The sequence below is a fragment of the Leptonotus elevatus genome, chromosome 1, assembly GCF_054856555.1.
Source record: "Leptonotus elevatus isolate MCC_2025b chromosome 1, RoL_Lele_1.0, whole genome shotgun sequence".
Classification (NCBI taxonomy): Eukaryota; Metazoa; Chordata; class Actinopteri; order Syngnathiformes; family Syngnathidae; genus Leptonotus; species Leptonotus elevatus.
Genome location: NC_141239.1, coordinates 40,897,597 through 41,146,911, shown reverse-complemented (window position 1 = coordinate 41,146,911; position 249,315 = coordinate 40,897,597). Strand labels below are relative to the sequence as shown.

Genomic DNA, 249,315 nt, shown 5'->3' with positions numbered 1-249,315 from the left:
GACATTTTCAAGTATTAAAACATACGTTTAAACACACTGTAAACATGTTTGAAAACAAAACAAAACAATGTCTGTGTACATGCATGTGCCTTTAAGAGGCGGGGCCAGGTGCAGTTGGCTGTGACGTAAGGGAGTGTGAATGAACGTGAGCAATAGCAGCTTCAGTGCAAGCAATAATAAGAATCTGAAAAGTGAATCTTTGACTGTTGCTCTCCTTTCCCACATTCAAGGGCATTACAGTCAATAAGTATACTGTAAAAAAAACAATATGCTATGTATCAGGGTTGAGATTAGAACAATAAACCACAATATAGCAGGGAACATGGAAGTGGATATTGCAGATTATAAACATGTTGGAGCATGTTCAATGTGCGAACGAGGTGTCAAAATCCACAGTTACTTTACTACCATCATCAACAAGTCATTCAATCATAAACCATATTTGTAAATACATACTGTGAAGCAATAAAATGTGAAAGTGCATGAGTGTCTGCTGTGTCACTGTTTTCTGGTACATTGCCGCAACCTGTGTGAGTGGTGGTAGTGGGGAGGAAAATACGAGACTGAAAATCCAAAGCGACGTTTGTCGAAGTGACGGCGGCGGCGGCTGGAGCAGGCGAACGTCGCCATGCATTGCCATAGCGGAGAACGCCATCCAACTACCAAAAGCCGCACGACATTTGCAAACACTCGGGACTAACATGCGTCCTATGTGATCTGACCACAAGCAGCCATTTTGTAATGCAATGATAGACAATTTCTTGTACTGGATCTAATTAAAGAGAAGGGCTGGGCGGTATGGTCTTATCTGATTTCCGACTTTATTACATTTCCCCATGGCTTACAAAATACAAAAATGATGATATTCAAAACAAACTTTTCTTTCTTTCTTTTTTCTTTTTTTTTATTAATAGCTTCCGCTTTGAAGTTGCGTGACCACCATCTTCCACAGAAATAACAGAATAAACATTCCTTAACAGATCACGTGAATACTGTATCTCCTCTCAGGGGGGGAAAAATAAATACAAAATTGTATATTTAAATTATTATTTTAAAGCTGCACTTTGTAACAATTTTCCCCAAAATAGCTTTACAATAGCCCTTTTTATTTGATCATTTAGGACTGAAACATTTTTAATTAGTAGATTAACACATAGCTGTTCATAATGGGAACTCCTGCAAGCCTCTGGCCAAAAGTTTACAGACGGGATTCAGGTTCGAATTTCCCGCCATTAGTCTGCAGATGTGACGTCATATGCACGTTGTGTATATGAAGGGAAAATGCAGTTTCATTTTCCGGTCACAGGTGGCAGTAGCGATTCCAAATTCAATTTTCTGCTTCAGTAGCTTTAAATGTTAACATCACAAAATTAGCCATCCAGCTGCATGGCTCACTGGTTGGTAAAAAAAAGATATGAAAAGTCTACACACCCCTGATCATTGACCAGGTTTTTGTGATTGGATATTAAAAAAATTATAAATAATTTCAAAACGTATTCCACAATTCACTGCCATTGACGGCTATAAACGTAAAACATTAATTTGAACAATTTCTATTAGTTTGACATTTTTTTCCCACTTTTGTTAACAAGAGTATGAAAACCTAGAATTTTTTTGTTGTACATTTAGAACAGATATACAATTTGTGGTTAATCGTGAGTTAACTAGTGAAGTCATGTGATTAATTATGATTACAAATTGTAATTGCCTGTCGCCCCTAATTTTTAATAATCTTTTTTTAATGAATTTATGGCGGTGAATGAGTTAATGTGGCCAACCTATACAACTCAACTGACAAAAAAAAAATCTATATTTTAAAAAGGGGAAGTAAAAATAAAAAAATAGAGATTATTTGGTTGCACAAGTGTGTACATCGTATTATAGCTGTGGCTGTGTTCACAATGAACCACTCACATTTTAACTTATGTGAAATGTGAGTCAGCACACAACTGCCACCCTTTAAAGCAACAAACCACTGAAAATTAATTGACCTTCCTTCGATTGGCAGTGTGTATAAACATTAATAGTGCAAATATCAATGGAGAAAAAAAAGTGACTCATGACAAACTTGAATTAATCAATAAATTAGATTAAACACCCAGACCTATAAGAGGTATCTTTATATATATATATATATATATATATTTTTTTTTTTTTTTTGCCAGATCAATAGGAACGCATGTGAGCACCTGGTGTGAACATCTTACAGTGCGCTGACTGAATTCAGAGCCCATTGAGGAAATAGGGAGCAATTACTCATGCATACTGAATAGGTGTGAAGACGCCTGAGGTCGGTGGGCTTCCACACACAGTGATAAACTTGTGCGCACACACAGGCGCATGCTCGCACATAACAGGCACAGAGGGCGTGGTGATGCAATGACAGGACACTTACTTCCCTGTGAGAGAGTTCCTGAGATTGCTCTGGGGTAGAAAGACCACATCAGTGACATGAAGACATCAACACGCACACACATGAACACTATCTTCCCGACTGGATTCGGGGACCACCTTCCAGTTGTCATTTGCACCTAAAAGTTTCCTCTACATGGATGGCCTAAATTCAACCATAAATTGCACAAGATGGTGGGAGCCAGTGAACCCCAGCGTGATACAAAACACTTCAACAACATAATTTAACTGAAATTGACAATTTATGTGAACCTAAATGCCAATGTCGCCTATGGAACCTCAAAAGAGGAAATGGCAAATGTGCAGAAACAACATGCCTAATTTTTGTCCTTTATTTATTTATTTTTTAAATCAATGAAAGGACATGAGACTTGCCCCAAGCTACCAAAGATTAAATCACTTTTATTATTTTAAACGTTTAAATTCCAGTTTATTATTTGAATTAGGGACTTTTTATGACCCAAAAAAAACCCACACAAAAAGTTGTCTTCCATATACCGTAACAATAGCAGGGTGGTGAGGTGAGGCTTTAGTGGGTTAGTCTTGGATATGTCAAAGATGAGCAAGAACATGGATTTGATTGCATTAGTATTTTTTTATTTTGTTCAAAAATACTCCCTCTGTAAACCTTTGTGCCTCATAAGTTTCTCTACTTAAACAGGTGATGTGATGGTGGTGCGGGTTTGAACCCCTAGCAAAACGGCTGGACGAAGTGAGTAAAAACGCCATGGTTACATATTGTTGATAAAGGTTTCATGGTGACAATATGATCTTAAGAAAAGCCAGCCAAGTAAGACTATCTTGTCAACGAGCATCCCAGAATCAATTATATTCAACATTAGTGGCTCAGTTCCACAGATCAGCATGTTCACAATCACGGTGATGTCAAAATAGCATCCGGATGCCCTTGCCTGTCCATGCCCAATGACTCCATCTGACTAAAAGAATTACAAGTACTTAAGTACTCAATGTGAAAGCCAAGTGTACATACAAGGTACAAAACCTGAACCTTGATGAAATATTTAAGCCCCTAAATGTACAAAGAAGTCTTCTTCATTTTTCCAGATCCTGATCAGTTATAATGACAGATACTGTCTTCTGCTTTTAGCATTGGGTCTCACCTCCAAACAACTCCAAATCCCGCAGGCTCTCCACACTCAATTTCTCAGACACCCAACGCTGATAGACAGAAGGTTATAATTCACGGACAAACAGGGAGAAAAAAAGAGGAAAGACGATTCAAGCATAAATAATTTCCACATGGATTACATCTGCGATGAATGATGATGGCTCACAATGGCATCTTATAATATATAATATAATACAGGATATAGCCTCTCTCACTGAGACCGTAATGGTAAATAGGTGGATAGAACTTACAAGAAAAGACATTGATCCCTTTGTTTTATCTAACGTTGCAACCACGTCCTGGGAATACCTGTGAAAGCATATGTAAACATGTTTGTATTATATTTTTATATATACGGACAGAAGTGAACGGCTGTGAAGCTTAATCTATTTAAATCGCAACATAGTAGAGTAAATCAGTGAGTCGTAGCAGCTCAGTTGTCATGGTGAAGTGCGCAGGCTAGCGATACTTCGCTGGCGACTCTTCATACATTTCTCGCTATACGATATATTTAACATGTTCACTTACCGTTTCAATCGTACAATGTTCGTAATGACACCGATATGACTAAATTTTTACTTTAACATAACTAAATGAGCTCGCCATCCTCAGAGTGCCGCTGACAGCTAAATATTGGTGTCGCGCATTATATACGTCATACAATAGGAGGGAGCAAAAAATCTTGAGGCGTATATTCATGACGTAGAGCATTCTTCCTCCCCTGTAAAAACAATTTAACGGCATTTTTCGGGATATCAGCCAGCAGGTAAAATAAGAATGTTTTGGCATATGTGCTCAATCGAAAGTGTAATCTGTTATTTCTATGTAAAATGCACCTTACGCCACGTTTGGAGAAGCCATGCCCACACTCATTACGGCCTCAGTTCATGGTTTGCCAAGCAAGCTAATGCTAATGCTAGAATGCCGTTATTGTGCGCTTCCTACATTGATTTTATGTAAAATACATTTTTTTAAATACCCACGATGCAACTATTTGTCTGGTTTTGGATAATATTTGTTATTTCGGATGCGCAGTTCTACGTATTAATTAAGACGTACCTTTCTCAGGCAAGCGATTCATCGCACCCCCATTTTAATGTCTAAATCGTGTATAAACATGGAGTTGAGGTTACTTGAGCTATAATATGATCCATGTGTCCAGGACGCCGCTGAAGTAAAGATTTGTGATTAAATAAGTGCATTTAACATACTAGGGATATCCACACTGGACATTTCATTAGGTACACCTAGGTTGTCAAAATGGCGTCCAATTCAATAATCTACAAAGAGAATGCTCACTTTTGATTGACATGCTGTCAGGTGTTATACAGCAATAAAGTGTTCTCTTGCTATTCACAGGGATTTAGGGACAAAGTTCTGTTGATGCTCCCACCCAAACGATGTTTGTAATTGCTTGTATCAATAGTACATTAAACTCCAAACTATGATTACCAAAAAATTTAATATAATTTCAAGATTATTTTACGACAATGCCCTTAGATTGTTTACAGATTATTTGATTTTGAAAAATACACCTAGAGGACGCTGGCATCTATTGTTTTCCCTTTTGCAACCCGTACAAATACCAATTACTACTATTATTATAAATCTTATTTTATTGTTGACTCAGTGACATGTAGATACTAAAATTTCAGATGGTTATGTCCAATGTATCTTCAGTTACTTGATGTTAATTACACTGAGCAGTTAGAACAGGCTTCCCCAATCCTGGTCCTCGGGGTCCAGAATCCTGCAGGCTTTTGATGTTTCGGTCCTCCAGCGCACCTGATTCTAAAGGTCAGGATCGTTATCAGGCTTGCTGATGAGCTAATTATAGGAATCTGGTGTGTTGGAGTACGGAAGCATCTAAAACCTGCAAGACCTGCAAGGCACTCAAGGACCTCAGTTAGACATTAATTAGCAAGTGGTCAGCTATTTAGGTATACCACTTGCAGACCTTTTCTCTGCATCATCTTGAGAAGTTTGACACCCTGATTTCGGCAAATAGTTAACGTCATCATGTTAGTGCTAATGCTGTCGCTAATTAAATAAATGAGGCAAATTATTAAATTAGTGTTTTTCCCCACAGCACGGCCATGAATTGGAACAAAGGCGGTCCCGGCGTGAAGCGCGGCTTTGGCTTTGGGGGCTTTTCCCTCGGCGGCGGGAAGAAAGAGGAATCATCACCCCCCGAGAAATCCCAAGGGTCGTTTGGGCCACCAGGATCGAGCGGCTACGGGAAGAACCAACTGCCGTCGTTCTACAAAATTGGTACCAAAAGAGGCAATTTTGACGAGGAGAACGCGTGAGTGTTCACTCCAAGGTAGCAGAAGACACACGTGAACACTAGTGTAGAAATAAAATTTCTACGCTTTTCCCAACAAGGTACTTTGAGGACGATGAGGAGGAGTCCAGCAGCAACGTGGACCTGCCGTACATCCCGGCAGAAAACTCGCCAACGCGGCTGCAGATGAAGTCTGGCGGCTCGGACAGTGAGGACGATCCCCTCGACGCCTTTATGGCTGAAGTTGAGGTGAGCGTGATCAACTATTTATTTTCATTCTGTCATCTTATAAACTTTCGACTTGTGTTCTCCCAGCTGAGGTGGTTTTGCTTCACCAGTACACTACACTATTAAGGACCATGAGAGAGTTACAGGGAATGTGGTGTTGCTTTTAAAACAACAGACATGTCATCACTTTCCTAAAATACTGGCCTAGGTTATTTTTTTGAAAAGTTACTGTTTTTTACCTGGTTAATCTCGTCGTGGCCACCTCTCCTAAAGTCGTTGACATCCGCAGTTGATCTATTTGTTGTCATAACCCAATGAATAAAACTTTTCAGTAAGTATATTGCATTTATCAACTCATTCACTGCCATTGACGGTTATAAACGTCAAAAAATATTTTTAACTATTTCTATTAGTTAAAAAAAATTATACTTTTGTTAACAAGAGTATGAAAACCTAGATTTAGAACAGATATAACATTTCTGATTAATCGTGAGTTAACTATTGAAGTCATGCGATTAATTACGAGTAAAAAAAATTAATCGCCTGACGCCCCTTATTTTTAATAATCATCTCGTCAGGCGATTAATTTTTTTTGTAATTAATCGCATGCCTTCACTAGTTAACTCACGATTAACTCTTTTACTGCCAAAAACGTTAAATAACATTTAGTAAAATCCTACGGAGGGGCGCCAAAGACGTTAAGACGTTCACTATGTTTTTTTTTTTTTGGGGGGGGAAACGGGTGGAGGAAAGCCTTGGCCAGCTGTGCTGAAAGTATCAAGCAGATCTAGTTAGTATAATGACTCGTTTTGGCCCCTAGATGGCAGCGATGACTCTCTTTGGACAAGATTGGGTGGGCGTCAGTAGAAGGCGTGAGGCGGAGCTAGAGTGTTGAGGGGACAATGGCTGATGAAGCAACAATGGCGACCGGTTGCAAGCAGCTCACGCTTGAGCATTTTTTTCAAAGACGGAAAGCATCGATCAATACTAAAAAGCGCATTGATGTCGACGATGATGATGGTGACTCCGAGCTTGACGCCGAAGTTGGAAGCGTTGACGCTTTATGATCAAGTCATAAAGCCTCACCGGCTAGCGATGCTAACGCCGGAGAACGCGGAGCACAACCGAGCACTTCTGCACAGGCGGACGTTCAATCGGACGATGAAGAGTAGTCGAAAAGCATCGACCAATGCACATTGATGATGATGATGATGGTGACTCCCGAGGTTGACGCCGAAGTTGGAAGCGTTGACGCGCGACTATGATCACGTCATAAAGCCTCACCGGCTAGCGATGCTAACGCCGGAAAACGCGGAGCACAGGCGGACGTTCAATCGGACGATGAAGAGTACCCCGAGTCCAATGCATATTCATCGGAGGAGCGGGTACAGTCTGATCACGGAGAAGACACTGGTTCTGGACTACGATGCCACCATGAATGGAGTGGATAAGATGGATCAGAACATCTAACATCCGGTATAGGAACTGAAGGACATGAGGAAGCCAGACGTAACACCACCGTAACGTAACCGTAGCATGATCCTGAGAGTAGACTTGATGGCAACACACACTGCAGTATATACTTGCTATTCCCCGGAAAAAACGGCCGGCAAGAAAGTGCACGCGAAGGGGCAATCGCAGTGTAACTAATCTGTTGTGCAAATCCTGTTGCGTCTCCTTGCACGCAGGGGACTGTTACACAAAAAGAAAAACTGTAGTTGAAACATCCACATAATTGTAAATAGTACCACAGTTGCACACATTTGTAAATAGTTTGCCAAATTGTTGTGTCAAATTGTTACACTGTTGAATGTAAATAAACGTATTTTGCTATCAAAAAACACTTTTTCATTGTTGGTGGTAGTGTTTAACATAAGTAAAGCACTGTTTAGATGTTTGTGGCATCATTCATGGAAAAAAAAGGTGTCAAATTCACTAGAGTGCATGAAATAATATCGTTTCACAAAAAGCTTGATTTCTCCGTATTTTTGTCCAAAACAAGAGCATTTGGGTGAAACTAACCATTTTCTATTGTTGATTACTGAAGAACGGAATAAGGTAGAAACAAACTTTTCTGATGAAAGATGAGTGTTCAATCTTTCATTTGGTAGTATGTGTGTTTCCATATTCCAAACAGAAAATTTTCTGTGGACCTTGAAAGATCAGTCAAAATGCTTAAATCGGCTGGCACCCACAGCATCCCTTTTCTGAAAATGTCTGGCGGTCAAAGAGTTAATCACAAATTTTATATATGTTCTAAATGTACATTTTCATACTCTTGTTAACAAAAGTGGAAAGAAATGTTAAACTAATAGAAATAGTTCAAATGTAGTTTTGACGTTTATAGCCGTCAATGGCAGTGAATGAGTTAATAGCACACAAGAATAATGTCATTGTCATTTGTTTTTTGTTTTTTTTCAGGGGAAACAATATCATGGTTTAAAATCGGAGTTTCGGTTTTAGTAAAAAATAAATAAATATATATATATATATATATATATATATATTTAGTTATTTATTTTAGGGCCATATCGCCCGGCTCTGTTTTGTGACCTAATTAAAAAATGTCTTCTCTCCCAGAATCAAGCGGCAAAGGACATTAAGAAAATCGAGGAAAAGTCGGCCAAGTAAGACAATCTTGAGTTTCTTACAACATATTTATGTGGGTGTTTAAATTATGTGTTTTAGCAAGAAGGAAAATGCCCACAACTCAAATAGATTGTTGTCTTGTTGTGTGGCACAAAAAAAGGTGACATGCCAGCATTTCCTTTCTGCTTTTCTGGCATCTGTAGTACAGAAGAGAATTAGGGCCACACTGAAAATATAATAAAATAGCAATATTGCCAGAATTATAGTGAAATATTATGAGAATAAAGTTTGAATATAATGAGAACAAGTCTGTAATATTACCAGAAAAAAATTTCATTTTCACAAACGACTATTTCAGCTACAAATCTTGTCGAAAAAAACATAAAAACTTATTTCTGGTAACATTGCAACCTAATTCTTGTAAGATTTTTTTTCTTATTATTTGAACTTGTAACATGAAGACTTTTTGCTCATAATATACAGTAAATGTGTAAACTCCTAACAGTTTGGGGGGGTGGTAATAACGGTATAACTTTATTCTTCTCACATTATGACTTTTTTAAATTCTCATTGATATGTTTTTTTTGTAACATTACTACTTCATTGTTGTAATATAATTTACTCATAACATTCTGACTTCAAATTACATTGACTGTAAACTTATGACAGGGAGTCATTATGGCTCAATTACCATTTAACAACTTCTTATAACATTACTTTTTTTATTGTAATATTACAACTTTATAATTCTAGTTATATTAGTTTTTCTCACATTACTACTTTATTCTCGTAACATTGCTGTTTGATCATTGCAATACTGTAGCATCATTTTTCTCATTACAGCTGAAATCTCATTAAATGCAGACTATTTTTAATCAATTATTTGTAATCTTATGACATTATTCTCTTAAACTTGCAACTTTTCTTGTAGCATTTCAACTTAATTCTCATAGTGATAGTTTAATTGTTGTAAAATTCTGACTTATTCTTGTACTTTTTATTGTAACATTACCACTACTATTCCCATTACTGTAGTTATTTTTTGTCCCTTCTTAACTTTTTATCATGATACAATATTATTCTCATAACATGACTTAATTGCTAACTTTTTTTTTTGTCATTTTACTCTATTTTTAATTTCCAATGTGGCCCTGAGGCTCTTTTGTACAGTAGTTAGCATACTATCAGGTAAGCACAGCAAGCCGCGTGCTCACACAGGTCTGGGGGGTCTGTTTTGGGTGTACGAACGAGCCGCAGGGAAGTTTTTTTTCTCCGCTTTTCATTTCAGGGGTATTCGTGATGACATTGAAGAAGAAGATGAACAAGTGAGTAGTGAGACCTTCGTAATACTTGAACCATTTGATTGCATCTTTTTGTCAACTGAGAAAACATCCCCCCTCTCCCCTTTGCTATACAGGCACTATATAGTTTAGGGCTGCACAATATATCCAAAAAAATATCAATGCGATATCCGCCCATGCAATATGTATATCGCAAATACATGTAAAATAAGTTTCGTATGGAATTGTATGCTTTTATATTAATTTGACCAGTCAGAGGCAAACTTAAGTGTGCATTGCCCACCAATTAGTTAAACATTATCTAGGGTAATTACAATTAATTAACTAAGAATACATTAAGCTTGCTTATTTTACCACATGAAAAAAAATTATTATTATATATTTTTTTATTAGATAATAATAATAAAAAATCTTTAGGTACCATGACTTAAACTCCTCTTTGTTTTCTTTTTTATGATTTGTTTTGTTTTGTATGCATAGTCGAAATAAAAATGAATAATAATAAAGTCCAGATGAATAATAGTACATGTTAAATATCGCAACAATATGGATATCGCTACATTCAACAACTATCGCATATCGCATGTTTTTCAAATATCATGCAGCCCTAATATAGATTGTATTGGATATTTGCCATGTTTTTTTATTGTCTTTTTTGTTGTTGTTCTGTACAGACAACAAAGCATGTTTAAGTGTTGTTTTACCTCCAAAGGATCACGCCACAATATTGACCAACATAATGCTGAATGTGTGTCATTATTGTTGTCAGTTCAGTTCTAGACATGCATTGTTGTGCTTTCTGCAGGAGGCCTACTTCCGCTACATGGCCGAGAACCCCACCGCCGGCCTGACGCAAGAGGAGGAGGAGGAGAATGTGGACTACGACAGCGACGGCAACCCTATAGCCCCCATCGCCAAGAAAATCATTTTGCCCCTGCCTCCTATCGACCATTCAGAGGTACTACACAGTAGTCCCATGCTATGACATGGTTCGCCTATCGCACTTTTTCCTTTTAAACCTATTAATAAAAAGTGAAATATGTTTACAAAGTGTGTTTAAAAAAATAGGAAGGGTATTTCAAGTCTTAAACTGTAAAACAAATATTACATTTGTATTATTTCATCATAACTATTATATGTATTTCATGCTTATGATTATTTTTTGGGTTTGAATACATTTAAATGTGTTCTAAAAAAGTTGTTTTAATAAGTTTTCATGTTTTTGTAAAACATGTTGTTTTACCAAAACAGAAAGCCATGATCAGTAGAGCTTAGTTTGTCACTCAAAATCTCTGTTCCCTTATCATGTTGATGGCAACAATCAAGTTCTGCTTCCGCTTCTACCTATCGAAAAGTTTTTCTTTTTAGTTTAAAATGGCTTACCTTAACTAGAATCCTTCATCACATTGTGGCCAAAGATAGAATCCTGGTTTGTTATTGCGCTTTTTGTTGCTGTAAATAGTAACTTCTTTTGGCAGTTCTTAATTAAATACTTTTGCTGCATTGCCGCCACCTTCTTAAGCATGCTAAAGACTGCTACCTTCTTTTGCACGTGGATGCTCAAAGGCCAAAGAGCGTTACATGCACCTGCAATAATCCAAATGGAATTGTCTGAAATCATCATTCTGAGATTGAAGATTATACTGTAATATGTGTTAAGTGTTCATCTAGATTCAATCATTAGATTGTTTTTAAAAGTCTGAATATAGAATTGGCATTTCTCCATAGATTGATTATCCGCCATTTGAGAAAAACTTCTACAATGAGCATGAGGAGCTCAGCAGCCTGACCGGAATTCAGGTGGTAGAACTACGGCAAAAGCTCAACTTGCGAGTAAGTATTCATATCATGAATAGTCTTATACTGCAAATGTCACTTCCCAAAATGTGATCTTGATTTCTAATGTCACAGGTATCTGGCGCCGCACCGCCTAAACCATGTACTAGTTTTGCCCACTTCAGCTTTGATGAGCAGCTGATGCATCAGATCCGCAAGTCCGAGTATACTCAGCCCACTCCCATCCAGTGCCAGGTATAGCGAGATACTCAAAAGTATGCCAAGTTGGAAAAAAGAAACATGTTGGATGCAGTGTTTTGTGGGTTTATCTATAGGGCGTGCCGATCGCTCTGTCGGGCCGCGACATGATCGGTATCGCCAAAACTGGCAGTGGAAAAACGGCGGCGTTTATCTGGCCCATGTTGGTGCACATCATGGACCAGAAGGAGCTGGAGCCCGGAGACGGACCCATCGGCATCATCGTATGCCCTACCAGGGAGCTCTGTCAGCAGGTATTGGCTGGGTGGGGCTAGGGTTTCAAATGATCACATTTGGATTTCATCAAATGAGTGTTTCAGGCATAGGTTAGGGTTTCAAGCAAAAGTTAGGGTTTCAAGCCAGTGTTAGGGTTTTACTTTGATTTCAAGATGAGTTTAGGCTTTCACAATAGGGTTTTAAGACAAATTTAGAGATTTAATTTAGGATTTCAAACCAGGGGGTTTAAGGTTTGAAATTAGGGTTTCAAGCTAGTGTTATTGTTTGAAGTTAGGGTTTCAAGACACAGTTGGGGTTTCAAATGAGTGTTTCAGGCAAAGGTTCGCTAGCATTTCAAGCCAGCCAGGGTTAGGGTTTAAAATCAAGATTTTAAACTGTTTAGAGTTCCAAGCTTGACAGTATGGATCCCTTGAGGCCGATTCCAATGCTTGAACAATGAAATTCTGATGAATCAGCTGATTAATTTAAAAAAAGTATGTAATGAATAAATAAAAAATATATAATGTTTGTCCTTAAGAATTTGTTATATTATTTGTTATCCTACAACACAGAGGAAAAACAGGCAAAAATCCAGATGTTTTTTTTGGGGGGGGGGGGGGGGGTTGCTGTTTTAAAAAGAACTAAGTAATTGATTAAATGGGTTGGGTCCTAGTACCAAATACATGTTAGGGTTTCAAATTGACATTTCAAGCAGGGCAAGGGTTCGGTTTGCACGTGAGAATTTTAAGATAAGCACAGAGAATTGTCAAAGGTTAAGGTTTCAAGACAGGGTTAGGAAATCAACAAATGCTAGGGTTTTGAGCCAGGTTTAGGTTTACAGGTTAGGTTAGGTAAGGTTCTCACTTGGTGTTTCAAGAAGATAGTTTTTCTAACGCTTACTTATTTTCCAGATCCATGCTGAATGCAAGCGCTTTGGAAAAGCGTACTCTCTGCGCTCAGTGGCGGTGTACGGAGGAGGCAGCATGTGGGAGCAGGCCAAAGCACTGCAAGAAGGCGCAGAGATTGTGGTGTGCACCCCGGTAAAGAAATACAACACTCGTCCGAACCTCCACAGCAACAAATGACTACAAATTGATATGAAATGCTTGTATTTTCACAGGGTCGTCTGATTGACCACGTTAAAAAGAAGGCCACGTCCCTGCAGAGAGTGTCCTATCTTGTGTTTGATGAAGCGGACCGCATGTTTGATATGGGCTTTGGTGGGTTCAAATTATAATACAAAAATACTCCACATAAAAAAAATCTCGAAACTGAAGATGTCATACATTTTTTGTTTTATTTTCCAGAGTATCAAGTTCGATCCATCGCAAGCCATGTGCGTCCAGACAGACAGAGTAAGCGCTTTTCATTATTTACTCGTTTTTTATAATGACATTTTTTCATGAATGCAATGAATATGTTTCCTGCCACAGCGCTTCTGTTTAGCGCCACGTTCCGGAAGAAGATTGAGAGACTGGCCAGGGACATCCTGATGGATCCCATCCGCGTGGTGCAGGGAGACATCGGAGAGGTGCCACGCAATCACCAACTTCTCATAACCACGTTTCAACAGGGTTGGGGTTTCAAATTAGGATTTGTTGGTAAGATTAGGGTTTCAGATTGGGGTTTCAAGACAGGTTTAGGGTTTCAAATTGGGGTTTAAAGACAGGCTTAGTTAGCATTTCAAATTAGAGTTTAAAGATAGGGTTGGGGTTTCAAAGTAAGGTTTTAAGACAGCTTTAGGGTTTCAAGAAAATGTTAGTGTTTTAAGATGGGGGTTAAGTTTCAAAGTGTGACTTAAAGACAGGACTAGGGCTTCAAAACAGTATTAGTGTTTCAAAAAAATGGTAAATGGATTCCTCTTTTTTTTTTCTAGGCCAACGAGGACATAACACAGGTGGTAGAGATGCTGCCGAGCAGCACAGACAAGTGGAGCTGGCTGACGCGGCGCCTGGTGGAGTTTACGTCCAGCGGCTCGGTGCTGATCTTCGTCACCAAGAAGGCCAATTCGGATGAGCTGGCCACCAATCTCATGCAGGAGGGCTACAGCCTGGGCTTGCTTCACGGCGACATGGACCAGAGCGAGAGGAACAAGGTCATAAGTGACTTCAAGAAGCAGAACTTGCCTGTCCTGGTGGCCACTGATGTTGCCGGTGAGTTGGCGGCATCTCATTGACAAAGCAGTCAAAGTTTTGCAACTAAATTGTTGCTTTGGTGCAATCTTGTGCCGTTTTGGTTAAGGAATTATGTTGAAATGAGTTAAGAAACTTCATTTAGACAAAAGTAGTGTTTTGTTGCCATTTGGGTACGTTAATTACTTTTTTCCTTTTAGTTTTTGTTGTACAAATTACTTGGAAATGACTGCCACCTACTGGCCTGGAGTATAACTGTGTTGCCTTACACTGTGTTGTTGTTTGTTTAGCTTAGGCAGAGATCATTTGTAGGGCTGGGAATTGCCAACAACCACATGATACGATGTGTATCACACGATACAGGGGTCACGATACGATACGTATCGCGATACATATGTATCCCAATACATGGTCTTTAAAGCGATACGTATCCCAACATTCTACATTGCTTTACATGCATTTTTATTATAACAGCCATATGTATATCTACATGATGATTTTGTTAGCAGCTCTTCTGGTTTACCACCAAGTGGCATGCGTGGTCTGAATGTGCATTGCAGAGCAAGGTGCCACTTTAACAGACACACCGGGAAACTTTACAAATATGAGTACAAATATCAAAGTATTATAATTATAGCTCTAAAATGTGCTTATTTGAAATATTTGGGGAAATAAAAACAATATTTTTTTCATTTAACACATTCTATTGAGTTTTTAAAGAAAATATAGGAAGATTTGTACATTAAGAAACTTGTGCCATGTGAAGTATATATAAATAAATAAATAAATGTTGATCGTTTTCCTCTGTTTTAATTTTTCTTAGCAAGACACAGTGTCCAATCACTGGTGAGTTATTTTTTAGAACAGACTTGAATTTGTGGGACACCTACACATGTACACTTTTTTCTTTGACTCAGTAAACTGCCTGCAAAGCAACAGTGTCTCTTCCCACAATCACCCCCCCCCCCACCAGCCCCCCCACTCTCGCCTCCTGCTGCTGCTTTGCAATTAAGTGCGCGTGCAAACTTGCACATAATTGAAACAATTAACTTCGGAGGCTGCTCCCGCACAGCCCTGCAAGCAACGAGTGGTTAACTGCCTATTTACAAATTAATGTGCAATATCGATTCTGACACCTGCGTATAGATACGTGTACGTATTGTAAAGAGGCCCGCAACATTATATTGCCGTATAAATTTTTTGGAGCGCACCCCTAGTCATTTGAGGTCACGTTTTTTCTTATACTCGACCAATCAATGTCCTCCCTTCTCTTCCTCCTTAGCCCGCGGTCTGGACATCCCGTCCATCCGCACGGTGGTCAACTACGATGTGGCGCGTGACATCGACACGCACACGCACCGCATTGGCCGGACGGGTAGAGCTGGCGAAAAGGGCTTGGCCTACACCCTGCTGACCAGCAAGGATACCACCTTTGCCGGGGACCTGGTGCGCAACCTGGAGGGCGCCAATCAGAGTGTCTCCAAAGAACTGATGGATTTGGCCTTACAGGTAAACCACAAAGTAACGGCTTGGGTTAAAAGTATTTGGACAATGACATTTTGCTTTTATACCCTCCCAGCCTCTATGTGAGAGGTGGACATACTTTTTTGCTTAAAGGCAATGTTTGTGTTTTAAAATGGATAAAGCTAATGTATTGTATGTACGTCTCTTGGACCCAACTTAGTAGCTTTACATTGTGCTCTTTTTTTATTCTAGAATCCGTGGTTTAGGAAGTCCAGATTCAAAGGGGGTAAAGGAAAGAAGCTGAACATCGGCGGAGGAGGACTTGGTTACAAAGAGAGACCAGGATTGGGTGCTGACACTTCTGTGAGTTTTTATATACCATATTTTTTGGACCATCACAAATCACAAAATGCATCATGAAGAAGGGGAAAAGTGCAAGTCGCTCCAGAGTATTAAGTCGCATTTTATGGGGACATTTATTTTACAAAAACCGAGATCAAGAACAGTAGAGCTCAGACTGGCACCCAAAATACCCGTTCCTTAATCATGGGTACGTCTGGAAATTCAGAGCATTGTTCAAATGTACCGTTGTCCAGAGTGCCCCAAAAAGTTGAGTGCCGGAGCCCAGTGTGTCAGGCAGGGCAGATGGAGACAGTTCAAGCACGATCTAGTGATTGGCTGCGTTCAGAAATTAATGGCAGGGCCATTATAATAATGCATAATGCATTGCCTCTGCGTACACACACTCTTAGGAGTGAATTTCCGAACATAGCCCGTGTTGACGGTGCCAAACAAGTTGGATTTGACACTTTTGACACGCGCTTCTAACTACAGATTTTTTTTTCTTCTTTGTTTATGATGGCCTACCTTTAACCCATTATAGCTAGGAGCACATTACCGCGTTTCTACCATTAGAGCCGGGAGCGCTCTACCTTTTTAAACCCAGGAAAGCGGACATGTCTTTTTGTTTTGTTTTTCCAATTCTCTGTCTCTTAGCCAATGAAATGCATCAGAATATACACGACAGGGTGACGTGGGCCTCGTAGCATGTCCTGGAATTTTATTTGCAGATTCGCGGGAGTTATGAAATAAATGACGCTATTGTGGGCGGCGTGGCAGGACTTCGAACCAGTGTAACCAGTCGACAGTGACATTGTTAAGAAGTATGTTTGTAGACAATGAGAATGTTGTAAACTTCGACGGCGAATAATTACCACTCAATCCCCTGAGGTTATTATAACTGCGCTCCAGTGTTGAACGTAAATATACTCGCAGATGCGACGGTTATTTGTTGATTTTAAAAAAATATATATATATATTTTTTGAAGGTTTATAATAATAAACTAAAGATTATGTGAACGCCTCAGATGTAAGCTCTAAGATGTTTTTGGAATTATGTTTTTTCAATTATCTGCTTCAGGTGCTGAGATATAAATTATTTAGTAGGCATCGACAATATTGTTGAATTTCCAGGAGAACTTCAGGTTTCCAGGGGTGATTCTAAAGTCACCATAGGTTTTAGAGGCATGTTTTGCCAGGCACTTTAGGCCTTAATGGGTCAAAGCAGCTGAATGCAGAAATTTGAATTTTGAACTTCTTCACATACGCAATGCGCACATGACATCACATCTGCAGACAGAGGGCGGGAAATTCAAACCCGAATCTAGTCTGAAAAGTATACATAGTATTCACTGACGTCACGGGATCGCGAGCCCGCCCCTCATGATCGGTCAACTTTCCAGTGAAGTCAGCTTTGCTTCTATTGAGTTTACACCGAATGTTATTTTGTTACTGACGAAATGTCAACCCCAGCTATGTTACTTGTGTAAGCAAGACGTATGCAGAAGATTTAGCTCAACACTCTTTGCATCGGTACACGTTGAAACGTTTGGTTAGTGGAATCGATTGGATTACAAACATTTGCCGATACTGCCCGCAACGGACGACTTGAAAATGTATGCTTTAAGGTAGGATGACTCTCAAAACACAGACATTATTGCGTCGGATTGTATTGGTTGCTATGTGCATTTATCAATTGTGAAGAATCTCGGGTTATCTTTGAACCAAGTACTGGTAGCTAGTTCCCCCGAATGCGCTAGCTACTAGCGCTAGCATGTTACAGGGTATTTGGAGAGATCTCAAAATCGAACATCTTGACCACAAATCTATTTTTAGCCAGAGCTAGCCACGGCTAGCAGCTCACATATATCCGAATTGCATTATGGTAAAAGCATTTTTACCATCTTACAATGACACTAACCTTAATCAAAATGGTCAGAAAATACTTTGGTAGACTTTGTCCGTTGGAAATCCTTTCGATGTATGTAATACATAATGTAATACGTAATGTAATTCCGGACACTTCTTTGCCGTTCCCATTCGACATTTCATGAACCGGCACACAATGTGGGGCAAATGACGGCATGTGAATAATATCATTTCACATCTTTGTTCGCCCAATTTTGCACCTGTGAACGGCACTCGTGTGCACTATTGTGAAGCGGTTTGTGAAAATTTCGGAATGAATGAACAAATGAATAAATCAAAGTAACTTGTAGTAAGCAATACGAGCGCTCCTCAGCATTTGGTTGCGTTGTCTTGCTGGTCGTTTGCCCCACGAAAGGCCTGCTGGGTCGATAGGTGGGGGTCGGTGACGTCATGTGAATACGATGTATATTGGCCAGAGGCTTGCAGGAGGAGTACCCATTATGAACCGCTAAGGTGTTAATCGGCCAGTTAGAAGATGTTTCAGCCATAAGTGCTCAAATAAAAAGGCTATCGTAAAGAATTTTTAAAGCAAATTGTTACATAGAGCATAGAATAGAATCCCATTGTGGCCATAATCCTGGTCAGTTAGTACATCTTTTAGTTCCGTAAATAGTTCATCCTTGTCATAGTAAAAGCCTCATGATGAATTTTAAAGGCAAAATTGTCATTTGTTGACTTTGCAGGATCGCAGCAGCACCAGCAGCGTGTTGTCTTCCTTGAGCGGCTACGAGGGTTTCAACAAGCCCAGCAGCGGGGCCATGGGAGACCGCATATCTGCCATGAGACAAGCCTTCCAGGTGCAGTGAACATTTTTTCCTTTAATGTGGTGTATACCAGTTATCTTAAATCTGTTTTCATCATAATGGCTGCCTCGAGTGGGCCTATGTTTAATCACCAGGAGTGTAAATATCACACCCCAAAAAAATCATGGTTTGCTATCTACGTAGGTTTTAAATTCAGTTTGGTACAGTGAAGGAACAAAATGCTAAATAAACTGCTTATGTTTTGTTTCTAAAGGAACAGATTTAAAGACCTTTAACATGAAACAGGAGCATTTTAAAGGAACTGTGTTGAAGCAGATACGTTTTCCTTTTGAAAAAAAAATAGTGCTTTGCAGCCATCTAGAGGCAAACGATAAACCTTTTTCAGTTACTTGCCGATTTTTATTAGCTCCGGGAAGCAGAGGTTCACTGAATTACATAAACAGCTCTGGCATTTGGTTGGTTATCATGTTTGTGATAGATAACTTAGTTTTCAAGTGAAATCAAGGCAAAATGGCGGCAAATAACAGGGATGGTTGTATCTGTCCAGACACCCATGCTGGAGACCACTGCTTCATTTCTTTCACTCTTTTCACACACACAAATTTGCCATTTGTTTGATCTTCCCAGGCTCAGTATAAGAGTCATTTTGTGGCGGCGTCCGGCAACCCGCCCAAGCTCAGCTCCAAGTGCAGCAGTTCGTCCGGTTGGACCAGCGCCGGCAGCTTGAGCTCGGTGCCCACGGAGTCGGTCAGCGGCGCGGAGCGGGCTCAGGCCGTCGCCGCCTCTTTCGCCATGCCGGGCTTCACCAGCGCCGGCTCCCTAAGCACCGTGTCCCCCGCACAGAGCAGCGTCCCCACGCCCTCGCGAGAACGCAGCGATCGTGATCGAGAAAGGGACCGCGGCAGCCACCACGGCGACAACCGTAACGGGGATGAAAGCAGGCGGGATAAAGAGGACAGAAAGAGCAAGAGGGACAAAGGAGACGATAGCTTTGCCGTACCCGAGCCGCCAAAACGTAGAAAGAGCAGGTGGGACAACTAATGCTGAAAACATTGCAGATAAATGCAGCCACTGTACAAACTCCATTGAAACCGCTTTGTCTGCAGCGCCAAGCAATAGTACGGAGCGGGGGGGGGGACATAGTGATGGGAAAAAATTCAATTGCAGCCATTATACTGCTCTGGGGGAAAAATGAGACAAAACACTGGACTTTTGACCATAGTTTGACCATTTTTCATTTTCTGGAGATGAATGCTCTAAATGACATCACTTCAGGAGGTATGTTGTGGGTAGCTGATAGAATAAATCAAAAATCTTCAGATATCTAATTGTAGCAAAATCTGAGAAACTGATCATTTTGCAGTGGGCTATATTTTTTTCAGAGCTGTACAAATTAGCATTTTGTCCGCACATTACATCCATATTGTACCACCACCACCTCCATACACTAAACTTTTTCAGGTTTAATTGTGCTGGTACCCCCCACCCACCCCCCACACCCTACAAACTGGACTGTTGGTGTGTTTTCTTCATTTCTTTTTCTTTTTTTTTCTTTTTCTTTTTCTTTTTTTTAAACAAAGTTAACTGTTTTTCCTTTAATAGAGGAAAAAGCGCTGTGTGACGAATCTGACGATATCGAACATTAGGGCTGGGTATTCTAATTTCCTCAATCGATTCGATTAGGACTGACGTGAGTTCAATTTCACTTTTGATTTAATTCACTTTAATTCTAACCGATTTGGATTAGTTATGGAACATCAATTCCTCTTAAATATCAAGGACATTTCTTATGAATTTATGGGGGGAAAACATAAAAATAATAAATTCATGGTTTTGTGAATTGATATTAGGCTTGAAAATAATAGATTCAATATCGATTGTACAATTTTTTTTTTAAACCCAGCCCTATCAAACATGCTTGTTCTTTTTCTTGTATTTGAGTCGTAGTGAAGGAAGTGCCTTCTCCTGGCATGAGTCTCTTCTATATGCTTTTCACCAGTCTTTTGTGTTTATTATTCATACAAAAATTGATGTTTTGACTATTAAAGACTCTTTTGAAAGCATACCTTCTACCTAATTTTTTTAATGACCAAAACATTGAATTGATTCATCCATCCATCCATTTTCTTAATCGCTTGTCCTCACAAGGGTCGCAGAGGTGCTGGAGCCTATCCCAGCTGGCTTCGGGCAGTAGGCTGGGTACACTCTGAACTGGTTGCCAGCCAATCGCAGGGCACACAGAGACGAACAACCATCCGCACTCACAATCACACCTATGGACAAATTGGAGTGATCAATTAACCTGCCATGCATGTCTTTGGAATGTGAGAGGAAACCGGAGTACCCGGAGAAAACCCACGCAGGCACGGGGAGAACATGCAAACTCCATCCAGGGAGGCCGAAGCCTGGACTCGATCTCACGTCTGCACAGGCGGACGTGCAAACCAGTCAGCCAATTTGCCGCCCTGAATTGGTTTATAACACTGCAAATAAGACATGCAGATTCTGCTTATGAAACGGCGGGTAGTTGCTAGGGGTGTGCCAAAAAATCAATTCTCATAAGAATCGCGATTTTCATTTAGTATGATTCAGAATCGATTTTAAATGTCATAAAATCGATTTCATTTAAATTATTTTATACTGTCTTAGATTTGTTTATGTGTGCCTTTATTGGGCGCGCTGTTGATGTTGTACCCAATTTGGCCACTTAGGGGCAGTGTGGTTACACGCGGTCTGATACACTGTTAAGTTGTAGCCACATTACAGAGTAGAAGGAAAAAGTCACGATTAAGTTATTCCAATAAAAGTTGTTTTTTTGCAGCATGGAGCCGTTCTTTTGAGTGATAAAAGTGCCGCGAGTAGCGCACTAATTAGCATTAGCGAGTCAGACTGGAGTAGATCATTACGATTCCTTGAACATCTATAAATTAAAGCAAAAATCAGTCAATCAAATCATTTTGAATCAAAAATCTTTCTTAATTGATTCTGAATCAAATCGAATTGTGAGACATTCAAATATTCCCACCCCTTGTAGTTGCACTACAATAAACATTTGACCAATTTTATTTTACCTCATCCAGTGTTATAATGGATGAGTGGTTAGCTTCCCAGTGCTGATCTTCTGGGCTTGGATCTGTGTTCTAGCCTTCCTGTTTGTAGATAATAATAATAATAATAATAATCGTAATAATCCTGGTTACCTGGTGTCAACATGTGAAATTAAAGGAAATTCCATTAGTCTGTTCCAACTTCCTAAAAAAAACATTTTTTTTCTAACTTGTTTTTGATAAGAACAATAGCAATCTATAATATTAAAATTTATAAATACATGCAGTATATCACAAATATTGTTAGTTTTTCAAGAAGATAAAAATATACAGTACAGGGCAAAGGTTTGGTTTGTGTTTTCTTTATTTTCACGACTATTTACATTGTAGATTCTCACTGAAGACATCACAACTATGAATGAACACATGTGGAGTTATGTACTTTAAAAAAGGTGAAATAATTGAAAACGTTTTATTTTCTAGTTTCTTCAAAATAGTCACTCTTTGCCCTGATGGGTTTTTTTTTTTTTTTTTTTTTTTGCACACTCTTGGCATTCCCTCAATGAGCTTCAAGAGTAGTCACCTGAAGGTTTTCCAACAGTATTGTTGTATTAAGTACATAACTCTACATGTGTTCATTCATAGTTTTGATGCCTTCGGTGAGAATCTATAATGTAAATAGTGAAGAGAATAAAGCAATTGACACATTGAACAAAGTGTGTCTAGACTTTTGGCCTGTACTATATATTCAGAGGTGCACATAAAAATGTTGACGTGGTCCTAAAATTAGCTCCAGATGTTGTTTGGTGCTCGTTTTCCCCCGACCCACCACCTCATAGATGAACTTAATAGACTGTGGGCCATGTGGTAAATATATCTTCTGTTGATAAGTTCCGTGATCCTCATCTCGGATGGGAGTGAAAATGTGAAGGAACAAAAAATGTGGCCAAGAACCTGTTAGAGTATACAATATTTGTATTCTACTCTTTGCGTGTTCAATTAACTGAATGGTGAGATTCTGGTGAAGAAGTCCCTTTGCAAAGGTATTATAATTATCAGAAGCTTCTGATGACAAAAACTGACGACACTGAAGCCGTGTTCCGTTCAGATTGTGTGTCTCTCTACTCCGGCACATCATTATTTATTGAAAAGTGGGTGAATACGAAAAGTCTCCTCCCTTAGCCCACAGTACATTTGTTTACAACTCAGTAAATACCAGAAAATCCCTCTCTACTCCCTCTCCGAGTTCCCATAGGTATAAATCAGATTAGAGAAAAACAATCATACATCAGCCTGTCTCTTCCGACAGAGACAGGTACCAGACTACATACACTCCCTTCTTTTCTCAGGAGAGTGAGACAGATAATAATACAATAGACAATCCCATTCATTGAGCTACACAGCTATAACTAAATCCAAAACGGCTAAAATATAAATTGAAACTGAAAAACAATGTTAATAACTTAACAAACCTTTTAGCGAACACGCTCTCTTTCACACCTGCAAATGTTGCACATTACTACCTGTAAGTACTGCTAAAGAATCGGTTGCATGGCCCCAGGCTGCCCCTAAATGTTGGCATTTATTGCCTACCTTGTATTGCAACGCGCCGTGAGGGCCAACTTCAAATTAAAAGTGCAACAAATAAGGCTATGACATTGATAGTAATGCCTTACTTAGCTATTATTTTGAAGTTGGCCCTCTGAAGCAATCGTTGTGGCCGCTGACTTGACTTGGAATTGAGTCTGAGTTGCCTGACTACAGTCAAACTGCCTGTCTCAGGCAAAAGCAATACAATACGCAGTTTGTTTTCACTGTGTAAAGAGTTGCATTGCAGAAGGAAATGCCCGGACGTTTCGAATCCCCAAGCAATGCTTCTGCCGTAATCCTTTTCAATCATGATTTAGAAAAAAAAAAGTAAAAGCAAAACATCAACTGACTATAACAACACTGACATGACAATACTTACACTGGTAATCAATGGGATTTCTGAACCATTAACCTACACAAGTAATTGATCATTCCAGACTGGTACATTTCCAAACCAAATAAAAATTGCTAAAGTAATTCCACTGTACAAAACAAGCAGAAAATGTAATTTTACAAACTACAGACCCATTTCACTACTTCCACAATTCTCAAAAGTACAGTATTAGAAAAACTGAAAGGTTACATTCATTTTTAGTAAAGTACAATTTACTCTCAAAAAGTCCATAGCACACGCAATAATAGAATCAGTTGAAACAGATGGAATAGATAGACAATAGACACCCATGCAATTAGCATATTTATTGACTTAAAAACAAAATTTGACAATTGACACCATTAACATATTAACTAAGTTAGATAAATTTGACATGAGAAGCATTGTATGTGAATGGATTAAAAGTTATTTGGATATACGGAAACAATCTGTCCTCATTCGTAAATATTACTGGTGGTGTCCCCCAGGGGTCAGTATTGGGGCCCAAATGACATTTGTAATGTGCTCGAAACAATGAAGTGGTATTTAGATGACATAAGCTGACATAAATATATATAAGGAATTGAGCATGCTTAAAATTGTGTTTCATTTTAAAAAACGATCATTAAATGTAGACAAAACAACATTTATATTACTTGAAAATCACAAAACAGACACTCAATTGCATATAAAAATAAACAAAAATTGGAAGGGTGCAGGAACTGGTGGTCATTATTGGTGAGAAAATGAACTTGAAGTCCCATATTGGGCATGTTAAATCTAAAATAGTATTACATGTAGCTGTCATTAACAATGCCATTACAGGCTAGATTATAAATCACTGCACACATGATACATTTCCTTAGTTATACCATATTTACAATGTGTTGAGGTCTGGGGAAACAACTACAGGGACTCATTACTGTCTTTGAAACGTCTACAAAAAAGAGCCATAAGAACCATTCACAAGGTAGGCCACATGAAACACACCAATTTGTTTTTTTGCTAAATCAAATCTATTAAAATTTACAGATATTGTATTATTTCAAACAGCACAACTCATGTACAAGGTCAAACACAATAAACTACTGGAAAACATTTCAAATCTTTTTTTTTTCAGAATAGGGATGGAAATTATGATTTAAGAGGTCAACACAATTTCAAAGTGTTAGACATACGCACAACTAGGAAAAGTCAAATTGTGTTGTGAAACTGTGGAATGGGTGCGGGATTGAAACAATCTCCAAACATAAATCATTTCAAAAGAAGGTATAAAAATATGTGGTATGTTGGGAAGGGAAAACAGAGGGACAGTGTGTATTTGTAAAATGATGTACTTCATGTGTATTCTTCTCTGCAGTTTGGTAATGTGAAGCTATTGGATCTAAATAAGTTAGACTTTCTAGCAGTTCATGTTTTCATTGGGAACATTTTTATTGTAGAGTCGCCTGCTCAGAAAAAAAACATCGTCCATATCTCGGGTCACTCGTATCTCAAGGCACTGCTGTATTGCGTGTTCCGACGACCTCCAGGAGGGGAAAGTCGGGTCTTTTGGGTTTTCGTGTTAAGTTGGACATCATGAATTTCAGCAGCGCTAAATGAGCGCGGTATAAATACGATACCACTTTACATTAAAGTGTATCAATAAAGCTGTATGAAAAGACATCATATATGATTAGCAGGGGCGTGAGCAGGTGCTCAAAGCAAAAAAAGGGGCACATGATAACATGCCTGCACTATCCACCCACTTGTGGTTCGAACCCATGTCACCACCGATCCGCTATGTGTGGAGGGTTGGGGGGTGCTTACAGTAGATGAATAGCTCAGGATTTTTTAGAGGGTGTATATGCAGATAGGCGCGTGCGTACGAGTGTGTGTGTGTGTTATCCATTGTAAAATTCTCAATTGAAATAACGGCTAAACAATAAATCACACATAATGAAACTGTTGTTTGTCTGCAATGCCAATGCCAATCACCTTAAAAACTTTTTGACATTTGTGTATGAAGAATCATTTATGAACAAAACATTTACATAAATAAAAATGATTATGTAAAATGTACATAAAATGTACATTTTAAATAACACAATTAGGATTTTCCTACAGTGCAAGTAGCATACAAAATGTCTTACTTTACATTTAGCTTGATTCAGGTAAGAGCAAATGCCTTTTATCATTTTTCTGCAGGTGTTGATGTTAATATTTTATTATTGGGACCGTACCCAACAATTAACTGTCACATCTCAGCAAGCTACATTGTTTGGTTTTGATAAAACACTGTGATTGTTGTTGTTTTTTCTTCTTCTTTTTTTTTTGGGGGGGGGGGGTTATTCATTGCCCCCCTAATTTCTGAAACCACCTGTTTCTAATTAGGACCTTACTGACTGCCCCCCCCCCCAAAAAAAAACCCCGTAACATATAAACAATATATTATCATAGATTTTGAAGTATATTACAATTCAATTATCATTGACTACATGCTACAAGTTGGAGGCTTCAGGAAAAATGTATTAAAATTCAGAGGCAGAGTTACAAATTCCGACATATTCTGTGTACCTTAAACGCATCCGTAGATGGAGCAGAAACTGCACACACATATCACAAGCTCCATGCCCGCCCTAATGGAAGAGGAACGTTAATTAGTTTTACCGGAGATTTTTGCCGCGGCGAAAGTGGATGGGAAGGCTCGTGGTCTTCATCTTCCCCGCATCCTCAGAGCCAACTGCGCCCAAATTTCATACTTCATCATATTACAACTTGTGTCAATACATTTAAATTGAAGCTAGGCTAGCACGCAGCATGCTCTGTGATCATGTTTTACTTGAGTTTTCTGAATTATATGACCTTGGCTTTTGTTTACTGTGAGTGAGACTACGTAAATACAAACGGAGCCACCGATTTACGGACCGCAGGTGTAGTGGCGCGCGACCTGGCTGAATGGGGCGGGGCGCCTCTCGTAGTATGACGTCATCCAAAGATAACGTAATAATAATAATTTGTTTTATGTAAATTATGTTGTTACATTTTCGTCTTGAAAGGCAACAAAACTACTTTAAAAAGAAAGAAAAAGAAAAAAGATAAAATAAATAGACAAAGGGGCACTTTGGGGTCAGTGACAAAAGGGCATGTGCCCCGGCACCCATACCCCACCCCCCTCTGCACGTGCCTGATGATTAGTAGAAATATGACCATTTTGAGTTCTAAAGTCATTAAAGTCATGTGATCTTTGAGTTGTCTGATTCCCTTCAACGCCTCTCAAGGAAAATCCAGCCAATGGCGTGCGACGTCCTCCTGGTGGGGGCGGGGGAGAAAAAAAAGGCTGGTTGTTGAAAGCCGAGAGAGATTCTAAACTGACACACACGCTCGCCGGCATCGCCTTCAACAAAAAGCCACCGAGAGCGCCGAATTGAGAGACCACGGTTACCGGCGAGAGTTTCTCCCTGCAAGACGTCCAGATGGTGAGTGCTCGGCCCTGCCCGGCCCGGCCCGCACACTGCGTCCATTATCCTCCCGCCTTCGCCCTCTTCCCTCCCCGCGACGCTGCCTTTATGTTCGACCGAGGTGAGGCGATGATGTCCGGGTCGGGAAGAGGGGGAAGATGCTCGATGCTCGATGCTCGATGCTAACCGTTTATTTTGCAAAATTAAAATGTCTCTTTCCTAACACAGTTAAAACGTGAACAAGGAAAAACACCCAATCACGTCAATAGCCGCTTGAAGTTAGCTAGTTCGCCGGCTAATTAAAAACCTACCACAAAAGGTGCTTAAATCCACAGTAAATTGTACATTTAATTATCAGAGTTCCATATGAATTAATATAACGAGTCGTCTTCCTGTCGACACTGTTTGGGAAATGGTATTGTGTCGTCTTTCCTATGTATCAAGTGTTTTGTTGTAATTCCAGTTCCACGCACAATGTAAGCAGATGTGTTGTAACAGACTGACTAGCTTGCCTTTACATTGCACAACGTCGTACACAAAACAGTTCACTGCCTTAGACAACATACCGCAACACTCGGTACACTTGCACAGGCGCCGAGCTAAGTGTTGAAAATTTGATTGACAGTATGTCATATAATTATGGGGTTATTATTGTGGTTGTGTGTGTGCGCATGTGGTACAACTGGAACACTTGTTTCCAAACAGCAAATGAATGCAGTTGCAAACCTCCTTTGTGTTAGAAAATATGTACCACTACCTAATATTAATATGGTTGTGACAGTTGCAGACTCTAACCACCACCACCACCACCACTATCACATCACATTATAGGAATGGTCAATACCATACAAAAACACACATATGTATTGAATAAAATGGTGAAAGCATTCAAATAAATCAATATATATTAATTATTAAATGTATTATTATGTGCAGATGCTACAGACATGTTTTGCGAGATTAACTTGGCTTTGACCAACCAATCAGAGGACAGTAAAATGTGCTATTTAGAAATGTGATAGGTTATTAAAAGGATAGGATACTTGACTCATTTATATGGAGTTAAATTAGGGTCAAAAGTTATATACTTGGAAAAAAATAAAACTTTAAATGAAATTTTTGTGTTGATCTTGAATTATGCAAAATGTAAAAATGTCTTCAAAATAAGTGTGTTAAGCCTTTGTTCGGGTCAAAAGTAATTTTTATTCACTTTGGTCATTCTTTTGAATAAATTATTTTCACTTTTTGCTTTCGTTTACTGTATACCGGTGTTTTGACATTTGAACTCTTTTTTTTTTTAGTTACATGTTTTTTCTTTTCAGATTCATATCTTAGTTTTTTTTTGTTTGTTTTTTACTACAGTTTCAAACTTATTTTTTTCAGTTTCAAAACTAATTTTTTCAGTTTCAAATCAGTGTCACCCATTCGGACTCAGGCCCTAGAGGACCAGACTCTGACACCTGTGCTTTAATTTATATGTTGGGGGTGAAAAAAAAAAGTTTTTGGATTTGATGCGAGTGCATCAAATCGAACCGAATCATCCCACTTTATTGGGGAGATACATCTTAGAGGAAAATGGCAAATACATTTACAGTACTGACAAGTTCATTCAAATGTATATAAAATGACAACAACAAAATAATCGCATCATGTCCTCTGGAATTGAGCCGTGCCATGTTGAATGGAATTGTAATCCCACAGAATTGAATTGAATCATCCCACTTTAAAATGCACCTCACGTATCAAATCGATGCACTAACCTGGCAATAGCCAGATTGATAATTGTGATTGACTCAAGAGAGTTTTTCACATTATCAATCTGGAACTGCGCCACGGTGATTTGCTCGGGAACGGCGGGACATTCTGTACAATACTTCGAGCTGATTGGACAATGCGGCATCTTGTGCACGTTTGTTTTGACCAATCACTGCAACAGATGAAAATGTCGTCTTTGGTCTCGTCTTAAGGAGAGAGAAAAAAGCACGAACGTCTTCACCAGATAAAAATGCACGTCGCGCCTCACACTGTTCAACATTGAACAAGGAAACAGTGAGTAAATCTGCGAGAACAGAATTAATTGCAGTGTCTATTCGTCTATGTTAGGTTTGTTTGTTTCCCCCGGTGTTGGCCCTTCCTGTTTGCATCACAGCTGCATGTCCCGCCCTAAACAACGCCTGATTGGTCCGACCTAAAAATAGTCAGTTGCGAACGTATCAGTGGGAGCAGTACGAGATGGATTCTCGTAAAATTTTTGAACAAATACCGCGAGAATTCATCTTGCTGGCAAGGTTAGAGATGCACACCCCTATGAAATGTTTTTTTTGCTTTCTTTTTAATAAATTAGCAGTTTTACGACAACAACAAAAGGCATTGCGGGGTGTTGTGTTTAGAATTTTGAGGGGAAGTAATTCAATTTTAGAATATGACTGAAACATAACAAATAGTGGAGAAATTGAAGCGCTGGGAACACTTCCAGAATGCATTCTATCTGTCACTATAATCTCACACGTAGCGGTCACTCATCTATGGTCGTTTTTTCATTTCCTCCTCGAATTAGAGAGCCGAGAGCATGCGTTTTGTCACTCTATACAGACAATTGGGAGCTAAGACACACACACACACACACACACACACACACACACACACACACACACACACACACACACACACACACACTTGTACTTATATAATTGTGAGGACATAATGCATTTCCTAGCATCTTCATCTATCCAACCATCAAAAATGATTGACTACCCCTATTCCTTACCCTAACCTCAACCATAACCCAATTCAAACCTAAACTCTAAAACCAAGTCTTGACCCTCAAAAAGAGGTATTGAGTTGTGAGGACCGGCCAAAATGTCCTCACTTCACAAAAATGTCCTCAATCTGTTGGTTAAAGACGTATTTTGGTCCTCACAATGTAGTATGTACAAGTTCACGCACACACAAACACAGATTTGTCCAGCATGCTGCGGGTGCCATATGTTGCTGTTTCGCATCCAAAGTGCTATTTGATCGCCTGCATAGCAAGAGGAAGGATGTTACATGACAAAAAGCTACATACAGTAGCTGCTGTCACCTGTGAGTGTGTGAGAGTGTGAGAGAGAATTGCAAGCATTTTTCTTCCTTATACTCTAAATGTGACTATTTAATTTTGGAAATGACTAAATTAGATTGAATTTCCTCATGATTTTATTTATCATTTACTTTTTGTAATGGTCTTAGATAAAACAAAATACATTTTTCCCAGATTCTCCATTTTGTTTAAAACGTATAGGAAATCATCTATAGCAGGATCTCAGTAAGTAGAGTGGTTCTTAAGTTTTTCATTGGAGTGCCCTTGAACATTTTTGATTAACACGACCTAAAAGTTGCAAGCCTTCATCTATTCAAATTAAAGCCTTTAGTCACTTTCAGTGCATTGCTGAATTATTTTTGAAGAAAGTAGCCTTTAAAAAGCTTTGAAAAACCCTTAAATTTGCTGCACATGGGCTTAGAAAGCTCTCAGTCTTAAAAATAATCTATTGTCCACTTTGGTTAAATGTAAACCTTTTAGGACCAATTAGAGACCACATCAATCAAGTTTTAAGACATTTTAAAACCTTTTAAAATCACTTTAATCAAATTTATGATTTTTTAGGGCATTTTTAAAGGAATTCAACCTGAAAAAAAATTCTTTACATGATATGATCTATGCTCTCATCTAAAACACAGTATTCTGATTAGTATTGCATTTGTGGAATATGTGTTAAGCAGCAAAATCCCCCAATTTTTATTCATTTTACTGCATGTGCCTTCAAGAATTCCACACCTGGGGGAAACTTACTGTTTCAGTTGTGAAATATTCCTGTTTCACGTGATAAACACGAGACACTTTTCAGAAGCAGTTACTTTGCTATTCTATCCACAATTGACATTACGATGTTTTAATCAGGAGTAAAGTAGGTTTGCATAGCTATTATCTTCCGTTTAAAAATAGCATCCAAATGTCAACAGAGCTGCACGCTTGGCTGAAGTTCTATCTGAACTTTGTCAGGCTCCCCAGACAGGAAGCCACTTCTGCAAAAAAAATGCTGCATCACACTTCTGGGGACATGCAGGAGGTGTATAGTAGTAAAGAGGAACAAGGAGAGATGTGATTACACTGCAAGACTGCGAAACCTCCAATTAGAAAGCAACTAGACATGTAACTCCTTTTTCGTGTGTTTTAGATTCCGACCAGTGGTGCTGTTGTTTCTGTGCATATGCACATAGCTGAGTGGGCCTGTATATGTTGAGGTTGTAATGGAATGCTACAGTCAAACACGGGCTACATGTCACATCACATACTGCGGTCGCTCTTGCATCGTTTGTACAGGCACGTGCAGAAAATACACTAATATGCCTGCAGACATGAATGCGACCCAATGCAAAGATTCTGCCTTAAATGAGATGTCTTATCCTTTTGCTGTATCTTGTTTGTGTAGTTTCAGGTTATTTGTAATGTGGGCATATTTAAGGCTTGCATTTTTAGATTGGCCTTAAAATGGTCATAAAAGTTTTAGGAAAGTGGCTTTTAAGCTGCCTTTTTTTTTAAATGAAAAAAAAAGTTGTTCATCTTTATATAAATAAATTGGCCTTAAGTGAAAAGCCTTACAAAATTTTCAGATGGGCTTTAAAAGGCCCTTATGTCTTCAAATCAAGCCCAAAAAGTCTTACATTTGAGCAAACTGATGTGCGAAAAGGTCCTAAAAGCATTAAGTGTGATTGAAGTTGCCTTGAAAACCATCTAAAAAGTCTTTGCTTTAATTGACATGGTTTGCGAGGTTCCGAAAAGCCTTAAATTAGAATGACGTGTACTTTAGGACAGTGGCTCGCGGGCCACTTTGGACCGGGCCGCAGCGGACCGCACAATTCAAAGAATAAAACCACTTGGGAGTACTTCTGGTTTATCCGAGGCTAAAAACATTTTATTTTGAAAATAATATCTCTGTTTCAATCGTCTATGACGGACTCTTGCATGTCAAGATGCTACTTTTCTCAGTCGCTAATGGTAATATTAAATCCACAAGCTAGCAAAATGGCTTAAAAACAGATTTTTATTATTTGGACATTTTCTTGATCTGACACAAGAGCCTATGACCAAAAAGAAAATGTTGCATTTGCAGGAGACTATTGACAATTCCGAGCTAACGTCACAAGTCAAAATGGCGGTCAATTTGGTGAAAGGAAGCTCTTTGCTCATTGAAAAGCATTGCTGTTTTGACTAAAAAGAAAATCCTGAAGGGTGATGTTGTCCCACTCCAGACCTGTAGGTAGCAGTAATGTGCATTCGACAAAGTGACTGCCCAGCCTGCAATGAAAGTACTCCTTGTTTTGCTGAGACAAAAAGCTGCTTTATTTCTATTCACTCTCTCCTCAATGGCGTCCACCAGCGGCTGCTTTGTGGTTCCTAATTTATTGGCTGAGCGAGCACCGTAGCCGAGACTGGAGCTGAGAAAGAGGCATGTCGTAATAACTTCCTGCCATGCTTCCGAGCCTTGCATGTACATATAAGGAATCACAAGCTGGCACGCTGGCTACTACCAAGTAAGGCAGGTTTGCATCTACAGGCTACCCAAGCTACATGTTAGCATTCCAACTGCTAGTATGTTAGCATGTTATCACTCCTCATCGATCGTTCTTAGCAACCCAAGTAGATAATGTGCTATTCTTGCTATACAATAGCATATAGCAAGTTAGCATTTGATCACTTCTCATTAGAAATATGCCTGATTATAGGGCAAGATGTAAAAACCTAATCGATCGGCCCTAGCACTTTTACTTGTTAGAGTATTGCTACCAAAAATGGAGACATTCATCATCCTAAACTGTTTCATGTAGAAGGTACCAGCTTTACTTATCTCCTTTTTTCACCCTGTGGTCACACAAATTTACATACGTTTTTTTTTTTTTAAATAGTCCCTTCCCCAGCCAGCCAGCCCCAAACACAGGCGCCTGTTCTAACTTCCTCAGCTCTGGCGTTTCCGCGTGAAACTCTGCATGAATGTACCTCTTGTTAATCTATCCGGCATAGCCATAATTTTTAGCGCCGCAGTAGCATGTAGCATGCATGCCTCTGTGCTATTTGACAGCACTTGACCCCGTCTGGCTTTACTTTGGCTTAAGCTTCCCGAGGGCGGTGGCATAACACCTAAGACTTCATTAGCTAGATTGTGCAGTTATACATTAGAGGAAAGGTGTCACTTGCCAAGTGGGTGAAGTCTATATGCCCTTTCACACAACCTGTCAAAGCCGACATTCTTCCCTTGCGGTTGTTCTGTAAGAAAGGTACTGACACAGTACCAATAACAGCAAATCAGTGGACAGTATTATACACGAGTATAGAGGGGAAAAACAGTTTTTAATGGTGATTTATTTTTTATTTATCCACAGGCATATATTAAACACAGGATTTTGCTGTACTCTCTGCGCACACACTGACAATGAAAGAATCTCTGCCACCTACAGTAGTGCAAGGCTCCAAATAAATGGTTTTGCATTGCAGATTGGGGGTCAACATTTTGATTTTGCACCTCATTAGCACACTGGCAGCCATGCCTCTCTGTCAGTCTGCCCCAGGGCAGCTGTGGCTACATGTGCATGAATAATGTACAGTATTCATTGTGAAGCGTCCAGGAAAGCGCTACATAAATCTGATGCATTATTATCAAGTATCAGCACTTGGTATTAGCGATATTCTCATATGTAAGTACTTGTACTTACTCGATCTGAAAAAAAAAGTGGTATTTGTGCATCCCTAGTTACGTCCACTCGATAGTGCATGGCTGTGGTAGTGTCAATTTGGGCTGCGTAATACAATTAAAAGTACTGTATATCGAAATAATATCAACATTGCAAGATTGGCCCATGCTATATGCATATCGCAAAGACATGCAATAAGTTTCATATGGAATTGCATGCTTTTATCTGAATTTGACCAGTCAGATGCAAACTTGAATGTGCATCGCCATCCAATAGTTGAACATTATCTAGCGTAATTACATTTAATTAAGAATACATTGAGCTTGCTTATTTTGCTGCATAAAAAAAAAATAATCTTTCATTAGTTAGTGAAAAGGTGATTTATTTAGGTACATGTTAAATATCGCCATATTCAACAACTCTATTGCATGTTTTTCCAACATCGTGCAGCCCGATAGAGATCTGGACGTCACATGACTATTTCTCTGAACACGCACCCTCTGGCAGGAAAGTAGCGGCGCCGCGTGAATAGACTCAAATGGAGTGTGTGTTCTCAGTCCTGCTACTTGTGTGTGTGGGTGTGTGTGTGTATATATATATATATATATATATATATATATATATATATATATATATATAGATAGTCAAGTTAACGGTCGGGTAAAAATAATAAGGGCACCATGAGAACATATTTGTTCTTAAACTGATGTGTGTTATTTTAATGCTTTCTCAGGATACCAGAAACACTGAGGAGAAACCAGTCCAGCGGTCCAAGGTAAACAAGTGTGCGCGTGTGTGTGTGTGTGCGCGCGCCCTTTTTTGTGTGCTGAAAACACCCAATTGAGCAGCAAACACAAATGTGACTCTGGGGTGAGTTTGGGTTCAATCTATTCAGTGTTCTATTGGTGCTCACAGCCAAGTCTGTGTGGACTAAATGAGCTTACGTAATAAAACCAATTTAATCAGACAAGTTGAGGCCTGCGGTTATTTACTCTTGTCCCACTTTGATGCTCCTCGGCCTTCCAGTACCAGCACAGGCTGCTTCATGTCATCAGATAATCATGTCCTTGTCTTTAAACTTTGTGAAGCAGCATGTGGCTCATTACACAAGGTTTGCTCTGTTCTTAGTACTGTAACTGTAAACAATTGTCTTTCTGGTTCATTCCTTGCAAGAGAAAAATTGTGCAAAACAGTTGTATAGAAGAGCAGTAGACAAAGTGTTCTGACAAACATGGCAGCCAGAGTATCTCACTTACAGTCCCCTCCGAAAATATTGGAAAGGCAAGGTAAATTTTGTTTTTTGGACATTTGGATTTCAGGACAAAAAATCTATCTGAGACAAAGGCTGAGAGTTTCAGATTTTATTTCGTGCTATTTACATTGAGATTTGTCAAAAAGAAGAAAAAAAACTTATTGCAACAGATATTATAAATTAAACTTCAAATGTATGGCATTTAACTCTTACAACGACTTTATCAAGCCTGCGACCCATTGACTTCACCAGACTGTTGAAGTCTTCATTTGAAATGCTCTTCCAAGCCTTTACGGCATCTTTCAGTTTCTGTTTGTTTCTGGGGGGTTCTTCCTGCAGTTTCCGCTTCAGGGGGTCAAATGCATGATCTCTTGTGCTAAGGTCCGGTGATTGACTTGAGTCTAAGACCTTCCACTGTTCCCCTTCTGGCCTTCCGATTCTTTTAGCTGATGAATGGTTAGCGTCTTGTGGTATGGCCTGTATATTTCTTCCAGGGTTATTTTAGTTTTGGAATTTTCATTTTAGTTAATTAATTTTGTTTTGAGTTTTATTTATATTTTTTATTTAGTTATTTTTAATTAGTTTTCAGGGTGGTTCTGTTAGTTATTAGTTGTTTTGTTATTTAAAAAATGCTTAGTTTTAGTTAGTTTCAGTATTAGTTTTCATTTATTTTTATTTTTATGTGTATTTTTATGTGTATTTTTATGTGTATTTCTTGTGCGCAGAGGGGGCTAATCCAGGTCCAGAAAGTAAAAACCCTGCCACAGTTTGGCTTTAGCCATTGATGCTAGCTAGCTAGCTAGCTCCCTAGCAGGTAAACGAGCACCATGTGAGCTAGCCAGGGAACTAGCTAGCTAGCTAGCACCTGGGGTTAAAGCCAAACTGTGACAGCGTTTTTACTTTCTGGACTTGGTTTTGCCACCTGTGCTTATGCGCAATATTGAATAAACACCATGGTAAAATCATGAGAAAAGTAACTAATCTCTTACCTAGCGTTGCATTTCGTTGACGCCTCGGAGTGACGTCATCTGAAGGTGCTTTTCTATTGGCTGCTACTATATGATGTCACTTCTGTGTGACACTTTCAGATGTCCTTATTTCGGTTAAATAAATATACTTAAAATCACATCATGCATTAAATTAATTACCAAAGACTAAAACGAAGAACATTTTTACTATAATTATAGTTAGTTTTGTAAACATAAAATGTAGTTTGATTTAGTTTTCGTTTTTTGACAAGTATTTTCATTCGTATTTTATTTCATTAACAAAATTGTTTTTTGAATTTTAGTTTGCGTTTTTTCGTGAGTTTTCGTTAACTAAATTAACTTTGATTTCTTCTCAGTCTTCTTTGAACAGTGTATCGTGATACCTTCACCACTGCCCTGTGGGGGTTGGCAATGATGTCACACTAACTGCTTTCTTTGGGTGTTTCTTCACAGCATCACAATGTTTCTGTCATCAACTGTTGTTGATGCCCCTTGTCGAATTGTTGGATGTCTGTTGTTCAGTACACCAGTAGTTTTCATTTTCAGAACACTCCAAATTGTTGTTTTGGCTATGCTGCCCATTGTTTGTGCAATCCGCTCTGATGGATGATCCCTCTTCTCTCAGCTTCAAAATGTTTTGCTTTTGTCTCGTAGACATCTCTCTGGTCTTTATGTTTGCTTAACAGCAAATGCCGTTTTCACAGGTGAAACGCAAAACAAAAAACAAGCACTCTAATGTTTAACCAATCAATCTAAAAGGTAACCATGAGCAACTAGTAACACCCATCAGTTCTGTTTCAATAATTTTGCTTGATCGAAAAGTGAGAAAAGGTGTGCTCTGTCCAGAGTTGTTGAACACATCTGGTTGTAAATACCATGTGATAAAAACTGGAATTATAAACTTTTGTTGCATTCATCTTTTGATCATGTCATCAGTATACAACAAAAACAGGTTTTGACCTTGCCGTTCAAATACTTTTGGAGGAGGGGACAGTGTAGTGAGCATTGAGCCATTCAGATATCACAACCATACTATTTTCTTACAGGTGTGCATTACATCCATGTTGTGTAACTTGTGTATAATGACTCTAGTTGTGTGTTTTACATCCACGTTTGTATGTCATGGTCATAGTTGTTTATGTCCATAGTCTTGCATTCATAGTTGAATATTATACCCACGTCTTTGTCTTATGTGCCTGGCACATTTAAGGTTGTGTGTGTCATATCCATCAAGTTTGCAAAACAAAAAAAAATCCGCAATTGCATGTGCAACGCACACATTTTGAGTAACTTATGATGAGATGCACTTATGTCCACAGTTTGTGCTACACCCATTATTTGCATCATCAATTGTACCCAGTTGTAGATTTCAAAGGGGCGAAGAATTTCCGTTACATTTCCGTGGGAAGTTAAGCTGACAGGTTGCAAATTGGAAAGGAATTATATTCAGTTTTGTTTTGTCATAAACATACGTACATGCACACTAATGCAATTAAAAAGCATGCAACAGGTTTAATTTGAGTAGGTCCTGAATAGTATATTAATTAACAAAAAAATGCTCCAAATGATAAAAAAAAACGGGGGGAAAAGTCCCATTGTGTGTGCGTCACACACCAAACATCTTCCTTCTAGCTCCTTAAGCCAAGCCTCTGCATTTTTTGTCAAAGCCTTTCAGGCAAAGGGTCTGACATATTAACTGTACTTGTGTGAAATCGGCTTGTTTTAGTCTAATTATACTAGGATATAGTTTCCACAACTAAATGTAAGTTGCCTATTAATGTCCAACCTTCCATTTTGTAATTCCTCGTCTATTCCCACTAATTCCAATATTTTTTTATTTGCCACAGAAAGTTTCCAGCTTTGAAAATTCCCTGGAATTTTGCAGCCCTATTTACAAACATGCAATTGTTTGGAGTTATTTGTAACAGAGCATACAAGAATAATCTCTGCACTGACTGAGACAACATGCTGCTTCAGCAAGACTTTTGATCAAACGCGTTATTGAATAAATTAAATATGTTTCACGCCGGTGCGTAACGTTCCGTTTGCTCAGTCCTTTAGCTTCAAGGCGCAGAAGGAGATGTGCTCGTCCTGCGAGAAGACTGTCTATCCTATGGAGCGGCTGGTAGCCGACAACCGGATCTTCCACTCTTCGTGCTTCTGCTGCAAGCACTGCAACACCAGACTCAGGTGACCGTATGCCTCATTGCCCTTTTAATATGATTTTTTTTATTCCAAAAAAAGCTGTGTTTTTGCTTTTACTCCTCTTACAAGCCTTACCCATACAGTTCAGCTTGCTAAAACACACTTTTTAAATTGAATTAAAAAATGTACATGCTTGAAATGTATACAAAATGCTGTGTAGAATTGGTAGATTGTGCAGCAAATACTCCTCACCTTCTGGTGTGTGTGTGCGTGTGTGTGTTCAGCACGCGTGTCTGTGCATGTGCATATGCCTTCGCCACCAGGGGGCAGTATTTGACATACATAATAATGCATGTAGAGTTCATGATGAAACATGGAGACAGTTGCAATTAACCTGGAGTCATATACGTCATTTTTCACAGAGCAGAAAGAATGTATGCCTGTGAATGTTGTTACATGCACTGTTTGTATGTGCTGTTGCACTGTTTGCATTAAATTATCAATTGTTTAAAAGTTTATAACTACTGTGATATCGGTGCTAGTTATGTTTTGGGTAGATACTGTACACAATATGTAATTTTAATACCAAGTCTTTGTGTTTTAGTTTTACAGTTAACTTCAACAGGGCCTGGCAATAAACAGCTTGAAGTAAGCGCACTGAGCCCATTAATTTTTTTAAACTGTTCTCTATCCGACAAACTGCACTTGGCATTCTCAGGAAACGTAGAATAGACATCATCTGCTCACTTTCTTAAGACCCATGATTAGAAAAAAGCTCAATCGTAAATCATACTGTCTGCTCGCAAGACAAAGCAAAGCATCGATAGTGCGACTGTATAAGGCAAGGTAAGATGTGCTCCACAAAGAAAATTGACAATAGTTGGGATGCAGTAGGTGAAGTGGGATATCGTGTATATAGCAGGGGGTGCACAAGTCCAGTCCTCGAGAGCCCCTATCCAGCCTGTTTTCCATGTTTCCCTCCTGCAGCACAGCTGAATCTAATGATCAGCTAATCAGCAAGCTTTGCAGAAGCCTGATAACGATCCTGATCATGAATCAGGTGTGTTAGTGGAGAGAAACATTGAAAACAGGTTGGCTAGGGACTCACGAGGACCGAACTCAAGCACCCCTGGTATATACATAGTATAGCGTGGCAACACCGTATTCCTTTTCGATGGGACTATTTGTGATTGGTCTTCTTCCACCCGCAGCTTGGGAACCTTTGCTGCCCTCCAAGGTGAATTCTACTGCAAGCCTCACTTCAAGCAGCTGTTCACGAGCAAAGGCAACTATGATGAGGGCTTTGGGCGCAAGCAGCACAAAGAGCGCTGGGCCGCCAAGGAGACAGAAAACATAACCAAGACGGCGTGAAAACAAAAAATGGTGACATCATTGCCCCCTAGCGTTTCCCCCCCTACTGGCCATAACTCCCACCACTGTTTTGTGTTTCTATAGTTTATTCCCAGCTAGTTGATTGTGACCAAAAGCCTTCTCGGCTATGGCGAGAGGGGAAGTGTTACCATGCTGTAATAATTGTTTCTTTTATTTTTTATTTTTTTCTCTTTTTTTTTCTTCTTGTTGTTGTTATTGTTATGAATGATTTGCACCCAATTAATTACATCAGTAGGCACACATTTTTACTCACACGCACGCACACACACTCAGGTCAACTATCCCAGGCTCTTTACTGGCAGTGTCACCCAAGGATTTTTTACAAAAAAGTTACAATAACAAACTGCAGCGGTCCCGAGCGCCTGACGGGTTTCCAAACAGGGTACTGTAGTTACCTCGCAGTTTGTTTGTTTTTTTTTTGCGTATTTTTTTCTTTATTTTTTATTTTTTTGTCGTGCCGACCGTCTTAATTGCATGTGGTCGGTAAGAGTGGGTCCCAACAGCCTTATTTTAACCACTGGATCGGCCTTTAATGTTGTAATTATCGGTTTTATTTTTTCCCAAGCACTTGGATTGCTTGTTTTTGAATTTACCTGTAAATAGTGCTGTGATTTTGTGATCTGTGAATACCCCCCAATCGCTCTTGAGTCTTCAAAGTATCCCACATGTTTGTGCCATCTGTCATTTGAATCATTCCAATCATGTGAAAGCAACCTCCCCAAACCCAGTGTTTTGCCAACTTTTACAATAAAAAATAATCACACGGCACACCACCTCAATTTTGCAAAATTCAAGGTGGTAGTGTAAGAGCATTTAATGTTTCTGCACGTCACTATATGTGGGTGGCATAGATGGATGAACAAAGATACTGCCTAACCCGTTGGCACCTGGACCTATTATTTCATGAAGTGGTGCCCCCCCTCCGTCAAACGAGTAGTGCATGCTGCATGTGTGACAGCCGGTGCAGAGATCCTCCTGCTGTTGACAAGCTGGCTCGTCTGTGAGGAAGTAGTTAACCATATGATTTTTTTTAAATGCCTTTTTAGTCAAAGTTGCCTCCGTCTGCGGTCTCCATTTTTGATTGACCGACAATTAAGCAGGATTTTGATGTCTTTTGTTGTATAAAAATTACAAAGAAAACTCATTCTAGGGACTTGACTGACATTTGAATGACTCGGTTGATTTTGTTACTGTGACTCGAGCTTGCTGCAACCAATAAAACAGATATTTGCGTGTGGGTTTTTTTTCTAAAGAGAAGCCTTAGAACTAACTATACTTCATGCCCCGATCATGCCTTTTCCATAAGCCAACTACTCACTCCACATTGCCACTCAACCAGCAGCCCCACTCACATCTCCCTAAAATAATGTATAATACTTTTAACTCTGCTGTTAATATATGTATCGTATGTATGTATGCGTGTGTGTGTGCGTGCGTGATGACTTTTTAATCCTTGAATGCTTTAAAATCAAAATTATTGTATTGTATGTGGAAAATGCTGTCTTTTGTTTTCTCTGTTGGATGTCACTCGCCAAGGTACAACATCTGTGAACATCACTCTGGTCAGGTGGTTGATCGCAGTTCTCGTGGTGTTTTCATCTTTTGAAATGTACGCCTCTTTTTGACAATGTGATATTTTTTTTTTACGTTTCATATATTTGACCCATGGTTTGAGGTGGCCTTATAAGCAAAAGAACGCCTAGACTGCTATTTGTAGTCTTTTTAATCACTCCCCCCACACACACACTTTATTGGGTTAAATTTAATGCGCCCCTCATTCTATGCCTCGATATTTTGATCATGTCATTTTTTTCTTTTCTTTTTTTACATACTTTTGGAGGAAAAAAAAATTAAAAAAAAGTGGTGATGTTGACTTGATTCATTTGACACGAGTTTTACTAGCTCCACAATCAGGGTCAGCCCTAGAATTTTTTGTTAATTCCCTCCCGGTGCGTTTTATTTATTTTAATTTTTTATAGAATCGAGTTTTACAAGCTCCACAATCAGGGTCGGCCCCAGAAAAAAAAAATGTATTCTCTCCCGGTGCGTTTTATTTATTTTTATTTTTTATAGAATATCAAAGAAAAATATTGGAGGGTTTAACGGGCTACACAGATTTCTAACCCTAGTGTAGTGCCATTCATGTACACTACTGTTTCTCATCTCCGGCCCTCGAGTACCCCTATGCTGCTTATTTTCCATGTCTTCCCAGCCAACACAGCTGAAGATCGTTATCAGGCTTCATGCAGAACTTGCTGATTAGCTGATCGTTTGAAACACATGTGTTGCTTGTGGGAGACATGGAAAACAGGCTGGATAAGAGCACTCTAGGACCAGGATTTGAGAACCACTGTTGTACACAGTAGCCTGTAAAATTGAGGGTTTGGGGTTATGAAATTGCTTTACTCATTTTAATTGAACAACTTGGGATTTACATGACTACAATTAATTTATTGTAACAAAAACTTTCAAGCTCGAATTGAACTTTTAAGTCTTTTAATTAAGAACATATACTCTAACACGAGCTATAGCCTAAGATTTTACGCCTGCACCATAAATCAATTTCCGAGTGCTCGTGGAGGCATCAACAGTGTACTGTACAACTAACTACTCAAACTCTAAAACATGATGGGCGCACACGTAAACGTATCATTGCATTTATTATACAAACGAAATCTATGTCGCTATTTCAATTTCCGTGTGTTGACGAAGGCATCACAAAGTACGTCACAGTTGCTCCGCCCAAGCAGTAGTGACGCGCCTGTGTTTTCCCATACACACATCGAAGAAGTAACTGCGCGCTCCCGGGGGCTTCACGGCGCTCATTTAATTAGTGAACAAGCGATAATTCAGTCGGTATTCAAATAAAAATTTTGTTCTACTTGGACAACAAAATGCTGCGACACGGACGTAAAATTGGCGGCGTCCTTTCCAGGATACTTTGGAAGCTGAGAAACGAGTTCCGGTGGTGATAAGTTTTTTGTTTTTTTTGTATGTCAGGAAGTTGGCGGTAGTCGCTTGAAATGATTTTTTGCTTTGTTTTGGTTGTGAGAATTATTGATAAACTACTTACTTCGTGCCGAGGTTTGTCGCATTCTTGTCATGAAAAGGCTAGTTTGCTGCTGTTTAAGTCAAACAGAAGTAGTCAGAAATTTGACGAGTTTTGACCCTCCCCGGATTCCATCTATTGCTCTTTCATTGTGCTTTAAAATGGATTCCATCAAAGTCTAATTAAACGGGACACCTTATTTGGGCACCTCCAGATGTTTATCTGGAACATACTTGGCACGTTTTCCCAACATGTCAGCCTCCGTTGCTCCTTCAAAGGAACACTTTCCGTCTAAATCTCCCACGTGACCACGTTTGTTAATTTATTTTTCCTACCTGCGAACTGTCAATTTATCATTTCGCTTGTTTGAGACCCGCGGACAGCAACATGGCGACCGACACGCATGCGCTCTGCCTGGTGGCGCGTGCCGACTGAGTGGGGGGGATGCACGCGCACCACCACGACGACACCTGTCATCGCGGACGGGGGGTGGACACACGTGTGACAGATCAGGTGAGGGAAACAAATGATTGTCATTGTACGTACTGATGACTCCCCCAAAATTGCCTCATCAGCACTTGCATGGATGAGACTGTCCAACAGGCATGTGTCACCTCACCTGTCATAAAAGTGTAAAAATAGACACTATTCAACTGTTGCAAAAGTGTAAAAAATAAGCAAATTGTTGTATGTTAAAACATTGTTAGCATTCAGCATTTTTAAATGTCATACAAGTGTAATAAGTGCACTGCAGTGTACCAAAACTACCACTATATCGAAATGACTTATCCCTTTGTTGTAAGCATTTATTAAACATTTTTATTTGTCATACAAGTGTAAAAAGAAGTCAACTACCAGCTCTTACCAAGATAACTGTCATACATGTGTAAGAAGTGAACCACCGTATATTAAACCTATCGATATATTAAAACAATATAGCAGTTTGTTAGCATTTTTTTTTTAACATTCATAACTTCCATACAAGTGTAAAAAGAAGTCAATTGACATAATAAAAATCGTGGTATAAATAAAATGACTTGTCAGATACTCTCAGTGTAAAAAGAAGTGAACCACTGTACTAAATCCATAGCCAAAATATAATAGAATGGCTTGGCTAATTATTAATAGATTTTTAGCATTCTTTGCATTTGTATATGTATTGTACAACCTTTACAGTGTTAAAGTCTATTATTTTATAATATAATGTGATTTGGTGGAGGTATCTCTAAAGTTTTCTTCTACTGCATTCTAGTCATGAGATATGAGGAGTGGGATACATTGACTGGGGAAAAACAGCCTCAGAGACTAAACAGCTCAGGGAGAATGCGAGTTTGCGTGCGTGTGTGTGTGTGTAGTGGTTGGGGTGGTGGTTTTGTTTGGGTCCTGTGACTGTCCTTGTTAATCCCGGCGGTCCTGGAAATGCGATACAAAGAAAATAAAGCAGGCATAGCAGAGCGGCCCCGCATTGCGCTTGGAGGCTAATGAGAATCAGGAGCGAAGGCATCATCATGCAGCAGTGGGCATCCCATAGTCTACTTGCTGTTCTCGTAATTCCCAGCATTCCTTGAAGTAACCACCTCCAAGGCCTGTAAACACCTTCCTTCCGCGTTTGCTGCCGTGAATGCCAAGCAGCAGATGCTTGAAAGCCACGTGGCAAAGGGCCATCGGCGGACGTGCCCGCCATTCCTGTGGTGGAATTATTACCCACGAGGCCAATGGCTTGTTGCCACGGGTGCTGATGCCCTTTACAAGTTTTTACATAGAAAAATGAATGCACGTGGAAATAATCATCTCCGGGGTCAAACTGTCTGCACCATAAAACTTTTATTAACTGTACTGGCATTGTTTTCAGTCAATCTAACAAACTTTGACGATATTGTAGTCTTCAGACAATACATGAGGCGTGCCCAACTAATTACTGGCAGTGCAGCAGAGAGAGAGTACATGGCATGGATGGTAATTGCTGGCAGTGCACCAACTATTCTATATGAAGCCAGCCAGATTAGTTGCTGGCAGTTCATCAGACAATATTCAAGATTCAAACACATTATTGGCTAGATTAGCAGAGAAAGACAAAGCAGGCCAGACTAATCGCTAGCACCATAGCATACAATAGGCTACATGAAGTGGGCCATGGTAATTTTTGGCAGTTTGGTACATGAAGCGAACTAGACTAATTGTTGACAGTTCAGTGGTAGACAGTACATGAACTAGTCCAGGCTAATTGCTGGCATATGATTGGGTCAGACTAGTACTACTAAATACTAATTGATACAATGCAAGTAACTAGTCTGGCCTCATTCATTCTGTCTCTGCTGCACTTCCAATACAGCGGGGTGACCATTCTTTTTATTTCCAAAAAAGAGGACACTCGACCAAGCCTCGAAATACCTAAATGATACTCAAAATTTACTCAAAGATGCCATACATTATAGTTATTTTAACATATGCCTCCTCTGTATCGGAGAATAAAACAAAAACAAATATATCCCACATGACGTCTTACTTGACAAATGAAGAAATAATTACATAATGTTCTTTGCCCAACCTTTTTTTTTTGCTTCTGTGATCGACCTTTTGGGGTTGTTGTGTTTTTCCATGTAATGGGGCGAGCCGGGATGTTTACCATGCCCTTCGGTTTGGCAGTGCAGATCGTTACCAATGAGCTTAAGTTATGGGCTGCCGACACAGCTAAGAATCGTATTTAAACGCTTAGAAAGTGAGGTATGTAGAAACGCTGACCTACTTTTTTCATTAAAAAAAAATAATACTTTTTTAATATCTAAAAATTACAACATGCACACACAAAACCTGTCTTTCTTTTCTTCCCACCACCCCTTGTGATTGCCTTGGGAGCAGTCCGCGGTCTACCAGTTGGGGTAACTGCCTCCCATTTGTCATGCAATGAAAGCCAGCCATTATCATGAATTTCTTAAAAAAAACAAAAAACGGACAAGATGTAAAAAAGTGGACATGTCCGGCCAAAAGAGGAATTTGGTCACCCTGCAATACAGTAAATGTAGCTGGCTAGCTTACTTGCTGGCTGCATTAACAGCAATTAATCTCTCCTCCTTCATGTGATATCTGCTGTTCTGCCAGAAAATAACCTGGCCAACTTTCAATACATACAGTATGGCAAATAGGCCAGACTAATTGCTTCACTGTAGCAATTAGTAGCAATTAGTCTGGACCACTTTATATATTGTCTCTGCTGCATTTACAATACAGTAAATGTTACGGCTACTTCCTGGCAAGCAATTATTCTGGCCTTCTTTACACCTTGGCTGCTGCACTACCAGCAATTAACCTGGGCCATGTCAAGTACAGTCTGTGCTGCACTTCCCTTACATTACATGAAACAGGCCAGACTAATTGTTTTCAGCAATGTTCGATTGTTATCCATTATCCATTGTTTGCTTTTTCATAGGGCTGGGCAAATAATCAAAATGTAATTGTGATTTTGATTTTGGCTTCGTACAATGTTAAAAACATTATAATCAAATTATTGTGTTGCGTTTGCAAATTCCCAACTTTGTGAAAGTACAGTACCCCGAGGATGCACCATGTTGCTTTAGTGTGACATACGTATGTGAGCCCTCACCAAGTATGCTTTTACCTCATTAATGACACCCCAGTTGGAGTTTACAAAAAACTATGCACACAACATAAATAATTAAACACTTGTGTATATTTAAATAAAAGACATGCTTCGTTTTCAAAACATCGCTAGTGCTAATGCTAAAGTCAATGTAAAATCCCATTGCCATGCTAACAGGAAATAACCATCGATTTCCTCGAGTAATATTCATTGAAAAAAAAAACTTTAATCACAAATGCTGTAGAACACAGGTAAAATATACAATACTCAAAAAGCATACATTCTTCCTTATCTGTGAAAAATGAGTTATATTAATAGAGCTCAATCGAAACTTTCCTCTTCTACTCATCTTATTTCAAATGAACGTACTGCATGCGTGCACAGCACCACAATGCCCCTAAGAGGTCAACACGCAACCAACAGGAGCCGTTGGAATCTTTTTTTATTTAATGTTTTGTATTGCTATTTTAGCATAATTCTTATTTTACTTTGTTACTAATATTTTTTTTGGTTCTTTCAAGTTATATTTAAAGTTGAGTTTTTAAGCATTCAAAACATTTTTTATTGCTGTGCCAACTTGCATTTTTACATGACATGGCACTAAATGTGATATCCGAGGTCCCAGGTTAGCCTGCAGTAAGTCATAAGAATTGTGAGAATAAAAGTAGAACAACAAAAGATGATAAAATAAATAAGATAACGAGATAAGGGAGACATTTATTCACGGTCTGATTGTGTGCATCGATGCAATGCAGCAAAATTGTAGCTGCAGCTGAATGAAAATGCAAGAGGCTTGAATTTCACATGACATTTACAAGGTCATTATTTTACTTGACAAAATGAATAGCGTGTTCAAGAATAAAATGTTCAACGTGCAGGGACGAGTAGGCATGTGTATATGATGGTAGTTTAGAGTAGTTGAGTTGTGCTAGTTGAAATCGATAAATAGTCGTTTTTAGTTATTGTGATATTTTTTTTTTCTATAATCACCCAGCCCAACTGTTTACACGCATGCTAAGAACGTCTCTGTGTTATGTCAACCTACGTCATGCCACATTGACGCTAGTCGGCTTTTCTTGGCCAAGATGGCAGCACGCTCGCATCCTGACAATTGTTGCGCGTCTGGCTGATAACCTTTTGTCTTCTTACATCCTTCTGGAGGAAAAACATCACTGAAAAGCCTCATTTTGAACTCTAATGTTATTTGTGTTTACCGCAGTTGGACTGGCAGTGCTTTTGAAGCTTTGAAGACCACGCCAGCGTCGCCACAATGAGTAAGTCCCCCAAAACGCAGACAACGCGAAACAGACCTGTTATGTTTTCCTAAAAAAAATAAAAAAACTACGGCCCTTGTCGGAGCGTTTGTTCTAGAGTGAAGGATCGTGTTTCCTTGCCCTCAGAAGCGAAGTTCTGCTTCTCCTGACTGTGATGTCAGTCCAAGCTACACAAGACTAAATGTTTGCTCTACTTGCGAGGCGAAAAACCTGCCTGGATATCAACCGTGGGATAAGGCACATCGAAACACAGGTTTTCTCGACATTTGACCCTCTGAAAGGTACTAAAGGAGGGTGAATTTGACCAGAGAATTTCTCAGCTTCGGAGACAGAATCAGAGGTGGCATGATGCCTGCGTGAGAAGGAATCGCTGAAAGTTACTAAACTAAACTGTAACACCCAACATTCACTTTGTTGTGCGAGAAAGGCACAGTCTGCCTGAGCCAATTTTGGGGAAATTATGTGTGAATGATGTTTAAGGTTTGACACTTTTTGATACGTGGCAAGACGAAAACAAGCTTTAGTGCCTTTCACACTGCACTGCAATGACAGTGTAAAAGGTATCAGTATGGAGTGGTGGTTGTGCAGCTGATTTTAATTCATACCAGAGGTTACACATGTATGAAAGGGAATTGCGGAAAGCCAGAATGGGAGTGTGAATTTTAATATTTGACACTCACTTTGTTCTGCCTGTGACTTTATGGAACTGGTGTGTAAAGAAGTTGACACCATACAAGGCAACAGCAATGGTGGACAAAGCTTCAGTCGCTTTCACACCAGCTGTCAAAGCCAACCTTTTACCGACAGTGATCGTGCGAAAGGTACCGACACAGAATGAGGGGTTCAATTTGTCCCAATACTCACCTTGCTGTGGTAACTAGCAGATTGTTGGTGTTTGTAAGTACTAAGTAGTAACAGAGGCGGTGTGAAAGGAAAATGGTAGAAAGCCAGCACGGGGGTGTGAAGTTTTACACCTGACACTCACATTGTTTTGTGTGAAAGGCTCAAGTTGAGGAAAGTTCTTTGGTTATGTCTCAGCAATCGAGGATATCTTACTTTTTGGCATGTGGCAATCTTAAGCCCCTTTCACACTGGCCACCAAATTTTTTTCTTTTTCACTGTGTAGCTCTTCTGCCCTGTTGTGTTGGAAACCTTTATACATCACACCAGATTGACATCCTCTAAATATATGAATGTGGTAATATTTTTGCCTTGCTGGGTTCTGTGTGAAATGCACAATCTGATCAATTTACCACTGTAGTGCATTTATATTGTAGATTTTATTTTTGTGTGTGTTCTTTTCGTTCTGGACAGATAATTTTCCAACAATCAGTGTCTAGCCCCGCCCTTTAATTACCATACTACTGGATTTCATACCCCACATAAGAATGCGAGAAAGTTCATTAAAATGGGGAAACGGTGTACCAAATGTTTTTTCCGCATTTGTCTTTGTTCAGATGAGCAACAGGCACTCCACTCCATCATGAAGGACCTGGTGGCCCTGCAGATGACGCGGCGGCAACCCGTGCTACCATATGACAGCGGTGGTAGTAAACACAAGACAACAGCTCAGGCTAATAGACAGGTGGGTCACCACCGAATTTGTTTCTTTTAAATGTCATTTTTTTCCTTGAACTTAAAGCTTTGCGTTTATTTTCCTTCAGGTGGACGTCAGGATCAAGTTTGAGTTCTCAGGCGAGAGGCGGTGGGTTTGTTGGCAAGCTTTTGTATACATCCCATTGGCGAAATGTAACACGTAATATAAATAAGTATATATTTCTCGTACTCTAACTGGCAGAGCCGCAGTGTTGTTGGATGCACAACCGGCTTTCACACTGCCTCCCTAACAAGTGGGCACATCCGAGTCGTAATGCTACATTTATTCGCCTGTCCTTTTAACACAGGTGTGTGTGCATTTAGCACGCAGCTGATGCGGCTTGCTCTGATAAGATAATGAGATGCGCAGTGACATTAGCGTGACAGGTGTTTCATCAACAAGCAATGTGGAAGTCGAGTGATTCGGGTGTTGTTCACACAATGGTATATTTCCTTCCTCATACTATGTCAGAAGCCGTCAAATTCCCTGGCTGACTTTCCCACATTGCTACTTTCCCACATTCAGCAAGCCGGACATTCTTGCATGTGCCGCTTTTCAGAAGCAATTTATGTAAATTAAAAGGCTTTGCTCACAAAATACATGATTAGAAATAGGCAGATGAATGAATACAGTGAACTCTTGCAATTCACAGGAATTAGTGAGCAAGCTCCGACATTTACAGCCAACATTTTTGAGTAATATTGTTAAAAATTGTGAATGGTCTGGCCGTCTGGGTCACTATTGGTAGTTGTGGAATTTAACATCTTATCAGCTAATAACAGCTATAGCTGCTCAACGTGCAGTGAAAATGGCTTCCTTTGTAATATATATTTACAAAACAAGAATGTCAATGCATCCTTAAGTCAAAATGTGGGAAATGGGAATAGGAAAGTAGTAATTGGTATTTTTACGGGTTGGTAAGCGGCGACATACTCTCTAGTCAGATCAAATCATCAGTAAGAAATTTATTGTTAAGAGTAATGTTAAAAGATGAATTTGAAGTGATATTAAATGGTGCAGTGTTTATTTTCACTCATTTTACACTTTTTTTTTTTTATGGAACGACATCAAACAGAAGTCACAAAGAAAATTCTCTGGTTTTAGGATCCTCATGTTTGGCCGACCAGTGCGGTTCGACGACGTCCAGCACAAAGTCCAACTGGTGTTTGGCCAGCAGCTGGACCTCCATTACATGAGCAACGAGGTACAGTACGAGTGCACGGTTGTTGTCGCATGGATGACTTGTTGATATGCTTGTTTGCATCCTGGCAGTTGTCTATACCGCTGCGAGGCCAGGATGACATGGACAAAGCCGTAGACCTGCTGGACCGAAGCGCCAGCATGAAGAGTATCCGGATCCTGCTGCTCGAAAATGAACACGACATTGTGAGGCAAATGCACAATGGACAGGCCTTTACGACACACTATTGCAGCACTGTTGTTTCTTCACTGAGCAACAGTTGTGAAAACTGTCTTGCAATGGCTAAGTGTGTTACCAAATAATACCATTTAAATGTGTTTCCAAAGCAGCTAAACAATGCTGGCCAAACTCGAGGATCGCCATGTCATTATGTGGCCCAGCAGAACTTAACATACGAATGGCTGTCTCAGGATAGAAGTCTAAACGTTTATTGGCATAGAATAACTACAAAAATGTGATATTAAAGCTTTTTTTCTATAAAACTAGCTGTTGTTAAGTGTACTAATGTTATCTGGTTAGCTAGTAATGGCTATGTGTGTTAACTTCAAATGCACTGTGTCTTCTGGGAGCTCGCAGAGCAACTTCATTGACAGAGTGAAAATAATCTCATGTCCTACAGCAACTCACTACTGCCCCCACATAATTCAAGTGGGATTTCCATATTTTTAAACTACCTGATCTCCATTTTATAGGCCCCCTCGCCATCCCAGCTCATGCCTTGTAAGCAAGTTCGAATCAAAGCCTCACAGTCCACCGGAGACGTCAGTGCTGCGTACACGTCGTCGGAGCCTAGGGGGCGACACCTTTCCACCGGTAAGCTGCTCTGCTGCCCCTTTGTCGCATAGTTAATTCATGTATTTTTGATATAAATAGTAATAGTCAAAAAGGTGTGAAAACCTATAAAACACATAAATGATTTGGTTTTACGTTTGTAAGAGGCTGCTAAAACATCCAATTAGTGTCTTGCCAACTGCATTTAAACTAGTGCTGTCAAAGTTAAAGCGTTAATTAATCATAAATTACAATACATTAATCATGTATTAATGCAGATTAAGGCTGGGCAAGAAATCAAATTAATTTGATGAAAGAATAGACTCTAATCTTTCTTTTAGTTTTGATAGGTTCGTTCCATGTTTTTATAGCAATAGAACACAATATTCTGTGGGTCTTGCAAAATCTGTCAGAATCCAGTAAAACAGCTGGGAGCGAATGAGATTGCTTCAGTGAAAATGGCTGGAAGTGAATGAGTTAACTAAACTGATTAGAAAAAGAGGAGGATAAGCGTGTGCAGTGGATCAAAAAATGTTGAAGACATCCTCATAACATTAAATGCCGAAAGAATTAACACCTCACAGGTGCTCTTCAAATTTGGCGGGCAAAAATGTTGATTTAAAAAAAAAAAAGCCTTTTTAATAAAGCGATTAATCGTAATAAATCAAAATTCTAAGATATGATCCTGATTAAAAATATTAAATTATTCTAATTTAAGACCACAACAACACACACAAACACACAAACACACGCATCTTTCTGGATTAACAGGTTCCCAGAAAGTGGGGCGCAGCTCGCCACCTCCTGGCTACGTGCCGGAACGCCAGCAGAGGATCGCCCGCCAAGGTTCCTACACCAGCGTAAACAGCGAGGGCGAGTTCATCCCGGAGACCAGCGACCAGTGTGTGAGTCACATGTATTCAAATGTATTTATTCATTTTGTGCCTATTTTTAAAAATCCATTGTAAAACTATTTCTGCATGTTTCATACAAATTTAAAATTTTTATTTTTTTATTTTTTTATCTTGTCTACAAATTATCTTGCCCATCAAGATTATTTTCACTCAGGCAACAGACACGTTAAAACAAATATACTCCAGGCCAGTAACCCACGAATAAGTCAATTTCCCCACTTTAAGTTAGGCTTTATTTTAACTGAATAGTTTTATTATTATCTTTATTTTATTTTTATTTGTATGGGTGGTATTATTTATTCATTTATTTTGTTTGTATAAAAGCAATAGGAAACCCCATTTAAATCATATGTCCGTTTGAACTTAATTATGCTATTTCAGCAGTTCAATTCTTACTATGTGATGAGTTTGAGTGTGATAGGAATGTTGTTTTGTTTCCCATCCAGGTTCGGGATCCCTGGAGCAGTGCTGAGAACTCTGTGTCTGGAAGCTGTCAATCTCTGGACAGCAACTCAGACAGGTTGGCATTCCTTAACGCTACTGTAGCTATATACCAAAGTCTATTTGGAACATGAAGTGGAAAAACAATAAATAAATGAAAGTCCTCCTGAGGTTCTAGTTTTATTTTAAGCCACTTAATATAACAATAACAATAAAACAGTATAGAATGATGACAAGCGACAACAGCTCCTGTCAAAAAAGAAGCCAAAGAAAAAGCTCAACAAAAGCAGCATTAATTCTAGCACTGTTGAAACACTGAAATCTTGTGTGACTTTGAACGCGATCTGTACAAGCCCATTTGTTAATTTCATCGGCGGCAAAGGTTTTTGTTTTTAGCCTTGCGGGTGATCTTAATATTTTGTGTGTAACTTTTCTGTCCTGACAGCCCCTCCCTGAGAAAGTCTCGTATGCACCGAGCCAAGAGTTATCCCGACAACAGACAAGAATTTTCAGGTGAGAAGCCGCACACAATAAGTCCCTTTTCAAGCTGTACCTCAAACTGTTGTTAAAGTCTCAAGTTAGCCCCTCAATTCCTTTCTTAAATAGAGAATGGGTTAATGTATTTACACTAAATAATATACATATACTGTGGTTTTACCTTTTTGGGGGGGGGGTTGTACATTTAACCATTTTGATTTGTTTTACTCTCATTTGTTTTGCTTATTCATTGTTAATAAAATGAGAAATGGTTTAAAAAAAGATTTTTTGTTATTATATGAATAGGTCATCTGTTGTAATAATAGAATAAATATAGTGAAATAAATAATTTGACATATGCAGTACATTAACTATTTCCATTTTTTTAAATTATTTAATTTATTATAAATGTTTAATCAAATGATTCATTTGTTGACAGAAAAAAATAAAAAAAAATAATGAAAAACAATTTTACATACTGAGTACATTTAACATTTTTATATTTTATTAAATAATTGATTAAGTATTTAAATACAATTGGGAAAAAAATGTAGTATGAGATCAATTGTATAAAAAATAGAAATTCTAACCTGATATTTAATTATCATTTGGTTATTCCTAAAATGAAAAAAGCCATGTTCAATTAATTTTTTTAACCTCATATACAAATGAGCTGGCAAAATTGTTTTCTTTAAAAACCAAATGTGGCCCTTGAGCACAAAGGTTTGTCCACTCCAGGGGCTATTTATTAATTCTCTTTTCACTTTGCTTCCAGACAGGGAGAACCACGTCTACGACCGCATAGTCGGCAAGGGGGGCACGTACCCTCGCCGTTATCACATCTCGCTGCATCACAAGGACCTCAGCGAAGGTACCATCATCACCAACATCATCATGCCTTTTGGCGACACTTCATACAAACTGCTTCATTTCTATTTCTGCTGTTAGGGCGACGCACCTTTCCACGCATCCGCCGGTCGCAGGGGAACCTTTTCACCCTTGTGCCTTCACGCCGCTCACTTAACGGCAGCGACGAAAGCATCGGCAGCTGGCAGCTGGTGGACACTCAGGGCAGGCTCCGACCACAGGAACGCGCCGCCGCTCATAAATGTATGTATGACATCGCCGTGCTGGTAAAACAAATTGTGGAACCGGCTTGGTTTTGGGTTTCTCAGCGCCGAGTGCTCCAGTGACATGGCGGCGGGGAAAGCTCCTGGGTCAGGGCGCGTTTGGGCGGGTGTACCTGTGCTACGATGTGGACATGGGACGGGAACTGGCCGCCAAGCAGGTCCTGTTCGATCCTGACAGTCCTGAGACAAGCAAGGTGAGAAGGGCTTACAGTATATTTACGTTTGTATAACTGTTGTGTCATGCAGTAACAGCCCTGGAACTAGTGAGCTATTTTTAGAACAGGCACGCAGGCTACCCTTGTGGTCCTTGAGTGCTACCCCACAAGCACCACATTGGTGACACCATACAGGTTCAAAATATTGCTAAAGGTTTTATGTTTGTGTTTGTTTATAAAATACTGAGTAACCAAGGATGATGTCATTGTATGCTGATTGACTCAGGATGGCTGCCAACTAGCTAGTTAGCATTCAAAGAATCATCATGCTAATGTTATTGTTAGCGTTAGTCAAGCTGTAACTTGATTGAATCTTAAGTGGTGAACTTTTGATTTCTCTAAATGTCTTTCCTGCAAATTTTTGTAAACATACTCAGCCCTGTCTTCAGCTAAACCGGTCCTGTGTGTCATTGTCCTGTCATCCTTTTTGCCCCCAGGTCCAAATATTTGCGATGATTCAATGATTCTTTTTTTTTCATGGTCCAGTTTTTCGCCTGTTTCAGTTGGTTTTATCCTTTGCTGTGGTCAATGCAGGAGGTCAGTGCCTTGGAATGCGAGATCCAGCTGCTGAAGAACCTTCGCCATGAGCGCATCGTTCAATACTACGGCTGCCTGAGGGACCGCAACGAGAGGACCCTCACAATCTTCATGGAGTATATGCCTGGGGTGAGTCCACCATCCATTTCTGGATCACATACCAAATGTTTCAACTAGCGATAATCGGTCGGATTAGTGGTTGAGAAAATGGAAATGGGTAGCAAACGTTCCTCTCTGTTGTTCCTCAGCCAAATTTCAGGCTCGTCCAAAAACTAGCGAGATAAAGACGACGTGTGGCGATACAATATGTTTTAAGCAGTTGAAACATTTGCTGCTTTTTTTGTGTGGAAATGATTTAGTGTCTTTCTAATGTTTCTTCCTTCCTTACAAACCTTTCCAAATTGAGCTCAGTGGAGATTTGATACTGGCCAAGTCCACAGCTTCTGATTTTTAATCCCAGGAAAGTTAAAGCTGTTATTGGAAAAACACAACTGTCCTTGGTGTTTGTAGTTGCTGGAACAAAAAAGATACCAAAGCACTAATCCCCCTAGCAGGGTCTTCTTTTGGCACTGATAAATTACACCCCCACCCCCACCCCCAATTTAGATAATATTTATTGAAGTCCAAACATACAGTGGTCCTCCAAAAGTTCTCAGTTCCTGTGGTCAAAATGTGCCTTTTTAAAACCTTTCCACCTACAGCTCCAAATAACTTTATTTTATTGACTAAAGGGTTCCAATCAGATCAGTGGCTTCTTGTCAGTAAAGGGCACTTTCATTCTTGGTACATTCACTGTCTCTTTGACGTTTTTTTTTTTTTTGGTGCCGATAAATTACCTTGACGCTAGATTTAAAACACACAATAGTTTACCGATACATTTCCAGGGTTGTCCATGAATGTAACTTACCTTATGTAAGATGTGGTCTTGCTTCCTGTCAGGGTTCTGTCAAAGACCAGCTGAAGGCTTATGGGGCACTGACGGAGAGCGTGACCCGAAAGTACACCCGTCAGATCCTAGAGGGGATGTCCTATCTACACAGCAACATGATTGTGCACAGAGACATCAAAGGTAAGCCGTTTGGTTTGACGGCAGAGGTCGGAGTAAGTCACACGCGTACTGTGGCAAAAATCAGCAAGTCAAATTCCTACTAAATTTCAAGCAAGTTGAGTCAAGTAATTTCTAGTTGGGTAAGCAAGTCAAAGTGAAACCCACTCAAAGCACTCGATGTCTGTGCAGTGGTGGTGCTTTGTGATACAAGTTTAATTTGTTCCGTGACTAAAGTATGCTGGTATTGGAAAACACATCTTGAATCATATTTCTCCATTGAAATGAATAGGAATGCCATTAATCCGTTCTAGCCTTCCAAAAATTACAAACAAAGAGTTCTGTTTTTTAATATGAAAAATTACACTCTTAAAGACACTATACTAACTCATCTGCATGTTGGAGACAGTGTGGATGCACTGAGGCAAACAACAAATATTCAAAACAGTTTCCTTTTAATTGTGTTTCTTTATACTTGTATTTAGGGGCTTTGCCACCAGGGAATTTTTCCTCCAACAATAAATATCGATTTCAGATTTTTAGTTCTTCCTGTACGAAAGCCTTTGCAAGGAGGTGGTTAAAATGAGAAAGAGATATGGTAGGTGAATGGATTGACATCGTTTATGACGTTTTCAAAATGGAAAGAATTACTTTTGCAACAAGATTACAGCAAAATGTGTTTTGGACAAAGCTGTGAACAAATGGATCAGGTATATTCCACAGGTACAATCATCTTTTATTTTATGTAAAGTTCATCATATCATTACATCTTTATTTCATCTTTACTTTATTTCTGTAGATTTCTATGCTAGCATAAATGTGCACCCCAGTGTTCTTTTTCTTTTAAATTAAAAACTATTACCGGTATATTGTTCTTAAATAATTGTGTAAAGACTATTGCAATGTAAATTGAGGAATAGGTGAACCATGAAAATAATTAATTAAAAGAAAATGAAAAAAAAAAGACACTCTAATGTTATATTTCATAAAAACACTTTGCTTTCTGGGGGTTTGCTCCAGGGTAACGTGCGAGGATGACAGTGCCCCAGTGTTTGCTCATATTTGGAAGTGCTTGCGTAGCAGCCAACCAGGAAGTAACAGGGAGGCTTTTCCCACTGGTTGGTCAGTTGCTGTTAGTGCTGACTCTGCCAGACCCTCTTCTCTTGGATGAGACTACCTGAGGTCACTTGAGGTCTCGGAATAGTACATTTTTCTAATACATGCCTCACGTGAAAGCTTCTGCACGCATTATAACATACTGGTGAGTAGCTAATTTTGTACACGGACAAAAAAACTTTTCTTTAAAAAAATAAAACAAATGGCACACTATGTTGAAAAGGCCAGTTTTTCAAAAGTAAACAGGCATGACTTCTAAGTCATGTAGTTCAAGTCTATGTCAAGTTGAGTCTTCCATAAATTTTAGTCTACTTAAAATGGACTCCAGACAAGTCACGAGACTTGAGTCCCCCGCCTGTGTTCACGGTACCACATGCAGAATAATGACAATGTGTATTTGATTTTTAGGGGCCAACATTCTGCGGGACTCTGAGGGCAACGTCAAACTGGGCGACTTTGGGGCCAGCAAGCGTCTGCAGACCATCTGTATGTCCGGAACTGGCATACGCTCCGTGACCGGCACCCCCTACTGGATGAGCCCAGAAGTCATCAGTGGGGAAGGCTACGGCAGGAAGGCTGACATCTGGTGAGTGCACACACAACTGTCTTTTTTTGACGAAATCTCAGATTTCGGGTTTTAGCGTAGGGTTAGGATTTCAAAAGTGGGGTTTCAAGCCAGAGTTAAGACTTTCAAGAAATGGTTTCAAGCCTGGGTTTGGATTTCAAATTCGGATTTCAAACCAGGTTTATTTTCGGTTTCAAGACACAGGGTTGGGGTTTTAATTTAGGATTAGGTTTTTTAAATTAAGTTTTCAATCCAGGGTTAGGGTTTCAAGTTAGAATTTCAAAGTTGGTGTTTTAAGACAGGGTTAAGGTTCAAGTCAGTGCTTAGGGTTTCAAAGTAGTTTTTCAATCACGTTTAAGAGCTTCAAAGTAGGGGTTCAAGTCAGAGTTTGGTTTTCATGTTATTGTTTCAAGACAGGGTTAGGTTTTCAAAATACGTTTTTTAGGTCTGGGTTAGGCTTTCAAATGAGGTTTTCAAACAAAAGTACTGGGGTGTGTGTCTTTCCAGGAGTCTGGGCTGCACGGTGGTGGAGATGCTGACGGAGAAGCCCCCGTGGGCCGAGTATGAGGCCATGGCGGCCATCTTCAAGATCGCCACGCAGCCCACCAAGCCTCTGCTGCCGACGGGCACCTCCGAGGAGGCGCACGACTTCGTCCGCCGCATCTTCGTGGAGGCTGAGCGACGGCCCGTCGCTGAGGAGCTGCTCAGACACCCTTTCTCGCACGGCTAACCTGGATGGAGCGTGTGGCCTCTAGCAAAGGGTGTGGAAAACAAATGCTGTAGCTGCCTCTTCTTCAGTAAGCTTGGGACGTGAAGGCCACATTCGTAGGAGCCTTCATGAGTTGGCGCGGAGTGATGATGTCATTGGTCCTTTTTCGGTTGGACCGTCTTGCACTGCCGTGACATGCACCTGGTTGTGTAATATAAAAACTGTCTCTTTTAAAATTCAGTACACTGTGTGGACAAAAGTATTGAGACACATGTCCAGTAGTGTAAGTATGATTCTTCAATTAGGGTTTCAAATTTGGGTATGATGTCAGGGTTGGTGTTTAAAACAAGGGTTAGGGTTTCAAGTTAGGGTAATTGTTTTACAGTAGGGTTTAAAATAAGAATTTCATAGCTGGGTTAGGTTTTCAGTGTAGGTTTTCAAGGATTTTCTAAAGATTACATAATTAAAGTGTGTCCCAAAACATTTGTCCACATAGTTGTTGGTGTGTATACCGAGTGTAAGCTCTTTGTTGTTGTTTTTTTATTAAGGAAAGAAATGTAAGTTGTTGAGTTGGTTTCAGAAAGTGTCTAGTTAAGCGCTATTGATGGCTGCATAGTTGGTTGATTGATTAATGGTGTTTCAGGGTTTGTGCAGTGTTTGAAAAGACAGCAGGTTGTTTGAGCCACGTCACCAGGAAGTGACTGTTGTTGCCTTCGATGCTCGATGTAGCGTGCAACGTCACCACTTGAAGCCGCCAAATCTACTCACAAATCCTCTTGCTGGTGACTTAAATGAAAGGCTGATGATCATTAGCTTTGCTGTGTTTTCATTTAGTGTTTAAAAAAACAAAGGCCTTAAGAACAAGCTTTTACAATCAATTTTTATATAATCAGGTGCACTTGGTAAAAAAATGAATGTTATCATTAAGATTTGTATTTACTTTAAATGTGATTTTATTTTATTTTTTATTTATGCCCCTATGCCATCTCGCTTGGATTTTATATATTTTTTAATATATATATATATATATATATATATATTTTTATACTCCAGTTGATGTCGTTTTGACAAAGAATGAGTAAAAAGCAGCTGGTTTTGCAAATGTATTATATTATAAATATATTATGTTTCTTTTTTTACACGCAGAAAACAAACTGGCTGGCCGAGTTATGTTTGGGGGCACAAACAACATTTTCATTCTACATTTAGACGGCAATCGAATGACATTGTTAAAAAGAGACATTTTAGATTACATATCTTTTCTTGCTTTAATTTCAGATCTAATTCAAAAGCAAGTGGAGGTTTGTTGGTTGAGCCAAATGATGACTTTGTTCACCATGGGCAGTGTCCATGCAGCGACTGCAGCATTAGGTACACCTTCACCATGTAACATATTTTTTTTAACTTTATATAAGCTATCTACAACCACAATTATAACAAAAATCATCATGGACCAATACTGTATATGGATGGATGTAATCATCAAAATCATCATTATGATTATACATTTATATACAGTACATACATACATATATATATTAGATTAGATTAGATTCAACTTTGTCATTGCACGTCACAAGTACATTATCTCATTCGCTGCCAGCCCAGTAAAAAAAATACGATCTTTTGATGTCTATAGCCGTTGTTGGCAGCGAAGGAGGTATATATATAGAGAGATGTATGTTTATTTTAATAAAAATAAATATAACTATATTATGCACCTGTGTTTTAGGTGTTTTAGAAATCTAAAACAATGATTTAATGTAAAACATTTTTATATGTATTTTATATTATTTATATATTGTTTTTTATTGTGGTTGTCACACAGAGCTATTCCTAATATTGGTTACCCAGTTTAGCCAATTGTATGAAAATACTACCTTAATTGTCAATCAAAATTGACCATTATTATCATTGTTTACACACACACACAGGTTTGTTTTACTATCTTAGTGGGGCCATCTCATTGACATAATGCATTTCCTAGCCCCTTCCCCTAACTCCAACCATCAAAAATGATTGCGTACCCCTATTCCTTACCTCAACCATAACCCAACTCAAACCTAAACTCTAAAACCAAGTCTTGACCCTCAAAAAGAGATCTTGAGTTATGGGGCACAGCATGGACGGGTGGGCCCCACACCTAATGGCATGTTGGCCCCACTATGTTACAAAAACAAGACCATGCTTACACACACACACACACACACATATATATATATATAAACTCAGGTCTTATACTGGTTGTCATTTGCAGGTGTACCTAATGATTTGCCTAGAGATTAAATGCAGATGCTACATGCTAATTGCTAAAATGCTTGTGGGGGATGGGGTGAACAAATGAGCATGAGCTAGTTTAGATGGTTCTCTATGATGTTCATGTATGTTTCTGTTTATGTTGTATCGCGACGGGACTTGCAGTGCAACGTCAAAATGTATTTTACAGAAAGCATAGTTTAAAGTCTTTATGTACACAATGACACAATGTGCCTTCTAGAATAAAATAGTTTTGGAAAGTGCATAAAGGTTTCTTGTTTTATTTTTAATGACATAAAATTGTTTAGCTGTAAAATTTTAAATATAAAAGCCCCACTTATGCTCGGCTTCTCCTCGGTGGTCCATCATGGAGAGACAGGTGCAGTGCAGGACGCGTTTTAAAGTGTCCAACAGCACCTCGGGGGTCCGTGTCGGGACACTCCCCCTGCAAGGGATCCCTGGTGCCTTCCACGGACCCCCGGGCCATCGTCTGGACTTCTCTACTGACTCGACACTGATGGCCCGTTGCAAGGAGACGCGCATGAACGAGATGGAGATGATGGGCTTGAACTGCCGCCTGGCCGGTTTTCTGGAGAAGGTTCGAGTTCTGGAGCGGCAGAACAAGCGGCTGGAGCAAAGCGGGGCCGGAAAGGCGGCGGCTGGATGGCGGACTTGTTGCAGGCACGGCTGAGGGAGATGAGGGGGCGGGCGGACCAGCTCTGCACGGACAAGGACTGCCTGGAGGTGGACACGGGAAACATGGAGGCCGATGTGCTCACGCTTAAAAACGGGTAGGAACACAAACTGGCTTCAATCAATCGGAATGACTATTTTCATGGCATCAATTTCAAGTGAAAATTCACTTTATGGAGCAGTAAAGCCCTTTTTTGGTAAAAAAAAATTTTTTTAAATGCACTATATTTTTCATAATGGGATTTCAATTTAGTGTATAATTGTTGAAAACTATTTTGAAACTCTAACCCCAGCTTGAATCACACATTTCTAACCCTGTTTGTAATCCCTATTTAAAACCCCTAAACTTTGTTAGAACCTCAGATTTAAAATCTTAATTTATAACCCTATAACCCTGACTTGAATCCCTATTTTGGAAGACTAAGCCAAGTAAAAATCCTAATTTTCAACACTAACCAAGACTTACGACTGAACCTGGCTAGAAACTGCCAATTTGAAACTCTGACTTTTAAACCCTAACCATGACTTGAAACTTTAATTGAAAACACTAACTTTGAATCCTTAACTGTTATTCAAAACCCTAAGCCTTTTTTAAAAGCCACATTTGAATCCCCAACCCTGACTTGTATCCTTAATTTCAAATTTACATAATAAGTGGACTTTTGTATGAAACCTTGATTTGAAACCTTAAACCTTGTTTGAAAGCCTAGCCCTGGTATTGACACCCCATTTTATTTATATTTTCACAATATAAATTATATTTTGTGAATTACCGTTGAAACTCTACTTTAAAACTTACCTTGGCTTGAAACCCTAAATTAGAACCCTTAAATCTGTGAGAGTGACAGAGTGTGAATTTAAGTGCAGAGTTGTGAGAGTGAGATTGGGAGGGAGAGTGACAGAGTGTGAATATATGTGCAGTGTCGAGAGGAGAGAGAGAGAGAGAGAGAGAGAGAGAGAGAGAGAGAGAGGAGAGAGAGAGAGAGAGAGAGAGAGAGAGAGAGAGAGAGAGAGAGAGAGAGAGAGAGAGAGAGAGAGAGAGAGAGAGAGAGAGAGAGAGAGAGAGAGAGAAGAGAGAGAGAGAGAGAGAGAGAGAGAGAGAGAGAGAGAGAAGAGAGAGATGAGAGAGAGAGAGAGAGAGAGAGAGATATGAGATGGTGGGAGTGGGAGGGAGCGAGAGGGAGTGGAGTGACAGAGTGTGTCAGAGTGTGAATTTATGTGCAGAGTTGTGAGAGAGGGAGTGGGAGTGACAGAGTGAATTTATGTGCAGTTGTGGGAGCTGACAGAGTCGTGAATTTATGTGCAGAGTTGTGAGAGAGGGAGTGGGAGTGACAGAGTGAATTTATGTGCAGAGTTGTGGGAGTGGGAGGGAGCGAGTGGAAGTGGAAGTGGGAAGGAGAGGGAGAGTGAGTGAGAGTAACAGTGTGAATTTATGTGCAGAGTTATGAGGGAGTGTGAGTGAGAGAGAGAGTGGGAGTGGAGCGAGAGTTACAGAGTGAATTTATGTGCACAGTTGTGTGAGAGAGAGAGAGGGAGTGGGGAAAGGGAGTGGGAGTGGGAGTGACAGAGTGTCGATTTAGTGAGTGGGACTCCTGGGAGTAGAATTCCCGGGAATGGGAGCGGGAGTGAGTTGGAGCGGGAGTGGGAGTGAGTGAGAGCAGGAGTGGGATTGGGACTCCCGGAAGTGGGAGTGGAATTCCTTGGAGTGGGAGCGGTAGTGAGTTGGAGCGGGAGTGGGAGTGAGTGAGAGCAGGAGTTGGAATGGGACTCCCGGTAGTGTGATTCTTGGAAATGGGAGCGGGAGTGAGCGGGGAGTAAGGGTGAGCAGGAGTGGGAGCGGGATTGGGAGTGGGAGTGAGCGGGAGCAGGAGTGGGAGTTGGACTCCCAAAAGCGGGAGTGGGACTCCCCGGAGCAGGAGTGGGACTCCCGGGAGCGGGTGTGGGACTCCCATGAGCTGGAGTTGGACTCCCGGGAGTGGGATTCCCGGAAATGGGAGCGGGAGTGAGAGGGAGTGAGAGAGGGTGAGCGGGGGGTGAGCAGGAGTGAGACTCCCGGGAATGGAAGTGGGACTCCCGGGAGTGAGAGTGGGACTCCCAGGACTGGAAGTGGGACTCCTAGGAGTAGAATTCCCGGGAGTGGGAGTGGGAGTGAGTTGGAGCGGGAGTGCGAGTGAGTGAGAGCATGAGTGAGAGTCCCACTTCCGGGAATGGGAGTGGGACTCCCGGGAATGGGAGTGGTACTCCCGGGAGTGAGAGTGGGACTCCCGGGATCGGGAGTGGGACTCCTGGGAGCGGGTGTGGGACTGCCATGAGCTGGAGTGGGACTCCCGGGAGTGGGAGTGGAATTCCTGGGAGTAGGAGCGGTAGTGAGTTGGAGCGGGAGTGGCAGTGAGTGAGAGCAGGAGTTGGAGTGGGACTCCCGTGAGTGAGAGTGGGACTCCCGGGAGTGGGAGTGGGACTCCCGGGAGTGGGAGTGGGACTCCCGGGAGTGGAAGTGGGACTCCCAGGAGTGGTAGTGGGACTCCTGGGAGTGGAATTCCCGTGAGTGAGAGCAGGAGTTGGAGTGGGATTTCCGGGAGTGGAACTCCCGGGAGTGGGAGTGGAATTACCGTGAGTGAGAGCAGGAGTTGGAGTGGGATTTCCGGGAGTGTAACTCCCGGGAGTGGGAGTGGGATTCCCAGGATTGGGAGTGGGAGCGAGAGTGAGTGGGAGCAGGAGTGGGAGCATGAGTGGGAGTGTGAGAGAGATTCCCGGGATTGGGAGTTGGAGCGGGAGTGAGCATGAGTAGGAGTGGTTGCGGAGTGGGAGTGGAATTCCCGGGAGCGGGAGTGGGAGTGGATCTCCGGGGAGTGGGAGCGGGAGTGAGTTGGAGTGGGAGTGAGTGAGAGCAGGAGTCGGACTCCCGGGAGTGGGAGTGGGATTCCCGGGATTGGGAGCGGTAGGGAGTTAGCGGGAACAGGTGTGGGAGTGAGTGAGAGCAGGAGTTGGAGTGGGACTCCCGGGAGTTGGAGTGGGACTCGTGGGAGTGGGACTCCTGGGAGTGGAATTCCCGGGAGTGGAGCGGGATTGGGAGTGGGAGTGAGTGAGAGCAGGAGTTGGAGTGGGACTCCCGGGAGTGGGACTCCCGGGAGTGGGAGTGGGATTCCCAGGATTGGGAGCGGGAGTGAGCGGGAGCAGGAGTGGGAAGCGGGAGTGGGAGTGGGATTCCCGGGAATGGGAGTGGGAGTTAGCGGGAACAGGTGTGGGAGCGGGAGTGGGAGTGGGACTCCCGCTCACTCCCACTCCGGCTCCTACTCACTCCCGTTCCCACTCCTGCTCCCGCTCACTCCCACTCCCGGGAGTCCCATTTCCACTCCTACTCCTTTTCCTACTCATTCCCACTCTCACTCTAGGGAGTCCCACTTCCGCTCCCACTCCTGCTCCTTCTCACTCCCAATCCCAGGAATCTCACTCCCGGGTGTCCCACTTCCGCTCCCACTCCTTATTTTGCTCACTCCTTCTCCCAATCCCGGGAATCCCACTCCAGGGAGTCCCACTTCTGCTCGCACTCCAACTCACGCTCACTCCCACTCTTAATCCTGGGAATTTCACTCCCACTCCCGGAAGTCCCACTTCCGCTCCTACTCCTGCTCCCGCTTGCGCCCAATACCGGGAATCCCACTCCCGGGAGTCCCACTCCCACTACCGGGAGTCCCATTCTTAGGAGTCTCTCTCCCACTGCTATTGCTCACTCCCGCTCCCACTCCCAATCCCGAGAGTCCCACTCCCTGGAGTGGGAGTTGGACTCCAGGGAGTGGGATACCTAGGAGTGGGAGTGGGAGTGAGCGGGAGCAGGAGTGGGAGCGGGACTCCTGGGAGTGGGTGTGAAACATGTATTTTGTGAGAAATATGTAATTCTTTGCCACAAAAAAATTACTTTATTGTAAATTATGAATTTGTGTATTTGGTCATAAAACTGCAAAATTTGCAGGTTATATTTAGTAATAAAAAGTTCATATTCAAGCACAAAAGTGCAGTATTTGCACAGCAGGCTGATGAGTAGTTGCTGAGTTGATCAAAATTATTATTATTATTATTATTATTATTATTAGTAGTAGTAGTATTATTATTATTATTATTATTATTATTTACAAAAAAATGCATCACAAAATAATTCGAAATATTTGGCCAGGAAAGTGCAATATTTGTGTAGGAAAATGCAATATTACATCACAAAAACTGAGCTGGCTGGCTCCAAACTTTGCAGAATGAGCGCCTGGATCGCTCAGGGAGATCGACGAGTGCTTCTCGGCTGCGTCTGCCGCCTACCAGGAAGCGGAGAGCCGCCTGGAGGTCCTTGGGTATTTTTAATGACTACCAAATTTATCTACTTTCAGGTTTGACGTTTCAGTCCGCAGCTTGGCCAACATGCATTTTAGAGGTATTGAAACATAATCCCTTTCAAGAAAATATTGTCACCACAAATATTAATATTTGTACAAAAAAATGCAATCCATTGCCAATATTAGGCCACCAAAGTGCTGTATACAAAATGCAATGGTTGACCCAAAATTTGACTTTGTCATGTGTGAGACCAAAACGTGCAATATTTTATTTGACATAAAAAATGTGCATTGACAGTCTTTGTTTGTGCGTGTGGTAGAAGTGTGTTGCTTGACCCCCCGAAGGGTGGAGGCCCATTTGACAAGGAGCATCTTGGTGCGGACGGTGGAGTCTAAAGATGGGAAGGTTTGCCATGACAACCGACTTGCACCTCTCATCTTTTTCCACTGGGGGGCAATGTAGTTTATTGGGTTTTAGTTTAATCGTTTCCACCACATTTTCTCCCCAACATAAAAAAGATTGTATGGTTTATTTTTATGTCATTGTATTTTTATTTGTGCGCATTTGTATTTCATTTTAATCTTTTTTGTTCAAGTTATTGTACTTTAGTTTAGCTTTTTTTTTCTTTTTTCATCTAAATTTAATAATTTTGATTTTGGAAAGCTATATTTCATTTTTATGCAATTTAATTTTATTTAATTTTAATTTAGATCATTTTATTATTTCATTTTATTTTGCATTAGCTAATTCTATTTTATGTTTATTTTAATTTTATTTTGGCTTTTTTTAAATTTCATTTTAGCTGATTTTATTTCATTTCTAATTTTAAGTACATTTTGTTTTTTTACACCAATTTTAATTTTAGTATGGTTCAGCCAATTTATTTCATTTTATGTTGTTCTGTGTTTGTATTTTATTTAAGTTATTTCTAATAGTTTTTTATCATTCAATTTTAACATTTTTGCATTTTACATTAATTTAATTATTGTAATTAATTTATATTTTATTTTAGTCCAATTTATTCCATTTTATTTTACTTATTTTTGTTTTAATTAACCCATTTTACTTTACTAAAGCCCATTTAAATTTTATTATATGTTATTTAATCTTGTCAAGGACTCATCCACTGCACACTAAAGATTTCATCTTCTTACTGTGATTTTTTTCTAATTTTTTTTTTTAATTGTGTCACAATCTCATATTTGTCTTCCATCATTGTCACTAACAAGCAGTCAGTCTCCCTCTCTCGATTTTGGATACTAAAAAAGAAGTTTCTTTTATTAAAACCAAAACAAAAAAAAGCAAAATGTTGCCTAAATAATATCAGCACCACTGGTGTCTAAAAGGAACACTCATGACATTAAAGTACTGAAGTGCTATCCAAAAATGTCATTATGTGCTCCCGCGCCATCTTTTGAGCTTTAAGTGAAGGAGTCAAAATGTGTTTTTATACAGCCTATTAATTTGGAACTCGTGAGACGGTGCTGTTAGCTGTTCCTAATTAAGTGTCCAGTGTGTGTGTGTGTGTGCGCGTGCGTGTGTGTGTGTGTGTGTGTGTGGAGTGACATAACGGTGCATATGATGGTTGTTAGCAGTTATCTTTTTGACAGTCTGCAGCTCGAAAGAAGGGAAAACAGTAGTCGGTGACCACTAATGAGAGGCCTGCTCCATCCGTAGCTGTCGCCATGGTTACACAATTTTATTTGACACTTCATGTGAAGACCCCCAACTCCCGCGATCCTCCTCCCATGTGAATACTGAGGAGGCGTTTTTCGTGTGTGTTAGGCAGGTATGAATAGAAGAGTATTTTTGCAGCTCATTGTGACACGACTAAAATAACAATCTTGTGTGACACACATGCTTGGTTTTGTTTGTCATGTTTTTCCTAATACAAAAATCATTTATTTCTGGATCAAACATCAAATTTCAACATTCTTAACTGTCTTACAAGAAAAAAGAAGTTGATCCCTGTCAATTGTAAACAGTAAAGCACGCTAATATAGTGACAAAGCTAAATGCGTCTAATTTTTCAAGTGTAAAAAGAAGTTCAGACATTAGTAATACGTAACATGAAGTTAAGGCGAAATAAATAGAGTGGGCCAAAAGTAGGATTCAGAAAAAGAAAGGAAGGTTGCAAGGGAGCGAAAGAAGGAAGGAAGGAAACGAGGATTATGAAAGTTAGGTAAGAAATCATCCAAGAAGGAATGAGTGAAAGGAAGGAATGAGTGAAAGGAAGGAATGAGTGAAAGGAAGAGAGGAAAGAAATCAGGAATGTGGAAGTAAGGATGGTATGAAAGAAATAATGGAAAGAAGGAAGTAAACAAGGATAGTTCAAAAGTATGGTATGAAGGGGAGGAAAGAAGGGCATATGAAAGGAGGGAAGGAGGAAATGGAAGGAAGAGAAAGAAAGAAGGAAGAAAGGAAACACAGAAAGAAGGAAGTAAAGAAGAGTGGTATGAAGGGAAGCAAGGATTGATGGAAGGAAGGAAGGAAGGAAGGAAGGAAGCATGCATGAAGGAACAAAGGAGGAATGAAAGGAGGGAAGGAAAGAAAGGAAGGAGGAAAGAAGCAAGGATCTTAAAAAAGGTGAGAACAAAGTAAAGAAGGATGGTATAAAAGGGAGCAAGGATGGATGGAAGTAGATCAAAAGGAAGGATGCATGACCATGAAGGAACAAAGGAAGGAAAGGAGGGAAGGAAGGATGCTATGGTAGGCGGAAACGAAGTAGATGATGTAATAAAAGGGAGCAAGGAATGAATGGAAGGTAGAAATGAAGAAAGGAAAGAAGGCGGTCTGAAAGGAATCAAGGATGGATGGAATGAAGGAAGGAAGGGTACTATGAAAGGCAGGCACAAAGTAAAAGGGGAGCAATGAGTGAAGAAATGATTTGAAACTGGAAGAAAGGAAAAAAAGTAGGGAAGGGAAAGAAGAAAACAAGGATGGATGAAAGCAACAAAGGAAGGAAGGATGTGCGAAAGGAGGGAAGGACACGGAAAGGAAAAAGAAACGCATGGCCAGAAGAGTGAAATTACAAATTTAGAGAAAGAAAGGAAGCGGGAAGGGAACCCAAACTTCCAAATGCAAAAAAGAAAAAAGAACCATGATTGACAAGTTCAACACACAAAGAATAAAACACTCTGTACTTGCGCGTCTGTTTCCAGTACAGTCGTATGTGTTGTGTCCAGCTCTTATCACAGGAATGAAGGCTCTCAGGGCGGCGATGGTGCTAAGGAATTCCATCCTGATAATTGGTCTCCAGGCCCGTCCAAAGGTTTCGGTTCCCATCGGTTCCTGCGAGAAAGCGGGCAAGAGGTGAAACAGGGCCGAGGGGTGTCGGGAAGGTGCCTTTTGGAGTGTGCGCCGATGACAGACTGCCATGTCGGCGACAAGGGCGACACAAGTCACAACGTTCCGAGACCGACATGGACAAACAGGCAGGACTTTTGATTGAAATTGATTGAATTGAAAACACAATGGGACTGTTTGGCCAATATGACAAGACAACCTTTCTGGAATATGATGCTAATCACAAAGTTTTTTAGCGGAAGTAGTGTTGCGTGCATGTTATAGGAACTAGATATTTTCCACCTGAAACCGTACATTAAGCCAATATATTTATATATTATTTCAAACAATCTCCCTGGAGCACAAAACTAGTTACGAGCTAATGTTTTGTGGCTAAGGCGAAGCTAAAATTGTAGACAAACGCATTGAGACATCTACAGGAAAGGAAAAGCGATTAATAAAGATTTTTAATTGATGCTAAGCTAACATGCTACACAGGTGTTGCAGTTTAGCCATCGCTAAGCTAAACGTGTGACACGAGAATTTTGGAGACACATGAAACACAATGGGGCCATTTGCCCCAATGTGAAAGATTTGGGACATCATTTCTGGAGTACAAAGCTAGTCATGAGCTAATGTTTTTAGCTAATTCTAAGCTAAACATGCTAAACATGAAATTTGCAGACACCTGAAACACAATCAGGCTGTCACCAGTAAGATAGATTTGGGGCAACATTTCTAGAGTACAGAGCTAGTTGTGATATAACATTTTTAGCCGATGCTAAGCTAACAATGCTATACACATGTTGCGGGAAATGTTGCTTTGTTGGCGACTTTTCGTTGAGTGTTCTATTTCAGAATACCGCTGAGATGCTAAGTGAGTGTTGCTGTGGGATCAGGATGGATTGAAGGTGAAAAACTTGTCATTGCTTTCCTTTTGTTGTGCTCAACTTGACGCACACACATAGCAAGGACACACAATGGCAGCTTATCGCGGCACAAGTGCGATGGTAGCAGCGCACGAGGAGGTAGCTGCTATTTTCAGAGCTGTGATGTGGAGTGAAGCAGACTGATGAGGGTCTGCACTCTGTCACTGACAAGACCACTGTCAAGCGGCAATGCCAAAATAACCGCACGTGTAGACTTTCACAATAAAATACACACGCGCACGCACGCACACAAAATCAAGTTTCATGTGTCCAAAACAACAGTGTACAGTAAATAATTTGGTATTTTTAATTTTCACATGACAAAATAATAATAATAATAATAATAATAATATATTTTAATTTTTTTACATAATCACGTCTATTTACTTTTCCACATCTTTAGTTTTTAAATTGCTATCCCTCCTCTGTTAATGTATTTATTTGTTTTAAACATGTTGTTAGTGTTAAATTACATTTATAATATCATTATTAAAATGTGGCTTAAATAAATACTAATTTTTCATGCAGTTATTTGTTTTGTGACCATATGTGTCTTTTATTCTTCAAATTTTTAGTTTTTCACTTTGTATCTCATCCCAAGTAATTTGTTTATGTATTAATTTTTATTAATGTATGCATGTATTTTTATTTTATTTTGAGCACCACATTTTGTAATCATTAAGAAATGTGAAAATGTTTTTTTCACCAGGGCCGAAAGCTTTTCCCAGCTGAGTTTGAACGAGAGGTGAAGTACACTTCGGCCTGATCGCCAGACTATGGCAGGGCATGTATAGACAAACAACCATTGACACTCACCTTTGCACCTAAACATCTTAGTGTTAATGCTAATTTAAAGCAGATTTTTTTTTATAATACAAAAACTACTGTTTTAATTGTAATGTTGTGAAAATGTTATTAATTTTGTGGATCCAGACCTGCTTAGGTCACATTTTGGGTCTCAAACTTGAGATAGAGGTCTCGACTTGGACACACTCTTATTTTGAAAGTCTGACTGCTGGCTCTTTCCGCTCCTCTGCATCCTTGCTGGCTTGACACCGGTGGCTTGTGAGGACCCGCGGGGGACGGTGGAAAGCAGCATAGAGTAGATGGGATCATTTGGCCGACATGAGATTCTTCTTCTCCTGCGCACTTTCTTAGCACATAAACTTGATGGAGAATGACGTTAAACTAAAGACGACAACTTCCTGTGTGTTGTTTTCTGTCTTTTTTCAATTTTAATTGCAGTTCAATTGTCTGAAATTAACTGCAATTTAGTGTACTTTCCCTCCTTTTTATTTTTTTTACCTCAATGTAACATCCAGCATCCCATGTCACCCTGGCAACCAGCCTTCATCATCATCATCATCATCATCTTCCAGGCAGCATCAGCATCCCTATCCCTCAGCAGCTTTGCATGTGCACTTTAAATTTGAATTCAAATTTGGCACTTCCTGATGCTGATTTGGTTTTTGCGGGAAGGTTAATGTGTTGTCATCATCATCGTTGTCAAGATGCCCGTGAGACGCGGTCACGTCGCCCTCCAGAACACTTACCTCGATACCATCATCAGGAAATTTGACGAGCGAAGTAAGCCTCTTCATATTTTTGAATCTCTGCCTTATTTTGATCATAAACTGCATTTCTGTTGAATGTTGCATAGTTGCAAGTGGCGGTATATACACTTTCAATGACTTCAATTTAGTTTATATGAAATATTTCCAACGTATTTCTACGCCCGACTAAAATGAAAGACGGATTTTTCGTTGTTTGTGTCTGAATCTGTTGAAAAATGGCGGCTCTTGTTCAATTCTGAGAGTGGTTGCCGAAATGAAACTTTAGATGTCCTTGGTCACGTGTATCAAATGTAATCTGCATCAGAGCTGAGATGAATAGGTCAAGTTTCACATGTTGTTCTTTGCTTATGAGATGATGTTGCTCAATTGCCTTGAACTTTGGGAGTCAAATATGTCAAAAACAGTCAGTGTCAAGACTCAGAAAAGTCATAGCACACCCCTAAAGATCAAGTTGCTCATTTTGTTTTTCATTGTGTTTGCATCTGTTTTGAAATGTTCAATTCTGAGAAGGTGTTACTGAAAACAAAACAAAACCAACTCTTTTTTGAGGACTACGTTGCTGGTTGGCACATCCCAGCCTGTCATAGTAATATACATGATGACATCAGCACAAAGTGATTGGTCAAGGCGATGCCATCGCGTCATTGCTATTCTGCCAATTCGTTTCAGGACTAAGAAAAGTAATAGCGCACTTGAGTAGATCACGCAAATCACACATCCTTGATTATGCCTGGATATGTCGAGAAAACGATGCTGCTATATAAATACTGGGCGATAATGCCGAAGGAAAGCTCAAACACAATCAAAACATTTGATGTAAGTGTGCTAATGCTAATGTAGCAGCTGCTATTGAAGGCAGACACGTATGTAACACATGCAACCACAGAGGTTGGCCCGCTCTGTTTTCAGCCTTTTAACTGCCGACTTCAACGAACACGAGTCACGACCCCGATGCGCTCGTCTTTGATTGCGACGTCACTCTGGCTACCCACAATCCCCTTGGGCCTCCTGTGCTACATCTCATCTTCCTCTGCTCCCCATATTGGCATTTGAAAACCCTCATTGTCACTCAGTGGTTGCTAAGCAGCACGCTCACCTGCTGGGGAGTCAGGACACAGTGGATTTTACACAGAAACCAGAATTGGTGGGATGTAGTGTAGAAAAGGAACCAAAATCCAATGCCAACCAACTGTACAGAAATAGTACACACGTAGCTTACATGTAGCGAAGCGGTGACATTTCCACGCAACTCTCTCTGTTAAGTGTCCAGCTGCTCCTCCGTGGCCTCTCAGGAGCCATTGTGATGCTAAGCAGCCTCCACTTCATTAGTTCCACTCCACATGATTGTTGACTGTATTAATAGCTAGCGAGACATATTGTATTGTCACACACAAAATGGAGAATGAAGTGAGCATTTTGTACTGGACACGAGTGGCCGCGTGCCTTGAAAAAGACCGGAAATCAATAAGCTCACAATTAGAAAGGAGCGTTAGTTTTCTATTCCAAAGGTAAACATATTGGTTTAAAATATCCACCCATCCATCAATTGTCTATTGTTCATTAAATTGTTTATCCATCACAAGGGTCGCGGGGCTGCTGGTGTCTATCCCTTAAAACTGTTGCTGGATTAAAATAGATCAAATCAATTTTGTTGTCATCGTACAATAATATGTTGTATAAAAGCTTTTTATATGGACAACAAGCAAAAGAGAACTAGCAACAGCTGGGAAATGCTAAAGGAAAAACAAAAATGGCGCTACACCAAAAGTAGGGAGCTACAGCTAGCAAATGTGTCAATATTACTATAAAGTGCCTTTGGTGTCCTCATCACAATCATTCAGCTAGCATTAAAATGCAAGTACAATGCTAAGTCTCTTAAAATGTTTTCCATAATATATATATATATATTTATAAGGGGTGTTCGAAAAAATCGATTCGGCAATATATCGCGATATTACAGCGCGCAATTCTCGAATCGATTCGATATGTGGCCGAATCGATTTTTAAACATATATTTTTTTTTATGGGAATATTCAACAAAACTTCTTACTTAGGGTTAGGATTTACACATTAAGCATGGAAGAACGTTAAATTAATGGAACATTAAGCCTTAATATTTTATTTCAGTGCTGTTCAAACATGAAACAGACTGCAACCTGTTTGTTAGATGCAGTGGCTCACTTATAAGCCTGAAGTTTCAGATAAATAAATACATTTTCATGCAAATCTTACAGCGTACATGTACAAGTTTACTGATTAGTATTTTCTATATTTGAGTTTTAAAAGAATCGCAATAATCAATTTATAGATTCGCATCGGGGTTAATCAGTAGCGAATCGAATCGTGACCTTTTGTTAAATAGTTACAGTCCGTTTGATAGCTGAATCATGCTGTTATGTGAATGTCCACTGGGTGCTCATTAAATGCAAACATGTCCAGCCCGTCAGCAAGCGCACATATTTTGTTGTATGCATGTACACTGTCTGCTTGTTGAAAAAAAAAGAAGTAGAAGTCTCAAAGGTGACTTATGTTGACAGACTCATATACTAAGGTTTATTTTCTCTTTTTTATCTTGTGAAATCATTTTACAGTGGTAATTGTAGTAGTAGTAGTAGTAGTGCTAGTAGTAGTAGTAGTAACAGTAGTAGAGCTCAAAAGATAAATAATTTAATGAGGTTACCTGCCTTTTAATAAGCAAGTATTGAAGCTAATTGGCTACAGCTTGCTAATGCTAAGGGTTACATTCTCGTTTTCACATAATAGTAAGACTATTTTACAGTAGTAGTTAAAAGTAATTGTATTAGTGATACCAAACAAATACACCAGTATTTGATCACAAAACTTTAATATTGGGGCACAAAATGTCTTATTTTTACTTAAAAAAAAAAAAAAGAAGCTACATATTAAAAAAAAAAATTGTACATTAGTTCAAAAATGCTGAGTAAGTTCTTCTAACTAGCAAAAACAATACAATACAATACAATACAAAACAAAACAACCAAAACACACATCCAAATCAATCAAAATCTCTAAGTCCTAACATGTGGTCCTTCCAGATCGCAAGTTTGTGATCGCCAACGCGCAGATGAAGAACTGCGGCATCATCTTCTGCAACGAGGCCTTCTGCCAGATGTTCGGCTTCACGCGGGCCGAGATCATGCAGCAGCCGTGCACCTGCCAGTTCCTGGTGGGGCCCGGCACCATGAAGAGCGCCCTGGCGCAGCTCGCTCAGGCCCTGCTCGGCTCCGAGGAGCGCAAGGTGGAGATCCTCTACTACGCCAAGGAAGGTACAAAAAACGTATTCATCGACTCATCAAATTGCTGCTCTGGGCTGGTTCCGTTTGGACATATTATTCCACATTCTGTGGTTCTGCTAGTGGAGCAGGAGGGTAAATCCAGGTGCCCCCTCAAACCATTATTGACAAACAACTTGGCCTACAAATGTGAAACTATTTTTATTTAGCCACAAAAGGTTATATATATTGTCACATAAAAAAAAATATTTGTCAAAAAATAGCTTACCATGAAAGTTGTATTTTGACACAGAAATGCACCAATTGTCACACAAGTTTTATATTTCATCACCAAAGTGCAATATAAAAATAATAATAATAGTAAAAGTAATAGTTGACACAAAAATGCAATATTAGTGCAAAACATGCAATAGTAGACCACAGAAAATTTTATTTTTGAATTTAAAAAAAACAAGCATAAGATCACAACAAGGGTTTGGCCACAAAGGTGCAATATTTGTTCAAAAATGAAATGCATGGTTCACACAAAAATGTTATACAGTATATTGTCATAAATAATAATAATAATAATAAATGTGTCACAAAAGTGCAAAATATGCATAGAAAATACAATACTTGATCAACTAAAAGTAAAATCATTTAAAATAATCTTGAAAGAAAAGTTATGTGTGTGTCAACCATGCTGTCAACTTCATAATCCATCCACGAGAGTCAAAGCAATTGGGCTGAGGCGACCTCCATGAGCAAGTGCCGCGGAAGCAGCCCCAAAAATGATTACAATATTGGACTCGGATTACTTTTTTTGATGAAATTGGAAAATGGCAGTATAGCAACATGTAAATATCGCAAATCAAAGATAAAAGACACGACATCTGTGTGAACTTTTATTTGTTAAAGGCAGGTAAGCTAGCTGTGTCAACTGCTAGCTTGACAGTTTAGCTCGTCTTTAACTACTCTCAGTTCGGCATTTAAAGGAGAAGACAATAAGGTGAGAAATTAGACACTAGTGCAATCTTGAAACTATAGCATTTTTTTTAAGTGTAAAAAAGCAATTTTTTTGCATTATAATCAGTGAAAAAAATAGTTTACCAGTCGAATATATGTTGCGCTGAGCAAACTTGTATGATTAAAATTTTTCCCCCCACACTAACTTGGGACTTGCTTGAAACTTGAAGGTCACATGACATGAGCCTTGCTTGTACCTGGCAAATACGTGACCTCCTCCCTCCCGTGTTAACGAGTACATCGTGTCATCAAATGACAGGCACATGCAGGCCGTGCATGGTGGGCATCGTTCCGGTGAAGAATGAGGAAGGCGTCGTCATCATGTTCATCCTGGACTTCCAGGAGCTCGTCGACCCCACGCTTAAGAAATCTCGACTCAGGCAGCGAGTCAGCCAAGGCTGGCTCTACTGTGAGGACTTTCATTTTTTTTTCTTTACTCTCCACAGTGGTGTCTCGTGATACGACTTTCCAGATGCGGACTGTCGTTTGACCAATTATTTTTGCTTTGATTTAGAAAGAGTGAACACAAAAAAAAAGGCCTCAAGCTGTTTATTGATGCTGCAAACTAAATATAAACACACAACTTTTTCTTCTGCTAGATGAATATTAACACACGATGTAAAATAGGCCAAGAAATATGATTGAATATCAAATGCAGTTATGGCGTGAAACTCTTCTTTGTTTGTGTCGACATGAGATGCTGGAGAGACCCGTGTTTTGAGTCACGAGTGTGGTCATTGAACAATTTAATGGTCGCATATTATTCAACTTTTCAACATACTCAAATAGTTCTCAAATGTGTAAAAGACATTTCTGTGACATGCATTCGTCAAAATTGACTTTGGATCTAATATTTTTGCTGTCCCTAAATCAGCCAAAAAACGCTCTGTTCAAAACAGCCTGTTTTAGGGGTGTGACCCTTTTATGTAAATAGCTGCACCAGGCCACGCCTAGGCCACACCCTTCTCTCTTGAAGGGGCAGTGATTTCGGTCATGGTAGCATGTGCTAATGTTGTGAATGGAAACGACTGGCCATGGGAGCCGAAGAAAAGAAAAATACAGACATGTCTTTTACACATTTGAGAACTATTTTAATATGTGGAAAAGTGGCATAACGTTTTACCATAAGAAAAAGTAACGTTACTACAGAGACTATGTTGTGTTAGTTGGTGATTGTTTAGGCAATGGTTATTTTGGCCGTGAATGTCTGCGATTTGCCGTGAATGCTTGTAGACATTTACAAGCGGTTCTGAATAACACAAATGTGCACATTTAGGCCACTGCGCAGTCGCAACGTGCAAGCCGTCTCGTCGGGACCACTTAGCGGCCGGTTAGCGTCACAAAGTCATGTCAACTAGGTGGCGAGCTGCCAGTCACGGCAAATTAACCACCGCGGATTGTAGCTAGAAAAAAACAATACGCAACCGTTTCATATTCTCCAACCACTGTCTGCTTTATCATATCTGACCTCTTGTAACCAAACGACCTCCACAAGACAAATGTAGCTCCCACTTTAGGCACTAAAAATACACCGGTAATCTGGTAGAAGGTGCACATCTCTTATTAGAAAGGATAGCAAGAAAGGCTAAATCAAAAATGTTAAACTTACATCTTTCCCGTTTGCAGTCGTGTCACACTGTTGGGACCGATCCATTATGTTTAAACGTGTTGCTAATCCAGCTCTGAACAGTCTTTCATTAACAAAACAGTCCTTCAAAAATAAAATTAATCCACTGTCTTCTCAAAGACTTGATCATTGTTTCTCCTCTCCACGGAACATTTGTGGGGAGAAAAAGAAAAGAGCAGCCATCTTCTCGAATTTCAGTGGGCGTGACAAACCTTTAGCAGAGGTGGTGCCACTAACCCGAGGGGGCGGGGTCGAGTGCACTTCCGTGTCTTTTTGACGTCACTAAGTCACGGAAGTTTAATCTGCCCGTTTGAAGCACACATTTTTATAAAGGAGGAGGAAGCTAAAGAAGTCGCGGACGGATTTTTTTTGTAGACAAGCCGAGGATAGAAAACTCCACTAAAGTACATTTTCACACTATGGGACCTTTTACTCATATCTCAAGGCACCACTGTACTTTCATATTTGTTTTTAACTTGATTTTCCTCATCTTTGTCTAATTGTTGTTACTTTCTAGCCTTTTGTATTTCATTTTGTCCCACTGTTGATTTTCGCCCCCTTCTCTTTTCTACTTTTGTCCTTTTGACATGTTGCTCTCTCCTTGCTCTTGTTTTTGTTGCTTTCTATCCTCTCACGTCTCACTTTGTCTAGTTCAGTCATTTTTGTCTCGTATTTTTTGTGTGATTTTCCACTTTTCTTCTTTTTTTACTTGTTTCCTTTTTTTCTTGTTTTGTTTCACTTTCTATTCTCTTTTGTCTCACTTTTTTTTAAACAAGTTTTCTCATTTTTGTCTCATTAAGTTATTGTTTGCTTTTTCTTGCTGCTTTTTAACTTCTTACTTTTGTTTGCTTTATTAAAATTCTTGTTGAGCTTGGTCTTTCTTTTATCACATTTTTTTGTCATGTTTGTACTCCTTGTCGCAATAGCTTTTGACTTAATCTCATCTTGTATTTTTTCCCCATTGTTGCCTGTTATCGCTTGAATCTAATTTTGTCTCCCTTTTTTTACCATTGGTCATTTTCTGTCATCTGTTGTTTTTTATTTGTTTTCCTTTCCTTTGTCCAGGGTTAATATAGTTTTGGAATTTTCATTTTAGTTAGTTTTTATTTCGTTTTTTATTTTTATTTTTTAATTGCGTTAGCTGTAATTAGTTTTCAGTGTGGTTCTGTTAGTTTTGATTAGTTTTAGTAATTTAAAAGATGCTTAAATTTAGTTTAGTTTTAGTTAGTTTCAGGATTCGTTTTTTTTATGTGTATAAACGCCATGGTAAATGAAAAAAGCGACACATTTCTTACCTAGTGTTGCATTTGGGCTGAGTTAAATGAAAAATCAGGTGAACCAAGCCATTGGAGCCAAAAGTCAAGCACGAATTGTCGTCTAGGAGTGACGTCATCTGAAGGTGCTTTTCTATTGGCTGCTGCGAGATGACGTCAAATCTGTGACACACTTTCAAACATTTATATTCAGGTTAATATCGAAACGAAGGACATTTTCGTTATAATAATAGTTAGTTTTGTAAATGTAAAATGTAGTTTAAATTAGTTTTAGTTTTTTTTAAGCATTTTCGTTTTTATTTTATTTCGTTATAGTTTTTTGAATTGTTTTCGTTAGTTTTCGTTGCATTTGTCGCTTTCTAAATTCTTGCTTGTGATTTTGTCACACTTTTAGTGTAGTTTGTCATTTTTGTCTGGTTATTTTCTACTTCTCACTTTTGTCTGTTGATGCTTCTCATTTTTTTTGCACTTTCTAATAATTCTTAAAAAATATATTTTTTTCACTTGTTTCTTCTCATCATGTTTGTCTTGTTTTTTTTTGTCACTGTCTAGCCTTATTCGTCTATTTTTGCCTCATTTTAAGATAGCCTTCTCACTTTTGTCTTGTTGTATTTTATATCTATTTTTTAACTTATTTTTAATTAACTTGACAAGTTTTGTCATTTGTATCTCAATGTCTAGTTTGGTCATTTTGCTTCATCTGTCTTTCTTGAATTTTCTTTAGCTTATTCTTTTCATTTGTCTTCTTTTTTTTTTTTTTTTGCTTTCTAGCTAATTTCTCAAGCCTCTGTTGCTTGAACTTAATTGTAATTCTTAAATCTCTCTCAGGTCAGAATCGCAGGTTGAAGATGCGACTGCCAGTGTTGCGCTCCATGCGGCGGCGGCAGTCACTCTCCAAAGATCAGTTTGAGGGTGTAGTGGTGGACTACTTGCAGGTAAGAGAACTTTTTGTAGAATAAATAAAATTTCTATTGGGGGGAAAAAACGCTGCAAAGTCTGACTTTTTGTGGTCCGTTCTCACGAAATTCCATGTGAAAGTGCCATTAAACAGCTGCATGGAATTGTTTAAAGGGAAAAAGCCATCAAAGAGAAAAATGAAAAACAAATGAGCCACTCGCTCATGTTTGGACGTCTCTGCTGTGTTTTTTTTTTAGGGATGTCACTTCCTGATAGGATCCATGAGCAAAGCAATCCGGAAATATACTCCGTCACGTCGGACACATTACAACACACACGCGCGCGCACACTTACATTCCTTTCTTTTGCTGCCTCACGCTCACCAGTGTTCCAAACTTTTTTGAAACAAAACATTCCGCTGTGGAGCCATCACAGGCTGTCATTGGCTAAGTCGAGAGTATAAGTAGCAAATTTAGCATAACTAATCGTCACAATGAAGTGAGTTTGCATATATGAAAAAGTCATTAGTAAAGGAGGCTCCGTGGTGTAATTTTTTCAAACATTTCTATCGTCATGCAAGTGTGGAAAAAAAGTCATTAAAACGAAAAAACAAAATGACTTGCCCATGGATGACACATGATGTTGGCAGGGCAAGGAAAATAAGGAACGTCAGGAAGGATTGTAACTGTAAGCTATATACTGGTATATTATGTTAGGAGTGTACATCTCTCTACAAAACAAGATTTGATACATTTCTCAATGTATGGCATGTGATATGGTTCAAAGATTTGACCATTTTAAAATGATTAATTGTGGTTCAATTCAGTGAGATTACGATTTGATTCACTATGGTACAACTGTAACTTTTGGGTCATTAAAGTCAAAGAAACAACAAATCCTCAGTGCTGTCAAGCCGATTTATTCCTGGTGTCCATCTCTCACAAAAGACGATTCCATGCATAGCCTGATACATGAGGTGCAATATGATTCAAAGATGCCATGCATTTTAAAATGTCATTATTTGATTTGGTTCGTCAAATCAAAAAGGAATTTCTGATACCAGTATCTTGTGGTTGTTTTGTGATCAGGAACTAGAAATGATAAATTAGACTAGAAAATTGCCATTCATTTCATGCAATTTTAAGGAAAAATGAAATGAATTGCTTTAAAACTATCCGTCATTGTTTTTTTTGTTTTGGGGGGTTATGTATCAAAAGTACTAGTGGTATCTGTACTTGGTATTGGTGACCACACAAGGGTTGAGTACTTGTACTGGTATAGGTCTGAAAATATATATAATAATTAGCTGTGTATAATATATACTAAGACATAATTAGTTTTTCTAAAACCGAACTGAACCGAAAACCGAGAGCACAAACCGAACCGAACCGTGGAATTTGTGAACCGTTCCACCCCTAATATATATATATATATATATATATATATATATATATATATATATATATATATATATATATATATAAAACGTATGTATATTTTTAAGCCCAACAGTGAGGAAGTCCCCCTGAAGGATTTCCGCATCCCGTCTAAGGAGAGCTGCATGCAGTCCGAGACTGAAGCCCTCATAGAACAAGACCTGGACCCTCCCTCTCCCGCCGCCCATCCCTCCGCCAAGCGTCGCTCCCTGCTGACGGACCGCCTGGACCCGGGCCTGCCCTCAACCAGGGGGACCTTATCCCGAAGCAGCTCGCGGGAAAGCGTCCGCAGCCTGCGACGCGCCTCATCTCTGGATGACATTGACGGGATGAAAGCCGAGTGGAGCGCTCGCCCCAGAGAAGCCCGGACTAACAGTGAGTCTTAGAAGCGCACTTTAAGGCCTTAATATAATAATATAATAAAAATAATAATAATAATAACGGACTTAAGAATGACAACAAACCACATTATCAAAGAGAAACCACAGCAATGCTACCTGCTAAAATCCTGTTTTGGAGGGGACAGGGAAAAAGAAAATGAAAAAGTGAACAGCCAAAAGCAACAACAATATCTTCTGTTTCAATCAATCAAAAAGACAACAATACATTTCAATACTTTATACTTTAAGAGGGATAGCAACACCAAAGACATATTTTGCTTTGTGCAGATCTGAAGCCGAGCGGTCCCAACTCCACCTCAGACTCGGACCTGATGAGGCATCGGGCCATTGGGCGCATCCCGCAGGTGACGCTCACCTTCGGCTCGGACCGCGTCAGACCGCCGTCGCCCGGCGAGATCGAGATCATCGCGCCCAGCAAAGTTAAAGACAGAACACAGAATGTCACTGAGAAGGTGACGCAGGTAACACAGGTGAGATCACAAGTCATTGTTACCTCCGCCAGGGAGTTTGCCTAAGTCATACTTGAACATTTTCAGAAAACTACAAAACACACAATTCAAGTTTTTTTAAAACAATTATGCTACATATCCTGTGTGAAAGGAAATTGCCTTTTGTAAACTGTAATATTAGCTGGGGTTTTTTCCTAAAATGAAATATCACAAGTTTTATTCCAGATCTGATCCAGATTAAGTATTTATGACTGTTTAAACGCAACATAGAAAATCCCATAGAAAAGGGTCAAATGCTCAGATTTTGGTCAAATGTCATCATATTACTTTTTTTGTAGTTATTGCTCTTTGTTCCCTTTGAATGAATTTTGAAATGAATATATATATATATATATATATATATATATATATATATATATATATATATATATATATATATATATATATATATAAAAATAGTGAAAAAATAAAAATAAAAAATGCGAAAATAAAACTGATTGGAAATGCCAGAAATTCGAAAATGAGCCCTAAATTCACCCCAAAAATGTTTTTACGCTTAGAAGGGTTGGATTACGAAAAAAGGAAAATGCGAATTGTGGCTTTGGAAACAGGTTTTGCGAATAACCGCTGGTGAGACCAGAAAACAGAAAACAAAGAAACACTACGGTTTATCAAGAATTACAAACTCACGCAACGTCATCGCACGGCGCAGTTGCTTCCTGGTCTTTTTCTTCATTTAAATTACTTGTGGATCACATCTCTTAATGGTGTATACCGCCACCTACAGCGGCGGAGTCCCCTCTCAATATTCGCAAAAGAAGAATAGTTGAAAACGGGCACAAGTCGCATGTCCGTTTTGTGCATTTTTAGCACATTTGCTTAAAAACAAAACAAAACAATTGGACGGAAACCCGACTGTTGTTACCCAAACAATGATTTGGCAAAGGAGAGATTTTCAAGCCTTGGCAGAGGTCTGTTATTTGTTCTTACAACCTAAAGTGTGTATAAGACAAATTAAGATAACATTTATTAGTTCCACACTGGGGAGATTTGCCAAAACATATCAAACCAAGTTTTAGTCCAGATCTGATCCAGACTAAGTAACGTCAGTGTAAATACCGTACAACATCAAAAATCTCATGGAAAATGGTCAAGCACAGCTTTGTCGTATTTCATTCAGGATCTTATTACATGTTGATCTCTTTGAATCAGGTTTGAGCTGTTCTACCTTTTAAGGTCCTACATTCAGTGATTTGGCCAAGGACAAAAGTTCGAGCCTTGGCAGAGGTCTTTTGAGTGTCCTCGCTGTCATTTATCTTTTAGCTGGAAGTGAAAGTGACATTTATATTTCTACTCCTCCACTACCAACTGTGAGAACAACTCTAACTCTCACGTCCTTTTCCCTCTCACTGTGTGTGTGTGTGTGTGTGTGTGTGTGTGTGTGTGTGTACGTGTGCGTGCATGTGCATGTGCGTACATGCATGAGTTTGTGTGACAGGTTCAGGTCATTAAGTATCACCGCTCTCATGCAATCACACACACACACGGACGGGTATGTCTATAAATGGTGGGCCGCCTCTGGCTTCTCGGCAGGGGTGCGAGATGATGTGCGGCAAGAAATAATCTCACCTGAGGTGTGACATGTGTCTTCACGCCGTGCACACTTTGTCGCCTCCACACCACGACAGTGTCAAAACCACCTCGACACAAGACAGCTCTTGTAATATCAAGGAAAGCAGCCAGTGAAATGGAAATTGATTTAGCTCAGAGCTTGTTGGATTTTCTGTTTGCACCCGGTTTATTTGGCAGTTTGCTTTTGTTGCACCCAGTTTACATGTCCATTTGACTTTATGGCCTCCTGTTTATTTGCCAGTTTGACTTTAGAAACCCTGTTGACTTATCAATGTGGCTTTGCCGACTTCAGTTTCTTTATCAGTTTTCTCTTTGTTACTTCCCATTTTTGTTTTGGTTTTGTTGACCCTGGTTCGCTTGCCAAAATTGTTCTTTTTGAAATGTTGCTTCTCCTTGTTGACTTGCCAAATGCCAGTTTAGAGCGTGGTGTCTGTGTGCGCCCACCGAGTAACGTTGGTCTGGCCGGCTGGGAGTGCGTGACCTTGGTCTCTTGGGCTAATGGATGTGGAGGACAGCGTTTACACCTTGCAGGCTAACACAGCCGCGTCACAGTGACGATGGCGTTAAATTGCCTTTACGTTAGTTATTGTTGCGTCACGTTATAAAAATTGCCGGCTGTTTAATTGAGTTTCGATTGGCACCTTGCAAAGCGAAATGAAGGTTGCCATTGATCCTCGTTGCTATCGATTGGTCTGCATAGCGTGATGAGTAGGAAAGACTGGGATTATGTGTGTGTGTGTGCGTGCGTACGTGCGTGCATGTGATTGTGTGTGCGTGTGTGTGCATGGCACCCCCTGGCTTCCACAGAGGAAATGTGAGGATTTTATTTGTAAGTGCCAGTAAATTCACTTTATTCAAATTCTCCAACACTGCTTGTTATCATGACATTATTGTCTCATATTTCGCCATTCAATACATTTAAATGTTTTCCCGCCTGCCATGTAATGGAGCTGTTCCGAATCAGTGGTGGCAAATCCAGGCCCAGAAAGTAAAAACCCTGCCACAGTTTGGCTTTAGCCCCAGGAGCTAGCTAGCTAACATCAGGGGCTAAAGCCCCAGGTGGCAAATCCGGGTCCAGGAAGTAAAAACCCTGCCACAGTTTGGCTTTAGCTCCTGATGTTAGCTAGCTAGCTAGCTAGCTAACATCACTATGTTTAATATCTGGACCTGGATTTGCCACCTCTGTTCCTAATATTGTGTCCCCCTCGCAAGCTTAATTATGGTGACTATATAGGAAAAAAATCATTGTTGAGTTACTGTCAATCCAAATTTAGAATTTCAGGGAAGCTATTGAATTGACTCTCTTTTGCTGCGGTATCTAATAAAGTGACTGGCGAGTGTAATGCGTCACTCCAAATTGTACAGATACACTCAACAAACACAACACTTTTGTTTTTGCTCTTATTTTTTTATGAGACGAACTCAAAGATCTAAAACTTCTTCCGTGTGCGCAATATCACCATTTCTCTCAAATATTGTTCACAAATGTTATCTCAATCTGTGGTAGTGTGCACTTCTCCTTTGCCGAGACAATCCATCCCATCTCACAGGTGTGCCATAGCGAGATGCTGATGAGACACCATGATTAGTGCACAGGTGTGCCTTAGACTGCCCACCATAAAAGGCCATTCGGAACGCCCCCCCCCCCCCAATTTGGCTTTTTGTCCCCCCTTTACTTCTCCTAACTATAGTTTAGACTTTTGTTGCCTTCAGTTTATCAGTCATTATGTCATGGATCACATCGTTGCTTGTGATGTCATAATGTCACATGGAGGCCATTTTTAATGTCTGGGCTGGGCCTAATGCAGGAGATCGAGAGGGACAGAGAGAAAGCAAGGGGGGAGGAATTCATTTGAGGGAGCGATGTAGATGGACGGACAGAGGTTTGCTGTCTCTCTGGTTAGCATGAAGTGCACTTCAACATGAGCTTCAAGCAGAAACTACAGCCTGTGAGTACTTTTATTCTTATTTATAAACACACACACCTCATTTATTTACTGCTTAAGTGCTCTTCAGATGCTCTTCTTTTCTACGCGGAGCTGACAGGTAAGCAAGAGGAAGTCAGGATATGTTGTTGCCATGTGACCACATGAGCTCATTCATGTTTTTTTTTTCTTAGTTTGCCAGATTTGTTGTTTTGACTTAGTTGTCCCAGGATTACAGTACTTGCCCAAATGATGCTTATGACTTTGTTGTCTCAGGTTTGCTTGCGCAAATGGAAGTTTTTGACTTGGCGCTAGTTTTCTTGCCCAAAATTGTTGCTTTGGATTTGGTATCTCTGGTTTACCCTGGTTAATTTTCATGCTGGCTTTTTTTTTTGTAGCCCCCCCCCCCCCAAAATAAATAAATAAATATATATATATATAATTTTTTTGGGGGGGGGGGGGGCTTTGTTGCCCCACAATTTACTCTTCCCAAGCTGTCATGTATCAATGATGTTTTCTTCCAGTCAGGCTAACAAGATGCCCACGCAGTCATGAACTGGTGCCATGTTAATTATAACAAGCTGACGGGTTGCATGCCACGCACGGGACTTTTGGTGCTGATTACAAAACAGAGCGCATCAATAACTTGTTGGATGAGTGAACCTTGTGTTTGCACTCTCATTAGCATGTCGCACTTCCGCATGTATTCAGCAGGTCGCAGCAGCCCATCGGCGCCCCCTATGAGGCCCAGAGTGTCTCTTAACCAGATTTCAAACCGACACCAACACGCTTCTCTCAACAAAGCGTCCTTTCGGTGACCCCTAACTGGCCCTATTTCGATTTGTTCCCAAAAATAGTCAAGCTCCCAACACGCTGGCCATTTTGTAATGTGTCTGACTTTATTTAAGGCGGTTATTTTCAGCTAGGAGCTCGACAAGTGGAAACAGAACATTAATACACTTCTTGCGGTTCCTGGGAGAGAAATCCCTGGTTCTGTGAGTCGGAGGCAGCAGTTGAGCTTCTTTGTGACGGATGACATCATGCAAAGTACAATGCAAATCCTGGCCAGAACATGAAAAGCATCTGATTCATGCAGCCTAACTGCAAACTACTAAATATTATATCAATGACATCATTTCGCTCGCTGATCAATAATACCATTTCCCACAAATTCAAGATTATTTACGGCCGCAATATCCGCCTTTCTCATCTTGTCATACTGAACATGTTAGTGACCTGTTTGATTGAAGTTTTTCTACATTTCAATGAATTTCAGGGCCCTGCAGCTCACAAGGGGCCCTTAAGGCTACAGACTGTGCATGATTTGGGGCTCCTGGCAGCTCATCACTCCATTGCCTGGCGATCAATCAATGTCAGCGATTATTGCCTGTCGAAACCAAAATGGGGTCACATGGTCGGGACAGAAGCAGATGAACGTGGTCCTGTTTTTCACAGGAGTCATTTTGACTGTGGGCCATTTAGCAGGCAGCACATACACACATTGGAAGGAGCTTGTAGCATGAAATGAGGCTGGAGAAAAAAAGAGGAGACGAAGAAACGAGGCGGGAGGCGTTGCAGAGGCTTTGGAGGAGTTTGTTCTTGTGCTGTTGTGGTGGACAGAAGGATGCCAGGGTGCAGATGGAGACTCTGGTTGTCATCCCGGTCAGTAGCATACTGAACCTTCAAAATGAGTATTTGTATCATGGGCTGTAATGCAGATATCAAATTTTTCAAAGAGACTAACCACGTCATAATAGTTTTTGATTGAGCTATGAAGGTAACAATGTGTTTATTATTAGTATAGTGGTGTACAACTGTATTGCATCATACTGACAGCGGTTTCTAGTAAATGGTTAGAAATGCAAATAGCTAGCTTGATAAATTGCTGTTTGATAAAGTGATGTTTATTGTATTTTGCTTTTTAGTATTTTTGCATTCAGTGGCCATTTCGTTGCAATATTGAACAATTTCATGAACTCAATGCAAGAGCTTAGTTTTCTTGTTTAATTTCCGTCCGTATTTCTTTCTTGTATTATTTTCTTGTTTTTTATGTATTCAAAAATGTAGCCTATTATTTAAATGTCTTATTTTATTTTTCATCGATTTTAGTTTCATTTCCCCCCTGTTATTATATGTATTTTTTCTTCATATTGACGCCTTAAAATAATCGCCCAAGTAAGTTTTTCAGTTTATTCAGGAAACGAAAAATTTGACCATTTGCATCATGAGGAGATGATTTAAATGCAAAAAAAGTACTTATTATTTTAAGAGGGGGACAATATTGTATTTTTGTTGCACTTTGTTTTTGCTTTATTTGTATTTGTTTTCATGCTTTCTCAATCAAAAACATTTTTTTTTAACATTGAGCACAATAATTTAATAATAATAATAATAATAATAAAATAGATTTTTGCAGGGATTTATAATAATAATAATAATAATAATAATAATTTTAAAACCGATTTTTGCAGTGATTCATAGTTATATTTGTTGTATTATTTTTGTTTAGTTTTTTTGCTAGGGCATTTTATTCTTTTCTTTTTTATTTTTTAAGTTTTTATTAATTGTATTTTATATTTACTTCCCTATCCTCATTTTAACCCTAACCTCATTAATATATGTTTGTTAGTTTGTCGGATTTTGATTGTGCACTGGAATGTGTGTGCTGTTTCTACGGTTCTGTACCCAAAATATTAGAAATGGCTGAAACGGATTAATTCAACATGAAAAGACACATTTGTTGTCTTGGATTTGATAATACAGTGTGCAGATGTACCTAATGAAATGTCTAGTGAGCTACGGTGTCAGCCAATGTGTTCCTTCCCGGTCAGGTGCTGTCTCTGGGCGCCGACGTGCTTCCCGAGTACAAGCTGCAGGCCCCGCGCATCCACCGCTGGACCATCCTGCACTACAGCCCCTTCAAGGCCATGTGGGACTGGCTCATCCTGCTGCTGGTCATCTACACGGCCATCTTCACGCCCTACTCAGCCGCCTTTCTCCTCAACGAGGTGGAGGAGGACCGGCGGCGGACGTGCGGCTACACGTGCAACCCTCTCAATGTGGTGGACCTGGTGGTGGACGTCATGTTCATCGTGGACATCCTCATCAACTTCCGGACCACCTACGTCAACCACAACGACGAAGTGGTCAGCCACCCCGGCCGCATCGCCCAGCACTACTTCAAGGGCTGGTTCCTCATCGACATCGTGGCCGCCATACCCTTCGACCTGCTCATCTTCCGCTCCGGCTCGGAGGAGGTATGGAAGGAATGGAAATACGCTGGTAGTGATTTGAGAGGTTTTCAACATATGGGTCATTTGAATCCATTTTTTGCTTTGACTTGAGAGCAAAAATTTGAGATCTGAGTGCTGTATGGTGGCAATGAACTCAACTCACGTCACAACAAGCAGTTTGGCAGATAGTAAACAATTCTTTCATATACAGTATTAATGCCATTGCCAGTAGAAGTTTATCATCAAACCAAAAATCTAATATAAAATTAGGTACTGTATGTAAAATAACCACAGAGCTTCACCTTCTGCTAGCATAATGCTAATACACCATGTAAAAACGCTATAGGCTATCTCCAGTTTGTGGTGTTGTAACCCTTTAAGCCAGGGGTGTCAAACATACAGGCCGCGGGCCGGATCAGGCTCGCAAAGGGGTTTAATCCGACCCGCAAGATGATTTTGTAAAGTAAAGAAAAAAAGGAGTAATGTCTGACCAATTAATCAGCCGGCCACAATCAAAGCATATAAATTCGTAATTTCACAAGCAATCCTCAGATGAACAATGCAACTTGTACACAGAATTACTATGGATGTCATTATTTGACACACGACTTATATAAAATAAATAAATAAATAAATAAAACATAGACCAACATAAAAATGCCGCGTTCAATTTGCATTTGTGTTATTTTTTGGGACAATATATTTACAGTTGCGCCCCGCAATTTAGGGCTGCCCCGCGAATATCGAAAATCTGCATATCATTGATTTAAAGTTATATAGGCCTACCATGAGTTTACCGATCCAGCCCAGTTGGTAATATATATTTTCCTCTATGTGGCCCCTGAGCTAATATGAGTTTGACACCCCTGCTTTAGGCAATGAACATGAAGGCAGACAATATAACAATACTCACTGGCATATATTCTTTATCCTCTGAAGAAAAAAGACTAATAATGACCGCAGTTTACAGAATCACTTACTGTAGTTGTGATAGTCTTCTTTGTTTGTGTCTACATGACTGTATTATACTGCCCCCGGTGGCACACACAAAGTTTGGGGTCATTTCACATTTAAAAAAAAGAAGACAAAGGGCTACATATATGATTACTGCAAAGGACAACCAACTAACATAGAACAACAGCAATGTCCACAATCTCCAACGCAAGGTATCGATGCTAGCTAATTTAGCATGCCACAGCTGATATGGCGCTTTCGATCACATGAATAAATAAACGGTAAAAAAAAAAAACACGTGCTAATCACATTCATACAAACAACCTCCAACAGCCACAACCATTGCTCTGCAACTCAATGCACAGCTAAGCTAACCTGAGCTAACAACAGCCACATGCCTGCTCATTTGCTAGCGCACATGTCATCACAGGGTCATGGTCTGCCTTTTAAAGCCACACACATTCAAAGTCACACATACTACACTGTATAACATGAGGCTGGTGACCCGAAGTGGACCAAAAATAATGTGTATTTTATATTGGCATAAGTGTTTAACAATGTAGTCTATTTTCGTCTGATTAATCGATTGGATATCAGAAGATGGAATACATTCTAAAAATATTCAAGAGCTTCAGTCCTAGTTGACTGTCATAACAAGATGACATCTTTCTCCCAGCCGCAGACGACCACGCTGATCGGTCTGCTGAAGACGGCGCGCCTGCTGCGTTTGGTGCGCGTGGCCCGCAAGCTGGACCGCTACTCGGAGTACGGCGCCGCCGTGCTCTTCCTGCTCATGTGCACCTTCGCCCTGATCGCCCACTGGCTGGCGTGCATCTGGTACGCCATCGGCAACGTGGAGCGCACCAGCTCCGCGCGCGTGGGCGTCATGAAGATCGGCTGGCTGGACAACCTGGCCGAGCAGATCGGCAAGCAGTACAACAACAGCGACGCGGCGTCGGGGCCGTCCATCAAGGACAAGTACGTGACGGCGCTCTACTTCACATTCAGCAGCCTCACCAGCGTCGGCTTCGGAAACGTCTCGCCCAACACCAACCCCGAAAAGATCTTCTCCATCTGCGTCATGCTCATTGGATGTGAGTACCTCTGCGTTTGTCGCATTCTGTTCCTTAATTTATGTCGCACCTTACAAGGCCCTCAAAGCGCTTTACATTTGGACTACTGATGACACAGCATCAGGCGCAACTGGGGGTTCATTATCTTGCTGGAGGATACTTTGACAGTCACACCGTCTGGGATTGAACACACGCTCTCAGAGTTGCGAGATGACCACTCTACCACTGAGCCACGCAGCCCACCCCATTCGGTTGCCTCGCTTTCATAAGAGTGCATTTTCTGCGGATAAAAAGGATAAACAGTGTTTTGATTTATTTCATTTTTATTTTAGCTTTATTAAGGGGTTTTTTTTTTTTACATATCTTATTATTATTTGTTTTTTGTTTTTTATTTCATTTTTTTTCCCAGTTTTTGTTCGAGGGTTTTTTCTTATTGTTTTTATTGTTCGTGTTTATAATTGTTTATTTTGTTTTGGTTGTTTTTCTTCAGATTTATTTTCCCTTTGTATTATTATACTATTATATTTACGTTATTCAAGTTTTTTGTTTTATTTTTCTCATTTTAGTTTTCTTTTTTTTGAGTATCATTTGTGTTTTGCATTTAAAAAAATGTATTTTCCCTTTGTATTATTATATTTACGTTATTTATGTTTTTTGTTTTATTTTTCTCATTTTGATTTTCTTCTTTTTTGAGTATCATTAGTGTTTTGCTTTTAATTTTTTTTATTTTAGCTCTGTTTTTGTGTATTTTTATTGGAATTTTTAAACAGTTCTTCTTCTAGGTTTTTTAAAATCATTGTTTGTTATTTTTATTGGATTTTTGTTGTTAGTATTTATCATTTTTAATTTTGTTTAGATTTTTGTTGTTTTTCTTTAGATTGTTTCTCTTTTTTTATGTTTATGTTTTTCATGTGTTTTTGTTTTAATGTATTTTTTTCGTTCTTATTTTCTTCTTTTTTTGTGTATCATTTCTGCTTGCCTTTATTTAAAAAAATTTTTTTTTTGTTGTTGATTATTTTCATTTTTCGTTTAATTTTTCTTTTCCATTGCACCGTGGATCCACACATATCTATACTTGTGTTTCAGCACCCACAGAAAAACTTATTCGTAGATCTAAATTATAATATAAAAAACCAAAACATTTAGTTGTTGTTTTTATTAGGGTTATCTCCGCTTTTCAATCATTTTTTAAATGCAATTACATGTATATTTTCACTATTTGTGCTGCAGCCTGGTCCCTATTCACTGCAAATAGCAGTGGTCCACTGTACTCATTTATGAAAGTTACAGCAATTCAAGCGGACAAATAAGTAGGAGTATGAGTGTAGAGGGAAATGTATTGTTGTTTAATTGTGTGAAATTTTGCTCAACTTTCCTGTGTGGCAGCTCTGATGTACGCCAGCATCTTTGGCAACGTGTCGGCCATCATCCAGAGGCTGTACTCGGGCACGGCGCGCTACCACACGCAGATGCTGCGAGTCAAAGAGTTCATCCGCTTCCATCAAATCCCCGGTGGCTTGCGGCAGCGTCTGGAGGAATACTTCCAGCACGCCTGGTCCTACACCAACGGTATCGACATGAACGCTGTGAGTAGGATAAATGACTCTCACGATTGCTCTTCATTGCTGGCCGCAATCATAAACTGCATGCTGATTCTTTTGCATTTTGTTCGTGTTTTGTGTTTATGTTTTGGATTACCAACTTAAGGTAAAGTTATACACTGACCTGAGTAGGTGACGTGTGGATGTAAGTGTGAATGGTATGCTTGTGACTGACTGGAGACCAATCCAGGGTGTAGTCAACTCAGATAGTCTGCAGGATAAGCAGTATAGAAAATTGAGGGAAGAATGGACAGATATGTTTTATTTTGTGTTATCTTTATTTGATTTTGTTTTTGTAGTTATTCATTATTTTGCAATTTGCTTGTCTTTCACTTTTGTCATTTTTCAAAATTGGATTTAGTTGTTTTTATATAAATTTATTTTTTGTTGTTTAATTTGAGCATATTTTCTTTATTTCAGATTTATTTTCAGATTTAAAAAATATATATTTTTCTCCTTATTAATTTTCATTGTTACTGTATTTTTTATGTTTTTGTATTTTTGATAGTTTATTTATATTTTTCTTGTGAATTTATTTCGTATTATTATTTTTTTAATGTTATTTCTTCGGTGTTTTTGTTGTCTTGTATTTAATTTCACAATTTATTGATTTCCGTTTTTTAAAGTTTTTTGTTGCTTTTTTTTGTTGCTTTTTTTTGGTCTAATTTATTGCTGTTTATTTTCATTTGTGCCCCCCCCTTTTTTGTTATGTTTTTATATTTTTCAGTGTAGTCATTTATAGATTCATTAAAGTTCCAGCCATCCGTATGTACATTAAAAAAAGAAGTTTTTTAAAGGCATGGCACGGTTTTTCCCAACAGGTGTTGAAGGGCTTCCCCGAGTGCCTGCAGGCCGACATCTGCCTGCACCTGAACCGCACGCTGATGCAGCAGTGCAAAGCCTTCCGAGGTGCCAACAAAGGTTGCCTGCGCGCCCTTGCCATCCGCTTCAAGACCACCCATGCCCCGCCCGGCGACACCTTGGTGCACAGCGGCGACATTCTCACCGCCCTTTATTTCATCTCCGGCGGCTCCATCGAGATCCTGCGAGACGACATGGTGGTGGCCATATTGGGTGAGCGTGATTTCTGCTTCCTTTAGGATTCAGAGCACTCCACCAAAAGTTACGCATCCACCGAATAGCTAATTAAAGGAAGGACTAGTTTTGTTCAATGTAAGATCCTACATAAATTACAACAACATCTGTGAGATTTGAAGCCTCGGTTTCACATTTTGGTCATCGAATAGATCAGATTCAGATCCAATTAGATTTATTAATATATTTATTAGTGCTGTCAAAGTTAAAGCGTTATCTAATTAATTGATCACAAAAGAATGATCGCATTAATCATGTAAATGAATCACTCTAATTTTGACTGCAGATGATCTTTTGGTTTACAGCAGATGGTTACGTTAAAGGTAGCACAGATTGTGTTTGGACATTAAACATAACTATTGCATTAAAGTAACGCATTTAATAAATGTTTATGTATGACATTCAGAATATTTGTTCATGTCAAAATATTGGGGTCATTTTTTTCCATTTTAAATTATGCAAGTAATTAACTGATTAGAAAAAGAGGAGGGTGAGCATGTGCACTGAATACAAATTTTTGAAGATGTCCTTATAGCATTAAATGTTGAAACAATTTATATGTAACAAATTCTCAACAAAAAAAAAATACAAATACACCCCTCTAGACGTTCTACAGATGTGTTTTTTATTATTATTATATGTTTCTAAAAATAAACTATAGCTAAGGGTTATGGTTAGGTTAGGGTTAGGGATTAATATGTCCTAAAACACTTAAGGACACTTTAACCCACGGGTTAAAGTGTCGGAGGGTTTAATCTGTCCTTTTACATCGTAATTGACACTGACTCAAGTTACCAAATACGGTTCCTTCTCCCACCCCAAATAGGTCAGTGCAACAATTTTTTGTACAAGGTAAATTGAATAGGTACAAGTTGTAAACAAATGTTATTTGTTTATTGTACTAAATTTAATTTCCCAAGGGGAATTCCACTCACTTAATTGTTTTCATTTAAATGTAAATGAATTTAAATAAAACTTGAATAAATTCCAAGGGGGGAATTTATTGTTTAAATATGACAAGCAAATATACTGTCATGTAATTTAAACCTACAGTAAATTTAAATTTAATTTAAATTTTACTGTACTAATCCCTCAAGATGAAGTTCATTAAATTATTTTAATTTAAAATGTAATGTATTTTATGTATGATATAATGTAATGAAATGTTTATTGTGATATATTTTATTTTATCATTTTATTTTAACTAAATTATATTACATTTAAATTTAAATTTAATCTAATTTGAAATAAAAATTTACTGTACTGAAATTCAGACAATTAATTGAGATTCAATTCCAATTTAATTTGATTTAAATCTAAATTTGATTTTTTTCCTTTACATGAAGTACATACTTGTACTTATATAATTGTGAGGACATCCATAGACATAATGCATTTCCTAGCCCCTTCCCCTAACCCCAACCATCAAAAATTATTGCCTACCCCCATTCCTTACCCTAACCTCAACCATAACCCAATTGAAACCTGAACTCTAAAACCAAGTCTTGACCCTCAAAAAGAGGTCTTGAGTTGTGAGGACCGGCCAAAATGTCCTCACTTCACAAAAATGTCCTCAATCTGTTGGTTAAAGACGTATTTTGGTACTCACAATGTACTATGTACAAGTACACGACACACACACACACACACACACACGCATCCATGCACGCACAAACGCACACACACGCACACACACACACATGCAGCTGTGTGGTGTTGCGTCGCCAGGGGTGTTTGGGCAGAGCTCCATTTAATTCTTCCATTTGGCAGCACCATTGATCACCAATAGAGGTTCCGCTAAAATCCTGCTCGAGTGCGTTCTTTTCCAGTTGAACATTCACCACAATGTTTTTGTTTTGTTTGGCTTTCCCTTCTCTTTGCACTTGTCCAGGAAAGAACGACATCTTTGGCGAGTCCGTCAGCATGTACGGCAGGCCCGGCAAGTCCAGCGCCGACGTCCGGGCGCTGACGTACTGCGACCTTCACAAGATCCAGAGGGACGACCTGATGGAGGTTCTGGACATGTACCCCGACTTTGCTGACACCTTCTGGCACAACCTGGAGGTCACCTTTAACCTGAGAGATGTGAGTGCCACCAGATTCTGGCAACATGAAACGTGTCAGACATGTCGATCATGAGCAGGCCCGCAAAGTGTCCACGGCTGTAAAGACACAGGAAGTGTGGCATCTCCACTCCAAGCTTGTATTTGTGGCCATTACTGAAGCTGCTCTGTATCAGGCCGATCGAGTAAACCTGCCAACCCCGAGCAAGGACTCTGAATGTGGCTACCGCCGCACCAGGCACCACAGAGGCTCTCCTCGACGCCGCAACCGACCCGGTGAGCGATGACCCCACCTTTACAAAGAAAAATCTCCCCTCGCTGATACATCTTTTAACAAAATGTTTTTATATCCTTCTTCAGATGGCATGGACCGGGAGGACAGCTACCCCGAGCAGTCTTGCCCGATGTCCAACCATCACAAAGTCGCAACGCCGCGCTGGGACGAGCAATGCAGCAGCGACACGTTTTCATCCGAGTCCAGCGACGAGGAGAGGAAGTATGTGAGGCGCGGCAGCAAGGGAGAGTCGTACCCGTCGCCGCCAGGGGGCGCCAGAGACTACCCGCCGGCCGTAATGAACCTCATGCCGCGCGGCAGACCCGCCCCTGAGATGGCCAAGCCCGTAGACCTGGCTGGGCCACCGTACTCAGGTGAAGAGTCTGCCACAATCCATGCTTTTTACAAATACATTGTCATACACTCTAAAAATATAATTTTCTTTCACCATCATTTCGTTTCCATATCATCCATTTTTTATGCCCACATTTGACCTTTGTGGTCAAAACCGCCCTTGAGTACAAATTTAATTTTTTTCAATTCTACTTTATTGTGTTTTATTATTTAATCTAATGTCTAAATTGTTTAATGTAATTTATTATTGTTGTTTTATCTACATTATATTTAGTTTTTCATATTATTGTACTCTTTCCATTTTCACGATTGTAAATGGCATGTTTCATTCATTTGATTTATTAGCAAAATCTTTATCATAGAGTATTTTCACGCTATTTTAGCCGTATAGTCAAACAAACACTTAAATAAAATAAAACAAAATAAAATTTAAATAAAATTGTTTTGCAGTGCTTTTAGCGTCTGTGTTGTCTGTATTATTTTTAGTTTGGTAGTAAAAAAAACAGCGCTTTAAAAATACAAATTATGTTTTCCATTTTAAAATGCTTATTTTGACATTTTATTTTATTTTAGCATTCAGTATTTATTTTAGGTATGTATTTTTTTCCTTTTCATTCATTTTATTCTTTTGTATTTGTTTTAGTACTGAATGCTGTAGTTGAAAGTAATAAATAAAAACTATATATATAATGCTCTACAGTATACAGTACAGTATATTTACCTATATTTTAGCTGAATAGTCAAACAGCACTCGAATATGAATATGAATTATTTATTATAAGAACAGCTATTTTCTAAAAAGACAATAAATGAACAGGAACTTCATGCAGATTGTGTATTAAACTGAAGTGCAAAGTTTAAGTTTATGTCCTGAAATCGTCTCCACAGCAGCGGTTCCGGTCAGCATGTCGGGCCTTTATGGCTACTGGCCGGACCACCGGACCAGCCAGTACACCGAGGCCCAGAGACGCTCGTCGTCCGCGGCCAGGACCACCGGCTTCCAGCCCGTCCTCTGTTCTGAGGACCGGCCCAGCGAGCTCGGGTCTAGACTGGAAGTGCTTCAGTCGCAGTTAAATCGGTGAGACTTGATGTTTCATCATTTTTTAAGAAAAAGCATGTTAGATAATGGAGTTATGACATATTTATTAAGTCATTTTACAATAAAATGTGGTTGAAGGGGGCACTCGGATTTGAACCGGGGACCTCTTGATCTGCAGTCAAATGCTCTACCACTGAGCTATACCCCCATCTGGCATGCCTTGTTCAACATCATTTGTGTTGCTAGTCAGGATTTTAGCTTCTAGCATGTTTCAGCTAAGCTGCCACTCGAATGTCGTACTGTAATGCCCTCGCATGTGGGCAAAAGTTTTATTAATACAAAAAAGGACATATTTATCAATTCATTTAACAAAAAAATACAGCTGAAGGGGGCACCTGGATTTGAACCGGGGACCTCTTGATCTGCAGTCAAATGCTCTACCACTGAGCTATACCCCCGTCGGGCACGTTCAATTTAACATATATCAGTTTTGTAACCTATGGAGGTCGGTGTAAGGGAGTTGACGGGGGAAAAGTCAAACAATTTGAACAGGGAAAAAAGTAGGGACAAAAACGTCCAGTTACGTCATCTGTTGATTTTATTGCGTAAGTGTTTGTGTGAGACATCAGAGCCGTAAGACAAGATGCGTTAGCGACATCTGGTGGACTGTTGGAGGTTCACTAGAAACTCTTATATTTGTCAAAATATATTTGTAAGAAGGGTTAAACAAGCTTAATTTCGTCATATTTAAATGAGAAAATAGTTTAGAAAGTACGGTAATCATTTATTAACTTTAAAATTGGTAAATATTTTGTTGCTTGCTTCACATTTTAGTTTCGGTTTCTGAGGAAGCCCGCTTAGCAGTGACTCAGTGGTAAACGCAACCTCTTTATTTTCAAATGCGTTGCAATTCTTCAACATATCGATTCCTTACTTACTTTTAATAAAAGATATTTCGAAAATATTTGATAGAATTCATAGGTTCAAGGGTCAAACTGTCCCCATCAGAAAACAATTTGTGTGATGTTTGAAGCGAATTTGGCAACTATGCTTATTTTCCAAATTGTGATTTTCCTTAAACGGGTGTGCCCCTTAGCCTCGATTAATTAGACTGTCGTGAAAAACATCATTCAAAAGTGGAAATTAAAAAGTTAAATGTATTTTTCAGTAAACAAAGTGCCAAATTTCATTTTAGCAGTAGGCAGTTTTTTTCACAACTTCAAGAATTCAAAATACAGCATGCATTTTTTTGCACCAAGAGCAGCTGAGAATAGTAAACATGTATCCCACCCCCCATGTTTAGAATTTCCTATTCATAGGGTTTAAACCCTAAATATACCCCAAACTTATGATCACAAAATACCTTTAATGAATAGATGCTGCTTTCTCCACGATCTACCTCACCAGCCTGTATTGAAATCTTCTATTACACTGTTTCAAGCCTGCTGGCTATGAGTTGGTGGCCAATGCTAGCTAGCTATTCCTTTGTACTGGAAGCAGGACATTTGCGCAGCATCTTAAGGTATTGCCAAAAAAGAGCACAAAAATGCTCAGATAGGTGTGATTTGGTGAGGGTGTTTTTCTTCTTCTTGCAAGTAGCCCTTATTAGTAGGTTCTACAAAATAGTTAGCTAATGGCAAATCGTCCAGGGCTTGAGGTTTTAGTTTTCTTTCGTTCAGGCAAACAGTGACTGACAAGTACAAAATTTGAGTTTCTTAAGTTATGACCCATCGCATGGTCAATGAAAAAAATAATGTGTTGTGAGCCAAAATTTTAGCTTCTAGCATGTTTCAGCTAAGCTGCCACTCGAGTATAGTACTGTAATGCCCTCGCATGTGGGCAAAAGTTTCATGAATACAAAAAAGGAAAACTCACAAAAAGTTGCTGTCGACCTGAGCCACAAATCACAGCCTGATGCTTACACATAGTGATGGGAAAATGAAGCTTCATGAAGCACTTGTGATATTTTTTGACTCCCCTAGATGGTGCTCTTGGTTTAAATATAAAGGCTAGTGCAAAGGAAATTGATTACATTTCCACTGCATCTTTCAACCAAGAGTGGCATCTAGAGGAGTCAAAAAATATCACAAGTGCTTCATGAAGCTTCATTTTCCCATCACTACTTACACACTGATAGACTAACCAATCAGATGCTGATGTCACTCACTTGGCCACGCCCTTTAAAAGCACACATTCAATACACAAATACTCCAGTACGTAGAATAATCATGCTGTTTATTCATGCACAGGTATCCCACCAAAAAGGCACAAATTCACCTATTTGCCTCATGTTGTTGTAGGCTGGAGAGCCGAATGACGGCGGACATCACCGTCATCCTGCAGCTCCTTCAGCGGCAGATGGCGCCGGTGCCGCCCGCCTACAGCGCCGTATCGCCCAGTCCCCTCCCCGCCGCTGCCCTATATGGCACCGCGCCTCCGCCCGCCCTCCGCGCCGTCCCTCCCATGATGGACAGCGCCGTCTCGCTGCTACAGGTACGCACACGCAGTGTTTGATCGCGTGAGTCCCAGCGTGTCTCTAAAGTTGAAATATTGTGGGGAAGAAAAAAGACAATCTGGCAAGAAAAAAAGGCAAATAAGATCAGAATTGTACAAGAAAAACACGAGTAACATGTCCCGCTCGCCATCCTAGAGTCCAGGGTCCGAGTGCAAGTCCAAGGACTCGCTGTCCAGCGGGATCCACGTGACGGCCACCTCGGACGACACCATGCCCTTGACGTCGCCCCAGCCCGAGGCCCCGGGGACGCTGGGCGCTGCGCAGCGCTTCCCGTCCCTCCCCGAGCACCTGGAAGTCTCATCGGAAGCGCCGAAGATCCAGAGGCACGTCTCGGACCCGGTCCTGCCGGGGAGCCCCGGAAGCTAGAAGGTGAATCATCGTTGACGAGTCTGGACTCTTGGACTCGCTCCCCGGCTTCCTACCGACAAGTATCAGGGACACGCTGAACAGAAAATAATACGAACAGTAGCATCACACCAAAGAAGTTGTAATTACAAGTTTATCCTTACATTTTTGTGTGATAAAGTTATAATTTTAACAGAGGAGGAATATATACAATTTTACATCAGTTTGAAATTCTGTTAAAAAAAAAAAAAGTTGTAAAGTAAGAATAATTAAATCAAAATAAAAATAAAAAATTTGATGAGGAAATAAGGAAATTTGTACGTGAAAAAAAAATCACAATTTGGAGATTACGTTGTAATTTGGGGTTTAAAGTTGAAATTTTACAAAGGAGAAATTTGCTATTTTACATCAAACTGTTTTAAAATTGTGTTTAAAAAAACGTACGTGAAAAAGTCAAAATTGTTGAAAAAAGTTGAAATATTAAAAAATAAAGTTGTATTATTTCATCATGTAGATTATATAAGGAAAATTGGCAATACATTATAACATGTAAAAGACTTTCATCATATTATGCCTAAAATTGCTGAAAATAGTCAAGAAAAAAAAGGGACAAGAAAAAAAAGGGAACTGTAGGTGAAAATTTGTCATTATGAGGGTTTAGATTAAATATTGCGATATAAATTTGTAATTTTTGTGGGAAAAAATTGCACTCATGTTTAAAGTTGGTTAAAATTGTACGTTGAAAAAGTTGGAAAATGGGAGGTATGGAGTCAAAATGAGTAAAAAGTTACCAGAAGAAAGTATAATGATTATATCCCGATTTTTGCTCATCGCAGGCCGTCCTGGTCCTGGTCCTCGTCCCCGTCCCCTGTGAATAGCAGGCGGCCACTGGATGTGAAAAAGTTTGACATGAAAGAAAACACAATTACGTTACGTACATTGAGTTCCATCATCTCATCAAGAAAAACTAAATTGTAGTGATAGATAAGTCAAAATTCACAAGAAGTCATGACAACAACAAGATAAAGTCAGTAAATTATACTTTTTACAAGAAATAAAAATCGCATTGTGAAAAGTTTTTTAAGAATCTGGGGAAAATCGTAATAAAATACATCAATAAATAAATAAATAAAGTTAGAAATTTAAAAAAATGTATATTACCTATGAACGGTTGTTTATGCAGTGAAAAGTGTAGCATTAAAATAAATGTATGCTTTTATGAGAAAAAAATGAAACATGAGCTCAAGTTATCTTGCATGAAGTGAATCAAAGGACTCCTTTAGGGTCAGCTTTTTACTTTTTATTGATTTTTATGTAAAAAACAACTTTTCTCTTTTAAAATTACAACTTTATCCCCGTTAGTTTTTGCATGTAATTTTGCATTCTTTTGTCTTTTCTTTGTTTCCCTTGCACGTATTGGTATGCTCCAAACTTTAAATGTCCCAACAGGATCTTTTCCACGTAACTGGACTGACCGCAGGGCTGTGTGCCCCTTTTTCGACACTCCACAGCAACCCTTCCTATTGCTGTGCCGCACTTTGTTGCTCCCTCCCTCCACTCACATACACACCAAAAAGAGATTATTTTGGGAAATGTTGACATTGAAAGAGAAAAGATGTGTCTGTATGCCGGAGTGCTTTAAAAGATAAGAAGGAAAAGACTAAATTCACTTCCATTTTTTGCATTAACATTTTTTGCACATTTTTACAAAGGAGTTCTATTTCGTCCCTCCCGACCACCGGGTGGCGGTGCTGAAACAGCACGGAAATCCCCCACGCGTATGCGCCACTCGAGAAACAATTCATAAAAAGACATTTCCAGGGTTCTGGCTGACGTGATCCTCCTGTATAAAAGCGGATCGTAGCCGGGACCGAGTCTCTTTGACCTTCTCGCGCAGTCACTCACGCCGTTTACTACCGTTCTTCGTCGCTCGTTGTATTTGGACTTTTGGTATTTATGTATGGACGTTGGAGCTCCCCTTCCATCTTTACATGATCTCCTCTCCTCATCGCCGAGTGCGGCTTCAAGTTTGTAAATACGCCTGGTGGATGTTAGCGACTGTTGACGTCTTGCCTACGGCTACTTTGACTTGTTTTGACTGCAACTCGCTGGTGTTGGTACGGTTATTTCGTATCCTTTCCTAGCTTGTATTGCCTCGCAACTTATGCGACTCCGTCCGTGAGGTCGCCAGCCGCCTTGATGTTGTTTCATGGCTTTGATATTGTCTGTCATGACTTTTGCTAGTTTATGACGACACAGATACGGCCTCGTCATCCCACGCGAGGCCATGTCACGGACGCCCGTGGGCTTCGCCCCTCTGGCCAAGGGTCCAATGGTCAGCCCCGAGTTTCACACACCACACCCCATCCCTCCCGGACCCCTAAATCCGTAGTCGTCGGTTACTTTTCCTGTCGCCGGCTCAACTACTAGGCTGCCCTCACTTCGGACCCATGGATGCTTTCAACCTTGTCTCATGGGTACAGAATTCAGTTCCGACGCCAGCCCCTTCTCTCCATCCGGGTCAAAGAGACTGTCATCAGCGCCACGCCCTGTTTGTTAGCCCCGAATGCCTTTGTTGGCATCCCGACAGGGCAGGGGTCACATTGTGGCCAAATGTTGCTTTTGTGCCCAAAGTTTTGTCTGGCTCTCAAGCCAACCACGCTATTCGTCTCGCTCGTTTTGCTCCAGCATCGACGGATAGGGATGACGCTCCAGGTCTTTGTTGTCCTGTGAGGGCGCTCCGCTTTTATTTTGAACGCTACGTCAGGTTTCCGTACATTTTTGTGTCTTACGGCAGCCTGCATAAAGGAGCTGCTGTGTCCAAGCAACGCCTCTCCCATTGGATCGGGGAGGTGATTCGACAGTCGTATCGGGTCTCTGGTCGGCCCTTTCCTCCTGGGGTGTGCAGTCACTCCACCAGGGGTGTGTCTACCTCATGGGCTGGTCTGAGAGGAGTGTCCTTGGAGGATGCTTCCTGGTCGTCGCCTTGCACGTTCTCCAGATTCTACAGTTTGAATGTGACCTCTCCTCATCCACTGGATGTAGTTCGCGGTTCTGCGAAGGCCCATCTGTGTGGTACAGTTTCCCGGGTCTTCGTGACATTGCTGGTATTCGGCGTTCCGTGCGGTTTCAGCACCGCCACCTGGCGGTCGGTAGGGACGAAATAGAACGACAGTTACGTATGTAACTACGGTTCTATGAGTCCCGAACTGGTCACTCAAAGCCCTCGTGTTGATTTGCGCGAGAAGGTTCTGGGAGACTCGGTTCTGGCTACAATCCCCTTTTATACATGTGGATCACGTCAGCCGGAACCCTGGAAATATCCTTTTACGAATTCTTTCTGGAGTGACGCATGCGCGTCTGGAAATTCTGTGCTGTATCAGCACCGCCACCTGGCAGTCGTTCGGGACTCATAGAACTCATAGACATCATCATTACATACAAGAATACAAAATTCTATTTTAATGTCACCTCATCTTTATTTCTATGGAGTTTTTGATTTATTTATTTCCCATCATTAAATTGAGATATATTCCTGTAAGATTGTGACTTTTTCTTAAAAATTATAAGACATTATTTCTTAGAAACAAATGACTTTTTATTAATATTTCATCAATTGTTAATTATTAATTATTTTTTACTTGAATAAATATCTTTATTCAAATTTTCCTCCCAAAATATACAAAAAAATACAGACGTAGACTTTTTTCTCCATAAATGTAAACTCGAAAATGACCTAATTCAAAAAATAATAATCTACAAAACAGACGTTTTTCTCTGAAATTTCCAACTTTATGACATTTTCTTAAAAATATTTATTGTATAAAAAAGGACCTTTTAGTGAAATAATAACATTATTCTGGAAAAATATGCGAACTTAAAAATATATATATATTTTTTTTAAATATATATATATATATACATAACACATAACTGTTTTTCATACATAACTTTTTTTCAGCAATTAAAAAAAATCATTAAAATTTACAGCTTACTTCTAAGAGGGAAAAAAACAGACATTCTAAAAAAAACGTTTCTTGAAATATACAAACTTTTTCTAGAAAATATACTTTTAAACTTTTTAAAACTTTTTTTCTCAAAAAATTTTCAATACCAAGTTTTCTCTTAAAAACATACTTTTCTTTAAAAAAGAATATTTTCTCTAAAATAAAAAACTTTTTTTCAACAACTACAAATATTTTCTTAAAAAATATATAACTTGTTTGATAAATAATAGACTTTTCCTTAACAAGTTTTCTATTTTATAAAATTAATTAAAATAATCTATTTTTCCTCAGAAACAAATGTTTTCTGAAGAAAAAAAATTACAAAACCTTTTTTTTTTACATTTTCAAAAATACCAATTTTGAGAGAAAAATTGCTATTTTTTTCTCAAAATGTAAAACTTTTCTACAAACTTTTATTCTCTAAAAATGCAACTTTTTTCTCTGAAACATAAAACAACTTTTTTATTTAACAGCTTTTCCGCCTAAATATTATATTTTTTCTTCTTCAGTGCAGCCCTAATATTCCTTTTTGACAAATGTAATCTTTGTAGAAAAGTTGTAGTAAAGAGTGAGTGGTGATGTGAGAAAACTAAGGTGTTATGATTTTCATTTCATATTTTCATTGAGTTTCTTGAAAATGTATATCCCCAACTTCATGTTTAAATTGGAGCAGAAACCAAATGTCATAGGATTACATATGTACTGTTCTCACAGAATGTCCACGTTGTTATTAAGAGTGAAGAGGATGAAAACCGCCCAAGATAATGAATGTATGATGACTTTTTCAAATAAATGGATTTATAATCTTACATTCATGTTTCTTCAAGCAGTTTTTTTTTTATGTTGAGCTTTCTTATTATTGAATAATTGTGACCAAACTAGAAACTTATCAAACTGTATGCAACTTTTATTATCATGTCAAGACTTTTTGTGTCAAGCTTTATACCTATGGTGGGGGTATCGCTCAGTGGTAGAGCATTTGACTGCAGATCAAGAGGTCCCTAGTTCAAATCTGGGTGCCCCCTTTAACAATCCTTCCCTATTAAATTCAATTTGTTGGTCATAACTCAACGCTGCCATCCAAGGCAGGGTTGGGCAACTTAAATTCTGGAGGGCCACAATATTTCAACAGTGCAACTGGGGGGGAAGGGGGGGAAGGGGGGGAAGGGGGGGGGGGCACACAGGACCACGTACTCCCTGAATAGAGTACATAGACAAAATATGTGCTCTTAACATATTTCATTTTTGATAACACATTTTTCAATACATGCATAAAAGATCCCCTTTTCAACAGCAAAGGGCTTGAGGCAAACAACAAAATAACCACATACTGTGATTTTTTTTTCATGCACAAAAAAATGACAATTTAACTCATTTACTGCCATAAATTCATTTAAAAAAAAAGATTATTAAAAATTTGGGGCAAGAGGCGATTAATTTTTTAAAATTGTAATTCATCTTCACTTCACTAGTTAACTCATGATTAATCACAAATTTTATATCGGTTCTAAATGTACAATAAAAAATTCTAGGTTTTCATACTCTTGTTAACAAAAGTGGAAAAAAAATGTTAAACTAATAGAAATAGTTCAAATGAATTTTTGACGTGAAATGAAATGACAGACAAAAGTGTGTGTGTGTGTGTGTGTGTGTGTGTTCTTGTTTTTGTTACATAGTGGGGCCAACATTTCGGGATTTCACAGAACTGTGGGGCCCACCTGTCCATGTGGGGCCATTTTGCTGGGCCCCACAAGTTTAGACCTCTTTTTGAAGGCCAAAACTTGGTTTTTGAGTTTAGGTTTGAATTGGGTTCTGGTTAAGGTTAGGGTAAGGAATGGGGTAGATGCCACGGACTTCCGACTTCCGGGTTTTACACATCAGTGCCATTTCCGGCTACTGCTGGCCGCGTTCCAACACTTGCACCCCCACCCCTGCGCCCCCGAACCGCGCGGGAGGGCGTCTCGGCTATCTGAAATGTTTCGGACACTGAGACGGACACTACAGACTCGCAGCCTCGCACCCGTCGACCGAGGGGCACAAAGGTGGAAACGCAAGTACTGGGACGCGGCCCACACGTCGCAAACCGGAAACTGAAACAAAGTTGATGGGTTGAAGTCCCGCCTCCTCCGTGGCATACAGTCCATAGGGGTCGGCAATAATTTTTGATGGTTGGGGTTAGGGGAAGGGGCTAGGAAATGCATTATGTTAACGAGATGGCCCCACAAAGAAAGTAAAACAAACGTGTGTGTGCGCGTGTGTGTGTGTATTGACTTGAAAACGAGGCCAACTGGAATGTGATTCACCCTGAGGTGTTATTTAAAGGCGCGACACATCTCCGGGGCCCAAGAGGAAGCCTATGGACAAGTCGTGCACGAGAGTGTGCGTGCGTTTGTGTATGTGTCCGTGGGATGTAACAGTAAATGGGCGCGGCAGTTTCACACACACTTGAGCGACAACTTCAACTTTCCATCTGGCTTCTCGTCAACATGAGCAACAGCGGAGGTTTTAAAGTGGAATTGCACTGACAACAACTCATCAAAACCACGAGACGGAGGCGGACGCGACCGCAACTGCTTTCAAGTAAGAATGACAACTTCATTAGTCGCGTTGCCATTTTAGGAGAGAAAAAGAATGTGACGCACAAATGATTAACAGCCCTGTGTGCTATTACATGTTACTGAACTACATCGGCACCCGCAGCTTGATTCTATTGGCATTTTACAAACGTGAGACTTCACAACTCGTTGGTCAGGAATTTTGTTCAATCTGGGAATGTTTAAAGGCAGACATGAGCAGACGGACAGATTGACACAGACAAGAGAGAGAGAGACTTTCATTTGGAAAACAGCGCCTGACTTATGTACACAGACAAACAGACAATCAAGAATTTTGAACTCTGTTGTACAAAGAAAGCTACAATTTTGGCCCGTCTATGAAGGCAGCACCTGACGTCTAATAAACAGGCAGGAAGTTAAACAAAGCAATTTGGACATATGAAACAACTGGGCTCAGTTATGGAAAGAAATCTTAAGATTTAGGATTGTCCCTGAAGGCAACATGAGTCAAAGGGAATTCAACCGGTTTGTCAGGCTTTTTGGTTTCATTTTTTTAAAGTGCGCGAACATGCGAGGCCGATTGCGCCACTCCGCTTTTGGATTGGCTGTTGAAAGCATCAGCAAAACAGAAGTTGCCGTGTGCCTCCGCGAGCGTGCTCAGACTCGTCGGTGGCATTCCCACAGTGTGGCGGGAGGAGACCAACGAAACCAGTGACGTGATTTTCTGCAGGTGAGGCATATCGATGGTAAACAAAGACGAGTCACAAGTCCCAGAAACGTCACGCGTCTCTCAACGCATCACCACAAAATCTGAGGGAGACCACAAGGGTCACAACACAAGCACAAGATTGAGGCCAAGTGAGAAGAGATTGTGTGATTTCAGAATGTCCATGAAGGCAACACTGAATACAGTCAAATGCAGGGAAACTGCCACAAATGTACTCACTGCTCCGCCTGTTTTACAACTCAAATGCGCCAGCTATGTGAAGCTTCTTTAACGTGTCCTTTATCTGGCCACACAAAGCTTATCAGTCGGGAACAAAAGTTACAGCTGTAAAACTTGTGTTTGTCTTTTATCTTAGTTGCCGACATGTCCGACTTCGACTCACCTCACACCTGCATCAAAGTGGGCGAGGACGAGGACATGCCGCTCAACACAGTGCCGGGCTCGGGCGAGACTCGAAAAGGTCTCATGTCGACGACGAAGAAGAACGGCATCGGCGCGGTGGCGTGCTGCGGCCGTGACAAGCATCACAGGAAGTTGGCCATCTGCAGCATCATCTGCGGCATCTCTTGCGTCGGGATCAAAGCGCTCATCAACTCAGTCAAGGTTTACATTCTTCCTTCCTTCCTGGTCATCTCTCCCTCTCATCAACTGCTCGCACCTGCCACAATACTGTCATGTCACTACACTGTCAACTTCTACTACTTCCCCTTCTCAACCACGTCAACATTGCCTGGAATCTCACCTCCTAATCTAGTAACGAAACAACCACGTTCTCCCTTGCATTTCGCTAACATTAAACTGACTAGTAAAAACATAATAAGTAAAAACACTTGATTTCAAAACTTACCTCTTATTACATCAGTCTGGACAACTTTACATTTACGAGCCCTTCAAGGAAGTCATCCACTTTTTACGCTACAAGAACATTATTTACACATATAATTACATAACACCTTGCCTTTGATAAGCGTGCACGACACGCCTTTCCACAGAAGACCACAGAATGACTTTAAAAATCTGAGGTAATTATGTGATAACGTTGTCAAAATAACTTGGAATATTATCAATTGCAATTCTTAGATTTAAACTGACAGCAAGTTAATATGGCTCGCTAGCATGAGCGATATATTTCTGATCGAAAATGAGCACTTACGTTTGTCGTTTGCCATTTTCTACATATTTGCCATCTTGTCTTACCTCTCTCGCGCCCTGAGCGGATGTGAAAGGTCATGACTGGATTGTGATTGGTTAGCTAGGATCCAATCATGTAACCCCAAGTGCTGACATCATCTAAATGCAGCGTATTGATTGGTTTAGGCACGCAAATTTGTTGCGCGCACGAGCAGGGTCCGACGGTTTGCCAAATAAAATAATACATAATCATGAAACCCCAAAAAATAAACGGCGGTACAGTAAAAAACTGCAAAAAGTGTAAAATATGGTTTACATATAATAGTAAATATGTAAAATATTGCTTAAAGATGTAATGGCATTTTTTTTTGTCAATTACCATTGCATAAGCCGTCATCTTCAAACCAAGTTCACCATCTAGAGGAGTCAAAAAATGCATCAATAAATAATAGTGCTTCATGAAGCTTCATTTTTCCATCTTTGATTAAAAACACATTTTAAGATACTTGTGGTCCAAAAAAAAAAAAAGTGTTACATATAGTAAATCATTTTCTTCCTGACAGGCCGAGAAGGAGCTGGACCGAGAGGCATCTGGCAGGTTTTTGCGCCGTGCCAAAAGGCTGGCCATCATCTCCATCGCCACGTGGCTCACCATACTGGCCTTGATCCCTTTGCTCATGGCGCTCTTCTCGTATGTGGTCACGCTGAAAGACTGAGGCAGCGGCGGCGGTGACTAACACGACGCTCATAGGACATGTTTATAAGCTGATATTTATTTATTTTCCCTCCAAGAAGACACTTGTAAAATCAAGTATACAACATTTATACATGACAAATCCTCAACACTTAACATTCAATAGCAAAGCTTGTAGAAAAGTTAATAAATTAGCCACCACGGTAACAAAACAAGCGGCGTTATTGCCTTTTTGTTTTATTTGACTGACGTTTGTTGTGCTTTTTATACATTGTTGTAATAAATGCTTTATCCCAAAAAAATGGACGCTTGGATACAAAACGAACACTAAGGATGTGTTTAAGGCCGCCTCGTTCAACTGGGCAACAAAAACAACAACGTACGCACAAAATAACAACAGCGATACGTGACTATGTTGCACCGTGATAAATAAGAGCTGCCATTAATGTCGTCCTCAGTGGTAGCATCGCAACATGAGCGCCAAGGCGCAAGTCAACACGCGGCATCCGCCTGGTCGCCGATGAGCCACAAGTCCAGCTGCTTCAGTTTGGCGCACAGAAGCGAGTCGATGTCGGGCGGCGGCATGAGGGACGGGCCGGCGTCATCTTTGGCGAAGCCGCCTCGTCTCGTGCGGGTCGACGCGGCCCCCGCCTTGCCGCCGCCTGCCAGTACCTTCTTAGGCTTTCGCGCCTCGCCCACCTCGAGAAACTTCACAAAGCGCTTGAGGCGGCGCTGGCCAAAGTAGGACTCGGAGCCGTCGCGGCGACTGAACGGCAACTCTAAGATGGTCTCCAGCCGGCTGAAGCACAAAAGACACCGTTGGCCGTTAGAGTCATTTAACTCAAACTGGGTTTGGCTAGAATACATCAGCAGCAAAGCAACAGGTGGCACAGGCTAGCATCAAATTTAAAATGAGATCATATTTGCATAAAAACAATCACGTGCATCAGTTTGAACATTAAATATCTTGTCTTTGTAATGGATTCAATTGAATGTAAGTTGAAGAGGATTTGCAAATGATTGTATTTTTCCTTTTTACATTGTACACAACTTGTCCCAACTTCATTAGAATTGGGGTTTGTACAAATCATTTTAGGTGGGTGTCAACTGCAGACTTTTTAAAATGTAGTCCTATGTAAAATTAGAATAGAAAAGAGTTATTAAATTCACCAATAAAACTTTGTGATTAAATCTAAGAAGAAAACAAAAAACAAAAGTGTTCAATTAAAATGTTGTCAAATAAAATAAGTAGGCAATTGGAAAATAAATTAATTGAACAAAGTAATAAAACTAAAAATAAAAAAACTTGATTAATAGTGAACTAGTGAGAGCAACTAACTAAATCAAAGTTGTTTTTTTATGTACACATTCACATTATCAATGTGTATTTATAGCTATAGCTCTCACTTTATACTACACCAATTAAATGCAAAATATTACTGGAGCTTTTGGTCTTCTTTAGACCACAAAATGGTTGAGAGTGAATTAACAGCCCCTCTGCTGGTTGCAGCTGAATAGTGCACTCAATTTTGACACCATTGCTTGATTAATTAATATTTGATCGAAAAGTGCCTTTGTGAGCAAGCGGATTTAAAATCAATATATGACATGTGCTCTCATACACATGAGCAGGTCATGTGAATTCATTTAAAAAAAGTTGTACTTTTCATAGCTCTATAACCAATAGTGAGTGAATGAAATGCATTTGGAAAATATACACAAGCTCGTATTTAAGATGATGAAAAAAAATGTTTGAGCTGACCTTTCAGGGGGTTTGCTAAAGTTCTTGTTGGTGTAAATTTCCTCCAGGCTGAATTGCTTTTTCTTCAGCCTGTCAAAAATAAAATAAATACATACAGTAGATTTTAACACCAATCACATCACCCCACAAGATGGCCGCCCGGCGTACCCACCTGACGGCTTTGGGGAGGCCCATGGGCGTCAGGTTGTTCTGAGGTTTGGGCAGAGACCTCCGGATGCGAATGGACGACACCTTGCCGTGACGCTCGTGTTTCGGCGCCACCTGCGAGGGCGACAGTGTGCGTTCATTAGCCATTTCGGGACGCCCTGAACAAGATGGCGGCGACGCCTACCTTAAGCTCTGAGTCGGACAGAGACTTTTCTTCTCTCAGTGTCGCTGTCGCGTCGTCAAACTCATGACAGGAGGAGCCGGTGTCTTCGTCGTCCTCCTGGTTGGCCGCTCTCCTGTCAGTCCCGCCCGCCAGCAGACTTGTGCTGTTGACAACACTGCAATTTCAAAACACGTTGGTAGAAGAAAACAGCCTTTTCTTTTTTTAATAAAGTAGAGTGGATGTAGCGAAAAAGGTTTTGAAAAAGAAGCGGGAAAATCTTATTATCAGAACTAAGGTATTTTTTGAAGAGATTGTTCTTAATGAATTTTATTACTTGTTCCTTTCAAATTAAATGTATTATCAAATGTATTCATAATTTGATGTACTATTTTAATTATTTGTATCTTAATTACTAAAATTGATATAATAGAAATTAGAGCTGTCAAACGATTACATTTTTAAATCAGATTAATCACATCTTAGAATTCTGACTAATCACCTAATAAAAAACGTTTTTTTTAAATTTAAAAAAATTCCCGCCAAATTTGAAGAGCACCGGTTATGTGTTAACTCTTTTGCAAAGACTGCAAAGTCACACGCGGCGTCCTGTACAGATGATGTTTAATTCAAACAGACGCTTCTTTGCAGAGTTTATTTTTAATTTTTGCTTGCGTCACCACAACATCCTCTTTCGGCCATATTCTTTCAGCTTTAATTTTCTTTCGGCCGAATGCCCAAAATGCATATTTTTGCCCGAAAAATTTCGGTGGCCGAAAATTTGTTTAAAATTATATTTAAAAGAAAATGTATGTTGATGTGATAGAACTTTTTTTTTTTGGGGGGGGGGGCATATTATTGAACTCAATAGTTCTTTTAAATGAATTAATTGGTTCACCACTAAATGGCACTAAAGATTCCACATTGTCACTTTAAATAACTTCTAGTGAGAAAAATGCACAACAGAAATATAACAATATAATCTTGTAATTATAACATGTATTTTATTGATTTATAATAAAATAACTACTAAAATGTAAAATATTTAATCATTTTATTTTATTAATAAAATGTGTTAATATATAATATAATCATTCTATTATTGAGTAATTTGATCATTTTTGTAATATAAACACATTTTCAATCAATTATTCTCACAAATTCACTTTTTAAAAGTTGAATTAAAAAAATGAAGTTAATAATCATTTCATTGAGTAAATACAGTATTTTAATTATTTAATAAGCAAAGTGCGCATCTCGGCAGCGCGGTGCATTATGGGTAAGTCGGCTGGTAGCCTGCTACCAACTTGTCATTGAAAACTAATGGAGTCTAATGGGGGAAGCGCTGATTTAGACCATTTCAACCGTTGGAAAGTTGATGTTTTTTATTGAATCTATTTTAAACATGAATAGCATGTCGTTACGGACTACCCTCTGCCGGGACACGACAGTTAAGCCTATTTAAGTGCTTATTATTTGATTGAATGTGCGCACTTTACCGGGAGTTGGACCGAGGACACAACACCGGGATGCCATCAGGAGACCCCGGTATAGGAGCTTTCTTCACTGAAGGGGTCAATTGGGGCTCGAAGCAGGTTCTTAAATGACTGTCACTCCATTAGTTTGGTTACACGTACATCCGCTAGCAAGCTTCGTGATGCTTCCGTCTGTACCATCGCTTTCAGGATATTGACAAAATAAATGTGTTCCGTTTTAGCCTCTTATACGTCCGTTTGGATCTTTCTTTTCAGTCTGGAAATTGGCAAGAGCGAACGCAGGTTTACAGGCGTACACATGCGTCTTCTCGAGCTTTGCAATGGTGTTTTTTGCCGATAAACTTCATTAGGACCGTTAAAAATGGCACCAAATGCACCTGTCGTTTTGACACTTAAGGCTGAAAGTCGTTTCAACAATGCTTGCAAGCTTTAAGGTGTGCAGTTACGCAAACACTTGCAGCACTCCACTCGCCGCCATTCAAATGACGGCTTTGTTCGGTAGCAATTTTTTTTTGTTTTTTTTACTTGATTTTCACGCATGCGCACTTCGCTTATTATTCTTTTAAAAAGTAGAAAAGTGTCAAAAGAAGGAGAATGAGTTTACCTGAAGCAGTCATCTCGCACAGCAAATGAGGAATCCGTTTTTGGCGACGAAGAAGATGAAGAGACTGCGTAGCTCAACGCAGCATTGCCAGCAGCCGCCGCTCTGCCCTCGCCTCTCCCTGACAGGAAGGCCAGCGGGCTGGACAGGAAGCAGGAAGCCAGCGCCGACAGCGAGGAGCTGGGCGAGAGCGCGGGCGGCAGGTTCTGTCTGTCGCACGGGAAAGAGCGCCTGGACGGGTACACTTCCTTGCGCAGGCACAGCGGGGCGATCTCTCGCTCCACCTCCACGCTGCTCACCGTGTGACGGCGGGCGCGCTGCAAATCCCCCGGGACGTACACCGGGACAGCGGCGAGCGGCGGCTGCTGAAGGAGCGAGGCAAAGAACGAGGGGATCTCCGGGCACGAGTAGCTGCGTAACAGGCGACGCGGCGAGACACTTTTGCCAGTAGACGTCGGGAGGTCCTCCGCGGTGGCCGAGGTTGACCCCCTGTGCGCGTGCGTCCGACTGAACCGGGACTTCCTGGATCTGGGATCCCCTCGGGGCTGCTTCCTGTTAACCCGTCCGTTGCGCAACCTGGAGGCATCCTGATCGCCGTTCAGGTTTGGCTCGCTACATTCTGACTGGTTGCCTTCAAAAGGAGTCATTTCAAAGTAAAGTGATTTCGCAGACATTTGAGCTTGTCCCACTTGAGTTTCAGTCTTTTTGGTTTGTGCTTGAAGCCCACCTCGGGGTTCCTTTTTGGGTCTCTTAATGGGCCTGCCGCGTCCCGCTTTGGGGGCGTCCTCGCTTTGCATTGCCACCCCCGCGTGCACCAGCGGATGGAAGGAAGATGGCGGCTGCGTAGGGAGCAGCGACTTGCGTTTGCGCACAGTGACGGTGGTGTTTCCGAGCGGCACAACCGTTTGTGCCGAGTCCACTGAGAGGCCGCCACTTGTCTTCCTGCTACCGCCATTTTGCTTGTCCGCTTCCACTTTACGCTTGACGTTGCGGCAACTGACGGCAGGCTTGAGTGCTTCTTGTCCATCTGAAATGGTGGACGGCACTTTCTGTTTGAGTGGCAGGGGTTCAGCTACGTGATTTTTAGTTTCCCACTTCAGTCTTTCCCTCACCACCCGTACTTGGGTGCTGAGCGTTTTTTGGGATCGCACGATATCCGAGTTTGTCTCATGACGAGCGGAGTCCACGTGGTTAGTTCCAATTGGGCTGATATTGCGAGCGACGCAGGGAAGATGCTCTAGCCTAACTTCGCAGGAATACAAGGACGGACTTTTTTCCACGTTGGGCTTTGTGGGGCGTGTTTTTAGCTGCTTTGACACTTTTGCCTCCTCGATAACATCAGCTGAGTTTCCTTTGGGTTCCTGCACAAGTGGGACCTCCTGGCTTGACGGCAAAGGCACTTGTATTTCATCAGGCGACGTGTTAAACAATTTCCGAGAATGGTGAGAATCACTTCCAGGTTGGAGCACCAATGTGAACAAGCTTTCCTTTTCTTCTTGCTTGCCATTTTCCCGTGGCTCCCGGGTGGCTTCCAAATGCTCGTCAACCTCGTCCGGTTGAACTTCAGGAGTCGGAAGGTTTTTCTCCTTGAAGAGCTTGGAGGGACTCATGACTATTTCCGTGAAGCTGGCCATCTTGGACTTGAAGGAATGGAACAGGGGCCCCATCAGCCATCCGGGGGGGGCGGAGGCGCTCACATTTACGGCCCCGTTCGGCGCCTCGTACTCCGGCACCCGATCAGACCTCTCCAGCAGATGATCGTCTTCCTTTGCAAAGTCCTTTTCCCTGGAATAAAATAACTGAGATGTGAGACTCGAGAAGAAGGCAAGATGGTCGCCATCAGATTACACTTACATATTTTGGAACTGTGCTGCAATGCTAGAATCACTGCCGTCCTACAAAATGAATACAATGTTAGTTCAAGAAGCAGCAGGAAGTACACTACACATATGGATTCATTATTTCACATTACTGGGATTTAGAAGAGCCTCAGTAATGTTTGGATGTTCATATATTATTGTATGCCAACTGTACACCACTCTTTTAAGATGAGTTTACATTGTGTTACAACAGTGGCAAATTAGATATTGACATGAATAGACAGACATCGTCAAAATGCTGAGTGTAAATGTTTTTGTTTTGTTTTTATCCCTGTCGATTTTTTTCCTTTTTCCCCCCAAACTTTTGTTCCCTGTTGAGGATGAAAATGCGTGTAATAACTTGGAAAGTGTTATAATAAATAAATAAACTATTGTACATTTCAGACTAAATCATATTTGGAGAAAGATTCTTGTAATTAGATATTCATAAATATTATTATTTAGTAGGGGTGTTAAAAAAATATATTGAATCTAAAAATTTAGATTCAGCAATATATCGTGATATTACAGCGCGCAATTCTCGAATCGATTCGATATGCGGCCGAATCGATTTTTAAACAATTTTTTTTATGGGAATATTCAACAAAACGTCTTACTTAGGGTTAGAATTCACACATTAAGCATGGAAGAATGTAATATTAATGGCACATTAAGCCTTAATATTTTATTTCAGTGCTGTTCAAACATGAAACAGACTGCAACCTAATTTTCAGATAAATAAATTTTCATACAAATCTTACTGTGTACATGTACAAGTTTACTGATGAGTATTTTCTAAATTTGAGTTTTACAAAAAATCTCAATAATCAATTTATAGATTTGTATCAGGATTAATCGGTATCGAATCGAGACCTATGAATCGTGATACGAATCGAAAGGTACTAGGCAATTCACACACCTAATATTTAGTATTTGATTTTACCATCTAAAATGATAAATCTTCAGTGAAATAAAGAGTATTTTTGGTAATTAAAATGAGCTTGATAACTAAATCAAGATTGTTTTAAGCACATTAAAAAAATTACATTAGCCAGTGACAAATTATAAATATCTTTCTTCCATTAACTATTTGGCATTGTCAAATATTTAGTTCCAAAAATATATTCCAATATCAACAATAAAATAAAAATATATGAATACTGGCATATGTTTCTTCTTCTTTTTTTTTTAGGACTTTATAAAAATCTGAGATGGACCCTGACAGGACCGTTGTCATTGTGTTAGTGGGTCAAGCACAAAAGCGCTGAATGCTTGGTCCTGACGGGATGCAGCAGACCGTTAAGGAAGATTGCGCGTCACCCAATTAACCTCCACAGGTCAGCTATGTTGACAAACACTCAAGGATGAAATAGCGACGGCTGCAATTTGTTTCAAGGTGTCAACTGCTCAAACGGACCTGCTTGTGCTCATCATCTTCATATATGCTTTCAACTCTCGGCTGCTTGCACTGAGACACTTGCACCTAAAAACACACACCCAGAGATTAATAAATGACATCATCACATAACGCACACATATGGTGTTTAATCAGGCACCATATTATTGCTGTGTCTCTTGAATGAGGGCAGATTGTACGCGGACGGTGTCTGCACCATCTTCTCCACTTGAGCGCTCTGAGGTATGACTGCTTGTACGCGCCCGCTCCTCCTGTGGCCTGACGTGCCATCCCTCGCTCTGCCCACAGAAGGACAGAAGGATAGTTAGAAAGCAGACACACGACCACTTGAAACCGTGACGTATTGTCATTTATAATCAGTCAGATGTGCAGTCAGTGCAGGTAGAAACAAAATAAAAAGTTCAAGGCAAACGGAAAAACTAATTCTAATTAAAGCATGTGATGAGGAAAAAGGCTGGATTTACACTGCAACTATCAATTCCATTTAGTGACTAGATTTTATGTTCTACACAATTTGAATTTTCGACATTAAAATGGTTCACTGTGTGCCAAAACAGCTCATATCTTGACAGATTTGTAAGATATGGCCCATATACACCTTGGGGGGGGGGGTGGAAGCTGTGAGGGGCAGCTATACCTGGAAGTGATGGAGGGAAGGGGGAGGGGAGGAGGAGGTGGTGGTGGTGGTGGTGTAGGCTCATTGTGGGGGGATGCACTACAGAAGGGGTGGGTTGGCATTGCATCACCATCCATCGGGAAAACGAGGTGGGGGAGCGAGTCGGAGGGGAAAGTCAACATGGCCCGGCTCTCTCTTTCTTGCTCCTCTGCAAACAACCACAACAACACGTCACGATCACCACTGTTGGCCCAAAGCACAGGAGAAGAACTACGACAAAGAACTACAAACTATATGACATATACGACAGATGATTTTAAATAAAGAATTATTGAGTGTGAAGAAATGACATTTAGTGCCTTTAACTGTTAAAATGAAGTCAGTAATGATTATGTGGAAAATCATAGCATTGTTGTTAAAGCGGCTGCCTATTTTTGACTTCTTACAATATTCACTTTCCTGCAACAGATCACGGCCAGTAAAGGTGCCATTGTGTTTCTTGAAAACTTGGACACAAGCAGAGTTGAACAATTTCAACACAACAGTAGGAAAAAGTGTTGAATCAGCAGCTGCAAAGAAGATGATTGGTGGAATATAGCTGCCAAAATTAACACAGCGGAACATGTGGGTCAGGAGAACAAATTGAGTGGATGTTGAAAATAGTTCGACAGATTAAGATCACAAGCTGGTGGCGGAGTAAACCCTTCTAAGGACAGACTGGGAAACAAACCTCAATATAGCCTCTGGATAAAATCTACAAACGTACCAAATGTCCCTAATAAAATGGAATACGTTTCTAAAATGTTTGGTTGGGTTATCATTGAGCACGCCACACGTGTGCCATTAATACAAGTAACAGAAAAGTCAATTAATTAGCCGTCCCATTAGCTCCCGTTGCTTTTTCTGAATTTCCACCAAATCTACTTTTGAATCAACTTACCTGTTGAAACGGAAATTACAGTCAGCATTCCATTTCCCTTAGAAGAAGTTTACCTCACAAAACATGTTTATTTTTTCAAATGACACTTCATATGTTCAAACTATAGCTCTAGAAAAGAAGACTAAAAATCATCATTAATGCCATCTTAATTGATTCTCTCAATCGCTCTGCCATGTCAAATGAAATGAGCATTTGACATGGCAGTGTATTTGTTTACTAGAGGGAAATTGTTGCCACTCGGACTATGAGTATCTCGCTAAATATATGACTCACTTGCCAGCAAAATTGTGCTTAGATTCTCACTGGTGTTACTGGTAAATATATTGGTTTAAAAAAAATTATTCAAGTGCTGGTTCTTCTGTCATTAATTTTATGTGTAGGTTGAAGCGACAAGTCGTTCGATATTGGACCATGTTGTTAAAAAAAAAATCCTAGTTATTTCAGTGTGACGTCACACACTTCAAGGCGACTCACTGGACCAACCAAACCGAAACGGGAAAAAGCATTTAGTCACACTTACGACAATTGAGCCAGTCTTTACACGTTATTGTCAAATTAGTTAAACTGTGAGACATGCAGCATTCTGTCGATGTAGTGTTTTGAAAAAGGAAGATGCGGCGCGCCGCTCACAGAAGAGAGTGCCGTCTATTTGCTGGAATGTACCCGTGTCAAATGGGAACTTTACGCTAGCGAGTCTGACGTATTTCGCGGGTCTTCGTCCAACGGCCAGCGTGGACGGGCGTGTCCGGAAACGCATCCTCCAGACACACAATTGAACCCGAACCGAGTGTTGTTGTTGTTCTAATTCAATCTCCTGCCTCGCTGGGTTTACATTGCCAGTCTTTACGCCAGAGTTTAGCCGTATCCGGGAGCGGCCGGGCTGTATCTGTTTACTCCCTTACATGGAAGCGTAACCCTTTCTTCGGTTTACGCGGTGTGAGAAGTTGGTGTATATTTACAAAGAACTGAAGTCTTACCAGAAATGTCGAGCTGGCCCACGGCGGACAACGCTTACGTCCTCATCGTAAACAAGACACGCCGGACAGCAGACAGCGGCCAACAGCGACCGCAGATGGGTGCGTTTTTTTCCAATCGAAACAGACACTCGGCATGGCCAATCACAGTCAAGCTTGTAGGTTCGCCGCAAGGCGCCATTTCTACATCTGGCCAATGGGAGAAGGCCTTGACACACCAATTTGGGGGATGACCAATAATGAAATCGATGTGACTTTATTGAAAATTAGTATTCAAGCCAAATTACCTTATTTGTCAGACATAACGATTGCGAAAATGACAAATAATAACACACGTACGTTTTATTAAATTTACAGTCGTGACATTTGCTAAACAAAAAAATAACGTATTCTTCACTAATAGCACACGTTATGAAAATTCTATGTGCTTATCGGTCATGGATGCGTGACCAAAAGTAATGATTCCTCCTGCAATTGTACAAAATTAGACCAAAGACTTGTGTTCATTCTATTGACGAGCTATCTCGTTTATTGTTATGTCCAAGTAACAAACAGCAAAACAGTACTTGAGCGATTTATTTAAAAACAATGTGGACACAAGAACATATGATGGAGCACTGCGCGGGAAGACGTGATCACGTGTAGAGCTCGAAGTCCAGTCTCTTGGAGTTGTAGAACTGCGAGCCTTCCTGGTCCAAGCGCCTGCAGTACACGCCGCTGCTGAAATAGCCTTCGTCCACCCAGTCCTGACCACACAACCAGATGATTAGAGGGGTGCGGGGAGAAGCAACAAAGCAAATGTGGCATCTGTAAAGCTGATGGAGACAGTTGAGATTAAAAAGAAAAAAGTGTAGTTCCAGACCGAAATTTGCTATAAATACATCCTTCTAACCAATTAAAATGTGCAGCCTCCTGATTCATTTGAGAAATTGTTTAAGGGTTTTTTAGTAGGTGCCATTGTTTTGGTTAGCCCACAACTTCACGGAATAACTAGCAACAGATGAACGACGAGCTCCGAATCCTATTAGTCAAAAGGTGGGGGGTGGTGGCAGAAGATGAACTACATGCGCCGAAACCTCATAAGTCACAATTTGGCAAATTTTCTATTTTTTCAAAAATGTTAACTTTTGGTCAGTCCATACGTGTGGGTGTCAATTTTACGAATTATTCTCCAATATAAAGTTTTGAAAATGGCTTGCTCTCTTTGATGATGCAATGGTAATGGTTGAACAAACATGCCGTTTTTGGGGTCTCCTGAAAAGTAACAATTATGGAGGCACAAGGTTTGGGCCCGATGCCAGCGATAGGTTTATGTATTTATTTATATAGTGTCTAGATAAGTTCAGTGCTTAAGAAGTGCATGTGTACATATTTGATTAAACATGAAAAGTTGAAGTGATAAACCCACAGATTTTGTTTGCATGATTACTGCAATCAGATTTATGACACTTGTTTGGTACACTTTTGTGAAGTTGTTGTACTCAACACTTAAAAGACTAAGACAAAGCGTTAAGTAAGTTAACAACTTTAATTGAAATAGATAACTTTCTTTCAAATGAATTTGTGATTTATTTACCTTTATTTTATCAAAAGTCTAACCTATAAAACCTAAACATCTGCGTAAAAAATATACAATGGGAAGAGGACCTTGAAAAATAATCCCATATTAAATTGCAATCGCAATATTGAGGTGGGGGTGGGGGGTGGGTGGGGGCTGGTTAATGACAACAGTTTTCTCAATTGTTCAACCCTAACTTAAACTGCGACTTTTCAATGAGCATGTTATGACAACAAGCGGTCTACCTGCATCTGCTGACTGGTGAAGGGCCCGTAGACCTCCGACTTTTCCTCATTCTCCCACTTGTACTGCCACAAGACTTCCTCGCTCACTGCCGAAGAAACAACATGAACGTCAATGAAAGCCGTACACCTGCATGAGAAAGCAAACGAGCGTCAAACCTCTTTTGTCCTCCTCCTCGTCGTCCTGCGTGCCGTGCTTCTCGTCAAACTTCTCTCCAAACATGTCCAGTTCGTCTTTGTCCTCCTCCTTCGACGCCAAGGCGGGTCGCTTACTGCTCATACTCTTGAGCGTGTATGCCAGCTTCTCCTGGGTTTGCTGGTAGATGCCGTACATGCCCGACGCCACCAGCCTGTCGGCGAGAGACGTGAGGCGGTCCAGCTTCTCCGTGTCCCGCTTGTTCTCCGCCGCGTGGTCGCCGGCGTCCCGCAGTTTGCCCCTCTTCCGCCCGCCGAGACCCCCGAGCCGCCGCAGCGCCGCTGTGACCGTCTCACCCGGCATCAAGAGTTCCACCAGGGCTTCTGTGAGCTGCTGCTGCGTGAGGGAGGCCAGGGGGTCCTCGGCGGGCTCGGCCTCCTCGTCCTCATCCTCATCTTCGCCGCCTTCCTTATTTTCCTGCTGCTCCTCCCGCTTCTTCTCCTCCTCTGCCTCGTCTTCATCGCCTACCCTGCGCTTGCGTTTGGCTCCCAGTCCTTTCTTCTTTTGTTTGAATGGTTGCTCTTTGATCTTCACCTAGAAAATAAGCACAATGATTAGCCCCTTAAACAGTGATCCCATACATTTTTGCCGTTTTTAACCTATCCTTACTCTTTCACTAGAAAAAAAAAGCAATCAAATGACTTTGGTGCTATCTGGTGGAATATAGGTGTTGATAGGTTGAACGTGTTAATCTGTGCTGAATAATATAACTAGTGAATACAATTGTTTATTTAACATGGGTTGATAACCGTTTATATGCTTAGATGCATGCTGTTGGTCAAAAATATATTGGAAACTGTGTGAAACGGACTTATGTTATTATGGGATGTAAAGTGCCCAAAGTTGAAGCAATTTCCCTTTCCTGGCTTCTGTGTAAACAGCAAATGCATTGCCAGTCTACAGGTGCAGCGTGATCTTTGCATGAAGGACACTTGAGAAAAGCGTCCTAAGAGCGCAATTACCCAGTCGATGTTGTCGAGCCAGTTGTCTCGGATCAGCTCCTCCTTTTTGACAAAGTAGTTCCCTTCTGAGTCAAAGTGTCCCTCCTGCATCTCCTCCTCCAGGTTGAAGGGCGTGATGGAAACGCCCTCATCGTAATCGATGGTGGCGTTCTCTTGGCCTGACAACCACAACGGACATCAAGTCCACAACTGATGGACTCGCTGCAAACAACAGACAAGCCCACAGCTTGTGTCAACAACAAAAAGACTCACCATCTACGTCGTCGTCGGCCAAAATGTCATATTTGCTGCTCTGTGTGTCCTCCCCTTCATCCTCCTCGTCACTGTCGAGGGAATGCTTGCCCTTGAACCTGGAGCCCGGACCGCTCGGCACCTCGAGTGTCGGCTTCAGGAAACACAGAAAGTAACATTTAAATGTATCTCAATGCAACAGAGGAAACATAATAAGCATTTTCATTTTTTTCACCATTTAAAACAGTTCCCAGCTGTCCTATTAACATGCTTGTGACATGCTTTTCTAAGACATCACATCAGAGTTATCCATATGAAGCAAACACCGTTATCTCACTTCAAGTGAGCACCCATAGTTGCAAGTAAGTGGATGCAGCGTATCATGACCAAGCATGGATTACTACACCTGCCAATGAATTTAGAGTTGTAGAGTATGACATCACCAAGGACAAATATACCCCAGGTCGATAACGTCATTGAACATTATTATGAGAAGCTACTACTGTTACCACTAAAAAAAAAACGCCTAACACTACATCTAATGTTTACCTTTTGACTGTCACATGATGCGCCTGGTTCCTTTACTCGCGAACTGTTGATTATGTAATTGGCTAGCACGCTTTCAAAAATAAAATCATTTATTTTCTTGGGAATTTCATTTTGCACGCAAGTATAGTATTTGACAAATGTTAAGTTAAGAGGTAAATTTTCCATAATATATCCCCACATTAACTTCAGTGACAAATTGTACATACTGTACATTCCGACACACAGGAACATGCACAACTAGAAATCCATTTACAAATGTAATGTTTTACTGTTGAGAACGTTGGCAAACGCACCTTTTTGTTTGGGACCTCTTCGTCCAGCTCCAACTCCCCACCATCACCATCCGCAAACGTGACTTTCCTTTTGGACATGGTGCTTTTTTGTTTGCCACTCGTGGAGACTTGTTATTCCAAAAGGGGGGGGGGAAAACAAGAGTAGGAGGTGTAAGGGGAGAAAATGCCTGAATATTGCACAACAATCACGTTAGCGCTGTTGCTAACATGTTAGTTTGTAGAAGTAGGCGACACATGCACGAATGTAAAGCATTGTCAGTTAATTTGCGCTAAGATGGAAGATATGTTTGATTAGGGAGGCTAATGCAATAATCGCGTGATGAAATCGTCAGTTTATATATTTAAGATAGCAGTATAAACCAAAAATAGCTCAGAAATGTAACCTGATAACAATTTAAACGACGTTCGTGCTGTTCTGTTCTTCTTTGGTGGTTTCTTTTTCTTCTTCTACTACAAAGAAGTTGGGCCTGCTAAGTCAACAGCGCCACTACTTGTATGGAGGGCGAACTGTTGGTCTAAAATTGCTCAAGACGTTTTTCCTAATACTGAAACTGTCTGTGACTATATATGTTATTTATTATGATAAACAAACAAGACTGACTAGATGAAACTATTTTCGTCAATGTAATGACAAAACGTAAACACAATGAAGCTCGATCTTCAGAGCACAGTCTTCCTCACCCTTCAGACTGTTTTAGATGTGAAATTCCCTGAGGTCCATTGGGATAAAAGGGATCAGTGCCTGTCAAGAATAGATGCAAAAAGGCCACGAAAAACCTACCCGAACCTCATATGAGATGGGAAACATCCTTCAGCACATATTAAAAAAAGAAAAAGTCACTCAGAATATTAGTGGCTTTAGAATAATTAAATGTGTCATAAATGAGGATTTGCTAGTCAGTGGTGCAGCACGACATATTGGAGTAGTCATGTGTGACACAGAATGCAGAAGCGGTCAAGCATCACTTCCAGGTGACACTTTTTTTTCGTCTTTTTTTTTTGCACAGCAACTACTCAACCGAGCACCTCGGTGCCATCACAGAAAACAAGAGCCTGGGTTCTGTTACCAGGAAGTGGGTCGAGTTATTTATATTTCAGCACTCGTCCTCAGGCACCAACACTCACAGGAAGTAACCTGAAACTTTGAAATTCAAACATTTTTAGACTGCCTGCGACTCCAGCTGAGGAAGGAAGAAGAGGAGCTACAAGAAAAGAAGTTTATATGTCCAAAAAAAAAAAATAATTATGTGTGTGTGCAAGTGACCCAGTGAGCAACTCAGCATTGGTAGAGGTAAGTCACTATTGTCTGCTATGCATAATACATAAAATGAATGTTTGGGTTAGATTGGGGTTTCAGTTTCAGATTAAACGTTAGAGATGTTAGCGTTAGGTTGGGGTTTAGGGTAAGGTATAGGGTTCCCCAATTAGTGCTCAATGATTGTGTCAAGGTTGGCAAGTCGAAGGCCAAATTGTCTGGGAGGTTTTTTTTCTCCATTGGACTAGTAAATATTGTTTTATGCGCATAATGCAGATGTTATTTCTACTATTATGCTATTATTATAAGTAGTATTGTTGTTATGATTACACAGCAAATCAGTCAGTGTTAAATTTCCACTGTTTGATCAAATATGCAGTAAGCGGTGTTATTTTAACACTGTCAGAGTAAATTTCCTTGAATATTGGGGTGGATGTTGGGTGTAACCCGAAGAGCAACACTTTGAGTGTTAAATTAACCACACCCTCGTTTCCAGCAAATGAGAAACTTTGCAATTTTCCAAGCGCGCTGTCGACATTTCAATAGCGATGCATCCAGTTGTTGTCGGGGCGGTGTGGCTCAGTGGTATAGTGGTTGTTTCGCGATCCTGAGCGTTTGGGTTTGATCCCAGGACAGTGTGACTATGTCAAAGTATCCTTGAGCAAGATACTGAACCCCCAGGTTCGCCTGATGCTGTGTCATCAGAAGTCTAAATGTAAAGCGCTTTGAGGGCTTTGTAAGGAGGAAAAACATTATATAAATGACGTACCATTTACCAGAGTAAAGTGTAGTTTTTTTTAACACTATACAGTGTTGGAGGTACACTGGTTAAGTGTGAAAAAAGTAACACTTTGAAAAGTGTCAGATTTACACTCATTGGTGTGGACATATATAAACACTTTATTAGTGTTAGATTTAACACTCTGAGTGTTAAATCTAACACTGGTGATTTTACTGTGTCGTTGAACAGTTTGCAGCAGATCAAGTATAGTAGTAGAAGTTTTAGCCTATGTTGATGGGATGACAATTGAAAAACTGCACAGTTGAAAGAAAACAAGTGTAGTATCACTTTACTTTTGATTTTGCTTTTGATTATTTTGATCAACATAATATGGCCAGTTTGATCAATAAAACATAAATAAAGCAAGTGGGGTACAAGAGGGAAAATGGTACACTGTCCTCAGACAAAGATACATTTTCTACAGGACCTACAATTCCTGCATAGCAATTAAAGTAAACTGACGCAGATTGTTAAGCAGTATACCCCGCGGGAAGAGGCAAAAACATATAACACAATAAATTACAAAACACTAGAATGAGTGTCAAAATAACCAAATAGCTTTCAGCATTTTTTTTTATTGTCTGGTGTGCTTTCTGTATGTTTGTATAAGCTATGTTTAATATGCATGGTTTTGGAAATTGGGAGTAATCTGAAGCATCCGCAAAAAGTCTTGCCAGTTTAAAAAAGCTTTTGCGTTCTTGTTATTACAAGTGAAATGAGGAAATAAAAGATGACAAATTAAGCTTTTGAAGGAACTTTTTTCTTTAGTTTTAACTCCCAGCCTCGACACATGCAAATAGTAGCGTACACACAATTTTTGACCCCAGGGAACATTGGTTCTTTTTGCTCTATTAAAAGAAGATGTAATCACACAACCACTACAGAAGGTGGCAGTGACGCTATTATTGTCACAGAGCCTTTATTAGTTCCTCTACAGAAGTTCACTTATGACAATTTTGAAGGCAAATGATACTATTTATAGACAAATATTTAATTAATAGTGACAACTTTGGGGGATGAGATGGCAAAATGTTCTTCTTCCTGTGGGGTGTAACAAAAAAAAAAACTTCTAGATTCTAGCTAAATTGAGATTTAGGGTAGCTTTCACCCAGAGTCATGTCATGGGAGTCAAAGTTAGAGTTAGGGTGTTAGAGCAGGTTAATTATGGTAAAGTTGAGTTTAGGGTTTAAGATTAGAGTTGGGGCGAGGGTTAGCTGCTCGAGGGAGTTTTGGGTGGAGGTAGAGATCTCTTTCAAAATCATGCATGTTCTCTTCCTTTCAGTATTGTTATGAAGGTCCACAAGAAGATTTGGACTCATTACCGATCGTGCACATCACCGGTTGACAAAGAAGGATATCTCTTCAAAAAGGTTCTGAATAAAAAATGCAAAAGTCACCTATATTCTAAGAAAACCCTCAAATCATCCTCGCAGAAACGGCAAAACGGCTCGTACCATCGGCGCTGGTTCGTCCTCAAAGCCAACCTGCTCTTCTACCAGGAGCGGCCTGCAGACCGCCACCTACTGGGCGTGATCGTGCTGGAGGGATGCGCGGTGCGGCGGGCAGATGCCGACGGGCGCTTCTGCTTCCGTTTACTCTTTCAGGGAGCCGAGCCAAAGAGCTACCAGTTTGCAGCAGGGGACGAGGACACTCTGGAGAAGTGGGTGCGGACTTTGCTGTCCGCCAGCCACCGCTACCTGTCGCTGCTGCTACGAGACCTGCACGTGCAGTATCAAGGTAACAATCTCACGTAGCTGATAAGTGAGAGTGCCTTTGATGTGTCTGCAAACATTAAGGGATATGGCAAGAATCTCGTGCATTGTTCAATGGGAGTTGGGATCTCTAAGTCAAATCGCCTTTAAACTTGAAAAGAGCAGGAATCCAACATATTTTCAATCTGACATAAAATGGCCGAATGGTTGTGGTACACAATTTTTTCGACTTTTTTAGCCTTATATCGTTCTAGTGACTCCATTTTTTTCCAGAAGTGAAGCATCATCAGGGCTCCAATGAGTCTCCCCGCTGCACCTTGAACCTCAGACCACCACCACCGCCATCATCATTATTGTCATCATCAGCAGTAGTCATCAAGAAGTCGCCTAAGCCGTGGCACAGGTGGAACGCCCACGTCACCCCCTTGAACATGCCGACGATGCCCTCGTACGCCGAGTGGCCCCTGGTGGCTTCCGATCCGCGGGACGAGTTCCGCGAGCTGCACGAGCTTTACGGGCAAGACGTTAAGAAGGCCCGCGAGGAGTGGCTGACCAGTCGGCAGCACCCAGAAGAGAGCGTCCAAGAAGATCTTATCGACCTGACATGAAAAAAAAAAAGACTCTTTAAGAGGAAGTGAAACAATAAAAAGGAACCTAACGTGTTATCTACTTCAAAACATGAATTTAGATAAGGGGTGGGCAAACTTAAAGTGCATAGATTTGAAAATGGTGAGTCATAGCATTTGTTGATGAGGTCAGGAAAAATGTTTGCTTATGATAAGAAATAATGATAATTTCTAATTTCTTTTATTGTGTTGTTTAGACTTACTCTAATTAAAATTAACCTCTCACCACAATCAAACTACCCAAATTCACAAACAGGGACAATTTAGACTTCAATCATCCTAACATGTATGTTTCTGGAATGTGGAAAAAAAATAGGAGTGCCCAGAGAAAACCCAGGTAAACCATACAGGAAGTCCAGAGTTAGGGTTATATTAGGGTAAAGTTTAGATTAGTGGTTGCCTGGTTTGGGAACATAATACTCTCAAGTTTTGCTTGAAACAGACAGTTTAAATTGAATAGTCATATTGGCTATCCGTCAGTGGAGGTTTTCAATCAGAAGGGGGCGCTATACACTATGACTTTATGCTTTCATGATTCAGTACACGCACACAATTCCAGACAGGCCAGCACTCACTCACACACACGCACACACACACGCGCACACACACACACGCAAGTTTGTTTTACTATCTTTGTGGGGCCATCTCATTTCCTAGCCCCTTCCCCTAACCCCAACCATCAAAAATGATTCCTTACCCTAACCTCAACCATAACCTAAACTCAAACCTAAACTCTAAAACCAAGTCTTGACCCTCAAAAAGAGGTCTTGAGTTGTGAGGACCGGCCAAAATGTCCTCACTTCACAAAAATGTCCTCAATCTGTTGGTTAAAGACGTATTTTGGTCCTCACAATGTAGTATGCAGAAGTACACACACACACGCACACCAGAATATAACATTTCAAAGGAGGTCCTACAGGTCAAGGTAGGAGCATCTTGAAATTCCCTACCTCCAGACATACAGATAAACAGTCAGATGGACAGACACACAGACAGATATACCCATCAAGTCAAGTGATTGATGGCTTGGGAAGAGCATGCCAAGATGTGTCGCGTTACACCTGCCAACATACAACGTACACACGTCGTGTCAGCGCATACGTGATCAGGAAGGTCAGTCTGTAAAAGACAAACACAAAGAAGCACCCAGGTTGGCATGCCCCACAACCACCACAGGGTGACATGTAATGGCAAGGTTCATTCTGCAAAATATGTCCCCTGTCTCCAAACATAGTAGTCATTGATTTGTAAGTGCCCCAAATTGCTTAGTCTTTTTTTAGTAAGAGGTACAAATTCAATGTTTTTGCAATTTCGCATCGCTCATCTAGTTTACAGTATGTGGTTCAAATTTGGTAGCAATTGCACAATATCTGTACAATAAAGTCGTTTTTGAACGGCCCCTGGGTAAACTGTCATTTTCAAACCAAAATGGCCGACTTCTTGTTTATTTTTTAGCATTCCTTCTTAAGACTTTTTTTCAAGGTCTACTCCTGGTAGAAATTGACATCATTCAGGGGCTGAATGTTCCACAAACCACAAACTACAAACCAAAATGGATGACCTCCTGTATATTTTTAGACATGGCTTGTTGAGACTTTTTTGTGGGTCAACTCATGATAGTCATGATTGCCAAATATCCCTTTGCTAATTGAAAGTGGCTTTGGTTTCTACGATATACGGCGGGCGAATAAAAAACAATCTGTCGGCCACCAATGGGTCCCATTTCGGACACTGCGTGTTTTATCACCATGAAGAGGAAAAAAAGCAGAAGAGCCAAATGACAACGTGACGGCATGGTACGTCACACATCCGACAAGGCAGTGACAGCTACGCAAGGCCGGGTTCAAAGGTCAGCCACCACACAAGGGACAGGGGGTCACGAGTGGGCAAGGATAAACAAGCGAGCCCAGATTGTGGGCGTTTAAGAGGTGAACTGGCGCAGCAGGTGGAAAAAGATCTGTGGAAATATAAACAGCCAATAATAGCCTCTACTGACGGGATTGTTAATGAAATGAATGCGGATTAGTGGCGGGTAAATTTGGATGCAAAAAGACAAACACGGGAAAGCCTTTTGCTAGCGAGGGTTCAATCCCCCCACCGCCCGTCCACAACCCCTCTTCACGCCTTGGCAGAGATTCAAGTTGATTTTGCTATTTCAGTCGCTCCCAGCTGTCCCAGTTCTCCAGCCATCGTCTGCTGCCATCTCCAACGACATGACAAGTAATCCCCTTATGTTTCCGCCAGGGAGGGGCCCGGGCCAGGGAACGAGGCGTTTGCGGGTGTGTGTGTTGGGGGGGGCTGGGGCTGGTTTACGCGAGTGGTGGTGCTCCCAATTGGCAAACAGCTGCAAAAATGCCGAGCAGCAAAGTCACACCTCTGCACACAGAGACGCCAAAGAGATCATAGGTTAACAGTGCGTTCAAGTGTCTGACAAATTGTCGTTTATTTTGACACTATGATGGAGTCTCATAAATGTCAGACTTGACTGGCTAAAAACATAGATAGATAGATAGATAGATAGATAGATAGATAGATAGATAGATAGATAGATAGATAGATAGATAGATAGATAGATAGATAGATAGATAGATAGATTGATTGATTGATTGATTGATTGATTGATTGAATCGAATCCTGGGCCAGGGTGTTTTTAATGTTGACCTTTTTCACTTGTATCCTTTGACTTTTTTTTTGCATAATTATTTGAATGAACACCTTTACCATGAATTGTACTTCTACTCAAGGATAGAATGTGAGTACTTTCCCCATCTCAGCACATAATGGAAAGCGCAGCAGGCAGGCTAATGAATACCACTGAGTGGCGTGGTAACTTATAACACTTCAATCGACGGATTTTTTTTTAACACAATTGGTGGAGCAACACATGTAGACAGACTTTATCACAATGCTCACAGTATATTCTTTATCCTCTGTGAAAATAACAAATACCATTCCTACATAAATACTAAATATTATTACTACAGCTCGTTGAGTCACTGAGAGTAGTGGTGACTCTTCTTTTGTGTCTATATGACATATGACTGTATTATACTGCCCCCAGTGGCTAAGGAGTAGCTATAAAACATTGCAAATATTTTTGTTTTTGTCGTTTTTTAGGAGTGTGTAATGGATTAATATCATTTTAATGGAGAAAGATGATGAATTGGAGACATGGAGGATAAAATATCTGATTTGTTTTTGTTGTGTGGGTGTGGCTTCATAAATGATTTTATTCGGGAAGTCTTAACAACTTCAATTTGTGTGACATCATCAAATGCGACATATTCCATCAAAAGACACAGGAGCCGTGCACATACACGGTCAAGGCGGCGTGGGTCGCATGCTCGGGTCCCACTCCCTGATATCCCACCGAGGACCCAAAAATAAAGGCGGCGAGGGTCGGCGTGGAACACAAGGAGGGGAGCAGGGCCGAGGGCGGAGCGGGCGCTCTGTCCTCCGGTTCTCCGAGCATCCTGTCCTCAATGTCCTTATTAGTCCACGTGGGACGGAGGACCTGCCGCAAGCTCCCTCGGCTATCAGGTTGACTTAATTCCAAGACTCCCTATGCGTCTATTTCGGCTCTCCTGTAAGCGGATACGCCGACGCCGCCATTCTGTCTCCTTGGCTTTTGCCATCCGCTCGTCCCCAAGCATCCTCCCCTCTCGCTCTCTTTTTTATCCCCCATCCAAACTTGAGGCTGTGGCTAAAGTTAGACGAGGAGGCCCAGCGCTATATAAGCCCCCCGGAGGCGGAGGACCAACGCGGTTTCACCCTCTCCTCTCTTTCTTCATCGTCCCAAACCTCCGCTCTCAGCGTCTCAAGATGGTGAGTAGCTGCCCCGCTGACATGGACTCTCTCTGTCTCCGTTTACAGCCTGCATTATGGAATTCTTTCATTTTTTCCCCCCCACCTGTTGTCGTTGTATACTTTGGAATAAGCGCACTTTTTCGAGGATTGCAAAATGTAGCATTATTAAGAATGAAACGTGTTGGACCACAGGAACAAGGACCTACATTTTAACATTCGCACTTAAATTAGGTTAGATTAGAGTATGCACGAAAGTAAGACAAGTTGGAAAGTAACTGTAATAAAATAAATAAATGAAGAGTGTAAATAAGAAAAACAATTCGAAGGAAGCACGCAAATAAACCAGTTAGTAGGCAACTGAAGTAAGCAAAAACATTTTTTTTAATTGATAGATGAATAAATGAATAAATAAATAAATAAATAAACAAACAAACAAACAAATACATAAATACATAAATACATAAATACATAAATAAATAAATAAATAAATAAATAAATAAATAAATAAATAAATAAATAAATAAATAAATAAATAAATAAATAAATAAAAGAGGTGGAAGTAAGTAACAGATAAAAAAAAACATGGTTGAAAGTAAGGCAGCATTTATATAATGAAATAGAAGCAAGGAAATAAGGAAATAAAAGTAATTATAGACAATAGTGCAAGCACAAATAAAGAATAAGCACATAAATAAGCATGAATTTAAGTCAGCAAACATAAGTAAAGAAGGCAAATAAATGTGCAGTTAAAGAAAAGCAAATAAATATACAAGCAAGTGCAAGTATGTAAGTCAATAAAAAGTTTAGTAAGTACTAAATTAATGTCATATACATGGACGCAAGTCCAGCTCATAAGTAAACAAGCGAGATTGTACATAAAAAGTAGTCGAGTGAAAATAAGTAAGAAAGTGAAAGTAAGTGAGTAAGCAAATATGAATAATTACTGAAGTAAAATGTAAAAGCAAACGAGTAAACAGGAATGTGAGGAAGGAAGCAAGAATGTAAGCAGGAATACATGAAAAAAAAAATCAAGTAAAAATCTGTATGTAAAAGTAAGTAACTACTAAAGAGCTAAAGTAAATATGTGGTAACAAAAACATGAAGAAAGGTACTTAAGTAAAAGTAAACAAGTGTGTAAGAAGGTTGAAAAAAAGAAACAGTCAAAAGTCATTCAAAATAAATAAGTGACAACAAGTAACCGATTAAATAAGTCATTGTCGAAGTAAAAAAGTAGGTCAATAAGTAAGCAGGCAAATACGTAAATGTGAGTTGAAGTACGTTTGAACCTTGCAGATGTTATAATGAGCTGAGTGAAGAAGTTTCTCCTCCTTAACTCGGAAGTGACTTCCTCTCCTTTCTCCTTCCTGAATTTGCCGTGCAGGCACCCAAGAAGGCCAAGAGGAGGCAGGCAGCCGGAGAAGGCGGCTCCTCCAATGTCTTCTCCATGTTTGAGCAGAGTCAGATTCAGGAGTACAAAGAGGTGAGAATCCCCCAAAAGATCTCCTCCTTTCACCACAACCACCCGTTTACACTTCATTTTCTCCGTAAACCCGCCCCCTGACACTTCAACAAGCATGTCGCTTGCACTGACATGAAATGTCCCACACCTCCTTCCTGTTTTGGTTACCTTTGACCTCCACCGTACAGCTGTCCCTCACCGCCACTCCAGACCAAAACTGCACCTTTACACCAGCACCGCCCATAAATCCTCCTCAAATAAGGACAGTAACGCACGTCACGTAGATGACTATCTTCGATCATGACACCATCTTCCGGGAACGATTAGCGGGGCCAAGATCCCAATCAAAGATCTTGAGTTTCAGCTGAGAAGATGGATCCCACAGCTGCTCGCTGGCCGTCCCAAATTAACTCGTAAGGAAAGCCGCCACAGGCGCTTTTCGGAATGTTCACTACTGTACTGTAAGGACCTTGCTCCAGTAAGGGGAGACTCTTATTGACAAGCATCCAGAGAGTTTTAGCTTTCCACATGAACGCAAGATAGCCACCAAATATATCTTTGGTGTCCCTCATGAATCCATCAATTTGTCTCCGTCCTCGCAGGCCTTCACAATCATCGACCAGAACAGGGACGGCATCATCAGCAAAGATGATTTGAGGGACGTCCTGGCCTCTATGGGCCAGCTGAACACCAAGAACGAGGAACTGGAGGCTATGATCAAGGAGGCCAGCGGCCCCATCAACTTCACCGTCTTCCTCACCATGTTCGGCGAGAAGCTGAAGGGTAAGGTTTTTGGATCTTGTATGCCAAAATACAGGACTTACTGTAAATATATAGATATAGATATGATTTCATTTCCTTCACAGGCGCTGACCCCGAGGACGTTATTCTTAGCGCCTTCAAGGTCCTGGACCCCGAGGGTACCGGAACCATCAAGAAGCAGTTGTGAGTTTGAACTTTTATCATATGCTGTCATCAAAAAAAACACAACACTTCATGAGGCTTCTTGTGAATGCACAGTAAATAATGTAGAGTACATTTTACTCTAAAAATAATCTTTTTGGTCCAAAAATTCAAAAATTTACACTTGGAAATTGTTGTGTATGAGAGAATGTTTTTGGTCTCAAAGGAGTGGCATAGCTAAGGTGATAGAGTGGCAGTCTCACAAACTGAAGGTTGGGAGTTTGTTCCTTAGATCCTGTTCAACTTTTTTTTTAATTTATTTTGCTCCCCAAAACATATAAATACGTTCTATTTTAAAAAATTTAAGTGTCCCAAAGACGTATTTATATGTTGTTGTGTTTTAATGTTAGAGCATACAGAAGGCTTTGATGCAGCCTCGCAACTGCAAAGAACAGTTGAAGAAATGGTAGTTATTACACAAACGGCCAGCGGGTGGAAGCAGAGCAAAAGAGATCGACCAGGGCCATGTTGAAAAAAAGCTCTTTCGCTCACATTTCTAAATAGGTTTGTGAATAATGATGAAACGTAGCTACATTCTAATGCTAATTGCTGCAAAACAGAAAGAGATAGAAATTTAAAAAAAATTGATGAAAGAAGAGACTCTAATCTTTCTTTGGTAGGTTCTATGTTTTTATAGCAACAGAACACAATATTCTGTGGGCCTTGCAAAATTAGTCAAAATCCAGTAAAATAGAGCGAAGGGGGTTGCTTCGGTGAAAATGGCTGGGAGTGAATGAGCTAATAAACTAATATGTACTAAAAAAAAAAAGAAATCCTTCTAAAATGTACTTTAAAAAAAAAATGTTACTAAGATTTTGTCATGTCAATCCTCTTGTACACAAAAAAATACTTTGAGTAAAATTTACTCTCTTCCAAGTGTAAATTTTACTCTGTTTAAAGTGAGACCAAATATTTTTAGACTAAAATGTACTCTACAAAATTTACTGTGTATTTGTTTATTCTTACTTTAAAATCTGCTGTTGAGGCTGCTTCTATGTTGCAAAGAAAGCCAAAGAAAAAGCAAGGCACCTTCATAGATGTAAATCCTCTTAATGTCCACTAAACTAAAAGCTGATCTCACAATGTTTTACATGACACGAGCGGTGTATTTTAGAGGTTCTATTCCCAACTATTGTTACAGTTTTACTTCTATGTGGCTTGTGTTATATATTGCAGTGACTGTGAATGAATATATTTTATTCTAATGTGATTATTGTTGTCCATTTTCTGTCCTCAGCCTCGAGGAGCTCCTGACCACTCAGTGCGACAGGTTCTCCAAGGAGGAGGTAAAAATGGCTGACTGTTTTTTTTGTTTTCCGTTTATAGGGAGGTTTTAGCATTCGTGATGTATTCAAAACGTGCTTTTCACCGGGCAAAACGTTACTTGTAAAGACCAAGCAGTGTCAGGATAGCCTGGTCCACATAAAGCCATTTTGACAAAACATTGTAGTACATACACTGGCCTGTGTGGGGGTGGCGCTGTAACCCTGCCAGGGGAGAAAACAAAGAAGAAGGTGCCACATGTGTAGCGGCTTTTTTTTTTTTTTTTACTGAAAGAACAAATACATGCAACAAAGTCATTTAACATTCCAAACATTTACAAATGTAAAGAGTCAGGCAACAAGTTACAGTACATAACAAAGACAAACAACTAAACAAAACAATGTTTTAGGGCATTCTAACATTAGCTATTCCTAATGCTACATCCACTTAGCATCCCCTGACCAACTTGTTGTCACGCTCCCCGCAGATCAAGAACATGTGGGCCGCCTTCCCCCCTGACGTCGCGGGCAACGTTGACTACAAGAACATCTGCTACGTCATCACACACGGAGAGGAGAAGGAGGAGTAAGAAGACGGGAAGCAAGACGACAAATACCTTCGCTTTTTCCTGCCTTTCCCCTCCCACCTTCTTCCCCACCTGCCTCCCTCCATCCTACCCTCCGCGTGTACCCGCCCAATCCCCCCTTCTCTCGTCCAAAGCAGAGACTTGTGGGGGCTCACGGGATGTCTGTGTCGGCTTATGGGGGAAGAGGGGATGCTTTTAAATTAAATTAAATTAAATTAAATTAAAAAATGACATCATCTTTCGCATACGCCAGCCATCTTCTTTCCACGCGTCCTCTTGAGACCACCTCATTCCCATTCCGAAGAGGTCCTCTGGGGCTGGAAGGGATGACACACACAAGGGGGAGGAGGGACATCCCCGAAAGAAAACATTCACGTCTTCGGCGACGTTTCCTCCTCTGCCCTTCCCGGCGTGGTCGTCGGCCTCCTCTTCCTCCGTAAACTGGTCCACTACGTCCCTACTCATCCTCACCTTTCCTCTGTACTGAATAAAAAAGGGACAAACTGTGAATAAAACCTCTTTCCTTTTGTACAAGAGTGTCTGTGCTCAGTGGTTTTCTGTGAGGGGGGTGATCAGGACAATAGACAGTTTTGAGTCTTATGGGGGATTGAGAGCAATAGGATAAACCAGGTTTGAAACTGAAAGACAAAAGGCATCTTTGGGTTCTCATTTTCCTTTCTTATCCAATGACAAATTGACCTAAATGTACTTGGAGGAAAAGTTATTCATAATTCTGCAACCGTTCACCCAAATTTAGCATAGATTATATCTGACAGACATTTTCGAAAAGAAAGGAAATACAATATGTTACTCATAATCCTTTACAGCAGCAATATTTTGGGCAACAAGCATCTGGACAATGTTTACAGACTCAAAAGTAATCACAAAGACAAAGCAACTTGAGAGTAAAGACTTTCGAAAAGTAGCAATGCATTTTGACTAAGCTACCGTTACGCTACATACAAAACAATAATTTAGGATATACATATTAGAAAACAACTATAAGAATCAAAACAGGGCCAATCTGTTGTATGAACATTTTTCAAGGAGTTACTTGGAAATTGTTCATGTGATCGTTTCACAATTTGGACCAATCGACACAGAACTGATTTTTTGCTTGTAAAAATGAATTATCTTCATTCACCACAGTGTTATAAAGAGAAATGATTTAACTTGTTTAATTGTAAACAAGTTATTTGCATATTTGGAAAAGCTCTACAGTACAGAAAACAAATTTATTAGTAGCAGATGTCTTTCTTAGTATATGCGGTGGGACGCTTAGAAATGGATGGAGGGCCGCAAATGGCCTCCGAGCCACAGTTTGGTTTATAGAGACACTATGAATAATGAACACACAACCTGAGCTATGAGTCATAAGGAAAGAAAGGATATGACATTTAGAGTCAGGCAGACAGCTAGGAATGAGCGGGCAAATTTCTCACCACATGACATTTATCCACCCCAAAATAACTACTGCATCAGCTGGTTATTCTGACAAAGCAAAAGTCAGACCTACTCGTAGACAAGAGATAACATTTGGTTGTTATCATAGAAAAAATTTAAAAAATCAGCCCCCAAATTTTTTGTTTTAATTTTTACCCCAAAAGTTGGATTTCACAGTATGGCGCTGGGTGGACAATCTGAAAATCCCTGACGTAATGCAGATTTGGCGACACCCAGTGTAGCTGCACGTAACTGCATGCCACCAATAAACTGGAAATTATAAAAGCGGTTTTAGTGCTACAATTGGATCACTTGGATATGTCATTTGCTGTCGTCAAAGGCAACTTTCATTTATTTGGGGTAAAACCGCATTGAAGAAGGGGAACTTATTTTTTGGTCCACATGTACAAATAGTTGTTAAGGGAGTCCCTTAAAGGGACACAGTTAATTGACGCTCTGGCCATAAAGACAAGATAGGAGTTTGCTTTTCTTTCTTTTCTGTTGAGATTTGTGGACTTTTATTCCTTTTGAGTGAATGCAGTCAATGAGGTACATATTTTTACTATTTGTTTTCTTAACTCATTCACTGCCATTGACGGCTATAAACGTAAAAAATTCATTAGAACTATTTCTATTAGTTTAACATTTTTTCACACTTTTGTTAACAAGAGTATGAAAACCTAGAATTGTTTTTATTGTACATTTAGAACTGATATAAAATTTGTGATTAATCGTGAGTGAAGTTATGCGATTAATTATGATTAAAAAAAATAATTGCCTGACACTCCTTGTTTTTAAATCATCTTTTTTTTTTTAAGATTTAAAAAATAACAATTATTATTTTTTTATTTAAAAAGAAGAAAAGAAACGAAAAAAATTAAAAATTAGGGGCATCAGGCGATTACATTTTTTCATCGTAATTAATCGCATGACTTCACTAGTTAACTCACGATTAATCACAAATGATATATCTGTTTTAAACGTACAAAATAATAATTGCCTGTTGCTCCTAATTTTTTATATTCTTTTTGTTTTTTTGAATGAATTTATGGCAGTGAATGACTTAATTGTTTCATGTGAATCTTTCTTATTTTGTGTGCTAGTTGGGTTTCATATTGCTCTTTTCTTAGTTCTGTTGGCATTATTGTGGCTTTGTTTGAACACACAAAGCAGTCCTTCTCAAATAGGGTGGGTAACACTTTTTTTGGGGGGGCTGACTACAATAAAGTGTAATTGCACATCCACTGCAGTAGGTGGCAGTGGTGCTCTCATTGTCAGAGCGGTGGTGAACTTACAAAAATTTGATAAACAAATGATACTATTTATAGTCACGGGGGGACAAATATTTTCTTCTTGTAGGGAGGGGTTTGGGGATGATAAACAAAAAACTGTGAAGAACTGACATGCAGACATCATTAAAGGTCTGTAAAACCAAATCTTTGATTGACATCAAAGGAGTAGCATTATTAGACAATTGAGGTGTCAAGAAAACATGCACAAGGAAATTATGAGGAAAAACTAAAACAACCTTCCACGTAAGACTAATTTAATATATTATGGTTTATTACTCATCACAAATGTCATCATTATCATCAATTAAATACATCATGTCGATGTGAGGGAATGAATTCAATTAGCTAGAACATCATCAATTAATTCACTTTCACCAGAGTGACTTGTAAACTCAAAAACACACAGAGAAAAAAAAAAAGAAAGACAAAAAGCCTTGTAAATTGTTGCATCGGTGGAAGATGTTTTACAGATGAGAAATGCACAAAGGACCTGACAGAAATGTTTTTTTGTTTTTTTAAGTCCACACCTGGTAACTATGGTGACATAGACGTCCAGTTATAGTTTGCATAGAATTGTCTAGGTCAACGCTGTGTGTGTGCGTGTGTGACACACAAGTCCTTCACCACCACGACAACAACAACAAGAGGACGATGATGAAGAGGGAGTCGGTGTTGCTCGCCTCGCACTGATGGGCCGTTGTCATGGCAACGCGTTAACAATACATAGTTACATCACAAGAAGCAGAAAGTTAAGAGCTTCCACTCCCAAAACGTTCCAGAATTTGACGCGGATAAATGACAACGTGCAACAACCTTCCAGTCAACCAGGCGTCCAATGATTCGCATAGAAAAATAATAGCAATAATATTAATGATCATTATATACTATATTTGATTAAATTAACCACTTTATACATAAATACATCAAAAGGTGAGAGAGGTTAATGCTACATGGGCCCTCCGGGCACCTCACACTCGAGTGACTTCCTAACAAAAAAACGGGGAGGGGGAAAACCTGCCCGGTAACAAGCCCGACAGGTGAAGTTTTGTTGTAACTACAAGTGCAAAGATAATCCTTCATCGTCTTCTAGTCACATTCCGACATTTGGATAAATAAAATCCATATTAGTTTTTAAGGAATACTCATTGGTCTAATTTCTACAAAAGGAGGATCAGGGACACGCTGAAAAGAAAAAGTGATTAAACAGGGAGAAAAAAAAATCAAAAAAAAAAAAATCAAGAAAGGCAATTTCTTCTCAAGAACAATATATATATTTGAGAAAAAAAAATGTGTTAATCAGAATAGTGATTTTTTTCCTTTCAAAACTTGTTTTCAATGGTCAAAATTTACATTTCTCCTGAGGGAAACAGTAGCAATGTGAGGAAAAACACTTCTGAGGGGGGAAAAGAGAAAAAAAGGAAAGTTGTGATAATAAAGTCAAGTGGATTTTGTTTTATAAGGTGGGAAAAAAAGTCTTACTACAAGAATAAAGTAACCTTGTGAGAATACAGTTGCGCGATTCGAGAGGAAAAATGTACTGATAGTATAATTTTCTTCTCTCCAAAAAACAAAAAAAATGCACCTTTTTTTTTCCAAACGTGAAATGTTGTAATCTTATGAAATTAAACAGCATTTTTACAAGGTAATTTTTTGAATTTACAATGATACTGTTAATGAATAATAATAAAAAATAAATTAAAAAAAAGGAAAAACAAACAATATTGCAAGAAGTCATTTTTAGAAGAAAAAGGTAATCTTTTTAAAGTAAGGCTTTTTTTTACAAAAATAAATGGCCTTTTCTCAAAGGAAATATATTACAAAAATAAAATCATACTTTTTTCAGAAAGAAAATCTTCAGGGAAAAGTTATATGATGAGAATAAATCTATATTAATTGGAAAAAGCAATTAATTAATTGGAAAAAGGAATTAAGAAAAAAATACAACTTTATACTCATAGTACATTATACTTTTCTGCGTGTCCCTAACCCTCCTTGGTGCACATCCAACACTGCTGTTTAATAAATAATTTATCAATTAAATACCTCCTTCAGGTGTGAGCACTGAGGCCTAAACAAACTATTAGATCACCTTTTTAAAAAGTCCCACTCTTGTTTTTGTTAAAAACACACAAAAAGCACCACCACATGGTTGCAATACTCTCCGTCGGCAGCAGGGGGAGGCGCGCACACTGCAGTAACTCTACGCTACTAAGGCACGCACCACAACATCCAATAAATAGGACCCGGAAGTCTTGCTGGAGACGACTCGATGTTTTAATCACCATCCAATTAAACGTCTTTGGAGGTGGGGCTTTAATTCTTATTATGTACATCTTCTGTTGTTCGTCATGGTTAAAACAATAAAGTTATTTATAAAAAAAAAATGGTGCCATGTTGTGACCATGAGATAATTTCCTTGCTTTTGAAAGATGGACACGTCCCAATCCATGAAGTCCCATTTCTTTAGCTTAATAGCATAATTGCCTATTATTTATTGTCACAATAATAATATAAAAAAATAATAATAATGTGCTCTCTGCATTAATTTGTTTTTTTTCTTCTTGTTTTCTGAAAATGTTCAAAAGGACAAGTAGGCAATTGTGCTATTAGGCCAATATTTTTTTCTAATCTGTCATTCTGTCTCTGATGTAAACCTAATTGCTTTTGTCTCACTCCGCCTCCTTTTTCTTTTCATGCTCCAATGAGGTGGAATCTCTGGCTGTCGCCGCGGCTGCCCCGTTTTTGTCAAGTTCCGGCCCCGGTCCCGCTGCCCCTTTGTCCTTCTTCTTTCCCGCTTTCTTCTTCTCCTTCTCCAGACGCTCTTTCTCCTTCTTAAGTCTCTCCTTCTCTGCCTTGTCCTTCTCCTTTTTCTCCTTCAGCCGCTTCTTCTCATCCTCGCGCTCCTTCTTCTTGTCCTCCCTGTTCTTCTTCTTCTTGCGGCCGTCCTCCTCAACGCGAGGTGGCGGCGTGGCCGGCGGGGACTCCGCCGCTGTCTTCTTGTTGGCATCGGTGCCAGGCATCAGGGGGGTGTTGTTGGCGGTGGGCGAGGGAATGGTGGGCGTGATCTGCTCTGAGACGATCCTCGGGGAGGGGGATAAAGCGTTGGGCGTTGGTGAACTTTGACCGCCTCGTGGGCCGGTCCCAACGAGGGGGCTCTGCACTTGCAGCGCCCTCTGCGCCGCCCCGGGGGGAATCGGCGGCTTCTGGCTGCCGACGGCTGGGGGCGACTGTGACCGCGCACCATCAGAAAACGAGGGCCCCGAAAAGGAGCTCTTCTTGCTGTGTGAGTGGAACGGCGTCCTGGACTTGCGGAAGCCCGGGAGCGAGAGCAGGGAGGACGACGCCCGCAGGGGTCCCGGTGGCGGGATGGAGCTGGACAGGAAGGAGAAGCTGCCTCCCGAACTGATGGCGGCTGCGCGACGCTTGTGCTCGAAGATAGCTCGGGTGCCGTGTAGGCGGCGGCCGGGCTGGTGAGTCAGCTCCCCTCGGGACTCTCGCCATTTCCTCACCTGGACCGTGCACTCGCGCTCGATCAGCGCCTCCGTCACCTGGAGAAGGATCACCTGGATGACAAAGAGAGCCATGTGAGGGGAATATTTCACTCAGGAGGTGAGAGGAAGAAGTGGACAGAGACAGTGTGTGTCCAGTGCGAGTGTCTTGGCCACCAGAGGGCAGCATAAAACAAAGAGATATGCTAAACGGGGATAAGGAATACACTTGTAAGTAGTAGGGATGTAACGATAACGGCAATATCATGATATTATAACTGCCACAATATCGCCGTGGTCATGTCACGATATTTAAATCTGTTAAAAAAAAATCTGGTTGATTTCCATTTGTGCAGTTCTAGCACCCTCTGGTGGCTAGTTCTTTTAGTGACATTTAATTTTTACAAGGCCTGTTTTGGCCCTTCTATGTTTAAAATCCACGCTAATGGTCAGATGAAGTGGAACGTAATGCGCTTGTCAACCGAGTGTTTATATGCATTGCTGTTTACGTACAAAAGCACAATATTATGTGTGTGTATGTGTGTATGTATGTGTGTGTGTGTGGGGGGAGGGGGGGGGGGTAGTATGAGGTATTTTTTCTTTTTTTTTTTACAATATTGTTACCTTTTTTTAAATTGCCAGCCTTCCAACAATATTGTGATAATTATCGTATTGTGATGTATGGATATTGTTACATCCCTTGGAAGTAGTATAGTATGGTATAGTCTGTCTGCATGTCTTGGTTGTGTTATAATCAAGGTTATTTTAGTTCATGAAGTTGGCTTATATGTGTAACAAACTCAAGTATTAATTTAGCTAGCGCGGCTTAAAGTCAGGTGCGCCTTTTAGTCCAGAAATTACTGTAGTACATAGTACAACCGGGTTTAGTACTGCTCAACAGGAATCCAAGCCACAAATGCAGTTTAGAAGTTCGTAACTTGCCAAACAAAGGGATGGAAAGCAAGATTATCCCAGCTTTAAGACTTTCAGGCTGTGATTAGTCTAATTTAACAAGCAATCTTATGCACTGTACTAATTGTACTTCAAAGTCAGGGGATGATAATACAGTACCTGGATTTGATTTATGAATGAGTTTTTACTACACAATGTTTTTTATCTAGCGCACACATAAATACATAACATTCGTACTAAAATTAATAAAAATAAAAAAACCACAATTAAACTTAAACAAAGCATTTTCCAAAAACTCAAATCAATAAAAACTAATGAACACGCTCTGAAAATTAAATCTAACCAAATTTACAACAACAACAAAACTCTAAATCGAATAACATTAACAACTAACCACAATGAAAATTCCTAAACTATTATAACCCTGGTTCAAATAAAGTTGTTAAAAGGCTGATATTATATGTTTAGTGTTGGTTGGTTGTCATTTTTACTACAGATGTTCTGGATCTGAAACAGTCGGATGTCGCTGCTGCAACCATCAGTGACGAGTTAAGTTTTTCTTTCCAACTTTAAATGTGTCAGATGTTCTTGTGGATTTTTCAAAACAGGTATGTAGTGTTTCTTTTGCAACCAAGAATGTCAAAATATTCAAATGCTGGGGATTCAATTTCCAGACTTTCCCCCAAACACAGCCAGCGGTAAAGTTAAAAAGAAAAATAACGTTGCTGGTTACCTGTACACAAATGCACTTTTGTTACATTACATTTCATATCAAACAGGGTTGGTACTTTTTTATTTTAGCATAAAACACATGAAAGGAAAATGTTAAAGAACAATAAAAATATCTATATAATAATCTTCTGTTTTGCATATGTGAATGGTCAAAAAGGTACTGACTCTGCTTCAATTTGAGAGAGGACTGTCAATTTGAGGAGTGACGCACCTCCTGGACCAGGTTATCCTCCCTGATGGTGTCTGGCGTGATACCCCTGAGCCGCTCCATGGTCTCGTACATGCCCTGCACCTCCCTCAGTTTGTCCACCGAGCCCAGCATCTGCTTGAGCAGCACCAGGCCCACGCGGAACACGATTTTCACCCCTAGACAAGACCACAAAAATACACAAAGTTGAAAGCAAAAAAAAAAAGGTGCACAATTCTGCCTCTTGTCAGTTATTGCACTGACTTACAAAATAGAAACATCAAGTCAAATGCGTAAAGTTGCGCGGTATTTGGTACCTTCACAGAAGAACATGTCCCACACGCGCAGCACGCAGGCCCACGGCAGCGTGCGCGAGAAGATGCACATGAACCACTCGGTCATGTAGAGGATGGGGTCGATCTTGAACTTCTTCAAGTGTCTGTAAGCCATGGGACACGTGCGGCGTAACAGCGAGAAAAAGATCTCGCCGTCCAGCTGGATGGCTTCCTGGAGGAGGAAAATAACACACGAGTCAGCAAACGAAGACAGAAGGTGACATTGAGCTTTTCAGCGGACTCACCAGCCCGGCGCTGTAGTAGCCCGGGAGATACTTTTCGCATATCTGCACCAGGCACCAGAAGGCTTGCTGCGGATCACAAGTGCACACATGCATTACTGTCAACGGCCATCTTGTGACCAGGCACATGACATTGTGAGCACACAGTAATGTAAGAAAAAGGGCATCATTGCCACATACTGTACAAGTGCACAGTAAAAATGGCACTCAAAGAAAAAATAAAAATAAATAAAATAATAATAAAAATAATAATAATAAGTCTAGGCACACCATCACTTGAGTACGACGGCGTATTAGGGCCGCGTATATACAGTCAATATTTTTTAGACGGGGGTAATATTGTGAGAAAAAACTCGCAAATTTGCCACTTTATAAAAACTCGTAAATTTACGAGAAATAAACTCGCAAATTTCCAACTTTCGAAAGTGGAAGATTTTTGAGGGAAAAAAAACTCTGAAACGTATGAGAAATACACGTAGCGCACGACTCGGATGTTTGTGCCAATACTTTTCAGTTGGGTTTTCAAAAAAAGGAGATAGTAATTGCTTTAGCAGAGATGAACCATATCATGTTAATCATTCGCACTTTGAAGCGTTGGTTTTGGTACTCCCGGCGTCAAAGACACCTCACTTTGCGAAAGTCCAAACCCGGGCGATCAAGCATTTAATTTAATTTGTTAAAATGGATATTTACTTGACATTTATGCTTCCAGAATTATAATTTACACATTTTGGTATTTTTTTGGTGCAAGTTCTGCCGCTCTCCGTCATTCACTTGCATTTACCTAAAGTATGCTAGCTTCTGATTGGTTAGTGTTAAGACAGCTGATAGGGGATCAGGAAGTGTTGTCGCTCTAGCTGCCGTGTAAAGTATGACGAGTCAAGTTTAAATTAAGAAGAAGTCCGCCTTTTCATTTTATAAAGAATGTTCCATTAGCCACCAACAAATCCTTACGTTAGCCAGAACCTCGCCCAGACTATAGTTACGCTAGGAATATTAACCCCCCCCCCCCCCGTCAATTTTTTTTTATACGTGGCCCTAATACGCCGTCACACTTGAGCAATGCAAGTATCACGGTTAAAACCACAGCTGCCACTTATTAAGAAACAACAAAATAACTGGAAATGGACCCGAAATCATCCCAAACGCTCACACACCTCAGCGGGCATGTGCATGAGGAGCACGGCAGCCACGGGAGCCTGCGCCTGGCAGTAGCCCTCGTCAGGCCGGTAGATGGTGTACGCCTTTAAAATGCGGTAGAGATCCTGTTGCCTGCGGACCCACAACAAATCTATAATCAATACATTTTGGTGTCTTTAAAGGTTATAGTAGCAGTAGGGCTGGCAATTATGGGGCAAAAAAGAAATCACTATTATTTTTAATTGATATTGAAATCCATCCATTAAATGAAGTTGGGTTGGATTCTGACCCGTGGCCACCCCGTGCAGCAAACATCTCATGGAAGGGAAACTGCCTGTGAAGATCTTTCTCGATGATGTCCAACCACTTAGCCTCTCCCGGCTCTCTCTCCAGCTCCTGCGGACAAGACAAAAACCCCTGAGTAGTTTCCGAGCGTCCATAAGTGCTTAGGATGACACAACCGTGAGACCACAGGAAGTCGATACAGAACACGAAAGAAGGCCTCCTCCCTCCAGCAAGCGAGACGAATTTGAGGTCTGATGGGCGGGATTAGGCGGCGCGATAAGAGGCTTACAGTTTCCTTCGCCCCGCAGACGCCTGGGCCACAACTTCCCTTTGCCAGGCTGTCACTTTGACGCCACTTGAACACGGACCAACGGTTCAACCTGGTGGCATCGTTTTCACCTTCTAATACAGATGCTATAGCTAACAAAGAGCAGCGATTGCCACATAATGCTTACAGCGCTCGTTTTGTAGTCAAGCCAAACTATTTATGTCACTTTCACAAGAATTCAAAGAAATGCCCAAAGTAGCAAAATCGCAACATAGAATAGAACGTCAAACATTTTTAAGAATTTCAGGCATGTTTGGGAACATTGTAAACAACAAGTATCTTCCCACTAAAGTAAGGCACACACGGCGATAATCGGGACAAATTTGAGCAGTCAGCAAAAGCTCGATCATCAGATGTCTCTCAAAGATTATCATGTGTGATTAGCCTGTGGTTTGGTGTGTGACAAGTAAGACCGCCAGAGACATCCCTTATATGTGTGGCCAACACCATGTTGGCAGAATTAGAATTAGACCAAACTTTGTGATCGTGACGTGAAACAACGGAACAATACCCAATCAGGAAGCTCGCTGAAAATGTAGAGGAGTAGCTCGTCGTGCTGGGTCGATCACGTCATTCACTCTAAAAGGTACGACAACCACTTCAACGCACGTACTAGTTACCAGATAAGCTAACGGTTGGGCTAGCTGCCTCCCAAATGTCACTCTAGGTACGATACATTTTTCCTCATCGTGTAAGTGGTCTCTCTGACTGTATACCGAGTGTGTCTACTAACTGTATGACTGGCTGCATTGTACCTCAAACTTTCCAGGGTTGGCGTCCAGCAGCTCCTGACTGTTGGACAACAGCTGCCAGGCTTTGGAGCGGAGCGACGACGGGACCCCCTTCCGGCAGCGCAACTTCACCTGCAATAAATACACTTTATTAAAATGACTTTCACTTTACTACCATTATTATCGCTCTGCTTGCTCCCGAAAAGTGCTTCCGATGGTTTCCACGACAACCAGAAGCTGCGAGTACGCGGGCCGGGGTCGTACCTTCTGGAAGCGATGTTTAATCCATTTGTCCCAGTTGTTGAACATGTCCAGCCATTTCATCTCCCTCTGCCGGGCCACCTCCAATCGCACTTCCTTGTCACTGCCACAATGAACAATACAACAATGTCACAATGACACAATAGCCGATACAAGCGTACAGATACATCCTTAAGAGGCAGTAGAGTGGAGGAGCAATTGTCTTATCAAAGTTATGAAGAGGGACGATGAGAGGTTGCAACATAGAAGTTGAGTGCATGTTGGTGACTCACAAACACTCAGCATGTGAATCACAGCGCAAGCAAATTAATAAGGAAGTTTAGAGCGGCAGGAACGAGATGGCGAGGCAAAGTGATGACACAAACAAGTGCGTCCATTTGCATGAAGCTGCCCCGGTGGGTGTTTAGAACAGTCAAACGTGCCGGTGGCAGAGCGGAACTGCAATGGAGATTACAAATCTACAAAACTGTCACCATCTAATTAAAGTCTACAGGCAATGAATGCACAGCGCTAAAGGAAGAGATCAGATGAGTATTATGAGCAACGTTCAAAAACGATAATTGGCCACTTTTAATGTAATGGCCTACTGACACTTTTTTTACTACTATCATTTAGTAATAAATTCTTGTTTTTATTTAGGATCATATTTTGACTTTCCGGGTGTCTGAAGCTCTAACATGTTTCTTTGAACATCAATAAAAATATTTGTATTTATTTTTATATAATGGCAATGCTTTAACTTTGGAGTCACATCATAGCATTCCTATTTGTCATATATATATGTCAAGTTAACAGCTACTTACATTCACGTAAAAACAATACTTAGTCCTAATTATCAAGTGTAAAAAGATAGTTAAAACAAATCAAATGTATGTAAAACTACTTTGCTTCAACGTTGCGCATGAAATGTAAATGCATCAACTTTTTAACATTGCTAACTCACATACAAGTGTAAAAAGACAATAACCACCACTAACTGTAATAAAATGTTAGAATTGAACAAGAAAATGTTCAATTTTAACTTAATGACAAATATTTAATGTTCTCATTTTATAGCATTATCAACTGTTATACAGTGTTAATTTTTACAATAAATTTTAATTTAGTCTTAGTTTTATAGTATTTTGACTAAAATTAACAAAAGTTTTTGTCATACTTTAGTCATCTGATTGTATTTTTGTTTTAATCCAATTTTAGTCGACGAAAATAAAGTTAAATTTTAGTCGACGAATTGACAATTTAGTCGATGTTTTCCTTCAGCATACATTTCAACTTTTATACAGAAAATATTTGTAACTGTAGTTTAACACGCAAGACACATTAAACACAACGGTGCCTTTATTAAACTCTGTTTCAATGAAACATGTTGAACTGATATCTACTAATAACTAATATGATATCATAAAACGTAGTTTTCACCTAAAACATTTTTTTTAAAGTGCATAATTGCCTGAAATTAATCTTACAGCTGCACAAGAATGTAAACATGTTTGAACATTAAATAAAGTGCAGTGAACAGTTTCTGAGTGGTTCTTTTCTCCCGCCCGCGTCTCATTCCTTCTGGTTGGATTTTGTGAATTTTTTTTTGTGAAAGTTTCATTTCCGCCAGAATTTTTTTTTTGTGACAAAAAATATGACGAAAACGTTTAGTCTACGAAAGTATCACTGGTAAAACAGTTCACCATCATAAATCGCAACAAATAAACGCAACAAAACAGCTGATCTCAACGCTGGCAATGCAGGGTGACACCCACACACACACATAATACTTTGATGACACTGAACTGACCTCAGCTCGCTGAACTGGTTGCCACCCAAGAACCCGTACTTGTCGGTGCGCCTCACCGCCAAGCCGTTGATCTCTGAGTCGGAGCCCAGTGAACTGCCGTCGTCCCCGAGGCCTGATAGCGACTCCAGCGTCCCCGACATCAGACTGGCAGATTCCAGGTAGCTGAGGGTGTCGGGGGCCGGCCGCTGGGCGCCCAGCTGGGGGAGGCTGGGCTCTTGAATGAGCGGCACTGTGGGGCTGGAGTGTCCGGCTCTTGGTGGCGGGGTGCAGGGTGGAGGGAGGCTGGGGTCAGGTTCTTGGATGAGCGGCACCGTGGGGCTGGGGTGCGCCACCCGTGGAGGCGGTGTGCAGGGTGGCTGTGCTTTGATGGGACTTTGAGGCTTGGGGGACACAGGCGGGGGAGGGCTCTTGGGGGATTGCTGTGGTTTCTCCTCCACGACAGGGGGTGCAGCTGCGACTGGGGGTGCCGCCGCGAGTGAGGGTGCCGCCGCGACTGAGGGTGCCGCCGCGAATGGGGGTGCCGCCGCGAATGGGGGTGCCGCCGCGAATGGGGGTGCCGCCGCGAATGGGGGTGCCGCCGCGACTGAGGGTGCCGCCGCGACTGAGGGTGCCGCCGTGACTGGGGGTGCCGCCGCGAATGGGGGTGCCGTCGCGACTGAGGGTGCCGCCACGACTGGGGGTGCCGCCACCGCGACTGGGGGTGCCGGCGCGACTAGGGGTGCCGGCGCGACTGAGGGTGCCGCCGCGACTGGGGGTGCCGCCGCGACTGAGGGTGCCGCCGCGACTGGGGGTGCCGCCGCGACTGGGGGTGCCGCCGCGACTGGGGGTGCCGCCGCGACTGGGGGTGCCGCCGCGACTGGGGGTGCCGCCGCGACTGGGGGTGCCACAACTGTGGGCACCACAGGGACATCAGCAGTGGCGGAGGGAGGGTTGTGGGTGACATGCACGCTTGGGTACAGGTTAGGACCGGGAGTGTGGTCAGGAGAAGGGGACGTCTGTTGCGGTACATCTGCTTCAATGGCAGCACCATGCCCCACCACTTGCTCCTTCTGGGGCGCCGCCGATCCATCATCGCCCACGGAGGTCTGGGTAGTTGCCAAAATCGGCAGTGGAGGCGTCAACAGTGTGTCAGGAGTGTCTCCAATTAAATTCACATCATTGCAGAGGGAAGATTTGGTCGCCACCGACGAGGCAGAGGGAGCCGCATGGGCGTCGACCAAGGCAGGCGGCGGCGATGACGACGACAAGGCAGAAAGTTCGGCCATGTTGTGACAAGAGCTCTCCTGTAACATGGGTGGACATTTTGCAACAATGAATCGGCAAATAAACATCAACAGCTCATACCAAATGTATGAAGTCACGGCCGCTAAAATGGTTCAGTGATATAATGATTACCTTGTGACAACACATTTGTATTTCTTTTAACTCAGTGACTTATTTCTACAAGTTTTATTTCCATTGCGCAAGGTGGTGGTCATTTCTCATAAGACAAGCGATCATATTAACAAAGACATGTACAGTGCCAACATGAACGACTTTTTTGACTATTGATTATTGCTTATAATGGATTTTACTTATTTTGTGCAAGCTGTTTTATCATGAGAAATTGACAATAAGGTTCTTTACTGGATTACTTGCGAGTTCTTTCTAATCATGCTTATTTCTATTGTGAAGGAAGTCATTTTCATGAATAATTGCCGTCAGGAGTGAGCACATTAATCATGACACGTACAAGGTCTTTCCTGGCTCAAATTCAGGCAGAGGTGGTACCATCCTGACTATGATGGGTAACTACTGATACCAGGTATTGGTATCGGTGCCAATGCCAGTCTTTATTTTCTCATGGCGGTGACCGATACCATTATTGGCTGCACTCCTGCACCATGACGTGCATGTATTCTGTAAATTCAACTGACTTGCTTTCAATTTTTACAGGCAACATATAATAATTCCATGTTTCAATAATAAGAGTAATAGTTACAAAAAGAACATGACTATTATCATGTTAAAGCATTCATTCATTATCAGTTTCTCAGGCTGGAGGTGGCTAGCAAATACGGTGGAGGTGGCCGCCTCTGAATTTTGTACACAGGAAAAACCCTGCACGTAGGTGTGGTCAAATGTGCCATAGATATTTTCTTAAATATCCAAAATGATTTCAATTACGCAACGTGTCAATCATCACAAGCAACTGACAAGAGGGATTATGATAAGTGCATTAATTGCACATGGAGTGTACGTTTCTCGATAGTGGATCATTTCTAGTCCTTTCATTGCTATCATCATCAAGTATTTGTATCTACTGCTTTTACAGATGAGCACATGCGATACAATAAAAAAAATATTTTTGTAAAGCATATCTCTTCATTTCAATCAAATAGCTGCACTCTCTCAAACATACAATACAACAATGAATGCCAGGCTGCATTTCCTCTTATGCAAGCCAGCATCTTATAAATAGAAAGGATGTGATGAGTAATTCCACTTTGTAGCAGACTGCCAGTGCACTGCGCAGGTCGCATGACCAGAGTAACATATTTTGCACGAATGACTCTTTCAAATTAATCGTGTGTCAAGCGTTTCAAAATAACACAACACTCTTATCAACACAGCGCTGATCCGCTATTCTGCTGATCGAGCAGTGTGGAGCATACATGCTAAGCTAACAACACTATTCAAATGCTCTCCCCAGTGGGAGGTCTGGCCGCCCAACAAGAACGATTTACGCACAGCTAATTAGCCAACGCGCACCCGACGTGCCAGGAGGCCCGGTCGAGCAGGGTCCGCGGCCTTGGCCTCTCGGCTTGCCCCGATCGGTCGCCCCCTCCCGTCAAAAGCTCGACTCACCCACGCCCGGCGTTGTCACTGCGACGCGTCCGCCCGGGTGGCCAGGGGGTTGCTGGGCGTGCGTTGGCCCGCCACAGCGACAGCTCCTCCGCCAAGCTCCTTGGTGGAAAGGAAGGGAAACTGCGGAGAAGGCGACCCACCGGGGAAGCGGCGAGGATGAGGACGCTCGGCGGCTTCGGGTGGTGGTGATGATGGTTCGTAGTGGGTGGTGTTAGCCAGGCTAGCCTAGCAGCTAGTTATTAGCTTCTTCGAGCAGCAGCCGTCCGTATGTTAGCATTGCTTGCTAGCCCGCGTTACTTTGCCAACCATTTCACTGGAGCTACCTGCTCACCGGACTGTTTTATTCCTGCATCCCTAAAAAGCAAAAATAAATAATTTCTTTTGTTTAATGCATCCAAGTTGAGCGGCGCGGGTACATCCTCCGCGAGCCGCCTGCATTTCCGATTGACAGCTCCGTACGTGCGCGCGTCCGCAGAGCCGAGCACGCAGGCGCGCGGCAGCGACGCCGTTAAAGGGTTTATAAAGTCACTTTTTTTTCTTCTTTTTTTACTAGGACAAACCACTGGAAGAAATAATAAATATTTGTCGATTTTTTAAATATTTTTTTAAACTTTTAATTCGCTGACAAACTCTGGTAGATTGAGCAGACTGATGACGTCATTACGTCATACTGATGTACTTAACAATTCTGATCGACAGATGGCGACAAATCCTACTTATTTCACCCAGTGGGCTGACTTTACATTCATGACTGCTTATTTTGGCCTCATGAAGGAAAGTAGATAATAAAGAGGCGTTATGTTTATTTGTCAAGCCTTTGTCTATATTATTTTAAATAATGGGTTTTAACAATAATGGTAACTGCCTCTGAGTTGTGAGGTTTGGGGTTCAAATCGGGGCTGTGGCACTCCTGTGTGGAGTCTGCATACAGTATTTCCCTCATTTAAAAAACAAAAACAAACCAACAACAAAACATATTGGGTTAATTGAAGACTCCAAATTAGGTGTGTGGATGGTCATTTTTCTTTACGTACCCTGTGACTTCAGTGATCAGTCCAGGGTGTACCTCACCCAAAAATCAACCTTGATAATGATCACCAGATCATCAGTGACTATAATGAGGACAAGCAGTAGAGAGAATGGATGGAAATTGAACATGAATGCAGCAATGAACAATCCAGAATACTCGAAATACTCCAGTCATATTAGACAGTGCCGGCAAAAAAAAAAAGCCTGGCAATTAAGTGTCACTCTTCTGACTAGGATACCTGCTTTAAGTTGATTTATTTGTGCTAATACAAACCTAGAGTTCAAGTCATCTCACCAAATGTCTGCTTCAAAACACAAATAGTTGCCTTCCTGTTAATATGTAGCCTACACTAATGACTTTGCAGGCATGTTGAGGCCAATGCATGCCTGGTGCTCAAATTCAATCACTGACAATACGAAGTGCTAAATGTTTTCTCGAAGCCTATGAAAACAATCATGGTCCCTGTATGAAACAAAATTTGGTTTGAGACAGTAAGGTTCTAATCAACCATGTAATAAAACCAAAAAATACATGAACCACATAGTAAAGTAATGACTCAAATGTTTCTGAACAAATCAGGTGTAACAAGGGCCTCATTTCCATTTTGGATCAAATGTAGCTGGTCTCTCCACACATCAGTGTGAATCATGTAAATGATGAGTCAGTCTCCATGGAAAAAAAACCCACAAGGCATGCCCGCAGCAAGAGGGAACTCCCTAAGACAAAGATCCAAGATCATGGAATCCCAAAAGAAACAAAAACATGAAACATAACTAGTTTGATTATATAAAATCATCTTTATTTGTGACATTTGAACATATGTTATTGCATAAGGTCATTGGAGAAAAATATAATTTCTTAAATTACACAGTGCAAAACTATAATAGTCTTACATGAAAAGACATGTGGCTTTTGCTTGTAAATGTTTACATTTGTCATACTTGATTGTCTTTCTAACTATTTTTTATCTTCAGAATATAAACACAAGATAGAGTCTGATCATTGGCAACTCCATTCTTGTAATTCTGCAATTTGCTATTTTTGAGGTGTCAACCTCCATTGACACATCCAACTTTATTGCAATACTGTACAACATTTAGTGTTGATGCTTCAATGACGAGTACCATCGTCGCCACCTTGTGGATGGGAAAATACTCAGTTAGGAAGCATTTGCCTCCACATGATTTCAGTCGCCTTATTAGTCCCGGAGTCTTAGTTGTTGTTTTTTTTGTCCCAGATACTTTTTTTTTTTTTATTGTCCCTGAGGCTTGTGATTGTATTCCTGTTTACCGAACTGGATCAAGTGGTGGACAAATCTTTGGTGTGTTACTGCCCCCTGCTGGTCTGGAGTACAAAATACTAGTAGAAGTTTGTATTTGACGCAGTATGTCCAACACACGTCTTCGAAATGTTCCTAGTTCGGTAAAGTTCAAAATATGCTTTAGATTGTACTGTGGTGCTCTGACCTGACTCTCTCACGCTGCATTTCCACCTGAAGTTCTCAGAACCTTTAGTTTTTGGTACGTCTAAATTCAAGGCTGCAGACCCCGCTCATAAAAGTTCTTGGACTTCTTGAGAGTACAACCCCCTCATGCAAGGGCTTCTTTTAAATTATCCCAGAAGAAAATTTAGTTTCCAGGAACAGTTCTTGGTACTGGGACAAAAAGGTTCTGATCCATTCTTCATTTGGCCGCCCAAAAAGTGGAAGAAAAGACATCCGCTCCCGTGGTTTAAACAATGAAAAAGTTCTGTCCTGGTGTAAAGTTCAGGGGTGAAAATGTGCTATAAATCAGGGGTAACAGTTTGTCTGTTTTATTCGGTTTTTTTAGATACTCTGCAGGCCATACTGCGTACTTGTTTTAAATAATAACGGAATTAAAGCTAGAATATTTTTAAAATACAATATACTATTTCGTGACAATGTGAGCACTAACAAAATCATGTGTACGTATGAAGCATTAGGTGTTTTTCGGGTCCTCCATGGGGAAGGTGTCCACCCATTTCTGAGTGCGCTCCCGACACTGCTCCCAGTCGTACAGCGGGCGGTACTGGAAGCGGCGTAGCGCTTTGTCCGTGCTCACGGTGAAGGACGTGATGGCCACGGCCAAAGTGTAGCTGTTCAAGAGGGGCGTGAAGTTGCAGAAAGGCATCAGGATCCAGCGCAGAATGTCGTTGAGCATGGCCAAGAACCACAGCAGCGGCAGCGGCATGCGCACACGCCGGAACTTGAAGGTGGACAGGAAGAGCATGTTGAAGTCTTCGTAGCTCTTGTAGGGCGAGTCGTCGTAGCAGAAGAAGGCCTCGCCGCCCACAGACTCCGGACGCTCGCGCAGGGCCCGGACGGCCAGCACGTGCATCCACGCCACGTTGCCTGCACACAGGGAGGACATCGTTAGCTGAAGCAGTAAAGTTGGGAATGCTTTTTTCGCAACCTTGCGCATCTATTCTGAGACTCACCTGCGTAGACTCGCCCGTGTTCGGTGCTATCGGGGACGCCGCCGATGACGCGGCCTCCCCTTTTGACGGCCAGCTTGTAGAAGTCTTTGATGAGCTCGTGGCCCTCGCCGTAGATGCCTGTCGGTCTCAAAGAGCACGTGTGCAAACGCTCGCCATTCCGCACCTACGCGGCAGGAAGTCAGATTATTGTCTAAATTAAGCCCTCAATGCCAGTTTGACTCAGCATTTTGGTTTGAGGTAGCTCTTTTGGCTCAACAGCCCACTCCAGAATGATTTTAAGATCATTCACTCGCAGCCGTTTGTGTAATAACTATCATTTCTTCAACCATTCTTTGCAGTTGAGAGGCCGCATCAAAGCCTTCTGTATGCTCTAGCATAATAATAAAAAAAAACTTAGAAATACGTCTTTGGGACACTTAAATCATTTAAAATAGAACATATTTACACGTTTATTGTGAGCAAAAAAAAAAAAAAAGTTGAACAAGGTATATGTTTCTATCCGTTTCTGTTTTGCAGCAATTAGCATCAGAATATATCTAAGTTTCATCATTATTCACATTCCTGGTGAAAACAATGGCAAAAAGAGCTTGTTGCAACATGGCCCTGGTTGATCTCTTATACTCTGATGCCACCTGCTGGCCGTTTTTGTAATAACTACCATTGCTTCAACCATTCTCTGCAGTTGAGAGGCTGCATCAAAGCCTTCTGTATGCTCTAGCATAAAAAAACATAAATACATCTTTGGGACACTTAAAACATTTAAAATAGAACGTATTTATACAATTTTGGGAGCAATTAAGTTTAATAGGGCTGTCAAAATGAAAGCGTTACCGCTGGAGCTTAATTCAAATTCATTCAAGCGTTTTAACAAAATTAACTCAGTTAACTCCGTGTGCAGCCAGATTTGGAGGAGTCACTGGCTTTCTGATTTACTTGCTTGATGCTTGTTGGAGAACTCTAACGTAAATTTGCAGAGTCAAATTCAAATAGAGTCCATTGTGATTGTTTGGTTGAACAGATGTATTTTACAAAAGTATTCTATTCAAGGTTTAAAGAAAGCTATTTGAACAGTCTTTGATGATAAATGTACTTTTTATTTGATGATTTTACATTAATTCCAAGATTTTACTCAAGTAAATATCTGTTAGAAGCTTTGAAGAAAAAAGTGGACACAAAAAACTGATTCATCTCGATGGTGCCATTATTTAGGGATTTTTTAAAATTGTGTACTAGTTTTTATATTTCAGCCCCTAATGCCAGTTTCACTTAGCAACATGGATTCTGGAGGGCATTCCTATCATGAGTGGCCCAACAAGAGAAGGCTCTAGAAGCCATGCCCGGACAATGACAAAATAAATCCCCCATTTTTTCTAGGCAAACATTTTAAGCTCATTTTGGCCATTTTCAGGGCTCCATCAATGACTGCCTTGTCCTAGCGATTTTGCCTGATTGCTACCAAATTTGAACCACGCATACTAGACAGATACTAATAAATTGCAAGGCAATTCAGTTTGAGTGAAATTTGATGACTCACCACAAAAAAAAACACACACAACGGAACCAAGGCGCTACCTTTGTTCCATTGGCTTCCAGGATGATCTTTTCAGCTTTGGCCTTGCTCTTGGGGTAGGCCATGGTGTGTTTCACCTGGTAGGGTGTGTCTTCATTACCCCTACACAGACAAAGTCACAGGATCAAGTCATGCACATATGAGTGTAATGATTCATATACGTATCTGTGCTTATTTGGGCAGTGTTGCTCAGTGCGGCCAAACATTCTTGAACTAATAACACAGCCAAAAAATAGATTTCAGGGATGTCATCCCGCCCACCTTAAATCATTCCCTTGAAATATTTATGAATAGCACATGAAGTGAGTAAGATGATATAGCAAAGAAAATGTGAGTCAATCTTTCTTTATAAAGGATTGGTCCGAAAAAAACAACAACAAAAAAACAACAACAAAAAAACAACGTAGCTAGCTCGGGAATACAGGAAGTCTGCCGTTTTGTGTTGAAGTGACCATTTCAACCATCCTTCAAACCATAAACCAAACAAACAGCTAACATCAAAATGAATATTTTTAGTTTAGTATTTTTAGCAACTCCACAAGGCCACAAATGTCTCATGAGCACGCAGGTGTACCTAATGTTATGACCAGTGCCACCAGATGTTGCTGGAGAAGGAAATTTGGGAATGCCGCAGACATGTCCTCAGGTAGAAAAAGGGTTGACGATGAGTCACTTCTCAGTCTTGTTATCTTTTCGGCGTCTCAGTGACTAAACCCAGGATGAGTATTTACGTGTTTTAAAGTTATCAAGGGTGCACGCAGAAGCGTTGCATAACACTACTGACCCGCCAGACACACATTACAGTGGAAAAAAGAAGTCAGTCAAATAGCTGACTTGTGTAGTAATAAACAGTGTAGGGGGGGGGGGGATACGATCTGGGGTGTATTTCACAAAGCAGGTTTAGTCAGAACTCTGGGTCAAGAAACCCTGAAATGTGGAAAACTCAGCATTTTCCGTTTCAGAAAGGGAGGCAACTGAAAGCAGAGGAAAAGTTGTGACTCGAGCCTGTTTCATAAAAAGAGGTAATTTAAGCTCTTGGTCATTTATCGTAGTAACATTGTCCATGAATCAAACCTGGTCGGTTGCAGGTTTTTCACAATGAACCTCGAGGTTTTCTCTGTCCCCGCCACCTTTCAGCCACACACGACATTTCATTTCCTCATTCATAAAGTCCGCTGCTGCAACTTTTTGCGTAAATAGTCTATAGCGTAAAGTCTTTTGTCACGAACATGGCATGTCCTTTTGACAATGACCCTATTGATGAAGGTGCTGCAATATCGCGCGGGGAATTAAATATTCGTCGTGAGATTGTTATCAGACCGCATTTCCGGACATTTTCACATCACAGTCCATCATCTACATACACAACTTAATCCGTCCTTACATTTGCAATTAACATTACCGGCGCCGTAGTCGTGCGCTCACATCAAAGCATATATTGTGCGTTGAACTCTTGAGTTTTTCTTATAAATTATTTGAATAATGTTTTTATATTTCAGCTTAAGTCAAGTGCGCTTCTCACCCGCAGTCTTGCACCTAAATGAAATGAATTAATGAGCTACAATTCAACAAGTTTCCATTGTAATATTATCGTGATTGCAAAAGACCTCCCTCTAGCCGCTGCGGTGTTGCACTTTTTTCCGAAAGACAAGAAATTCGCCATATGATCAAATTCAGATTTTCAGTTGAGAGGTGTAAAAAAAAAAGGGCGGCGCCATGCTCTGCTTCCCTGTTGCCATGATGACTCGACCGAATCGGGGCTCCGTTGATGTGGTCTTTTTAGTGTATTGGTAACGCCAGGTGAAACTACTCTGCGTTGATATAGCTACCTCAAATCAGCTGTCCTGGAACCGAAAACGCAGAGTTTCCTCTTTCAGTGTATGTCAAACCCGCTGTTCGGGGTTAGTCTCGGTGTTTGTGAAATGGGCCCCAGGCAAGGGGTTCCAAAAAATGGATCAGTATCATGTTTTGGTTCTGTAAAATTAAGTACCCAAGTTGAGCATGCTTCTGTTGCCAAAAGTCACAAGGGGTCCAAAAAACCTGCTCCAGAACTCTTTTCAGCGCTCTCCTATTGATGGACCAAACACATTAGAAAAGGCGGAGCTAGTTTGGTACACCTCTGTTCATCATTGTCGGAGGTACGTAAAAATTGATCATTGCCACTTTTTGGCGCTGTGATATTGTGTACCAAGCACTAGTTTGGAAACGTTTCCAAAAGTTGGAATGGGTGCAAAAAAAAGGATCCGAGACACTTTTCTAGTGGGGACAAACAGTTCGTTTGGTATGATTCCCATTTCAGCAATCTCTTGAGCTACCAAACAGTAGCAGTGTACTCAAAGGGCAGAGCTAGATTAGTACACTTCTGTTGCAAGTATTGCAAGAGGTACTAAAAATGGATCACTACCATATTTTAGCCATTGATTTGCAACACTTGTACTTTGGAAATGGTACCAAAAAACAAATCTGAAACAAATTTTTGTCACACTGCTGAACGTGCAAATTTGTGCTACCTACCGCAGTGTCTTAATACTGTTATACATTAAGGAAATGCTAGATTGAATATAAACCCAGTAGGGTTCGGAGGTCAGTAGACTTGGGTCAACTAGTGGTTAAAGGCAAAATCCAGGTTTAAAACTTTTTAAATATAAATGATTATGTTGTTTTTAAGCATTTCTTTAATATGTATTTGTTTGGTCTGTACATTATTACCAGTTTTTATTTTAGTCAATAGTCAATTTTGTATGTATATGCCTTTAAATGTTGTATATTTAATTATATGAAGCTTAAGCACACTGAGTAATTGACCTTGTTTATGAAATGCATAAGCTGCCTTGCCTTGCCTTGCCTTACTGGACCTAAAGGTATGCTATGATTCGCCAAAACTGATTTAAACCCCTTTTTTTTGGCACTCTTCCGTTGTGGTAACCATCACAGTGGTGGGATACCAACGTTTATGAAGAAATAATGAGTAGAAATACAACTGTAAAGTGATAACCACAATGTACAGTATCCCCGCCGTGATTGGCTGAATGATTCTACCTGACAAAGGGCTCCCGGTTCATGTTGGGCCCGATCACTTCCATGCTGCTGGTGTACAGCAGACTGCAGATGTTGTTGTCCACGCACGCGTTAATCACATTCTCCGTTCCTGACAGAAGAAAAAAGAAAAACGATGGAAAAAAACGATGATTATCAGCGCTTACTACATTCCGATTGTTAGAGGAAGACAGCTGAGATGAGATCCATATGTGAGATCCTTTTGTTTTTATTTTGCAAAAAATCGGGCAAAAATAAAATATAATATAAATATCAAATAAACTTTGGTCAAAGTGCTGTACATAGGCCTCAATAAAAATCTAACATTAAACTAATAAAATGTAATTAACAAAAACAGTCAATAACATTGAAATAAATTATATTGAAATTATGAATGAATGAATTTTTATCATGAATTCATTATGAATTTATCATGAATTTGTTATAATTATATAAAATTGCATAAATTGTATAACATTTAATTTATTTGACATGATACAATATTGCATCAAATACTAGCATTCATTCGGTAGTAAAGGAAAAAATGAAATAATAAAAATTATGTACAATATTATATTAGTAATAAATTAATTGTTATATAAATAAAGCTTAAAATAACCTAACAAACATATAAAAAAATAACTGCACCATTCTCTCACATTAATTCGGTTATAAATTACATACAGTAATTTTAAATTAGTATTCCCTTATCTTATCAATAAAACCTAAAACAATTGAACAATAGCTTTCTTTTCTTTGCTTCATTCACCAGTATTAATTAATCAATACATTCTGTACGGTGTTTTAAAACAGTAAAGAATTAGTATGTAAGGAATTAGTATACAGTACACATAAAATATATCTAAATATTGAATATAATAACAAGCCATTTATATTAATCATTAGTTATAAATCAATGAATGTGTCAATAACACAATTTAAAAAATAAATTTACAACTTTGATTGAATTGTTCATCATTATAAATTCAGCAATAAATTATGTACAGTAGATCCAATCAATAATAAATTAATTAGTAAAGTTAAAAAAACAATAAAAAGAATAATTGCATCATTTAGCAATAAATGATGCATCGTAGTTATGTAAATAATGTATCAATAAAAAAATAAAAACAGAAGTATTAACTAAACTCATAAAATGATAACTGTATTATTTTATTTGTATTTAATTTGATCAATCATTCATTTAGTAATATTAAATTTGTATTTTTACAAAATAATAAATATAAAGCAACAATAACTATATTACATATTGCTAATATTGATACATGCAATCTTACACAAAAGAACAGTTTCATTATTAATTGAATAATTATGTTTGCATTAAAGCAAAATGTGAGCACTTGGGAGTCTTTTGGTCAAGTGAGAATGTATAATTAAAAAAATATGCGTGTACACGCTTTAACAATGATAATGAAGGGTTAGCAGTAGCACGCTTACTTGTGAGCTGAACTATTTCAACCACGCAACAAAAAACCCACAAAGAGTCATCCCTACCTAAAAGTTACTCATTAAGTGCTACATCGCCATTTCTTGCAACTCTAGTCAAGTACATAAATGGTGCCAAATGAACCATAAAAATTCCTAAAGGCAGATTTTTAAACACCTGGTAGTGGTCTTTTCTTTTCATCTTTTGCAACATGGTAAGGTCTCTGGTATGTGACCAAACTTCAGGCCGGAAAAAAAAACTAGTCAGAAAAACAAAAACAACTCAAGTGGGCAGAAAAGACTGGTGCGGCATGATGTGTTGCGTTCAGGTGCTCTCGGTAGGCTCGTAATTGTCAAGTTGAAGGAAAATGTTTTCTAATTATTCTTTTCCATCAAATTACATTTTAATATTTAATCAGTCGGCCAGTTTTAACCAGATGATATTATCTCTTCTAAAAGTGGCAAAAATCGGCCCATTTTTTTAATATACATATTATAATATGTTAATGTATCAACATTAAAACATAAAACAAAAATCATGACATTCAAACATTCCCCCCCAAAATGTTTTATCTCTGTTGAAAAGTTAAACAAATACTAAAGAACAAATTATTGTAAAACAGTCAAATGTTCTGCCTGTAATTCAGATCTTTTTTTGTTGTAAATGTTAAGGGATCCAAAAAAAGGCGCTATTTTATTCATTGCACACACACGCGCACACACACACCCACGGGCACACACGCACGCACACACACAGGTTTGTTTTACTATCTTTGTAGGGCCATCTCATTGACAATGCATTTCCTAGCCCCTTCCCCTAACCCAGGGGTCCCCAACTAAACCGGCAAGAGGTCCAGTAACTCCATCAGCCTAGTAGACCAGGGTCCGAACATGCGACAGCATTCAGATGATAATTCATTTTTCTGTTCTTTTATTAAATTGCAAACGTGCTGTTACATTGACAATAATACAACTTGTTAAACTTACTCTCTTTCATTCATTTTAGTGCAAATATATTTGAATGTAAATCACAGTGTAACAAAAATGTATTGCGCATTAACTAACTCCTATTCTTATATTTGTATACTGCCTAGAAGTGCAATACGTGTGCTCTTGCACAAACCTTAACATTGTGATTAAGTATTTCACTTAAATATGCATGAGCACTGGCAGCTAACCTCTTGAATCTGGGAAGGAATGCAGTCAAAGCTATTCTCAGGCATACATGCACATGCTCATTGGTCAGCCGTGAGCGGTACTTATTCTTAATGATGTTAACAGTTGAGAAGGCTGACTCACAACTATAGGTAGAGCCAAACATTGTTAATGTGTACAGTGCCACTTTGGTGAGAAAAGGGAACTTTGCCTTTGGCACAGTCTGGAGCCAAAACATGACAGGATCAGAGGATTCACTTTGCTCTCTTAACACTACATCAGCCTGCAGATCTAAAAGCTCCATTTGGAGGGACTGTGCATTTGCCCATTTATACACATGTGTGGCTTCTTTTGAAAAAATGACAACATTCTTCACTGAAAATGGATTTTTAACAAAGATCAAGAGCTGGTCTCCCAAAGTAAAGCCATCAAAACGAGCCTCAAAGTTTTCAATCAACTTTTGCATAAAGTCAGAATGAGCTGTGACATTGACACCTTGAATCTCTTTCAATGAAGGAAAATGTGCACAGTCCTCCTCAAGATCCATTTTCAGAAGTTCCAGTTTCTTTTGAAAAGACTTGACAGCAGCCACCAGGTCACACACAGAATTGTTTTTTCCTTGAAGCTTCAAATTCAGGTCATTTATGTGTCCTGTGATGTCAACCAGAAAGGCAAGTGTATCCAAGTTACTTTCCTCCTCCAAAAAGTCGAAATACACCTGAGCCTTTGGACTCTTTTGTTGTGGCAGGAAAAATCTTTAATTTCATTCCTTATCTTCCAAAAACGTGCCAGAACTTTTCCTTTACTCAACCACCTGACATTGGAGTGCAGTCGTAGGTCATTGGCAGGCGCATCTACTTCTGCTAAGAATTCCCTCAGTAGACGATGCTGGTGAGATGATGAAGCCCTGAGAAAGTTAACTCGTTTGGTGATGGTGTTCATAGCATCTCCATAGTGCTCTGACAGTGATGAGCAGAGGACAGCCATGTGGATAATGCAGTGATATGACAAGAGTTCTGGGTGGTCATGTTTCAGTCGAGTAACTGCACCCTTTTCTCGTCCCATCATGGATGGTGCCCCGTCCGTAGCGATAGAGACAACATTTTTTAGATGTATTCCCCTCTGTGTCAGCATTTCCTTTATGGCTAAATAGATGTCCTCTCCTCTTGTGTGTGTTTTCAAAGCTGTGATGCCTAAAATGTCCTCTACAAATGTTTTACTCTCTTCATGATAGAATCTGACATATACCAAAAGTTGTGCATTGTCACTCACGTCAGTTGATTCATCAGCAGCTAATGCGATGCGTGGGGCACTTTGAATGGCGCTGTCGAGCTGGGACTGCACATCTTCGGATAGCAGCTCGGCTCTTCTTGTTGTAGTTGTGGATGATAGTGGAATCTGTCGGACCTTTTGTTTAAGCTGCTGTCCCTCTTTTCCCTCCAATAGCGTTTCTGCCATCGCCTCCATACACTCTTTGATCATTCCGGAGTCACTAAAAGGCTTTTTGTGCTTGCCCAAAATCCACTGCACACGTAGTACTGTCCTTTCAGTTCATGTAATTTCTGTGCCCTCGTCGCTGATCCTGGCGGGTAATTTGCGACGAAGGTTTTGTGTCTTGTCTCGTAATGCCGCTTGATATTGGCGCTTTTAACAAGAGCAACAGACTCCGTGCATATAAGACACACTGGCCTTGTAGCACTCGCTGCTGGCAAAATGAAAGCGTAAGCTTCAGTCCACTCATCTCTAAAGACTCGGTTTTCAGAGTCAACTTTTCTAACTTTAGACAGCGCCATAGTTCGCCCACTTTCCCATAGTAAAGCCTGTCCCATGTAAATAAGAGCATGCTGCCGGTCAAAGGAGCCCGGTTCAATCATAGCTGCCCTCGCGCGCGCCTATTCAAAAATGGCTTTTGTTAAGAATGAACGTATTATCGTACTTTAAAACAAAAAATGCTTGGAGGTCCGGATAAAATGGTCTCGGGGTCCGGGTCCGGACCGCGGTCCGCCAGTTGGGGATCCCTGCGCCTAACCCCAACCATCAAAAATGATTGCCTACCCCTAATCCTTACCCTAACCTCAACCATAACCCAATTCATACCTTAACTCTAAAACCAAGTCTTGACCCTCAAAAAGAGGTCTAAACTTGTGGGGCCCAGCAAAATGGCCTTACATGGACGGGTGGGCCCCACAACTCTGTGAAATCCCGAAATGTTGGCCCCACTATGTAACAAAACCACACACACAAACACACACACACACTTCTGTAGCATCACACCATAAGTTACAACATAAATCAAAATGAAGATCTCAACCCAGGCAAAACAATTTGCATCCTCTTTTGATATGACGGATAAACTGACAGCAGTCTAATGTCAAGTTCCTCCACCAAATTGAATTTGAGCTTTCGTAATCCTCCCTGGTGGAAGTAAAGACGACCTCATTGCTCTGTGTGTCAGGAACTGACAGCATTGTGCGGAAACTGTCATGAACCTGTCAGCGTGGAACATTTAAGGGCAAAAAAAGGGCCCCCATCTGAAGCCTGACGAAATGGCAGCACTGAGAGCGGTTCAATAGCTGTCTCACTGCACAAATATGCCGAGCGTGAGATTTATGCACAGAATGATGTCATTTAGTCATCTTTTAGTGTTTCCTTTTCATGGCCTGATGAGAAAATGCGGGTGTTGATATTGGCGCAAACTCATGCATGCGTGGGTAAACGTAACCTAATGTGCTCAAAATAAACAGATACCCATCAAGCAAGTGTGGTGATTTTTATTTTATTTTTTTAGCTATAGTCCTGAATGATTGGACGCTCACCTGTGACATTGACAGCATAAATGAGGGCTTCCGGGACCTTGTGCCACACATCCACCAAGCTGGCGGCGTGGATGACAACGTGGACGCCACGGGATGCCTCCAGCACACTGTCGTAGTCGGTGATGTCGCCCTGGATGACTGTCACCTTGGTCCGCTCTGAGAGACCAAACAGGAAGCAATAATGGCAAAGAAAGTTAAGAGCAGAAAAAATAGAAGATTTCCTGAGTTTCAGTCCAGTGGTGTCTTGAGAAAATACAGCCGTTTTTATCCATCTCAGGGGGCGGCCATTTTGCCACTTGATGTTAGCTGAAAATCACATCATAGTTGCTCAGCGCTCAGGTAACGACCAATCACAGCTCACCTGTTTTCTGAGTTTGGTCATGGGACGTTCAAAAGCTGAGCTGTGATTGTCCGTAACCTAAGCAACTGTGATGTCATTTCCGGTCAACAATAAGTGGCAAAATGGATGGATTCTGCTGCTTAATTCATATTTTTTGGTTGATTTCTCCATTAATATAATTGTATTGCATACCCCCCCACCCCCAACAAAAAAACGACAACAAAAACTACAGCTAAAACATCATTAAAAAAAATTTTTAAGTGACCTGCAAAAATCCTAAATTGGGGCACTAGTAAGTTAAGGTGCCAACTGTAATTTACAGTATATCTTTTTTAATGCAGAAGGTTTCTGTTGCATCATTCAGGGCTGCTGGGAAATGTTCAATGTTTAACACAAAAACAAGCATGGCTGACCAACATCAAAAAGTGAAAATACTGTAGATGCTCCTGTATATTTTCCCTTGTCAAGGTTTGGAAAGTTACAATTCTGGAGTTTCTGGCAAAGCTTGATTTACAAAACGTGTGTCTAGTCGTGATTGTTAGCAATCACATTGCAGGCCATTATTTTTTGTTTTTTATCTCAACGGTGTCCTTGAACCTTTGCGGGAAGATAACGATGGCGGTCTTGGCGCCAGCATGGAAGCAGACTCATTCAAACCCTCCTTTGGAGTTTGTGCCCAGGTTCAAGTTTGCAATGATGTCACGGCATTGCCAGAAAATTACAGCATTTACTTAGCAACCTACGATGCAGCCACAAGGGGACATATTTTGCTGAGAGAATAGAAACACACTTCTTGGTGGCCATATTTGTAGTCCAACGCAAAAATGGAAGGGCCTCTAATGGTAGCAGCAAACTTTTTAATGGTCATGTTCATAGTACCCAAGTTAGTTGTTCTGACTTATATAACCACGGCGGCAAGATTCTTCGTAGCCATCGTAGCCATATTTGTTAAACCTTTTAACAGTTGTAAGGCCTTTTTGTAGTCCAAAGAGAGTGGTCTTCTGATTACTGCAAAAATCTCTTTACTGACAAGCTTCTTGGTGGCCATATTTGTAGTCTCAAGTAAGTGGACCAAACCTTTTAATGGTCATATTTGTAGTGCCATTTGTGGTGGGTCTGACGCCTAATGACAACTAGAAACTTTTGAGCGACAAACTTCTCGCCGACCATATTTGTAGTCCCATGTGAACAAACCTTTTAGTGCCAAGTAAATGGGTTGAACATCTACTGAAAGACACTAACTTTTTAAAAAGATTTTAGTCCAAAGTGAGTGGTTTACTTCTAAAGACAGCAACACCTCTTTCGTGCCAAACTTCTTGGCGGCCATATTTGTAGTTTCAAGTGAATATGTCAAACCTCTAATGATTGCCAGTAGCTTTTTTTAAGGAGCATTTGAGTGGTTCTGACTTCTTATGACAGCAAAAATAAAAAAATATATTGTGTAAGTCAACAAAAATAATAGCTTTATCATTATATGTTCTATGCAGCCCCGCTCGTTTAAACACGGTATTCTGATTAATATTGCGTTGAGTGAAGCAGCAAAATACACCCGTTTTTATCCATCTTCGGGGGGCGGCCATTTTGTCTTGTACTGCCATTTTCTGTCAACTTATAATGGCATCACCGGTGCTCAGGGCTTAGGTAACGGCCAATCACGACTCACCTGTTTTCTGAAGCTGAGCCGTGATTGGTCGTTCCCTGAGCCCTGAGAAACTGTGATGTCATTTTCGGTCAACGGCAAGTCTCAAAAGACGGATACAAATGGGCAGATTTTGCTACTGAATTCATATTCCACAAACACAATATTAATCTAAATGCCGTGTTTAGACTAGCGGGGGCACATACAATATCATATTGTAAATATTGTTTTTTCACATGTAGTACATACACTGTGTTGTGTTATAGTCGATAGTTGGTGAGGCCCAGGATGGGTGTGGTGGGTGTGGACTGAGCTCTCTGGTTACGGGGGTCCTCGGGGTAATCGAGCATGTTTGCCGACACACAATGAAAGCCTGAACAAAGCATTTTTCCACTAAGGCATCAGGTCCACGTCAATGGATTCCCGACAAGCAACATGTTCACGCCGCCCTGACAGGGAAACACCGCTTCTTGATGGATTTATTCTCTCTGTGCGGGCAAGCGAAGGTTAAACACGGCCTTGTCGCAAGGCAACAAAACACACACTTTCAGTATCCCTTTGACACAGGTGGCAAGTGATGACAGGACAACAGGAAACGCATGGGAGTTGGACTTCCTGGAGACGATCTCTGTGCGGTGACCATGCAATACAGGCAGCATTTTTACTATATTTAAAAAAAATACCACATGCTTCACTTATTTGCAACTGGTGCGTCTATGTAAATTGCATGAAAATAAAAAAATATGAATATTATGTAATTCCAGTTGCGGGTTTGATTGGTTTGATTGGTAAAGGTTTAAAGGTGAGCGAGAGCAGCTTGCTCGGAGTGGGTGCAAAGTGCAACACTTGCAAACAAGCGTGCTTTTGAAATGATTACTATGGGAAATTATTTCAAGCACATTTTATTCTTTATGTGCCACTTCAAAATAACAGAGAACAGTTCATTTTAGCTTTATATCTTTATAAATGTTATATTTAAATATTGATATAAGCTAACATACATTTTTTTCCAAAAACAATTCGACTTTTCATTTTAATGAATTTATTTGTATTTTTTAGGTTTATGCTGTTTTTCTTAATAATTAAATAGCACTTTATTATGATAGCTTACAGTAATGACATGATAAATTAGAGGTACGTAAAGAATAAAACAGTTTTTGCCACATTTTTTCCTTCATTTCAATGAACATTGTGCTGCTCTTTCTGATGTGCACACCTTGGCCACCTGGGGACTGTACAATACAATACAGACTTGGCTATACATGGAGAAAGTTACAACTCCACAGTAAGATGCAGTATTATTAGTTTTTCTATACAGATTGTAAAGAAAATATGCCTTTGGGTATTGTTATCCAGTAGACCCCCGTTATACACAGTGGATAGGGATAGGGCCGGTACACAAATAGTGAAATCTGCATATAATTTTTGCCCATTGAAATGCATTGGAAATAAATTAATACATTTTTAAACCCCAAAATTCATCAAAAAAGGATGCTAAACATTGAAATTAATTTACCACAAAAAAATGGGGGGAATAGGGGAGGGGGTCAACAACTAACTTGAATATATTGAAAAACACAATTGAAAACAAAATATGTGAAAATGTGAATCAGCCGGTGCCAAACCGCTAGTATGCGGGGGCCAACTTTATTATCAGTATGCATGTGTTGCCAACCGCATATGTTCAAATATCAATTTTAAAGTGTTACAATACCGCAAAACAAGTGTTATTTGTTTGCCGTTCCGCATTGTTTGTTGTCATAAAGCTTAGAGCTAAACAGATTTCTATAAGACTGGCAAAGTTGAAAATACATAGCGTGTCATACTATTTTGTTTTATGCTTAGCTTTCAGAGGCTCTCCTCGTACAACGTAACGTGATTAAAAAGCCGCTTATCCACGAGATGTTTAAGTCAAGCGTGGAGACACGCGCATTACGGTCCACTTTTTCGTCCCACTTACCGGTTCCGAGCTCGCTTAGTCCGGGTTCCGTGTGCTTGTCGAACACTCGAACCTCGGCCACGGCGTCTCCCTCCTGGTCCAGCAGGAGTCGGAGCAGGTGCCGGCCTAGGAAGCCGCAGCCCCCCGTGACAAGGTACACAAGCCCGGAGCGGCGGTCCGACATGGTGACGTGCGGTCCGATTCTCGGTTCGGTTGAGTATGATTGGGAGGAGGAGTATGAGGAGGAGTATGAGTACAGCAGCAGCCTATCGGTACCACTCGACCGTTCTGCGGAATGCAACCCCCCCCCCCCCCCCCGGTTGATGTGTTTGACAACGATGACAAAACACACCAGAGTCATATTTTTGAGAATGAAGAGGTATTTGAGGACGCCTTGTTTATGAATTATGCTTGCTTGTCTCGTTAACGTGCCGATGAAATAACGGTCTCATGTAATAAACAGAGTTGGAGAATCCAGGTCCAGAAAAGGAACAAAAAAACTAAACAGTTTGGCTTCAGCCACAGGTGCTATAATAAGTTCTACTTAACAGGTGGAGCGTGACAGGTTTGTTTTACTTAATTGCAAGCAATTATTATTCATATTTATTCATTTAAAAAAAAATGTTTAGCCAGGGCAACACTGGGGCAAGGGAGGTCGAAGAAATCTCTGTAGCATCAGTTAAGCCCTTTGATAATCAATTGTATGTGTGTGTGTGTGGGGGGGGGGGGGGTTGTGCATGTACACAACTCCTGTGGTATGTGAGTGATTTATTTTTACACCGCTGCTGTGGACATCTAAAAATATTGCAAAGTTTTGAAATAAACCAAAGGTTCCTCCGAAACAGATGGTGAACAAAATGTTTGTCATTAAGCATTTGTAGGTTTTATGTATTAGGTAGGGGCTTGCTTTTTTTACTGTATTTATTTAGATTTGTTTTAAATTTTTATGCTATAGGTCCCATGTGGTAGAGGGATTGGTGGTTGCCCACCAATCATATACATGTATGTATGTGTACCAGTCCTCAAATAAGGGGGTGGGCCTCTGTTGGGGGACACGTTGTAATGCTAGGGTGGGGGTCAGGAATGGACTGGACCCTCGTGACTGAAGCCAGGGGACAGCCATCTTACTTGCCACCTTTACTGACAATATATATATATATATATATATATATATATATATATATAAATCTATGTTTATATAAAAAAAATATTTTTTTTGCATATTATTGAAACTTAGTGAACTTTAAAAAAAAAAATCTACACATTACTTTAAAAAGACTTGCATGCCACAAAGTCATGACGAGCCAAGAAGCGCCTATTCAAGTGTACTATAACAAGTCAAATCAATCATAACACTGTTAATTGATGATTTTGTGTGTTTAAACTATTAGAGCGCGTTCCTACTGCTCTACTTTGAACCGTCGTTCAAGGTTAAAGCCTGTTGTGATTGGAGATGGAGAGCAGGTTAAAGTTCACTGTTGTTGCAACACTTGCAGGCCAACAAACAAAGAAGTTGAACTCCATGTTTCGTCCAAAGCAAATAAGTCACAGTATGGAAAATGTACTTAATTAAATAAAAAATAAATAAATAAACTTCCGTCCAACTTGTACCTTAGAGTGAGGCTTAACCCCCCACACTGAGTTTCTGAGCCAATGACATATAGCGAGACTGGCCCACGTTCTAGAGCAAGAGAACCACTTTGCACTATTATGTTCCAAAGGGTAAGCAGAGCTGCAGTGTCAGCACGTTGGCAACGTAACCCGCCCTTGTTCAAAGCAGAAGAGATTCTAAAAAACGGCTCATGGTTGTTAAGTCCAGGGGTGGGAAGTACATGTGAAACGATTCTTTTTCCTCCTCAGTACAAATGGGCACAACGTAAACAAATAAGATGGCAACTTATGTCCAGTTCATTTTGGTTTGGTCAAGTTATCAGAATAGGTATTGTGTAAATTACTGCAAGAATGCTGTACTTTTTAAGTATTTGGGTTGAATAATCAGTATTTTTTACACAAGTGTCTGTATTTTTACTGAAATACAGTGAGTAATTTTGCCACAGACATGTTAAGACACTTGGGAAGAGTTTTAAATTGTGAAAAAAGGCATATCTGCTTTCAGACCACATTTACTGGCAACATAACCACCTATATTATTCATTTAGGTCACATTCGATCACTTCCTGTTGCCACAGGTGCGTCATGTCAAGGGGCAGGAAGCGGTCACGTCAAACGACTTCCCGTTTGCTTACCTTCCCGCATAAAACACAAGCGACTTTTTCTTTAAAAAATATTTTAATGCACCATTAATAAAGAGTCCAACGTATTAATACAAGATTGCAAATAATATTAAAACGAGGAAGAACCATACAAAATAAACGAGTTGAAGGTATGTACATGTGTCCTGGCGTGGAGCGAACAGGGGAGAGGGAGTGAAAGAGAGGGAAAGGGGGTCTTATTTACAGCTTAGTGTGTTTCTACGAGAAACAAACACTTTTATTTACATCCATTCTCTTTTTTTCTTCACTTTATCCTGTAAAGCAGAAAAAGACTTTTTGCTTTTGTCTTTTTGCTACTCGACAGAAACTTTGGACAAGTTGCCTTTTTTTAAATATCCCGTCAGTAAAAAATAACCTCTAGTTAACCCCTTTTTTTTTTTTTTAAATAACCCAATTCAAAAAAGAAAAGAAAAAAGAAAGTGCAAACACATGGCGACAACAAAACTTGCAAGAATTTGGTGAAAGAAAAAGGAAAAAAGAAACGACATAGCAACGCCACAAAAAATAAAACGTTAAACAAAAAACCCCAGACGAGCACTAACTCAGGGAGGACATTCTGTTTTTGTTTGTAAATGGCAGATAACTTGAGGATCTGGCTAACAACAACGCTTTAAACACTATTCCATAACAGTAATGTTATATAATACTATCAAAAACAATCCCAAAACAAGGAAAAATCTTGTATAACGAAGTGGAACGTGTGGGATTAAAACGTTTTAAAACCCTGAATTTGCGTTAACTTCCTTGTGCGTGGATCTGAGTGGACCTTCCGAACTGAGGTCCCGCCTACCCTCGCCACTCATGTAAGAGTGACAAGGGGGAAAGGGTTGGGGTGGGGAATGGGAGGGGGACAAAATGGCCACCAAAAGTGCGAGGCGTGGACGTGTTTTCCAGGTGGTGGGATGGCAGCGGGAGCGTTAGTTGAGCGTCCCGCGACAGTTCTCGGTGCCGCACAGGCACGGGATCTTGTTTTCCTCCAGCGGGAACTTGTAGTCGTAAGTGATCTCCTCGTTGACGGCGATGGCCTGTTTGGAGTAGATGACGATCTTCTTCTGGGATTCGATGGTGATCACCTTGGCGTAGCAGTTGGGCTGGCAAAGACGCACACGGTTAGTATATTGTAAATAAATGAATACATTCTTCAAATTCAAGTCATTCACTGCCATTGACGGCTATAGACGTCAAAAATTAGTATTAGTTTCACATTTTTTTCACAAGAGCATGAAAACCTAGAATTTTTATTTATTGCATTTAGAACAGATATAAAATTTGTGATTAATCGTGAGTTAACTATTGAAGTCAAGTGATTAATGACAATAAAAAATAATAATTATCTAATGCCCATAATTAAAAAAAGAAAAGATTATTAAAAATTAGGGGCGTCAGTCGATTACAATTTTTAATCACATGACTTTACTAGTTAACTCACGATTAATTACAAATGTTATATCTGTTCTAAATGTACAATAAAAACAATTCTAGGTTTTCATACTCTCGTTAACAAAAGTGGGAAAAAATGTGAAACAAATAGAAATAGTTCAATTGAATTTTTGACGTCTATAGCCGTCAATGGCAGTGAATGAGTTAAGAATGGTGGTATGAGCGATTAATTATGATATAGCGGGGGAATACTATAAACATCAGTTTGCGAGTGCATCCACTCACAGTGCAGCAGTGGTTGATAAAGCGTGCAAGGTTTCCACACTTGGTAGCGTCAATAATGGTGTCATGGTCCACTCGGAACAAGTAGCTGCTGCCGATGCCCTGCTGGGCGTAGCGCTTCTCGCGATTGTCCGCCACCATCTGCGCACACAGCCGCATGCATTAGATTACGTTCGTGCTGACATTTGGCACTGGTGCTACCTTTGGCGCATTTAACTGTGAGGCTCACCTGCCGTATGTTCTGACCCACGTACTCAATCACCATCTCATCGGCAGCGATGGCCTCCATGGCGAACAGACCCCACTCGTGGATCCTGCTGCGTCCGAATCGAAGCCTCTTCTTGCGGAACTGCACAAATTCATTAACATGAATAACTCATGTCAAATACAGTGGTTGGTCTCTCACTACTTTGTGGCTCACTTATTGCGGATTTTTATCTCCCCCATTTTCAATAGTGAAAACCGTATACATTTTTTTATTTATGCTGCTATTTTTGCCCTTTTTTTTGGTAATATTTGAGTAACTGTAAACAGCCATTTCTTTCATTCAACACAATCTATTATTTTAAATCAAAATATTGAATATTTTTGTAATATACGTATAAAAAAAAGTTAACATTTTACTTCTTTTAATTCTTTTTAGCAAGTCAGTGTGCCATCAGTGGTAAGCAATTTTTCATTTTATTTTTTAGAACAGATCTCAGTTTTACACAATACTGTGTCTCATTCAACCCCCCCCCCCACACACACACACTCCTTGCACACGTGCACTTGCACAAGTTAATTGAAGGCAATTAATTTCAACAAGGCAGCTTGTTTATGCAACTCTGCATAGATCTTATTAAGGTGGAACGTAACAACCGCAAAAATAAGGGAACATTGGATTTGTATTGTATGTTTATCAAGTGTGCTGTAGAAAATAATAAATTTTCACTTTTTTCCTCATTTCATTTTCACGAAAATAACTTAGTTTAGGGCTGAAACCAGAGATTATTTTAATAATCGATTAATCGAACTGGTTTAAAATGTTTTCATTTCCATCACTTCATTTAAAAACAGGACATTGTTTTAAATAAATAAATACATTTTCATTGAGATAATAGTTTGTTCCAAAACATGTAAGAAAATGGGCAAAAAGGTTGACCATTGTTTTGAGTAAATTGTAAATGCTTTCATGGAGTACTACAGAAATTGGAGCATATTTACTGTTGAGAAGCTGAAAAGTCCGATGATGTGGACAATTTTAAATAAGATAAGAGGTATCTAAACAAATTAATATTGATGATCAAAAATAATTCTTGATTTGATCATCGATGCACCCCACCTTATTTAATTTACAACAAATAATATTTGTGTGTAGGCAGTGTAAGAGGGACTCTTCAGATACTTTCTCCAAAGGTGGAATACTGCACACTTCGCCTCACCCCACCCTCTTTAGTGTCAATCCCTTTTATAAAGCCAAGCGACATGACAAACTGCCAGTTTTACAAGCAGCCTGAAAGGTGGAGAAATTGTGTCAATGGCCATTCACACAGAACAGCTGGGAAAATGCCGGTTTTTAGAATTAGGCGGAATAATTACCGGTACTATAAAAAAATAATTAAAAAAATAAAAACATTGTATAAAACCAATATAATAAATATGATATATAAAATATAATAAATAATAAATCTCATAAAATACAAATTAAATCAACAATAAACATATACAATAATACAACAAATCCAATGATAGATTAAATAAAACACACACAATTATTTATAAGTGAAATTTAAAAAAACTTAAAACAAACAAAATAAATGATTTGCAACAACAGAATTTCTAATCTATTTTCTTTTAAATGAGGTGGCATGCAGTTTTCTGTGGCTATTCTTGCGAGTTGTGTGATCATTTCCTGCATGTGCTCACTAGCACAGTGTGCACTAACATCTGGGTTGTGCAACATGAGGGAACTCAAGTGACATTTTGAAGACGTCATGTGCTTTGAGGTTGTCTGGAAAGGGGGCCTGTTGCAGAGTGTGCGGTTATTGGCACACGTGTTTGTCGGCGGTACCTTGAGCTGGTTGAGCTTGAGCAGGTCAGAGTCCATGACGGCCGGCGTGCCGATGACGGTGAGGAGGCGGCGCTGCTCCGAGCGTCGCTCTGACAGCAAGCGGTTGGTGCCCTGAAGATTAAAAACATATATATATATCTTTTAAAGAGGGACTTGTGATGTTATCAGATGGCCTTGAGTTGGATGAAAGCCAAAAAACCTTGACCTCAATCTAAGGAGTTGAGTGAACTTGATGTGAAATAACTGACAAAGCAGATATGACTGCTGAGAGATCTAATACGCTAGCGAAACGTTTACTCTACAAATTCTCGACTTTCCTTCCCTGAAAGTTGAATTCCTCCAATGCTGTAAGCTAGCATAGCAGGCAACCAACCTGGAGCCCCTGGCCAACAATAATTGTTGATATGGAACTACCTGAAATTGACTAGGCATGGGCCGATTAATGGTTTAAATGTAGCTTTAAAAAGTCAAGGTTTCAATAAGCGCTGATACTAGCTGTCACTGGTAATAAGCTTGTCTTTTTATTTATTTTTATTTTTTTATTTTTTGAGGGGACTCCTAAACAAGGCACAATATGATTGGCTGTTTGTAGAGTTGGGTAAATGTGCCCCGTCTTTGATTACATTAATTGGTTCCAGTTAACTTTCCCCCTTCCTCCTTTTGGGTGAACAGGGAGGGGAGGGGTGAGCAGTTACACACGGAGGAGGAAGGGAGGAAGCGAAACGAAAAAGACACTGTTGCATTCACGGATGCCCCGCTGCTCTGTTGCTTAATGTACAATGCCCACACCCCACCAAAGAAGTGCCAGTGGGACTAGCGTGGTAAAATGACACGTTTCATCTGAACAAAATATTGTATATTTGGTTGAAAAATAATAGTTGAAAGTGAAAAAGCTTCTTTTTTTTTTACCCAAATATATATATTTTAAAAAGCTGTAATTTTACTACTGAGATTTTTGCCCACACTTATACTGCCAGAATCTAATATTGGCCCATGCCTAAACCTTTGCTCCATGCAACGTAGCACAACATTGAAAGCAATGTGATCAAGTAGAGCAGAAAGAAGTGCACCACTAATGAGCACAAATGAGCCTTTCTTCTTTAATTATTTAGGCAACAAGGGAGGAATCAATTACATTTTCCACTATGATTAGGAAATCCAGCAATCATTTTGTAAATACTGAAGAGCATGACACTATTTTTCATGTTCTAAAAATTCCCACTCTTCCATGAGAAAAAAAAACAACTTTAAATGAGTACACATTTTCTAAATTCAAGTTATTTCCCCACTACTCTTCAAACATGTCCAACTTGTCATTCATGCCTAATAGGAATAAAGAATTTTGCTGGCATCGTGTGGTTTATGCAGGGAACTACAAACCTATTTGAACACATCAATTATTCTCAAAGGTTTTGCTATTTGCAGTATGATCGGTACCTACCCCTTAAAAATACTTTTTCTGACATTTTTGTTTGGTGGTGTGCTGTGAAATTGTCATAATATGTAATGTAAACCGTGTCAATAAAGGTTGGGAAACACCACTTAAGGTTATTTTAAACGGTGTCATGCCCTTGTCTAGCGTGCGCTCTGGTGCGAACTGCGAAGTGTAAGAGGCCCAAACTTACCGAGGTGTCCACGTTCTCCACCTCCCGTATGACTTGCTCGGGCAGGTCCAAGTCCAGGTAGACGTCCTTCTCCTTGCGGCTGATGGCGTAGTAGCCTTCGCTCCTGGCGCAGCCTGTCACGTGCTCGCGCAACTGCCCGTCCGCGGTCCTCTTCTTCCGTCGAGGGTTTGGTAAGTTGGTCAGTGCAGCTCAGCGTTAAGGTTGATGTGACATAACATGAGTCTAACACATGGATTGGCAATGTACATCCTGCGGTCTAACAGTAGGATAGATGGACAGAGTGAAAAGGATATCAGTGTGCTGCACCCAGTGGGTGTCGTTGAGCCAATCGGAGTTGTGGTCATCCTGCAGCAGCTTCTCGTACGTGGTCTTCAGCAGCATCAGGTCCTCGGTGTCCAGGCCCGAGTTCCAGATGTCGTATAGGATGGTCATCTGCTCAAATTCGCTGCGGTTCTCGTACTTGATCGCAGGAGGCTGAGGGGACGGTGCAGGTTTGGTAGACATTACGCCGGCATCCTGGAGGAAGAGCCGCTCGCTCTTCCTCACGTCCTCCAGCCCCGGCGTGGGAGGTTCCCCCTCCGAGTCGGTGCTCGTCAGTTCGCCGGACTCCAGCTCTTCTACGTCTACGTCCTCTTCTGCATCAGAGTCCTGCATACAGCCAGGCAACGTCAACACGGGTCTGGTGCTAGTACTTTCTTGACATGACTGGTCTCTTACATCACATGGCCCACACTGAATGATTTTAGTTAGGAATGCACAGATACAGTACGCTTGTATATATATTTGGATTATTAAAAGGAGAAAAAAAAACATGCGACACTCCAATACCATTTTACTAGCCTGACATAACTCCTGGGCAGGTGGAGATACATTAAATGGAGATACATTAAATTTTGTACTGGGCTGCACAGGTACTTAAAAATAATAACACACAAAAAAAAAAGTTTTTTGTAGCAGACCAATATATACTACAAACATACGTTATCACCCGGGTAGGAATGTTGACGTGTACACGTTCCCTTTTTATGAATGCAGTCATTTTGCATGATTGTTTTAGCTGGACAGGTTCCAAAAGAGTAAAAGCACACACCTTTAGTTTGCGTTTCTTTTGTTTCATGGCTGGCGTCTCCTTCGGTTGCTTTGCAGGAAGAACCTCCAGATTCTCCTTGTCTTTATTTCTCCTCTTTTTGCTCTTCTCAAGCTCAAGCGCTTTGCTTGCCTGTAACCTCTTGGTCGGCGGAAGGGTCGCGGTGGCCTGGCTCGTCTCATGAGACAGCAATCCCAAATACTCTCCCGTGTCGCCTCGTGAGGGAAGCGCCTCGCCGATGACCTCCTCAGGCGCCTCCAAAATGGCATTGAGGTCGGCTGGGAGAAGGACGGAGGACTCCTGCTTGGAGGACTTCTTGGAAGCAGGTGGTGCCGCAAGGATGGGCGGTCTGCAGTAGTTGTGTTCCATGAAGACCACCATGCTCTCCGAGCTCATGACGCGCAGCAGAGCCTCCTCGGAGAAGAGGCCGGCCTCCTTCTTCTGCTCCTCGGCCTCGTCCGACGTCTCCGTCTCCTCTGAGTCTCCATCATCAGGATCCATCTTCAGGGCCATGTCGGCCAAAACCGACAAGTCAGCACTGGAGGCCGAAGCCAGCTGCAGCAGGCTAGACGCTCCCAGTTGCTCTCGGAGCCTCAGCCTCTGCTCCTCATCCTCGTCTTCTTCACGGAGCGAAGTAGGAATGATGGCGGTACGGGACTTTCCACGGGGTCGCTTGCCGAGGGGAGGCGCCTCCTCGAAGGCCATCTTGCACATGGAGGCGTGGTCCAGCGGGATGTTCTGCACTGTACGGCACACCATGACAGGAGGTGCAGAGGATTTGGGGGAGTCTTTGCCTGTGCCCCGTTTCCCGGGCGCCTTGGTCGGGGAGACCCTTTTGGACTCCTCTGAATCTGGAGACCGTCCACATGGCGGCACAATGAGAGCGTTAGCCTCGCCTGGTTTGGATGCGAAGGGGAGAAGCTGGATGCCGTGAGCTGGACGCGGGACAGCGGCGACACGATTGTCCAAAAGTCTGGCGGGCGACAGCGGGGGAGCATCGGCCGGCGTTTGCAAAGGCGGCGAAGACAGCGATTGAGGCAAAGACGATGACAGATCTTTGCTTTCGTTCTCCTCGGTAGAGAAGGACACGGTCTTTCGGCGCTTCTTGAGAGGGGGCACCAGGACCACAGGGGACGGAGGACGAGGATACGGCGGGGACGGTGGCCGCTTGGAAGGGGGTTCCAGTTTGTTGTCTTTGGCTTCACCTGGAAGACATTATAGACATGTTGGGTGAGTGCCCTACAGCGGAACATAAACCAGTCGGCATTGCTCAGGTGTTCTTATTTTGGCCCTAATGCTTGATCACACTCATAGTGATTAAAATAAGCCTTCACCCACTAGGGTTCCCCCACTCATTGACATGCTTTAGTATTTTAGAGCAGCGGTTCTCAACCCTGGTCCTCGGGGACCCCTATCCAGCCTCTTTTCCATGTCTCCTTCACGCAGGGCTTGCTGATTAGTTGATTGGTAGGATAACCTGTGTTGGCTGAGGGAGACATGGAAAACAGGCTGGATAGGGATCGCCGAGTACTGGGGTTGAGAAACACTGTTTTAGGGCAACAGCTGGGCTAAAGCTATTGTTTCAAAGCAGAAAAAAAAACAAGCAGAGTTGCAGTGTTGTTCAAAGTACAGCATCAGTTAAGTCAAATTCAGATTTGTGTACAGGTGTGCTGCAAGACACCTAGAAACTGTTTTAATGTGCGGTGTAATATGTGGTTTTGTTAAAGCACCAGTAATTGACAAAATCAACTTCATGAAAGAGCTTCAAAATCACATGGCAATTGACGGCAATTTGTAAGTAAAGTGTTGCCACAGTAACCAACCCAGCATCAACAATTTCAGTGGTTTATCAGTCATGGTTTTTAACACTAGTATTGATGCTGGTGTGTTGCATAAAGTGCTAAAAAGTGAAAGTTTCAGTACTTGATTGAGAAACTGCACATTAATCCACAGAGGCTTTATAGTAGACCCAGCAACAACAGCCCTTTTCGCGAAGTCAACCTCCATTTCTTACTGGCATTAACAACATTTTAATATTTTGACTTAAAGATGAGGACTTACCGATTTTGAGCTCTGCCTTTGTAAATATCTTCTCCCTGACAATAGCACAAGATCAAAATGTCATCAGCAGCCTTTTCGGGGGTGGGTGGAATTAAAATAGAATTTTTTTTCTGTATCAAAAACATTATAGCATACCTGCCGTCTTTTTCCATCGTGCTGTCCATAGTGGACTCATCTATGGTGTCCGGTCCATCACTGTCAAGCATCTCTCCTTCCTCCTCGGAGGAGGACGAGGATGCCTCGGAGCAAGAGCCCTCTGAAGACGAGGAGAGGCTCTCGTCGTCGCTGTCGGCGCTAAGAGCATCGTCTAAAAATAAGCAAAACACTTTTTTGACTCTGTGGATTATTCCAAATCATTCTGCTCTGCATTTACCACTAATAAATGGAGAAAGGAGCTATAAATGAAAGCTATGCCCGGGTGTGACAAAGGATGCAAGGACTTTTTGAACTCTGGTTTTTTTTGCAGTATTGTTTTTCTATTGTACAAGATAAATTAAAGTACCACTGATTGTCACACCTACCTAAGTGGGGTGTTTAGCTAAGTGGGGTTTTCCGCATTTGGCCCATCCCCTGAGGGAGCAGTGAGCAGCAGCTGGGGCCGCGTTCGGAAATCATTTAGTGATCTAACCTCCCAATTAGAACCCTTAATGCTGAATGTCAACCAGGGCGGCAATGTGTCCCATTCTTATAGTCTTTGGTATGACCAGGGATTGCACCCACAACCTCCCAGTCTCAGGGTAGGGACACTACCACCAGTCCACTGAGCTGGTAGAGGTTAATAAAAACAACTAGTGAGCAGCACAATCGCATTAGCCATGACACATACATTGCACATGTGCAGGTCTCTACATCACATTAACATTATTTGTGGATTATTTGTAATCATTCTGTTAATTTCTATTGTGTAAGAAGGCAGCTAAATTGAGTAACTGGCAAGAAGAGCCATCGCATTAATCATGACATTAAACATGTCCAGGTGTGGGTGTGACTGTGGATTATTTCTAATGTTTTTGTTCTTTTCTATTGTGCCACGTGGGGGTTTATAAATATGACTGATGGAAAGAGCCATTCCATTAATCATAACATTGTGAAAAGTGTTATTTACCGTCAGACTTGTCACTCGCCTCTACTTCCCCATCATCCTAGAAAAGAGAGTTAAAGTTGCCATCAGAAAAGTGTGTTGAATTGCTGTCCTCAAGCTATCAACACAAGTAGCCCAACATCAAACCTTTTCAGAGGAGGAGCCGTCAGACGTCTCCTCTCCCTCGCTGTCCAGCTCCCAAGGTTTTCGACTCCTGGGCTTCTTTTTCCTCCTCTTGTTGTCTCGTCCAGCTCGGCCAGCATCCGGCGTCCTTCCGTCAGCACCTGACAACCAGGCAAGAGTCAGACAGCTCGCTTATGGCACGGCATAAATAAGCTTGGCAAACCTTCATCATCTCCGTCAGGCGGCGTCGATGGTCGCGGCCTTTTCATGTCTCCTTCCGTGAGATCTTGAGGGTCTTTCCTCTTCACCTATACAAAACATTTTCTTTATTATTATAGATCTTTTCTCCTATTATAGACAGTGTTATAGATCCATGTGTTTGTGTCATTTGTAGCACTCTGTGTTGTGTTAATTACCTTAAATGAAGGTAGCCTGAGTGCTCCCCGCAAGGAGAAGCCCTCCACGCCACCACTTTTGGCCCAGTCCACCAGAGACATGAGGGGCTCACGAGGACGGTTCACCTTATCCTCTTTTTTCTCCTCATCACGAATGGCTGACATAGTCTGGAATGGCTGAAGACAAAAACAATATAGCTTATTTATAAATACTTTGCCATTTATTTCTATTGCGCAAGGTGGTGGCCAAACCTGACTGAACTGAACTATCATGAACCAAATGCAGTAGGTGAGTCCATGTCTCACACCTACGATGCGCTGCGATTAAGAAACTGCGCCCCCTGGTCTTCTTAGGCCCGCCGCACATCAAGCAAAGGGGCCGAAAGTGCACAAAATTCACATTCACATTGCACAAGTCACCAGTTGTCTGAGTCTCCATTACACACCAGGCGATTCAGCACTGCACATCGGCCGACGTGATGTGAAGCACTATCAAGTTTTCAGGCTCCACATAAAATATTGTACTGTACAGTATTATTTTTTAATTGAACCATTAAAACGTGGTGCGATTCTCAAGGAAAAGCCAAAATAGAGAGCCAAAAAAAAGGGGGACCGAACTCTAGTTATGTTAATGATAGTATATTGCATGGCATGGGCTTCAAGGTGGCGGTTATCAATAATGGCTGGCATTAAGAACAGGTCAAATTAATTAGAAATTATAACAAAGATACTTCCTTACCTTAGCCTTGGTCTCCTTCCTGTCCCACCATTCATCAAATGTGGCAAAGGCAATGTTCTCCACCATCTTGCGGTTCAGATCCCTCTGCATGATGCTCTTCATCTCTTGGATCAGCGTGGCCAACGCCATCTGCACGGTGGCTTCGTGAGGATTCTCGGGCACCATGGGTATTTCCTCGCCAGGTGTCTGGTACTCGCCACCCACGCCGGTTGGCACAGTGCTATAGGCGGGCGGTGGCATGTAAGAGGGGTAATGTGCAGCCAAGATGTGTGGCGGCCACGCTGAGTGCGGAGGCGGAAGGTGCGAAGGAGGTGGTATCTGAGTGCTGTGTGGGTCAGTGTAAGGGTAGGGAAGCATGTGGGGCGGCATATAGCTGTGATCCTGCTCGTAGTGTGCGGCCGCCCCACTCCCCTCTTGTTCCATGTAGGGGTGGTGTGTTGGCGGCAGTGAATGTAAGTGGTATGAAGAGTAGTCCCCTGTGGCAGCCTCGCCCGGCGTGCCATTAGAAGTCGACATGCGCAGCTGGTGCAGGCGACTGAGCATGTGTGTCTGCATCTGGAAGGACATGGGCGCCCCACCAGTGTATTGGTTCATCAGTTCCATTGAGCTGGCATAGTCATACATGTGGTGAGGCATGGGATACTCTGGGTGAAGGTCCATGTGGGGCGGCGGCGGGATCCCGGGAGGCGGGGGCGGCTGCAGGGAGTAGCCTGGCGGCGGTGGCAGGTGGGGCGGGTAGGAGGGGATGGGCGGGTGCATGGCGGGGCCAAAGTGCTGTGTTGACTCTGAGATGGGCGGGGGTGATGACGACGAGGGGTCTGCTGCCGCCTGCGACGGCATTGCTGCCTGGGAAGACGACGGTGAGGAGCAGGTGGTGACGGAGGACTGATGGGTGGTCACCGTCGTGATAGACACCTCGCCCTCCTCCTCCTCTTCCGAGATTTCCATGTCTTCCCCCGAGGAATGAGGAGGGGACTAAAAGGAAACACAGATGTTTAATACTGGACTGGTTTTAACCGGTTGAGAAATTTGCAAAGACCGTGTAAAATTATAAACTACCTCCATTAATTTAGGGGTCTACAAATGAAAAATTAGGAACTCTTGAGGAAAGTGGGAATTTCGAAATGTGAAAAATAGTTTCCAAGGTGTTCCTGAATGAACTGGAACATTTTAAATTGCAATGGTTTGAAATAGTCGAGAAATGTGGAAGGATTAGGTGAATTTATAAAATGTCTCAATTTGGAAATCTCCTGGAAAATACTGTAAACCTCCTTCCATCGCAGCGAGTACCTTTACATGCAGTCAATAAGACTTTTAAAACCTTAATATTGGCAATATTTGGGTTTTGAAGGCCATGTTAACACGTGCAAAAACCCAAATATACTCTCATCCATGTTTTAAACCCTGGGTTTCCCCTTTCCTAAGCATAATTCTTCATATAAACGTATTAAAAATACCTTGATTGAAGAGGGCATTGGTTTGCCTTCTGCGCATGCTCTCTTTTTCTTCTTAACTTATTTCTATTCGCAAAGAATCTAGGTTTTTGTAGTACAGGAATAAGTGTGCGTGGCACCATCCTAAACGAGTCTCACTTGAATACATTGATTTCCCCAAGACGTTTTCAAGTTATTTTCTATCTCTACGGTGAAAACACTACAGTGTGCATCTATACACACATGTATATATATGTGTATATAAGTCTGTGCTTCTGACGTGCAACCCACCGGAAATACTCAAGAAGAAGTAAACAAACATGACGACGCAGCAAAGAACCACAATTTTGAAGTAAGGAGGAAACAGACTATATTTAGCGTGGGGAGTGACACCAATATACATGTCTTTTATTGAACATAGAAATTTAAAGGCAGAAATGACGTCTATTTGCATAATGATGTCCGTGTGTCGTGCTTTCGAACTGGGTATTCCAATTGAGCACAATGACCATGTACTGTACACTGGACCAACTCTGTCCGCTCAAGCATGTAAACGGGTTATCCCGAATGTTTCAGAAATCGGAATATTAACATTAACATGAATATTGACTGCAAAAGTCAGTGACTGACTTTTTCAGACCTCTGCGGATGGAGATGAGAATGGTGGACAAGATCGGTTTTAAGGGATCAGCTGATTACCCTCCAAAATTAAGGAAATAGGGGCCGATACCAACCCTCGGCCGATCGATCGGTGCACACCTCCATTACATATACAGTATTTATTTTATATAAATACTTTCAAGCTTTTATTTATTTATTTCCTCCTGGTACGCTATAGTGAAATTTTACTTCTGGTTTCGGTTCTGTTTAGCAAGTAGATTTTCTCTCCAGAGTCCAGACAATTATTAATTTGCCTGCTATTTTGCTAGTTGGATATGCTCTGCTTTAAAGGTGCATTGTACCATTTAAAAAGGTAATGTTAAAGCTTTTTCTACATCATGCATGCTACACCAATGCCCAGATGAGTACGAAGAGCCCTGGCTGTTTTACTCTGACTGCATCTATCAGCTTTGACTGCACCTATCAGCTTTTATCTTCCCTTTATAGTACAGTGTACGGACTCTGCACACTTCATCGTTTCTTTGGGGACTCATTTGAAGTCATGTCTTCATTTGTCAACTGTGGCTGTAAGATTGAGCACGTACTCGCACGCGCACCATGAACGAGCCTGACACAGATGCTGCAGTTACGCTTTGGGCCAGAAGTGGCAGTCACGAGTAAAAAAGTGACAAACTGCACAAATATCCTTTAATGTGGATCTAGACAGACTTCTATGAAAAGTGTATTCAATCACCCAAGCACTTAAATCTGGTGTTTCACGATTACATGTCAATCTTAACAATAAGCATGGTTTCTCCATCTTTCCTTGTCATCCCAACTTGAGAAATATTCTTGTCAGAAGTGTAGCTTATTCGCCGCTGATTATTGACGTGCCGGGTGGCATGTAATTGATGTCAAGCGCGGGAGAGGAGGTATGGAAATCTGGGCACAAATGGGTGGACATGGGGAGAACACGCGACTGACACAAACGCTGTACCTCACAACTATGCCAAACGAAATGGAACGGAGCCCATGTTCCACAAGTCCCACTGTCAAAGTGACACCCGAGTAAATACTGACTGCAGAAGGGGATTGATAGTAGTTATGGCAAACACTCGAATGAATAATGACACAAACAAGAAACAAACTATGGCGAACAGTGCACTTCCCGAAAGACAGTGGACTAAAAAGAAAAATTAAAGAGGTACAGGGACACGCGACAACACAAACACGCAGACACTATACCTCACGATAACCAAAATGGAATGGAGCCACTGCTCCCGAAGTCCCAACTGTCAAAGTGACACCCGAGGAAATACTGACTGCACGAATAGGAAAACTACTGTTATGGCGAACACTTTAATGAATCGTGGAAAATGGATGGAGAGACGAACTATGGCGAGTGGTGGACTACACGAAAGAAAGCGGACTAAACGCAAAACAAACGAAAGAGGCATAGGGACTGCGTGGGACTGAGGGCTGAATCAAAAACCAAGCAAACACAAGAGGATAAACAAACAGCCACCCAGCTCCGCGACAATAGAGATGGCACACCTGAAGCAAATGCAGTAATTGGGGCTCTTCCTTTGCACCGATTGGTGGCCTGAGCCGGGAACGAGGACCACCAATCGGGGAGGAGCTCCAACACCCACACCCCCCCACACTAAAAAAAAAAAAAAAAAAAAAAAACGCCACAAAACAACGTGGCCCGTAATGGAGTGACTCCACAATGTGTTTATCCGGACTAGTAATTAGCCAGATTGTTGCTACTAGCTACAACAATCTTTTGTCTAATTACTAGACCGTGTTGCGGCCTAAAACACGTGCGTTTGCCTCAACCTCTGACTACCTCTAGGTGACGTGAGCAACGGCGGTTGATTCTCAGTTTTGCTATTCAATGTGTTTTGTTGAGGCACAAAATGCAAATTTTTCAAAACTGTGATGTGAAACCACTTATTTCAAGCCTTGATGTATAAAACTGCTTCCTGAAAATCCCGAATGAGCTCAAAATATTGACATTGGAATGGTGTGAATTACTGCGATTGGCTGGCAACCAGTTTAGGGTTACCCCGCCCACCGCCCAAAACCAGCTGGGATTGTGAGGACAAGCAGTTAAGAAAATGGATGGATGGATGGATGGTGTGAATTAGTTAAGAAATGTGTACAATTGAGAAGTAAAATAAATCGGCGGCATAATAATGATAGTCTTAGTGTAAATGCTTAGTACCCGACGTGAGCGTAGCCACATATCTGACAAGGAGTGGCTTTTCAGCATTCACAGTAACTGATACTTTGCTTAACATCCGACTGCTAATTTAATTCTGTGTCAGTCCATTGATTGACAGATGAAATGTCTGCCCTATCAGAGCGAATAAGAAAATAATTGCAATCGAAGATGGCTAAATGACAAGCAGTTACCTGACTCTGTCCGTTGTAAGGTGGCGTGTGTGCTCCGGTCCTCTTTTGTATGTCAGTGCTCACGTCCTGCGTCGACTCCTCTGGGGCGGCGTCCGTCCCCTCTGGGCCAACCGTTGGCAAGGGCTCATCTGGGAGTGGTGGCAAGGGCTCATCCGGGAGTGGCACGTGAGGTGAGTACGTGGAAGAAGGTGGCGTAGAAGTTGGTGGCTCGGCAGGACTTTTCCGACCGTCAGTCCCTTTCCCTCGTTTCCTGAGGCTGTCTCGGTCACGCTCCCCTTTGTCCCTCTCCTTGTCCCCACCATTGTCTGCCTGGTTGGCGGCTGCGTGCTCGCCCGCACTATTGCCCGCTCGCCCTCTTTTTGTCCCACCTTCAGAACGCGTGCCCTTCTGCTTCTCCTCCTCATCTTCCTCATCAGAGGGAAGGAAGGAGAACTTGGCCTTCTGCTCTTTGAGGAGCATCTCAATGCGCGAGTCCAGGCTGCTGCTGTGATAGGCAAATGGTAAGCTTTCATTGGTGGAGTCTGGCTCCGGGGAGGCAGAGCCACGTCGGCGACCGGGTGGCGAGCTACCAGAGGTCGCAGGTTGCTGGGGGAGGGAGGTGGAGGAAGAGGAAGTAGATAAGGAGGCACTGGAGGAATGGGAAGGGGACAAAGGTGGAGGTGGTGGTGTCTTCGGTGGGAGCGGTGGCGTGCTGGGACGGCGTTTGGGCTTGGTCCACTGCTCCTCTCGGATGGGACTATCCTGGTTGAAATCAAGCCCTCCCAGTGTCTCAGCCACAGCGGCGGCAATGACGGATGCTGGTGGCAGCGGCGGCGGCGGTGGGGGAGGGGGCGGCGGCAGAGCACCTGCCAAGGGTGCGGAACCCTTCTCCGGGAGGCTTGTGCCCCCCAGATGAGCGGATGCATCCAATCCTTGAGGAGGGACCGGGGTGGGATCTTTGGAAGCGGAATATGCGGAATACGACGAGGGGGGTGGGGACATGCTGTTTGAGGAGGAGCGGTATGAGATGGAATTGTATCTGGGGTCTGAGTTGCTGGAGTGGTCGCCTTCCCGCTCCCGGTCGCGATCCCTGTCGCGGTCGTGGCTGCTCTTTCTGCGGCTACTGTGGTGGTTGTGCGAGTGGTGGTGGTTCCGGTGCCGCTGGTGTCCGTGTTCACCTGACCGCGAACCCACGCTGTCTCGTCGATAGCCCCGCTCGTCCCGGCGGTCCGAGTGGTGGTGCGAGTGATGGGAATGGTACTTTGAGGAGGAATTGGCGTCCTGCTGGTGGTGGTAAGACGACCGCCTAGAGCCGCCGCCCGCCGCCCCATAGCGTCCTACCGAGTCTCTGTCCCGCTCAGTCATGAGAGGCTGTTCGTACTGGGACCCTAGAAGTGGTGGGGGCATGGCGGAGTGGTGCGCCATGTGGGGGCCTGGTCCTCCCATGTTGGGGTACGGCGGGTAGCAGGGCGGCTCGTTGGGACGGTATGAGGCGGGCGGGAGGTACCCGGGACGACCTCGGTGGTACAAGGAAGGTTCGTGAACGTCCTCAGAGTAGCGGGACACTTTGAATCCACTGCCTACTGTGGACGACACCGCAGAGGAGGAGGAGGAAGAAGGAAGCATGTCCTGAGGGGGGTAACCACTTGACAAAGTGCCTGCGTTGTAGCTGCTGTGCCTGCCAGCAAAAAGAAGACGTAATTTTTTAAACAACCCAACACATAAAAAATACTTTACATTTGGGGGGGTCTGAGAATATGCCAATGTCAAACAGTAAGTATGGGGGGGGTTAACTGACCGCCATTATCAAGGATGCACATACGGTGCTGCTTAAAAGTTTGTGAACCTCTTGAGAAATTTGGACTTTCCAAATGTTACAACCTGATTTTGAGTTCAATCTGAACCATTACATTTTATATGAAATAACAGGTGTAGGTTTATTAATTCGATGCATTGTTCTTTTTTTTTTTAAATCAATTATGTAGTCAAAACTTAATTAAAAAGAGTTTTTGGTCAATTCATGTAGGTGCAAAAGTAAGTGAACTCTGAGCTGCATTGCTTAAGACAAGCAGTCAAGTAGGATCAGGTAGGACAAATTGGTAGATAAACTAACCACTGAAATGGACCAATGAAATAAGAGGTTTAGCAAAGAAATTGTGCATCACTGACTGAAACAGAGACAAAACCACTTTAGTCTTACCCAGGTGAACCCATACAGGTCAGTCATGCTGAGAGAAAGAGAAATCTCAGGGGACCTCACGAAGTGGGTAGTGACAGCACATCTGTCTGGGGAAAGCTATAAAGTCATCTAAAAAAAATTGAGCTTCATCATTCCACTGTGAAGCAGATCATCTGCAACTAGAACGACAACCCTGCCTAGAAGTGGACAACCTTCTAAAATATCAGCAAGAACCACAAGAAAAATGAAAATTCAGGTTAAAAGCCAACTCAAACATCACCAAGGGATTTGCAGACCTCTTTTTTGCTGCATCCGGGACACATGTGCATGCTTTAACAATCAGAAGAAAAGTAAATCGACAAGGCTTTCATGGAAGGCTTGCTAGGTAGAAGCCTCTGTTCACTAAAAAGATCAACGCTGCCCATCTCAACTTTGCCAGAGAGTACCTGGACAAGCCTGAAGCTATTTGGAAGTCCCTTCTGTGGACAGATGAGTCCTAAATTGAACTGTTTGGTCACAACTAAAACAGTCATGTTTGGTCAAAAGTCAACACTGCACACCAGCAAAAGAACCTTCACCCTAGAGTGACGCATGGGGGTGAGAATGTTAAATTCTGGGCTAGCTTTTCATCCTCAGGACCTGGACAACTCCACATAATCCAGGGAATCATGAATTCAGAGGAATATTGTGAAATCCTGGAACATAACCTGAAGCCGTTCTTTGTGAAGTTACAGCCTGGTAGACGATGGATCATGCAACATTACAATAATCCAAAGCATTCTAGCAATACAACCAAGGAATGGCTGAAGAACAACAAGATTCATGTTCTAGATGTGCCCAGTCAAAATCCTGATTTAAATTCTTTCAAAATACTGAGGCTATGCTAGACGTAGACGTCCATCCAACTGGCTGCATTTTGCAAGGAAGAGTGGCAAATATTCCCCCAAAGACTGATAAATCAGGTGAAGTTCTAATTGCAAAAGGAGGTCCAATATCTGATTAAGTGAGAGAGAGAGGTTCACATACTTTTGCACCCATGAAATCTGAGTTTTTCTTAAATCAACAACTTTTGTTCAAGAATAAATGACAATATTATCATTCTTTTTGTTCAAGTCCATTATTTTCAATGTCAGCATTGTAGATTTGGGTATGACTAAACATTTAATAAGGTTATTTGAATATTTTATACAAAAAATCTGACCATGCCTGCAGGGTTCACAAACTTTTGAGCAACACTAAGTGGCCAGTTCAAGTTTGTCTTTGCGCTTTTGTGCACAAAAAAATCAGTCAGTCGAGCCTCTCACTTAAAAAAAAAAATACTGTATGTATAAAGCAGTAAATTGCATTGTTTTAATAAGCTGCCATTTTATAGCCCTAATTATGTTGTTACAATTAGGAAATAAAAACTGAAAGTTATATTAACATAACATATCTACACATTAACAAAAAACCTTGCCCACATGTGCCGTAAAGCCCATTTGTCACTGAGTGGCGAAGGCTTACAAGTGTTTACGAACATAGCAAATGTTTTTTTCTCCTCAGGTTCACAAACAGTTTTAATGTTCACAACAGTTTTCTTGTAACGCCAATAAATTTCTACAAGGTTCAAAATTAAAGCTGCTCAATGCAGGAAATTGAATTTCGAATCACTACTGCTGTGTGTGGCTGAAAAGTGAAACTGCGCACTCCCTTCCTCATGTACATACACAATGTGCGCATGGCATCACATCCACAAACAGAGGGCGAGAAATTCGACTCAAGAGTTTAGTCCTAAAATTATTAGCCAGAGGCTTGCAGGAGAACCATTTGTGAACAGCTAATGTATTAAGCTGCTAATTAGAAGATGTTTGACTCATAAGTAGTCAAATAAAAAGGCTATTGTAAATATATTTTTGGGGCAAATTTCTTTAAGTAATTAAGTATGGGACAGTCTGTAGAATTTTGGGATTTTCAATGTTCTTTCCTTTTAAAAAGCTATTTATTTCAATAATATGCAAAAAAATACATTCTATCACATTAACGTACGTTTTCTTATATAATAGTAGGTCTTGTAATCTTGTCATTGGTACACTTTAAATGGGATACAGCCACAGTACTGCCAGCACCACATTCCTTGTGCTATAGTGTTAGAACATCTTTTTAAATTAATTGAATTTGTGAAAATCAAAATAACATAATATGTGATGCTGACAAGCTAACATTGACACTCGAGCAGACAACCCACCTGGTTCCAGAATAGCCGGACTCCTGAGAGAACGGCGTCCCAGATCTGGAGCTGTACGGAGTCCCACTCTGAGAGGATGCTGAAGACCCCGAGGTGTAACCGCCTGTCACGGACGAAGAGGGGGGGGTGTCCAGGCGCTGCTCTCCGAAACCGGTATCCGCCGAGCCAGGAGTGATGTTTCCAGACTTGAGGGCTTGCTGGACGCCCGCCGCCAACACAGCCAACTCAGTGGAGAGCCGGCGACGGAAGTCAACAGACTGCGTGGACAGGAATGACGTGTTAAGACTTTGGAAATAAAATAAAATGTATATTCTATTTATGACAGTTACCATATCAGACGGTTGCTGTGTGGGGGTCTGCGGCGCGAGGCAGTCAACTAATGCCTTGCCCCCCAAGGGTACTGTCTGAGGCGTGTAGGAGCCATTCACAATAAGCTCGTAATACTTCTGCCTCTGCTGGCCTGCAGACAACAAATATTTGGACTTTGTATGTTTGTACGTATCGTGAGCACTATAAACCTGGAATTCCCAGTGCAGACAGATTGTGTGCCCCAACAGTTCCCCTGGCTCACCTTTGATGTCCAGCTGCGCGTGGATAATATTGCCCATGACGGAGGTGTTGTGCAGCTGCTTGACCGTGTCTTTGGCACCACGTGTGCTGGTGAACAGCACCCGGGCTAGGCCCAAGTGCTTCCTGGTCTTGGGGTGGAACAGAATCTCCATCTCCTCCACCTCGCCGAACTTGGCGCACATCTCGGCCAAGAAGGGCTCCTTGATGTTGTCGTTGAGCCGGGCGAACGTTACCTCCTTGAGGGGGATCTGACCCACGTAGAACTCGTCCAACTGTAGATTGAGAAGGGAAAAAGATCCGCAGATGCCGCATCAGAATGAATAAAGCTCTGAGATGTGTGGAGGCCTTCTCACCTTAAACTTTGGCACCGGCAGGACCATCTCTGTATACCTGGACCATAATCTGCGGGGTCTCGGGTCCCGCAGTTCACCCACAGGCGGGAATCCAGAGTCCTGGTGACATTTTGTACACATGAGGTATTGGAGTGCAACATATTTAAAACCTGCAGCACACTGAGTGATGCGGCTGAACTAGATGGACCTGCACAATCGTGGACAAATTACAGACAGAAACTGACCCATACACAACTATCCTACCATTCATCCTAACTTGCTGGAACCTTTATAGGTAAACAGCATTTTAAAGTGCCGCCAGTATTATTTTATACTAGATGGATTGGATGTCATTTTCAAACATGTAAATATTTGTTTTGTCACCAAGACTTTTTGGTTTTTGATGGTACAGTAAACGAATAGCTACACACGTCCAAAAACTTGTAGCAGCATCACGACGTTACTGCAGACGTCAGGCAGGAGGAGCCTATAAAGTCAAAAGTATTCATTTAGAACATAAAATATTTATAGTATCAGCAATGTTATTTTGGGATCTGCATAGTAAATGTTCTCAAAAGTACATAAATTGTAGTTTTTGTATGTCTTTAATTTAATTTTTGATCAATTTGGCACTGCTAAAGGATTACATAACCCATTCAAAATAACTTGATTACAATTTCTACAATTAAGCTTACTGTATATCGCAATATATACTGTTACGGAGAAGGGATTCCACAATCACACCCGACATTGTTTAGTGTATGAAATGCTTAAAGCCAGCCAGCTCAGCAGTCAAAAATCACATGATCTTTCACAACATAAATGGAGAAATTAACGGAAAAAAGAGAGTTGAGTTGTCGAATTTATTGAATGCACCACCGTGTTTGTAAGACTGCATGTCGTACCAAGGTTTCACAAAGAGTATTGAAAAATCCATGGGTGTCATGTTTTTTGTTTTTGGTAGTGAATTCAGGGTTGTCCATAGATGTCGATTTCTAGACTGCTTATGCTGTCACGGGGAGCTGCATCCTACCACAGCTGACTAAGGGTGAAAGCCAGGTGGACAACACTGGACCTGTCGCCAGTCAATCGCAGGGCACATATGCCAGACAACTATTCGCACTCTGTTTGTCACTGAGAGGGAATTCTGCCTGTAACACTGTAGAACCACACACACTGCAACTCATTAGCATTTCGTCACATCACATATGAAATTGTTAAAATGCTCACAGGCACGCTGAAGTGCACTCCATCGTATCTGTAGATCTTCTGTGCCACCCGTCTGATGGCCGGGTCCTGGACCAGTTTGAAACTATTCCACTGCAAACTCACAGCTTTTTGTGTGTCTGCACCGCTGTCTTGATCCATCCTACAGCTGCCAAAACACGTTTGTTTACATGGTGTGCAGAGTGTGATAAAACCACAAGCAAGCTTTGGACTGGGTAACGATATACAACTCGTGCTGCAAATATAAACGCAAACAAACCTAAGGACGGCGAAGCTTGAAGCGTGAATAGTAACTACTTGTATATCGTAAATAAATACGGCGAAAAGCATAAATGATGATATTTGGCTGACGTTCGCAAGCTCCAGGTAAGACGCTGTCAAAACAATGAGCGAGTTACGTCACAGAGCACTAGTTTAGTTCAGCTAGCTATGCTAACATGCTAACACGGAGCGACAAAACGCCACCGGGTTGACCTATTCTCACAAAATAAGAGTTCGAAATGAATAACACTCGAACCGGGTTCACAGATGGCATATAAATATGATATTATATGCGATTCGAGTGTCCCAAAACGGCGGCAAATTAGTTAGCTTTGTTTCGCTAATGCTAAGGCAAGTTATCGCGGACGTCGGCTAGCGGTAACTTAGCATAAGGGTCAACTTCGGAAGCCAAACTGGTCATATTAGCCACACTCTACAGTCGATACCATATTATAAATAGCGGCCGTATTATCGAAGACTTTCCGGTACCGTAGGGTTTGATTTCCGCTCGAAAATGCAAGACTCCCAGGCTGGGAGTCCTAGAGCGCGCTCATCCGAGAGTAGCAGCCCGCCCGCCGCCAGGCCCGCCCGGGCAACAAGAAAAACACAGTCCACCCACCAAAACACAAACAGACAGGTCCGAGCCCCGCACTCAAGCGAAAGTAGCGGGCTAAAACGATGCCGCTAACATTCCGGTTGATAGTTGATGTAAACGCGAGCCCCAGGAGAGCACCGGGGAGTTGTTTTTGGCCTCTAAAAGCCCAATATTGTGGAGAGAGCGGCCATCGCGTAACAAACCTGAAAGCCTCGCCTGTTCTCCATCAGGGTAAGCGAACGCAGCAAACAGTTTCGCACACGCACTTTCCACTAAAAAATAACAAAAACAAAAAGCTACAAGGTATTATTAAAATTACCAACAAAACGACTATTATAGACAATACGTTTCTATGTGAGTGACTTGAAAATTATTTTGATATATTTTGTTTACGTTAATTATAACGAATATGCGTTTTCAAATCGAACAAGTGATTGGCCCAAAGCTGCTAGAATTAAAACAAACAAAAACATTCCACTGACGATATGTTTATAAGTGAACGACTTGAATATTATTTTGATACATTTTGTTTATGTTAATTATAACGAATATGTGTTTTCAAATCGAACAAGTGATTGGCCCAAAGCTGCTAGAATTAAAACAAACAAGCAAACAAAAACATTCCACTGACGATATGTTTATAAGTGAACGACTTGAATATTATTTTGATTGCTTTTTCATGCCGGTTACACAATTTAAACTTGTGATCGGATCTGCGTTTTCGAGTCAAGCGGAGCGTCCTCTGGCGGCTATCTGCTAAAATGAACTACTGTATGAACGTAACTATTTTATCTCAACCCACCAGGATAACTGTATGAAATGGCACATTTTTAAATTAACTTTTTTTTTTACTCGCATAAATTTTACCAATGAAACACTAAAACATGCGAGTATTTTCCCCAATGAATGACGTGAATATTATTTTTACCCAACGATCGAATCTGCCGTTTCAAATCTAACAAGCAGGTTCACCAAAAATAGTGACCTTAAAAACAAAACAAAAAAACTAAAGAACCTCATAGTCAACATATAAATTGAAAAATAATTGGGACTACGTAATTAAATAATTTTACAGAAAAAAACACAGAGATAAATGTAGTTTGTTAAATGTATTGATCTGTATTCTCTAAAAATGATAGGGGATTTAAAAAAAAATACAAGTTCTATGATTGTTTTTGTTTTTATTGTAAATGCCTGCTACTGAAATTACACTCTTCAACGGTGGTATAAATCAAACGAGACTTCGTTGCACAATATTCAGTCAGTTGTATTATGTAATATTAGTGATGGGGAAAAGGAAACTCCATGAAGCACTTTTGATTTAACTCTTCTAGTGATGCAATGGCACTTTAAGCAATTTCCATTGTACAGCCTTTCTTTAAACCAAAAACACCACCTAGAGGAGTAAAAAAATAGTGCTTCGTTTTCCCACACTATGCAATATATATTGTAATGTGATCGTGTTGTTCATGTAGCAGGGTGGTGCTACCAAATTTAGCCCAGCGTGTTTACACAATGATTAAATATAGCACACCGCCACACCCTTTCCAGTCCTTAAATTGTAGATGTATCCCTGTCAATGAAACAAAACAGCAGACTCCAGTGCACTTTATTATTTTTTGCTTAGATATTCATTCGAAACAGCCTGCAGGAAAGCAACCTCACAGCAAATATAAGTTAAAATGTCCTTGATGATCATATTAATTACAAATTAATAGTGCCCCGTGGTGATGCTTTAAATTTAAAAGCAGGTGCTGTTATAAAATCCCACCAAGAAAAAAGTATGATTATGCAGTGAGTTGTGCTGATAAGATGGTAAAAAATCTGTCCTTTGTGATGTCCAATCGTTGACGGCGATGGGCGAATTTCACATGGCTTTCACTTTGATCTGCTTCATCTTCATCTGCTTCTTCTCGATCTTCTTCTGCTCTCGTCTCTGAGCCGCTTCCTGGAAAAATGAAAAGGATGCAATGTTTATTTTCAGTGACTGTGTCATCATTTTAAAGCGAGCAGAGTATTAAAAACAGCTCTGGGTATGCTTGTCTCTGGACCTCGAGGCGGCGTTGTCTCTCAGGGTCCTCCTCGTTCATGATCCTCTCCTTCTCAGCCCGCTTCTTCTCCTCGCGTCGTGTCTGTGCGGCCTCCTGGCGCTGAGCATGCGTCTGCTTCAGGAAGTTCTCCTCCACGCGGGCACGGTTGCGGTCCGCCTTCATTTTACCCTGCAGGGTGATGGGGGGGGGGGGGGGCAACGGAGAGACTCTTTTGTGTTATGCAAACTTCACATTTGTTTGTATCGTCTAAATTTGTTTGTTTGTCATTCCTGAGTACTTTGATATTTTTTGCATGTGTACAAAGGGGCAAAAAAATACTTATCTTGCGTGGAGCCCCAAACCAGCCCTTGCTTGTTTGTAGGTGACCAAATGCTTATTTTCGATAATAAATTCAATAAAAATCCTACAATGCAATTTCCAGGATTTTCTTTCCGCATTCTGTCGCTCACAATTAAGTGTACCTATGATGAAAGTTACAGACCTGTCATCATTGTAGGTGGAAGAACTTGCACAATTAGTGACCGACGAAATACTTGCTCTACTCTATATGTATTGTGTGACCATAATACATGTATGTAGATTTGTTTGTTGTGTGCACGTGTAGTGTGTGTTTGTTTGGTGTTGCATGTGTTTGGTGTGTCAGTGTGTGTATTTACCTCTCTGTTGAGACGCAGCTTCTTGACTTTATCAATGCTGTAGATAACCATGTTCATGAGGGGGAGAAGAGCGTCCATGTCTTTGGGTGAAGTGTTGCCCATTCCAGGCACTACACAACACACAGAAAGCAAATGAGGGACCATGTCAATGACATCAAATAGCGTAGCTCCTCAGCGAGTGTTGTAAAAGATGAATAAATGATGACCGTTAAATGTAAACAACAATGTCTTCTTTGTTTCAGGTAGCTTTAAGGGCTGACCCTCCCTGAAAAACAACACAGGATATTACTATCAAACAAAACAGCAATAAATTATTTAAAAAATAATAATAATTTAAGAAACGTAGTACTCACTCTTGCATAACTTTTGGACCAGAAAATTGGTCCGAAAAATGGATGGACTCGATCTTGTCAGCGTGGTTGGTGATATAATGAACCATCTATAAAATACAAGCACACAAAATGAAGAAAGAAGCAAATATATCATATTTATTAATATTATATTTTAAAGTATTTTTATAAAAGTCACCTTGTTGTCCATCACGCCGTCCGTGACCTCGCCCATCTCCGTAAGAATAGCCAAAGAGTCTGGAAGGCCGAACTTGGCTCCAGACTTTGGCTTGTCGCCGCAGAACTCACTCTGCACAAAAACAACAACAATCCCAGGTTCCATTGATCGTTTATGTACTGTTTGCATCTTTATTGGATGATGTGCACGGCGACTAATTAGGATATGGCATCTACTGGAGAAGAAAGGTATTTACCAAGTCCTGCATCTCCTTCTGGAGACGGCCCATCGCCTTCTTGGTGCCCACAGCAAACACAAATGTGTCCATGTCCTCATCATTCAGAGTTACTTTAATTTGCTACACACAAAAAGACAAAGACACACACAGTTTACTTGACAACAGCACAACTATTAGCGCTTTCCCACTATGCTGTGTGTAGTGGGGAAAAGTGCCAACACTTATTTGGTTGATACCAACCACTTGGTCACAGGTGGGCCTCATCATCCTGGCCAGAACATTGAGCAGGTCCTGTCTCTTCAGGAACTGCAAGCACAAAATCATGCACCACCATCAATCAGTGTGAACACATGCACACAATCATACACCAAACCATAACATTTAATTAAAACCTAAACTCTAAAACCCCGTCTTGACCCAAAAAAAGAGGTCTGACCTTGTGGGGCCCACTAAAATGTCCCCACAAGGACAAGTCGGTCCCCACAATGGTAGTTAAACCAGGGAAAAAACTTGAGTATGGGCCCCAGAATGTAGGGGGGGGGGGGAGCACACGAGTTTACCTTGAGCTGTATAAGCATGCCTTCACAGCAGATGCGTCCGGAGCACCACAGGTTGTAGATGTGCTCATTTTCCTGATTGAGCTTCCCCGTGCTCACTGCTTCTTTGCTGGTGCCGTCATCACCTGTGTGAACAAACAGTCATTTGTAGTTCCAGTGCTGCATCATCACAAAAGATATATATATTTAAAAAAAGGTGAACACTGGCAACCAACTCACCCACAAGAGCGAAGTTGCTCTCCAGCAGCTCTCTGTGAGAGTTGAACCATGACTGAGCCAGGCGGCTGTTCTTGTTCTTGCCGATGATGTAGTTCATGATGTAGGCCAGCAGGCCCGTCACCATCAAGATCTCCATGTAGTAGCTCTCCCAGCTGTTCTGAAGATGGGCCGGAACCTGAAGGCAAGTACACATCAACAAGTCTCCATTAGGCAACATTGCCGCAAATAAAAAAAATGCACCCCGGACACCAGGATCAGGCTAGGCAGCATTAAAAATATATTACAATGGTACCTTTGCTTTAAAGAGACGTAAAATTCATTCAAAATTGTTTCGTAATAAATTATACATGTTTGAAGATAATTCAGGGCTCTACTACTAACATGTACACTGCTATGACCAACTTTTTTAGGTGGGAAGGTAGTGGGTACAGCATGACCATATTTGCTGATTTAAAGTTGTCTTAAATCGTGCGCATGCTGCATCATTGCTATATGTAGGGTCTACGTTCTAGCTGTTTTTCCTGCGAAAAATTATTTCAGACTTTATAACTTAGTGAAGTGCACTACTTCCTTTTCTACATTGTGGGCAACGTCACACTTTATAATCATCTCTGTCTTATCTGATGATCTTTTCGCTGCTGCCTGCCGCTGAAAGGCAGTTGGAAGAGGAGCCACTTCTTCAGTGCATTTGTTGCGGTATGTTCTGCGTTTCATTTTTTTTACAGCGATTGAAATCAGAATGCATTAGAACCAATAACAAATGCACCATTACCGGCCATGGCCTCGCCTCCACCACACTGTCTACAGTAAATACAGCACATCGCAATATTGGCTTTATTAAAAACCTTATTCGGGGAAACTGGCAAAGCCATTACCTTTGAAATTTATATACTTTAACTATTTTACTTTCGGTGGGCTGTGGAGTAAGGTTTGATACAACCTGGGAAGTTGACGGCTCCGCGTCTGAGCCTTCGTTACGAGTCTCGGGCAAATCAGGACATATTTTAACAGTTTTCACTGAGAAGTTGTCAATAGTTTTAGAAAAGTTTTCAATAGTCTTTGTTTAGGCAGCATTCAAAATCAACTACATTTGGGGTTCACTTTCTTTCTATGATTGTAAAACATCAAAAAACACACTTTTAATCTAACTTTAAACAATAGGGAATGTTTAATTATAATAATAAAAAGCTAAACTAAGTATAATTATTAAAATTAATAATGTAATCATTATTTATTTAGACAGAATTCAGAAGGTACTTTTATTCAGCCCTGCTTTAAAATGTTAAGGAGTGTACGACTAGACTTTGACCTGGCTTGGAATATTCAGGGAGTATTTGATAACTAGACTCAGCATACAAAAGAAAGACAATGGATGGCAATAATCTGAGGGGAGGCTTTGAGCGTTAAATTAGATTTACCGTGTGGATAATGAGGGAGTCTTTCATGGGGTGACCAGTCTTCTCCATGTCGCCAATGCCCTCAAACTCCTCCTGGTCATATTTACTGTAAATGTCTTGATCCTGGGGAACACATCACATAAAATCACATTAAATAGAATTTCTGAAACATCCTCATAATCAAAGTTTAAGAAACCACACACACACATTCAGATTGTATAAAGTACTCTATTGTCATGAACCTAATACGACCATACACTACTCCCTCACACGTAAACCCCACCTGTGCGTCAGAGTCGTCAAAGCCGTCTTGGCCGTCCTCCAGCTCCACCGTGGCCTCGTCTTCATCCTCATCTTCGTCAGGCTGCGAGTAAGGACCACCCCGATTAGCCGGCGGCGAAACGGTGCCCGACTCGGGCGCCGCGTCCTCGTTCATATCCTCAAACTCAGCAAAGTCGTTGTCGTCGAAGTCGGCCAGGTCCTCGCCGTCGTCAAAGTCGTCATTGTAGCGCCCCTTGGAGACGGGCAGGGCCAGGAGCAGGAACAGCAGTGGGGGTAGCAGGAGGAAGGGCAAATGTCGCATGGTGGTGCCTGAGCAGGATTTTGACAAAACAAATAAGAAGAGAGAAAAGTGATAGATGCTAATCTTCAAATACTGTATTCATAATCTTCCTTCTGCAATCCTTCGTGCGTTTGCTAGGAACATGTTAGCACACTCCCCAAAAAACGTGCCTTTTTTTATTTATTGTTTGCTCTCTGCCAACCTGCGCAAGGCACGCTTCACCTTGTTGTGAAGTTTGCTCACGAAACAAAGCAAACAAAAAACTCACCCAAAAAAAACTGTTAACTGTTCAATTTTAAGCTTGAATTAATTTCAATATTTTGTTTAGGGGCATTCAAATGTTTAAGTAACATCCGAACATGAAAAAAAAGGAAATATTTGAAAATACCATGTTTTAAATGTTTAGGGCCCATTAAAATTAATTGTTTTGGGGTTAGGGAGTGTTAAAAAAAAACAACGTTTTGTTTTAAGTAGAGGATTAAGGGGTCTCAAGTAGTCCACACAGGTGTCTGTCACCTGACCACTCACAGTCCAAAGAGATCCCATGTGTGCGAGACTAACTAGTTAACAATGACTAAAATATTATATATGATGCTTGCCTTAAAATGTTTTTGTCATGCAAAGGAGGAAATTAGACTGATTTATCAACAAAAAGGTGCCCCTTTAGAAAACTTACAAATTGACTCGTCAAGCTCTCATTGTGTCGCAAGCGCCACTGTAGCGACATGTTCAACGAAAACACGTGGTCATATTAACTAAAATAACAAAAGTGTAGCAATGCCTATTTTAATCTTGGACACATGGACAACAGCCCACAGTCCTCACGTAATCACACCCCCAGTGCCCTACCATCCCCCCGATCACTTTCTTATTAGACAGCTCTGCCACTAGCATGCTAACTAGCTAGCACGAGCCCCAGCTCACCAATGAAAAGTGACACCGTCACAGATTACAAACAAAAAGACAAGAATCGTAACAGTTTACCGGAACCTTGCCGTTGGGTTCGCGTTACGCTATTTGGTCTCAAACAGCCCCCGAATATCCTGATTTACTGCAACGCCTGACTGGAGGAAGCTTGACACGGATTTAACCTCGCAAAGTAAAACTCAGGCGACGAGACTTCCTATGTCAACGCGAGAGTTTGAGCACGTCAGTAACACGAGCTGACGTTGGCCTTCTAAATTTACAGACAGCAAGTCCTGATCGTGTCTGTGGTACTACTGTTAGTGCATCGCTTTTTCAATGACTACTAAATATAGAGCTCTTACATTGAAAGGCATTTCTAAAAGTTAACCGTAGTCCCCCGAGCTTGCCAGATCTCTCATCTCTGTAGTTCAGAATGAGTATGGGTGTCTTGTTTTATTTTGAAATCTACACCGCAAATGTAACTTCTAGCCCTTTAATGTCAAGTCAAGTGCTATATTAAAATTTAATCAGGGTAACAAACATGATCCTAGGAGATAACAAGAATGTTATTAAGTATGCCAATAATAATTACATGTTCAAAATAATTGTTGGTGTAAAGGAAATGCTGAACTGACAAAAACATAGCTGGTAAAGTTGAAAGACATGACCGGAAGTCGCCCAGTTGGAGTCCGCTAACCTGACAGTGCTTTGTCGTTCTGAACGAGCTATGGCTGACACTCTTTGTTGACTAAAGTGGCCGTAGTATTGCATTATAATAGCGTTTGGGCGACGGGACGGCGACCACTACCGTAATTTCTACTACTTATTCACACGGATTGAAAAAAAGTGGTCACGGCCGCTTCCCGAGGAGAGACTTGATTCGCGGTTAGCTAACGCGAACGTGTTAGCTCCGCTCCGCTCCGCTAGGATGTCGCTGCACGGCAAGAGAAAAGAAATCTACAAATACGAGGCGCCATGGACGGTCTACGCCATGAACTGGAGCGTACGGCCGGACAAACGCTTTCGTTTGGCTCTGGGAAGCTTTGTGGAAGAATACAATAACAAGGTTTGTGCATGGTGTAATATTTTTTTGCACTGGAGGCCGTTTAATAAAAACCGGGCTATAGATAGTAACGCGATGGAGGCTAGTGCTAATGCTAGTTGTTTTGTGCAGAGGCGCACTAATACGTGATTAAATCATGTCGTTTCAATGGAAAATAATATCGGATAACGTTACTTTACACTCTAAATTTAAATTAATTAGCATATTTTAAAATGATGAAATAATGGCATTTGTTTAAGTGCCAAAGTATGTTCAAAATACCTGTTTACAAATGTTCCAAATTTGAGCATTTGAACTTCAAATATTATATTTTTGCCGTGGCCGGCAACTGTCATGCTGGCGTTATTTTGCCGTGAACGGCTCTGATTGGTCAGTCGCCGGCCCTAGTCATACGCACTGGGCGTGGTTCCTGCCTCGCTTCACCTTCTGTGTTTTTCATGAAGTTTTCATTTTGTTTTGCCACTGAAAATAGGCTATTATCAGCATTGCCAGCCTAGTAATCTAACCATTGTGTATTAACCACTGGAACCTTAGTATAAAATCTGTCACAGGAATGTAAATGTTGTTATTTGCTGCTTTATATACAAAGCGCTGTGGTTGTATTGTTTTGATCAGGTCATGTTCAATAAAACATGCATGATACATAATTAATCTAACTGTATTGGATCCAATTATAAATTAAATATTAATATTTTTTCTAATGCACTGAGTAAGATAAAGAAGTTTCTACTATTTTGCAGCATTAGTACTTTTGGGAACGTCTTCCATATAAAAGTAAGGTTGGTACTGCATGAAATATTTAACTGAATTGAAAATCAATGTGAATCGTGAATAGTGTTGAATCGAGCCCTTCTTAATTGAATGGAATTGATTTTGGAAATATGAATCGATACCCAGCCCTACTCTCAACAATCTTCACCTTGGGAAAACCAAAGCTTCACATTCTGCCTAGAATCATAACCAATCAAATCAGTGTTTACCAACCAGGATTACAGTTGATGATAAAATTATTAGCCCCCTATGAAATTTGAAGTTTCTTTTAAGATTTTATCAAGTAATTTTTTTTTACAGAGCAAGGAATTTTCAAAATAGCATTTCTGGACATACTAGTTTTCTTTAGAAGGCACACATTATTTATATTTGTACACCAAAACAGAATTAATCAAGAAAAAACAAAAATGACCTGGGACATTATTATTAGCCCCTTTCAAGAAATGCCCATTTATTCAGTCATTGCACAAACCACTTTTGTGCAGTGATGGGATTTAACTTCATATGTACTGTGCTTAACTCATTCACTGCCATTGACGGTTGTAGACGTAAAAAATTCATCTGAACTATTTTTATTTGTTTAACTTTTTTTCCCCCACTTTTGTTAGCAAGAGTATGAAAACCTAGAATTTTTTAACATTTAGAACAGATATAAAATGTGTGATTAATTGTGAGTTAACTCATGAAGTCATGCAATTCAATGCAATTGCGATTAAAAAATGTAATCGCCTGACGCTGCTAATTTTTAATAATCTTTTCTTTTTTTAAATCGCCTCAGGCGATCCAATTTTTTGATTGTAATTAATCGCATGACTTAACTAGTTAACTCACGATTAATCATACATTTTATATGTGTTCTAAATGTACAATAAAACAATTCTAGGTTTTCATACTCTTGTTAACAAAGGTGGAAAAAATGTTAATCTAATAAAAATAGTTCAAATGAATTTTTGCCGTCAATGGCAGTGAATGAGTTAAAGGTGATCAGGCGAATCAGAGGATTTCACTCAAGTTTAAGTAAAAAAAAAAAAAAAAAAAGGTTTAAAGGCCTCAGTATGGGACATTGAGCTGTCCGTTGAAATCACCATGCCAAATTCTAAAAAAGTCAGTTTGGACTTGAGAAAAAGTATTATTGATGCACACAAAGCAGGAGAAGGATAAACAAAGCCATTAAAGCATTTTCAAGTGTTAAGAACTGGAGTAAGAACTTAGTATAATCCAGGGATTCAACGACATATACATAGTACAGTACAAGCCTGGCAGCGGGAGGAAGCGAACGATTTCAAAGACCCTGGAAACAAAACTAGTGAGAGGTGTGTCTAAAGACCCCCGTACAACTGCCAAGACACTGGTGAATGACTTGGCCACATCAGGGATCATAGTCTCGAAGGAGACAATCACCAGAGCTCTACACAGGAATGGACTGCGAGGTTGCAGACCACAAAAACTAAATTTTTCACAAAGAGACACCTTTAAACCAGAATTAAGTGTGCTCAGGACAACCCGGAGAAGGATTATGCATACTGGAAGCGAGTCCTATGGTCTGATGAGACTAAACTAGAGCTCTTTGGCCATAGAGACGCTTCTCATGTTTGGGGAAAAAAGTGAGAGGCATAACACCCAAAGAATACCGTCCCCACAGGGAAACACGGTGGTGGGAGTCTTATGCTGTGGGGATGCTTCAGTGCATCTGGAACTGCACATTTTGTCAAGGTGGAAGGAATCGTGAACAAAGAAAAATATGTGGAGATTTTGAAAGAAAATCTTAAGCAGTTAGCAATGGCGATTGAAAGTGACTGAGAGGACAAACTGCCAAATTGTGTTTATCTCAGTATTTACCCTTAAAGACCCAGTGTGTAATCCTTAGCGGCATCTAGTGGTCAAAGAATAGCATTGGAAGCACGCAAGAGCACACACACTATTTAGCAAGCCTACCACCAATTCTTATTTTGCGTGAGTAAACGAGCATCTCGGCGAGCGACGGCAAGTTTGCAGCCATTGTAAAGCCCAGCGGGCGACTCCGAAAGACCGGGCGAGCTGGAATTAGCAGTAGCAGCTAACAAGAATGGCGAGTGGAACTTAGTCGTAGCCATAGGCTGGAGTGGCTAACAAGAGCGGCTAGCGGGATGAGCTAGTTAAAAAAAAAAGTAGTAAAAGCTTGCGAGAGCAAAGCAGAAAGTGACAAGCAACGGGCCCAAATCATGGGAGTTAGTGACGACCACCTGCAGGCCCTGGCTGTGGAAGGTAAGGTGCGCTCGACCCATTTGGTCCGACACTCAATGGAATAACTACATTCGCAAAGTTGTCCTTTGGGCATCCGTAGCAGGAAGATGGCGGCAAAAGTTCGAAACATGGTAGTTCTAGTAAGGTGAGACTAAAGACATGTAATATAATTAGTGATTACTAGACTTACGATTATATATAAAAAAATATATAAATGTTAGGCAATACAACATCTTTTTGTGCATACTATCGACATGAACAATCGGTTTTAAAAATGAATGAATTATTAGTTTACCACTAGATGGCGCTAGGGATCACTGAATGTCCCTTTATGATGGCACCTAACACACGGGTTGTGCCCCCAATTCAAGCTTTCAACAAACATGCTTGAAATGTTAGGGACATTCCAGAAATCCCCTGTTTTAACATATTAAGGGGTATTTATACACAATTGATCATTGTTTTTGTATGGATAATGCATTTAGTGTAACTGTAACCTGTGGTGTGTGTGTGTGCGCACGTTCAGGTCCAGCTGGTGGGTCTGGAAGAGGAGAGCTCAGAGTTTGTGTGCCGGAACACCTTTGACCACCCGTATCCCACCACCAAAATCATGTGGATCCCAGACACTAAAGGGGTCTACCCGGACCTGCTGGCTACCAGCGGGGACTATCTGCGCATCTGGAGGGTATGCTGAGCAAACTCAACATGCTTTTTTTTCCTTTATTTTCTTGGTCCGTTGCACTGACATTAAGGAGTGTTGATGACGAGAGAACAGGAAATGATCTCTATAATAAATAAAAACATTTTTTGAATTAACTCATTCATTTTACCATATATTAACAAACTATTAAATAAGCTAAATGAGTACGTTTTACAAACCAATTATAGGGGGGAAAGAAAACAGCCAAGTTAATGCAACAGATACAAGAGATTCCTTTAATGATCCCAGAGGAAATTCAGGCGTTATAGCTGCCTTAAAGGAAGCTACTAAAAATGTCCTTCACATTGCAGGTCAGTGACACGGAAACGCGTCTTGAATGTTTGCTGAACAACAACAAAAACTCAGACTTCTGCGCACCGCTCACGTCCTTCGATTGGAACGAGGTGGACCCTAACCTGCTGGGTAAGAAGAAGAAGAAGAATCGGAGGGGCTGTCTTGCAGAAAGAAGATGTTTCGTAACAGTAATCCACCTGTGCAGGCACATCCAGCATCGACACCACTTGCACCATCTGGGGTCTGGAAACGGGTCAGGTTCTAGGCCGCGTCAACCTGGTGTCGGGACACGTCAAGACGCAGCTCATTGCCCACGACAAAGAGGTTGGTGTTTTCTTCGAAGCAATTCCGAAGCAGTGGGGAGAAAAAACAAAGCAACAAAAGTTTGTTTAGATAATTATTCATCATTGTCATTTGTATGTGTGAAGGGGTGCGGGGGGGAAACTATAAATCTGAGGTGCCATATCGCCTAGCTGTAGTGTGATTGGGATTCTCGTCCCCGCAGGTGTACGACATCGCCTTCAGCCGGGCGGGCGGCGGTCGCGACATGTTCGCCTCGGTGGGCGCCGACGGCTCGGTACGCATGTTTGACCTGCGGCACCTGGAGCACAGCACCATCATCTACGAGGACCCCCAGCACCATCCGCTTCTGCGCCTCTGCTGGAACAAGCAGGACCCCAACTACCTGGCCACTATGGCCATGGATGGCATGGAGGTCAGTCTTACACATCACTTAACTCGGAGCAGAGCATTGTATCCGGTATCATAACCATTTATAGTAACTTCATTAAAGATTCAAATGTTTTTTTTAATTGAAGACTGAATTAGTCTTTGTTTACAAAAACATGACTCCATTGAAGACTCTACATTGCCTCATTAACAAATTGTCTTTTATCTGTAAGTTAATTGAAGTTGACAAAAATTATTTTTATTGAATACTCAAAATGGTGCTTAAGTTCTTTGAAGACTAAATTGTCTTTGATTTTTACTGAAATGCATATTAAGGTAGTTGAAGATTCCAATTTCAAATGTTCATTAACGCATTTGCTCCCCAAAAGTATAAAAACGTTCTATTTTAAATATTGCCACGATGCAGCCTCCGAACTGAAGAGAATGCTTGAAGCAATGGTTATTACAAAAAATGGCCCGCTGGTGACAGCAGCGTATAAGAGATCAACCAGGGCCATTTTGCAAAAAAAGCTCTTTCCCTCACTGTTTTTCGCTATATTCTAATGCTAATTGCTGCAAAACGGAAACGGATAAAAATTTCCTTTTTTTCCTGATGAAAGACTCTAATCTTTCTTTTGGTAGGTTCCATGTTTTATAGCAACAGAACACAATATTCTGTGGGCCTTGTCAAAATCTAGTAAAACAGCCGGGAGCGAAGGGGGTTTCTGCAGTCAAAATGGCTGGGAGCGAATTAGTTAAGGACAATGTTGCATTACAAAGGATTGCAAAAACATTATTGACTTTAATAAGTCACAAATATTTGTTAGGTTTCCTCTTTGAGATCATCCAGCGTCATGAATTGCTTTAGCGCAGACGTTTGGCGTTAGTGTGCCTCTGTCAAATCGTATCTTGTTTGTGTGTAAAAGGTTGTGATCCTGGACGTGCGTGTGCCGTGCACGCCCGTGGCTCGCCTCAACAACCACCGTGCCTGCGTCAATGGCATTGCCTGGGCGCCGCACTCCTCGTGTCACATCTGCACCGCAGGTAAATCACACACCTACACATTTTTTGTCTTTTTCTACTGTGTGAGTGTATTGTGTGTAGGAGTTTTTGCGTGTGTTTACTAGGAGAGTCTGTGCTCACGTGTGTGTGTGTCAAAGTATACAGGGGAGTGTGTTTTGTGCGTGCAAGTGGGAGTGAATTTTGTGCGTGTGTTTGTGCCCACTTTGTAAGTGTATTTGAGACTTTGTTTTGTGTGTGCGTGTGTGTAGGAGTGCATGCACACATCAAAAAAACACTTCTTCTTCTACCTCTCGTTTTGCTTTTTCTTCCTCCCGCGGTAGCCGACGACCACCAGGCTCTGATCTGGGACATCCAGCAGATGCCGCGCGCCATCGAGGATCCCATCCTGGCATACACGGCCGAGGGTGAGATCAACAACGTGCAGTGGGCGTCCACGCAGCCCGACTGGATCGCCATCTGCTACAACAACTGTCTGGAGATCCTGCGTGTCTGAATGGGGAAGGACCCCCCCCCCCCCCTCCCTCTCCCCTCCCCCATTCCAGTGGGCTCTGAGTGAACTGTTTGGAGTTGACTGACTCCGCAATAAGCCTGGCTTTTTTGTCTGTGATGCCATTCTTCTTCGTCTTCTTCTTCTACTTCTATTTCATGTGTTCCAGCTCTTTATTTATTCTGCTCTCCAGGTAGACGTCTTGTAGTACTGAGGAGCTTCAGTTCTGCACTGACAAGAAAAGGAATTATTGCTCTACAAGATTTAGGTCTTATAAAAAAAGTTTTACAGGGGAAAAATATATATATTTTAAAGAATTTTAAAACATGTTTTCCCAGGAAAAAAGGGATGAAATCTGATGTTTCAGGGAATTTGTCAGAGAAATCCATTTTTAAAAAATGCACATCCGCCTCGCAGTTATTCAAAATTCTCTGCATTCTTTCGTCATCAAAGAATGTAGTGAACATTACTACGTAATGAGCCAGCATGTTTGAGACTATCATATTATTTGTGAAAATATTCCCAAAATCTCAAATAGCAAACAAAACTTTTGTAAAAATATCAACATTTCTTCTGAAAAAAATATTTTTCTCTCAAACATATCCAACATTTTCTAGAAAATATATTTTTTGTTTATATTTTCACCCCCCAAAAATTCTATTTTCCTCAAATATGATTAAAAATCTTTCTTAATGTTTTTTTTCTTGCAAAAGTATCGGATTTGTTTTTATTTAAAATCTCATTCTTTCTCGCTTTGATTTATAAAATGTTATGATTTATTGTCTTATATTTTTCTTGGAGAAATACTACTGTTGTCTTGAAATTACATTTTTTTCCCCCTAGAAAATATCGGCCTTTTAATCTAGTAGTGTTAATGTTCCTTTTCAGAGTGTTCCTGATCGTCCTCGGTATCGTAGTGCTTGGATCTCTGAAGAAGGTTTTGACAATGTTTATGAGAGGTTCGCCATGATTTGGGTTGTTTGTGTTGTGAAGACTGAATGGTAGTGGGTCAAGCCGCGTCGCTACCTACACTCTTACTGTGCACAGCAGCAACTCAAGACTTTGTTCATTTCTTTGTAAACTCTTCTACTCCTTTCTTACGTCTCTCGCCTGTGCCGGAAAAATTGACTTCTGTCCTCTTGTCTCGTTACACACGTCGAGGTCGTGTCCTTGTAGCATGCCCCCTTACAAGGCAAGGAAAAAAGTGTACATACATATAAATATATCCATTTTGAAATGTCAGATAGCAAAGTGATGAAGTTGTAGGCTTTGTTTTTTTTTTTGCATTAGGTATTATGAAATTTGCTCTTATAATAAATTGTATTCCTCTATGTATCAACTCAGTTTGTATTTATTATCCTTTTACTATACTAAATTTTATGATTGTTGAAACCATGTGGTGTTCATTTATTTATTACCTGTTGGTGGTTCCAGTCTACATAGCCAAAGCCTCGTCCCTATTCTTCTAACACCAGTCAAGGAAGAAAGGCGCAAGAAATAACCTTGTGCCATAAGATATTGTAATTATATATATATATATATTATATATATAACTATATATGTAAATTATATATATATATATATATATATATATATTTTTTAAGATTAATATAGTTGCATGTTAGACATTCACGGTAAGCCTACCTCTTTACAGTTTCTTCATCATAAACCAAAATTACATATTAATATGGTGATCCAAAGTAAATCAAGTTGTATATATAATATACAAATTATGATATATTTCCTAAATCTTTTACTATTCTTTTTTTATTTACCGTTCTTATTATTTACAAATTTAAGACAGCCACTGTAAAGGTACGGTAAATGTCAGGCAAGATGCATACGTCATAACCCCGCCTCGATTTTATACACCAATTAGGGTGCTTCGTGTAAGAAAAGGCGGAAGAAAACAGTATAGAAGGAGAGATGTCTGACGTGTCGATGTTGTGCTATAAAGTACTAAAACAAGTGTCAAAATGTATATAAATTAATCTTGTTAGCTTTATTGCGGCTTGTTAAAACCAATCCAGTCGAATTGATCGCGTTTAACAGACCGAATCGTGGTGATTCTGGTCTATTTATCACCTCCAATTGCAGACATAACCTGGACATTACAGGGGTTTGTTGCATAAAGCAGAAATGGAGGACTGCGGTGCTATTTTAGCCACTGAGAGGTACGGCAGTGGCGAGTCGTGGCACTATGTTGCAAAGGACGGAGCCATGGAGAGGAGAAGGGACAGCAGTGAAGCTGGACCGAGAGGAAACTTATTTGTTGGTGTTTTTAAAGTAAGGAAGCCGTACGAGAATTCTATCGTTTTATTAAATTTTGTTTGACATCTTAATTTTGTATATACTGTATATTCCAGAGCGTTTTTCTTCCTCAAGGCTATCCAGAGAGTGTGAGTGGAGACTACTTGCAGTACCAGTTTTGGGATACTTTACAGGTACAGTGTTACATACACACTTGTTACCAGTGTTGCCAACACTTGAATATTTATTTCGTTTCGTGACTATGAGCAAAATGTAAATTACTCTAGTTTTATCCCAAATCCATTTTCCTTGTGAAAGGAAAGGAAGTGTTCATCTGTCCCAGTCCCTCAAAACACAAATGTTTGTGTCCCCCCCCCCCCTATATGAACAATGGCAGTATTGTACTGTATACAAACTACCATATAACATAATAAAATCTAATGTAAAGAACATCATACTGTATTGTAGAAGCAAGGTGATGGTGTCACTGTCAACAAATTTTGAAGTATGCTCCCACCATCTTGTGATGGAGCGTCTGTAGCTCCAGCCTCACCAGGGTCGCAGGGCTGCTGGAGCCTATCCCAGCTGGTTTTGAGCAGTGGGCGGGGTACACCCTGAACTGGCTGCCAGCAGCCAATCACAGGGCACACAGAGATGAACAACCATCCGCACTCACAATCACACCTTTAGGGACAATTCAGAGCGCCCAGTTAACTTAACATGCATGTCTTTGGAATGTGGGAGGAAACTGGAGTACCCGGAGAAATCCCACACAAGGATGGGGAGAACATGCAAACTCCAGCCAGGAAGGTCAAAGCCCGGACTCAATCTTACGCCCTCATCACTGCGAGGCGGACGTGCTAAGTAGTCATCCATCGCGCCGCCCGTCTGAAGCTCACGTCTATTATTTCATTCCCTCACCCAATCAGAATCGATTGTAGAATCAATATGGAATTTGATCAATAAGCAGCACTGATAATGGATTCGTAATCGCTAAATTCATGTCAATTACCATCCCTATTGATCAACATTCTCCTCAGGCCTTCTCCAGCTCTCTGTCAGGAACGCTGGCCACCCAGGCGTCTCTCAGAGGTGTCGGTGTGGGAAACCAGGAAGCCACAGTGGCTGCGGCCACAGTCACCTGGCTGCTAAGAGGTAAATAAGATGTATTTTATTATGCTTGTTGTATATTGACACTATTCAATCGTAATGCGTTTTTTCTTAGATGGAACCAGCATGTTAGGAAGGATCGTCTTCGCCTGGCTAAAAGGGTAAATCTTAGCACTGTGTCTTTCAGACTGAGACACAAGCAATGAGACACTTTCGGTTATAAGTGAAAAAAGTACAGGTACTTACACTTTGTACTGCACGTTGAGTAGAAAAGTAGAAATAGTGATCAACTCCTTACTTGAGTAAAAGTAAAACAGTACAAATTTTAAAATGTACTTGACGACAAAAATAAAAGTACAAATACATTTTTACTGTTATTTATAGTAGAATTATAACTGGCAAAACTGGGGAAAATAAATACTCAATTAAAGTATAGTACCAAACTATTTGTATTTAGTTACCTATCAGTTCCTACCACTGCCTACTGAAATTTTGCACTTCTATGACATCATTCCCAAACCCCAAGGTCACCAAAGTTGTCCAAGCATGCCTTTTATGGATCTTGCTGTGTGCACTAGGAACAGAAAAGGGAAGCAATTGTCCAAAATGTCTTGATAAGATGAAGAATATACAACCAAGGACTATACGCCAACCTCTCATTGACTGATTATAAGGCACGTCCAAAGACTTTTGTCCATCTAGTGTAAACTTTAGACATGTTTTGTTGTTGTTGTTCATCCTGGGTCTGTGTGTTCCTTAGGAACAAGTTGGACTCTGAGGCCAAAAAATGGAGGTATGCTGAGTACAAAAATGTTTTGTTGTCATTTCTCTGACTAACTCTGTCCCGATGTTTGTGTCAAGACTTTTTGCAGACATACTCAATGACATTGCCATGTTCATAGAAATCCTGGCCCCGTTCTTTCCTGCTTGGTTCACCTTGATTGTATGCATGTCGGGCATGTTCAAGGTAAATTGAATAGAGGAAGTAAAATGGTTGGGGCCACCATTTATGAGTGTGAAAATTTATTTTTATGTTTCTGATTGGCTCCACTGAAGAAAGTCGTTGCACTATACAATAAAGAAATCATAATGATATGTAACTCCTGCTGTTTTCTCGCTACTGGTCTCCAGTCTGTAGTGGGCGTGGCAGGAGGCGCCACAAGAGCCGCTCTGACAGTCCATCAAGCTCGGCGAGACAACATGGCCGACATCTCCGCCAAAGACGGCAGTCAGGTGCTTTGAAGATACCTAAATATTTCAGAGTAGGGGTACATGTGTCTGTCGGGTACAGTACTGAGTTCCAACATGGAACAGCACAGGTAAGAGGCAGGAAGTGTACTTGCCTCGCATTCCATAAACAAACGCAGTGCAGCTCACTCAGTCTCTGGCTAGTGGACGTCATAGAATCTGAAATCTTCAGATTGAAAGAAACTATTGTTGTCTCACTTCCTCGAAAGAAAATAACTACTCATATTGGACTTTCGATTGAAAACGATTGATGTTGCACTTTCTTAAAAAGAAGACAAAAAGCTAAGGTGACACGCTTCTAAAAAGGAGAAAAACGATTGATGTTGCACTTTACAACAAAATGTAATTCCAGGAGACTTTGGTGAATCTGGCCGGACTCCTGGTCAGTCTGATCCTCATTCCGCTTGTCACGGACAGCCCGGCGTAAGTGCTAAGAAATCAGTTTTAATCCTAATCCAGATACAGTAAGTATTGGTTGACCCCCCCCCCTCCGACCTACCAGATTGACCATCGGCCTGTTCTTCCTCTTCACTGCCCTCCATCTGTTTGCCAACTACAAGGCGGTGCGTTCAGTGGTCATGGAAACGCTGAACGAGGCGCGGCTTGCTATCATGCTGCGACACTTTCTGCGAGACGGATGCGTGCCGACCCCAGTGGTAGCCAATCGGGAAGAACCTGTCTTTTTGGGTAAAAGATGCGTGATTGGTGGCTGTATAGTTTCTGATAAGTGTGATAATTATACTGTATATGCGTTTTATTATCCAGAGTTTAGGAAAACATTGCCCATCAAACTTGGCGTGAGGCTTCAGGAAGTTGTCCAAAGGTAACCCTCAAAATTTGACTAGTTTTGAGATATAATTGTTCTTTTTGTATCACTTTTGGGCTGTTGGACTTAAAAATGTACACTTTAAATATTTGTGTGAAGCGGTTCGGACAAAGAATGGATGGATAATACAATTTGACATATTTTTCTTAGCCCGGAGGAGTTACGTTTCGCTTTGATGAGAAAGGATGCACCCTTCCTGCTGGGCTTTACAAACGGTACAAAACAGTCCATAATGTTGTTGTTTTTTTTTTTTAACGTGTCCCGCCTCAGTGTTTATTAAATCGATATTTCTCTATACTTTCAGGCTGTGTGCGTGTGTGTTTGGCAGCACATGCACACACGCGAGATGAAATCAGAGCGATGTGTCAAGCCATTTGGCTCAGCGATAGGTTGAGTTCATCAAGGCAGCATCAAGGTTTCTGGGAAATGGTACACAAGAGCTACAAGTTGATGGATAGCGAGTTTGACCGATTTTACAAAGGTGAGCCAATGTGGGAGTCAGCAACACTTGCTTTACAGGGTGTTTGATAAGGTGATGGGTTTGATTGACAGGTGTGGAAGATGCCGGGTGGGATGTGACAAGAACGTTGCTGGACTGGGACGAGTGGAGACTCAAATGGAAGCCAAAAATGAGATGAAAACACCCACAGATATTTCAATGTGAGTCAGACAGATGAATTAAATCTCAAATGATTCACTGTGGTATCAGTCTCAGTCATCTGTGTCTTTTTATTTGTGTAATAAAACATATTTTATATATACGTATATTTGTGTGAAAGTCATTCTAAGTTGTGTACAAAGTTACCCTTTTCCAATAAGTTACTTTTGACAGGCTGCTATTTTATTCTTGATCCATAAGTGTCGTTTAGACTTAAAGCACAAATAGATAAACAAAGTAGACAATAAATAATCTGTTGATGACTGTGGCATTTGTGACCCAGTGGCTCAGTGAGCTCCAAACCCTTCAGATGCTACTTAAGCTTGTGGTAAAACAAAAAAGTCGAACGTTACAAATGTGTAAGTTACTATTTACTTCATGATGTGGTCGTTCTGAAGGTGTCTATATGAATGATAAACTTGACAGGCTGGCCTTATAGGTTTTACCCACAGGGGGCGTTTTTAATCCGCAACACTCTTAAACAAACCAACGAAGAAGAAAAGGAAAACGATAACATCCGCCAAGGAACACTTTGGGGGGGAGAAGAAGCAAAAAATAAAAGAAAAAAGTCAAAAATATAAAATATATTTATAATGATTAATGTTGCCGCCTGCCAATCAGCTTTATAAAATTATACACACAATATAATTGTCAAAATTCGAAATACAATCACATTTGACTGAAAAGAAATTTGAAAAGCGGATATGTACTCGTCATTACGTTGGCTAGTTTGATATGTTGTGCTAGAAAAACAAAAGCGATTTAAACATTTGAGTAGTAACGTGTAGTTCTACATGGGCCGTTATAAGTGTGCGTACGAGTGTGAAAGCTCCGACGATGCCGAAGAGAAGTATTTCAAGTGAGTTTGGCATACGACCTTTTCTGGTTTTACCTCAAATCCAATTTTAGTTTGGTAGCAAATAAATGTGTTCGGTAGGTTCCCGCTGTGCAACGAGCGACGCCTGAAGAAATGGCTGGCCAATATGAAGTGGAAGGACTGGACGCCTTCTCGCTTTTCTGTGCTGTGTAGCAAACACTTTGAGGAGCAACACCTGGACCGAACTGGCAAGTGTGTCCAGCTTCGGGAAGATGCCGTGCCCACCATATTCCTACCTCAAGACGAAACCAGCAAAAACAAGGTTTGTTGATAATGATAATGGACTCTTGGCATGGACGATGCATTTTATTTAATTATTACTTTTTTGGTCGCTTTAATACATTTATTTCAAGAGCGACGTTATAATTTTCGTGAGCTTTTTAATGATGTACAAGTATTTTCAATTATCTTATAGACTGTAATTATTGTACATATAAAAATGTGTAATGACTTATTTTAAGATACACTAAGATGTAAAATTTTATTGGTAATGTGAATTAAAATTGGAAAAATCTATTCTTCAAATTTGCATCTTTTGAGAGTATTTTTTTTCTTCATAATTGACATGCACTACAATAAAAACTAAAATTATTTCTGTATAGAATTCATTAAATACAATGTGGAGTAAAATATACTTACCATTAGCTAGATTAAACTGGGAAATGTAATATTTAGTAATTTTATTATTATTTATAAGGTATTCAATATCCGTGTACTTTATTGTACTGATTACATATTCTGTGTGCATTTTAATGATCTTTTAGCATTTTTATTTATAATAGTTATTTTTTATAAATGTATTTATGAATAATATTAATAAATAATGAGTAAATCCAAATTAATAATATACAGTGGACCACCACATATTTGCGGTTTGGCACTGACAGATTCACCTATTCAGAAGTTTCCCTATATTTTTTATTCCGTTTTTCCCCCCTTTCTTGTTCTTGTTTTTTTGGGGGGGGGGGGGGGGGGGGCAGCACCCTTTTTACTTAGAATATGCTTATTGGAGGTTTATCCTCATTTGAAAGATTTTTGGCGGGGAAGAATAGAAATGTCTGAGTTGTTTTTCCCCCCGCATTGCATTTATAATGGGCATCAATTATATGTGGAGTTTCACTAAAAGGGGGTCCACTGTATAATAAAGCACTACAATTTTAGGTTATGACACAACGTAAAACAAATGCCAGATCGGATTGGTTGACAAGTCTATCCGCTAAAATTCGTCAGGCTTAGGAAAGTCACGTTTTTCAAATGTATACTGTGACTCATCTCACTGTAGGCAACCAGCAGCACTCCAAGAGGAAGAAGAAAAAAGGTGAGCTTGACTGTTACCTGATCAAATGTGCCGTTAAACAAAGTTACTGGTCGCAGACTTGGATTAAACATTTTCCTCGTCTCGACTGTGGCAGCAAGTGAGTACCAAAGCGTGGCAGACGAGTTCGGCCGCACCCTCGACGGCCACGGGGCACGACGTTCCAGAAGAAGAAGAGTTTGTGGAAGTGGATGGAGGAGGTGAAGATGTGGAGGTGCAAGAGGAGGCGGTCAGGTGGAGGATCATCATGGACCCGGGCCTTGTCAAGATCATGTCCTTGCCGCATTTCTTCCACGGAGATTACTGCGCCAAACAGGTCAACACATACTGTATGATGATGATGATGATGATGTCATGTTCAAGTTATGAAAAATATTGTCTGGGAGATCTGGGAAGAAACCCTTAAAGGATATGATGTCATCATGCATTTTCAAACACTTTCACATGCAAACACAACATTTTCACTTTCATTTTGACAATGATAAAGAATCTAGTACTTATTAGTAGAGTCGATAGAAAAGACCATCTACTACTAATGCTCTTGCTACTACTTAAACTACTACCAGTACTCTTACCACTACTGTTACTACTACTATCACCACTACTTACACTGTACGACTACCACTACTTCAACTTTGTTCGAACTTCTACTACTAACTCGTACTACTAATGCTACTAATATTACTGCCACAGTGGCCACCAATGACATTACTATCTACTTATACTACTATCACCCTTAAAACGGACGGGTAGGTCTTCTACTACAACTACTATTTCTACTACCACTATTACTGCTTCTACTACTACTACTACTGCATAACAACTACTACTAGAAATAATCTGACCACTACTTGTACTGTAGGCGTGTTATTTTGTTCTCAACAGGATGTTCAGTGGGCGCCCGACAAAGATGTGATGATGACCAAAACCAAGCAGGTTTGTGTGCAACTTTTCTTCTATTGACAAAAAGCCTTGGCAGAGGTCTTATGGCAATTTGGTGTCCTGATAATACAATGACCTGGATGAATCAGAATATTCACAGGCCGTTTAAACTAATGTTTTGATTTCCCTGCCATAGACGGATGGCCTAAATCCTGAAAAGGTGATTGGGGTGAGTCTTTTTTTTAATTATTTGTTATTTGGGGCGTTAGAAAAAATAGATTCGGCAATATATCGCAATATTATCTCGAATCGATTCAATATTCGGCAGAATCGATTTTAAAACATCAATTTCTTATGGAAATATTCAACAAAACGTCTTACTTTGGGTTAGGGTTCACACATTAAGCATGGAAGAATGTTAATAATTTCTTTCAGTGCTGTTCAAACATGAAACAGACTGCAACCTGTTTGTTAAATGCAGTGGCTCAGTTATAAGACAGAATTTTCAGATAAATAAATAAATGTTCATACAAATCTTACAGTGTACGTGTACAAGTTTACTGATTTGTATTTTCTAAATTTGAGAATTTTTTTTTTTGCAATAATGAATTTATAGATTTGTGTCAGAATTAATCGGTATTGAATCGAATCGTGATACGAATCGGATCGCCAGGTACTAGGCAATTCACACCCCTACTTGTTATATAATATCATCCAAATGTTCTTAAATTGACTGTGATTGGGTGGCATCAGGTGACGTCGCCGTGGCAGTGGCTGGGCTTGGACGTGCGGGGTCCTCTACCTCCGACGCGCAACGGGCACAAGTACGTGGTGACGCTGAGCGACTACTACTCCAAGTGGGTAGAGGCAGCAGCCGTGCCGTCCTTTCTGCCCACGCATGTCGCCAAGCATGTCGCCGATGCCCTCGACCACTTCGGCTTACCGCTGCGGATTGTCTCCAGGCTGCCCCGCGAAGTCATCGACCAGGTGAGTGATGTAAACGTGGGAATTCTCGAAAGTGAAGTGGAGTAATGACATCCTACGTGACGTCAGATCAATCAAGAACTCGCCAGACAGCTGACAACTGACGCGGCGCTCGTGCTACAGCATCCGCACACCGGCGCCGTTGATCTGAACATGCAGCATATGATTGACAGGTCTGTATCAGTGAACAGGCTTAGTGCAGAGGCCACAACATTAAGTACACAGGTTAATAAGAGATTGTGATACTTTATATAATATCATCAATGATGTCTATGGTGACACATGATTGGTGAATTTTTATTTTTTTATTTTTTTTTAGGCGAGGCATGTTCTTTTTCACTGAGGGAGCCAAAAAGGCATTTTTTATTCAAAGGGAAAGATTATGGTGTAAAGGGACTTATTTGAGGTGAAAGATTTTTTAGTTTCACAAAGTGAAAATACTCATTTATGGGATTTATTTCTTTTATTGAGGGAAAACCCCTTGTTTCTTAGACGCGAGGCATTAATTTTCGAATAAAATATGTTGGTGAGGATTTTTCTTACTGAATAGAAAGAGGAAGTAAGGCATTTCTTTTGTTGTAGGAGGAAAAAAATACATATTTAAGGCGAGGTCTTTTTGACAAAAAGCTGACCATTATTTGAGGTGAGTCTTATTTTTTGCTGAAGGGAAAAAAAGGGGTTAGTGTGGGAGGAAAATAAATTATTTTAGATGGGGGATTTCTTTTTCATTAGGGGAAAATATTCATTCATGGCATTTCTTTTTTACTAATGGAAAAATGTGTTTATTTGAGTTGAGGCATTAATTTATTTTACTGAAGAGCGAAACTACAAACGCAATTCCAAAAAAGTTGGGACACTATACAAATTGTGAATAAAAACTGAATGCAATTTTTTACATTTTATTGAGAATAGAACATAGAGAACAGGTCAAAATTTAAACTGAGAAAATGTATAATTTTAAAGGAAAACTATGTTGATTTTAAATTCCATGGTGTCGACAAATCTCCCAAAAATTGGGAGAAAGCCATTTTCACCACTGTGAGGCATCCCCTCTTTTTCTTACAACAGTCTGCAAACGTCTGGGGATCGAGGAGACAAGTTTCGAAATAGGAATGCTGCCCCATTCTTGTGTAACACGCCTCTCTCGAACTGTTCAACTGTCTTGGGCTTTCTTTGTTGCACCTTCCCCTTTATGATGCGCCCAATGTGCTCTAGAAGTGAAAGAAGTGGACTGCAGGCTGGCCATTTCAATACCCGGCCGGATCCTTTTCCTACGCAGCCATGACGTTGTAATTGGTGCTGCATGTGGTCTGGCATTATCGTGTTGAGAAATGCAAGATCTTCTCTGAAAGTGATGATGCCTGGATGGGAGCATATGTTGTTCTCCAATCTCAATTTACCTTTCTGCATTGACGATGCCTTTCCAGATGTGGAAGCTGCCCATGCCACACGTACTCATGCAACCCTCTACCATCACAGATGCAGGCTTATAAACTGAGTGCTGATAACAACTTGGCTTGTCCTTGTCCTCTTGAGTCAGTATGATATAGCGCCCCACAATGTTTTCCGGAAGTAGTGCTGAGCCCTTTTTGTGATTTCCCTTACAGTGCACATTCCTGTTTGCGGTGCTGTGCCATTTAAGGGCCCGAAGATCATGGGCATCCAGTATGATTTTTTGGCCTTGACCCTTACACACAGATATTGTTCCAGATTCTCTGAATCTTTGGATGATGTTATGCACTGTAGATGATGATTACTTCAACTTTCTTTGCAATTTTTCGCTGGTAAACACCTTTCTGACATTTCTCCACTATCTTTATGCGCAACATTGGAGGAATTGGTGATTCTCTCCCCATCTTGGCTTCTGAGAGACACTGCCACTCTGAGAAGCTCTTTTTATACTCCAATCAAGTTGCCAATGGACCTCATTAGTGCTAACTGGTCTTCCAGCAGTTTTTTTTTTATAAGCGCAATTGACTTTTACAGCCTCTTACCTGTCCCAACTTTTTTGAGATTTGTTGGCACCATGAAATTTACAATCATCTTATTTTTCCCTTAAAATTATACATTTTCTCAGTTTAAACTTTTGACCTGTCATCTATGTTCTATTCTGAACAAAATATAGAAATTTGGCACTTCCACATAATTGCATTCAGTTTTTATTCACAATTTGTATAGTGTCCCAACTTTTTGGGAAATGGATTTGTAGATGTCTGGGGCATGGCTATTTTTTTTACTGAGTAGAAAGGAAAAGTGAGGCATTTATTTTTATTGTGGGCGTCACTGGGAGATTTTTTTTCTGAAGAAAAAAAAAGGTTATTTGAAATCAGGCATTAATCTTGTGGAAAATTAGGCACTATTTAGAGAGAAATTAACTTTTTTTTTAGGTGAGGGATTTTTTTTAAGGGAAAATATTAATTTATGGCATTTCTCTTTCATTGAAGGAAAAATCCCTGATATTTGAATTGAGGTATTGTTTCCTGAGGGGGAAAGGGAGGCGTTTGTTAGATAAGGCATTTATTACTGAGCAGAAAGGGGAAGGCAGGCATTATTGTGGGAGAAAATGGACTTGTAAAAGATTAGAGGCATTTTACTGTGACCAAGAAGGTGATGGTTAGTTGAGGTGAGACTTATTTAGGATTAGTACCGCCCATTGTTGCTGAAAGGAACACGAGTTGTTGACAAGAGACTTTTATTTATTTATTTTTTTAGTTAGGAATAAATCAATTAACTGAAGAACAACGACTTGTTCATTTTTGGGTGACATTTATTTTTGTGTACTAGCATGGTGAGTGACCTGGTGACTGAGCACGCGGCTGACTGGGACGTCTTTCTTCCAGCGAAGGTGTTTGCTCTATGCTTCCAAGAACATTCTCACACCAAAGAGAGGCCCTTTACCCTGCTGTGCTGCCGCAATTCTAAACTCGCCCACTCTCCACTAGGGCTGACCGTAAGTTTTCACATGTAAGCTTTGCTTTAAAATGATGCTAAAATGTCCTCTCTTGTCTCCCAGTACACAGATGCACAAATCCAAGAAAGCGCTTTCCTTGTGCAATATGGAGCGTCAACCAGCACAAACATTTGAGTTACAGTATTTTCATGAATCCCTTCATTAATGGTGTATGACATTGCTCGTTGTTAAAAAAAAATAAAAACCTAAATGTTAAACGAGTGGAGTTATTCATGTTTATTCAAGGTAAAATACAGTAATTGGCATTATTGTAACTAGTGAACTGACAATTTGCTGTCACCTGCTGGCTGTAGTTAAAACTGCATGATTGCCAAAAGCTGTTTGAAACAAAGCCTCCGTGAATATGAACACATTAAAATTATGTTTTCAAAACGAATGAGGTATAGAGCTTTTACGTTTAGACACGTGACAAACCTTTACACATCGAAAAGAAACACGCAGTCTGACGTCACAGAAATGAAGCCTCCACTAAAGACGCGTTGTTTAGCCTTGACTACACTGGTTGCGTTCAGGACAAGACCGATCATCTACGAGCTCACTTTTATACAAGTATCACTAAGTTAATATTGACGCGTTAACATTAACGCGCAGTAGTTTGAGTACCGATTAACATCCCTAAAGGTCGCCGAGATTCCCACGATAGCCATTTATGAAGAGGCCCCGCGGCCAGGGGGGCAACTGAGAAATTCCGACAGTCGAGCATAGTAATTGAACGCCGCATCAGCTGTCGCTGTGCAGTTGAGGCGTTTTTTCCCCTTCTTACCCCCCTGCCCCCTCCCCTCACTGTGCAATCGACCGCTAGACATGGTGAGTGCATAAAACACGCTGATCACGTTATATGTATTCGACGACAAAACACAACTCTTTTGGTTAGGCGCCGAATGTTTTTAATGTGTTTTTAAAATCACGTCAAAGAGGAAGCGAGTATGTCACCAACAAGCCGACGTTCACAAGAAGGCTGGCTTTGTTTAGCTAACGGACTGATTCTCAGCGTTGGACAGTTAATAATATTCAACATGGCGTTATTATTTTTAAAGAAAGGAAATAAAGTCGTCGGTGATAATCCACAAAAGCGACAAATGTTTTGGCGCATGAAGCCGTTTTGGACGAGTGTCCAAGTGTAATTGTAGACAACAAATACAACTAGCTCAAGTTAGCTCAAGTTGGCAGTTTAGTAACCTTTGGTTTTAAATGTTGTATTTACACCGTTTTGTGGGCCAGCTAGTCATTAAACGCCACATAACGCTGATTCGGGCAGTTTGAAAAAGGAAATTGATATTAACGTCTGTTTAAAACTTGCTGTGTGTGTGTATGTGTGTTAACGTTGAGCTAAGCTATAGCAATTTAGCTCGTCACGAACCCCTTATTAACGCTCTACATCTCCAAACGACGTATATTTAAAAAACAAATCCGGCCGCTCTTTCGTGTTGATACAGTGACGTTCCGTAATATTATACGATATAAGAGTTGCCGTTGATCAAGTTGTACCTACCGAGTTGCCGAGTACACGGCGTTAGCTTCATGCTAAGCTAATTAGCGTGAACTTGATTATTTTATAGGCATCGCTGAACCGTTTAGAGCCATTACCACTATTTTGTGTACATTAAAATATGTTAAGACGGCATTTGATTGTCTGTATCTTGTGAGTTACCAGTTATATGGACGCTAGTTTAATTAATAATATTTCAAGATAGTATCATTAAAGTTACAGTGTGTAAAATTTAGCGCCATCAGGTGGTGAACCTGATGGCAATGATATGCAAAAAATAATAATTTCCAACAGTGTCCCCTCGCTAAAAAGCGGTTAATTTTTTGCGACCTCGCTGTATTGCAGATTTTTTTCGGTTACAATTTTGCATGTATTTTTTTTAAATTTTTACAGTAATGTATTAGCTAAAGTATTTAGTATTAAATGTATTAGTATTTAGATGGCGGAGGAAAAGTGGAACCGTACAAGGGGCTTTTTTTTTTTTAAGGGAAGGCGCTGCAGGAGAAAGTGTATATATGTATATCTATATATATATATATATATATATATATATTGCTGTTTTTGTTTCCATTTATAATTATTTTTTGGGATTAAATTTTCGAATTATATATTTTTTTATATCTGTTTTTATTTTCACTTTTAGTCATTTAATTTATTTAGTCATTTATCATTTACTCGCTGAGTCCCTTGGTGTGGGCTCCCGCTGCTCGAGTCCCTCTGTTTTGCTCTCGCTAGCATTTACTACCGTCACCCGCTAGCCGTTCTGGTTAACTCTTGCTTGCCGGGCTGCTCGCTTGCTCGATCACTCGCAAGTGTTGCTTTTTTCAGCAGACTTCGTTCAACATCGCAAAGACATTTGCCACATACTCTCAATATACCTCGTTATGCTCTCAAACTGCAATTTTTTTTTTAATTCACAAAGACATTTTGAATATGTTCAAAATTTAATGGCGACAAGAAAAACCGAGAGCATAAAGAGGGTTTGAGAGTGTCTTTGCAACATTGAACAAAGTCTGTCGAAAAAGCAACTCTCGCTACACGCACACACCCTCGTAAGCCTGCTCTGCTCAATGAGACACGGGCTTTTCGGATCAAACTAAAAGTACCGTATTTTTCGCACTATAAGACGCATCGGATTATAGGGCGCACTCTTGATTTTTGAGAAAATTAAAGGCTTTTAGTTGCGCCTGATAGTGCGGAAAATACGGTATGTATAACTACCATATTCATCCTTTGTCATAGTGGCAAGGTTACATGATGGTTTGCAGTGCAATACTGCCACCTCTTGGCATTTTATAGCTATTGCAAGTGTATTTAAATGTGCGTTTGTATGGAATAATTCTTCGCTTTTTTATAGTTTGCTCCATTTCTGGTCGTCAGTATTGTGGTGGAATTACGAGAAAGCCAAAGAAAAAACTAAATGTATGAAATTGAGGGTAGCTCTCTTGTCTTTTCTGCCAGGACGTGTTCCTAATGATTCGGCGTCACAAGACGACTATCTTCACCGACGCCAAAGAGTCGACCTCGGTGTACGAGCTGAAGCGCATTGTGGAAGGCATCCTCAAAAGGCCGCCCGAGGACCAAAGGCTCTATAAGGTAAACTGACCAATATAGAAAGAAGACGTTCGTATTTTGTAGTAGAACTAGAGTCAGTCCCGAAATAATTCCAATACAGTAAGCCCCGTTAGTTGTAGGGATATTTTGTGACGTTTGGCTAAGCTACCAAGATAGCTCGGCAAGAATTTACTAACGTTTAGGGCCACAAGACTGCCACATGGTAATGTGTATATGATACAGATGGCAGGGATTTTCCTGCGTTCAAAATTCGGAAAAACTCATTTTTGTGCCGCCTCCAGCCTGTGTTTGGCAGCAATGTATTTTAACTGCAGTTCCAGCGTTGCGCCATTATGGAGGTGCTTTAATCAAAAGTAGTGCATCGGAAAGACCCAAAACAACAACCGAAGAAGAAACCGATCACGGAACAACTCATTCCCTGGTTTTAAGCGAGATAGAGGTGCGCTCCAGCTGTCACCAAAGTCATAAGAATACAGTAATAACATTAAACATAATAGTGTTTTACAACAATGATGAACTATATTTATAATTGAATATGTACTAGTGGATAAATTTTTAATGAGTATATTAAAAGAAAAAGATAAAAATATAGGGATGCACGATATTCTGCTATTTTCAGCCGATACAATAAACCAATAATTTAGGAAGTGCTGATGTTGATAACCGATAAGCAAGCCAATAATTGTTTGCAAAATTAACTTGAATACAAAAATGCTTTTGAACCCTAATATAAGTTTAACATGTACAACTACATGAAAACATTGTGTTTAAGCACCATGAAGCTGAATGTTATTGATCTCTCTGCTTCAAAGACAACCAGTAACTCATTTTGAGTTTGCCAAAACAAAACAGTCATGTTTTAAAAATGCAACAAAAAACTGCGAGGGTAACATTTTGGGGAGTGTTGTGGAATTTTCCGTAGTTGGGCGAGGTGAATAAAACAGTCTGTGTCTTTTGGGTTTCTTTATATTTGAACCTTCAAATATACACAAGTCTTACAAATCAGTCTACAAGAAGTGATCTGAAAGTGTGTGCACTAAATTATCATGAATGATTTTTATGCAGCCTGGTTAGGGTTTAGGTGGAGAAAGGGGAAGGTCAGCTAGACAGGAAAGCAAGCAGTCTTTTCCGAGCAGGTTTATCAGCCAAGGTCATTTGGGTATTGCTTTGTGTACAAGAAGTGAAAAGCCCATTAAAGAAAATACAGGTGTCCACAATACAGTATAAACTTATGTTAATGTGCGTTAAAATTAGTGTTGTTCCGATACTCTTTTTTGGCCCCTGATACCGATTCCGATACCCAGCTTTGCAGTATCGGCCGATGCCGATACCATACTGATACCTAAGTTGTTGTTTTTTCTCAACATGAAAAAGCTGTCCTGCTGTTGGTTCAGATCATTCAAGGGCCAATAGGATATCTTAGCTCGGCATGCAGTGAACATGTCACACATCAGTGAATGTTGTGCATGAGCAAGACACAAGATGCTGTATCCAAAGTCCTATATTAGCGCCGGAATTAATGGTGTCTGCATATTACTTGTTAGTACTCACCGATACCACAGTTTTAATGTCGCCATGATGCATCTTCTGTGAACATGAGATTATCCTTTATCTTGATAGCGGATGGTTACTTTAAAGGTAGCACAGGTTGTGTTTGAGCAATAAACATAACTGCTTGCATTAAAGTAAAGCATTTAATAAGTGTTTGCGTATGACATTCTGAATATTTCTTCATGTCAAACTATTGGGGTCATTTTACCCCCATTTTAAATGATGCAATTAACTGATAAAAAAAAAGAGGATGAGCATTTGCAGTGGATCAAAAAATGTTGAAGACGTACTCATAACATTAAATGTCGAAAAAAATTAACACATAACGGTGCTCTTTAAATTTGGCGAGCAAAAAATGTTGATTAAAAAATCATTTTTAATTCGAGCGACTAATTGTGATTAATCAAAGATGTGATTAATCTTAAGAAATGTAATGGTTTGACAGCTCTAAAAATATTCATCAATTCATTTGGTAATAGTTGTCCATTAATTGTCTATGATTATGTCCCAATATTTATGGACCTGACTGCACAACAGTATTCACAGGTTCTCTGCAAAATATGACAGTATTCATTAATTAATGTAGCTTAGTTGCTAGTCTTGTTTTATCATAAAACCTGTGTATTTACTGTATGCCTGTATTATATTGCCCCCTGGTGGCCAAGGATGAGGTCTGAATGAATAGCAATACTTTAGTACTACTTTTAATATTACAAACACAAATCTTTAATTGGGGGGGGGGGTCACAATTACATAATTTTACCCGAATGTTTTAGCTCTATTATTATAACGTCAAGTGTAAAAAGTGACATGCTGACTACTTGTGCTATTTTTGATTTTCAGGACGACATGGAGCTGGATGACACTCAGACGCTCGGAAACTGCGGCTTCACCAACCAAACGGCTCGGCCTCAGTCCCCCGGCACCGTGGGCTTAGCTTTTCGCCTCAGCGGTAAAACAAACTTTTTCTTGTTGTTCCATCAGATAACTATGTGTGTGTGTGTGTGTGTGTCGTGTCTTAAGTTCCCGACTTGACTTCCCTACAGATGATTCATTTGAGCAGCTGAGGATGGAGCCTTTCTCCACCCCCCCAGAGCTCCCGGACGTCATGAAGCCGCAGGACTCGGGCAGCACAGGCAACGAGCAAGCCGTTCAGTGAGAGGGGGGGAGGCGCACAGGAAAATTCATGGGGGTTGGGGCGGTGCAGAATTTGGGGAAGCGGAGGACAAGATCTCCAGCTGGACAGAAGCAAAAGACGGGTTGTTGTTGTTGTTATGTGAGCGAGCGGTGCATTTGTGTGTGCATGCTAGAAAACGTTGTCACAGCCCAGACTGGTCGCAACACTGTCACCTGCTCAACACCAAGCATCCTATTTAATTGATTCTTTACTTTTGAGCTGTCGTTAAGCTGCCTTACTTCACTGTGAGTGTGTGCGTGTGTGTGTGCGCGCGTGTGTGTTTATTGGCTTCAATGACGGCATCGAGCAGGAGAGACCTTTTTACGCTTTTATGTTTGTATTGATTAAACTATTAGGATTTCACTCCTTTCTTTGGCCCAAATAGTTTGTTTTTGCCCTTCCAAGAACAAATTAACAGTGAACAGTTCCTACAACTAGTGATCATATTCATGCCAACAAACATTAACCAGCAGGCCAAAAATATTTAGACGAAAGAAATGTATCCTTGTTTTCCCCCGTTTGAGCCTCACTATCTCAAGTTTGTTTTTTGCTTGTATACTATTTATACATTCATGCCGACCCCCCCCCCCCCCCTCCCCAAAAATAAAGAAATAAACACTTGAAAACTTAAAGTGAAAGTATTATATTTATGGTGGAGACATTTGCAGTAATAAGATGAAAAATAATTTTGTAGAATGGCCTTGTTAACTCGGTCCAAAGTTCCTGAACGCGCCGCTGTCCTTGGTTTCTTTACAATCCTACTCATGCTTCTTATATTTTTTATGTTCCCTGCTTGTGGTAGCATAAAAAATGTAGGTATCAGAGAAGTCCATGAATACACCACAGCTCATTTTGATTTGACTGGGGTTCCTGAACACACCGCAGCCCACTATTTACTAGCGCGTACACAGACCTCCAAGTCTCTGGCTCGTTTCTTGAAAGGTTCTGTAATGTTCCCCATGAAAACACAGCACTAATCTGAATATATTACTGGATAGTCTATACGCCATACATGCCCGTGCAGGCCACTGAAGCCACAGGGCGGCCATTTTACCCCTCCCATCTTGCAAGCAGACTATATAAACTATACGTATACGTGCAGATTAGACATATACAGCTTGTAGGCTCTTAGTATGGGGCAGGGGTGGGGTGGTCACTATTTTTTAACAAGTGGACGGTATGTGCTGCTTTGAACACCCCCTTTTTTACAGTGTTCCCTCTTTTTTTCACTGGGGTTAGGTTTCAAAAAATACCCGCAATAAATGAAACCTGCAAAGTTGTTAGCCTTGTTTTACATAAATGTTTTAAGGCTCTAAAAACCCTCACCACACAGCTTATACATTTTTCTCATCGAGGCATTTAAATTTTCTCACATTTATCTCGTTTAAATATTTTCAATGTACAAAGTACAAACCATACATTTTATTAAATATGTACATTACTGTAAAAAAAAAAAATGCATGCAAAATTGCTCTAAAAAAAATCCATTAAACAGCTAGGCCGCGAAAAGTGAGCCGCGTTATAGCGAGGAAACACTATTCGATTTGGCAGAGGCATCTTTGGTTGAATTACAGGTAGAATTCTTTAATAAAAAAAATACATTTCCTTCTGCAAACATCATTAAGCATATAATGTATACATCTATTTAAGACAAGTAGTAAAATGTCCTAAGTCCTCAAACATCATTAATCATGCTGTTTTCTACTAAATTCTGTCTCAAATCAAATGTTTTTCAATTTCGATAGGCTCGTATGCCGAGAAACGTTTCTTGGAGTGGTAATATGGCGACCGCGCGGCTTCAAAAGTCTTGGCCTATCGGCTCCGTTATCCAGTAATAAATACAGATCAGTGGAACGCAGTAACTTAACGGTGCTACGTTAGCATTTAGCCAAAAATGCAAACTTTTATTGATCACGTCGTTACATTTGATCAGATTATTTTTTACTGACGCTTATTACCTGATTGTTCCTAAAACGGTGTGGTGCAGCAGAAAAGTTATATATGTTAGGGTTACATTCTGGACTGTCCCTGAACACACCACAGCCCACTGTTTTTACTACAATAATTCTCAAGTTTCCTACACTTTCTGCTGTTCCCGAACGCCGCGTCCGTTAGCATATAGCTACTTAGCTAACAGTAAGGACACATGGGTTTTTCTTAGAGAAGCCTCGCTGAATTATCTTTTAAAGGCCACTTCTCATTCTAACTTTATCTGGGCAAATGGACGTCGACGGCTGTGTTTTAGCTGCAGGCCGGGCCGTCCTGGACCTGGTGGACCAGGAGTGGCAGCCTCTGTCTGCCGTCGAGCTGGACCAGCGGCTGGACCATGCCATGGAGGACGTACTGGAAGCGGACTTGATCCACAAAGTTAAACAAGCAAGTGAACCTCCGCCAAGGAATGACGCCACTACTGCACCCTCCAGTACCAGGGAGGAAGAGGAGGCAGTCAAGGTGAGCGCCATAGCATCACATCACACATAGCAAGCCTTGTATATTAACGGATGACGTCACAACGTCATGTGATTATCCATCCTCACTCAGCATGTGACTGCTCTCCTGCGGGACTCCCAATCTCGAACCCGCGTTGCGGGTCGTGCTCGCGTGTCTCTGACCCAGACCGTCCCGCTGTGTCTCACCCTGCTGTCCAGCCGCGTCAGCTACCGCACTTTGTCCCGCCTGTACCGCTTGGAGAAAGGCAACATCCACCGCATCTTCTTCTTCTTTTGTCAGTGTGTCAACACGCTGCGGGATGAGCACATTCGCTGGCCCCTGGGTAAGGTTTAAAATTTGTGAGCCGTAATGGTGTAATGGCACAAGCAGATTGCGCAAAAATATCACCGTACAGCAACCACGGCAGGGATGCACGGAATATTGAAAACAATATTATCTAAAACACAAACGGGTACTGGGTGAAACTAAATACAAAAACATTGGTGAAGACGCTGGTTTCCTCGTTACCTACAATTTAAAAAACCCCGCAGATTTTCACAGAAGCGTATTGCATTCACTTGGGGGAAAAAAGTCCTGTTTACTGACTTTTCTGATTTGAGGGGGGGGTATTTTTATTTTAAAAAAAAAAAGTTTTTTTCTTCCGTTTTATTCAAATGTTTTCCCTGTTTTTGAGCAATTTTTTTTCAGTTTAAAAAAGTTTTTTTCCTCAGTTTTTCTGATTTTTTTTCTGTTTTTCTGAGTAATATATCCCTGTTTTATAAAATAAAAATTTTTTTTCTGAATATTGTTTTTTTTCTGTTTTATTGAAATGTTTTTTTAAAGGGGGTTTCCCCTCAGAGATTAGAAAACAAACCACAATACAGTATACACATTCATTCCTTTATTGAGAGCCCATAAGTAAACATGACCATCTTATTGCATATGGAGGTATGCGGGAAAGTGTCCGTTTCCGCTATTAGCGAGTCTGCAACAAGTCACTTGTAGTTCAGAGGTCCCCATAAAATTACTCTGAAAAACAGAACACCAGCTCTGTTTTTCAGAATCATTTTTTTCCAGTTTTTTTTTAAATATTTTTTTCTTGTTTTTTAAAATAATTTCCCCCGTTTTTCTGAATACCCCCCCTGTTTTTCTGAGTAATTTTTCCTCCTGTTTTTCTGAATAATTTTTTTCAGCCTGTTTTTCGTAATATTTTTTTGACAGAAAATTTTCCCCCCAGAAAAACAGAAAAAAAACGGGAAAAAAACAACGCTCCCCCAAAAATTTGTCAGAAAAAACAGGAGTTTTTTTTTTCCTTCAAGTGAATGCAATACGCTTCCGTAGATTTTTATCCTGCTCTCATTTCCACTAAATCAAAATAGCATGGAGTTTCTCGCCTGTTTCACACTCAACACTACTCCAGTTCAAATAATTCAAATTTGTATCTATATAATCAAGTGTTTTTCTTTGTTTGTTATTGACGTGCTAAACTGTGGGTACAGATTACTAAACTGTGGGTACAGATTAGTTAAACTGTGGGAACAGATTAGTAAACTGGGAACAGATTACTAAACTGTGGGAACAGATTACTAAACTGTGGGTACAGATGATTTAACTGTGAGAACAGATTAGTTAAACTGTGAGAACAGATTAGTAAACTGTGGGAACAGATTAGTAAACTGTGGGTAGAGATTAGCAACAACAACAAAATCATACCATGGCACCAGAGGAGCTCCGTAGTATTTTACCACTCATTCATTGTCTGTATTTATATTTTATTTAATCAAAAATCAAAATTACAATTGAATGTGCTGCCAAGATTACAGTCAACTCTGGCGCAGTAATTCGGTTACAATGCAGAAAAATTCCGTCTTGATCATGGTTGTGACGTTTCCTCCACAGGCGAGGAAGCAGAGTCCATCCTCTTCCCTCTCTCTGGAGTGCTGGAACAGGAAAACAAGTGGGCGGGAGAAGGCCGACGCATCCCTCGGGTGTTGGGAGTGTTGGGGCACACCTGTATTCCCATCCAGATGCCATCAAGTAAAGACAGTGCAGAGCCAGAAGTGAAGAGGCTAAAGAAGACGAAAGACCGTCCCGTGTCTTGGATCCATCTTGAATTGGTGTGCGACCGTAGGGGACGCTTCATCAACTGCTGCATTGAGAGCAGCCGGGATGCGGACCGAGGCCGCGTGCTTGGCTGTCAACTCAAGTGGGAATCTCACCCGATGCCTCCGGACTCCGTGCTAGTGGCCCGCGCTGGATACCCGCTCACCGCTCACATTTTAACGCCGTATCCAGGACCATGTGGGATGCGGGAGGAGCGCTTCAATTCCGCATTGGAGTCGCACTTTCGCATCCTGGACCGGGCTGTTGCGGGCCTAATGGGACGATTCAAGAGACTCCGGCGGCTGGATGTCGGGAATGACAGCCGTGCGAGAGCGGTGGTGTTGAGCGCCTGCGTCCTCCACAACATGCTGATGGACGTCGGGCACGTGCCTCATGGAGAAGTTGAAGAAGCGGGAGGTTTTAGTTTAGAGGGAGGAGGTGAGCAGGATGAGGCGGGTGTATGCCTGCGGGATACCGTTGCTGAAATTTTACATTCTGGGAATTTGTGACAGCTTCTGTGAGATATGTTTTACTTTTCATCTGACTGTATATATACATGGTATGTATTTTTGCCAGCACACATTGGTCTGCCTGTGCCATATATATACATTTTAAACTAATAGAAATATGGCTGCATCTTTTAGTCATTAATACAATATTTTCATAATTCATAACTTTTATTTAAAATTAAAAATATGTATTGTACTGTAATAAACAAGTGTGATATTGATTTGTGTTAAGGTAATTTTTCTGCCACTAGATGGCATAATTGCATTTGTAAGACATTGGTGATTCAGCTCAGTGCATTTTTCTTTTCATATTAAGAGCTATCTAATCTTTAACATGAAGCAACTTGTGAAATTCTGCACATTTTTAAAATTGTAAAATACAACTTGATCCCAGCCTCCACAAATATATGCATTATTATAACATTTATTGTTGCTCAATTTTGATGTGGGCGTGTCTGTTGCGTTGCGGTTGAAATTCCCCCAGTACTGGCTTTCCAAGTAAGGGGCAGTCATTAAAACTCATTAACTGCCATTGACGGCTATAGACGTCAAAAATTCATTTGAACTATTGCTATTAGTTTCAATTTTTTTCCCACTTTTGTTAAGAGTATGAAAATCTAGGAAAAAAATATTGTAACTTTTGAACAAATATAACATTTGTGATTAATCGTGAGTTAACTATTGAATTCATGGAATTAATTACAATTTAAAAAAAATAATTGTCTGACGCCTCTAATTTATGTATTTATTTTTCTTGAGAGAGAGCTCAGTCTTGTTCATTCGGTAATCTTACCGATTCAACATGTCATCATCATTGCACTCTTTTTTTCCTGTCTTTTTCTTGTTTTGTATGTGCGTTAGTATGTGCTTGAGTATGTGCATGTGCGGGTGTGTGTGTGCATGCGTGTGAGTGTGTACTCATTAACAGACAGAATGACTTCAGAAAAGCCAGATCACATGATGTGTAGGAGAAGGAAACACTCATTGTGGTTATTCGGCAAAAACAGACCAACAAAAGAGGATGTATTTTTAGTTTGCACATGATATGCTTTTTTTTCTTTTTATTTTTGTTTGTGCGTGAGTATGTGCATGTGTGTGTGTGTGTACATATGTGCGTGCGTGTGTACTCATTAATTCACCTAAAACCTATTAAAAATCCCATATTGTTCACCTAAACCGAATACTTCATAATGCAGCTGAATCGTAAGGTTGTCAGGAGACCCGAGGAAGGATCAAAGAAAAGAAAGAAAAGTGAAATACAGCACCGACCAGACATTACCTACTACCCACCGGGGTACCAACCAGAGTCTTTCACCAACCCCAGAAACATCTAAATTCCAACAAATTAGGGAGACTTCAAGAGACCAAAGGAGAGACTGAGGAAAGGAAGGAAGGATTGATGAAGCAGAGTGAGATCCACAGACATCAGCCTCCACCGATTCAACGACCAGAGGAAGAAGCAGATTGTGTTTGAATTTCGATAGATGCTTGTGTGGTGGATCTGGCATGCATGAAAACCTCCAGAGGAGGGGAGCCGTCGACCCCGGCCAGGACAGAGCAAGCACAACCCCCCAGGGCCCTCCAGGCCACGGCAGCGCCAAGGCACAACCCCCGGGCCCCGCAGGGGCCACCGACCGGAGAGCAAGCCCAGGAGCCAGCAGCGCCCTCCACCCCAACAAGGCCCGCGCCCCAAGCCCAACACAGCAGAATGGGGCACGGCAGGCCCGCCAGGCACTCCACCGGCCTACAGCCCCCGCACCTACACCTCCCGCCGCGTGGTGAGGCTGAACACTGGGGGCAGAAGGGGAGATGGGAGCACTGGGAGACGGGCGGCACCCCTGAACCCCAGGCCCAGCGGGGAAAGGCGGTCGTCACGCCAGCGTACCTAGTGAAAGCTAACCCTGTTACTGAGTTCGCCTTTTCGCCGACTGGCAAACTCTACCCCTACACCGTGGATGTGACCCCCAAGTCAAGTCATATACGTGTGTGTGTGTGTGTGTGTGTGTGTGTGTGTGTGTGTGTGTGTGTGTGTGTGTGTGTGTGTGTGTGTGTGTGTGTGTGTGGGGGTGTGTGTGTGTGTGTGTGTGTGTGTGTGAGGCAAGTAGGGGTGTGTGTGTGTGTGTGTGTGTGGTACATTAAAATTGGGAGCAGGTGAGATGGAGCAGAGGGAAATGATATCCCCCCGGTCCGATCCACTTGCTTCCCAGACGTGTCAGTAAGTCTATGTGGTGCATTAAAAAAAAGGGGGAAACGCGGTGACGCGGCGGGTATACAGATGGGGGACCGCAGCACTGCTTAATACTGTGGTCTGCCCCAACCGATGCCCCCCCCCCAATTGTGGGGTGCATTAAAATTGGGGGGCTGCCGGTTGGTCGGGGTGGGGGTCGGGGGGGGGGGGCGGCTTTGTTGGGGGGGGGGGGGCGGTGGTGGGGGTTGCGGGGTGGGGGGGTGCTGGGGGTGGGGGGTGTCTGGGGGATTGGGGGCATGGGGGCGGCTGGGGCTGGGTTGGGGTGGGTGGCGGGGGTGGATGGGGGGCGGGGGGTTGTGGGGGGGGGCGGGGGTTGGGGGCCGGTGGGGTGCCTGGTGGGCCTGCAGTGCCCCGTCCTGCTGCGTTGGGCCGGGGGCGCGGGCCGGGTTGGGGCGGGGGGCGCTCCTGCTCCTGGGTTTGCTCTCCGGCCGGTGGCCCTGGTGGGGCCCGGGGGTCGTCCTTTGGCGCTGCCGCGGCCTGGGGGGCCCTGAGGTGTTGCGCTTGCTCTGTTCCGGCGGGGGTCGACGGCTCCCCTCTTTGGTGGAGATTTTCATGCATGCCAGATCCACCACACCAGCATCTACCGAAACTCAGACACAATCTGTTTCCTCCTCAGGTTATTGAATCGGTGGAGGCTGGTGTCTCGGATCTCACGCGGCTTCGTCTGTCCTTCCTTCCTTTTCTCGGTCTCTCCGTTGGTCTCTTGAGGCCTCCCTGATTTTATGTTTTTTGGATTTGTTGGGGTCTGGATGTTTCTTGGGCTGGGGAGGAGTTCTGGTGGGGGGTGTCTGGTCGGTGCTGGATTTCACCTTCCTTGGTTTTCTTCGGTCCCCTCGGGTCTCCTGGTGTTCGATTTAGGTGAACGGTATGAGATTTTTTTTTTTCTAATAGGTTTTCTGGTGAGCTAACAAACACACGCACGCACGCACGCACGCACGCACGCACGCACACACACATACTCACCCACACACACAAAAAAAAAAAAAATGTATGTATGTATATATGTATATATGTATGTATATATGTGTATATATATATATATATATATATTTAAAAAAAAAAAAAAAAAAAAAAAAAGAGCAATGATGATGACATTTCCGAATGAACAATACTGAGCTCTATATAAAAAAAAAAGAAAAAAAAAAGAAAAAGAAAAAAAAAAAAAAAATTGGAGGGGAGTTGTAGGGGAAAGACGGTGTCTCCACCCTACTCCACCCCTCCAAAGTGTGTGTTATGTGCCCTATGTGTCTATTAAGTGTATTGTGTAAAACTAGTGCAGTTAGTTAAGAGGAGGGACCAGCGGCCCCCCCCCCAAATGGGCGGGGACAGGAGGCGCACCCGCCCACCACAACCCCACCCAACCCCCCACCGGTTATATGGGAACAGCCCGGCGGGGCGATAGGGCTCGCCGCAGGCTCACAACCCACCCCACCCCCCCAACCCCCCCACCACCCCCCCCACCCCGCTCTGCCCTCTGAGCCCCGAGATCCGGGCCACGGATGGAGAACCCGGCCCAGGGGAGGGAGAGGAAGGCGTACAGGGGAGGGTGGCGGGACGGGGGGAGGAGACAAGAAGGGCAAGGGGCAGCGGCAGGGCAGCAGAGAGATGGGAGGAGGAAAGGTGACGAGGGAGAAAGGACAGGGAGGGCGGAGGAGGTAGAGGCGGCAAGGGGGAGGGGAGAGAGAACCAAAGGGCACCCCGGAGGCCCACAGGCCCCGAACCGCGTCGCCGGGCCTGAAGCGACGGACTGCGCCGGGGCGGGCGCCGCCCCTGACACCAGGGAGAGCACCGCAACGCAGCACCCCCCAAGAGACCCAGGGAACGGCCAAGACGCAGCTGCCACCCAACAGAGGGGCAGAGCCGTCCACGCTAAGCCAGGGGGGGGGGGGACAGCACCTATAGAATTAACCCACTGGCATGCAGTGAATCCGAATATTAACCCTTAGTGCCCATTGGAAGTGAATCTTGAGGAGTTGGTGACTGTAAGGTGTTGTTTGATGTAGTCTGCTCGATCCTGCAACTGGGTTCCTGACTATAAAAACACAACCATTAGTTACAAATTGCCAAATACAGAAACATCAATATAAGTTATTGCGATGTGGTGGCTCTCGCTAACAGGCAGAATTAAGTTACCAGATTTAGATTAAAATATTCAATATACGCAGACCATGTTTCTATACATTTTTATATTTGGTTTTTATTTGAGGCAGATATTTTTTCCATTAAAATGTGATTTATGAGGAGGTTAGACCATTGGTTGATATTCAGAGTTTGTTAATTTTTCCAGTTAACAAGAATTCGCGATAGTAAGGGCTACAAGTGTAGATTGAAATTGTTTACGTGGTAAGTCAGTTGTTGTTAGGTCACCTAGCAAACACAAGTTTGGAGAGAACGGTATCCTACAGTCCAAGATAGCGGAAAGTTTTTCCAAGACTTTAGTCCAGAAATACATAACCGGAGTGCATAACCATAAAGCATGATAATAAGTGTCTGTAGTGTTTTGTAAACACTGAAGACAAATGTCGGAGTCTGAAAGTCCCATTTTCTTTATCATATATTGAGTAATGTATGTAATGTACAATGTTTGTGTGTTTTGTCATTTTAAATACGTTTTCACAAACTTGAATCCAAAAGTCAGATTCCGGAGGTATAGACAAGTCTGTCTCCCATTTCGAGGTGGGTAAAGACGTTTTATCAGTATATGAAAGTAACTTATATATTTTTGAGAGTTTTTTTGTTGTTGTCGGAGAAAGCTTGGTAATATCTTTAGCTAAAACAGGCGGTTGGAGCGTACCCCGAAGTGTTGGAATTTGTTTCTTTATCATACTTTTAACTTGCAGATAATGTAAAAAAAATCCGTTTTTTATTTTGTATTTTTGGAGCAAGGATGTATATGATATAAACATATTATCTGAGAAAAGATGGTGGAGATGCGTAATTCCTTTCTGCTCCCACACACCTAAGTAAAACGATTGGTTGTTAAGTTGAAAGTCGGGGTTATGCCATAGGGGAGAAAGCCCGCAGGACTCCACTTGGGCATTTGTAATTTCTAGTGCCTTCCACCAGGCAGTCAGGTTGGCGGAAATCATTGGATTTTTAAAACAATTGTGTCGCTTAATCGATGTTGTAATAAAGAGTAAATCTAGAAGTCTGAGGTTATTACAATCCTTCTGTTCTAGTTCCAGCCAACAGTTAGTATCTCTGTTGGGTTGTGCCCATAGAATGATATATTGTAGCTGGTTAGCTATATAGTAGTGCATACAATTTGGTGCCTCAAGACCTCCTTTGGATTTACTTTTCTGAAGAGTAGATAGACTAATCTTTGCTTCTTCTTTTTTTATTCCAGTAACATTTTGTAAGTCCAACAACTGGGACCAGTTAGCCGTAGGTTTAAATGGAATCATTGAGAAAAAATAGTTTATTTTGGGTAAAACTTTCATTTTAATGGTGGCTATTCGTCCTATTAGAGAAATAGGAAGATTATTCCGGCGCTCCAAGTCACTATAAATGCTATCCAGGAGTGGAGTAAAGTTTAAATGAATTAAATCAGTTAATTTAGGTGAGATTTTTATGCCTAAGTATTTTAAATTACCTATAGGAAATGAGTAGTGTGGGTCCTGGCTTGCAGGGTTCCATGAATTTTCTGTAACAGGTAGAAGTGTTGATTTTGTCCAGTTAATAGAATAATCTGATAACTGTGAGAATAAGGCGACAGTGGGCATCCCTGTCTTGTGCCTCTCTGTAGAGTAAAACTCTGAGATATAATCCCATTAGTAGTAACTGTAGCTTTAGGAGAATCATATAATACTGACACCCATTGAATAAATGACTTCCCAAAGCCAAATTGATTTAAAACAGCAAAGAGGAAGGACCAGTTAACTTTGTCAAAAGCTTTTTCTGCATCCAATGATATAATAACTGCCTTTATATCATGCCGCTGTGACATGCTAATAAGGTTAAAGAGCCTTCTAATATTATTAGTAGAGTGACGACCTTTAATAAAGTCTGTTTGGTCGCTATGAATGATTGTCGAGATTACTGTTTCTAGTCTAGATGCGAAAGCTTTAGCAATAATTTTAATATCATTGTTAATTAGTGAAATCGGACGGTAACTTGATGGAAGGGTGGGGTCATTTTCTGGCTTTAATAAAAGTTTAATTGCTGCTGTATTCATGTGTGGAAGTATGTAACCATTAGTTTTAATTTCTGTTACTACTCTTAAGAATAATGGAGCAAGCATTAAGTAAAAGTGCTTAAAAGATATAGTCGGATATCCATCCGGGCCAGGTGCTCTGCCATTAGGCATACTATCTAGAGCACTGTACAGCTCGTTTATAGTAAGTGGCGCATCTAACATATCTTTATATTCAGTAGTTAACTGAGGTATATTTAAGCTACTGAGGAATAATATATTTTTTCTTTTTTTTCAAATTAGGGGTATCAGGCGATTACATTTTTTAATTGTAATTAATCACATGACTTCACTAGTTAACTCAAGAGTAATCACAAATTTTATATCTGTTCTAAATGTACAATCATTTTTTTCTAGGTTTTCATACTTTTGTTAACAAAAGTGGGGAAAAAAGTAAAACTAATAGAAATAGTTCAAATGAATTTTTGACGTCTATAGCCGTCAATGGTAATGAATGAGTTAATTGCGCGTTAAAAAAAATTGTGGTGCTAAAGGAACTTTAACTAAAAATTAACGCACTAATTTTGACACCCACAGCCATTTTGCCACATGCTATTTATTGAAAAATAAATTAAATCACAGTTGCTCATGCTCAGGTAATGACCAACCACGGCTCATCCGTTTTCTGAATTTGGTCATGTGACGTTCACAAGCTGAGCCATGATTGGTTGTTACCTGGGCCTTGAGCAGCTATGATGTGATTTTCAGTCGACAGTATGTCGCAAAATGGTCGCCCACTGAGATGGTTAAAAATCGGTGGATTTTGCCTCTTACATGTCCATAAACACTATGAATCAGAATGCGATCTTTGTGACTCTTTCTTGCCTGCACGACATGGCCATTGGGGGGCAGTATAAAACACATGCAGAGACATGAACTTGAGTTTATTACTCTTGGTGACTCAGTAAGCTGCAATAATAGTCGTTTTTTTTTGCAGGGTATTAAGACTTTATGACTGAATATTGCATCTGTTTACATGTGTGTTGCGTCACTTTTAGTGTTCAAATATCTATTCCAATCCCGCTAATTAGATGGTGATAGGAATGAATTCCAGTCGCAAATAGCGAAAAGCTGAAAACCCTAATTGACACCCTTCCTCAAGAAAGCTTTATACAAGCACAACTTTTGTCAAAGTGCAGCTCCTTGACTGTGTTAGATTATTAACATTGTTTTTCTGTTTCAATTTATATTTTTCAAAGTGTTTTTGATTTTAGTTAGATATGTTACAACTGTTCTCCATATGTTAGTTAATCTATAGTTTTTGTTCTTTTTCTTGAGGAAGTAAGGTTTCTGTGTCCATTCAGATCAGGGGTGTCGGGAACTGCATATCAAAGGGCGTTCATAAATATCCCTGGAGCCCAGGAATTGAAGTAAGATAAAAATGAGAGGTGTCTGACCAAATGGCGTCTGCGTGAATCCCTGGTGCCAGGAGGCGCCGGGAGCCAATTGTTTACCCACATCTGTTGTGGACTAAAATAACTGAATGTAAGATATTCAAATTGTATTTCACTCTGCTGACAGGACAAGATGAAAGGGGGGGGGGGCACAATCTCTTCCTCAAAGGCTGTACTCTGTGTGGGGTTTATGGGGGCTGGCAGGAAATGCCACATGTGGTGCTCGGTCTGTTTGGGCAAAAGGTACTTCTTTGTCGAAATGGGGGCAGGAACTGTTTTTGTATAAATGTATGCATGTACTTTGAGAGAGTTACATTTTGGGTCAGATGCTATGATTGAAGCAGGCCCTGATGTCTTTCAGACTCTGAAATAAAGCTGGCAAACTTGTTCACAGATTTCAACTTTGAGTTTTATTTGAACACGCAGAAATCAAAGAATTGATTTCCAACAACTGACAACATCATTCCTTCCTTCACACCTACTGTAGATGCTTCAAATACTTTCACTTTCATTGCCTTACCCTGGGCACAAAAACAGCAAATCTAGGAGTTTTTCAGTGAATAAAAAAACAGCAAATTTGTGAATTAGTGAATACCGAACCACAAATATGTGGGGGTTCACTGAATGCGTTTGCTCTGTTGTCTCTAGAGGACACTGTAGTGCCAAATGGCAAGGCAAGGAAGCCGCTTAACTAACTAAAGTAGCTTAACTGAAAGAATGTACATTGACAACATTTAAACATATTAACAGAAGACTTTAAAACTGTTTAAAAGTAAAGAAAAGTAGGTTTCTAGAAATTGCTTCATCATAGGTATGGGGGGGAGCAAAGTTTCTACACTGAATTGAGTGCTTAAACTTGAGGTTAATTTCACTTCTGTTAGCAGCATAACATCCAATTACCGCTTCACCATGTTTTCTTTGAAATGGCAAACTTCTGCTGGTCAAAGGACCACGGAGGTGGCAAATCCAGGTCCAGAAAGTTAAAACCCTCCCACAGTTTGGCTTTAGTCCCAGGTGCTAGCTAGTTGACTCCCTAGCTAGCTCCCATGGTGCTTGTTTACCGTTTAGGGAGCGAGCTAGCTCGCATCAGGGGCTCAAGCCAAACTGTGGCAGGGTTTTTACACTCTGGATTTGTTACCTCTGAAGAACCACCAAAAGCAGGTATTTATCCTTAATTATGCACTATGCAATTTTTCAATTCAAATGTTTAAATTTTTTTACATAGAAAATCTCACATCGCTACAATAGATTATAGCTATTTGTTTTAAACATTTTGCTAAGCTTAATGGGAACGATCCATTTTTTTTTGGTGATGTTTAATCACACACTAAGTTCACATCAGCTGCCAAGAGGTGACAGGATGCTGTCGGTATTCAAATGTGCGGTGATGTGGGGAAGACATACAGACAGATCATATGCATTTGCTAGTGTGGCTTTAGAGCTCAACTGAACATGTCTGCTGTGTGCTTCGCTTTCATCACCGTCCTGTGCTTGTTTGGCACAACTCCGGCTGAAACAGGTAAGGCTTATCCAGAGGAAAAGGATTCCTAACTATTACAAACAGATATGAAACATCAATTTGCCTCTCCCTCAGTGGAGAACAATACCACAGTGATATGGAGAGCCATTGGCGGATCTGTGTCCATCCAGTGCAGACTTTCTCAACAGTGCCAGAAGATGACTTTGTTGAAAGGCCTCAGGAAGGAATCTCAAGTTCTCTACATGACATCCAAAAAAAACACCATCGCCGAGGAGCTCAGTGGCAGGCTTAGGGTGGAAGGAGACTTGCCAAACGTGGACGTGGTCATCTCCAAGCTGACTTCAGAGGACACAGGGCCGTACTGGTGTAGCTACGAGTGGTTCGACGACCAAATCTCGGACAAAAAGGTCGCGGACGGCAAAGGCTCGGTGCTGCTGGTCATTACAGGTGAGCGTTTATCATCTCATCATGACATCATCATATCAAGGACTAGATCAAATCGTCACAAATGAGCAATTTATGAATTTAGTGCCTGGAATTAAGTGTACAATATTCTATTCAGGAATATATGTATACAAAGTTAACATCATAATGGTGGACAGTGTTTGGTTTCTACTCTCACCTGTGACAAAAAAAAAATCTATTTTTATTCGGGTTGTTTCAAATATGTGTATCACTACTAGATGAGCAGCAGTGTGGCAACACAAACAAAAACCTTCTCCTGGTGATCGTTGTGGTTTCGGCTGCAGTGCTGTTTGGAGTCTTCATCGCCTTCCTGCTATGGATCATACCCAAGGTGTGTGTGTGTGTGTGTGTGCGTGTCTGTGTGTTTACACCATATTTTCTCATCGTGGCAGGGGGGCTGTTTATTTACTCAACTGAAAGGAGTTCCAGGTTGAGGTGTAGAGAGCAGTAGGTGGCAATTAGGGGTAAGGTATCTTTTAATGGGAGTGGCTTTTTGTGAACATCAGCTTTGCAGATGCCATTTGTGCAGTGCATGTGACGCGTGTTGTGGTGTTGTGTGTTTCAGTTTGCAATCTATGTCCGAACTGGATTACCGGACTAGTCCCTCTTAATCGTGGGCCAGTCTCTTAGGGTAAAATGCTAGGTAAATAATAACTTAAAAAGCACAAAAGAGGCCAGCCCACCGGGCATCTGCCCTGAATGCCAGATGGCCAGTCCAGCCCTGGTTGTGGTTGAGGCCATGACAGGTGGCATCAGTCACCGGAAAAGTAATTACAGCCACCGAGTGGAGTGGTTTATTTGAGATGAGGCATCATCCTGTAATTAATTGAGTTTTCCGGACAAATATTGCCTGATTAGCACATTTTCACCTAGGGGTGTACTCACTTTTGTTGCCAGTGGTTTCAACTCAAAAGCCGTTTATTGTATTAGGAGACACTAAATTTACACTGCTGAACAAACGGCACTGACCGCTTGTAGTAAATAGTCATTTATTCTGTGTTGTGCCATGAAAAGACAAGAATTAATCTACAAAATATTATATTTCTCTTTTTTTGGTGAGGTATGCCAGTGGAATAAATGATGGGATTTGTGCGTTCCTAATTTGCATTTCATGCCCCTCGGTTTAGCCTCGTCACCGTTTACAAGATCACCCCAGCTTATATTAATCATACTTCATGTCATTTTCAGCTGAAAAGGTGGCATGGCAAATATAGGCCACGGCACAGAGTCACCAGTGACATTTACGAGGAAATGCGTGGAACTCTGCGAACGTAAAGACATTCTGTAAAGGCCTGCAAACAAGCGGTTGCAGCAACACTGCATGCATGAATGGACCAATCAGGTAAATATTCTGACTGCGCTATGCAATTTGCATTGGGTTGTTTTTACAGATGCCATTGTCCCTAACTACCAAGTACTTGCTTGTGATACATGTACACATGTGAAAGTATGCGACATTTGCGCTCACCGGACACATCATTAGGTACAGAATACAAAAACGTCGGACTTAACAATCCCGAATGCTTCGTTTTGATTGACAGTCGTAGTGAGGAATTTATTTACCGTGTTTATTATTTTAGTTGTACAAGATGGTATTTAGGTCATTAATCCAAATATTAGAAATGACACTCAGCGTGGTTTTGCACACACCGTGTTGAATTATTGCCATTCTAATACTGAACATTATTATTTTTATAGGTAGAATCTTGGAAATCTGTCTTGTATTACATAATGCAGGTGTACCTAATGTTGTGTCCGGTGACAAGCTCTTCTTTGTAAACTGTATTGCCGTATGACATCATTTAGTATTAAAGAATTGTCATTTTGTGTTAATATTGTATGACATTTATTCACTCTAGGTAAAAGTGAAGACAAGAATTCAATAATTCTTTATAGGGTGTCAGGCAATTACATTTTTTAATTAATCGCATGACTTCAATAGTTAACTAATAATTAATCACACATTTTATGTCTGTTCTAAATGTACAATAAAATGGACAATAACAATTTTTTTAAAAATACGTTTTCATACTCTGGTTAACAAAAGTGGAAAAAGTGTTAGAAATATGGCTGCATCTTTTAGTCATTGATACAGTAATTTCATAATAATTCCTAAAATTTTGTAAAAAGACAAAATGTACTGTACTGTCAAAAATTGATGTGATATTGATTTGTGTTGAGGTCATTTTCTGCCACTAGATGGCATCATTGTATTTGTAAGACATTTTTAAAATTGTAAAATACAACTTGACTCCAGTCGCCACAAATATATGCATTATTATTAAATTCATTACTGCTACATTTTGACGTGGACTTGTCTGTTGCGTTGCGACTGAAATTCTTTCCAAGGAAGGGGTGGTCATTAAAAAATGGTGGTGTATGTGTATGTATATATATATATATATATATATATATATATATATATATATATATATTAGAAGCAGGTGTCAGGAAAAGGTAATTTGTAATGTACTGTATTCCATAAATGACTCAATTTATGCCCATATTGTACTTGAGTGTTCAATGTGTGCAAAGTAAGTATACAGCTTCATGAATATTCCAAAAGTAATAATAATAATAATAATGGATTTAATTTATAATGCACTTTTCATACATTAATATCTCAAAATGCTACAAAGTAAAAGAAAAGTAGTCGAGTAAAAGTCAAAACAGTATCAAAAGGGATGAACAATGACTCAGTGAACATAATCCAAGGCCTATCAGACGCCTTGCTGCTGTGATTTAATACACTGTAATCATCGTGTGCATTTTATGTAGATCAGAATTGGGAAACTTCTACTACTTCTAACTTCTGCGGGAGAAAGAGTTGCTCACCTGTACTGCAGTTCTGTCTTTTTTCGAACTCACACGGTGAAAAGCCAGCGAGAAGAAAAGGCGGACACCTCCCCCCTTCTCCCGCGCGTTCGCTGTTTAATTCATTCAATTAAATTCGGCTTTAATTTCATTTCGGCTGAATGCCGAAAATGGCAAAAAAACATTTTCGTGGCCGAATATTCGGTGCTTCACTAAGTACTACTCAACTCTTGAGTAGTCATCAATACCGATACCGATACCAAGTACTGATGCCACTAGTACTTTTGATGCATACAATTCCCCCACCAAAAAAAACAATGGCAGACCATTTTAAAGACCTACTGTGTATATACCAATACAGCATGTTTCCTTAAAATGGTATGAAATTAATGGCAATATTGCAATTTTTAGTTCCTGATCGTAAAACGGCCACAAGCGGGTGGCAGATACTGTACAGGCTTGGGGAGTAATGGAATACATGTACCGCCGTTATGTAATCAGATTACTGTATTCCATTACAGTTACAGAAAAAAAAACATGTAATCAGATTACAGGTACATTTATTTAAAATGGCGATTACTTTGAGGGATTACAATTTCTAAAATGAGAGAGAGCGCAGTTTGGTCATTAAACTCCCATGCTCTTTGCATTTTTGTGTATAAGACGATGCCGCGAGGTGCAAAATGTTCCCTTAAGAAGCTTGAAATGAGCGCAGTTATCCCTCTGCTGAAACGTTGAGTAGCACAAACAGTCATCTGTGCCCCGTCGCGTCAAATCACTCATCAAGTTTGCGGCGTGCATCAAGCAGGTCGATGCTTTTGCTTTTGTGGCTACAAGCTGCAAATTTCCTGACCGGGGTGAGACACGTAAGTGTTGAAGCATGTGGGTTAAGTGTTACAACAACAACAACAAGCGATGGAACGTCTTCATGTGAGCAAGCGGAAACCAAGACCCCCTTCATGGAGACACAGCCGAGGGGCCAAAAGCAGCAATACCACAATGCGTGTGTGTGTGTTAAACACACACATTGTGCGGAGGCTGCAGCTTCTATGCTTGCCGTAACTCGCAACAGGAAATGGCAAATGATAATGTTGGTCATAATTTGAGGGCAAGATACGCTATGTCGGAGATAATCATCACCACCGCGAGCTGAGATGCTGACGATCAAATAAAGAAGTCACTCAACAAATTTGTGTGGTTGATTGGAATTTGAAGTTGTTTGGAGCCTAGACGCGATCGGAGGTGTGACTGATGAAGAGCAAACTTTTCCCACCATTGATGGGATCCGTGAACTGCACAGCTCAACTGAATGTTGTTCAAAATTAACCAATCACATTCGGTCATGTTAAATGCGAGCCAGCACACACCTGCCACAATTCAAAGTGTCTCTCTCTTTTTTGTCCTTTGACCTTAACTCATTCACTCGCAGCCATTTTCACTGAAGCAACTCCCTTCGCTCCCGGCTGTTTTACTGGATTTTGACAGATTTTGCAAGGCCCGCAGAATATTGTTGTTCTATTGTGGAACCTACCAAAGGAAAGATTAGAGTCTCTTCTTTCATCAGAAAAGTATATTTCTATTTGTGTCACGGTTGCGGAAATGCAGGAAGGTAGGAGAGCCACGGCAGGGATGCAGTAACTAATAAATAGTAATTTTAATCAAAAACAAGAAAACACAGGATCACGCCAGAGGGCGAATAAAACAGAGGAGTGTGGAATACAAAGTACAACGCTACTAGTCAAAACACTAGTGGTGTCCACAACACCCGGAAAGATTGCAGCTAGAACGGTAGCAGAATCACAACGTCAGGTCTGGTGAGTAGCGTCACGGAGCAATAACCCGACACTCCTCTCTGTTGCTGCCAGGCTTTTATTTTGGCCTGATGACCTAATGGGCAGCAGTTGTGTTTGGCAGGATCCGCCCTCCAGCTGTTTCCCCAGCAACTGCAAGGGAAAACAGAAACAGCTGAAAACCAAACATGACAATTTGTTTCCGTTTTGCAACAATTATCATTAGAATATAGCTAAGTTTCATAATTATGCACAAATCTGTTTAAAACGCTGGCTGATCTCTTTTGCTCTGCTGCCACCTGCTGGCCGTTTTTGTAATAACTACCACGGCTTCAAGCATTCTCTTCAGTTCAGAGGCTGCATTATGATGATCTAGCATTAAAAAAATAAAAATAATAATAATGCATCACCGTGTTGGAAAGAGCTTAGAAAGGATTAATTTTGGTCTCATTTTTATATTAGAAAAAAGTTGGCATTTGGAACAGGGGTGTGCAGACTTTTTATATCCACTGTGTAATACCGTGTAAAGCATTTGTAAGATGCTATCGACCTTGTTTCTCAATCTTGTTTTCAACAAACCCTAATTATTTACCAACAAGTGCCAAGTCGTTAGCACCTCCCCTTACGCTTTGGGTTGCAAACTTCCAAGAAGCTTTCAGATTGGAAACGTTCCAATGATTGCAACAATCATTTTCTGGGAATGGTGACTACAATATGTGGGAATTTACAGGACTAAACTTGAAATGTGTAAAAGTGTCCATAGCAGGCAACCTAGATGTTGTTGGGGGGCGCGTGGATGTTGTTGCGTTATGAAGTAACTCCAAATTCTGTTCAGACAAGGTCATTTAATAAGTATATTTGACATTATCGCTGTTCAATATGAATCATGTTCATATAAGGGCTCTATATTTATGCCCAGATTAAGTCGGGCGCAGAGTGTCGCGTATATCTGGTTAGGAACAGCGTTTTGCGCCGTTGTGGGTGTGAACACAGTTGACTTGATTCACATTCATGCTCATCGAAGTGTTCCTTCTGGTGTGCATGCCTTGGCCACCAGGGGGCAATTTTATACAGACATACATAATACGCAAACACTTTCACAGCTCAGAGACTCAATCAGCTGCAGAAATACATTATTTTTGAAGATGTTGCCTGTCTACATGTGTAGCAATAGCTTTTGTGTGAAAATATACGTTAGTGGCGAGCCATAAGCCATTACACGACATCAATGCTAGTTTCCTTTGCCCATTTGTGGTGTTTTGCATTAATGTTAGCATAAGGCTAACTTTGGTTGGTTAAATACACAACACGCAATTCTCTTTATTTCATGTGTAAACTTCAAATGGGAATGGCAATAATAATGGCATCTTTTTAGAAGAATTGTTCACTACCCGCTACTTGTGACGTTTCCTGCAACCATTTAGTGCTCGTATTTCGAATTGTTGTTAGCAAATCAAGGCAAAAAAATGTCGGCTCGTATCTTGAAATCCTCATAATTCGAAAGCGGAGGCCCCAATGTATATGACAGTAAAAGAGTAAGTGCAGTAGCTCTTCTTTAACTCATTTACTGCCATTGACGGCTAAAGACGTCAAAATTCATTTGAACTATTTCTTATTAGTTTAACATATTTTTCCATTTTTGTTAACAAGAGTATGAAAACCTCGATTTTTTTTGTACATTTAGAACAGATATAAAATTTGTATCTTTAATTTTTTAAAATATTTTTAATAATCTTTTCTTTTTTTTTTATAAGGAAAAGATTATTAAAAATTAGGGGCATCAGGCGATTACAATTTTTAATCGTAATTAATCGCATGACTTTACTAGTTAACTCACGATTAATCACAGATTTTATATCTGTTCTAATACAATTGAACAAATCTAGGTTTTCATACTCTTGTTAACAAAAGTGGGAAAAAAATGTTAAATTAATAGAAATAGTTCAAATGAATTTTTGACGTCTATAGCCGTCAATGGCAGTGAATGAGTTCATCACCCTTTTTATGCATGAGGTGACATGACTGCATGTAAATATGCCAGGTTTATGTTTTTTTAATGAATCCAATAACATCCTCACAACAGACCGTGGTCGTAGATTAGATGCCAGGTGTGTTTGGCAGCAAGTGAATGAGAGCAGCAGGCCACGGCCACGGCCACAAGATGTCAGTGCAGCTCAAACGTGCAGCTAATTCTCTTCATGTGACATGATGAAACGGAAGCATGTTGCCACAGTTTGAGTACTTAGAAAGGCTGGAGATTCAAACTTGGAACCTCTCCACTGTGAGGCAAACGTCTCACCACCAAACAAAAATGTCATAAATAGAATTGCTGGTTAACTTTTATTGGTTACTCCTATCTTAGCAAGTAAAATCCTTTTTTTCCCCACAGAGCATTGTTTCTGTGTTTGTATTTCTGGGTAAATTGACAATTTTGCTCTTTTTGTGTGAATGTGTCCTTGAAATGGAAGTGAAGCCCCCTCAGTGTGACGGTAAACAGGTGAATGTTGCCACAACACGCGCACGCATTGACATCTATGACTCATGCTGCTGGGTGGGTCACAGGGTTCCATTCAGACGCCCACACACACTGTCGGAAGCCCATCACATAAACCAAATAGCTAAAAGCTAATTCTTGTAGCGTACGTAGTATTTTGCCAAAACAAAGTAAAATTATTTTTTTAAGTTTAAGTTCAGGTATTTTATAGTATTTATCTACATGTTTATTTATGTAAAAAAAAAGAAGCCTTTACCCTTTTAGACTGCTTTAAGATCAAATTTTGTAACTGATATAATTTTAAACCATACCAT

At 40.8% G+C, this 249,315-nt stretch overlaps 21 protein-coding genes, 1 long non-coding RNA gene and 3 other non-coding genes across 46 annotated transcripts in view; 14 read left to right on the top strand and 11 right to left on the bottom strand.

Moving 5' to 3' along the window:
* The window catches only part of strada (STE20 related adaptor alpha), a 10,805-nt gene extending 6,610 nt beyond the window's left edge, over positions 1–4,195 (bottom strand). The window contains exons 1-4 of one of the 5 annotated variants that reach the window (XM_086058725.1): positions 4,070–4,189; positions 3,793–3,850; positions 3,534–3,591; positions 2,396–2,424 (exon numbers count right to left, since the gene is read on the bottom strand). In XM_086058725.1, the coding sequence (XP_085914851.1) occupies positions 2,396–2,424; positions 3,534–3,591; positions 3,793–3,804 (99 nt within the window). In that variant the 5' untranslated portion in view covers positions 3,805–3,850; positions 4,070–4,189. Of the gene's footprint in view, positions 1–2,395; positions 2,425–3,533; positions 3,592–3,792; positions 3,851–4,069 lie in introns of those variants that run through there. The other 4 variants (XM_086058764.1, XM_086058736.1, XM_086058754.1 and 1 more) reach the window with 4 other exon arrangements.
* Positions 4,196–4,217: 22 nt separating this feature from the next.
* On the top strand, positions 4,218–20,884 carry ddx42 (DEAD (Asp-Glu-Ala-Asp) box helicase 42). Of its 2 annotated transcripts, XM_086058635.1 has the most exons (18): positions 4,218–4,307; positions 5,631–5,846; positions 5,927–6,074; positions 8,634–8,680; positions 9,931–9,967; positions 10,749–10,901; positions 11,672–11,776; positions 11,855–11,974; positions 12,055–12,231; positions 13,105–13,233; positions 13,314–13,413; positions 13,501–13,548; positions 13,627–13,724; positions 14,070–14,346; positions 15,608–15,834; positions 16,042–16,152; positions 18,741–18,854; positions 19,449–20,884. In XM_086058635.1, the coding sequence occupies exons 2-18, from the start codon at positions 5,638–5,640 to the stop codon at positions 19,860–19,862; spliced, it is 2,514 nt and encodes an 837-aa protein (XP_085914761.1). In that variant the 5' UTR covers positions 4,218–4,307; positions 5,631–5,637; the 3' UTR covers positions 19,863–20,884. The 2 variants fall into 2 exon arrangements, with proteins under 2 accessions (XP_085914761.1, XP_085914769.1); XM_086058643.1 differs by lacking the exons at positions 4,218–4,307; positions 5,631–5,846; positions 9,931–9,967 and having other exon boundaries at positions 5,972–6,074.
* A 6,255-nt stretch (positions 20,885–27,139) lies between these two features.
* On the top strand, positions 27,140–41,653 carry limd2 (LIM domain containing 2). Its single transcript, XM_086058623.1, has 4 exons — positions 27,140–27,289; positions 34,731–34,772; positions 38,292–38,428; positions 39,595–41,653. The coding sequence occupies exons 1-4, from the start codon at positions 27,287–27,289 to the stop codon at positions 39,752–39,754; spliced, it is 342 nt and encodes a 113-aa protein (XP_085914749.1). The 5' UTR covers positions 27,140–27,286; the 3' UTR covers positions 39,755–41,653.
* Positions 41,654–42,537: 884 nt separating this feature from the next.
* Positions 42,538–60,130, top strand: map3k3 (mitogen-activated protein kinase kinase kinase 3). The gene is made up of 17 exons (XM_086058597.1): positions 42,538–43,337; positions 47,642–47,696; positions 49,154–49,281; positions 49,361–49,401; positions 50,398–50,497; positions 50,566–50,679; positions 51,187–51,307; positions 52,037–52,170; positions 52,626–52,699; positions 53,066–53,133; positions 53,873–53,968; positions 54,046–54,207; positions 54,273–54,421; positions 54,977–55,108; positions 55,919–56,048; positions 57,549–57,726; positions 58,213–60,130. Exons 2-17 carry the CDS (start codon positions 47,693–47,695, stop codon positions 58,433–58,435), a joined length of 1,854 nt encoding a protein of 617 aa, XP_085914723.1. The 5' UTR covers positions 42,538–43,337; positions 47,642–47,692; the 3' UTR covers positions 58,436–60,130.
* Positions 60,131–70,980: 10,850 nt separating this feature from the next.
* kcnh6a (potassium voltage-gated channel, subfamily H (eag-related), member 6a) lies at positions 70,981–101,719 on the top strand. Of its 3 annotated transcripts, XM_086058455.1 has the most exons (17): positions 70,981–71,107; positions 71,380–71,487; positions 74,531–74,761; positions 75,993–76,142; positions 79,463–79,569; positions 81,036–81,342; positions 81,636–81,838; positions 88,206–88,631; positions 90,238–90,655; positions 92,021–92,220; positions 93,057–93,309; positions 95,222–95,415; positions 95,570–95,669; positions 95,754–96,041; positions 96,910–97,099; positions 99,361–99,553; positions 99,711–101,719. In XM_086058455.1, the coding sequence occupies exons 2-17, from the start codon at positions 71,412–71,414 to the stop codon at positions 99,939–99,941; spliced, it is 3,567 nt and encodes a 1,188-aa protein (XP_085914581.1). In that variant the 5' UTR covers positions 70,981–71,107; positions 71,380–71,411; the 3' UTR covers positions 99,942–101,719. The 3 variants fall into 3 exon arrangements, with proteins under 3 accessions (XP_085914581.1, XP_085914589.1, XP_085914573.1); XM_086058463.1 differs by having other exon boundaries at positions 71,015–71,487; positions 96,913–97,099; XM_086058447.1 differs by having other exon boundaries at positions 71,015–71,487.
* Positions 97,197–97,268, bottom strand: trnac-gca (transfer RNA cysteine (anticodon GCA)). The gene has a single exon. It is a non-coding gene; the product is annotated as a tRNA-Cys (tRNA).
* Positions 97,447–97,518, bottom strand: trnac-gca (transfer RNA cysteine (anticodon GCA)). Its single transcript has one exon. It is a non-coding gene; the product is annotated as a tRNA-Cys (tRNA).
* Positions 99,275–108,418, bottom strand: LOC147182216 (uncharacterized). 4 transcript variants are annotated; one of them, XR_015090452.1, is made up of 4 exons: positions 108,363–108,418; positions 107,592–107,867; positions 100,712–100,808; positions 99,275–99,993 (listed from the first exon to the last, which is right to left on the bottom strand). It is a non-coding gene; the product is annotated as an uncharacterized LOC147182216 (long non-coding RNA). The 4 variants fall into 4 exon arrangements; XR_015090454.1 differs by having other exon boundaries at positions 107,592–107,878; positions 108,363–108,383; XR_015090453.1 differs by lacking the exon at positions 108,363–108,418 and adding an exon at positions 108,057–108,344.
* Positions 104,881–104,952, top strand: trnac-gca (transfer RNA cysteine (anticodon GCA)). Its single transcript has one exon. It is a non-coding gene; the product is annotated as a tRNA-Cys (tRNA).
* On the top strand, positions 106,250–109,941 carry LOC147182215 (transmembrane protein 265-like). Its single transcript, XM_086058552.1, has 3 exons — positions 106,250–106,507; positions 107,565–107,812; positions 108,904–109,941. The coding sequence occupies exons 2-3, from the start codon at positions 107,573–107,575 to the stop codon at positions 109,054–109,056; spliced, it is 393 nt and encodes a 130-aa protein (XP_085914678.1). The 5' UTR covers positions 106,250–106,507; positions 107,565–107,572; the 3' UTR covers positions 109,057–109,941.
* On the bottom strand, positions 109,094–119,106 carry prr14 (proline rich 14). Of its 3 annotated transcripts, none has more exons than XM_086058475.1 (10): positions 119,010–119,106; positions 117,114–117,300; positions 116,616–116,754; positions 116,477–116,542; positions 115,055–115,095; positions 113,204–114,985; positions 111,128–111,281; positions 110,948–111,057; positions 110,797–110,865; positions 109,094–109,833 (listed from the first exon to the last, which is right to left on the bottom strand). In XM_086058475.1, exons 2-10 carry the CDS (start codon positions 117,272–117,274, stop codon positions 109,527–109,529), a joined length of 2,829 nt encoding a protein of 942 aa, XP_085914601.1. In that variant the 5' UTR covers positions 117,275–117,300; positions 119,010–119,106; the 3' UTR covers positions 109,094–109,526. The 3 variants fall into 3 exon arrangements, with proteins under 3 accessions (XP_085914601.1, XP_085914611.1, XP_085914619.1); XM_086058485.1 differs by having other exon boundaries at positions 111,128–111,269; XM_086058493.1 differs by lacking the exon at positions 117,114–117,300 and having other exon boundaries at positions 119,010–119,104.
* pheta2 (PH domain containing endocytic trafficking adaptor 2) lies at positions 118,772–127,450 on the top strand. Of its 3 annotated transcripts, XM_086058529.1 has the most exons (6): positions 118,772–119,108; positions 124,045–124,110; positions 124,202–124,328; positions 126,356–126,443; positions 126,507–126,810; positions 127,059–127,450. In XM_086058529.1, the coding sequence occupies exons 4-6, from the start codon at positions 126,363–126,365 to the stop codon at positions 127,391–127,393; spliced, it is 720 nt and encodes a 239-aa protein (XP_085914655.1). In that variant the 5' UTR covers positions 118,772–119,108; positions 124,045–124,110; positions 124,202–124,328; positions 126,356–126,362; the 3' UTR covers positions 127,394–127,450. The 3 variants fall into 3 exon arrangements, with proteins under 3 accessions (XP_085914655.1, XP_085914665.1, XP_085914645.1); XM_086058539.1 differs by lacking the exon at positions 118,772–119,108 and having other exon boundaries at positions 124,064–124,328; positions 127,062–127,450; XM_086058519.1 differs by lacking the exon at positions 118,772–119,108 and having other exon boundaries at positions 124,064–124,328.
* On the bottom strand, positions 119,513–123,518 carry cd2bp2 (CD2 (cytoplasmic tail) binding protein 2). Its single transcript, XM_086058505.1, has 7 exons — positions 123,421–123,518; positions 123,038–123,144; positions 122,217–122,349; positions 121,965–122,122; positions 120,966–121,536; positions 120,810–120,895; positions 119,513–119,752 (listed from the first exon to the last, which is right to left on the bottom strand). Exons 2-7 carry the CDS (start codon positions 123,113–123,115, stop codon positions 119,642–119,644), a joined length of 1,137 nt encoding a protein of 378 aa, XP_085914631.1. The 5' UTR covers positions 123,116–123,144; positions 123,421–123,518; the 3' UTR covers positions 119,513–119,641.
* Positions 127,451–131,074: 3,624 nt separating the features above from the next.
* mylpfa (myosin light chain, phosphorylatable, fast skeletal muscle a) lies at positions 131,075–136,025 on the top strand. Its single transcript, XM_086058434.1, has 6 exons — positions 131,075–131,236; positions 132,600–132,698; positions 133,280–133,460; positions 133,544–133,622; positions 134,878–134,926; positions 135,391–136,025. The coding sequence occupies exons 1-6, from the start codon at positions 131,234–131,236 to the stop codon at positions 135,490–135,492; spliced, it is 513 nt and encodes a 170-aa protein (XP_085914560.1). The 5' UTR covers positions 131,075–131,233; the 3' UTR covers positions 135,493–136,025.
* Positions 136,026–138,461: 2,436 nt separating this feature from the next.
* On the bottom strand, positions 138,462–151,968 carry tbc1d10b (TBC1 domain family, member 10b). Of its 3 annotated transcripts, XM_086058412.1 has the most exons (10): positions 151,502–151,968; positions 148,655–149,937; positions 146,869–146,968; positions 146,629–146,736; positions 145,550–145,656; positions 145,278–145,392; positions 144,124–144,189; positions 143,861–144,050; positions 143,568–143,722; positions 138,462–141,787 (listed from the first exon to the last, which is right to left on the bottom strand). In XM_086058412.1, exons 2-10 carry the CDS (start codon positions 149,917–149,919, stop codon positions 140,894–140,896), a joined length of 3,000 nt encoding a protein of 999 aa, XP_085914538.1. In that variant the 5' UTR covers positions 149,920–149,937; positions 151,502–151,968; the 3' UTR covers positions 138,462–140,893. The 3 variants fall into 3 exon arrangements, with proteins under 3 accessions (XP_085914538.1, XP_085914529.1, XP_085914546.1); XM_086058403.1 differs by lacking the exon at positions 151,502–151,968 and having other exon boundaries at positions 148,655–149,946; XM_086058420.1 differs by lacking the exon at positions 151,502–151,968 and having other exon boundaries at positions 145,278–145,310; positions 145,570–145,656; positions 148,655–149,946.
* Positions 151,969–153,305: 1,337 nt separating this feature from the next.
* hsd3b7 (hydroxy-delta-5-steroid dehydrogenase, 3 beta- and steroid delta-isomerase) lies at positions 153,306–169,207 on the bottom strand. Its single transcript, XM_086058389.1, has 6 exons — positions 168,951–169,207; positions 165,012–165,167; positions 159,598–159,706; positions 156,561–156,660; positions 154,989–155,151; positions 153,306–154,902 (listed from the first exon to the last, which is right to left on the bottom strand). Exons 1-6 carry the CDS (start codon positions 169,111–169,113, stop codon positions 154,490–154,492), a joined length of 1,104 nt encoding a protein of 367 aa, XP_085914515.1. The 5' UTR covers positions 169,114–169,207; the 3' UTR covers positions 153,306–154,489.
* LOC147182209 (protein FAM200A-like) lies at positions 161,688–163,182 on the bottom strand. The gene is made up of 2 exons (XM_086077326.1): positions 163,010–163,182; positions 161,688–162,950 (listed from the first exon to the last, which is right to left on the bottom strand). The coding sequence occupies exons 1-2, from the start codon at positions 163,180–163,182 to the stop codon at positions 162,131–162,133; spliced, it is 993 nt and encodes a 330-aa protein (XP_085933452.1). The 3' UTR covers positions 161,688–162,130.
* A 1,992-nt stretch (positions 169,208–171,199) lies between the features above and the next one.
* setd1a (SET domain containing 1A, histone lysine methyltransferase) lies at positions 171,200–194,070 on the bottom strand. 3 transcript variants are annotated; one of them, XM_086058377.1, is made up of 21 exons: positions 194,050–194,070; positions 192,994–193,138; positions 191,785–191,883; positions 191,433–191,703; positions 191,191–191,321; positions 190,862–191,118; positions 186,480–188,136; positions 182,029–183,003; positions 181,311–181,466; positions 181,118–181,202; positions 180,919–181,055; positions 180,796–180,832; positions 179,826–179,997; positions 179,691–179,725; positions 177,633–178,834; positions 176,836–177,190; positions 176,543–176,724; positions 174,918–175,028; positions 173,094–173,213; positions 172,868–173,005; positions 171,200–172,293 (listed from the first exon to the last, which is right to left on the bottom strand). In XM_086058377.1, exons 2-21 carry the CDS (start codon positions 193,129–193,131, stop codon positions 172,120–172,122), a joined length of 6,432 nt encoding a protein of 2,143 aa, XP_085914503.1. In that variant the 5' UTR covers positions 193,132–193,138; positions 194,050–194,070; the 3' UTR covers positions 171,200–172,119. The 3 variants fall into 3 exon arrangements, with proteins under 3 accessions (XP_085914503.1, XP_085914496.1, XP_085914490.1); XM_086058370.1 differs by lacking the exon at positions 194,050–194,070 and adding an exon at positions 193,741–194,035; XM_086058364.1 differs by lacking the exon at positions 194,050–194,070 and adding an exon at positions 193,871–194,035.
* A 1,369-nt stretch (positions 194,071–195,439) lies between these two features.
* Positions 195,440–201,168, bottom strand: ccdc47 (coiled-coil domain containing 47). Of its 2 annotated transcripts, none has more exons than XM_086058319.1 (13): positions 201,018–201,168; positions 199,755–200,062; positions 199,493–199,594; positions 198,075–198,249; positions 197,859–197,980; positions 197,539–197,604; positions 197,317–197,418; positions 197,082–197,192; positions 196,907–196,992; positions 196,760–196,818; positions 196,554–196,663; positions 195,898–196,065; positions 195,440–195,794 (listed from the first exon to the last, which is right to left on the bottom strand). In XM_086058319.1, the coding sequence occupies exons 2-13, from the start codon at positions 200,052–200,054 to the stop codon at positions 195,714–195,716; spliced, it is 1,482 nt and encodes a 493-aa protein (XP_085914445.1). In that variant the 5' UTR covers positions 200,055–200,062; positions 201,018–201,168; the 3' UTR covers positions 195,440–195,713. The 2 variants fall into 2 exon arrangements, with proteins under 2 accessions (XP_085914445.1, XP_085914453.1); XM_086058327.1 differs by having other exon boundaries at positions 201,024–201,167.
* Positions 201,169–201,602: 434 nt separating this feature from the next.
* dcaf7 (ddb1 and cul4 associated factor 7) lies at positions 201,603–209,500 on the top strand. Of its 2 annotated transcripts, none has more exons than XM_086058339.1 (7): positions 201,603–202,005; positions 205,523–205,681; positions 206,008–206,119; positions 206,196–206,314; positions 206,496–206,705; positions 207,586–207,703; positions 208,000–209,500. In XM_086058339.1, the coding sequence occupies exons 1-7, from the start codon at positions 201,868–201,870 to the stop codon at positions 208,173–208,175; spliced, it is 1,032 nt and encodes a 343-aa protein (XP_085914465.1). In that variant the 5' UTR covers positions 201,603–201,867; the 3' UTR covers positions 208,176–209,500. The 2 variants fall into 2 exon arrangements, with proteins under 2 accessions (XP_085914465.1, XP_085914473.1); XM_086058347.1 differs by having other exon boundaries at positions 201,604–202,005; positions 208,003–209,500.
* Positions 209,501–210,073: 573 nt separating this feature from the next.
* rusf1 (RUS family member 1) lies at positions 210,074–214,368 on the top strand. Its single transcript, XM_086058234.1, has 13 exons — positions 210,074–210,455; positions 210,536–210,613; positions 211,460–211,574; positions 211,645–211,690; positions 212,290–212,322; positions 212,391–212,496; positions 212,661–212,762; positions 213,130–213,200; positions 213,280–213,464; positions 213,543–213,600; positions 213,754–213,818; positions 213,908–214,084; positions 214,156–214,368. The coding sequence occupies exons 1-13, from the start codon at positions 210,309–210,311 to the stop codon at positions 214,239–214,241; spliced, it is 1,269 nt and encodes a 422-aa protein (XP_085914360.1). The 5' UTR covers positions 210,074–210,308; the 3' UTR covers positions 214,242–214,368.
* Positions 214,369–214,775: 407 nt separating this feature from the next.
* Positions 214,776–221,487, top strand: LOC147182203 (uncharacterized). Of its 2 annotated transcripts, XM_086058247.1 has the most exons (10): positions 214,776–215,120; positions 215,199–215,400; positions 216,421–216,456; positions 216,551–216,769; positions 217,339–217,389; positions 217,532–217,564; positions 218,089–218,322; positions 218,389–218,492; positions 221,104–221,269; positions 221,333–221,487. In XM_086058247.1, exons 1-10 carry the CDS (start codon positions 215,056–215,058, stop codon positions 221,402–221,404), a joined length of 1,182 nt encoding a protein of 393 aa, XP_085914373.1. In that variant the 5' UTR covers positions 214,776–215,055; the 3' UTR covers positions 221,405–221,487. The 2 variants fall into 2 exon arrangements, with proteins under 2 accessions (XP_085914373.1, XP_085914382.1); XM_086058256.1 differs by lacking the exon at positions 216,421–216,456.
* A 339-nt stretch (positions 221,488–221,826) lies between these two features.
* On the top strand, positions 221,827–227,714 carry LOC147182202 (elongin-B-like). Its single transcript, XM_086058218.1, has 4 exons — positions 221,827–222,097; positions 224,241–224,375; positions 226,749–226,857; positions 226,952–227,714. Exons 1-4 carry the CDS (start codon positions 222,095–222,097, stop codon positions 227,062–227,064), a joined length of 360 nt encoding a protein of 119 aa, XP_085914344.1. The 5' UTR covers positions 221,827–222,094; the 3' UTR covers positions 227,065–227,714.
* Positions 227,715–228,487: 773 nt separating this feature from the next.
* Positions 228,488–232,345, top strand: LOC147182201 (uncharacterized). Its single transcript, XM_086058208.1, has 3 exons — positions 228,488–229,533; positions 229,624–229,855; positions 231,412–232,345. Exons 1-3 carry the CDS (start codon positions 229,303–229,305, stop codon positions 232,122–232,124), a joined length of 1,176 nt encoding a protein of 391 aa, XP_085914334.1. The 5' UTR covers positions 228,488–229,302; the 3' UTR covers positions 232,125–232,345.
* Positions 232,346–241,363: 9,018 nt separating this feature from the next.
* Positions 241,364–244,152, top strand: LOC147182200 (uncharacterized). Its single transcript, XM_086085250.1, has 4 exons — positions 241,364–241,477; positions 241,553–241,885; positions 242,122–242,234; positions 243,092–244,152. Exons 1-4 carry the CDS (start codon positions 241,411–241,413, stop codon positions 243,176–243,178), a joined length of 600 nt encoding a protein of 199 aa, XP_085941376.1. The 5' UTR covers positions 241,364–241,410; the 3' UTR covers positions 243,179–244,152.
* Positions 244,153–249,315: the final 5,163 nt, after the last annotated feature.

Coding starts and splice junctions, on each gene's coding strand:
- ddx42 (XM_086058635.1), top strand. CDS start 5,638: ATGAATTGGAACAAAGGCGGTCCCGGCGTGAAGCGCGGCTTTGGCTTT. Junction 6,075..8,633: donor CCTTTATGGCTGAAGTTGAG/GTGAGCGTGATC, acceptor CTTCTCTCCCAG/AATCAAGCGGCAAAGGACAT. Junction 18,855..19,448: donor CCATGAGACAAGCCTTCCAG/GTGCAGTGAACA, acceptor TGATCTTCCCAG/GCTCAGTATAAGAGTCATTT.
- limd2 (XM_086058623.1), top strand. Junction 34,773..38,291: donor AACCAGTCCAGCGGTCCAAG/GTAAACAAGTGT, acceptor CCGTTTGCTCAG/TCCTTTAGCTTCAAGGCGCA. Junction 38,429..39,594: donor CACTGCAACACCAGACTCAG/GTGACCGTATGC, acceptor TTCCACCCGCAG/CTTGGGAACCTTTGCTGCCC.
- map3k3 (XM_086058597.1), top strand. Junction 53,134..53,872: donor CAACAGACAAGAATTTTCAG/GTGAGAAGCCGC, acceptor CTTTGCTTCCAG/ACAGGGAGAACCACGTCTAC. Junction 54,208..54,272: donor ACGCGCCGCCGCTCATAAAT/GTATGTATGACA, acceptor TGGGTTTCTCAG/CGCCGAGTGCTCCAGTGACA.
- kcnh6a (XM_086058455.1), top strand. CDS start 71,412: ATGCCCGTGAGACGCGGTCACGTCGCCCTCCAGAACACTTACCTCGAT. Junction 71,488..74,530: donor CAGGAAATTTGACGAGCGAA/GTAAGCCTCTTC, acceptor TGGTCCTTCCAG/ATCGCAAGTTTGTGATCGCC. Junction 97,100..99,360: donor CTTCAGTCGCAGTTAAATCG/GTGAGACTTGAT, acceptor ATGTTGTTGTAG/GCTGGAGAGCCGAATGACGG.
- LOC147182215 (XM_086058552.1), top strand. CDS start 107,573: ATGTCCGACTTCGACTCACCTCACACCTGCATCAAAGTGGGCGAGGAC. Junction 107,813..108,903: donor CGCTCATCAACTCAGTCAAG/GTTTACATTCTT, acceptor TCTTCCTGACAG/GCCGAGAAGGAGCTGGACCG.
- prr14 (XM_086058475.1), bottom strand. CDS start 117,274: ATGTTGACTTTCCCCTCCGACTCGCTCCCCCACCTCGTTTTCCCGATG. Junction 116,755..117,113: donor CTTCCCTCCATCACTTCCAG/GTATAGCTGCCC, acceptor TTCTGTGGGCAG/AGCGAGGGATGGCACGTCAG. Junction 111,058..111,127: donor TGTCCGACTCAGAGCTTAAG/GTAGGCGTCGCC, acceptor TCGCCCTCGCAG/GTGGCGCCGAAACACGAGCG.
- cd2bp2 (XM_086058505.1), bottom strand. CDS start 123,115: ATGTCCAAAAGGAAAGTCACGTTTGCGGATGGTGATGGTGGGGAGTTG. Junction 121,537..121,964: donor GGCTCGACAACATCGACTGG/GTAATTGCGCTC, acceptor CTTATTTTCTAG/GTGAAGATCAAAGAGCAACC. Junction 119,753..120,809: donor TCACCAGTCAGCAGATGCAG/GTAGACCGCTTG, acceptor TTGTGTGGTCAG/GACTGGGTGGACGAAGGCTA.
- pheta2 (XM_086058529.1), top strand. CDS start 126,363: ATGAAGGTCCACAAGAAGATTTGGACTCATTACCGATCGTGCACATCA. Junction 126,444..126,506: donor AAGGATATCTCTTCAAAAAG/GTTCTGAATAAA, acceptor TCATCCTCGCAG/AAACGGCAAAACGGCTCGTA. Junction 126,811..127,058: donor CCTGCACGTGCAGTATCAAG/GTAACAATCTCA, acceptor ATTTTTTTCCAG/AAGTGAAGCATCATCAGGGC.
- mylpfa (XM_086058434.1), top strand. Junction 133,461..133,543: donor GTTCGGCGAGAAGCTGAAGG/GTAAGGTTTTTG, acceptor TTTCCTTCACAG/GCGCTGACCCCGAGGACGTT. Junction 133,623..134,877: donor GGAACCATCAAGAAGCAGTT/GTGAGTTTGAAC, acceptor TTCTGTCCTCAG/CCTCGAGGAGCTCCTGACCA.
- tbc1d10b (XM_086058403.1), bottom strand. CDS start 149,946: ATGTTACAGGAGAGCTCTTGTCACAACATGGCCGAACTTTCTGCCTTG. Junction 145,393..145,549: donor GCTGCACGGGGTGGCCACGG/GTCAGAATCCAA, acceptor GTGGGTCCGCAG/GCAACAGGATCTCTACCGCA. Junction 144,190..145,277: donor TCATGCACATGCCCGCTGAG/GTGTGTGAGCGT, acceptor TGTGATCCGCAG/CAAGCCTTCTGGTGCCTGGT.
- LOC147182209 (XM_086077326.1), bottom strand. CDS start 163,182: ATGGCTGTCCTCTGCTCATCACTGTCAGAGCACTATGGAGATGCTATG. Junction 162,951..163,009: donor CGACTGCACTCCAATGTCAG/GTGGTTGAGTAA, acceptor ATGAAATTAAAG/ATTTTTCCTGCCACAACAAA.
- hsd3b7 (XM_086058389.1), bottom strand. CDS start 169,113: ATGTCGGACCGCCGCTCCGGGCTTGTGTACCTTGTCACGGGGGGCTGC. Junction 159,707..165,011: donor TTATGCTGTCAATGTCACAG/GTGAGCGTCCAA, acceptor TTCTTCTGTCAG/GAACGGAGAATGTGATTAAC. Junction 156,661..159,597: donor AACCGGGAGCCCTTTGTCAG/GTAGAATCATTC, acceptor TTGTCTGTGTAG/GGGTAATGAAGACACACCCT.
- setd1a (XM_086058377.1), bottom strand. CDS start 193,131: ATGGATCAAGACAGCGGTGCAGACACACAAAAAGCTGTGAGTTTGCAG. Junction 191,704..191,784: donor TGCCGGTGCCAAAGTTTAAG/GTGAGAAGGCCT, acceptor CTCAATCTACAG/TTGGACGAGTTCTACGTGGG. Junction 179,726..179,825: donor ACGATGGAAAAAGACGGCAG/GTATGCTATAAT, acceptor TGCTATTGTCAG/GGAGAAGATATTTACAAAGG.
- ccdc47 (XM_086058319.1), bottom strand. CDS start 200,054: ATGCGACATTTGCCCTTCCTCCTGCTACCCCCACTGCTGTTCCTGCTC. Junction 199,595..199,754: donor TTGACGACTCTGACGCACAG/GTGGGGTTTACG, acceptor TGTGTTCCCCAG/GATCAAGACATTTACAGTAA. Junction 197,419..197,538: donor GGCCCACCTGTGACCAAGTG/GTTGGTATCAAC, acceptor TTTTGTGTGTAG/CAAATTAAAGTAACTCTGAA.
- dcaf7 (XM_086058339.1), top strand. CDS start 201,868: ATGTCGCTGCACGGCAAGAGAAAAGAAATCTACAAATACGAGGCGCCA. Junction 205,682..206,007: donor ACTATCTGCGCATCTGGAGG/GTATGCTGAGCA, acceptor TTCACATTGCAG/GTCAGTGACACGGAAACGCG. Junction 207,704..207,999: donor GTGTCACATCTGCACCGCAG/GTAAATCACACA, acceptor TTCCTCCCGCGG/TAGCCGACGACCACCAGGCT.
- rusf1 (XM_086058234.1), top strand. CDS start 210,309: ATGGAGGACTGCGGTGCTATTTTAGCCACTGAGAGGTACGGCAGTGGC. Junction 213,465..213,542: donor GGAAGAACCTGTCTTTTTGG/GTAAAAGATGCG, acceptor TTTATTATCCAG/AGTTTAGGAAAACATTGCCC. Junction 214,085..214,155: donor GTTTGACCGATTTTACAAAG/GTGAGCCAATGT, acceptor TTTGATTGACAG/GTGTGGAAGATGCCGGGTGG.
- LOC147182203 (XM_086058247.1), top strand. CDS start 215,056: ATGGGCCGTTATAAGTGTGCGTACGAGTGTGAAAGCTCCGACGATGCC. Junction 215,121..215,198: donor GCCGAAGAGAAGTATTTCAA/GTGAGTTTGGCA, acceptor TGTGTTCGGTAG/GTTCCCGCTGTGCAACGAGC. Junction 218,493..221,103: donor ATGCAGCATATGATTGACAG/GTCTGTATCAGT, acceptor TTTGTGTACTAG/CATGGTGAGTGACCTGGTGA.
- LOC147182202 (XM_086058218.1), top strand. Junction 224,376..226,748: donor AGGACCAAAGGCTCTATAAG/GTAAACTGACCA, acceptor TTTGATTTTCAG/GACGACATGGAGCTGGATGA. Junction 226,858..226,951: donor CTTAGCTTTTCGCCTCAGCG/GTAAAACAAACT, acceptor ACTTCCCTACAG/ATGATTCATTTGAGCAGCTG.
- LOC147182201 (XM_086058208.1), top strand. CDS start 229,303: ATGGACGTCGACGGCTGTGTTTTAGCTGCAGGCCGGGCCGTCCTGGAC. Junction 229,534..229,623: donor AGGAAGAGGAGGCAGTCAAG/GTGAGCGCCATA, acceptor ATCCTCACTCAG/CATGTGACTGCTCTCCTGCG. Junction 229,856..231,411: donor GCACATTCGCTGGCCCCTGG/GTAAGGTTTAAA, acceptor TTTCCTCCACAG/GCGAGGAAGCAGAGTCCATC.
- LOC147182200 (XM_086085250.1), top strand. CDS start 241,411: ATGTCTGCTGTGTGCTTCGCTTTCATCACCGTCCTGTGCTTGTTTGGC. Junction 241,478..241,552: donor CACAACTCCGGCTGAAACAG/GTAAGGCTTATC, acceptor CCTCTCCCTCAG/TGGAGAACAATACCACAGTG. Junction 241,886..242,121: donor GGTGCTGCTGGTCATTACAG/GTGAGCGTTTAT, acceptor TATCACTACTAG/ATGAGCAGCAGTGTGGCAAC.